This window comes from Telmatherina bonti, assembly GCF_933228915.1.
Source record: "Telmatherina bonti genome assembly, chromosome: 8".
In the NCBI taxonomy this organism is placed as follows: domain Eukaryota; kingdom Metazoa; phylum Chordata; class Actinopteri; order Atheriniformes; family Telmatherinidae; genus Telmatherina; species Telmatherina bonti.
This window is the reverse complement of record NC_136626.1, coordinates 34,449,348-34,681,243: the sequence shown is the minus strand read 5'-3', so window position 1 is coordinate 34,681,243 and position 231,896 is coordinate 34,449,348. Positions and strand designations below refer to the sequence as shown.

At 43.0% G+C, this 231,896-nt stretch overlaps 6 protein-coding genes across 10 annotated transcripts in view; all 6 read left to right on the top strand.

The window, feature by feature from the left end:
* Nucleotides 1-833: 833 nt before the first annotated feature.
* klhl30 (kelch-like family member 30) lies at nt 834-8,446 on the top strand. 2 transcript variants are annotated; one of them, XM_079244533.1, is made up of 8 exons: nt 834-937; nt 1,878-2,727; nt 5,227-5,425; nt 5,912-5,998; nt 6,085-6,240; nt 6,331-6,519; nt 7,474-7,619; nt 7,782-8,446. In XM_079244533.1, exons 2-8 carry the CDS (start codon nt 1,954-1,956, stop codon nt 8,028-8,030), a joined length of 1,800 nt encoding a protein of 599 aa, XP_079100659.1. In that variant the 5' UTR covers nt 834-937; nt 1,878-1,953; the 3' UTR covers nt 8,031-8,446. The 2 variants fall into 2 exon arrangements, with proteins under 2 accessions (XP_079100659.1, XP_079100660.1); XM_079244534.1 differs by having other exon boundaries at nt 848-941.
* A 647-nt stretch (nt 8,447-9,093) lies between these two features.
* Nucleotides 9,094-75,934, top strand: crocc2 (ciliary rootlet coiled-coil, rootletin family member 2; the record flags this gene model as incomplete). Its single annotated transcript, XM_079245725.1, has 36 exons — nt 9,094-9,150; nt 11,100-11,253; nt 11,368-11,483; nt 20,856-21,023; nt 21,106-21,189; nt 27,670-27,773; nt 29,820-29,964; nt 30,374-30,480; nt 30,977-31,168; nt 34,029-34,125; nt 34,307-34,396; nt 34,470-34,595; nt 34,678-34,877; nt 36,849-37,031; nt 37,502-37,646; nt 37,734-37,880; nt 37,952-38,182; nt 41,063-41,256; nt 41,717-41,844; nt 42,190-42,347; nt 42,756-42,935; nt 43,067-43,201; nt 43,296-43,439; nt 47,251-47,489; nt 47,565-47,724; nt 47,814-47,981; nt 50,151-50,529; nt 50,605-50,705; nt 50,782-50,902; nt 50,975-51,138; nt 51,224-51,664; nt 73,079-73,228; nt 73,303-73,494; nt 74,003-74,113; nt 75,588-75,767; nt 75,851-75,934. The coding sequence occupies 36 exons, from the start codon at nt 9,094-9,096 to the stop codon at nt 75,932-75,934; spliced, it is 5,775 nt and encodes a 1,924-aa protein (XP_079101851.1).
* Nucleotides 75,935-77,001: 1,067 nt separating this feature from the next.
* Nucleotides 77,002-124,877, top strand: sned1 (sushi, nidogen and EGF-like domains 1). Its single transcript, XM_079245311.1, has 31 exons — nt 77,002-77,491; nt 86,899-87,186; nt 87,511-87,651; nt 87,738-87,900; nt 87,982-88,107; nt 88,393-88,506; nt 90,318-90,431; nt 90,880-90,993; nt 97,929-97,976; nt 99,350-99,442; nt 99,538-99,669; nt 100,467-100,586; nt 101,036-101,152; nt 106,062-106,199; nt 106,606-106,779; nt 106,903-107,016; nt 107,099-107,212; nt 107,391-107,504; nt 108,314-108,430; nt 108,532-108,819; nt 108,906-109,089; nt 109,243-109,355; nt 110,925-111,203; nt 111,274-111,409; nt 111,702-111,784; nt 113,915-114,010; nt 114,215-114,331; nt 121,771-121,858; nt 124,169-124,248; nt 124,344-124,371; nt 124,460-124,877. Exons 1-30 carry the CDS (start codon nt 77,273-77,275, stop codon nt 124,367-124,369), a joined length of 4,050 nt encoding a protein of 1,349 aa, XP_079101437.1. The 5' UTR covers nt 77,002-77,272; the 3' UTR covers nt 124,370-124,371; nt 124,460-124,877.
* A 1,869-nt stretch (nt 124,878-126,746) lies between these two features.
* Nucleotides 126,747-190,865, top strand: ryk (receptor like tyrosine kinase). 4 transcript variants are annotated; one of them, XM_079244484.1, is made up of 16 exons: nt 126,747-127,455; nt 149,895-150,016; nt 150,096-150,195; nt 152,469-152,600; nt 153,969-154,031; nt 154,541-154,673; nt 155,851-155,951; nt 162,740-162,823; nt 165,205-165,330; nt 170,497-170,583; nt 172,854-172,923; nt 175,752-175,884; nt 179,593-179,702; nt 179,803-179,962; nt 183,265-183,401; nt 189,884-190,865. In XM_079244484.1, the coding sequence occupies exons 1-16, from the start codon at nt 127,251-127,253 to the stop codon at nt 189,993-189,995; spliced, it is 1,875 nt and encodes a 624-aa protein (XP_079100610.1). In that variant the 5' UTR covers nt 126,747-127,250; the 3' UTR covers nt 189,996-190,865. The 4 variants fall into 4 exon arrangements, with proteins under 4 accessions (XP_079100610.1, XP_079100611.1, XP_079100612.1 ...); XM_079244485.1 differs by lacking the exon at nt 153,969-154,031; XM_079244486.1 differs by lacking the exon at nt 162,740-162,823.
* Nucleotides 190,866-195,899: 5,034 nt separating this feature from the next.
* Nucleotides 195,900-225,607, top strand: slco2a1 (solute carrier organic anion transporter family, member 2A1; the record flags this gene model as incomplete). Its single annotated transcript, XM_079245723.1, has 14 exons — nt 195,900-196,040; nt 204,296-204,433; nt 204,719-204,881; nt 206,519-206,731; nt 207,805-207,903; nt 208,568-208,707; nt 211,526-211,598; nt 211,818-211,970; nt 212,516-212,717; nt 220,649-220,796; nt 222,899-223,062; nt 223,279-223,343; nt 225,260-225,380; nt 225,469-225,607. The coding sequence occupies 14 exons, from the start codon at nt 195,900-195,902 to the stop codon at nt 225,587-225,589; spliced, it is 1,941 nt and encodes a 646-aa protein (XP_079101849.1). The 3' UTR covers nt 225,590-225,607.
* A 4,123-nt stretch (nt 225,608-229,730) lies between these two features.
* The window catches only part of rab6ba (RAB6B, member RAS oncogene family a), a 91,854-nt gene continuing 89,688 nt past the window's right edge, over nt 229,731-231,896 (top strand). Inside the window, exon 1 of the mRNA XM_079245423.1 lies at nt 229,731-229,944. Within this exon, the coding sequence (XP_079101549.1) occupies nt 229,875-229,944 (70 nt within the window). The 5' untranslated portion in view covers nt 229,731-229,874. The remainder of the gene's footprint in view (nt 229,945-231,896) is intronic.

Here is a 231,896-nt window from a genome sequence, read left to right as displayed (position 1 = left end):
TTATGCATTTATTTTATATTATTCATCCATTATTTGTTTTAATTGTTATCAATTTACTTACAATTTTTTATTCGCTTTTTTTGTTGTTGTTGTTATTTTTTTCCCCCAAACTTATTTGTTTTTATAAATTTACAAATAACTTAAGGCATTAGGGGTAAAACATACTGATTATTTATTTTCTCTGTGCTGGGATCATTTTTCTGTTCTGGGATCACCTTTAATTTTGATTTGTTATTATTTTTGTAAAGTTTATTGCAAACTGCCTGTTGCAATGTGATATTGAGATATTTTGATTGTTGAACTCAGGTATCAAACAGCTTAAAAATGACAAATCAGACTCGTCCTATAACAAAAAAGATTGAAACTGTGTTTGTTTTTTTTTTTTGTTTTTTTTTAAATTCAATATAATCATTCTTGATATTTTGAATGTTGAACCAAATTCCAGCAAAGGAAGGACAAGTCCTGATGCTACAGAATTATAACACACATAACAATTATTTAATTATATTTTAAAAATTAATTTTGTTATGTAACGTCTCTTATGTTTTAATGTTTTTAAAGACATAATAAATCAGACGTTGCCTATAGGCTGTACCCTGACTTTAATTCCCTCATGTTAGTATTCGCTGCTTATGCTTCCAGTTTTTGCTGCTGCTTCTTCTTCTTCTGTCTCCTTTACAAGCTTCCAGGCTTGTTCAGACGACTCATAACGTGTGGCCGCGTGATCACAGCTGTGGATGCCAAACTTGTTTGGAATCTGACTTCAGCACAGCAACACCGTCTCTCCTAAAAATAGCTGAGAGAGCAACAAGCTGTCCCCCCCAATGACACAACAAAAACCTTTCCACCATGCTGCCCACTCCATGCTGATCAAGCTGCGGCTGGAAACCACTTGTTTTTACTGGAAGGATGAGCTGTTATTCTCATCCTGTGAACTGTGGGTGAGATCTTTGTTGTTGTTTTTGGTATTAATAAGTTGTTTAGTTGTGAAATGTTAAATGGCAGGAAGTTTCACCTTTGTCAGCATTAGGAAATGATCATTCTGTCAGATAAACACAGATACGCTGTGCTTTAGACCAGCTAAGGCTAGGAGGGAAAGTTTGATAATAAGCATCATTCATCTGTTTGAGACTTCAGAAATTTGGAATATTCTGGTCTTTATTTTTTATTAATTTATTTATTTTTGTATAATTTATTTATTAACCCTTTATGGGGCAAGAGACTATTTTTTAACACTTCCTTTTCTTTCATATTCAGCATGAAACAGTTTTTTTGTTAATGTGACAACAGAATGGGGGTCTTGGTATATACCAGAAGGACAATTTTAGGTTCAAATTTCTAATTTCAAGGTATTTCATTGTGTGCCCTACAAAGGGTTAATATTTATTTCCTTTATATTTAAATGTATTTTATTTTCATATATATTTATGTAGTTTTTAGCTCTACCTTTGACTGTATTTGTCACAGTGCATGAATGATGAGGATCTAAACGCAGGGTGAATGAGCAACAGGTAAATAAAAAGTTCAGTGTTAATAACTGAAGGTAACGCGGCCAGAAAACTAAAACAGAGGGACAAGATGACCAGAACATGATCAATCTGAACAAACAAGAGTTGATTAAATATACATCGTTGAGAATAAGGTAAAGAGAAGCAGATGAAATGGCAACTGACAGCAGGTGTGTAGAGGACAGCGAGTTGAACAGAATGTACTGATGTGAGGGAGATGAGCAAACAAGACAGAAACAAAAACTTAAACTAAAACCTCCAGATTATCATAGCATTCATCTTGTTTATATGTAGTTATATATAAATCCAGGCATTAAGGGATTGAAAAAGGGACATTTTCTAATTTAATTTGTGTGTTTGTGCTTCCAGGTAAGCGTTGAGCTCAGCTGTTGGCCGTCCCTGCTGACTGGAGAGTTTCTTTTTGCATTTTGGAAAGACACTGACCATGGTGCGCAACGTGGATGACCTGGACTTTTGCTTGTCCTCCCATCCTCAGAGCATCCTCGAAGGCTTGCGTTCCCTCTGCTCTCATCCCAAACTAGTTGACGTGACGCTGAGCGCCGGTGGGAAGGATTTTCCCTGTCACCGTGGAGTACTGGCTCTCTGCAGCATGTACTTTCGCTCTATGTTCTCGGGGGACTTTGTGGAGAGCATAGCTGCACGAGTGGAGCTTCACGATGTTGACCCTGAGATACTCAGTTACTTGCTCGACTTCGCCTACACAGGAAAGCTGACGATCAACCAGAGCAACGTGGAAGGGCTGATCTGCACCTCCAGTCAGCTGCAGTTCCAGACAGTTCGGGCTGTTTGCAGCCGATACCTCCAACACCAAATCGATGCAACTAACTGCCTGGGAATCCTAGAGTTTGGGGAGATCCATGGTTGCCCCGAGGTTGTGGCCAAAGCGCGGGCCTTCCTCCTGGAGAACTTTGAAGCTGTACAACAAGGTGAGGAGTTCCTGTTACTGGGCAGGGACAGGTTGGTTGCCTGCTTGTCTGATGAAGGACTACAAATCCGGTCAGAGTACACGCGTGTGGAAGCCATCTTGAAATGGGTTGCGTATCAAGAAGAGTCTCGACTCTGCCACCTTCCTGAACTCATCAACTTGTCACGTCTCTCTCTACTCAGTCTGAGCTACCTGGCTGACACGTTAATGAAGGACAGTCTGGTGCAAGCTTCTCCCAGCTGCAGGGAAGCTGTTGAGAAAATTCACAGAGAGGTTTGTGAGTTCACTCGTCTTCTCTCTTCATCTCAGCAGATTCCAACTGTTATCAAAATGTATTATTTTTAACCAAAACATCCTATTAGAACAAATTAAAAATTGTTTAGGGCTCCCTCTTAGGGATGAGCGACACCAACATTTTTACTGTTGATACAATACCATGAGTTTATGGTACTTTTTTATTGATAACGATATCAATACTTTGTACCCTTTAAAGGACAATCAGGATTGTACCGTGTGCACTAATATCTTTATTATAATGGCAATTTGGAAAATAAATAAAACTCAAGAACATCAATACTTGCAGGAAATGCTTTTAAAACAATAAAATATGCTGATAAACAAATTAAAAATAAGATGAAAGTTAATCATTTTAAAATGATAAAATAATAATCATCCATCTTCTGCCGCTTATCCGGGGTCGGGTCGCGGGGGCAGCAGCCTAAGCAGGGAAGCCCAGACTTCCCTCTCCCCAGCCACATTTGCCAACTCTGCGGGGGGATCCCGAGGTGTTCCCAGGCCAGCTGAGAGATATAATCCCTCCAGCGTGTCCTGGGTCTTCCCCGGGGTCTCCTCCCAGAGGAACGTGCCTGGAACACCTCACCAGGGAGGTCCAGGAGGCATCCTGACCAGATGCCCGAGCCACCTCAACTGGCTCTACTCTGATCTCGTGGAGGAACCCTGCAGAGGAAACTCATTTCAGCCGCCTGTATACGAGATCTCGTTCTTTCGATCACGACCCACAGCTCATGACCATAGGCAGTAATGCGGACTCTGAGCCGGTCTGTCGTGGTGAAGAAGGAGCTGAGCCAGAAGGCGAAGCTCTCGACTGACCAGTCGATCTACGTTCCTACCCTCACCTATGGTCATGGTCATGAAATAAACAAAATAATATAAAATGATTCACATTTATTAAATGGAAAACAAAGAGTGTATCATGCAACAGTAATATAAGTATAGTACAATGAACACTAACCTGCGTGAAACCAGTGATATATCAAAACGAAACCTCATCATCATGACATCTGATAGGCCACTGTGATCATGTGACACAAAAGGAGTCCACTGCTGCCGGGCTTCTCATGTGATTTTATTGCCTAACAGTCTCACAAGTGAAAACAAATGGCAGGTTTTGTATCAACAGAATGATATATCAATATTCAAAAAGTACTGAATCCCATATTTTAACTGTTTGAAATCAAAGTGTCGACTTTAGAGTACTGATAGGCCCATCCCTATTTGCTCTGGTTTTTATTTGAAAGTCGGGGACTACTTTGTGTCAGTTTGTATCAAATAAAAATGATGTGGCATTCCCCAAGGCTCCATGTTGGGCCCCCCATTGTTCAGCACCTACATCCTCTCACCGTCTCAGCCCATGGAAGCAAACTAAATATCTGATCATAACTATGCTAAAGACCCTCAGCTCCATATTGCTGTCTCATCGGGAGGCTGTAGTCTTAAGCTGTAGGGCATCCTGCAGCTATTTAGCGCCTGAGTGTGACTTCAGCTCAACAAAGCCAAAACTGAAATCTTTGTGTTCAGAAACTAAGTTTAGCATCCCAAGATTAGTGTGCAGCTAATGTTGACCCTTTAAGGTCCTACTATACCATGTGGTAGAGGTACATTTACTGGGACAAAAAACAAAAAACTATGGAAATAAACTAGCCTGACCATCTCTAAAAACTGATTTAGGTATATAAAACCCAAACTAAGTGTTTGTTATATCTGTACTGCTTCATATTTCAAGCTTTCACTCTTCTTACATCATTAAATATTAAATTAAATTATAAATTATTATTATATTAAAACATTTTAACTTCTCAATCATTTGCTAAAAAACATTTATTCTGATTATTATTGTTCAAAACAAACAGAAAAACACAGAGAAACATTTTTTCTGGCCTTTTTGTTGGCGTAAACGTTAAAGGTTAAAATCAGTGGATCAATCCAGAAATCTTGGTGTCAACTTGAATGAGTAGCTAGATCTGTATTAAAGCAGGACCTGGGCCAAATATCTGCATCTGCAGCTTTAGAATCATGGATGCTGCTTTTGTTTTGTATCTGTGAAAAAAACATTGTGCTTTTTTTTTTTTTTTTTTTTTTTTTTAAGCATTGTTTTTGTTTTTACAGCCACTTAAATGATTCATACACATTTGCAAACTTGCATTTCTCAGGCAGATTGTTCACAGGACAACAAAACTTTATAAATACAAACTCAGAAATTATTTGCAAACATTCATTTGCAGCTACAAGATCTTCATGGCTTTATATGAAGCCCATATAAACAACATACTGATCTGGTCTCCTGACGCTATATGAGCCACAGACACTTCTAAAATTATAAAGCAAAATTTAATTTTGAATCTATTTTTTGAGTATGTACACTGCATATATTTAAAATAAGTAGCTTACTGTGTGCATTGTTCCGTATGAATGTTTATTACCGTGTTTATTTATGTATTAAATCTTCTGTATTAATATTGTTACTTTGCCTAGAAGCTGAATTTTGCTCCAGAATACTCTGACAGACTCAACTCTCCGAGTCCACAAGCAAACCTGCAGGAAGTGCTGTTTGTGATGGGAGGCCGCTCACTCGATGATGATGATGAGGAAGACTCAGATGAAGAGGAAGACCGAGACCCGAGACTGCAGAGACTGCTGTCCAGGAACTGCGCCTTCTACAATACGAAGAGTAGTGAGTTATTTATTCAACCAGTCAAAATTTCAAGCATGTTAATGTTGGGAACCATCTGTCTGACTGTGAAACTGTTTGGCAGAAATTACAGGTCGTTAAAAGTGTTGACAGAAAACTGGCTGTGGGGGGAATGTGGTCTGGATGTGACAAAACTGGATCCTCTTCTCACTTCCTGAAATGGGGTTTTTATTGTGCACACTGGAAGAAGGCAGTCACGTTATTTTCACGTTAAGAGAACAAAAGCATGTCTGCATCCCATTTTAAGACTTACGGTCTTGTGAGGGTCCAAAACATCTCAAGATTTACATTTTTTAAACGGTTTTAGACAGAAAAACAATTATCTAATTCTGACTTTTACTAAACTGTTCCTTGAGTATCTGCATATTTATCTCACACATTCTCAACATAACTGCATTTATAAATGATTTTATCTTGTGATTCCCCTGTAAATGGTTGTTTTTCTTTTTTTTCCCTCTCTATCTGCAGAACAGTGGCACGAGCTCCCAAATTTTCCAAATCCCAACAAGTGGGGTTACTCCATGGTGTCCTTGAATAATGATGTGTATGTCACAGGTCGGTGCTTTGTAATCTTCATATTCTCTTGCAAGGAACACAAGACCATGTCAGATTTCGATGAAGTGGTCTTGTCTGTCTGACAGGGGGCTCACGAGGTTCAAATACCAACACGTGGTCCACCACAGAGACCTGGAAGTACACCACCAAGGAAGGGAGATGGGTTACTGTGGCACCCATGCTCCGGCCTCGAACTAACCACACATCGGCGACACTCAACGGGGAGATTTATGTCATTGGAGGTTGGAAAAAACACATATTGTTCTTGTAAAACTGCAACGAAGGAGAAAGGCCAGGTAAACTCTAAGAACTTCTATTTCTGTATCTTTTAGGTACAACATCGGATCGAGTTGAGGTTGAGCATTATGACCCTTACAACAACACCTGGGCTTTGACGTGTCCCGCTTTAAAATATGTGACAAACTTTACGGCCACCGCTTGTCAGGGGAAACTCTACGTGATTGGATCGTGTGCAGTGAAATACAATGCGCTGACCATGCAGTGCTACAACCCTGTCATAGGTAGGCGGGCTTTTACAAGCATATGACTGCTGTCAGATAAAAACCCAGCGTTCCCGCTTAACTACCACTTTCAATATTCATCCTTCACTATCTTTTCCTGTCTTTCCTTTTTTGCAGCTGTATAAATCCAAAAAAATTATTTTTACATAATTTTATTTCATTTAAATGCTTTCATTTAATATATTTTTAAGTCAATATTTGTTTATTTATGGTGGGATAAATTAACCCACCATGCTAGTTAATTCGTTGCTCTAAATACTCTCAACTAGTGAATGTAAGCGCCTGTTAAAAAAAATGGCTGCAGGGCCGAAGTATCAGTCCGTCCTGTAAACTTGTCAAATGTAAATGTCTCTATGTTTAACCTTGGACAAGCTGACTTGAACCTTGAATTTCCCCTCGGGGATATATAAAGTATCTTTGATTTGATTTGATTTGATTTAATGGTTGTTTGTTTCTTTGGGTTCATCCTGCATCTCCACACACCATTGCAACCCTAAATGGAACTAAGCCTAATTTAATTTAATTTAATTTAATTTAATTTAATTTAATTTAACTTAACTTAATTTAATTTAATTTAATTTAATTTAATTTAATTTAATTTAATTTAATTTAAGGCAACATCATTGACTAGTATTGATGAATGTACAATGTATTAATGTAAATAAATGTAAACAGGCCGGATTTTTCATAGACTCAACCCAAAACAGACAAGACAAACAATAGAGCAACACTATAAGGAGGGCAATAAAAACAATTATCACAATTTTTTGTTTTATAATCTCATATAATCACAGACAATGTTGACTTAATTGAACCTGCTTTAAACCTGCTTAAAGCGCTCATAAGGCCGAGCCTACTGCTCATGAAGTGCTATCATTAAAAAAATTACCTATTAAAAAAGTTTCTGTTTGTGATGAAGTACAAATTTAATGTGTTTTGTTCTTCTTTTTAAAGATAACTGGATCAGTGTATGGTCACCATTCATCCCTAAGTATCTGTCCTCTCCTCGTTCAGTCTGTGTGGATGGAACTATATATCTGGTAGCTGACAACACTAAAAAGGTCTTCTCATATGATCCAGAGGCAAACATATGGCAGAAGGTGAGCTTATAGCTGCTGATGTGAACACTCCAGCTACAAATCCAACAAAAGAGCAGCAAGACTAGTTTTTCACTTTCTTTCCTTTCATAAACATAAACATAAACTTTTGATTATTAAACTTTTATTAAACATAAACTTTTGATTATTTTTCTCTCTTTTCAGGTCCAGCTTCTTCACATGCTTCATGAAAATGGTGGGCTGGTGACCCTGGACAGGAAGCTGTTTGTCACTGGAGGTCATTGGAAAGGAATGGAGGGGGACTATGGGGTGGAAGTAGAGGTTTACAACAGAGCGTCCAACACCTGGGAGGTGGAGTGCTTTCTTCCAAGACTCTGGTTCTACAGTGGAGTCTGCACCATCTTCCTAGATCCATCCCAGTGGCCTGAGTTTTCCCCTTTAGATCCAACATAATGGCAATGGGATGTTTATCCCAGGACGTCAGTGTGCCTGAAAATAGTTTGTTACATGATCCTCAGGTATTCTTGTTGTATTCATGTTGTTAGGCCTCTAGTGGGTGTTTATTTCAACTTTGTATTGTGTGTTTGAGATCTGAATTTCTTTTGTGAAACTATTGAACAATTTTAGTCAGTCAGGACAACTAGTTGGTCAATTCTTCTTCTTCTTATATAATAATAATAATAATAATTATTATTATTATTATTATTATTATTATTATTATTGTTATTATTGTTATTATTATTATTATCAGTAGTAGTAGTAGTAGTAGTAGTAGTAGTAGTAGTAGTAGTAGTGGTAGTAGTAGTAGTATAAGTAGTAAATAAAATGTTCAGACTCTTCATTAATGTGAATAAATGTAGTAAGCTTTCCCTTAGCTTGTGTGTGTGATCATTAACTCATTGGCATAATAATATATTATTATTATTATTAGTAGTAGTAGTAGTAGTAGTAGTAGTAGTAGTAGTAGTAGTAGTAGTAGTAGTAGTAGTAGTGGTATAAGTTGTAAATAAACTGTTCAGACTGTTCATTAATGTGAATAAGTGCCGTAGGCTTTACCTTAGCTTGTGTGTGTGTGTGTGTGTGTGTGTGTGTGTGTGTGTGTGTGTGTGTGTGTGTGTGTGTGATCATTAACTAGTTCGGCTCGAACCGTCTTTCTTCACCATGGAAACGCGAAATCTAGCTTTCTGTTACTATAGGAACGGAGCGCGTGGTCTCCGTGGCAACGCCAGAGGACTACAACCGTTCAACATGGCTGCTGTGTGTCCTCCTGAAGTTTTCTGGTTTTAATCTCATAGCAGTGATTTTTTCCCCCCCTTCCTTTTAAGTACACTTTGAATATTTGCTACTTAAAGTCATTTAAAAAAATATTATCTCTCCGGATAACAGTCAAATTAGACACGTTTGTCGGCTTTTGTCTAAAAGTTTACACGTATTTAGCTGCTAATTACAAAGTTAACCAAGATATTTAAAACACACAGAACAAACATATTGTGGTAAAGCTGGGCATGTTTTTACGATGAGTTTTCAACGGGGACAAAGTGGAAACTCACCCAGACTGGAGGCTGTGATTCAGGTTGGTAAATGAGCATTTAATCACTGTTTTATTTGTAGTAATTGTTTATTATTACAACCATATAAAAGCAGGACCTGGCAGAGGAACACAGGTGTGAACAATTCTTTATCCTCACCTGGATATGATTTAATCTATTTTAGATTTATTTCGATATTTTTAAAAAGATTTTCTGAAGCAAAAAGTTTTAGAAAATAATTTTTTCACATGTAATATTCTACAAATATTATATTTGTTATATATATATATATATATATATATACATATATACTTCTACAAATATATATGTATATATATATATATATTATTTTACTTTTTTTAGTTTATTTAATCTATTTAGAAATATTTTCAAAATATCATATTATTATATTTATTTAATAGAAATATTCTATAAAAATCAACTTGTATGGCTTTCTTGTTCTGTTTATCACTGATGTAAAGTTGGTAATTACATGGACATGAACATGAAATTTTACACTGTATTGTTCTGCAGTGAGTGGCAGTATGTTGGGTGACTCGCGAGCTTTACTAAAGTTGCAAAATTAAAAATATACCATCTTTCCTCAATAATATGCTAGAAAACAGCCTTTAAATAGGTGTCTGCTGTAGTGGACACAATGGGTTAAAAAAATGTAATCTCATAAATTCCAATAGAGTCATTCCCAATATGACATAAAATATCAGATGCCTTTTTTTTTTTTTTTTTTTACTATTTCTTTGGTGGCAGCAACACATCTGTAAAAAGTTGGAACGGGAGCAACAGAAAGCTACAAAAGTAACTTCTCTAACCCAAAAACATGGGGTTAAGTTAAATGGCAGCAGGTCAGGAACATGACTGGGTGTAAAATTAACATTTTGGAGGAGCAGAGTATCTCAGATGTTAAGATAGACAGAGCTTCACCGTAAAAGAAGTACATTTCAATTTTCGGAACAATTTCAGAAAATGTACTTCAGTATAAAACTGTAAAGATTGAAGATCACACCATCTAAGTGTATAACACTGAAAGATTCAGAGAATCAGAAGGAATCTCTGTGTGTGTGAGACAGGGCTTGAAACACCTCTGTCTTCTCTGGACCAAAGCTCATTTAAAATGTTCTGAGTGGAAACCTGGATGAAGATGTGGAATAGTTTGTGGACAGCATGGACGGCGTGTCCTGCAGACTAAAGAGGAGAGGGAGCATCCAGCTTGTTATCAGCCTGCATCTCTGATGGGATGGGGTTGCATTAGTGCCGATGGCGTGGGCAGCTTCCACATCTGGGAAGCTCCATCAATGCTGAAACATCTGCTCCCATCCAGACAACGTCTCTTTCAGGGAAGACCTTGCAGGTTCCACCATGCTGAACCACATCCTGCATCATCACAGCAGCATGGTGGAACAGGAGAACTGGTCTGCTGCAGTCCAGTTTCACCAGTACAAAACATCTGGAGCATCATGGAAGCAGAAATCCAGCAACAAGGTCCAGTAGAGCAGCTGGAATCCTGCATCAGACCAGAACAAGACAACATTCCTCTCCTGAAACTCCAGTAGCTGCTCTCCTCACTGTCCAGATGTTTACAGACAGATGTTAGAGGAAGAGGAGATGCTAACGATGCTAAACATTATCTTGGAACTACTTTTTAGAGATGTAGTACCATCAGTACCATGTAGCACCACCATGTGCCATCAGATTCACATGTAGCTCATATTTTTAATGTAATAAACATCTGGTCCTGTGATGGATTGGCGACATGTCCAGGTTGTATCCTGCCTCTCGCCCGATTGTTGCTGGAACAGACTCCGATTTTCCCTCGACCCTTATGTGGAACGAGCGATAAAGTAAATGGATTGATGGAACTTGCACAGAAGTACAAGAGATGTGACTGTTTCTTCTCCCAGTGCAGTCTAACATGAGTGAGATTGTTATTTTACGCTCTGCTAAGTATTGTATTTGGTGACTGATGTGATTGTAGAAGCTGGAGGCGTCTCTGCTTGAGTCTGATGGCAGCTCAGGAGACAGAAGTCTGACGCTTCAAGGTGAAGGACAGCAATCCGAAGCCACAGCGGTGCCTATCTCCACTCGCATATGCCAGATCATCACCAGCAACCTGGCTGAGCAGCCAGCTGGTAGGAAATAGAGCAAACCCAGAGTAACACCCAAACAAAAGTACAGATAAAAACCCTGCCTTAATAATGTGCTGAGTCTCACTTCTTTATACATGATTCATTTCCTAATCCTAGCTGGGAGCTCTGAGGTCAGCGAGCCGGAGGAGAGCAGGGCCCTGAGGGAGCAGATGTCCCCTAGCCAGATGGACCATGACCAGCCGCTTGTCAAACACACACCTCTCACAGCGAAGGTAGGAGTGGCGCACAGAGGAACACTTTCTCAGGTAAAGGTCAAGCTGTGGATGATAATTACATATTTAGTATTTTGTCAAGCTTTTCCAGCTCAGCACTTGTTTTGTAAAGGAAAATAAAAGAACTTCAGATGTCATGAAAGTTATCTCAGAGAGAAAATAGGAAGAACAGATGACACAGCTTTTTTCATTGCATATAGATACCGTATTCATCCAACATGCATGTATTTGCAGTTATCAGTAAGTTTGATGAAAATCTTTGTACTGCACTGTTTACTACTTTAGTTCACTACTTTACTGTTAACTGGCCTTGCCTTTGAAAATGTTACTACACAGCTGACAGAACTGGTAGATTGCAGGTCTGCACGCTACACAACAGTCACGCCATAACATTAGTTACTGCAAAACTAAAAGCATTTTACATAGAGTAAGGTTCCAGTAAACATCAGTCTGCAGTACTCTTTCCAACAGGCAGAGCCATGAATAAACAGCAAAAGATGATTTTCCATCCACCAAGAGGGTGCCAGAGCAGAGTAATGATCACATGAATGTACATCTTTAAATGCACATATTTTATCAATTAAAATTCTGTGTTAAGCACTCTATAATCATTCTCTGTGCATGCAGGGAGAGTGTACATCTGGATACATGTGTGTGTGTGTGTGTGTGTGTGTGTGTGTGTGTGTGTTTGACTTTCTAAGGACAAATAGGAGAGGGGAGGGTGCCTCATGAAGGGTTTCCTTGTGGTCTGCTCAGGTAGACTCAGACCCCCTGTGCTTGCGTGGACCGGCGTCTCTCTTCATTGCCCCCCATGGCTGCCCCTCCATGTAATGGCAGCTGTTTTGGGGGGGAAATTGTGAAGGTCACTGGGTTCCTCCCTTGAGACCGTTGAAGAAAAAGCTCATTTTTCATGGTGTACAAACAGCCATTTGTGATAACACTGCCATCATTCTGCTGCATTAATCTAATATACTCCCACTGTTTTCTTTGCTCCTGGAATTTACTTTAAAACCATGAATATAAATATAACCTAAATACCATGACAGATATATGTAGTATGTTTATTTAGTTGATATTTTTAGATGTGTTGTTTGTATTTACTGCACAAACAAATGCACATGAATTGGATGTAGTAGTTTTTTTTCTCAAGTCCAGAGGGTCGATACCAGTCTCCCGTTCTGACTTGTCTCTTCTTATGAAAGTTTCTGTCATCGTCACTGTTTTCTGTCTGCTAAAACAGCATGATTGTTTAGCAGCTGTGCTTGTGTGTGATGTTAATTCAATGTGAAAGTCAGTGCCCAAGAGCCAAAATTGCTGCCTTAATCATGGCTAATGGGTGAAGCTAACAAGCCAGCAGCCTTAAGTTACCACATAGTTTTCCCCCAAAACGTATAGTGCAAGTTAAAATCGCCAGTATATTCTACATGTTGGATAAAGTTATATTAAAAATGAGCACATTATGGATTATTTTTTATTTCTGTATCCCACCAAGGATCCAAACCCAACTGGAGTGTAGTGTTCCTCTTGCAGGTTTTAGCTGCATATGCTGCTGTAAAGTATCCCGCTGGGACTCAGTATGACCTTGCCCGTTTTACTGATGGCAGTCTCACAGTAACAGGCTTACAGATAGAGTATGCCCCCTGCAGTTTCTCAGGCCAAACATCCCTTCCAGGTTCAACAGTGATGTGCCTGATCATAGCACTCACGTCATAGCTTTTCATTAAAGGTGGAGTATGTAAGATTTTCAATATTTTTAAAAAAAAATTTAACTGAAAAAATAACTACAATCATAATTACATAGTTTTTTAAAACATGTAGGTTCCAGTCTGTCCATATTTAATGTGTTATTAAATTATTAAAGTTTAATTAATGACAAAGACCCTTCTTAAATGTTTGCCTACCAGTAAAAAAAAAGTGCTTTTTGTCATTTGTCATTAATTAAACTTGTAATTTGATAACATATCAAATATGGACAGACTGGAAACTACGTGTTCAAAAAACTAATATTGGTTGTAGTTATTTTATTAGTTAATTTTTTTTTTTTTAAAATATTGAAAATCTTACATACTCCACCTTTAAAGTTAGATCATAGAAAATCAGCATTTTCATTACATTGTTTACTGTTAGGAATGATAATCCTCCAACAATAATTTCAGATTCGCGATTCAAGGGTCACGATTTCTCAGCAAACTTATTAACAAGTAATGAATGCAGAACTGTGCTTTAAAAGTTCCTTGACGGAGGTCAGTAAGATTTTTGTTTGCTGCAGCCATCAGCCTCTGCAACAAAACCTCAAATTAATTATTATCTACTACAATACTGCTGGATGTATAGTCATCTTTAGAGTAAACACTTGAGGGTGGTGTTGATTTTTCCATTTGCAACAAAGCTGCATGGTGGTGTGGTGGTTAGCAGCAGCCCCTCACATTCAAACCCGCGGCCTTTGAGTGGAGTTTGCATGCTCACCCCATCTCCAGCTTCTCCCTACAGTCAAAACTTACATGTTAGGTTGATTAGTGTTTCAAGATTGAGCATGAGCAGTTGTTTGTCCCTATGCTGGACCAGTCACCTGTCCAGGGTGTACCCTGCTTCTCACCTGATGGTAGCTAAGATAGACTCCACCCCTGCTGTGACTCTGCATAGTAATAAGCAGGTAAACAATGGATGGATGTCATTACAAAAAAAGTCACCCATTCCTTCATAAAAACAAGTGTTATTAACAATAGGTTTGATTTTGCCTTCTTTTTCACCTTTTACTGAAGTGGGATGCTGTCAGGGGAAGCCAGTCCACCACAATATATGTGACCATTTAGAAACATGCATTATCCCAAATCCCCCAGTTTTTTCCCAGTGTCTTCCTTGTCTTCGAGCTGACAGACGATTATTAACGCAACCCTGATGAGGTCACACCTGGACTCTAAAAGCGTTCCTCTGTGTGTCTGTTAAGTCACTCTGTGTGATCTCTGGTGACCCCAGAAAATTGCACCTGAACCAGGATAAACCCTGACCTACTTTGCGACTCGGATGGCCTCATGAGGAACGTGCTGGATGGATTCTGTACCTGCTGTGTTGCTTTTGGAGCCCTGCCAGTGTGTGTTTTTTCATACGTACATGTCCATGAGCCACTGCGGGAACACTTAGCGACTGCCTGCAGAACGCTGCGGTGTGACAGTCGGCTGGATAAAGATAACCTCTGCTGAATGATTTCTGATGCCATCTGCCAGTGCTCGCTGCTGGGTCTCATCTCAATAAACCAGCCAAACATAGTTGGAGCAGATAAAGTCAGCTTTTAGGAACCGTTTCTGGTTTCTTTTACCCCGTTGCCTCCTTCTGTTTGCAGCTTGTTTTTCCTGCTGGCTCAATCTCATCCATTTAGGCCGACGTTTAACTGGAACACTTCCAAAACATATCAGTTATCAATGAGCGTTGTAAAAATAATTGCCCTGCACCCCCCTTGTTGGGAGCTAAAATGGCAATAAAGCTAAGAGAATTTTAGATTCAGTGTCTTGTGTTACCTGACTTTAAAGACTAACATCAGACTTTTCTCTTCTGCTAACTTGTCAAAGAGATGTTGAACTGATTGTCAGGAGGTCTACATAAGGGTAGCATGGCATTGTCCTTGACACAGGCAGCCATGTGCTTGTGAGAGCACACTGTGTATTATTAGATTGACACATTTACGTAGATCACTTGTATCCCTTATACCATTACAGCAGCTGTTCCCATGCATGACCACAAAGTTAGCTATATGCTAACTCCTTCTCCTCCCTTCCATTTTCCCTGTTTGTTAATTGCAGTCATTGATAACACATAAACAGCTTTCACAGTCAGCTGGGGCTCTTTTACAGTGTTAGCACTCAGGGGGCAATGTGAGGGGAGGGGGGAACGGGTCTGTTGTTCGTGTAGGATAGTACGTTTCTGGGCTGCTTGGGGGCGATGGACATCCGCTCCAGCTGTGTTTAGGAATCTGACAGATAGTGCACTCCATTAATTCCCTTTATTAAGCCTCTGGGCCCAGGCCAAGCCAGAGAAAACTATTGCAGCTGTAACCCTTCACATGCTGGCTGGACTCTGCACTCGTGGCCAGATGTCGCTCAGAGTGAGTCAGACATGGAGAGAAAGAGGTTTGAGGTTGTTGATTTGTTTCTACAAGTGCCTGAAATGGATATAAAAACAAATATTATGGTGTTATGTAGTAGCAGAAGAGAGAAACAACTTCACAAAAGCTTTAGACTTTCCAGAAAACCCAGCTGGTTGTTTGGATAAACTGGTGCGTTACCAGACCTCTAAACGTTGTAGCATTAGGTCAGTGAGAGAATCCCGCAATCATAACTTGGTAACTGGATGGATTGGATTTTTTTGATCTACCACATGAGCAAGGCAGCAAATTTTGGCCCAAACACCAAAGCCTTCACATGGGCCTTGAAAATGATTCTCTTGTTGCCTGTTGGCAGTTGAATCAAAGCAAAGATTATCCCTTGATGTTGTTTGAAATATTTATCAAAAGAGACAATACAAGGAGTGGCACAAATCATAAATATCAAGAAATATAAAACGCTAATTCAAACCACATTTTAAGAGCCTGAAACATTTTACACTCAAGAAACGGATACATGGGAATAAAAAAAGAAAGGAAGCGTAGCTACCATATGGAGGCATAAAACATGCCATGACATAAATGCTGTTTTTGTATAAATTACATTTTGAACATTATTGCCGAATGGGACTTGGTGACCTCAAAGAGTTGGGCTGTGGTGGGAGTGGGTTAAGCTCGCTTTAGGGAACCATGGAGGCTGCTAAAGAGTGATTGTACTCTGAAACAGATCATAAATAGCAGAGGGTTCAGCAAGCACACTTCTGGGCCCCCACTAAGCCCGGTAAGCCCCTGAGTTAGGGCAGATGGAAGACTGAGATTATTTCCTTCTCTCTTTTGCCTTTACAGTCATCACTGGGTGGGTGTGTAGTGAGGAACAATGAGTTCAAGCTCACATGGACATGTGGGTGATGAGATGTTTGTGATGCAAGTCCAACCAAAGGAGTAGATGGTGGGGGTCTCCATATCAAACTGTTAGAGCACCCTCTTGGAAGCTTCCTGCACAGAGCATGGCTAATCCATAGCAGCCTTCAGCGCTTGCTTTACAGCTGACTGGGGAGAAACCATAAAAAAAGCGTCATCTCTGTGGTGCGTGGAGTAGGGGCGAGGCTCTGGCTAGAAGCCCACATGCTGTAGCTCTGCGTGAAAAAGTGCAACGACTTTGTGCATCAAGTTAGGGTGCGGATCCGAAGGAGTTGCCTGGGGCACCTGGTCACTGAGTGCACGACAAGATTGGAAGTCTGCAGTCAGCAGTAGTAACAGCTGAGCAGGCTTCATTTGTTGACAATATTCGGTACAGTGTAAAATGCCGTTGGTACATTCCACTCCTAGATGGGCTGGGAAATCACTGCAGTCTGTTTTTTTAGGGGATTTAATCTCAGAATGCTAGATTAAATATAGCATTCTGCTAGAATGCTAGATTAGTAGTAGACTACTACTACTACTGCTACTACAGTATTTAGCAGACACTTTTTTCCAAAGCAACTTAGATCTGATAGTGATAACAACACAAGACAGAAATCAAACAGTAGTGGTCATCATAGATCGGTGACAGGGTGCTGCGAGTCCAGTTGGAAACAGGTGTTACTACGTAGAGCTGGAGGCAATGCTTTACTATGTTTACTTACCTCCCTGCATAAGTCCCTTTGGTAAATAACGAGAAATAATTAATCGCACAATATCATCTTGGGCGCAGCTTTTTCGGTGAATACTGTGGCAAAGAACTGGACACATCTCTAACTTTCTAACATGTAGAAGAGTTAAAATTCGTTCACATCAGGATGGTCCACTAGACTCGGTTTGATTGGGGACTCGGCTCAGTTGTAGGCGGGTGTATCCATGCAGTCCGAGATTGCATTCACGTTGCACTTTGGTCAAATGCTCCAAACCTTTACAATAACATATCCCCATTCCCACCAAAGGTGGCGCTGCGCTAGTATTTAGCTAAAGAGGATAAGACCTGCGTGAAGAAGAAAACTCCGTTGGGAGCTAAACAGAGACAAAACTATGGCTGTTTTGGGTTTTTATTGTGTCTTATTCAAGTATACTGCAGAAATACACTGCAACAATGGACGCAGTATGAACACCAGACAAGGCAGAGGACCCTTAACGCCATCACTATGTATTTACCCACAATTCAATGCTACGCCACATGCAGGAAATTACTTTTTTGTAGTCCGCTTCCTGTATTTGGTCCGTTTGAACCTGCATTTATAGGCAGACCGAGTCGGCTTCTTTGATCTGAATCAGAATTAGTTTTAGTTTGGCATGTTCACATTTCCCCAAATGATGCGGACTTTCCGTGCAAACAGTTTTGGATTTGGATCAAAAAGGCTGATGTGAACGTGTCCTTAAACTAAGTCCTGAAATTCTTCTTATAGAACTGAGTCTGTAACTTGCTCCTAAAAGCAGATAAGGACTCTGTGGATCAGACAGTTTGGTGGGTCATTCCACCACTGTGGAACAACAGAGGAAAAAGGTCTGTCTAGTGATTTAGTCCCACATTGTGGTGGTAACGCTCAGCATCTTTCACTGGTAGAGCTGCCGAGAGGGAGAGTAGCTCTGGAAGAAGGAGTGAAGGTAGACAGGAGCTACTGGATTTATTGTTTTGTTGGCCAGTAGGCGTTTGCTTTGGAGTATCCAAGTGAGGGAGAGTCCAAATCCGTTGGAAACAGGAGTGCCTCAGCCCTCATCTGTTTTCGCTGTTCACTTCCTCTCTCGGTGCAGTTGTAGGCTCTCATGACTTCTGCTTCCACTTCTATGCAGATGACACTCAGCTTTTCCTTTCCTTCCCACCTGACGACACAATCGTTTCACTGAGAATATCAGCTTGCTTTTCTGATATCTCTGCATGTCTCCAAAACATTTAGTTGATTTTTCTTTTCATTGAGTATGGTTAAGAAAATCAAATAACCATTAATAGGAGTGTTATGTATCTTTTTTTTTTTTTTTTTTTAAAAAGGGGGCAGAAATTACAAGAAATTTTCTGACACCCTAAACTGTAATCAGTGTATAAATAAAATTTGTTTACATTTTCTATCCATCAATTTGGTCCAATTATCCAAGATTGGGTTGCAGAAGCGACATACCCAAACATCCCTCTCCCCAGAGACGCCTGGGCATTCCCATTCCTCATCCCATGTCCCAGCTAGATATACTTAAAATCCAGTTGGCCAGTAGCGATCGTAATGAAATTAAATTAAATGATTAATACTTTATTAATCGGATGCCCATACACCATCTTCCTTTGTACATATCTGTGAAGTAAATGTTTGAATAAATCAACTAATTAACAGTTTAAATTATGCTGCATCTTTTTAAACTTGGTAAGTTTCTGGAAAAAGGATTGTACAAGCTTGTTAGCGAGTAAGTATTATTGCTACAGTCGTGCCAAAATACTTGAAAAGATGCATAATCACTTGTTCTCCTCACACAGCTGTTTCCAGGAGTCCCTTTAAACACAGCTGCTGCAGTTCTGTGTGTTTCAAACACTCCACCCTTGTTCCCGTTTCTCAATCCCCGTGGCTGTCACCTCAACAACGGGCAGTAAAAGACGTTTTTGTGCTCTCCGTGTCCGCTGAGTGAAACACCGAAAGCCCAGAGCCAAGCATGCTTTCGCTATTAATGTAGTTTGCAGTATAAATTTCTGAAAAGGGCATTTGAAAATGTGTTAATAATGGTGGCAAAGTGACTTGGTCTCTTGTTGAACAGTGAGACTATTGTCTTGGCTCTCTTGGAGCCTGCTGGAGAGATTAAGCACCCAGAGAAGAAGTACAGAGATGAAGTAGAGAGGAGAGGAGGGAGGGTGTGGGTCTCAGGGTTGATTTGAAGGGCTTGGATGTTGGTTTGGAGCGTGTTGAAGGGGAAGGGACTCCCTCTCTCTCTCTCTCTCTCTCTCTCTTTTCCTTTCTTTGAGAAGTCGGCGAGGGCAGCTGGAGGCACGCAGCGTGTTGTAGCGCTCTAGGGCCATGTGGTTTGTATTAGTGAGGACAGGGTGTCTGGCACCAGGATGGAGAGTGGGTGGTGCAGATGGAGTTAAGGGTGTATAAGGTTGAGAGGTTACAGGACATTTGGATTTGCAGATATGGGAGAAAATCTAAGAATCCACAGTGAGAACGAACGATGAGGATGATTATGTATCTGTTTTTAGATGAAAGTGACAGAAATAATCATGCAAAAACAGCAACAACTCATACTCTGCTTAGGTAGTTTGTTCAGCCCCCATAAAATGATGCTGTCAAATATATTTTGGTTGTTCTGCTTAGATGAGGGAAAACACTACTGAATAATCAATCACAGAAGTACTGATTAAATGTAAATGTTCATATCTAAAAAGAGGATTTAAAGCATGTTTTTGGCAGGACATGTGTCATAATGTGTGTTTTGGTTTTTGTTCCTTGTCTTGTTTAGCCTCGTTCCTGTTCATTAGTTTCACCGTGTTCAGTTGGTTCATCTGTGTTACCTGTGTCTCGTTGTGGCTCAGTGTATTTATATCCCTCACCTGTTGTTTTTACTTTGCGGGTTAATTGTGTTTGAGTTTGTCCCCTGAGTTCCAAGTCTCCTGTGTTCCTGCGTTCCTGCGTTCCTGCGTTTAAGAAATAAGACCTGCTTGATTCTGCATTCCCGCCTGATGTCTCTGCATTTGGGTCCACACCTCCAGCATCCCTGCGACAACATGAGGAAGATGTCACTTTTTATTTTTGTGTTTTTATGCATATATGTACATATGTTTCGATTTTTGGGTTGTTGACTGGGTTCATATAAATAGAAACATGTAGCTGAGTTTTATTGGGTAATAGAGCTAATCTAAAGACAAAGTAAAAGTTTAATGATAGTGGAAAAGGGATTAAAGTAAATAAGTATGAGCTTCCTCTACTCCTGTTTAAACATGTCAAATATTATCACTATTTTTTCCTCTCACTTTTGTTTTTGTTGTTTTGTTTTTTATTGCCATCTTGGTTTTGTTTGTTTGTAACATGTTAAAAAAAATCCTGTATTCAAACTCTGCAGATCATTAAAACATTAAACATCAATATTTTATAGTATTGGTTTCCTCATGAATGCATTAGCTTTCAAATTCCTCATGAATATGCTCATTTAAAACAACTACTTTTATTCATACTGTCATGAATAAAAAATATGATATAAAGCAGTTCTAGAATTTCAGCACAATAATCAAGTAAATCTAAAAAAAATAAATGGTGCGTTCAATCAGTTTGTGTTATATTTACTGTGACTGTAATGTGAAACCAGCTGAAGCTGATCTGCACTCTGCCCAGCTGGATCAGATGCTGATGCTGCAGCCAGCTATGGACTCTGACCAGGATGGTGCACCACCAGGACCCGTGAAGCTGGAGAACACGGAGAAGGCCTACAGTGAAAAACTACATGCCTACCATGAGGCCCAGAAGAGACAAGCCCAACTTGTTCAGAAGCTGCAGAACAAGGTGGCTGAAACAAAACTCACAGTTCAGGCAAGAAACCAAACGTTCCTTTTACAGAACAGAGAATTTCATGTTTTTCTCTCAGCTGCTTCAGTACAAGAAGAGGTGTGGCGAACTCGAGGAGCAGGTGCTGGAGAAGACTTCAGAGACGGAAAAGATGAGATTGTCGGTACGGCTAAATAATTATGTGATCCCAAATATCTGTGTCAGTCAGTTATGCACCCACCAGCCATTTTATCAGGTTCATCTGCTTGTCAATACAAATACCTTATCAGCCAATCACATGGCAGAATGTAGTCATGTAGACATGATGAAGACGACTTGCTGAAGGTCAAACTGAGCATCAGAACAACCATCTCTAGTGTTTCCAGAGAAGGTCTGAAGAAGAGAAAATATCCAGCAGCAGCAGTTGTCTGGACCAGAATGTCTGCTAGGTGTCAGAGGTCAGAGGAGAATGGACAGACTGGTTGGAGATGATGGAAAGAACACAGGAAGTCCAGTAAGAACTGGTTCCAACCATGATCTGCAGAACATCATCTCTGAACACACAACACGTCCAGCCTGGAAGCAGATGGTCTCCAGCAGCAGAAGACCACAGCGGGTTCCCTCCTGTCAGTAAGAACAGGAAACTGAGGCTACAATTCACACAGACTCACCAGAATTGGACAATAGAAGATGGAGAAACGTTGCTGGTCTGATGAGTCTCCAGTTCAGCTCCACATTCACATGGTAGGATCAGAATCTGCTGGAAACATCATGACAACATGGATCCATCCTGCCGTCAGGATCAACGCTTCAGGCTGCTGCTGGTGGAATGGTGGGGGGAGGTTTTCTGGTCCCACTTTGGTCCCCTTAGTACCAGCATGACATGGTTTAACCTCCACAGCCTACCTGAGTCCTGCTGCTGACCATGTCCATCCCTTTCTGAGCACAGTGTAGCATCTTCTGATGGAAACTTCCAGCAGGATGATGCACCATGTCACAAAGCTCACATCATCTCCACCATGACGATGAGTTCACTGTCCTCCAACGGCTCCACAGTCACCAGATCTACATCCAGCAGAGCAGCTTTGGGATGAGGAGGAACGGGAGATTCTCATCATGATGAGGTTGAACGGGAGGTTCTCATCATGATGAGGTGGAACGGGAGATTCTCATCAGGATGAGGTGGAACGGAAGATTCTCATGGTGATGAGGTGGAACGGGAGATTCTCATCATGATGTGGTGGAACGGGAGATTCTCATCATGATGAGGTGGAACCGGAGATTCTCATCATGATGAGGTGGAACGGGAGATTCTCATCACGATGAGGTGGAACGGGAGATTCTCATCACGATGAGGTGGAACAGGAGATTCTCATCACGATGAGGTGGAACAGGAGATTCTCATGGTGATGAGGTGGAACGGGAGATTCTCATCATGATGAGGTGGAACAGGAGATTCTCATCACGATGAGGTGGAACAGGAGATTCTCATCACGATGAGGTGGAACAGGAGATTCTCATGGTGATGAGGTGGAACGGGAGATTCTCATCATGATGAGGTGGAACGGGAGATTCTCATCACGATGAGGTGGAACAGGAGATTCTCATCACGATGAGGTGAAACAGGAGATTCTCATCACGATGAGGTGGAACAGGAGATTCTCATGGTGATGTGGTGGAACGGGAGATTCTCATCATGATGAGGTGGAACAGGAGATTCTCATCACGATGAGGTGGAACGGGGGATCCTCATGGTGATGTGGTGGAACGGGAGATTCTCATCATGATGTGGTGGAACGGGAGATTCTCATCATGATGTGGTGGAACAGGAGATTCTCATCACGATGAGGTGGAACGGGAGATCCTCATGGTGATGTGGTGGAACGGGAGATTCTCATCACGATGAGGTGGAAATGGGAATTCTCATCACGATGAGGTGGAACGGGAGATCCTCATGGTGATGTGGTGGAACGGGAGATTCTCATCATGATGAGGTGGAACGGGAGATTCTCATCACGATGAGGTGGAACAGGAGATTCTCATCATGATGAGGTGGAACAGGAGATTCTCATGGTGATGAGGTGGAACGGGAGATTCTCATCATGATGTGGTGGAACGGGAGATTCTCATCATGATGAGGTGGAACCGGAGATTCTAATCATGATGAGGTGGAACGGGAGATCCTCATGGTGATGAGGTGGAACGGGAGATTCTCATCATGATGAGGTGGAACAGGAGATTCTCATCACGATGAGGTGGAACAGGAGATTCTCATCATGATGAGGTGGAACGGGAGATTCTCATCACGATGAGGTGGAACGGGAGATTCTCATCACGATGAGGTGGAACAGGAGATTCTCATCACGATGAGATGGAACAGGAGATTCTCATGGTGATGAGGTGGAACGGGAGATTCTCATCATGATGAGGTGGAACAGGAGATTCTCATCACGATGAGGTGGAACAGGAGATTCTCATCACGATGAGGTGGAACAGGAGATTCTCATGGTGATGAGGTGGAACGGGAGATTCTCATCATGATGAGGTGGAACGGGAGATTCTCATCACGATGAGGTGGAACAGGAGATTCTCATCACGATGAGGTGAAACAGGAGATTCTCATCACGATGAGGTGGAACAGGAGATTCTCATGGTGATGTGGTGGAACGGGAGATTCTCATCATGATGAGGTGGAACAGGAGATTCTCATCACGATGAGGTGGAACGGGGGATCCTCATGGTGATGTGGTGGAACGGGAGATTCTCATCATGATGTGGTGGAACGGGAGATTCTCATCATGATGTGGTGGAACAGGAGATTCTCATCACGATGAGGTGGAACGGGAGATCCTCATGGTGATGTGGTGGAACGGGAGATTCTCATCACGATGAGGTGGAAATGGGAATTCTCATCACGATGAGGTGGAACGGGAGATCCTCATGGTGATGTGGTGGAACGGGAGATTCTCATCATGATGAGGTGGAACGGGAGATTCTCATCACGATGAGGTGGAACAGGAGATTCTCATCATGATGAGGTGGAACGGGAGATTCTCATGGTGATGAGGTGGAACGGGAGATTCTCATCACGATGAGGTGGAACAGGAGATTCTCATCACGATGAGGTGGAACAGGAGATTCTCATGGTGATGAGGTGGAACGGGAGATTCTCATCATGATGAGGTGGAACAGGAGATTCTCATCACGATGAGGTGGAACAGGAGATTCTCATCACGATGAGGTGGAACGGGAGATTCTCATGGTGATGAGGTGGAACGGGAGATTCTCATCACGATGAGGTGGAACAGGAGATTCTCATCACGATGAGGTGGAACAGGGGATTCTCATCACGATGAGGTGGAACAGGAGATTCTCATGGTGATGTGGTGGAACGGGAGATTCTCATCATGATGAGGTGGAACAGGAGATTCTCATCATGATGAGGTGGAACGGGAGATCCTCATGGTGATGTGGTGGAACGGGAGATTCTCATCATGATGTGGTGGAACGGGAGATTCTCATCATGATGTGGTGGAACAGGAGATTCTCATGGTGATGAGGTGGAACGGGAGATCCTCATGGTGATGTGGTGGAACGGGAGATTCTCATGGTGATGAGGTGGAACAGGAAATTCTCATCACGATGAGGTGGAACGGGAGATCCTCATGGTGATGTGGTGGAACGGGAGATTCTCATCATGATGAGGTGGAACGGGAGATTCTCATCACGATGAGGTGGAACAGGAGATTCTCATGGTGATGAGGTGGAACGGGAGATTCTCATCATGATGAGGTGGAACGGGAGATTCTCATCACGATGAGGTGGAACAGGAGATTCTCATCACGATGAGGTGAAACAGGAGATTCTCATCACGATGAGGTGGAACAGGAGATTCTCATGGTGATGTGGTGGAACGGGAGATTCTCATCATGATGAGGTGGAACAGGAGATTCTCATCACGATGAGGTGGAACGGGGGATCCTCATGGTGATGTGGTGGAACGGGAGATTCTCATCATGATGTGGTGGAACGGGAGATTCTCATCATGATGTGGTGGAACAGGAGATTCTCATCACGATGAGGTGGAACGGGAGATTCTCATCACGATGAGGTGGAAATGGGAATTCTCATCACGATGAGGTGGAACGGGAGATCCTCATGGTGATGTGGTGGAACGGGAGATTCTCATCATGATGAGGTGGAACGGGAGATTCTCATCACGATGAGGTGGAACAGGAGATTCTCATCATGATGAGGTGGAACGGGAGATTCTCATGGTGATGAGGTGGAACGGGAGATTCTCATCACGATGAGGTGGAACAGGAGATTCTCATCACGATGAGGTGGAACAGGAGATTCTCATGGTGATGAGGTGGAACGGGAGATTCTCATCATGATGAGGTGGATCGGGAGATTCTCATCACGATGAGGTGGAACAGGAGATTCTCATCACGATGAGGTGGAACGGGAGATTCTCATGGTGATGAGGTGGAACGGGAGATTCTCATCACGATGAGGTGGAACAGGAGATTCTCATCACGATGAGGTGGAACAGGGGATTCTCATCACGATGAGGTAGAACGGGAGATTCTCATGGTGATGTGGTGGAACGGGAGATTATCATCATGATGAGGTGGAACAGGAGATTCTCATCATGATGAGGTGGAACGGGAGATCCTCATGGTGATGAGGTGGAACGGGAGATTCTCATCATGATGTGGTGGAACGGGAGATTCTCATCATGATGTGGTGGAACAGGAGATTCTCATGGTGATGAGGTGGAACGGGAGATCCTCATGGTGATGTGGTGGAACGGGAGATTCTCATGGTGATGAGGTGGAACAGGAAATTCTCATCACGATGAGGTGGAATGGGAGATCCTCTGGGTGATGTGGTGGAACGGGAGATTCTCATCATGATGAGGTGGAACGGGAGATTCTCATCACGATGAGGTGGAACAGGAGATTCTCATCACGATGAGGTGGAACGGGAGATTCTCATGACGATGAGGTGGAACGGGAGATTCTCATCACAATGAGGTGGAACGGGAGATTCTCATCATGATGAGGTGGAACGGGAGATTCTCATCACGATGAGGTGGAACGGGAGATTCTCATCACGATGATGTGGAACGGGAGATTCTCATCACGATGAGGTGGAACGGGAGATTCTCATCACGATGAGGTGGAACGGGAGATTCTCATCACGATGAGGTGGAACAGGAGATTCTCATCACGATGAGGTGGAACGGGAGATTCTCATGGTGATGAGGTGGAACGGGAGATTCTCATCACGATGAGGTGGAACGGGAGATTCTCATCATGATGATGTGGAACGGGAGATTCTCATCACGATGAGGTGGAACAGGAGATTCTCATCACGATGAGGTGGAACGGGAGATTCTCATCACGATGAGGTGGAACAGGAGATTCTCATCACGATGAGGTGGAACAGGAGATTCTCATGGTGATGAGGTGGAACGGGAGATTCTCATCACGATGAGGTGCAACGGGAGATTCTCATCATGATGATGTGGAACGGGAGATTCTCATCACGATGAGGTGGAACAGGAGATTCTCATCACGATGAGGTGGAACGGGAGATTCTCATCACGATGAGGTGGAACAGGAGATTCTCATCACGATGAGGTGGAACAGGAGATTCTCATCACGATGAGGTGGAACAGGAGATTCTCATCACGATGAGGTGGAACAGGAGATTCTCATCACGATGAGGTGGAACGGGAGATTCTCATGGTGAGGTGCAACAACTGTGTGATGCTTCATGTCATTGTGGAGCAAAATCTCTGAGGAAATTTTCCAACACCTTGTTCAGTCTGTGACACCAAGAATTAAGGTAGTTGTGAAGGAAAAACAAGGTCCAATCCGGTACTACACAATGGACCTGGTAAAGTGGCTGGTTCATGTAGGTCAAGGAGTCCTGGTCCTCGAGGGCCGGTGTCTCTCTGGTTATTCAAGTGTCCCTGCTACAACATACCTGATTCAAATCAATGTGTATTTGGCAGGCATGTGCAAAGCTTATCTGAGTCTGAGTCAGGCGTGTTCCAGCAGGGACACTGGCAAAACCTGCAGGACACCAGTCCTCGAGGACCAAGACTGAGGATCCCTGATGTAGATACTTGAGACTGATAGTTCTTCTCAGTTTGTTCTGACATTAATCAAGTGTGTGTTGTTAAACTCAACGTAATATTACGTAGTGTTACTACACATAATGGATACCTAATAATTATAACATCTTATTAATAAGTTACCAGTCAATATTTGTAGGAAAAACTCAACATCATTCCTTCATCTCTGACTGTTGTTGAACAAAGAGAACTATGTTTATAAATATATGATGCACTGATGGATTATTGTCAGAATAAGCGTTCAAGCCTTTTTTAACTGTTAAGTGCTCAAAATGCTGCTATTCAATAGTAAATATGAAACGTTTTAAGACAAGCAGATGTACTCTTCATGTAGTTTATAGGTTAGTGATTTTTTGTTAAATATACTTAGTTGATCCAAACATTAGTCTTGGCTGTGAGTAGATTTGCTCAGTACTTATGTTTCTTCAGAAATGTCAGTTAACAGCGAGTCAACTGCTGCTGCCATATATCTAAATGTTGTCAAGCTGCCAGTTGTGAAGGTGTGTGTGTGTTTAGCTGCAGGCCCACGTGGACTCTGCCGAGCGTCAGAAGCGTGTGGAACAGGATCTGAACATTGCTGTCCAGAAAACATCTGCTCAGCTGCAGGAGGAGCAGAGGAGGTGAGTGACGGTCACTGCTGGTAGCTCAGCTAAAACAGAAACTTGTGCAACCATTCGGTTCATGACTAATGCTTATGAGAGGAAGGGTTTGACTACAGGAATAATGAAAAACATCTCTGCATTCACAGGAAGTTGCTAATTAGATGCAGATTTTTAACAGTAAATTTACGTTTTCTTTCTGTTTTGCTGTTGAAAAGCAGAAATCAGGTTGAAATATTTCTGAGAAATGTGATGAGTGGAGATGTTCCCATCAGTTCTTCAGGCTTTCCTCCAACTTTTTCCTGCCCATGTTGCTGAAAGAAAGCACAACCTACTCTTGGAAGATAACCTTTGCATCCAGTTTGTCCGAGAAAATTAGTTTCTTCTTCTCTGCAAACCTTTTTAATCTTCTTTCCCGTCAAATGTGGAACAGTATCTGGAGATAAGAGCAGATTTAAGTTCCACCTCATCATGATGAGAATCTCCCGTTCCACCTCATGATGAGAATCTCCGGTTCCACCTCATCATGATGAGAATCTCCGGTTCCACCTCATCATGATGAGAATCTCCTGTTCCACCTCATGATGAGAATCTCCCGTTCCACCTCATCATGATGAGAATCTCCCGTTCCACCTCATGATGAGAATCTCCCGTTCCACCTCATCATGATGAGAATCTCCGGTTCCACCTGATCATGATGAGAATCTCCGGTTCCACCTGATCATGATGAGAATCTCCGGTTCCACCTGATCATGATGAGAATCTCCCGTTCCGCCTCATCATGATGAGAATCTCCTGTTTCACCTCATGATGAGAATCTCCGGTTCCACCTCATCATGATGAGAATCTCCGGTTCCACCTCATGATGAGAATCTCCGGTTCCACCTCATCATGATGAGAATCTCTGGTTCCACCTCATCATGATGAGAATCTCCCGTTCCACCTCATCATGATGAGAATCTCCGGTTCCACCTGATCATGATGAGAATCTCCCGTTCCACCTGATCATGATGAGAATCTCCCGTTCCACCTGATCATGATGAGAATCTCCGGTTCCACCTCATCATGATGAGAATCTCCCGTTCCACCTCATGATGAGAATCTCCGGTTCCACCTCATCATGATGAGAATCTCTGGTTCCACCTCATCATGATGAGAATCTCCCGTTCCACCTCATCATGATGAGAATCTCCGGTTCCACCTGATCATGATGAGAATCTCCCGTTCCACCTGATCATGATGAGAATCTCCCGTTCCACCTGATCATGATGAGTATCTCCGGTTCCACCTCATCATGATGAGAATCTCCCGTTCCACCTCATGATGAGAATCTCCCGTTCCACCTCATGATGAGAATCTCCCGTTCCACCTCATGATGAGAATCTCCCGTTCCACCTCATCATGATGAGAATCTCCGGTTCCACCTGATCATGATGAGAATCTCCTGTTCCACCTGATCATGATGAGAATCTCCCGTTCCACCTCATGATGAGAATCTCCCGTTCAACCTCATGATGAGAATCTCCCGTTCCACCTCATGATGAGGATCTCCCGTTCCACCACGTCCCAAAGCTGCTCTGCTGGATGTAGATCTGGTGACTGTGGAGCCGTTGGAGGACAGTGAACTCATCGTCATGGTGGAGATGATGTGAGCTTTGTGACATGGTGCATCATCCTGCTGGAAGTTTCCATCAGAAGATGCTACACTGTGCTCAGAAAGGGATGGACATGGTCAGCAGCAGGACTCAGGTAGGCTGTGGAGGTTAAACCATGTCATGTTGGTACTAAGGGGACCAGTTGTTTCTGAAATATTCAGACCAGCAACATGCTACTTTCAAAGTCTCTTAAATCCCTTTACTTCATCATTCTGATGCTCAGTTTGAACTACAGCAAGTCATCTTCATCATATCAACGTGACTAAATGTTGCTGCCATGTGATTGGCTGGTTAGATAATTATGTTAACAAGCAGTTGAACCTGATAAAAATGGACGGTGAACGTCAATATCTGCTGTATGATTTTTAGTTTTTGTATTTAGTCATTGTTTAAATGGACGTGTTATCTGCAGGTGTGCCAGCCTCAGCCAGGTGAACTGTGTTCTGAGGGAGCAACTCGACCAAGCAGGCATTGTCAACAAGGAGCTGACGGAGAGTTTCTGGAAGGCCTGTGAAGATGCTGAGTTGTGTGATACTCGTCTGCGCAGAGAACAAAAGGTGGGGAATAAAACAAAAATGAAAAGGCAACGGGGAAAGTTCATGTCTTACTGCACAGAGATTGTGAAATTAGAGTCCTGTTGAGTTCACATGGGGTAGAAATTCCATTCATAGCCAGTTTCATCAGTTCCCTCTTGTTCCCTGTTCATTTCATTGCTGTGATTTCTGAGTTGTTGTTTCCTGTGAAAACATTCCAGCTGCTGAGGGGGAGGAAAACTCTGTGCAAACAATCTGGCTTTGGTGCTGTAAATGGGCTACATCTGTTGACTCAGGGAAATCCAATTATTTGTATGTGTGCCAGCGGGAGTCCAGGAGCTGCAGTGTTGCATGTGTTTAAGGATCAAAACAAAAGGAAGGCAACCCTTAACACCTACCTTCCGCTAGTCGTGCTGTCTGCCTGTCTCCTCAGATGTGCGCCTCCCGGTCCAGTCGTGAACAGGCCCGTGTCAGAGCGCTGTGGCGCCAGGCCGCCTCCCTGCGGAGCGTTTTCACCCAGCTAAGGACTTTCACTGACAGGTGAGGGAGGCGCAATGCCAGAATCCCTGCGGCAACTTAGGATACCACGAGAACCCTGAGACTATCCATCTGTCATCAGAGGATCAAAGTAGAGCAGGTCATCAGGGTCGCAGGTCCCCCTGCTTATTGTTCCTTCGTCTGAGAGGGGGCAGATGGGTTAAAGTGTCTCTATTCACTGTTGAAATCATCCATCAGCACGAAGCTTGGGCTCGTGGCCCGCGGAAGACTCCCAAACGTAAAGCCACCATTTTAATTGTGCTGAAGAGTGATTTGCTTTCATGGTGATTGTTCAGCTTGCTGACAGCTTTGTCAGACAGAGGCTGACAACACTTCACTGCGGCCTGATCCTGGAGTTAAATCAGCAGAAACATCCATCGTCATCCTCTCTAGTTCGACTTAAAACTTTTGTGTGAAACCAGCATGTCAGTATTTCTCTCTATTCCTCATGTTCTGATGAATTCTGTATTTTCTTCCTGCATGAATTTCTGTTCAACAGAACTCTGTCCGACATGCGAGGCGAGTGTGTCGCCATGAGCCACAAACTACAGGTTGCATGCATCAGCTTAGAGGCCAGAGTGACAGAGGGAGACATCTGTGGTGCTGTGGAGATGCAGCTGAAGGATAAGCTGAAGGAGATCATGCAGCTTCAGGCGCGCTGGGATACAGAGAAAGTAGAACTTAACTCCAGGTAAAGCTGTCTCCAAGTGAAGTTAGCAGAAAAAACAGAGGACATGACTGTGTGGTTGTGTCGAGGCCTTTCATGTGTTTTGTTTTGTTTTGTTTTTGTTTGTTTTTTTATGACAAATGGCTGTTATGGAAGTTAAACTCATCCCAGCCAGTGAAGCGGCTGGGATGAGAATCAGCACCTCAAAATCTGAGACCATGGTCCTCAGCCGGAATAGGGTGGATTGCCCTCTCCGGGTCGGGGGTCAGGTCCTGCCTCAAGTGGAGGAGTTTAAATATCTCGGGGTCTTGTTCACGAGTGAGGGAAGGATGGAGCGTGAGATCGACAGACGGATCGGTGCAGCGTCTGCAGTAATGCGGGCTCTGCGCTGGTCTGTCGTGGTGAAGAAGGAGCTGAGCCAGAAGGCGAAGCTCTCCATTTACCAGTCGATCTACGTTCCTACCCTCACCTATGGTCATGAGCTGTGGGTCGTGACCGAAAGAAGGAGATCTCATATACAGGCGGCTGAAATGAGTTTCCTCCGCAGGGTGGCCGGGCTCTCCCTTAGAGATAGGGTGAGGAGCTCGGTCATCCGGGAGGGGCTCAGAGTAGAGCCGCTGCTCCTTCGCATCGAGAGGAACCAGTTGAGGTGGCTCGGGCATCTGGTCAGGATGCCTCCTGGACGCCTCCCTGGTGAGGTGTTCCAGGCACGTCCCTCGGGGAGGAGACCCCGGGGAAGACCCAGGACACGCTGGAGGGATTACATCTCTCGGCTGGCCTGGGAACGCCTCGGGATCCCCCCCGCAGAGTTGGCAAATGTGGCTGGGGAGAGGGAAGTCTGGGCTTCCCTGCTTAGGCTGCTGCCCCCGCGACCCGACCCCGGATAAGCGGCAGAAGATGGATGGATGGATGGATGGATGGAAGTTAAACTGTTTTTTGTAATATATTTTAGTATATTAGGTTATTTTACACAGATAGATTTTTATTTAAAGTTTGTTATTAGGTTTTTGATGAGTGTGAGAACGGTAAGGGAAGACAGGTAATTCATGTCACGTCCGAGGGTGGTGTGTTTTTTGTGTTGGAAATCAGTGTCTGGTGGTGTGAGACAGGATGAAAGTTTGATTTTTTGACCACTTTTAGACTTTTTGGTGTTTTTTTTTAACTGGAACAAATATATAATGATCCACCTTTATTCTATTTTTCTGTTTAAAGAAAAATTAATTATTTGTAATTTTCCAAATCCAAACATTTTTTTTTTACTTGGACTTTATTTGGAAGTGCGTACAAAAATCATACAGTCCACGCTGCCACCGCCTTTAAAAGGAACGTGGAAAAGGCTGGTACAGGTTGATTATTTAACAATCCATCTGGGTTTGTTGTACATGGTTGGAAAGGTTGTTTGTCAGCTTTACAACGAGGTGGAACTTGTGAGGATGATGATTCTGTACCAAGCAACACATCTAAATGTGCCGGTAGTCCTTCCGTTAAATCCCCTGCGACATTCTCCTGTTGGTGTTTCTTGCTTGGCTGATTACTTGAATTCTCCCACGGTAAGAAGGAAAATACGACACATATTGGCCATATTGCACTCTATTAATGTTCCACAGTCAGCGATGATGAAGATCAGACACAGCCACAGCAGCTTGGTACCTCCTCCTCACGCTGGTCACCAGTCTGGTCACATTTAGCAACAGGGATGGCAACGCGTTTCTCAGCCAGGAGTTGTTGAAGGCCAACCATCGTTGTTGTTGTTGTGCGAACAGCTGAAATGGGCTTTCCATCCTCTCCACTCCCAAACTCTGGAGGTTCTCTGTGATCATCCTGGCTCTGTGGGGGTTACGTCCCAGATCCTGGAGAAATGGGATCAACTCTGACTCTCATTCTGTCATATGTCTGTCTGTCAGTCACATCTGGAAGCACCTGAGTGTCAGAACAGGACTGAATACCAACAGGGCGATTTTGACATATTTTATGAAAGGACTATCTACATCAGGGGTGTCAAACTCCAGTCCTCGAGGTCCGGTATGTTGTTTCCCCCCACCAACACAGCTGATTCAAATCAAGTTAATCCAGCAGTTTATTGTCAACCTGTTTATTCATTTCCGTCAGATGTGTTGAAGCATGGAGACAACAGAAACCTGCTGGATACTGGCCCTCGAGGTCTGAAGATCGACACCTGTGATCTACATGTTTAGCTGCGTTGTTCATTAGAAGTTGTACCTGGTTGTAAAGATGACTGATCAGGCTTTGCAGGCATAATAAAGCACCAACTGGGATTATTAAAGGAGAGAAATAACAGCCCAAACACATTTCCTGACTTTTTCACTAGTTTTACATTTAGTGACCTGGATATGTAAAGTTTAATTACAGTAACGATGATGCTGTTTTCAATGTTGAGATTAAAATCTGAATGAGAAAATGCACAATTTTTCCCATTACACTAATACCATTTTTCCCCGTCTGAGAGCTCGACCATTCTTCGGAAACGAAAGCTTAATCACCGAGATGAAAGCCCAGATCTTTATAAACTGATATCTTTCAGGCTTTTTTCTTTTCACTTTGTCCACTTCTCCTGTTCTTACAGAAGAATCCGGTCTTTTTGTGCCATCTCCTCTGCCCTTCAAGCAGAACACCTCTCAAATGTTGATCCCTCTGTAGCCTGGATCTAAGTTTCTTCTGAAATCCTTCTGATGAAGTCTTTGTTAATCCCATCACTCCGTGTGCAGAATATGATAGGCTTGATGTTCTTGTAGGAGGAGTGCATGCCAGTCTCAGTGAACTCTATGTATGTGTGTGTGTGTGTGTGTGTGTGTGTGTGTGTGTGTGTGTGTGTGTGTGTGTGTGTGTGTGTGTGTGTGTGTTATTTGTGTGTTGGCCTACATAGGATCCAGGAATTGACCGATGCCTTGAAGCATCTCCAGAGCCAGAACAGTGACAAGGATGGCAGCCTCAAAGCCACGCAGATCAGTCTGGACAGGATGGTAGGACTCTGGGAATCAGAGGTGGCAGATAGACTTGTGGTTAACAGGCCTAAATTGGCCGTTGTCTGGACCTCAGGCTTGATGAAGTCCACAACTTCCTAGTCTAGAGGGCTGCAGTCTGGGGAATGTCAGTCTTGCTCTACGTATGCTGCTTATCTGACTTAAATGGTTTCCTGCTCAGGAGACGAGGAGAGCGGAGGATAAAAGAGAGATGGAAATACTCCGCGCAGAGATCGGAGCCCTGCAAAATATTTTACACCATATTCACCAGGTCAAAACATTCATAGCTACATTCTGCATTTTTCCATGTGAAGGTTGTAATTTTCTTTCTTATTTATTTCCAGTTGGTCAGTGAGAGCGAGAGCTTTGAAGTGGTGTCCTCCTCACCTCTGCATGGCCAGTCTCTGCTGAGGAACGCCACCCTGACCGCTGTGCAGAACACACTCTCAAAGTTTCAGAAACAATCACAGGTGGACCGGTTCAGCAGTGTTCTCATTATTATATTAATTATTATTTAACCTACTTAAAGACGTGCATGAGTAAACACCACAGGAGCTTTATGCACGTCTGGAAGCAACTCTGGAGCGAGTAGACACTTTCCATGATCTCTTACAGGAGAGGGACGCCGAGAGGATCAAGGCCGAGGAGGTGATCCAGGAAGTACGGAGAGAAAGTCAGGAGGCTAAAAAAGCTTTGGAGGAAAGCCGTAAAGACAGCGGGAGATACCGCTGTTCGCTGGAGCTCGTGTCCAGGTTGGCCTCATCTTCTGCTCCTTGTCTAAACTGACTGTAATGGTTGTTGGACCTGAGTCGTACCTTATTGGACTGGAAGTATTGAGTCCACAGGAGTAATTACTTTGTGTTTACTTCTTACATTTTCGTGCAGTTATCTGTACGTACATTTCCAGAATACATCTCTTTCATGTCGACTTGTCATCGTTCGAAAGAAAACGCACACATCAAAGAAAGAAAGAATACACACCATTCTAACATCTTAGTGGTTTGTATGCGATCATAACACAGATCACGTCACAGTACAAGGACATACCAGACATGCACTGCTCACTAAAATAACTCAACTTTCATATGGAATATGCAGGACAAGTTGATGCTGCACAACATGACATCATAAATGTAGAATAATGTAATGGTGGCGGTGGGAACACCACAACCTGAAAATGTCAACATCTCAGCAACGTGTTGTCTTGGTCTGATAAAGCCCGTTGTTAACAGAGGACTGTTTAGATACAAACTGAATAGTTGAATCAGAACATTTAGTGGTTGGTTCGTGTTTCAGACTCTTTTTTAGGGATCGTTTGGGTTCATAACGTTATGAGAGAACGACATGCTGTGTAGCTAGTAGGGGTGGGAAAGCGAGTAAAAAAAGATAGAATATCGGCTTTTTTTGCTTCACAATTTTAAAATTGATGTTTTTTTTATTTTAAAAAAATTCTTTTTTTTTCAAATAAATAAAAATAATCTGCTAAAACATTAATGTAATTTTTTACAGTTTTCATTGATGTTCCTAGTTTTAAAGCAACAGAATGATTGTCTGGGTGCTGGGTTGGTTTTTTTTTCTGATTGAAATGAAGGAAAATGACAAACAAAAACAGTTTTGTGCATTTCTTTGGTTTTTAGTCTACAAAAATCAGCAATATCAAAGAATTGTGAGAATTGCAATTTAAATCGAATTGGCATCCAAAAAAGTCATAATTGAATCAAATCGGGATGAAAGAATATCGTCACAGGTCTAGTAATTAGTACTTAAACACTGAACAGAGAAAATCAAATTATGTTCACATTTTAGGATCATTCTGCCACCTTTTAACAAGCTGGATATCACTAACGTTTTATATGTAGTGTTTGTAACTTAGTAGAAAGATTTCCATGGCTGAGACTTCAAGTACAAGGAGACTATCAGCGTTTTTAGCATTCACATTTTAAATATGAAGTTATACTCTGGTGTTTAGTGTAATGGGTTTTAGGGGAGGTGGAGCAGTGCACTACAGGGTGCTTTATTTTTTAATTTCAGTAGTTTTAAAACTGGTATTTTTACACTTACTAGAATATTATTGTTATTATTAATAATAATAACAATGATAATAATAATAATAATAATAATAATAACAATGAATTTTTACTTAAAGTAGTTTTACAACTGATATTTTACACTTACTTGATTGTTATTATGATTATTATATTATTATTAATAATAATTATAATAATAATGACCATTTTTATGATAAATTTGTACTTAAAGTAGTTTTAAAACTGGTATTTTGACCCTTACATGAATATTATTATTATTATTATTATTATTATTGTTATTATTATTATTATTATTATTATTATTATTATTATAGATTGTATTTCAAAGTGTCCTTCATCAAACCCAAAGACACTTTACAAGCAAATAAATTAAACAACAATGGATAAAGTGAGTATAATGAAAGAAATAGAGGACAGATTTGGGTTAGTCTGCATATTTCAGGCAACAGATAAGAGTTGAGTCTAGATCTGAAGATGGTTAAAGGGTCTGTAATGTCGGTGTCGGATGGTGTGTGAGTGGCAGAAAGCTCTGTTACCCATTCTGTAATTTCTCCACAAGTCTTTTTAAGCGCTAGTATCTGTGCTTCTACCTGAGTAATAAATGTACTTTTGGCACCTCTGGACCTGAACATGTACAAGCTTTACATTTCCTCCTTGTTTGTCCCGGTGGCGCAGTGAGAAGGGCATCCTGGAGAAGCTGCTTGCAGGGCTGCAGCAGGAGGTGGACTCCCAGCGTGTGGAGCTGGAGCTACTGCGGAGCTCATCACTGGACCTCCAGAGACAGCGGGACCTCCTGAGGCAGCAGAGGGAGGACTTGGAGATGCAGCTGACACGCCAGTGCACAGAAACCCAAAGAGGGTACAGATGAGAGCAGAAAACGGCCGTTACACAACACACATCCTGTGGAGCAGGATGGTTTTCCATGTGTTTTTAGAGTTCAGACCAGGAACACATGTCACGCTCTGGCCAACAACACACCCGGGTGAAATCTGAAAGAAAATGTAGATTATTTACATAGAATTACTGCTCTTATGCAACAGAGATGCTTTTCTTTCTTCTCTTCAGGAGCTAAATGATTCGATTAGCAGAGAACTGGAGCAGGACATGCGATCAGGGGGGAAAAAGGCTGCAGTGGTTTGGCCTTTGGCACAAACATCTCTCCATTTTTCAAAGTGGAGATGGATTACTGTGAGGGGACATGGTGTGTTAGACTAAGAAGCAGTGTGTGTGTGTGTGTGTGTGTGTGTGTGTGTGTGTGTGTGTGTGTGTGTGTGTGTGTGTGTGTGTGTGTGTGTGTGTGTGTGTGTGTGTTGCATGTCATGTTTCAGGGAGAGGAGTCTGCAGGAGCTGGAAGGGAAGCACTCAGATCTGCGTAAAGAGCTTACTACAGTGAAGGAGGCTCTGAGTCGAATCACTCTGCAGAAGGAGGTGTTAGAAGATGACAAGGCCAGCCTCGCTCTGGCTCTTAACAAGGTGAAGTTCTCCCCTCGTGCACCAACACTCCTGACCCCAGAGGTCTGATTGTTCACCTACTTCTTACAATAATGATTAACGCCACAGATTGAGTCCCGGAGCGCTGCACAAGAGCGAGCTCTAAACAAACTGCAGAGTCAGGAGGCTGCGCTGAAGGACTCTCTCGCCAAAATGGCTGCCCTTAGTGAAGGCTTAGCTAAAGACAAGGTGGAGCTGAATCGCATTCTGCTGCAGGTCAGTCCTTGTTGACATGATCAGGTCAGAGGCAAAGCAGCAAAACATAAAATATTTCTGTTTCTTTTCAGACAGAAGGTGAGAAAGCCGAACTTTGTGAACGCAGACGGGAAGCTGAAGCAGAGCGAGCGGCAGCCAGAGAAGATGCGGTCCGGACACAGAAGGAGATGATGGATCTCCTCGCTGAGAAACAAGCCCTGGAGACCTCCCACTTTCAATTACAAGATCTCTGCCAGAAGCGCGAAGCAGAACTGAGCCTCCTCCAGAAGGAGAGAGCCGAGGGCCTGGAGAAACACTGCCAGGTCAGGAACCGCTTGCCGTTCACACTCCTCTCAGCTCCACCACCTGGGAGAACAATCTTTATGGTATTATTAGCTTTCAGCACATCCACTGAGCTCCTTGTTGCATTAAAATATATAGGAGGTCACATACACAACTGATGTGTTTTTCTTTCTTCGTATGGGAAATGGAGAGCAGTTTGAGCTCCTCTGTGTGCTTTATGAGTAACACGGGACACGACCGGGATGGGATATTCATGCAACCTGAAGTGGAAAAGATAAATAGATAGACATATAATATCCAGCAGGGGGTTTGGTGACAGCGGCAATAAATTAACACCTAAAGTATTCCCATTATTCCTCATCTGATCTCCCCGTTTGGCGCTACAAGGAATGAGAGGAATCCTTTCCTGTTTAATTATCTCTTCCGAATGGGAAACTGGGATATTCGTGTTGATCTGAGCTGGAATATAACAAACCCAAACAATCTGACAAATTCCATCCAAACATTTTTAGATAGCTTATCTGTAAAAATAAATCAGCTGTGAATCAAACAAGCCCTGTGTGGCCTCCGTTGCACCGCGCTTATGTTTCATCCCCGGATTGGGTGCGACGCACATCCGTAACATGTAATTCATCCTTTTTCATATTTAACTAAGCAGAGGCTCGGAGTGGTAATATTTAGTTCATGTGAGTTCATTTCAGTCCAAATCACATTACAGTGATTGTTGCTTCTTAAACATCTTATTGCAGTGAAGTATTAGAAGTTATATGCAGGGTTGTGGTGTTTTCTGCCAGTAAGAGGCACAATCCTTCAGGAAAATACAAGGTTTTGTTCATAAATCTTCTTAATTGTGCCAAACATACCACAAAACCTGGTTTAGGAGTTACTAATCCAAAACTAAATGGAAGATGATCGAAGTTAAAACTAATTTTCTTTCTTTAAATAAACTAAACAGTGAATTTTCTTATATTTTAGAGTTATTACATTCTCAGTTCTGCTCACTACATTTTCTGGGAATAACTACAACCTTGATTTGAAAAAAGCTTGGCGGCTGTGTACAATGTAAATAAAACCACATTAAGTGATTAGGTAGTGTTGTAAAAAACCAAAGTTTCATTCACAATAGACCGTTTATGATCTCACATCAAATATGAGCTGATTGTAAATGTGGTGGAAGTAACACATCTGTAAAAAGTTGGAACAGGATCAACAAAAAACTGTAAAAGTAACACGTCTGTGTTTAAAAGGAGCATTTCAGAGAGGCAGAGTCTCTCAGATAGAAGGATGCGCAGATCCTCACCAGCCAGAGACAAGCACACATTAAATTTAAAGCTTTGCTTCTGACTTACAAAACAATAATTCTAACGGCTCCCGTCTACCTTCACTCCCTAATCCAGACCTAGACTCCCTCTCCACAGCTACGTTCCACCAGTAAGACGCCTCGTGTTACCACCAATACGTGGGACTAAATCACCAGCCAGACTCTTTTCCTCTGTTGTGCCACGATGGTGGAATGATCTCCCAAACTCTGTCCGCTCTGCAGAGTCCCTGTCTACTTTTAATGTGCTGAAGACTCAGCTCTTCAAGGAGAACTTCTACACTTAGTATAGCTGTATTTAGTGGAAAGTTGGAGAACTTAGCCCAGTTCTTTGCAACAAACTTTATGGTATTAATTCTTTGTATTACAACATAGGTGATATTATGGGGTAGGAAGGGAGTTAACAAAAAACAAACAAACAAACAAACAAACAAAAAAAGCCTGTAGCACTTCATGTAAAGACCTGCGTCCAACTGGACAGCACCTTCCTACGATGTCCTCTACTGTTTGATTTTGTGCTCGTGTTGTTCTCACTCATATGTAAGTCTCTTTGGATAAAAGCATCTGCTAAATGACTGTAGAACAGAAACTCTGAAAAATGTGGAACAGTTTCAGTCTCAACTTAAAACTTTAATAACATAAAAAGAGTCCCTGCGATGGACTGGCGAGCTGTCCAGGGTGTACCCTGCCTGTCGCCCAAAGCCAGCTGGGATAGGCTCCAGCTTCCCCGCGACCCTGAATTGGAATAAGCGGTTCAGAAAATGAATGAATGAATGAACATAAAAAGATTCAGAGAATCAGAAGGAATCCCTGTGTGCGTGGGACCAGAATAAAGGTCAAACTGGATCCCAGTGAGATTGGGGTCCTCAGGCAGGACTGCAGCTCGCCTCTTTCAGAGAAGACCTTGCAGATTTCAGGAAGACCCACATCCTGCATCCATCCCAGCAGCATGGTGGAACAGGAGGAGAGTCGACCGGCAACTTTCTGCTAAGTTAAATCTATACAGCCATACGTGAGTGTGGTGTCTGTTATCTAAGCCTTTGTAAGGTAGAGGGCGAGTATGTTTCCCAAAGTATTTGACTTTGAACTGTGTCCATGTTTAAGACAGTGTCCTGGAACGACTCAAGCTGCATGCATATGCATGATGGCAGCATTCAGCTGTTTCCACCATAAATTACCTGCTCGCTTCGGTGCGCTTCAACAGGATGCATCCCAGGAGAATCTTCTCCTCACAACTTCCACACATATATTTCTGGAGTCCTAAGATTTAGAGACAGGTGATGAATAAAAATCCACAAGCAGCACACTGATGTATTAAGAGTTCATTTTTCTTGTTGCTATAAATAGCTCCTGTGGTGTGTCAGAGTGATTTAAGTCATGGTTGGAAGAGAGTCGCAAATGTTCTTAAGCTGAATGTCAAGTTTAACATTAGTGCAGTAAATATGGCTTCATAAATTGTGGAGGTTGGATGATTTATTTACAACCGTGGCTGTTTACACTCGCTCACACAGAAAAAAAGGCCTGCGTGCTGAATTTTAATGGATGTAATGAAACTTTCTTCTTTGTGTTTGTCGGTCTCCAGGTCAAAAGGCAGATGCAGACTCTGACTGAGGAGCTGTGTGCGTGCAGGAAGGAGCTTGAGGCGAAGACCACATCCATAAAGAGAGCTACTCATGACAGGGAGGAGCTGGCCAAGGACAAAGCAGCTCTGGATGTCAAGCTAAACTCTGCCGAGCGAAAGACCTCTGGTCTCACGCAGGAGCTGCTTTCGCTGAGGTTTACCATGTGCATGTAGATCTGTTTGTGTGGTCCGACCGCTCACATTTTTCTAACAATTAGATATTCATTTATTTAAAGCTGTACTTAAAACCTAAATGACAACAAGGTAAATATTGGTAAAGTTTAGTTCAACAGTGTAAGGAATGAATGGAAGCTGGTAGAAGTACACAAAAGCATCATAAAATCCCAGTGAGGGTGTGTGTGTGTGTGTGTGTGTGTGTGTGTGTGTGTGTGTGTGTGTGTGTTTAAGTAAAACCAAAAGACACTGTGCATGTTGAATAAAAGTAAATTTTGTTTCTAGAGCATGGCAAGTCTGATGTAACAGGAGTCTTTTAGTAACTGGTTTTTATTTGGAAACTATGCTTGTGATGGATTATTGGATTTTATGACCTTCTGCACCTCAAAGTTCAAAGGTCTTTTTTTCTGAGCTCAAACCTCCTTAACTGCTGTGTTCCAGAGCGGAGAAGGAGTCCCTGGAGACGGCTCTGTTCGAGAGCCAGGAGCGTTCTGCTTCCCTGGAGGCCGAGTGCACCAGGTTGGAGGGAGAGAGGCGCAGCCGGGATCTGGCTAACGAGACCTTGACACGTGAGTGGCCCCCTCCCTCAGAGACCCCACTGTTTTCCCTGCCAAAAGCTGTGGCCGTGAAGTCTTTCCAGCCACCCACTAGAGATCCATATTTCAGCTCTGAGCTCTGCAACAGCTGGGTTGCAGCATGACTGGAGCTGCTTTCTCAGCTGACCAGGGTCTCACTTCTTCACACAAACACACATGGGTCAGCTACGTCGTGTTAAGCCAGAACGTTCCACTTAAAGCCATAAATGAGTGTACCCCATAAATAAAACCTAAAATGACACATGGCAGATCCTGGAGCCCCGTCTGTTTGGGAATGGTGACTTTGTGTGGTGTTTACAGAAATGTTTACCTGTGCAGGTGATGCTGCTCAGACCCGTGCAGATGCTGAACAACAGATTGCACAGCTGCGGCGGGAGTTGGAGGAGAGGATGGTGAAAGTGAAGAACACTCAGTTGACACTGAACAAAACAGAGCAAGTTCACAGAGAGCAGCTGGAAGCAGAACGCCGGCAAAAGGTACGACGTGGAGACCATCTTAAACAAGCCATGAAAACTCTCTTCCAACTCAGCTTCGTCTTAACGCGACACCTGGAGAGTTTGTGGACAGAAATCAACATTAAGACACTGCAAAGCGCTCAAAATTACCTTCAGTTAGTGTCAACACTGGGTACCGGGCACCCAGGGTTGGTGGAGGCAGGACCCAGAGCCACACAAGACCCACAAGCTGCCATCTGAAACAAAAATAAAATAAAATAAAATAAATTAAATTAAATTAGAAATAAAATAAAATAAAATAAAGTTAAATAAAATAAAGTTAAATTAAATTAAATTAAATTAAATTAAATTAAATTAAATTAAATTAAATTAAATTAAATTAAATTAAAGATTCTGTATGAACACACGAGAATGAAGTATTTTTTGCAGGAGCAGCAGTATGCAGAGCTGACGGTTCAGAGGCAGCAGGCTGAAGAGCATCTGCGCAGACAGTGCGAAGAGCTGCGTGTGCACAACCAGAAGGAGCTGCAGCAGGTGCAGCAGGAACTGGTCAGGCTGCAGAGGGAGTTCAGCCAAAGCATCCTGCAGGCTGAGAGTGAAAAGCAGCAGGTGTGTCTTTAGGTTTACATCTGTATGAAAAGCATCGTCCTGGATTGTGTCTGAAACCTCAGCGAAGGTTTCAAGCTGCACAAGTATTTTATGTCAAAACCTGCAGACCACATCGCTGTCTTTGTGTGCAGGCTTTGTCTCAGAAGGAGGCAGAGAAAGCTGCCCTCACTGTGAAGATTGCATCCCTGCAGCAGGATCTGGTCACAGCAGACATGGAGATGGAGCGCGTGCAGAGGGAGGCGCTCAGCAAGCAGGAGCACGATGAGGTAAAAATCCTGCAGGGTCATGCTGAACCGAGTTGGCGTCTTTTTGCTGTAAATGTTACTTAGTTATTAAGATTTATGCTTTTCTCTGTTTCAGAATGTCATGACCATCCTCAAGTCTGAGCTACAGGACTTACGGACTCAGTTTGAGGAGTCTCTGAACTCCCATCAGGGTGACAAAAACAGTCTCACAGAGCAGGTGAGAGAGCTGAACCAGCAGAAAGCACAGGATAAGCAGGAGGTAAGAACTGCAGTATTTCTTTTATACATAAATAATGTACCTGCTGTTTCAATGGGACTAATGTAGAATAAAATCGACTGACTCATTCAGAGCTCCATTGCTGAATTAATGTTGTAGGGTCACTAGATAGATGGCAGAGGTTGTTTGTAATGTCTCAGAAATGAGTTGGAAATTTCATTCTTGTTTGGCTTGGCGTAGAAAAAGAGACCTCTGCTTCTGCAGGGACTGAAAGTTTGCACCAATTAGTACCAGTGCAAAGGAGAAGCATTTAACCGTGGCCTGTGTTGATGTTGGCTGGTGTCAAACAGCTGTACGAGCATCGGGGTGCCATCAGGTGCAAAGCTCACAGCCAAATCCTACAAGGAAAGCTGAGGTAGTGTCCCCTTTTAAGGCTCCGACTCAGCTCTCCTCTTCTGTGTCCTTTTCCTGTGAAATCCACAGGAGGAAAATTTTGCTCTGTTGACCTTAATATAAACATAAAAGTGCAATTAGAAACCGTAATTTGGCCCAGAGACACACCTCTCCGAGCCAAATGAGAGCTGTAAATCTCATCTCCTGGGGTTGCTTGAGGTCAGGATTCCAGGCACGGGGTCGCTGGGCGTTTTAGTGAAATAACAAACTCACACTCACCTCATTGAGACGGAACTGCAGAGCCGTACGGGCCTCAACAATCCTTGATTTAAAACCCTGGATCCCCCCAGAAAAATGGGGGGACTGTTTATCTGTGTGGGACTTTTTGGTTTCCATTAAAAAGCAAAAAAGAATTTGTGTGACCTGGTCTTCAGGCTGTCTCCTTAGCCTTGTCAAAATACAGCAGACGTTTGGAGCCAGAGCAGAGGAGCGTGGAGGCTCGGTCAGCCCTCCCTGCCATACATCAGGCCAGACTCCTGCAGCTCTGTCATATTTGGCTGCCACCCCATGCTCGCTCTCATGTTTGATTGTTTTCATTGATCGTAACTGAGGATTCTCATGTCAGGTAGTTACGACACAGGAGTGAGAATGTGTCACAAAGAAGTGAAGATAGGAGGAGAGAAGATGGGAGTGTGCGGTCCCTGGTACTATGATATGGAATAAAAGTTTGAGTTAACCCCTCGTGTAAATAAACCAGTGGGGGAGTGTTTATTTTCACCCTTGCAGCAGCGAGAGGCTGGCTCCACTGGGACTCCAGGTCCCCCTCTCCCATCCGCATAACACAACACCGCTGCCCTCATATTCTCGGCCTTTCTCCTCCGCTCCCCACGCCCAAAATCAGATAAAATAAAGTATAATTGGCCAGATCAGCACTAGCTTGTTTTTTCTTACATTAGAGTTTATGAGAAGGAACCATCTTGTGTGGCCTCTAAACACAACACTCTTTCTCCTCGTTATCCTCCCTTTTCCATGCACTCCCCTTCTTCCCTTCCATCAGTTTACGGGGGGCTGCAGTTCATCATGTTGCTCTCGGCAGATTCTTTACACCGCGAGCTGCAAAGAGGAGATAGGGAGAGGCAGCGCCTGGCTACGAGCCCAACTGGATCTTATCTGAACCCAGATAAGCTCGGGCCTCCCTACCTCTCTCACCACGCACAACACGTTGCTATAAAACAAAATATAGGTCATAGAGTGTCTTGAGATTATGTATACAGCACTTAAAATAGAAGATGTTGAGGTTCAGCTTTCAAACAGTGAAGCTTAAAATGTGTTATGTCATCTAAAATCAGGGTTACTGAAAGTTGAAGGGTTTTTTTTTGTTAAATTTGAGGTTTAAATGAATTTTACAGAGTAAGTTTTTTAACTAAATAAGACATCCTGTCTGAAATGATTAAGTCCAAAACAAATGAAGGACTTTTTCACAACTACAAAGGCTGAATTGTACAATCCTGGTCGCTACCGAAAGCTGAGACATGTGAGATTACTACAGATGTGTCTGAATACAGATGTGTTACTGTGTCAAAATTCACCTGGAACACAGGAGAACATGTGAATGTTATCTTCTCCGAGAAGAAAACAACATTACTTCCAGTAAGGATCACTAAACGGCAGCCCAGTTCATCTAGGATGAGTGAAGCAATGTCTAAAGAGGAACAGTGAGGTAGTAGAAGGTAAAACAAGCCAATCTGAGCAGCTTCCAGGTGTTTAAAGTATTCAGGGATAGATCCCAAATTCATCGTAAGGATCCAGAAAGATGTGAAGCTCAAGTAGTTTATGACAGGAAGGGAGAATACTTCACTATAGAACCTCCCTCATCTCCATGGAAACCAGCGGGACCTTCACAATTTTAAACAAAGTTACAGGAGACACATCAGCAGTTTTTAGAGTTGGAAAAAAAACGGTAAAAGTAAGACATGATGTGTGATTGTGGCTGCGAACTTCCAGAGTTTCTGTCCCACAGAGACAAGACGGACGTCTTCCAGAGTCTCTGTCCCACAGTGACGAGACAGACGTCTTCCAGAGTTTCTGTCCCACGGAGACGAGACAGACGTCTTTCAGAGTTTCTGTCCCACAGAGACGAGACAGACGTCTTCCAGAGTTTCTGTCCCACGGAGACGAGACAGACGTCTTCCAGAGTTTCTGTCCCACAGAGACGAGACAGACGTCTTCCAGAGTTTCTGTCCCACAGCGACGAGACAGACGTCTTCCAGAGTTTCTGTCCCAGCGTGACGAGACAGACGTCTTTCAGAGTTTCTGTCCCACAGAGACGAGACAGACGTCTTCCAGAGTTTCTGTCCCACGGAGACGAGACAGACGTCTTTCAGAGTTTCTGTCCCACAGAGACGAGACAGACGTCTTCCAGAGTTTCTGTCCCACGTAGACGAGACAGACGTCTTTCAGAGTTTCTGTCCCACAAAGACAAGACAGACGTCTTCCAGAGTCTCTGTCCCACAGTGACGAGACAGACGTCTTCCAGAGTTTCTGTCCCACAGAGACGAGACAGACGTCTTTCAGAGTTTCTGTCCCACAGAGACAAGACAGACGTCTTCCAGAGTCTCTGTCCCACAGAGACGAGACAGACGTCTTCCAGAGTTTCTGTCCCACAGAGACGAGACAGACGTCTTCCAGAGTTTCTGTCCCACGTAGACGAGACAGACGTCTTTCAGAGTTTCTGTCCCACAGAGACAAGACAGACGTCTTCCAGAGTCTCTGTCCCACAGTGACGAGACAGACGTCTTCCAGAGTTTCTGTCCCACAGAGACGAGACAGACGTCTTCCAGAGTTTCTGTCCCACGTAGACGAGACAGACGTCTTTCAGAGTTTCTGTCCCACGGAGACGAGACAGACGTCTTTCAGAGTTTCTGTCCCACAGTGACGAGACAGACGTCTTCCAGAGTTTCTGTCCCACAGAGACGAGACAGACGTCTTCCAGAGTTTCTGTCCCACGGAGACGAGACAGACGTCTTTCAGAGTTTCTGTCCCACGGAGACGAGACAGACGTCTTTCAGAGTTTCTGTCCCACGGAGACGAGACAGACGTCTTCCAGAGTTTCTGTCCCACGGAGATGAGACAGACGTCTTTCAGAGTTTCTGTCCCACAGAGACGAGACAGACGTCTTCCAGAGTCTCTGTCCCACCGTGACGAGACAGACGTCTCTGTAACCAGCAGAGTCTCTGCGTTCACATGACGCTGTTGTTTTGTGGACAAATGATCAGAAGCTGTAATGAGGACAGTCAGGTTCTTGGTAGTCTTTCAGCTGAGTTTCTCCCCACCATGTTGCTGTGCTATATATTAGCGTTGCTGCTTCCTGGTGTGTACAAACATCGTTTCTACTGCATGGATAGAATACTGAAGATAAGTTTGACCTTTATTGTCCTTTTTGTGTCTCTTCACCATGAAGTTGGACAGGGTTCGTCAGCAGCTGCTGGAGACAGAGGAGAGACTCATTAAAGGTCAAAGAGATCTGATCGAGGCCCACAGAGAGCTACAGGGCTGTGCAGAAGAGAGAGACAAGCTCCGAAAGGAAGCAATGGAGCTGAAACAGCTCCTGGGTGATGAGATGAAAGAAAAAGAGGCTATCCAAGTTTCTAACCAGGAACTTCGAGGTTTAATCAAAAGAACAGAGAGTGACAACAGCAGGTACAGCTAGATCACATAGTTTCCTCTTAATCCTGTTGTAACGACTGTCTGACTACAGTTTTTAATGCATCGCAGCCTGAGACGAGCTCTGGAGGAGAAGGAACAGAAACTGTCCGTCTTGGAGGAACGTAATAGCTCCATGCTCCATGAGGCAACCACTCTGAGGAGCAGGATGAGAGAGCTGGAGAAGTCCCGTCTGCAGGGACGCAGAGAGCTGCAGGAGCTGCGTCGACAGGTGAAGGCTTCCGTCTCATCTCTCAGTGCCTTCCGTCTCATCTCTGCCAAGAAAGAATGGCTTTTAATGTGCCGTGTGAATGTGAACAGGTTAAGGTCCTGGGAGGCGAAAACAGCCGGCAGAAACAAGAACTGCTGGAGATGCAGGCCCGGGTACGTCAGGAGGAGCAGAAGGAGGAGGAGGCGCGTTGTGAGGCTTTCTCTCTCAGGCAGAGATTGCTGGAGTGTGAGACCGGCAAGGAATCAGCGCTAAATGAGGTAGAAAGCCTCCAGGAGTTAGTCTGATAGGGATATGCTGGAGCAAACGCTGCTTAAAAACTCCAGGAATGTTTATCGTACTCACAAGTAGAAGGAGCCATGATGTGCAGAGCACACTGAAACAGCGCTGAGCTGTCTGCAGCTTAACTCTCTGTGAACTGTTTGAGAAATACGGTGAAGCAACAACACCAGAGCCTCTGATGATGTCACTTAATGTAATGCTTACTCACAGAAATCCAATGTTTAGCGAGAAAAAAACCTTATCATCCATTAAAATCCAGTTTAAACCCCATCCAACCTGTGACCTCAGTTTTAGAGGCCTGAATTCTCATGACCCCAACAATTGTGCAAGCGAGTGTTCTTGAGCTGGCTAGGAATACATATGTATGACAAGTGAGAAAGTATTTATAGCATGTGGACCTCTCGGAGTGATTCACTCATTATGATGATTCATTAGAGGCCTGGATAATGCATCTTTTTTTCCAGCTAAGCTCAATAATGTCATGCGATCTTTAAAATACGCAGACCTCACCACGCTTTAAGCATCTTAATCCAGAGGGATGAAGACTATTATGCAACAAAGAGGGGTTACATCTCCACAGTATGTTGTTGAACTTGTCTAACTTTTAATCCATTTAATACACTGTAAAAATATATTTCCTGTATTGTTAAAATATGGAAAAATAGCATTAAGATTGAGGATACAGACTGTAAAGTTACATCTCTAATGTATATATATTACATTATATATATATATATATATATATATATATATATATATATATATATATATATATATATATATATATATATATATATATATATATATATATATATATATATATAAACATTTTTGTTTAAAAAATTTAGGATAAATGGAAAGTCCAAGTTTACCGTTAATATTTATTTATTTATGCTAATAATTTATGTATTAAAAATGTTTTATAATTGTGCAGTTACTCAGAATAAAAGAAGTGTCTGAACCACGAGCTGACCACTAAATGTTCTGGTTCAGTTGCAGCTTTTCCTCATCGTGCTTTTCACATTTTGGCATCATCACACCAAGACGAAGCATAATTAAATGTTCTGCTTTCACCATGTATCAGCGTAGCTTTAATTGTTCACTTTTTCCCTAAATTTCACCCAAAAGTTAGATATCCAAAGTGCGTGGAGGATGAGGATGCACATGCAGGGTGAGGAGGCAGGAACAGACGGCAGAAATAAAAGGTTTAATGGAAATAACTTTAGATGCTGCACAGGCTGGATAAGAAAAAATACCAATGGTAAAAAACAAAGTTAGGAGGCCCAGGGTGGAGAAACAACGGTGATCCAGCAGTGGATAAACTAAACTAAGGTGCATTTTTACACACTGAGGTAACTAAGAAGAAGCAACTGCAGCTACTTAGCAAATGAAACCATGTAATGATGAACAGAAAGTTGACAGAACAAAACACAGATGGGAATAAACCTACAAAATAAAACAGCAAACAAGGCAGTACAGAGAAATAAAAAGTAAACGTACATTAGAACAAGAAGTAAAACAAAAACCCACAGATCATGACATAAACAGGACAAGAAAGCAATGCTGCTATATTTTCATGAGATATTTATATTATATAAATATTACAACATACAGGATCATTTTATAGTTTTATAGAATGGATAACAATAAACTTTATAAAGTTTTATTGCATGTGAAAAAATAATTCATGAAATAAATTAAATTAAATAAAAAGTATTTTATTAATCCACAAAGGGAATTCTTTAAATAATAATAATAATAATAATAATAAAAATAATTCAATTAAATAATAATTCATTCAGATGGTTGTTATTTTTCATACTAATGTCTTAAATTATTTAAATCTAAAAATAAAACTAAAAAATCTATACTGCTGGATTTCAGCCATATTTTTTACAGCGTACATTTAATCATTCAGAAACCAAAGAAATGTAAAAGATGCAGACAGAAACAAACAGCTCGATTTTTCCTGCTGACGGAGTTTGAGGAACTCTTTGGCGAGCATGTCTGTGTCTTTAAATTATACCATTTAAATCATGTGAAAGGACTGAAAGCAGCACTGTCATGACTGATGCACGGTTTAATATGCAGACTAGTGGAGCTGAAACCAGACATGCCTTGTAACGTTGCTCCTACTGTTTGCACAGGTTGCAGTGCTGCAGGGTCGTATGAAGGAACTGGAAACATCCGATCTGCAGAGCCAACTGCTGCTGCAGGAAAAAACAGCTTACCAGCAGCAGAGCGACCAGAGGCACAGAGAAACCACAGCTCAGCTGGAGGCAGCGTTAGAGGACTCCAGAACCAACGTCAAGGAGCTCTCTGTGCAGGTTGGTCTGGCTGAAAACAAGGCCCGAAGCGTGGAAGAGCAGCTGAATGTGACTGAGGCTAAACGCAGGAGGCTGGAGCAGCAGCTGTCAAGACTGCACTCTGCTCTGCAACGCACTGTCAACCGTGCACAGACTCCTGACAAACCCGGGTCACGACAACGGTCCCCGTCTCCCTGGAGGAGACACCTGTATGTGAAAGGTGTGACAGGACATCATAATGTTGTGTTTCCCCCATCTGTAAGGACGCAAGCTAAGGTGTGTGGTCTCTTATCAGGGGGAGGGAATGTAACAGAAGATAAGGAGGTGAACGTGGAATCCGTAAGCATAGTCCTGCAGGAATTCCAGCAGGAACTCAGGGATGCACAAAAAGAAAGGGTATGAATAAAAGTAATAATAACTAAACAATGTGCATCGGTTATTGGAAATTTCCAGCTTTCTTTTCCTTCTTCAGGATGAGGCTGAAGCTCAGGTATCCAGCCTGAGTCGACGCGTAACTGAACTGAAATGCTGCCAGGAGAAGTCAGCCGCCCAGCTGCTACAGCTGCAGAGATCCTTGAAGCAGTCAGAGGAGGGTAAGAAGCCGGGAGTCACATTAGAAAACATCGCTTTTTATTCATATTTTATTGACATGTTTACTCTTTCAGAAAAGCGAGAGCTGGAAGGACAGTTGCATGAGGTGCACGCTTCCCTTTCCCTGCAGAGAGATGTGGCCCATCATGCTGAGCGGGAGAAGAGAAACCTGGAGGCAGAGGTGGCCCGGCTCAAAACTGGTTTACAAGCTGCTCACGCCGAGTCCAGGGAACTACAGGTGTGTACAAAGCTAACACGCATTTAAAGAAATGCCACACAGCATCCTCTGTGACTCTGAGAAAATACTCTCCCAATCCCTTCAGGACAAACTGCACATCTTGCAGGGGTTGGACTCGTGTGCACACGCAGAACAGCAGAAGCTCAGAGAGTCTCTGGAGACTGCAGAAAGCAGAGTAAATCTTCTCCAGCTCTCTCAACGTACCCTGGAAGGTGAGCTGCAGAGGGCCCGTCTGAGGGCAGCAGAACTGGACGTGGAAGCCAGAGCTCTGCAGGAGAGACTGAAAGACATGAGGATGAGACTGAGTGAGAGCGAAGACCGATGCGCAGCACTGAAGGCCAGCGAGGAGAGGCTGGTCACGTCTCTGTCTCGAGCCGAGCAGCATGAAAACCAGCTGAGAGGGAAGGTTCAGGAGCTTTCAAGCAGCCTCAGTTCCAACAGGACCACGACTGAAGCTCTGCAGGAGCAGATAACACAGCTGCAGGCAGCTCTAACGGTCAGCGAGCAGGACCGAAGGCTGCTGCAGGTACAGCGTTACAACAAGCAAAATGCTGAAGATCTTTCTGAAACATGTCACGCCTCTTCGTGTCATGCAGTTATAGTGCAGCTCTTCATGCTTCCGAGGTCCAGACCGGGTGTTTCTACTTTCAGTTCCTGCTTCTAGTTTGATAAACTTGAAAATTAGAGCTGAAAATGGTGTTTCAGGTTATTTCCAGCTCCTCCATCACTTATACTGTAAACAGTTTGTCAGGAATGGTGGTGCAGAACTAGATATCTGACTCTTCAGGCGATCTACAGAAGTTTTCCAGCATTTCCATCCCATCCAAGAGGTTTACAACCCAGAAACGACATGTAGTGTTTATTCAGAGACTCCATATCAGGGATCCTCCATGCTGGTCCTCGAGGACCGGTGTCCTGCAGGTTTTCCAAGTGTCCCCGCTGCAACACACCTGATTCTAATCAGTGTGCAGAGCCTAAATCTGAGTCAGGTGTGTTCCAGCAGGGACACTTGGAAAACCTGCAGGACACAGGTCCTCCAGGATTGAGGATGCCAGGTCTATGTGGTAAATCCACAACGATAACACCATTATTATCACATTTTCATCACTATGCTGCTGAGAGACCTATATTTTCACCTGGACATGATGATGAAGACCCTTCCTGTCAGACTTTCCACCAGTCAGAGAGCTTAAACTGATGATGATGTCTAATCAGAAGCAATCAAAGATTAACAATTACACAGAAGCTCTGTGTGTTATGTTCTTCTGGTTGCTCTTTGTGCTGCTTTATCTATTTGTACATTAGTTTTACATCATTTTAGCCTCAGAATCTGCCAGTTGAGGCTAAAAACATCACGTCTGCATGGAAACATCACGTCTGCACGGAAACATCCACGTCTGCATGGAAACATCATGTCTACATAGAAACATCACATCTGCATGGAAACATCACGTCTACATGGAAACATCACGTCTACGTGGAAACGTCACGTCTGCATGGAAACATCACGTCCACATGGAAACATCACGTCTGCGTGAATACATCACGTCTGCATGGAAACATCACGTCTGCATGGAAACATCAAGTCTGCATGACAACAAAACGTCTGCATGGAAACATCAAGTCTGCATGACAACATCACGTCTGCATGGAAACATCATGTCTACATAGAAACATCACGTCTGCATGACAACATCACGTCTACATGGAAACATCACGTCTGCATGGAAATGTCACGTCTGCATGACAACAAAACGTCTGCATGGAAACATCAAGTCTGCATGACAACATCACGTCTGCATGGAAACATCATGACTACATGGAAACATCACGTCTGCATGGAAACGTCACGTCTGCATGACAACATCACGTCCGCATGGAAACATCACGTCTGCGTGGAAACATCATGTCTGCATGGAAACATCACGTCTGCATGGAAACATCAAGTCTGCATGACAACATCACGTCTGCATGGAAACATGCACGTCTGCATGGAAACATCATGTCTACATGGAAACATCATGTCTACATGGAAGCATCACGTCTGCATGGAAACGTCGGGTCTGCTTTACAACATCACGTCTGCATGGAAACATCACATCTGCATGGAAACATCACGTCTGCATGGAAACATCATGTCTGTATGGAAACATCACGTCTGCATGGAAACGTCACGTCTGCATGACAACATCACGTCCGCATTGAAACATCACGTCTGCGTGGAAACATCATGTCTGCATGGAAACATCACGTCTGCATGGAAACATCAAGTCTGCATGACAACATCACGTCTGCATGGAAACATGCACGTCTGCATGGAAACATCATGTCTACATGGAAACATCATGTCTACATGGAAACATCACGTCTGCATGGAAATGTCGGGTCTGCTTTACAACATCACGTCTGCATGGAAACATCACATCTGCATGGAAACATCACGTCTGCATGACAACATCATGTCTGCATGGAAACATCACGTCTGCATGGAAACATCATGTCTGCATGACAACATCACGTCTGCATGGAAACATCACATCTGCATGGAAACATCACGTCTGCATGGAAACATCATGTCTGTATGGAAACATCACGTCTGCATGGAAACGTCACGTCTGCATGACAACATCACGTCCGCATGGAAACATCACGTCTGCGTGGAAACATCATGTCTGCATGGAAACATCACGTCTGCATGGAAACATCAAGTCTGCATGACAACATCACGTCTGCATGGAAACATGCACGTCTGCATGGAAACATCATCTCTACATGGAAACATCATGTCTACATGGAAACATCACGTCTGCATGGAAATGTCGGGTCTGCTTTACAACATCACGTCTGCATGGAAACATCACATCTGCATGGAAACATCACGTCTGCATGGAAACATCATGTCTGCATGGAAACATCATGTCTGCCTGGAAACGTCACGTATGCATGGAAGCATCACATCTGCATGGAAACATCACGTCTGCATGGAAACGTCACGTCTGCATGGAAACATCATGTCTGCATGGAAATGTCACGTATGCATGGAAGCATCACATCTGCATGGAAACATCACGTCTGCATGGAAACGTCATGTCTGCATGAAAACATCACGTCTGCATGACAACATCACGTCTGCATGGAAACATGCACGTCTGCATGGAAACATCATGTCTACATGGAAACATCATGTCTACATGGAAACATCACGTCTGCATGGAAATGTCGGGTCTGCTTTACAACATCACGTCTGCATGGAAACATCACATCTGCATGGAAACATCACGTCTGCATGGAAACATCATGTCTGCATGGAAACATCATGTCTGCCTGTAAACGTCACGTATGCATGGAAGCATCACATCTGCATGGAAACATCACGTCTGCATGGAAACGTCACGTCTGCATGGAAACATCATGTCTGCACGGAAATGTCACGTATGCATGGAAGCATCACATCTGCATGGAAACATCACGTCTGCATGGAAACGTCATGTCTGCATGAAAACATCACGTCTGCATGACAACATCACGTCTGCATGGAAACATCACGTCTGCATGACAACATCACGTCTGCATGGAAACATCACGTCTGCGTGGAAACATCATGTCTGCATGGAAACATCACGTCTGCATGGAAACATCAAGTCTGCATGACAACATCACGTCTGCATGGAAACATGCACGTCTGCATGGAAACATCATGTCTACATGGAAACATCATGTCTACATGGAAACATCACGTCTGCATGGAAATGTCGGGTCTGCATGGAAACATCACATCTGCATGGAAACATCACGTCTGCATGGAAACATCATGTCTGCATGGAAACATCATGTCTGCCTGGAAACGTCACGTATGCATGGAAGCATCACATCTGCATGGAAACATCACGTCTGCATGGAAACGTCACGTCTGCATGGAAACATCATGTCTGCATGGAAATGTCACGTATGCATGGAAGCATCACATCTGCATGGAAACATCACATCTGCATGGAAACGTCATGTCTGCATGAAAACATCACGTCTGCATGACAACATCACGTCTGCATGGAAACATGCACGTCTGCATGGAAACATCATGTCTGCATGGAAACATCATGTCTACATGGAAACATCACGTCTGCATGGAAATGTCGGGTCTGCTTTACAACATCACGTCTGCATGGAAACATCACATCTGCATGGAAACATCACGTCTGCATGGAAACATCATGTCTGCATGGAAACATCATGTCTGCCTGGAAACGTCACGTATGCATGGAAGCATCACATCTGCATGGAAACATCACGTCTGCATGGAAACGTCACGTCTGCATGGAAACATCATGTCTGCATGGAAATGTCACGTATGCATGGAAGCATCACATCTGCATGGAAACATCACGTCTGCATGGAAACGTCATGTCTGCATGAAAACATCACGTCTGCATGACAACATCACGTCTGCATGGAAACATCACGTCTGCATGACAACATCACGTCTGCATGGAAACATCACGTCTGCGTGGAAACATCATGTCTGCATGGAAACATCACGTCTGCATGGAAACATCAAGTCTGCATGACAACATCACGTCTGCATGGAAACATGCACGTCTGCATGGAAACATCATGTCTACATGGAAACATCATGTCTACATGGAAACATCACGTCTGCATGGAAATGTCGGGTCTGCTTTACAACATCACGTCTGCATGGAAACATCACATCTGCATGGAAACATCACGTCTGCATGGAAACATCATGTCTGCATGGAAACATCATGTCTGCCTGGAAACGTCACGTATGCATGGAAGCATCACATCTGCATGGAAACATCACGTCTGCATGGAAACGTCACGTCTGCATGGAAACATCATGTCTGCATGGAAATGTCACGTCTGCATGGAAGCATCACATCTGCATGGAAACATCACGTCTGCATGGAAACGTCATGTCTGCATGAAAACATCACGTCTGCATGACAACATCACGTCTGCATGGAAACATCACGTCTGCATGACAACATCACGTCTGCATGGAAACATCACGTCTGCATGGAAACATCATGTCTGCATGACAACATCACGTCTGCATGGAAACATCACATCTGCATGGAAACATCACGTCTGCATGGAAACATCATGTCTGTATGGAAACATCACGTCTGCATGGAAACGTCACGTCTGCATGACAACATCACGTCCGCATGGAAACATCACGTCTGCGTGGAAACATCATGTCTGCATGGAAACATCACGTCTGCATGGAAACATCAAGTCTGCATGACAACATCACGTCTGCATGGAAACATGCACGTCTGCATGGAAACATCATGTCTACATGGAAACATCATGTCTACATGGAAACATCACGTCTGCATGGAAATGTCGGGTCTGCTTTACAACATCACGTCTGCATGGAAACATCACATCTGCATGGAAACATCACGTCTGCATGGAAACATCATGTCTGCATGGAAACATCATGTCTGCCTGGAAACGTCACGTATGCATGGAAGCATCACATCTGCATGGAAACATCACGTCTGCATGGAAACGTCACGTCTGCATGGAAACATCATGTCTGCATGGAAATGTCACGTATGCATGGAAGCATCACATCTGCATGGAAACATCACGTCTGCATGGAAACATCATGTCTGCATGAAAACATCACGTCTGCATGACAACATCACGTCTGCATGGAAACATCATGTCTGCATGACAACATCACGTCTGCATGGAAACATCACGTCTGCATGGAAACATCATGTCTGCATGACAACATCACGTCTGCATGGAAACATCACATCTGCATGATAACATCACGTCTGCATGGAAACATCACGTCTGCATGACAACATCACGTCTGCATGACAACATCACGTCTGCATGACAACATCACGTCTGCATGGAAACATCATGTCTGCCTGGAAACGTCACGTATGCATGGAAGCATCACATCTGCATGGAAACATCACGTCTGCATGGAAACGTCACGTCTGCATGGAAACATCATGTCTGCATGGAAATGTCACGTATGCATGGAAGCATCACATCTGCATGGAAACATCACGTCTGCATGGAAACGTCATGTCTGCATGAAAACATCACGTCTGCATGGAAACATCACGTCTGCATGGAAACATCACGTCTGCATGACAACATCACGTCTGCATGGAAACATCATGTCTGCATGGAAACATCATGTCTGCATGACAACATCACGTCTGCATGGAAACATCACATCTGCATGATAACATCACGTCTGCATGGAAACATCACGTCTGCATGACAACATCACGTCTGCATGGAAACATCACGTCTGCATGGAAACGTCACGTTTGTATGGAAACGTCACGTCTGCATGGAAACGTCACATCTGCATGACAACATCACGTCTGCATGACAACATCACGTATGCATGGAAGCATCACATCTGCATGGAAACATCACGTCTGCATGGAAACGTCACGTCTGGATGGAAACATCACGTCTGCATGAAAACTTCACGTCTCCATGACAACATCAAGTCTGCATGACAACATCATGACTACATGGAAACATCACGTCTGCATGGAAACGTCAAGTCTGCATGACAACATCACGTCCGCATGGAAACATCACGTCTGCGTGGAAACATCATGTCTGCATGGAAACATCACGTCTGCATGGAAACATCAAGTCTGCATGACAACATCACGTCTGCATGGAAACATGCACGTCTGCATGGAAACATCATGTCTACATGGAAACATCATGTCTACATGGAAACATCACGTCTGCATGGAAACGTCGGGTCTGCTTTACAACATCACGTCTGCATGGAAACATCACATCTGCATGGAAACATCACGTCTGCATGGAAACATCATGTCTGTATGGAAACATCACGTCTGCATGGAAACGTCACGTCTGCATGACAACATCACGTCCGCATGGAAACATCACGTCTGCGTGGAAACATCATGTCTGCATGGAAACATCACGTCTGCATGGAAACATCAAGTCTGCATGACAACATCACGTCTGCATGGAAACATGCACGTCTGCATGGAAACATCATGTCTACATGGAAACATCATGTCTACATGGAAACATCACGTCTGCATGGAAATGTCGGGTCTGCTTTACAACATCACGTCTGCATGGAAACATCACATCTGCATGGAAACATCACGTCTGCATGACAACATCACGTCTGCATGGAAACATCACGTCTGCATGGAAACATCATGTCTGCATGACAACATTACGTCTGCATGGAAACATCACATCTGCATGGAAACATCACGTCTGCATGGAAACATCATGTCTGTATGGAAACATCACGTCTGCATGGAAACGTCACGTCTGCATGACAACATCACGTCCGCATGGAAACATCACGTCTGCGTGGAAACATCATGTCTGCATGGAAACATCACGTCTGCATGGAAACATCACGTCTGCATGACAACATCACGTCTGCATGGAAACATGCACGTCTGCATGGAAACATCATCTCTACATGGAAACATCATGTCTACATGGAAACATCACGTCTGCATGGAAATGTCGGGTCTGCTTTACAACATCACGTCTGCATGGAAACATCACATCTGCATGGAAACATCACGTCTGCATGGAAACATCATGTCTGCATGGAAACATCATGTCTGCCTGGAAACGTCACGTATGCATGGAAGCATCACATCTGCATGGAAACATCACGTCTGCATGGAAACGTCACGTCTGCATGGAAACATCATGTCTGCATGGAAATGTCACGTATGCATGGAAACATCACGTCTGCATGGAAACGTCACGTCTGGATGGAAACGTCACGTCTGGATGGAAACATCACGTCTGCATGAAAACTTCACATCTCCATGACAACATCAAGTCTGCATGACAACATCATGACTACATGGAAACATCACGTCTGCATGGAAACGTCACGTCTGCATGACAACATCACGTCCGCATGGAAACATCACGTCTGCGTGGAAACATCACATCTGCATGATAACATCACGTCTGCATGGAAACATCACGTCTGCATGACAACATCACGTCTGCATGACAACATCACGTCTGCATGACAACATCACGTCTGCATGGAAACATCATGTCTGCCTGGAAACGTCACGTATGCATGGAAGCATCACATCTGCATGGAAACATCACGTCTGCATGGAAACGTCACGTCTGCATGGAAACATCATGTCTGCATGGAAATGTCACGTATGCATGGAAGCATCACATCTGCATGGAAACATCACGTCTGCATGGAAACGTCATGTCTGCATGAAAACATCACGTCTGCATGGAAACATCACGTCTGCATGGAAACATCACGTCTGCATGACAACATCACGTCTGCATGGAAACATCATGTCTGCATGGAAACATCATGTCTGCATGACAACATCACGTCTGCATGGAAACATCACATCTGCATGATAACATCACGTCTGCATGGAAACATCACGTCTGCATGACAACATCACGTCTGCATGGAAACATCACGTCTGCATGGAAACGTCACGTTTGTATGGAAACGTCACGTCTGCATGGAAACGTCACATCTGCATGACAACATCACGTCTGCATGACAACATCACGTATGCATGGAAGCATCACATCTGCATGGAAACATCACGTCTGCATGGAAACGTCACGTCTGGATGGAAACATCACGTCTGCATGAAAACTTCACGTCTCCATGACAACATCAAGTCTGCATGACAACATCATGACTACATGGAAACATCACGTCTGCATGGAAACGTCAAGTCTGCATGACAACATCACGTCCGCATGGAAACATCACGTCTGCGTGGAAACATCATGTCTGCATGGAAACATCACGTCTGCATGGAAACATCAAGTCTGCATGACAACATCACGTCTGCATGGAAACATGCACGTCTGCATGGAAACATCATGTCTACATGGAAACATCATGTCTACATGGAAACATCACGTCTGCATGGAAACGTCGGGTCTGCTTTACAACATCACGTCTGCATGGAAACATCACATCTGCATGGAAACATCACGTCTGCATGGAAACATCATGTCTGTATGGAAACATCACGTCTGCATGGAAACGTCACGTCTGCATGACAACATCACGTCCGCATGGAAACATCACGTCTGCGTGGAAACATCATGTCTGCATGGAAACATCACGTCTGCATGGAAACATCAAGTCTGCATGACAACATCACGTCTGCATGGAAACATGCACGTCTGCATGGAAACATCATGTCTACATGGAAACATCATGTCTACATGGAAACATCACGTCTGCATGGAAATGTCGGGTCTGCTTTACAACATCACGTCTGCATGGAAACATCACATCTGCATGGAAACATCACGTCTGCATGACAACATCACGTCTGCATGGAAACATCACGTCTGCATGGAAACATCATGTCTGCATGACAACATTACGTCTGCATGGAAACATCACATCTGCATGGAAACATCACGTCTGCATGGAAACATCATGTCTGTATGGAAACATCACGTCTGCATGGAAACGTCACGTCTGCATGACAACATCACGTCCGCATGGAAACATCACGTCTGCGTGGAAACATCATGTCTGCATGGAAACATCACGTCTGCATGGAAACATCACGTCTGCATGACAACATCACGTCTGCATGGAAACATGCACGTCTGCATGGAAACATCATCTCTACATGGAAACATCATGTCTACATGGAAACATCACGTCTGCATGGAAATGTCGGGTCTGCTTTACAACATCACGTCTGCATGGAAACATCACATCTGCATGGAAACATCACGTCTGCATGGAAACATCATGTCTGCATGGAAACATCATGTCTGCCTGGAAACGTCACGTATGCATGGAAGCATCACATCTGCATGGAAACATCACGTCTGCATGGAAACGTCACGTCTGCATGGAAACATCATGTCTGCATGGAAATGTCACGTATGCATGGAAACATCACGTCTGCATGGAAACGTCACGTCTGGATGGAAACGTCACGTCTGGATGGAAACATCACGTCTGCATGAAAACTTCACATCTCCATGACAACATCAAGTCTGCATGACAACATCATGACTACATGGAAACATCACGTCTGCATGGAAACGTCACGTCTGCATGACAACATCACGTCCGCATGGAAACATCACGTCTGCGTGGAAACATCATGTCTGCATGGAAACATCACGTCTGCATGGAAACATCATGTCTGCATGACAACATCACGTCTGCATGGAAACATCACATCTGCATGATAACATCACGTCTGCATGGAAACATCACGTCTGCATGACAACATCACGTCTGCATGGAAACATCACGTCTGCATGGAAACGTCACGTCTGTATGGAAACGTCACGTCTGCATGGAAACGTCACATCTGCATGACAACATCACGTCTGCATGACAACATCACGTATGCATGGAAGCATCACATCTGCATGGAAACATCACGTCTGCATGGAAACGTCACGTCTGGATGGAAACGTCACGTCTGGATGGAAACATCACGTCTGCATGAAAACTTCACGTCTCCATGACAACATCAAGTCTGCATGACAACATCATGACTACATGGAAACATCACGTCTGCATGGAAACGTCAAGTCTGCATGACAACATCACGTCCGCATGGAAACATCACGTCTGCGTGGAAACATCATGTCTGCATGGAAACATCACGTCTGCATGGAAACATCAAGTCTGCATGACAACATCACGTCTGCATGGAAACATGCACGTCTGCATGGAAACATCATGTCTACATGGAAACATCATGTCTACATGGAAACATCACGTCTGCATGGAAACGTCGGGTCTGCTTTACAACATCACGTCTGCATGGAAACATCACATCTGCATGGAAACATCACGTCTGCATGGAAACATCATGTCTGTATGGAAACATCACGTCTGCATGGAAACGTCACGTCTGCATGACAACATCACGTCCGCATGGAAACATCACGTCTGCGTGGAAACATCATGTCTGCATGGAAACATCACGTCTGCATGGAAACATCAAGTCTGCATGACAACATCACGTCTGCATGGAAACATCACATCTGCATGGAAACATCACGTCTGCATGGAAACATCATGTCTGCATGGAAACATCATGTCTGCCTGGAAACGTCACGTATGCATGGAAGCATCACATCTGCATGGAAACATCACGTCTGCATGGAAACGTCACGTCTGCATGGAAACATCATGTCTGCATGGAAATGTCACGTATGCATGGAAGCATCACATCTGCATGGAAACATCACGTCTGCATGGAAACGTCATGTCTGCATGAAAACATCACGTCTGCATGACAACATCACGTCTGCATGGAAACATCACGTCTGCATGACAACATCACGTCTGCATGGAAACATCACGTCTGCATGGAAACATCATGTCTGCATGACAACATCACGTCTGCATGGAAACATCACATCTGCATGGAAACATCACGTCTGCATGGAAACATCATGTCTGTATGGAAACATCACGTCTGCATGGAAACGTCACGTCTGCATGACAACATCACGTCCGCATGGAAACATCACGTCTGCGTGGAAACATCATGTCTGCATGGAAACATCACGTCTGCATGGAAACATCAAGTCTGCATGACAACATCACGTCTGCATGGAAACATGCACGTCTGCATGGAAACATCATGTCTACATGGAAACATCATGTCTACATGGAAACATCACGTCTGCATGGAAATGTCGGGTCTGCTTTACAACATCACGTCTGCATGGAAACATCACATCTGCATGGAAACATCACGTCTGCATGGAAACATCATGTCTGCATGGAAACATCATGTCTGCCTGGAAACGTCACGTATGCATGGAAGCATCACATCTGCATGGAAACATCACGTCTGCATGGAAACGTCACGTCTGCATGGAAACATCATGTCTGCATGGAAATGTCACGTTTGCATGGAAGCATCACATCTGCATGGAAACATCACGTCTGCATGGAAACATCATGTCTGCATGAAAACATCACGTCTGCATGACAACATCACGTCTGCATGGAAACATCATGTCTGCATGACAACATCACGTCTGCATGGGAACATCACGTCTGCATGGAAACATCATGTCTGCATGACAACATCACGTCTGCATGGAAACATCACATCTGCATGATAACATCACGTCTGCATGGAAACATCACGTCTGCATGACAACATCACGTCTGCATGACAACATCACGTCTGCATGACAACATCACGTCTGCATGGAAACATCATGTCTGCCTGGAAACGTCACGTATGCATGGAAGCATCACATCTGCATGGAAACATCACGTCTGCATGGAAACGTCACGTCTGCATGGAAACATCATGTCTGCATGGAAATGTCACATATGCATGGAAGCATCACATCTGCATGGAAACATCACGTCTGCATGGAAACGTCATGTCTGCATGAAAACATCACGTCTGCATGGAAACATCACGTCTGCATGGAAACATCACGTCTGCATGACAACATCACGTCTGCATGGAAACATCACGTCTGCATGGAAACATCATGTCTGCATGACAACATCACGTCTGCATGGAAACATCACATCTGCATGATAACATCACGTCTGCATGGAAACATCACGTCTGCATGACAACATCACGTCTGCATGGAAACATCACGTCTGCATGGAAACGTCACGTTTGTATGGAAACGTCACGTCTGCATGGAAACGTCACATCTGCATGACAACATCACGTCTGCATGACAACATCACGTATGCATGGAAGCATCACATCTGCATGGAAACATCACGTCTGCATGGAAACGTCACGTCTGGATGGAAACGTCACGTCTGGATGGAAACATCACGTCTGCATGAAAACTTCACGTCTCCATGACAACATCAAGTCTGCATGACAACATCATGACTACATGGAAACATCACGTCTGCATGGAAACGTCAAGTCTGCATGACAACATCACGTCCGCATGGAAACATCACGTCTGCGTGGAAACATCATGTCTGCATGGAAACATCACGTCTGCATGGAAACATCAAGTCTGCATGACAACATCACGTCTGCATGGAAACATGCACGTCTGCATGGAAACATCATGTCTACATGGAAACATCATGTCTACATGGAAACATCACGTCTGCATGGAAACGTCGGGTCTGCTTTACAACATCACGTCTGCATGGAAACATCACATCTGCATGGAAACATCACGTCTGCATGCAAACATCATGACTACATGGAAACATCACGTCTGCATGGAAACGTCACGTCTGCATGACAACATCACGTCCGCATGGAAACATCACGTCTGCGTGGAAACATCATGTCTGCATGGAAACATCACGTCTGCATGGAAACATCATGTCTGCATGACAACATCACGTCTGCATGGAAACATCACATCTGCATGATAACATCACGTCTGCATGGAAACATCACGTCTGCATGACAACATCACGTCTGCATGGAAACATCACGTCTGCATGGAAACGTCACGTCTGTATGGAAACGTCACGTCTGCATGGAAACGTCACATCTGCATGACAACATCACGTCTGCATGACAACATCACGTATGCATGGAAGCATCACATCTGCATGGAAACATCACGTCTGCATGGAAACGTCACGTCTGGATGGAAACGTCACGTCTGGATGGAAACATCACGTCTGCATGAAAACTTCACGTCTCCATGACAACATCAAGTCTGCATGACAACATCATGACTACATGGAAACATCACGTCTGCATGGAAACGTCAAGTCTGCATGACAACATCACGTCCGCATGGAAACATCACGTCTGCGTGGAAACATCATGTCTGCATGGAAACATCACGTCTGCATGGAAACATCAAGTCTGCATGACAACATCACGTCTGCATGGAAACATGCACGTCTGCATGGAAACATCATGTCTACATGGAAACATCATGTCTACATGGAAACATCACGTCTGCATGGAAACGTCGGGTCTGCTTTACAACATCACGTCTGCATGGAAACATCACATCTGCATGGAAACATCACGTCTGCATGGAAACATCATGTCTGTATGGAAACATCACGTCTGCATGGAAACGTCACGTCTGCATGACAACATCACGTCCGCATGGAAACATCACGTCTGCGTGGAAACATCATGTCTGCATGGAAACATCACGTCTGCATGGAAACATCAAGTCTGCATGACAACATCACGTCTGCATGGAAACATGCACGTCTGCATGGAAACATCATGTCTACATGGAAACATCATGTCTACATGGAAACATCACGTCTGCATGGAAATGTCGGGTCTGCTTTACAACATCACGTCTGCATGGAAACATCACATCTGCATGGAAACATCACGTCTGCATGACAACATCACGTCTGCATGGAAACATCACGTCTGCAGTGAAACATCATGTCTGCATGACAACATTACGTCTGCATGGAAACATCACATCTGCATGGAAACATCACGTCTGCATGGAAACATCATGTCTGTATGGAAACATCACGTCTGCATGGAAACGTCACGTCTGCATGACAACATCACGTCCGCATGGAAACATCACGTCTGCGTGGAAACATCATGTCTGCATGGAAACATCACGTCTGCATGGAAACATCAAGTCTGCATGACAACATCACGTCTGCATGGAAACATGCACGTCTGCATGGAAACATCATCTCTACATGGAAACATCATGTCTACATGGAAACATCACGTCTGCATGGAAATGTCGGGTCTGCTTTACAACATCACGTCTGCATGGAAACATCACATCTGCATGGAAACATCACGTCTGCATGGAAACATCATGTCTGCATGGAAACATCATGTCTGCCTGGAAACGTCACGTATGCATGGAAGCATCACATCTGCATGGAAACATCACGTCTGCATGGAAACGTCACGTCTGCATGGAAACATCATGTCTGCATGGAAATGTCACGTATGCATGGAAACATCACGTCTGCATGGAAACGTCACGTCTGGATGGAAACGTCACGTCTGGATGGAAACATCACGTCTGCATGAAAACTTCACGTCTCCATGACAACATCACGTCTGCATGACAACATCATGACTACATGGAAACATCACGTCTGCATGGAAACGTCACGTCTGCATGACAACATCACGTCCGCATGGAAACATCACGTCTGCGTGGAAACATCATGTCTGCATGGAAACATCACGTCTGCATGGAAACATCAAGTCTGCATGACAACATCACGTCTGCATGGAAACATGCACGTCTGCATGGAAACATCATGTCTACATGGAAACATCATGTCTACATGGAAACATCACGTCTGCATGGAAACGTCGGGTCTGCTTTACAACATCACGTCTGCATGGAAACATCACATCTGCATGGAAACATCACGTCTGCATGGAAACATCATGTCTGTATGGAAACATCACGTCTGCATGGAAACGTCACGTCTGCATGGAAACATCATGTCTGCATGGAAATGTCACGTATGCATGGAAACATCACGTCTGCATGGAAACGTCACGTCTGGATGGAAACGTCACGTCTGGATGGAAACATCACGTCTGCATGAAAACTTCACGTCTCCATGACAACATCACGTCTGCATGACAACATCATGACTACATGGAAACATCACGTCTGCATGGAAACGTCACGTCTGCATGACAACATCACGTCCGCATGGAAACATCACGTCTGCGTGGAAACATCATGTCTGCATGGAAACATCACGTCTGCATGGAAACATCAAGTCTGCATGACAACATCACGTCTGCATGGAAACATGCACGTCTGCATGGAAACATCATGTCTACATGGAAACATCATGTCTACATGGAAACATCACGTCTGCATGGAAACGTCGGGTCTGCTTTACAACATCACGTCTGCATGGAAACATCACATCTGCATGGAAACATCACGTCTGCATGGAAACATCATGTCTGTATGGAAACATCACGTCTGCATGGAAACGTCACGTCTGCATGACAACATCACGTCCGCATGGAAACATCACGTCTGCGTGGAAACATCATGTCTGCATGGAAACATCACGTCTGCATGGAAACATCAAGTCTGCATGACAACATCACGTCTGCATGGAAACATCACGTCTGCATGGAAACATCATGTCTACATGGAAACATCATGTCTACATGGAAACATCACGTCTGCATGGAAATGTCGGGTCTGCTTTACAACATCACGTCTGCATGGAAACATCACATCTGCATGGAAACATCACGTCTGCATGACAACATCACGTCTGCATGGAAACATCACGTCTGCATGGAAACATCATGTCTGCATGACAACATCACGTCTGCATGGAAACATCACATCTGCATGGAAACATCACGTCTGCATGGAAACATCATGTCTGTATGGAAACATCACGTCTGCATGGAAACGTCACGTCTGCATGACAACATCACGTCCGCATGGAAACATCACGTCTGCGTGGAAACATCATGTCTGCATGGAAACATCACGTCTGCATGGAAACATCAAGTCTGCATGACAACATCACGTCTGCATGGAAACATGCACGTCTGCATGGAAACATCATCTCTACATGGAAACATCATGTCTACATGGAAACATCACGTCTGCATGGAAATGTCGGGTCTGCTTTACAACATCACGTCTGCATGGAAACATCACATCTGCATGGAAACATCACGTCTGCATGGAAACATCATGTCTGCATGGAAACATCATGTCTGCCTGGAAACGTCACGTATGCATGGAAGCATCACATCTGCATGGAAACATCACGTCTGCATGGAAACGTCACGTCTGCATGGAAACATCATGTCTGCATGGAAATGTCACGTATGCATGGAAGCATCACATCTGCATGGAAACATCACGTCTGCATGGAAACGTCATGTCTGCATGAAAACATCACGTCTGCATGACAACATCACGTCTGCATGGAAACATGCACGTCTGCATGGAAACATCATGTCTACATGGAAACATCATGTCTGCATGGAAACATCACGTCTGCATGGAAATGTCGGGTCTGCTTTACAACATCACGTCTGCATGGAAACATCACATCTGCATGGAAACATCACGTCTGCATGGAAACATCATGTCTACATGGAAACATCATGTCTGCATGGAAACATCACGTCTGCATGGAAACATCATGTCTGCATGACAACATCACGTCTGCATGGAAACATCACATCTGCATGGAAACATCACGTCTGCATGGAAACATCATGTCTGTATGGAAACATCACGTCTGCATGGAAACGTCACGTCTGCATGACAACATCACGTCCGCATGGAAACATCACGTCTGCGTGGAAACATCATGTCTGCATGGAAACATCACGTCTGCATGGAAACATCAAGTCTGCATGACAACATCACGTCTGCATGGAAACATGCACGTCTGCATGGAAACATCATCTCTACATGGAAACATCATGTCTACATGGAAACATCACGTCTGCATGGAAATGTCGGGTCTGCTTTACAACATCACGTCTGCATGGAAACATCACATCTGCATGGAAACATCACGTCTGCATGGAAACATCATGTCTGCATGGAAACATCATGTCTGCCTGGAAACGTCACGTATGCATGGAAGCATCACATCTGCATGGAAACATCACGTCTGCATGGAAACGTCACGTCTGCATGGAAACATCATGTCTGCATGGAAATGTCACGTATGCATGGAAGCATCACATCTGCATGGAAACATCACGTCTGCATGGAAACGTCATGTCTGCATGAAAACATCACGTCTGCATGACAACATCACGTCTGCATGGAAACATGCACGTCTGCATGGAAACATCATGTCTACATGGAAACATCATGTCTGCATGGAAACATCACGTCTGCATGGAAATGTCGGGTCTGCTTTACAACATCACGTCTGCATGGAAACATCACATCTGCATGGAAACATCACGTCTGCATGGAAACATCATGTCTGCATGGAAACATCATGTCTGCCTGGAAACGTCACGTATGCATGGAAGCATCACATCTGCATGGAAACATCACGTCTGCATGGAAACGTCACGTCTGCATGGAAACATCATGTCTGCATGGAAATGTCACGTATGCATGGAAGCATCACATCTGCATGGAAACATCACGTCTGCATGGAAACGTCATGTCTGCATGAAAACATCACGTCTGCATGACAACATCACGTCTGCATGGAAACATCACGTCTGCATGACAACATCACGTCTGCATGGAAACATCACGTCTGCGTGGAAACATCATGTCTGCATGGAAACATCACGTCTGCATGGAAACATCAAGTCTGCATGACAACATCACGTCTGCATGGAAACATGCACGTCTGCATGGAAACATCATGTCTACATGGAAACATCATGTCTACATGGAAACATCACGTCTGCATGGAAATGTCGGGTCTGCTTTACAACATCACGTCTGCATGGAAACATCACATCTGCATGGAAACATCACGTCTGCATGGAAACATCATGTCTGCATGGAAACATCATGTCTGCCTGGAAACGTCACGTATGCATGGAAGCATCACATCTGCATGGAAACATCACGTCTGCATGGAAACGTCACGTCTGCATGGAAACATCATGTCTGCATGGAAATGTCACGTCTGCATGGAAGCATCACATCTGCATGGAAACATCACGTCTGCATGGAAACGTCATGTCTGCATGAAAACATCACGTCTGCATGACAACATCACGTCTGCATGGAAACATCACGTCTGCATGACAACATCACGTCTGCATGGAAACATCACGTCTGCATGGAAGCATCATGTCTGCATGACAACATCACGTCTGCATGGAAACATCACATCTGCATGGAAACATCACGTCTGCATGGAAACATCATGTCTGTATGGAAACATCACATCTGCATGGAAACATCACGTCTGCATGGAAGCATCACATCTGCATGGAAACATCACGTCTGCATGGAAACGTCACGTCTGCATGGAAACATCATGTCTGCATGGAAATGTCACGTATGCATGGAAGCATCACATCTGCATGGAAACATCACGTCTGCATGGAAACGTCATGTCTGCATGAAAACATCACGTCTGCATGACAACATCACGTCTGCATGGAAACATCACGTCTGCATGACAACATCACGTCTGCATGGAAACATCACGTCTGCGTGGAAACATCATGTCTGCATGGAAACATCACGTCTGCATGGAAACATCAAGTCTGCATGACAACATCACGTCTGCATGGAAACATGCACGTCTGCATGGAAACATCATGTCTACATGGAAACATCATGTCTACATGGAAACATCACGTCTGCATGGAAATGTCGGGTCTGCTTTACAACATCACGTCTGCATGGAAACATCACATCTGCATGGAAACATCACGTCTGCATGGAAACATCATGTCTGCATGGAAACATCATGTCTGCCTGGAAACGTCACGTATGCATGGAAGCATCACATCTGCATGGAAACATCACGTCTGCATGGAAACGTCACGTCTGCATGGAAACATCATGTCTGCATGGAAATGTCACGTCTGCATGGAAGCATCACATCTGCATGGAAACATCACGTCTGCATGGAAACGTCATGTCTGCATGAAAACATCACGTCTGCATGACAACATCACGTCTGCATGGAAACATCACGTCTGCATGACAACATCACGTCTGCATGGAAACATCACGTCTGCATGGAAACATCATGTCTGCATGACAACATCACGTCTGCATGGAAACATCACATCTGCATGGAAACATCACGTCTGCATGGAAACATCATGTCTGTATGGAAACATCACGTCTGCATGGAAACGTCACGTCTGCATGACAACATCACGTCCGCATGGAAACATCACGTCTGCGTGGAAACATCATGTCTGCATGGAAACATCACGTCTGCATGGAAACATCAAGTCTGCATGACAACATCACGTCTGCATGGAAACATGCACGTCTGCATGGAAACATCATGTCTACATGGAAACATCATGTCTACATGGAAACATCACGTCTGCATGGAAATGTCGGGTCTGCTTTACAACATCACGTCTGCATGGAAACATCACATCTGCATGGAAACATCACGTCTGCATGGAAACATCATGTCTGCATGGAAACATCATGTCTGCCTGGAAACGTCACGTATGCATGGAAGCATCACATCTGCATGGAAACATCACGTCTGCATGGAAACGTCACGTCTGCATGGAAACATCATGTCTGCATGGAAATGTCACGTATGCATGGAAGCATCACATCTGCATGGAAACATCACGTCTGCATGGAAACGTCATGTCTGCATGAAAACATCACGTCTGCATGACAACATCACGTCTGCATGGAAACATCACGTCTGCATGACAACATCACGTCTGCATGGAAACATCACGTCTGCATGGAAACATCATGTCTGCATGACAACATCACGTCTGCATGGAAACATCACATCTGCATGATAACATCACGTCTGCATGGAAACATCACGTCTGCATGACAACATCACGTCTGCATGGAAACATCACGTCTGCATGGAAACGTCACGTCTGGATGGAAACGTCACGTCTGCATGGAAACGTCACATCTGCATGACAACATCACGTCTGCATGACAACATCACGTCTGCATGACAGCATCACGTCTGCATGGAAACATCACGTCTGCATGGAAACGTCACGTCTGGATGGAAACGTCACGTCTGCATGACAACATCACGTCCGCATGGAAACATCACGTCTGCGTGGAAACATCATGTCTGCATGGAAACATCACGTCTGCATGGAAACATCAAGTCTGCATGACAACATCACGTCTGCATGGAAACATGCACGTCTGCATGGAAACATCATGTCTACATGGAAACATCATGTCTACATGGAAACATCACGTCTGCATGGAAATGTCGGGTCTGCTTTACAACATCACGTCTGCATGGAAACATCACATCTGCATGGAAACATCACGTCTGCATGGAAACATCATGTCTGCATGGAAACATCATGTCTGCCTGGAAACGTCACGTATGCATGGAAGCATCACATCTGCATGGAAACATCACGTCTGCATGGAAACGTCACGTCTGCATGGAAACATCATGTCTGCATGGAAATGTCACGTATGCATGGAAGCATCACATCTGCATGGAAACATCACGTCTGCATGGAAACGTCATGTCTGCATGAAAACATCACGTCTGCATGACAACATCACGTCTGCATGGAAACATCACGTCTGCATGACAACATCACGTCTGCATGGAAACATCACGTCTGCATGGAAACATCATGTCTGCATGACAACATCACGTCTGCATGGAAACATCACATCTGCATGATAACATCACGTCTGCATGGAAACATCACGTCTGCATGACAACATCACGTCTGCATGGAAACATCACGTCTGCATGGAAACGTCACGTCTGGATGGAAACGTCACGTCTGCATGGAAACGTCACATCTGCATGACAACATCACGTCTGCATGACAACATCACGTCTGCATGGAAACATCACGTCTGCATGGAAACGTCACGTCTGGATGGAAACGTCACGTCTGGATGGAAACATCACGTCTGCATGAAAACTTCACGTCTCCATGACAACATCAAGTCTGCATGACAACATCAAGTCTGCATGAAAACTTCACGTCTGCAGGCTGACTGGGGTTAAAGCTTCAGATTCTACAGGATGGTAAACATAAAAACGGGTTTAACATGGATACAGAGTAGAATTCAGTAAAAACTCCTCCAGTCTTGGATGAGAATGAAATACGTTTAGTAAAACAACCTGAAGATGTGTGTGTGTTGTTGTAGGTGTGTGTGAAGGAGAACTGCTGTGTGCTGGGAGTTTTATGGTCACTGTAAACTGAAAAATCTGTTAGAAATGTGAAGCGGAAAATCACAATGTTTGGATGAAAGCTTGGTGCTTTTCCTTGTGTTGCTACAGGAGCGCCTGGATCAAACACGAGATGCCCTCTCAGAGAGTAAGAGCCTGAACCACACACTGACAGAGCAGACCCAGAACATCCACAAAGCTAGAGAGGACTGGGAGCTGAGGCTTTCTGATGTGGAGAAGCAAAACAAGACACTGAAGCAGGTGAGTCCCAGTGTTGGAGTAAATGATGGTGCAAATGTTGAGTTTCCAGTGTCTGAGTTTTTTTTTTAACTCAGAGCCTGAAGCAAAAGCAAGAAGCTGAACTGGAAGCTTCCCAGCAGCTGCAGAGAGAGAAGGAAGGACTGCGAGGAAATCTCAGCACTTTGCAGAGCTCCATGCAGAAGCTGCAGAAAGAGAGATCAGAGATGGAAAAAGCCCTGACTCGTCTCAGTAAAGACAAATCTGCTCTTAGAAAGACACTGGAGAAGGTGAGACGACTTACCTGTAGAGCTGCGCTTCACTGCCGAAAAGTTTGGTCAGTGGAGCTGGAAGAAAACACAAAATGTGCTGAATATGAGGTGAAACACTGAATTTAATAAGAGAGCCAAACCACAACTGGCTTCACGTGTAATTAACATATCTTACAGTCAGTTCTACAACTGCTGGAAACCAGTGCATTAAACCAGCCAGCTCTGAAGTATTATCCAGTTCGTGCTGGTCAGAGCCTTGCTGCCACGTCCTGACACACAGCTGCCGAGCCATTAAGACACATAACTGAGTCGTTACAGGAAAGGATTTAAATAATTTGCTCTTTTATTGTATCCTTCATTTTCTATGCTGTGCAAAGTGGTCCTAAAGTGATGGAGACGTGTTACTGGGCGGTGAGAACCATGAGACTCTGCTTGGTCTCTGCTACACACATTACAGGAAAGCACACAAGCCCAGAACCATCATGGTAAAGTCGTTCACGTTATGTCACCCTCGTGCTGCTGTCAGGTGGAGATGGAGAGGTTGAGGAAGGAGGAGGAGGCTGCATCTGTTTCCAGAGAGAGAGTGCAGTTGGAGCAGGAACTGGCTGAAAAGCAGGACCTGCTGCAGACTCTGCAGGTGAGAGGTTGCAGGATGCATGGACAAAACTTTAACTTTAATATTATATTATATTATATTATATTATGTTATATTATATTATATTATGTTATGTTATGTTATGTTATGTTATGTTATGTTATGTTATGTTATGTTATGTTATGTTATGTTATGTTATGTTATGTTATGTTATGTTATGTTATGTTATATTATATTATATTATATTATTCATTCATTCATTTTCCGAACCGCTTATTCCAATTCAGGGCCGCGGGGAAGCTGGAGCCTATCCCAGCCTATCTCTGGGCAACAGGCAGGGTACACCCTGGACAGCTCGCCAGTTCATCCCAGTATATTATATTATATTATATTATATTATATTATATTATATTATATTATATTATATTATATTATATTATATTATATTATATTATATTATATTATATTATATTATAAGAAGAAAATTTTGTGTGAATCTGAGCCTCCAAACTCAGAGCCAGTGTCTTCCGTGTCTTCTTAAAGCTCAACCACTCCACACAACGTCATAGAAATATCCTGAACTTTTTCCTTTTTTCTTTTTATTTAACCTTTATTAACCAGGTGAGTCCCGTTGACATTAACATCTCTTTTACAAGGGAGCCCTGGCCAAGAGGGCAGCAACAAGACTCACAATAGTACAATACAACACAAAACTAACAAACCCAACAAGCCAATAATACATAAAGTAAATAAAAGTACACAACTCAAATTAAGCAGCTTTTTTCAGACTGAAACAAATGTTTCAAATCTCTCAGGAGACGAGGTCAGGCAACTGGAACAAGGTGCATGATAACAAAACGCTGCTTCCTAAATTCAGTAAAAGCCTGAGTGACCGAGAACAACAGAAGGTGCAGGATTGCAGGCTGCGCCCTCTAGAAAAGTGAACAGGAGGCGATTCAAATAGCCAGAGAGAAGCACCTGTATGGCTTTGTAGATAAAAACATCTGGAGCATCTGCAGTAATCTGATGATGTCAGACCAGATCCTTCACTTAAAACACAGAGAGGGTGAAGGATTTAGCATTCAGAATGAAGCACAAGGCACCAGTGCTCCGCTGTCCTTTTCCCTGCATCCCTGCTCCGATACACCTGGCGTACTTTAAATGGATCCAACAGCCTAAGAAGTTCTGCACGGTGGTTCCTTAATTTCAATAAAAGCTGCAGGATGGTGACCTGAGCTGAATACCCCACCTTAAGCGATGCAGAAGGGGCGTGAATATAAAGAACATCACTGTAATCGACCACCAGAAGCTGCTTTTGGCAGCAAAGTTAAAACATCGCTAGTGTCTAAGAGAAAGTTCCTGTTGTTCTGTTACGAGTCTATCCGAATGACTTGTTTAGAATCAAGATATTTATGTTCTATGTGCTTTCCTTCAGCTGTGGGGCGTGTTCTGGAGAAATGCATGACTTTTTTATACTCTGTGTTCATTCATGTTTACCTAAACTACCTGTGTTCAGGCTCAGATCTCCCAGTTGGAGCAGTCTCACGCTCAGCGCCTCCTGGAGGTGACTGCCCGTCATCAGCATGAGTTGGATCTGGAGACGGGTCTTCTCAGGGACGGTCAGCTCCAAGCAGAATGGGCTCTGGAGAGCAGGGAGAGGGCTCATCGTCAGCGGGTCAAATGCCTGGAGGAGCAGGTTTCACAAGCCCAACCGTAGATCTCTCTACGTCTTCTTTTTTTAAACGTGTCTACATCGTGTTACTTCTCTGTGTTTAATAGGTGCAGACTCTGAAGGAGCAGCTTGATCAGGAGACCAGAAGACGGCAGACCTATTTCAATCAGATGCTGCAGCCTGGTGTGTAGGCAGTGTAGAATGTGGCACATCTGTCTTCTGACTTTGCTGCTCTGCTGGCAGCTTCCCAGTAAACCGTATGTTTCAAGCTACATCCTCACTTTGGAAGCACACAAACGCACTCCAAGAGCGTTCGCACCGCCACGCACATGTGCACGAAGGATTAGATTAATCTGCTGGAAAACTCCACAACAACAAACAATGAGGGTTTTGTTTGTAAATGAGCTGGATGTGCCAAATTGTTTTTAGGATTTCCTGCAGCTCGCTGTTATTTCTGTCTGATTCTGCTGCTTTGCTTCTCGTGATTTAACGTTTCTTAGACTCATTAGTCATATTGATCATGTCCTAACTTTGTCTTGTGTTTCCTGATTACTATATATGCAGATATTCATTGAGTTTTATCATGATTCGTCTTGACAGTGACAACATTTCTAATCATTTATAATAACACTGAGTGTATAACTGTGTGATAATATAGCTGTGGTTAATAAAACATTCATGAAGTCGCTGTTGTGTGTGAACCAGCTCTGTTCCAGTCGTTGCAGGTCTGTGTGGATTCGCTTTCACAGGTAAGAGATGTTCTCTGTTCTGTTTTGTTTTTATTAAAGGAACAGCTGCAGACTCGTATATCTGCTTTTTATGGATCATTTCTTTTATTTTCCATGTTTCATTTCAGCTCCTGCAACCATCGTTGCTGTACAGTATATCACATCCATGTTTTCTCACAGCGTAACGGTGCATAGAGGGAGTTTCACTGGCGAGGTGCAGCGGTGGGGGGAACTTGTCAGAGTTTCTTTAAAGCAGCTCTTTGATTATCATAGATCCGCCCAGTGGTTATCCTGTTACCGGCCTCCGTCTTGCTATTGGCTGGAAGGAGCTAATTATGCAAGGTAGTGAATCCCTGTGGGGGAGGTGGGGCCAAAGCTGAAAGAACTCCTTTGGCAAGCAGAATAGAGCTTTTATTGAGGATATTTCTAAGCTGACCATCAGGGACCAAGTCACTGGATTGTTTGAAGAAAAAAAAAAAACATCTCAGCTGAATCACGCTGCTCCCCCTCTTTCATTCCTCCCCTCGTTTCATTTCAGTGAGACGGAGAGCAGCTCATGCAGTGCCCGGCAGCAAGCAGAATGCAAAGAATCTACAGTATTCCCCCGTCTCACAGTAGAAGCCCAGTTCAGTGAGGAGAGGCAGAAGCAGGGAGCAGTCAGGGGAGGACTCCGGCTCAGAGGAGGAACGTACGGTCTTGTCCTGTTCTGCTCTGCACTTGTTGCCTGAGGTGTGTGTTAGTGCGCTCCTCCCTCCCTTCCGCAGTGCCTGCTGTCAGCTCCATCCCTGGGTGGCTGAGGCCATGGTGCTGGTGCTGCAAGCCCTGCTGTCCTGCTTCTGCACCCTGATCTCCCTGAACCTGCTGCCCAGGGTGGAACCCGCTGTGCCCTTGGAGGACTTCTACCCCTTCGGCCCGGACCAGGGGGACTCCCAGACCGTTGCTCAGGACGACGGAGGCTCTGGACTCCACCAGATTTCTGTTGCATTCCCTTTCTTTGGAGACAAGCACACGGGACTCTATGTGAGTACAGCTGAGTGTGTGTTTTGCGTCTTAATGTCTGTAAGGTGAGAGTTTGTTTATGTTCATGTACTCCTGCATACTTTGCTGAGTAGTACAACATCATGTTTTCCCCTCATGGTAACCGTCCACGTCTCTGTCTGCACTTCACATCTGCCCTTCCTGCTCTCTGAGTCCACATGGGGGGGTGAGAGATAAACTACCATCAGAACAAAGAGCTGTTTAAGGAAATGACAGTTTGTGTTCTTACTGCTGCAGCAGCATCTGGGAGCTTTTTTTTTTTTTTTTTTTTTTCTCAAGAAGCAGGAGTGTGAAGAAAATATGTGAGCCGAACGGAGAGAAACGGCGCTCATGGGAGGAAGCTGAATGGTTTGACAAGGATTTTCACGCACAGCGGTGAAAGACTCTTTGATCTGCCTCCGTCATGTATTGGGTTCAGTTCCAGCGCATGGAAAGGCAGAACTCACTTAAATCAACACCACCTGTTGCGGTTATGCATCCGCACTCACTCTCCGAGGTCTCCCCTTCCTCACCCGAAGCCCCTGCCCGCTTCTTCCCCACTCGTGCCATGGGCAGGGGAGGCTGAGGAACCATGGCAACAACGGGCAAGGTCAAAGGTTGTCTTTCTAATCCTAGCATCGGAGGATGAGATCAGTCTCCGAATGGAGAAATATCTACTAGTCTGCTGCAGCGCAGGCGGAGTAAAGACACCGGCGGTGTTTATAACTGGAGAGTTTGAGCATTCTTCTGCAAGTCAGAACTGCGTGCACACCACAGTATGCTCCTCACAGGTTCTGCAATAAATTCCATCTCTTCTCTTGGATATAATACTGATACCCAGTAGTCTAATTAGACAAGATAAGACAAGTTGCTTGACTTGTTGATCTCAGACTGAATTATTATCATGAAGGTGCTGCTCATTCTGATATGCGCTGTGTTGGAAGCGATGCGATATCCTGCAGCTCGCTCTGCATCTCATTGAGTGTGGCAGATCACTGGCAGGCTCAAGCTGGCTTTAAATGCCTCACCTGAATCCTTAAAACATCTGCTGTGAAGCGAGCTGGCCACAGGGTGATGTTTGCAGCCAGAGAGTTGCTTTGAACAGGTAATGTTTCACCCAGCACTAAGGGGTAAATTTGTATCAATAATTCCTCCCAGGAGCTGCCGCCACATGGAAGCTGTAGACCCAAACGGATTGTAGACGCTGTGTGGGTGCCGTCTGACTTTGTTATAGTTACTGATGCGTTTTGAGTCTGTAAAGCTTTCACATCAGATTAAAACCTTTAATCCCCCCCTCTCTGAAACAAAATGTCTTATTTCCAGCAGTTGCCATCAACAAACGCAGCGGTGGGTTGAAGGTCTGTCACAGTTACTCAGCTCTTGGTTACAGTGACCTGTAATGTCACTGAGCTTCTTCTTGGCGGGAGTTCCCTGTGCTGCAGGCAGAATGAGATACATGCAGTAAGGAAGACATTTGAACCAAGCGGCAACCTCCGGCGGCTAAAAGTAAAGCCAATGTGGAAGTGTCAAAAACTCCAGTTCCCCCCTCATCCACTAGGGGCTCCAAAAGCAAATCCTCATAGACTCCCATGTTAACAACTTCACAGCAGAAATAAACATGTTTTCAGCCTGGTACAAAAATCCATTTTAGGTTTAATAGGTCAGGTTTGCCTTCATGACAAATGTGGGGGGAGTGAATTTTTTTTTATAACTTATTTGTTTAGAAGCAATTTCATCTCAAAATTTGGCATAATTTAGGGTGTGTCCTTTTGATTGACAGGTACCGATATCCAGCTGCAAGAATGGAGCGTAGCACACTTTCTAGTCTGCTTAGCTTTCCTGTCCTTTAGCCGGTTAGCTCCCTTTAGCTCCTGTTAGCTCTGGGTTAGCTCTTAGCTACAGGCAGGTGGGAGTTTGATAAATGTCAATCATACCATCCCCACGCTCACAGCCCCCCTCTCAGCTCTACTTTTTTGCCCCCTATTTTTTGGGGGTGAATTTTGACGGCACGCAAGACGCTGCCAAGATGATAATGATGGAAACCGCCCAATGAGCTTCAATTCTGTGGGAATGTAAGATAAACCAGTTAGAACTCACAGACAAACTATATGAAAGCAGAGACTCTGCTGGTTACAAAGGTGTCCTTCTCATCATGGTGGGATAAAAAACTCTGGAAGCCAAGAGCCAGAATCACAAGTTATGTCTTACTTTTACTGTTTTTATTCCAGCTTTAAACAAAAATTCTGCTAATGTGTCTCCTATGACTCTGACTTTATTTGAAATGAATCATGAAGCTCCTGCTGGTTTCCATGGAGATGAAGGTCCTGCTGGTTTCCATGGAGATGAAGGTCCGGCTGGTTTCCATGGAGATGAAGGAGGTTTTCTAGTGAAGTATTTAAAATAGCTTGAGCTTTACAGCCTCATGGTGTTTCTAAGGTGAATGTGGCGTCCATCTCTGGATTCTCGTGCCTCTGACTATTGACTGAGGTGCCTTCATCATCATCATCATCATCATCATCAGTCAGTGTTGATGATGACCTGTGTAACACCTAGAAACCAGCTCAGTCTCTGTGCACAGTTCCTCATGTTCTACTGTGTTCCAGCTGACTTTTCAGTAACACACATCTTGATCCCGACTCTTCTGGAGGAATCTCACATGTCCCAGCTTTCTTTATAGAGCAGGATAATAAATACATCTCATGTAGTTGTGAGGATATGCTTCATGTATTTTGTGTTTGTTAGTTCAGACAGGAGGCAGAAAAATTAGATCTAAAAAAAACTTGGGTCTTTCCCAACTTCCAGTCCTATTTGTGCCTCATGGTAACCAGGCTGTCCCTCTGTTATGGTTTGTATCTGGGAGTTTTCCCGTGTTGCTGGGATCTCTCCTCCTCCTCCTCCTCCTCCTCCTCCTCCTCCAGCCCTGCCTCCCCTCCTCCCACGCCTCAGATAGCATGGCAGGGGTCTTCCCCCTGGACTGGTCCAGCTGCTTTATCTGAGAAATTACCAATCACTTTAACAGAACACAGATGTATCTGCAAAGCATCTAATGAAGAGCTTATAAACATGCAGTTAGCTGTTCTTCCAGGCGGTCAGCGTGAGGTACAAGGACAAGTACATCAAGGGTCAATAGGAAAGCACAAAAGTGTTAAAGCAAATGTGAGGAAAGCTCTTTAATAATGAGCAATGGAAAAACTGTAATTGAAAATAAGACATGTCAGGAAAACTAAACTATGTTTGGTAAAAGTCCAACCAAGAGCAAGCTCCAGTGTAACTTCCCTCGTTATGGATTACACATGTGGAGCTCTGAGGAGCGACGACACTTTTCACTCGCCATGTAAGCATCAGTGCTCTGTTCTCAGCATGGCTGCTTTTATACACACATGTATGGGAGGAAAGGTGTGACTGAGCATCAGTTTATCCTCCACAGAGAAGCCAAATCTGTCTAAAAGCCTCAAGTCTTGGAGTAAAAAATGAGAAATGACTTTGGGAAATTTCTTTTCATCTCCAACAGAGTTAGATGGAAGGACTGATATCACTTTCAAGTGTGTTTTTCAAACATAAAACTACAAGCAGGAGATGGTTTTCCTGGTGGAGCGTAAAGTCTGGAAGTTTTCTTTTAGTGTAAAAATAACAGGTTGTGGTTTTGAACAGGGGCTTCAATCCCAGACAATATGCTTTTTATTTGTGGAAACTGGAAAGTTGCTGCACCAAACAGGAAATAATCAGGTACCAAAGATGTTGTTTTCTATAAAACATGCACTACCAGTCGAAAGTTTGAACACATTTTCCCATTGTTCAAAATATTTCAACTGGAGTCATGTACTTTTGTTTTTACCTGAAGAAAATAAACATGGCGTGAAGTACAGAAGACGTAAAAGACCTGTTTCGTTTTTGCTGTAAAAACCTGAGTCTACATGGTCTACTACGTTATTGGCAACTCGCTGTTGCTTTCTTAACCGACTCGTAAGTCAGAAAGTAACATTTTGCAATGACTTGCTAGAAGAAACGAACTCCCGCTACGTCCATGCGCCATCTTCAGTGTATTGAAGAATACATGATGACGCAAGTTAAGAGACAAGAGTCTCCTCAGATCAACCAAGAGTAGCCGGTTCATTTAAGACCAACGTGAATCGCCGTGAAGGGGATGGACTCCAGACTGAGTCGCTCTGTACTGAATATATGGAGCACACCATTCTGCCATGCCAGACTACGCCTACGTAGCGAGCAGTATGGCTGAGGTACAACCACAGACTGTACAAAAAAAGATGGGCGGAGCCTCAGTGATGTCACCCGTAGGTTTCTGAAGGGCTGAATTGAAGCTTGGTGGGCGGTTCCTACCATCGGCATCTTGGCAGGGGCATGCATGTCGTCTCGCCCAGAAAATACAAATATGGGCAAAGAGGTGGAGCTAAGAGGGGGGGTTGTGAGCATCATGGTGGATGATTGACATCGAGCGAACTCCGAGCTGCCTGTAGCTAAGAGCTAACCGAGCTAACCCGAAGATAACAGGAACTAACCAGCTAATGGAGGTAAACGGGCTAAAGCTAAGCATGTTGTTAACCGGCTAAAAACCGTGGTCGTTCTGTGTTCTTCTGACTTGAAATGGGAGATTGGGTACTTGTCAATCAAAAGGACACGCCCCTAAATATGCTGAATTTCGAGATTAAATTACTTTTAAACGGGCGAGTTAGAAAAAAATTCACTCCCCCCACAGTTGTCATGAAGGTAAACCTGACCTATTAAACCTAAAATGGATTTTTGAACCAGGCTGTAAACATGTTTATTTCTGCTGTGAAGTTGGTCTTTTTAACATGGGAGTCTATGGGGACTTGCCCTGTTTTGCAGCCCCTAGTGGATGAGGGGGGAACTGCACTTTATGCACTTCTGCATCAGCGTCACTTTTAACCGCAGGAGGTCGCCGCTTGGGTGCAACCAGCGAGAATAACAACAAGAGAAGTCACAATTAATGTCTGTGGCCTAACCCAAGTTGTTGGGTTTACACACTGTTGCCGTTTTTATGTGTCTATTTTTTACGTTATCATGATCTCCTGCATACCCTGCGATGGACTGGCGAGCTGTCCAGGGTGTACCCTGCCTTTCACCCAAAGACTGCTGGGATAGGCTCCAGCTTCCTCGCGACTCTTAATCGGACTATGCGGTTCGGTTAATGAATGAATGATGATCTCTGTCGACATCGCCATGTTTGCTGTTGTCTGAAATGGAAGTCAGAACTGTGTGAACTGTGGATTCTGCGCTGCCCTCCGGTGGGTGTAGCAACTTTCTAACCTAAAGGATGCATGTGAGTCTGTTGGCAGGAACATCGGACAACTCTTGAAACCGGCACATCTGCGTATGTAAAGGGAACATAAAGGAAAGGGATCATTTTCAAAATCTACTAATTGTTTTCTCATTTAGTTATTAACAGTGACAGAAATTCTGATCGGAGGTGGTGAAACATTCGCGGGCCAGGGTTTTGTGCAGTGGAAGCTGTATTCAAGTTATTCCACACATTTACAGACAGGATTTATTGCTCTAGTTTAAAACTTTCTAGTTTAAGGTGAGCCAGAGCTGAGGAGGCGCTGGCCAAGTGCACAGACCGTAGACTGTAGTCACTTCCTTTGGTCTTGTCAAATAATTGGACAAGTTTGTAACTGTGAAACTTCCACTTTTGACAAGGAAAACTAATGTTTTCCTGAGCTGATCCGTGGGCACTCTTTTCATGTAGGGCTTTGCTTTGGCTTGACTGAGGCCTGAAGAAAGTTTATTTTACTCCATAAATTTCAAGACTCAAAAGAAAACCACCCAAGCAAAATCCTGGATATATCCGGCGGAGAATTCCCCAAAAAACACATAACAAGGGTGTTGCACGGCGAAGTGGCACCGCTGAAAGTGAGAAGAGGAAATGCAGGAAGACGGATGCTTCTTGCAGGGTGGACTGACGACACTTCTCTCCCCTGTGATTCTGACCTTGGTCATGTTGCAGCACAACACGAGGCTGCTCTGAACCCATTCACTCTCTCACATAAGTGTGATACAGATCCACCCCTCAGTGGATGTCATATACAGCTTGGTGGGAATTCATGAAAGTGAGGAAGCAAAAGGTTCCAAGTTCATTTTCAGTTTCTCAGGTTATTTCCAAGTCAAAGTAGCCTCCTTACATGAAGGAAATAGACTTGTTTAAACAATTCCAGATGCTACAAGAGATCAGATTAGGCAAATAAACACAGCCCAGGGTTGGAATATAGATGTTATTTAGTGTTCATGGTTTTCTACACTAATTCTGGTGACTTGCAGACCGCTGCCACCACAGCTCGCCTATTATTGGGCATGTGTGTGTGTGAGGTTTGTATTTCATGTACATCCTCCCATTGATCTAGCCTCATGCCCTCATTCTTGTTTTTCTACCAGTATCAAATGGCGCTCAGGCTGACCCCCGGGCCCTGCCCCTGCAGTCGGCCGTCTTTCTCCCCACGTCGACCACATTCTCACCACATCACGCTGATTCAGAGGGGAAGGCTGTGGTCGGGCAATTAACTGGGCCCTCGTGCTGTGCCAAACAAAACTTCCTCTACTGTTTTTACAGCAAAGTCCTTCAAATTATGGTTTTCATGTATGCGTGGCGCGGAGCTCAACCATCTGACGTTGCTTTGTCACTGTCACATGCCACTCGGCCTGAATGCAGAAAGTGGGTTCACAGACAGCAGAGTTTGGGACAAACAGGACCGGTGCCAGCCGGGACGGGCAGAATCTTCTCATGCTAATAATAAACCAAGACAATGCATGAATGAAAGCTTTTCATGGGGATTCAACTCATTTGTCTGTAAAACCTTCCTCTCCACTCTGCTTTAGCAGATTGCTTCTTCAGATTTGTTTTGTTTGGTGTCCTGTTTGAATACTGCTGAATTCAGGGTGGGGGGACTCTTTCTAAAACATTTTATCATCAATTTGTTATGTCAGAGTGCAACATGTAACATATTTTACTGATATTTCTTCACAACTTTACTTGTAAATAAAACCTAAACCCCTAAAACATCCCAAGTTTATACCATGCATACTCACTATATCTTACTGTATTCCACAGCTTTGTGTATCTCACTATGTAGTATTCAGCAATACAAGAGATTTGTTGGGCTCCTAACTTGCATTTGAAGTAGTGTAATGTTTTTTTTTACTTGAAATGGTTTGTTCTTATGTTTAACACACACTCCCGTTGCTGTGATAATGGTGGTCTGTCTGGTCTGTCAGTATGGATCATCAAGTGGAAATATTTGCAACTAAGTCAAAAGAGGTCCATAGAAAGTTAGGTTGTTTTTACTGGTGTGCAGGATGAGGTGCTTGATGTGGTCGTAGGGGATCAGTTCTGGTTGTGATAGACTGGATACTGGGTCTGCAATCTGCCTCGGCCTGATCTGTGCCCTTCTTCTTAAAAAAAAAGTCAGAAACATCCCATTTTATCTTCATTCTTATATCTTCCTCTAGAAAACCAGACTGATTACAGGATATATTCCATTGACATTTTCAAGCTGTAGCTACTTTAAAGCCAACTAGCAGCTTGCTAGCCTTTTATTGAGCTAGCTTACTGAGCGCTACAGTAAGTCACAAGGATACTGACGTACTTTTTCAGCCTTTTTATAGTTTATTTTCAGCTCCATTTTAAAATCTTGATAAACTCTGTTCATGTTTAGTCCCTAAATACACCCACTGAACACTAAACATCACCTGGTTTCACCACATTAGCTGAAAACTATCTAGTGCTAGCATATAGCTATAATTTATTAGCAATGCTACATAGCTTCATGCTAACATCAGATTAACAGCCTTCAGTACTGGTACAGGGACAGATGTCAGTATTTTTAAAGGATGATAATGGCTTTTTTCCATTAGTATCAGCTTGTCTCAACTTAACTCGCCACAACTCGTCTCAGTTCGGTCCGGTTTCTTTTCCATTACAATTTAGTACCTGTTCTAAAAGGGGCGGGGTTTGTGTGAAACCACTGTGACGTCAGCGTTGTGCACGACAAGCTCTGTGACAAAACAGGACCAAAAGGCAATCTGCTACTTGGTCTGCGGCTCTCCGGTCGCTGACCGTACATCGTATCCATTTGTTGGAACGACTTCCAGTCTCAGCTGTTTGATCCACTCCGACCATCGTGGTCCTTGACCTGCCAATAGTCACTTTGAGCTTTTTCAGCTTCTCTTGACACTGCTGAAAACTCCTTTGCTAGTCGTAGACATTGGGTCGGAAAGTTCTTGATAGATTTTTTCATTTCGTGTCATTCCATCTAGTTCCCTCTGTATCCTTTCCTCAGCAACCAAGCAAAGAAATGTCTCCACCTCAGTGTTGGACCACGGAACAGACTTTTGTTGCACCATTGCTTGTCACATAATGTAAACAACTTGCGCGTTGGAGTCACTCCCTGACCCTGACCCCTGATTGACTGAACCCCTGACCAATAGCGTCATGCAGTCTGGCGACGTCACACACAACCCGACTCAGCTCGCTTAGAATCTGGGCTGAGAAGTTACAAAAAAAGTACCGGTAAACGGTACAAAGTGGAAAACCCTACAAACCGAGTCGAGGCGAGTTAAGCTGAGACAAGCTGATATTAATGGAAAAGGGGTATCATTAGGAAACTAAAGGTTTCTTGGAAACGTACCCCAGTTTAGAAGTCCTTTTAGTTCCTCAGAGCCTTTTTCCCCTCTACATGGCCATTTTAAGAAGTATTAATCAAAAAGATTTCACAAGGAGTCAGATAGTTCTGCTTAGATTGAAAACCAAAGAGAAGATAAATATATTCAGTGGATATTTGCCAGTTAGACAGCAATGTTTCTGAATGGATTGATTACTGCTTTATGAGTAAATAACTGTTTACTGATGTGTGAGGCAGACTGTTGTCTGTTTAAACTAAATTAAGATTTATAAAATGTGCAAAAAATCATGAAAATCAGACTTTCAGATTGTAGATGTGTCCGTTCAGGCAAAATAAATGAGTGAATCTGTATACAAAGAGAAGATAGATGCATTTATTTGGTTACTGTACCGTTCTGTGGCAGTGGATCTGTGGATTTCACGACTGCCAACACTCTTCCTGGTGTGATGACTTTGCAGGTGCATGAGCAGCAAAAACCGGGTTTTCTCAGCTGCTCAAAATGCGGAATGAAGTTAGCGTCTGTTTGCTACATAGGAAGTGCAAACATCCGTTACGAACACTTTGGCTGCCCAGTACGGGAGTTTATTCTCTGAGGTCTGAACACTGTTTGTCCACCGTTACGTGTCCTCTTCATCACTTCCACTCTAACTCCACCTAATCCTATAAACAAGTCACGGCAGTTTAGTCTGACATGCTGAGAAAACTACTTTGGTAGATGTTTTTCAGGTTCACTAACTCGTAACTACATCTCTTCTGCAGGTTAACAACAATGGCCTTGTGTCTTTCCTGAGGGAGGTGTCTCAGTTCACACCTGTAGCTTTTCCAATTGCTCGGGACAGAAGGGTGGTGGCGCCGTTCTGGGCCGATGTGGACAATCGTCGAGCAGGGACAGTGTACTACAGAGAGAGCCAGGATCCTTCTATCCTGAGGAGGGCCTCAGGTGATGTCAAGACCTACTTCACAGAGTTCTCCAACTTCAATGCCACCTGGGTCCTCATCTCTACATGGCATCAAGTCACGTTCTTTGGAGGAAACTCTCAAACACCGGTACAAAACTACGCTTTATCCCTCAGCTGCAACCCCCAAAGTATCCGTCTTTAGGTTCTTTATCAGTGATTTGTAACTGGGGGTGGGATAGGTGATCCTTTACCCCCTGATTTTCCGCACAGAAAGGTATGTTTGTGTGACTGATAGTATGTTGATTCCTGTTGTTGTGAGTGTTGAACAGACTAAGCAAACACCTGAATGTATTCAATTCAGTTCAAGTTACAGCCAATGAAATGCTCAGGAAGCGGAACGGACGGATGGAAATGTCTGATACAATACACCTGCCATGCCTAGTTCACCTGAACTTGCTCCTCTTCTGTACAGGTCAACACTTTCCAAGTGGTGCTCATCACGGACGGAGCACTTTCCTTCACTATATTCCAGTACAACAGCATCACATGGACGACCGGCATGCACGCCAGCAGTGGAGGAGACCTGGCGGGGCTGGGAGGAATCGCAGCACAGGTAACATCACATAGATACCTGGACACGCTTCAGGATTTGCTGATCTATCTGTCGTCATGTAATCCCCTTTGTTGCTCTCCTACCAGGCAGGTTTTAACGCCGGTGACGGCACACGCTATTTCAACATCCCTGGTTCTCGCACTGCCGATGTGGTGAATGTGGAGGAGACGACTAACGTGGGCTACCCAGGCAGATGGGTCTTCCGCATAGACGACGCTCATGTGGAAGTTGGAGGCTGCAATAACTCTGGTGAGATTTTCTCCTGGGAGATTTGTTTATGAACTCTTTGTTCATTAATAAAGCTGCTTTTTGGGGGGATTCTGTGTCCAGCGTTGGTGTGCCCACACCTGCGCCCATGCCTGAACGGAGGCCAATGCATCGATGACTGTATCACAGGCAACCCCTCCTTCACTTGCTCCTGCTTGGCTGGCTTCACCGGCCGACGATGCCAGATCGGTGAGTTACGGTTGACACTGCTTCCTGCTCTGTTGCGCCTGACGCACACCGCACGCTGTGAATGACTACTTGTCTCCCTGACAGCGGCCAGGAAAAATAATGTCAACTTGTAAAGAAAATACTAAATTTCGCTGGACTTTCCAAAGGGACACCTGAGTATTTCCTTAATACCTGAATGAGTTTCATGCCAATCTGATGCATTTCCTTGGACTTGAATGTACCAGATGTTTCCGTCTAATTAAAGATATTATACTACCTCCTTTGTGCTTCTCTCTGTCGCTGCAGACGTCGACGAGTGTGCTTCAAATCCATGCCAGAATGGAGGAACGTGTAAAGATCAGATTAATAGTTTCATCTGCAAGTGTCCTCCTGGGTACACTGGGATTCACTGTGAAACAGGTACAACTGAGCCATTACCTAAACATTTGTGATCACGTTTTCAATTAATTATTCATTTTTACATCAGATATTAGACCAGCGTGTCCATTTCTTTAGAACTGGGTTTTCGCATGCACTAAAAAACATTTACGTTAAAAATGCATTTGTAATGAAAACTTTAGACTTTTTGATTAATTAATGTAACTGGACTATTTTAAAAAGCTCCCAATTAAACAAAGTAAATCACTCTTTTAATACAAGTTTAAATGGCACCAAAAATTCATGTTAGCTCCTTAGTTGAACATTATATTTACTATATTTATCTTTATAAATCTAGCTGGGCTAAACCACGGGAATTTATCAGCAATAACCCAAATACATACCAAGAACATTTACTTAATTAGATACCTTTTTTCCTCATCATATTGACCTTTATGACTACTTACAGACTGTTTCGTACTTTCAGGTAATTTTTCTCTCCATCTTTGATTGAGTTTCATCTTATTGGATGTTTTATTTGCAGTAAAGTGTTTTTTTTTCAAGAACTTTAAAACCAAATTTTAATCATTCTTAAAAGACAGCAGGGACAAATTTACCAGTCTTTAAGGTCATCAGTGGACAAAAAAAACACTGAATCAATGTAATTAAAAAAAAAACCAAAAAACTAAATATGTAATTATTCATATTATTTCATATTCCTTCAGATTCCATATTCATATTATTTTAATCCTTAACATTGATGATGGATGCTTTTTTCACAAAACCAGCATTAACCAGGGTTAATATGCTTGCTAAAGTTGACGTAGCGTTTTAAGCAAAATGAAATAAGTAAATAATTTTTAAAAAATCACAAATGTTTTATGCAGTTTTTGGGAGATAACGTTCTTGTCCTCTAACAACCAAATAGCAACCATTATTAGACTATTGAACTATTAAAATTTTGCTAGTTTTCATTACAACTCAACTTGATTTAAAGCAAAGTGGAAAATCTATGAATCTGTCGTGTTGTTTTTTTTTTGCAACTTTTTTGCAGAAGATTTATCTTTTTTTTACTTCTAATGATCCAAAGGCGTCACTAGAAAAGTAAAAGATGAGAAGATTTAAAACATTTGATTGAGGTGGAAATTGTTTTCATGATTTTATTACAAATATTTAACAAATCATTTTTAGCAGTGTAGCATGTTTTGGTAAAACAACACAATTTAAAACTGTTCGACTACCTGACCTGATTTTATCTAATAGACTCTATTAAATAGAGGCTTAATGTTCGATGTAGGATAATAAACAGACGTACTTCTACAGCATGATGTAAATCAACATGAGGACAAAGGTCATCTTTTACAACCAAAACTGAAAATGAAGCTACTGAATGTTTTTTTTATTTCATGTTTATTTTTCTTTTGTCATTTTGTTGGAAATAAAAAAAACCCAGGACTTAATGTCTGATTGTAAAAAATAGAGAATAACCTCCTAAAATATACAGATACAATCAAGAAAAATGTTTTCTTTAAATAGATAAATATAACCGCTCGCTGTTGTTGCCGAGCCCATTTCCTCTGATTGATTTCAGTATTTATTTCCTCATCAAGCACCCCACCACACACACACACACACACACACTCACCTACACATACAGAGTATCTCGGTCCAGCGTCTCTAAAGCTTCTGTGCCTCTTCCCACAGTCCAGCCTGTGGAGATGTATCAAACCTCCTCTAATACCTTTCGCAGCCAGCAGCACATACTTGCAGCGTGAGGGGAGCTGTGTGGCGGATATATTAATCAGCTGAGTAAATATTCCACGAGTGTGTGTCTCTTTGTCCGTGTGTTGCAGACATTGACGAGTGTGAAGACAGGCCGTGCTTTAACAACGCGTCGTGTGTACAAGGCACCGGCAGCTTCACCTGTGTGTGCAAGCCGGGTTACACTGGTGTCCTGTGTGAGACAGGTGAGCAGGGTTCCTCTCTGTCCTCCCTCCAGAGGAAATATTTTCTGCTGCTTTCTACATCCAGCTCAGTCTTTTGGCAGATGTTTCTGTCCAAAGAGTTTCCCAGTCCAGCTAGACAAATGGGTTACGCTTGAGGAGATTTGGAAACAACTCTTCTGTTTTTTTTCCTCGGGTCAAACATCGTAGCAACGAACCGTAATCAGAAAGTTTACAGCAGTCAAATCAGTATGCAAAAAAGTCCTTTTATAATTCCACTTGTCTTGATTGATTAAAATGAAATCCAGTGGGGAATTAAACGATCAGGCCTAAGAGGCCAGATTAACTCCACACACCTGCTCAGTGAAACTCTATGCTTTCATAAGGAAAGTCCAGTCCTGCTAATCCGGCTTAGTGTCTCCAACAACATCCTCTGAATGTAACACTGATTAATTATGTGTGTATCCTCCAGACATAAACGAATGTGAATCGCAGCCCTGCCTGAATGGAGGAAAGTGCATTGATCGGCTGACCAACTTCACCTGTGTGTGTCCAGCTGCCTTTACAGGAGTGTTCTGTGAAACAGGTGAAGATGGCAACTTGCCTTGCAACACATTTGCACCAACTTTTTGTTTAGCTTTCCCTAAAATGTTGCATTTTTTTTCAAACTAAAATGAGCTTAATGTCACGGCTGGTGGAGAGAAGGTGTGGACCCAAATGCAACACAGCAGACAGAGATGCTGAATCAAGGCTGGTTTTATTCTTGAGCCGCAGGAACACAGGACACTAGGCATACAGGGGAGTGACTAACACAATGAATCCACAACCATAGAACTGAAACCGAGGGTATAAATACACTGAACACAACAAGACACAGGTGAAACAAATTAACTAAATGAACCCAGGTGAACTAAATCAAAAGGAACAAAAGCTAAACAAGACATAAGGGAGCTAAACAGAAAAAACTACAAAATAAAACAGGAAAACTAAGACGCAAAAAGTCCAAACCATGACACTTAAAAGAAGAGTCAGCTACTGTATCTGACTGCTTTTTGTTGTAGTTGCTGCATCATCAGGAATTTATTGTTTTTTTTATATCATCACTGCAACCATTATGTGTTTTTTCACATTTATAATCAAATAAGCACACTGATGGGAAGGAATCTGGGAGTTAAAAACACAGAAGTAACCAGAAATATGGGGAAGGTCACGTTTTTCTACAGCTGTGCTTGAAGGAACTACATCATGAGCTATGGTTAGAAGATGCAGGTGAATGTAAGACTAATGCTGGGCCGTTTCTAGCTGTGCAGGAAGCTGTTGGGGGGGGTCGCAGACTAAATTTAACCTTTATGGGACCAACATGGACATGATGGCTGGGTCAGAGCACATGTTTTAGCAAGCTAACTAGCATTTAGTTGAGCTAGCTAGCAGCACAAACAGTAAGCTAACTCAAACAGTTTAAACTTAACTTTTGCAAAGAAATAGCTAATCCCATGTATGGACCGACACGAGAGCTGCGTTAGCACCATAGACTGTATATAAAGAGCCTCCGTGACGTCACCCATAGGTTTCTGAAGAGCTGAATTGAAGCTCGGTGGGCGGTTCCTACCGTGACCATGTTGGCAGCGTCATGCGCGTCGTCTCGCTGGAAAATACAAATGTGGGCAAAGAGGTGAAGCTGAGAGGGGAGCCGTGAGCGTCATGTTAGATGATTGACATTGAGCGAACTCCAAGCTTTCTGTCGCTAAAAGCTAACCGAGCTAACCTGGAGATAACGGGAGCTAACCAGCTAACGGAGGTAAGCGGGCTAAATCTAAGTCACGTTGTTAACTGGCTAAAAACCGCAGTTGTTCTACGTTCTTCTTACTTGAAGCTGGAGATTGGTACCTGTCAATCAAAAGGACACGCCCCTAAATTTGCCGAACTTCGAGATTAAATTACTTTAAAACGGGCGAGTTAGAAAAAAATTCACTCCCTCACAGTTGTCATGAAGGTAAACCTGACCTATAAAAAATGGATTTTTGGTGGATGGTGGATGATTGACATCGAGCGAACTCCGAGCTGCCTGTAGCTAAGAGCTAACCCGAAGATAACAGGAACTAACCAGCTAATGGAGGTAAACGGGCTAAAGCTAAGCATGTTGTTAACCGGCTAAAAACCGTAGTCGCTCTGTGTTCTTCTGACTTGAAACGGGAGATTGGGTACTTGTCAATCAAAAGGACACGCCCCTAAATATGCTGAATTTGGAGATTAAATTACTTTTAAATGGGCGAGTTAGAAAAAAATTCACTCCCCCCACAGTTGTCATGAAGGTAAACCTGACCTATAAAAAATGGATTTTTGAACCAGGCTGTGAACATGTTTATTTCTGCTGCGAAGTTGGCCTTTTAAACAAGAGAGTCTATGGGGATTTGCTCTGTTTTGCAGCCCCTAGTGGATGAAGGGGGAACTGCAGTTTGATGCACTTCTGCATCAGCGTCACTTTTAACCGCCGGAGGGTGCCGCTTGGTTAGCACCCAACGTTAGCTGATAGCTGCTAACATCATTTAAATACCAAACAGGATCTGCTAACGCAGTTTACGTAGCTGCTAATATTATTTATACCACTCTGAGCTGCAAATGTAGCTATATTTAGCAGCTAATATTTTAACAGGTACAACACAGTAGCAGCGTTAGGCTAATGGACTGTTTTTACAGCACTTAATAAGCGACGCCCTAAACGGACTTATGTTTGACTGATCATTTTCTCAACAACGACAAAAAAATCTAGGTTTTGCAGAATAACTGAGTGTGGATAAAACATTTCATCAAAATGTAGAGTTTCACTTACCAAGCCAGATGAAAAGTGAGGGAACGGTCCTGCTCAGCACTGTACTCTGCCAACTTGTCCAGAACTCTCCCAGAAGAAATTCCCTCCTTTTTTCAATGTTTTGCCAAACTGATGTGGCCCTCTTGTGTTTTGCCACATTACACGTGCCACTTGCAAATCACAGTGCGACCCCAAAGAAAAATGTATTATCTGGGCCAAGTGCTTAAATTATGGAACTGTGCCAGAGGGGAAATTCCCTCCAATATTGAAGATATGGCCAGACCAATGTGATTATGATGTGGCCCTCAGGTGTTTTGGTTCATCACAACTCAGCCGTAGGTGCCACTTTAGATGCCACCTGTGGCCCAAAAGTAAATGTTATCAGGGATGTAAATGACTGTTGTAGAAGTCCAGCTGTGGACCAAGTCAACTGAATGGATTAAACAAACGTGGCTGAAATGGATAACCTACAGGACTGATGGTTATCAGTCCAGAACCTAAAGGCTGTGGGCATCCTTCATCTGACATGTGAAGAACATTGACATTACATGCTAAATACACAGCAATGAAAGACTTCATGTCCCTTTTTGTGATGCTTTTTATTTTTCTTCTTAAGCTGCGGCTCTGAAAAGACACACATACATGCTGCAGATTAAAATTACACATACTGAATTAAAGTACTAGTTTGAGGGGGTAAAAACTTTTAGAAAGTCTGCTTGTTCTTGCTTTATGGTCCCAGTAACGTCTGGCTGAAGGCATCAGTTCAAACGTGTGATGAGCTGGATGAGACGACTTCTTTAGAGTTTTTTTTTTCCTTCTGGAAGCAGCAGGAGGTAAAAGTGTCTCTCGGGGCAGGTAGCGGTGTGTTTTATTATTTAAGTGCAGCTTTGATGATTCACTGCAAGGCCTACTTAACTGTGGTTGCATTGTGTTAAAACTCATTAAAAACATTGTTAGAAGAATCTAACAGGAAGTAAATCTAACAGAACAAAAATCCTACAGACCATTACTGATTCCCAGCATATCTGTGGAGCGTGGTAGCTCATAGTCAGACTTCCAGCTGGCTATGCGTATGAATGCCATCACACATATATTCATTATATTGTTATATTATCTATATAGATAATATTGATTTCTGACATCTAGCCACGTGAATAGTTTTAGGTTTGTTTTGAGTTTTTCTTTTAAGATGTCATCCTTGTGTAATGAAGGTTAGATTATTTTTCATCATGTAAAAAACACATAACTCAGTATGTGCATCAGGAATAGTTAATATGTGACTGTTCAGTGAATATAATTGTGTGTAAAAATATACCAGACGTTATTTTGGTTTAGGGTAAATATATAAAATGGGACGATTAAACTGGCAGCCCCTGGACCAGAACTGGTCGGACCAACACAAGCATTACCTTCCTCTTACACCCTTCTAAATTTAAAATGGTCGATGATCAGCTCTGCCAAGGAGGTTATGTATTCGCTGGCATTTATCTGTTTGTTTGTCTGTTTTTTTAGCAACTACTGGACAGATTTTCATGAAGTTTTTCTGATAACGCGTTTCGGCTAACTTAATTCAACTTTCAATTCAATTCAACTTTATTTATATAGCGTCAAATCACGGCAATGCCATCTCAATACGCTTTACAGACAGAGAAGAAAACACAATGAAAGTCAATTCATAACAGCCTATATAAGGAAACCAACAGATTGAGTTGGAGGCTCCAACTCAATCTCCCATCCTGAGCAAGCACACTGGCGACAGTGGGAAGGAAAAGACTGCCTTTTAACAGGAAGGAAACCTCCGGCAGAACCCGGCTCAAGGACAGGCAGCCATCTGCCTCTACTGTGTGGGGGGAAGAGGACAGAAAGACAACAGACAACAGGAACTGCTACTCCCAGCCAAGGAGTAGCAGTTTATTTTTTATTTTTATTTTATTTTTTTTATTATACATATATATATATATATATTTATATATATATATATATATATATATATATATATATATATATATATATATATATATATATATATATATATGTATATATATATATATATATATATATATATATATATATATATATATATATATATATATATATATATATATATATATACATATACATATATATATATATGTAGATATCTCCACAATAAATGGTGAGAAAATCCAGAAAAGTTCCCAACAGGTTCTACAAGATATCAAAGATAGATGTGTATCCCGGTAACATTCTGAATACTACCATCCATAACAGGAACAATGTTCTAGATACTACCATCCAGAACAGGAACAACGTTCTAGATACTACCATCCATAACAGGAACAATGTTCTAGATACCATCATCCAGAACAGGAACAACATTCTGGATACCATCATCCAGAACAGGAACAACATTCTGAACACTACCATCCATAACAGGAACAATGTTCTAGATACTACCATCCAGAACAGGAACAACGTTCTAGATACTACCATCCATAACAGGAACAATGTTCTAGATACCATCATCCAGAACAGGAACAACATTCTGGATACCATCATCCAGAACAGGAACAACATTCTGAATACTACCATCCATAACAGGAACAATGTTCTAGATACTACCATCCAGAACAGGAACAACGTTCTAGATACTACCATCCATAACAGGAACAATGTTCTAGATACCATCATCCAGAACAGGAACAACATTCTGAATACTACCATCCATAACAGGAACAATGTTCTAGATACTACCATCCAGAACAGGAACAACGTTCTAGATACTACCATCCATAACAGGAACAATGTTCTAGATACCATCATCCAGAACAGGAACAACATTCTGAATACTACCATCCAGAACAGGAACAATGTTCTAGATACTACCATCCATAACAGGAACAATGTTCTAGATACCATCATCCATAACAGGAACAATGTTCTAGATACCATCATCCAGAACAGGAACAACATTCTGGATACCATCATCCAGAACAGGAACAACATACTGGATACTACCATCCAGAACAGGAACAACATTCCAGATACTTTCATCCATAACAGGAACAATGTTAAAGATACTACTATCCAGAACAGGAACAATGTTCTAGATACCATCATCAAGAACAGGAACAACATACTGGATACCATCATCCAGAACAGGAACAACATTCTGAATACTACCATCCAGAACAGGAACAACATTCCAGATACTTTCATCCAGAACAGGAACAATGTTAAAGATACTACTATCCAGAACAGGAACAACATTCTGAATACTACCATCCAGAATGGGAACAACGTTCTAGATACTACCATCCAGAATGGGAACAACATTCTGGATACTACCATCCAGAACAGGAGCAACGTTCTAGATACTACCATCCAGAACAGAAACAATGTTCTAGATACTACATTTCAGAACAGGAACAACGATCTGGATACTACCATCCGGAACAGGAACAACGCTCTGGATACTACCATCCGGAACAGGAACAACTTTTCATCACTGCAAGAGAACAAACATGCAACATTCACCACAATATACCGAAGACACTGTGGATTCATTATCAATGGATCTGGGATCTGATCGTGGATCCATATTAGATTAGTTCAGGAATAGAACATCGGCTTAATATCACAATGTGGGTGGAAAGGAGCTGCTTTTTGGCGGTCTGACCTTTCTGAATGCTTTTCTAGTTTTTAAAGGGGTGCTATTCTGGTATTTGGAGTTTTCTGAGTTTTCTACAGTGTTACTGTGTTGAATCCTCATCAGACATGTCAACGACACTGTTTTTTATCACCTAAACGCATGTTTGAGGTTGAGTTTGAGTTTCAGCACGCTCTCCATTCGGTTTCCATGGCGACGAAAAACGCGTCGTTTTAGAGAGTTTTTTCTACTTGGAAATCCTTGTGACGTCCCGGGGGATAAGGTTTGATGATTGGTTACCTTCTACTGGTTAACAAGGGCATGTACAAATACATCAGGCGGGTGGAAAACGTGGGATAAAGTTATTTCCAACGATGGCTGGTGAGTTTACCAAAGAGAGACATCCTGCTGCATTCCTTGCTGTGGGTTGCTGTTTTTCACTTCGTTTTCAGGGTCTGATTCAGGTTCCAACATGTAGGGCTGTATGCTATGTGTTGACATTGTTTTTTGTTTTGTTATTGAGTTCATATCAGCCTAATCCTTCTGTTTATGAGATGTTACAATGACGGTGAAAGCAGGTGCGGTGCGCGCTCCTGATGTAGTGCAGTGGCGGGAGGCGGGGCTTAATGTGGAAGAGTCTCAATCCACTCGTTTTGCCCGCAGGCTGATCTGACAGCCTACGGAGAGGGTCGGTCTGAAGTAAATAAAACCATTTGTGACAATAACTCGATCAATCCCAGCCCTTCTGGTCTCAGAAATAAAAATAAATTAGCCTGAAATGCACATAATAGTTCCACTTTAATGAGATAACGACATGTCAATAACTTCGTTTACCATGTCAGCATGACGGCTTTTCCTTCATTCTGGTGATTTTGTTCATTTTTATTATTGTTTTTGTTTTTATGTTTAAAAGAACTAATTAATTTATTCTTCCATGTGTGGAAAAATGAAACATACATGTACCGAAATTTGTTTAAATGGAAGTATTTTTTCAAACTACTTCATAACAACAGAGGTCAACACTTTTTTGTGTTTATTTGGGAGAATTTAGCTTTACATGCATGTTGTTGTCTTCTTCTCTCAGAGATGGTGATGCCAAAAGTCAATTCTACAGACGCAGACAACCAAACAGGTAAAACACCTAACACTAAAACGTTGCTGACGTCTCTCAAATGTTGTTCGTTTTATGCATCTCAACATAAGAACAGGAGCTCTTAACACCTAAATGGAGCTTACAGATGGGAGCTGGTGTCTGCATCCACATCTATGGTGACAAGTGTGCGGGGTTGTGTTTACTTGGGCTGACTGGGGCTTACTGCAGGCAGAGGGGCAGGTAGACAGCAGACTGGGGTATTGGAAGAGGAGCTGTTCTATCCCGCAGGAATTTGGATTTGTGCCCTGGAAGAGGCTGTTGTGATGATGGATTATTGTAATTATAATAACTGACACGACCTCGCCCATTTTACTACGGAAAACAGTCGCTTGATCCTGTGAATAATGGTTTTATAGCACATTTTATTAGTTTACCAACAAGAGGAAGTGCTTTGTCTAGACTTAAACAGCGTCTTTATGAGCTAGTGTTTGGAATTCAGGTCATTTCTTCAGACAGCACCGGGTGAAATATGCATGCCTCCTCACCCCTGCTTGCTTCTCTGGACGTCGGCCATGGCATCACATTATGGTTTAAAGTGCAGCTGCTGCTCGCAGAGCAATTAAACATGCAAACAACGCCATGTAGAGTTTGGATTTATCTTTTTTGTTTTATGGAACAAATTTGACGAGAGGTTTCTGTCACCCGCTGATAACAGTTGCTGCAAGGGGCTTTTGCTCTCCACGAAAAGCTCTTTAATAGCATTCGAGCCGTTACAAATGCATTCTACTTCTCACCCTTGAGCTGAAATAACTATCAGTGCTTATATAGGCTCTCTTAAATCTCCCAAATACTTTCCTGCCTGGCTCACTTGGAAGGCAAAGCGGAAAAAGGAGCATGATCCTCCGAGGAAGAGAAAGTAGTGGGACTCAGAAGTGCCTAATCAGGCGCTCAGATCAAAGGGCCCGGGCGGCACAGGTGGCCAATGAAAGTGGCTCTTGCAAATTAACAATCCATTAATTGCCCTCAGGGCTATACAGTTTGGTCACAAAATATGCTCCATATCATCAGAAAAATAATACCCTCCACCGAGCTCCCGGGACTTCAAAGAGGAGCCATTTAGCTGCGATACGGCCGTGCGCTTTGATCCACGGCTGCAATTAGCAGGGAGAGGAAAACAAAAACATTCTTACAATTTGTGCAGGGCGGATGTGCAGCGTGCTGACGGGTAGTTTCTGCTCCCGTGAACTTTGTTTTGAAAGAGAAATGACAGTAAGTCAATACTTAGGTTACAGTTTAGTGGATCAAAGGCTCAGCATGTGGTGCAGGCGTTCATTCCCACATTCTGGCCGTTACTGAAGACTTTGTCTCATATCAAGAGCTGCTTTCCAGCTTTTCCCTTGCTGTGTGTGCAGATGAATGTCCCTGCCAGAATGGAGGTGTCTGTGAGGACATCACTGGACGCTGTGAATGTCCTTCAGGCTACACAGGAGTCCACTGTCAACTCGGTGGGTGTGATATATACACAGCATTCAATCCTCTTTGATGGATGGGTCACTGTGGGATCACAGATGTCTCATTTTGTCACCATCCTCTCACTCAGAAGTAACACACCTGCCATGCAGTCACAGCAGACCGTGTCCCGATGGAAGTCCATGTTTGGAGTATGGAGGGACGTACCTGTGTACGTGTCAGACTGGAATAGAGTACGATCACAAGGACCTTTACCCCTATGGTAAGAGCCAGATGCCCAGTGATGTGCTGGGCATGATCTCATTAGTTCCTGCACTAAAATCCTTTACTGATTAACCTTTTTTGACTTTCTTTAAATCGTTTAAAACATCTACAACTTGTTCATAACAAAAAATCTTTTGTACAACATGCTGTTTTCTGATGCAGTGCTTCTCAAACTGGGGGTTTGGACGCCTATGGGGGGTCTTTTCAGAGGGTTGCCAGACAATTGTAAATAATATATAGCCTACATTTATCAAGTGAAATGGGATTTAAACCATTACTACAGAGATTAATAAGTAACATTTGCTCCTTTTTTCACCACATGAATGCATAAACTGCAAATGCAAATTTATTTCTCATCCCAAAATCTGAATAAGACATTATAAAAAACGGTACCCACCGTTGTTGTGAGCTTTTGTTGCAATAAGTTGTTTCAGATGATTAGATAAGTCAGTGCAGTGTGACTGCTTTACATCATCTTTAAATTTCACCCAAAACCTGAATATCCTGAACGTTTGGTGGGGAGTTTTTGTGTTTCTGGTGAAGAATAAATGAAAGGCAAAAGCACAAATGTAAAAACTTCTAGGCTTGCCTAAAAAATGTTTTAAAAAAAACCACTTAAAGCATAAATTTCTCTTTTGAAATGAATGGCAGTAGGTGTGATGCTTTATCAGATTATAGAACGGTATGTGAACCATTCTTAGTTTTTAGTACAGACTGTTCTTTTTAATAAGGTTAAGAAATATGTGGTTTCCCACTGCAGGAGAACACAGTCACGTCTGGGTTTGTGTTTTTCAGTACAGCCCCAGTCGGTCTGCGACTCCTCTCCCTGTCTGAATGGAGGATACTGCTACGAACGGGACGGAGGCTACACCTGCGAATGCCGCTACGGATACTGGGGGAAACACTGTGAAAAAGGTAGAAGAGTTGATTAAAAGACGGTTGAATCAATGCCCACATCATCAAAGGTCCCTCCAGATTTCCATCCATCCATTCATTATCCTAACCGCTTAGTCCGATGAAGGGTCGCGGGGAAGCTGGAGCCTATCCCAGCAGCCTGCGGGCGAAAGGCAGGGTACACCCTGGACAGCTCGCCAGTCCATCTCAGGACTTCCTCCAGATTTGTACGTTATTACTCGGGCTCTGACCCAGCAACAGCTCTAATGCTGCAGGAAACATGCCACTGCTCGTAATGCTGCTTGAAATATGGCAATGTTGCAGGGCTTAAGATCATTTTTACTTATGACTAACTTATGGGCTGTTTCCCTGAAATATAATTGCAATGGACTGGAACAGATTTATGTCGTGCGATTGAAAGCTAAAAGCGCTCCCTGCTTCAAGGATTGCCTTTTACTGTCTTTTTCCAGTTAGACTCAATACCTGTGCTTCTGGCCCCTGTCGCAACGGAGGCTCCTGCAAGGAAGAGGCAGGCGGCTACAGATGTGTGTGTCCATACAGATTCACTGGAAAACACTGCGAAGTGGGTAAGGGTCCCCCCCATTGTAACATTCACACAACACCAGAACCTGCAGGTTTGTGTGAAGCCATTAGCATGTGATGATCAGATAACACTCGACTGGAAGTACTTGGAGGAATATCTTCTATCTATCTACAGTATACAGCAGAGAAAAACATGCTGGTTGGGAATTTGTGACTGATAAATGATGAAATTTGATGTTATTATACTATTTATATTGAGGCAACAATGTGTTTGTTGGATGTTTTGCAAAAGAAAACATGACCAGTAGGATATATTGATAGTTTGATGATGAAGAGGACAAACATCAACCATGATGGAGAAGTTAAACCATGTGAAATGTGACCCTGGAGACGGAAAATGCTGCTTTGATCTATTAAATACTTATTTCATTGTCCTGTATCATCTTTAAAGATAATTTATGTGACAAACGTCGTTAAATTACAGTAAGAGACATTAAAGGTAAAATATTTAATACTGAACCAAAAATGAGCTTTAATTTGAAGTGTCCACTCACCGTCTGCATTACCAGGTCCACCTCCTAGTACCAGACCTCCTCTTTCCTCCAGAACTGCTTTAATTCTTCATGTCATAGATCCAACAAGCTGCTGGAAACATTCCTCAGAGATTTTGTTCCATGTTGACGTGAAGCATCACACCGTTGCTGCACATCCTGATGCAGGACTCCTGTAGAGGACTCTCCTTGTGCGAGGAAGAACAGCACCGGTCTGTGGCTTAACAAAGCTGCAGCAGGTTAACAAAGTGTTTTTCAACCTTTTTTTTAACCAAAGTACACTTTTTTCCACTAAAAAAAATCACAAGGTACACCCACAAACAATTTTCTAAAGTTGATCGAAATCAGAGCTGCATTGTTGGGAAACCTTTTCAATGTCGGCGTTGGTCAAGTATCGACCAGGAGGCGCCACTAAGGTGTTTACTCTGGCACCTGTTGGGTTGATGCAGGAGACGCTCTGGTTAAATCCTACCCTCACTTCTGCCTTCTTGCCACCGATAATGGACTCAATGTGCATCAATCCATCAGTTTATGGATCCTGGAAACTGAATTATCTGTAGCCTTACCGATCCTCTCTGCCATGTCCGCTGCCCGCTCTCCCCAGATACCGTTCACCGCTGTCAGAACGCTGTCCCCGGGCTCCACCGTGTTGAAGATGGCACACTCCATCGCAGTGTGGCCAGTTCCACTCACAGCGAACGTCATCTTGTTATGAGTCTGGAACATGTACTGGATTCAATTTCTGATGTCACTCATGATCTGCAACGTAAAACCAGTTAAATTTACCTGCAGATTTCACTGAAAAACAAACCGAAGATAAACTGCAGCCGCGGATTTGTCTAGTTGTTATGTGAGGCATTGAAAACATTCCTCAGAGATTTTGCTCCAAATTTGCTCCATCATGATGAGAATCTCCCGTTCCACCACATCACCATGAGAATCTCCCGTTCCACCTCATCACCATGAGAATCTCCCGTTCCACCACATCACCATGAGAATCTCCCGTTCCACCTCATCACCATGAGAATCTCCCGTTCCACCACATCACCATGAGAATCTCCCGTTCCACCTCATCACCATGAGAATCTCCCGTTCCACCTCATCATGATGAGAATCTCCCGTTCCACCACATCACCATGAGAATCTCCCGTTCCACCTCATCACCATGAGAATCTCCCGTTCCACCTCATCACCATGAGAATCTCCCGTTCCACCACATCATGATGAGAATCTCCCGTTCCACCTCATCACCATGAGAATCTCCCGTTCCACCTCATCATGATGAGAATCTCCCGTTCCACCTCATCACCATGAGAATCTCCCGTTCCACCTCATCGTGATGAGAATCTCCCGTTCCACCTCATCACCATGAGAATCTCCCGTTCCACCTCATCACCATGAGAATCTCCCGTTCCACCTCATCACCATGAGAATCTCCCGTTCCACCTCATCATGATAAGAATCTCCCGTTCCACCTCATCACCATGAGAATCTCCCGTTCCACCTCATCACCATGAGAATCTCCCGTTCCACCTCATCATGATGAGAATCTCCCGTTCCACCTCATCATGATGAGAATCTCCCGTTCCACCTCATCATGATGAGAATCTCCCGTTCCACCTCATCACCATGAGAATCTCGCGTTCCACCTCATCATGATGAGAATCTCCCGTTCCACCTCATCACCATGAGAATCTCCCGTTCCACCTCATCACCATGAGAATCTCGCGTTCCACCTCATCACCATGAGAATCTCCCGTTCCACCTCATCATGATGAGAATCTCCCATTCCACCTCATCACCATGAGAATCTCCCGTTCCTCCTCATCACCATGAGAATCTCCCGTTCCACCTCATCACCATGAGAATCTCCCGTTCCACCTCATCACCATGAGAATCTCCCGTTCCACCACATCATGATGAGAATCTCCCGTTCTACCTCATCACCATGAGAATCTCCCGTTCCACCTCATCACCATGAGAATCTCCCGTTCCACCTCATCACCATGAGAATCTCCCGTTCCACCTCATCACCATGAGAATCTCCCGTTCCACCTCATCACCATGAGAATCTCCCGTTCCACCTCATCGTGATGAGAATCTCCCGTTCCACCTCATCACCATGAGAATCTCCCGTTCCACCTCATCACCATGAGAATCTCCCGTTCCACCTCATCACCATGAGAATCTCCCGTTCCACCTCATCACCATGAGAATCTCCCGTTCCACCTCATCACCATGAGAATCTCCCGTTCCACCTCATCACCATGAGAATCTCCCGTTCCACCTCATCACCATGAGAATCTCCCGTTCCACCTCATCACCATGAGAATCTCCCGTTCCACCTCATCACCATGAGAATCTCCCGTTCCACCTCATCACCATGAGAATCTCCCGTTCCACCTCATCACCATGAGAATCTCCCGTTCCACCTCATCACCATGAGAATCTCCCGTTCCACCACATCATGATGAGAATCTCCCGTTCCACCTCATCACCATGAGAATCTCCCGTTCCACCTCATCACCATGAGAATCTCCCGTTCCACCTCATCACCATGAGAATCTCCCGTTCCACCACATCATGATGAGAATCTCCCGTTCCACCTCATCACCATGAGAATCTCCCGTTCCACCTCATCACCATGAGAATCTCCTGTTCCACCTCATCATGATGAGAATCTCCCGTTCTACCTCATCACCATGAGAATCTCCCGTTCCACCTCATCATGATGAGAATCTCCCGTTCTACCTCATCACCATGAGAATCTCCCGTTCCACCTCATCACCATGAGAATCTCCCGTTCCACCTCATCACCATGAGAATCTCCCGTTCCACCTCATCACCATGAGAATCTCCCGTTCCACCTCATCACCATGAGAATCTCCCGTTCCACCTCATCACCATGAGAATCTCCCGTTCCACCTCATCGTGATGAGAATCTCCCGTTCCACCTCATCACCATGAGAATCTCCCGTTCCACCTCATCACCATGAGAATCTCCCGTTCCACCTCATCACCATGAGAATCTCCCGTTCCACCTCATCACCATGAGAATCTCCCGTTCCACCACATCATGATGAGAATCTCCCGTTCCACCTCATCACCATGAGAATCTCCCGTTCCACCTCATCACCATGAGAATCTCCCGTTCCACCTCATCATGATGAGAATCTCCCGTTCTACCTCATCACCATGAGAATCTCCCGTTCCACCTCATCACCATGAGAATCTCCCATTCCACCTCATCACCATGAGAATCTCCCGTTCCACCTCATCACCATGAGAATCTCCCGTTCCACCTCATCACCATGAGAATCTCCCGTTCCACCTCATCACCATGAGAATCTCCCGTTCCACCTCATCACCATGAGAATCTCCCGTTCCACCACATCACCATGAGAATCTCCCGTTCCACCTCATCATGATGAGAATCTCCCTTTCCACCTCATCACGATGAGAATCTCCTGTTCCACCACATCATGATGAGAATCTCGCGTTCCACCTCATCATGATGAGAATCTCCCGTTCCTCCTCATCCCAAAGCTGCTCTGCTGGATGTAGATCTGGTGACTGTGGAGGCCGTTGGAGGACAGTGAACTCGTCGTCATGGTGGAGATGATGTGAGCTTTGTGACATGGTGCATCATCCTGCTGGAAGTTTCCATCAGAAGATGCTACACTGTGCTCAGAAAGGGATGGACATGGTCAGCAGCAGGACTCAGGTAGGCTGTGCTGGTTAAACCATGTCATGTTGGTACTAAGGGGACCAACGTGGGACCAGAAAACCTCCCCCCACCATTCCACCAGCAGCAGCCTGAAGCCTTGATCCTGACGGCAGGATGGATCCATGTTGTCATGATGTTTCCAGCAGATTCTGATCCTACCATGTGAATGTGGAGCTGAACTGGAGACTCATCAGACCAGCAACGTTTCTCCATCTTCTATTGTCCAGATATAGACATAGTCTGTCTTTACAAGACATTCTGGTCCAGACAACTGCTGCTCGCTGGATATTTTCTCTTCTTCAGACCTTCTCTGGAAACACTAGAGATGGTTGTGTGTGAAAATCCCAGTAAACACTCAGACCAACAACCATGCTGCGTTCAAAGTCACCTAAATCTCCTTTCTTCCTCATCCTGATGCTTCAGCAAGTCGTCTTCGTCATGTCTACATGACTAGCTGTTGCTGTCGTGTGATTGGCTGATGAGATATTCACGTTAACAAGCAGGTGACCTGATAAAGTGGTCAGTGAGTGTAAAACCTAAAACTGACACTTACAAAAGAAAAAGTTACAGAACTTGACAGTTGTTTAAATAACCTCTTTCACAAATATCAGCGTTGACCTTAAAGTTTTTGTTGTCAGTATCCATGTTGTTCCTGTTGGGGGGGGTTTCTTGTAGGGAAGCCGGACCCGTGTGCCTCCAGTCCATGTCTGAATGGCGGAACATGTTTTCACTACAAAGGAAAATATAAATGTGAATGCACTGAGGCCTACAGCGGCCGGGACTGCCAGACAAGCTCGGTGCGTACCCCTGCAGGTAAGCAGACTGTGCGTCACCGTATAACAACATCTTAATCTCTCTGATGCTGACATTCGTATCATGTTGAGTCTGACAGATTGGCAGAAGCAGGAGATATCCTGAGCTTTCCATGTGAGGATAATCTTAGCGGTGTTGCTGGACTGGAAGTCCCACACGTACAGATATAGAAAGGCTACATAAGCTATGTAAAGCAAGACCTGATTAGATTTGGTGATTCATGTCTGCACACTCTAACAGCACGCTGGAGGTAATTTTAGGAGGACAAATGCAGGAGTCTTGATGGAAAGCACCTCTGTTGCCATAAAGCTACGTTCTGGATGAGCTCTTTAAAGCTCCACTGTTTGTGAGCCGGCGTTACTATGCAGCCGTGTCGGCGTGATCGACATGTTTGGATTCATTTCAGAGCCGGGCTGCGGGCCGCCCCCACACGTCAAGCACGCCGAGGTCCAGTTTTCCTCAACAACACCGGGCTCCGTGGCGGTGTATGTGTGCCATTCGGGCTTCACGTCTGTACCCAGAGCCACTCAGAGCATCTGTGGCATCCAGGGAGACTGGAGCCAGCCACCCGTTTGTGAGGGTCCGTAACACATATCAACCCCCTGCAAAACCCCCCCATGAACACGCCAAGCTAAGACAACAGGTTCTAACATTTCAGACCAGTGTTCATCTACAGTGCTTCCATTATTTCCCTCTTTTACAGAGATCAACGAGTGTTTATCGCAGCCTTGCCTTCATGGAGGAACATGTCGGAATAAGATTGGCTCCTATCAGTGTGTGTGTAAAGTCGGCTTCACTGGAAACCGCTGTCAGATCGGTAAGACTTTTTATAACAAACACAGACGTTGAGCTCACAGGCAGTCATCGGTAATACCTGCATGCGTTTCATCTCCATGAAGACATAAACGAATGCCTGTCAGAACCGTGCATGAACGGGGGCACGTGCGAGGACGGACCTGGCGCCTACCTCTGTCACTGTCAGCAAGGGTTCAAAGGCCAGGACTGTGAAAAAGGTAGAGGGTGGTTTTTACAGCTTCTCTTGCAAGTTTGCACAATTTAACAGCCAGAATATGCAGAATAACAAAGTGTGTGTGTGTGTGTGTGTGTGTGTGTGTGTGTGTGTGTGTGTGTGTGTGTGTGTGTGTGTGTGTGTGTGTGTGTGTGTGTGTGTGTGTGTGTGTGTGTGTGCAGAGCTGGACGGGTGTGAGTCCAGCCCCTGTCTGAACGGAGGTGTGTGTCGAGGTTACAGGTGGAATTACGTGTGTGTGTGCAAAGATGGTTACTTTGGGGAGCAGTGCCAGATGCGTGAGTAGATCTGCATTCAGTGACTTTTATCAGCTTTGTGTGAGATCTCAGCAGCTTCAAGTTCACAAAGTGTAAAATAATAAACCAAATGCAATGAATTAGATCAGCTACTAATGATAAACGCTGTTAATCAGTCCATCTTCTTTTCTGTAGCCTGAATTAGAAAACAGATTTATTTAGGAAGACGTATATTTTCCAGATTTACCTGTTAATCGGCTCAGCTCAGCCATCTGCAATGAGACGTGACTCTTTACAGTCAGACTGGAAAGTAAAACCCCAGTTCCAAAAAGTTGTGTGAAATGTTAATAAATGAAATGTAAATAAAGGCACAATGAAATGATGCATAAATCTAATAAACCAAAACTATAAACTTAGCAATGTGTCTCAAAGTTGAGACGGTTCAACTAAAATCTGGAGAAGTTTATGTTTTTACAGTACAAATTTATATTTGAAAGTAAAAGTTCATTTACAGCAGCGAGCAGGCAGGGGAAGGCAGACTTTTTTCATTTTAATCAAAAAAACATCTCAACATTAACTACAAGTACGACCTAAATGAGAATATTTTTACGAAACTTACGAGGATAATAGACTTTTTTTGTCTTGTATCTCATTTTTCAAGTTGATTACACATTTTATTCCATAAAATGAAGCTTTTTTTCTCAAATTAACCTGAAAAATCTCATTTTTGTCTTGTTTAGTCACAGATAAATAAGTAAATTGCCACTGGATGGACCTGTGAAGTCTATAAGCTGTAAACTGGCATGACATGAACCCAACTGCAGCAACTGTTTATCTTTGTCCCCCCCAAGTGGAGGACCCGTGTGTGCTGAAACCGTGTGGAAACCGAGGCCGCTGCTGGAGCGACAGGAGAGGGAACTACAACTGCGTCTGTAAAGTGGGCCTCACAGGCAAAGACTGCGACAAAGGTCAGCAAAGATCACACGCCGTTACTCATCTTACTCTCTTCAAAGGCAACTTTGTAATCATACGACGTATGGATTAGAAATGTAGTTCCCACTGTCCCCAGACCTGTTGCCTCCGCATGGTCTCCACGTGCTGCGGGTGGAGGAGAGCGAGGTGGAGCTGCGCTGGGATGAGCCGGAGCCTTCGCAGAGCCTGATCAGCATGTTTGCCGTCACCTATGCTCCCCTGGGTCAGAGCAATCTGAAGACAGACTACCTGGACAAGCAGCGGTCCAGCCACCTGATGCGAGGCCTGGTGCCCGGCCTGCTGTACAACATCTCCACCTACTCCATCAAGCTCAAAACCAACAGCAACGACACCAGCCAGCCTGCCACCGCACTAATCCGCACCAGTGAGGACTCATTTTCTCTGCAATGCAGATAAAACTCTCAGAAAAAGTGTTTCTGTGCACATTTACATGTGTTTTCACGCTTTCAGGACCTCCACAGGTGGAGCAAGTGCAGGTGGTGAACGTGTCTGCCTCCCAGGTGTGGCTAAGCTGGCTGGTTCAGGCTGCTCGTCACGCTGCAGTCAGCAGGGTGCGCGTGTCTCTGCTGCCTTCAGATGGGAGTCAGGCTCGCACCGCTGTACTCAATACAAGCACCACTGAGTTCACATTCAGGTTAGTTACTGATGAATGACAACAGAACCCAGCTACACACATGCAGCTCACTCTGTGTCCACGAGTGGGTGCTGTCTGAACTTTTAACCAGCAGAGGGCATCATTTCATCACTTATACAAACTAAAAACAGCATATTTGTCTCTGTTTTCCAGTTCATTACAGCCCAGTCAGATGTACACAGTGGACGTCGTTGCTCAGAGTGGAGTCAGACCAGATGAGTTTCCCTCCACCAGCCACTCAGCTGGACCTCTACTCTTCTGGACAAGTAGGTCACAGCGCTGAGCAGACCCTGACACTGAAAGGCTTTACGGAAAGCATCAACTTAGAGGTGCAGAGATCAAAAGGATGAATCACAAAGTGCTTCATGTGTTAAAAACAAACACGCTGACATACACACACATTCCCACACAAACCAAGAACAGTGTTGGGAAACCCAACCATCTCCAGAACATGTGGTAAAAATGCTATCATGCTTAAGTTGGAGCTGTGAGAGCATCGAATCACCAGGTTAAGGAAGTACCAGAGTACACCAAAGTTTGGAGATTATAAAGAAAGAATTTAAACAGATAAACAAAAGTTACAGGAAAACAAATCTGCTCTAAGAAGAAATATTAAGCAGTGAAATTCCATAAAATCAGGTTATTGACATGAAGGTTCAGAGTAAAATCTGTCAGTGAGTGATGGAGATGTGGGAACCCGACTTAGAGGCAGAGGAAATGACATAAATCTTATTTTATTAAAATAAATAACAACTGGGGACGAGACAAGAACTGGAAAATGAGAACAGAAACCAAGTAGTAAATATACACAAAAATACACACACCAAGACGCAGGTGGGTAGAATGAACTAAATACAACCAGCTAAAGCTAAAGCTAAACTAAAAACACCCGGGAGGAAAACTACAAGATAAACCAGAACTAAAGACCGCATAAAAAACTCCACAGCATGACAAAAAAAGGTCAAATGATACTTTTAACCAAGATTAAAAAGAATATAAAGAAAAGTGAACAAAGGCGAGATCAGAAAGTAGACTAATAACACCTAGAAATCCAGTTTATAGACTGGTAATGATGAGCGCTCTCTAACATAAACAGAAACAATACAGACTTGAAAGTTATTGATTAGTTTATGTCATGAGGTGCAGATGTGAGACGCAGACTTGAGGGCAGCATGGATTTATGGGTGTGTCCTCACCGCACATGTGAACAGGGTGTGGATAGGACGTCTCCATGGGTAGGACGACATGTTAGCTGTGTCTGGGATGAGGAACGCTTTAATAAGGACCATAGAAGAAGACCGTACACACCGTGTTGAGGTTTTGACCTGTGGTGCGGTGTGTGTTCGGCGTGTGATATCACTTCTGTTCCCATCTTTTACACTGGATGTCGGTCTGTGAAAGCAGGGTGGAAACTCCTGGTCCAGAAAGTAAAAGTCTGATGTTCCAACCAGTCACCAAACCAGCTGAATTTAATGAGCAGAGTTTATTTACCAGGAAAACAAGCCTTTCTAAATACCTTTCTAAATGTACAGGTAGATCCAGAAACATGGCAGGACCTTTACTTTCTGGACCAGGAATTCCCACCTCTGGGGATCTCCCACTGTGGTCCTCTGGTGCCGGACATCCTGCAAGTATCAGACGTTTCTCCACAGCAACACCTGATTCTAATAAAAACAGCTTGTTGTCAGGTTCTGCGTTGATCTGAATCAGGTGTGTTGCTGCAGGGAAACATCCAACACCTGCAGGATACCGGGCCTCCAGCACAGGAGTTAGCGGTGACTAAATAAAGCAAATCATTACGTTTAATGCAATGTGTGTAAATGTGTTGCCTTCAGGGCCTCTCGCTCCACAGAACCTCTCCCTGTTGCACGTGACCCCGAACTCGGCTCTGATCACCTGGACACACCACCCAGGAAACACCGCAGATGGCTTTGTGATCAACGTGACCCGAGGGCTGAATACTCGGAGTCGCTTCCTGCCAAACGGGAATCTGGGATCGTACACCATCCGGGAGCTGACGCCAGGACAGAACTACCGTGTGGCTCTGACATCGGTGAAAAACATGGGGCAGGAACAGATCCACAGCTCACCGCAGCACTTGGCATTCACTACATGTGAGTTTTCACAACTTCCTCTAAATGTGAGTGTGAATAATTACAGCTCAGTTAATCCTCTGTGGTGCAGTGCCAGTGCAGGTCAGACCAGGCAGGAAAGAAAGGCCAACGGTGAGCGGACAGGGGACTCAACGTGCACGTCCTCCATCACAGCCTCAGGATCTGGGAGGTGCAGCGGAAACGGAAAACTCAGAGGAATTACTCAGGTAGCAGCAGGGCTTCATGATCCCTGAGACTGCTGTAAAACACTGAATGTTTTTTTTTTTTTTAACTTTTTATTCTTTTTGTTTTATTTATTTTATTTTATTTTTATTTAATTTGTTTGTATCTTTATTTTTATTTAATTTTAATTTTTAAATTTAAATTTTTTTTTTTTTTTAATTTCTCTTTATACTTCTTTTTTAAAAGAAGAAAAAAATTATACTTTAATAATTAATTAAATTAATAATAATACATTTTAATAATACTTTGCAGTTAACAGTTGTTCCTGCACTGCAGGTACACAGAGCTGGTAGACAGGAGGGGCAGGATTACGGCTAAGTTCTCTCACCTCCCTCGTAAAGCCATTCGACATCGCGCTAGTAAGTATAAGCAACCGTGTCGCCATCACTTCATGAAAGATCAGCAGAAGATAGATGTGTTTAATGTAGATTCGGCTGTAGGTCAGATTTATTTAATATAATACAATATTGATCTGGTATTTACACCATTCCAGATGATTCCTCATGGAGGATTGCAGTGAAACATTTTAGCTGTTCTTGTGTTGTTTCTCCGTCTGTTTAGATCAGTGATAACAACCTCAGACAGGTTTGATCTTTAGTTTCCAGCTGAGCTTCATTAAAGGGAAAGGACTGAAGGAGCTTGTTCCACATTATGAAGCCAGTTTTCATGCAGTCTGGGGAAAAAGAAGCATCTTTCTGCAAACCTTTCAGGGAAACTTCAGTGAGATCATGGTGCTGTTAAAGATGAGTGTGTGATTCAGAGCAAACGTGTGTGTTCAGATAAAGTCAGAAGAAGGAACGTCTCCATCAGGAAAAGGCATGGTGTTCAGAGATCAGCTGTTAAAAAGCCGCTGATGAGCAGCAGCAGGTATCTGAAGCTGCTGGTGAACCTCTCCATCAGGATCCTCCAGAGGCTGCAGCTGGACATAAAGCTGCATCTGGACCTCCCTTAACCAATGATCACACAGAGAAACGTCTGCAGAGACGCTGGAATACATGAAGACTCATTTTCTGACAGTTTTCTGCTCCTGCTGGACGCTCCAAGGTGGTGGTGGACTCATGGTTTGGGCTGGGATAGCGGGCTGCCCTTTAAGGCAGGGGTGGGCATCTCTGCTCCTCCAGGACCACGGTCCTGCATGTGTTCAGAGTTTCCCTGCTGCAACACGCCTGACTCAACTCAACAGGTAATTAACAGACTCATGCAGGGATTAACATCAAGCTCTGCACAAGTCTGCTAATAAAGTCTGATGTGTATCAGGTGTGTTGCAGCAGGGAAACTCCCAACACTTGCAGGACTTTGGCCCTCGAGGGCCGGAGTTGGTGACCCCCGCTCTGATAAAAAGGTCCAGTTTCTAACGGAGCCTTTCCTGTCGTGGTATAAAAGGAAGCAGCGTTCCTTCTGCAGGAAAGGCAACGCTCCATCCCATATATGTGGGTAGAAAGAGAGAAAAACTCAGGCTGGGACCTCCATCATCCCCTGACCTCCACCCTACGGAGAACAGGTGGAGCATCCTTAGAGGGAGGATGTATGAGGGGGGGGGGGGGGGGGGGGGGGGGGCAGCAGACCTCCAGACAGACACTTTGGGAGGAAAATCTGGTCTCCTCGCTGAGATCCAGACAGAAACTTTCCATGAACTTCCAGGTTTAATGATGAGAGATGTTAAAGCTCCGCGTTGACATGAAACTGAATCTGTAAAAGTTTTTCTTCATCGTTTTGTGACCGGTGAACGTTTGGTTACAACCTGTTTAATCTTATTAAACTTTTATACAAAATAATCTGAGCAGAGCTGTTCAGTTTGGTCCTGTGAGTCCCGCGGTCCTGCAGGTTTTCACTGCGTCCCTGCTCCAACACAGGAAACTATAGGCTGTCGGATCCGTTTACATTGAGTCAGGTGTGTGGGAAACATAAAATACCTGCAGGACTGCGGCTCAGACTGAGTTTCTCAATTTAAAAGACAAGAAAAAAATGTTTTGTTTCATGAAATCCAGATTATTTTAAAACCTAATACCGTTTTTAATTATTAAAGATGATAAATCACAGTAATTTAAATGGATAATTGTGACGAAATAAACAAAAACAGCATAATGGGGAATAATTTGTAAGAGAGTGTACATAGAAACAGCAAACCCAGTAGAGGAGCAGTTCATTCAGTTCGGTGTGTGAGGGTTGGGATGAGAAACAGAACCTGTCTGGATAAATTATCTGCTGTCTTTTCATATAAAGGAGCTGTTTATAAACTCACACTACATCATCTTTTACAAGTCAGCTTTTAAAAAAATAAGCTCCTTTTCAGAGGTTTCCCCGCCTCGTAGAAGAACCGCTTTACGGATCTTATCTCGGTGCTCTGGAGAAAAAGTTTCCTCTCCGCTGCTTTGTAACGGCGTTCCTCTCATTATCTTGCTGCACGTTTCCAGGCTGAGTAATCCTGTCAGGAGCATCGCGCTTGTCCTTAAACGATGATTCACAACAGGAAATGTTTTTCCCTGCAGAACCTGATCCACCAATCAGATTAGAGAAGATGGAAGAAACAACAAACAAAATAAGCCTCGCACTGGAGATTCAAGAAGGTTTAAGAACAAAGCCTGGTAGGTTGTTTTTACTCCTTCCAGACATGTAAGTGATCCAGCCGATGTGCCGCTTGCATACATGAGCTGTATGTTCTCCTGTGTGGGGGTAGAGCTGGAGGCGATCAGCACATGGTATCAGCTGTGGAATAATGTAGAAGAGTGAAACCTGAGAGTCCTATTTATTCTGTACTGAAGGTTTTAAAAGCAGCTGCTGTGTTTCAGAGCCGCCTCAGGATTGCCGCAGTCTGTCCTGCCAGAACGGAGGTTCATGCGTAAGCGGAGGCGACTCCTTCGTCTGCAGCTGCGCAGCAGGCTTCAAGGGCCGACTGTGTGAACTGTGTAAGTCCCCGTGCTTCTGCACACGTACTCTGCAGCACGTACAGATCATGGTCGCTCAGTTTCAGCCAAATATCCCAGAAAGTTGTTCTTCCAGTGGATCCTTTCATGACATGCTGCCTTTTTCCTGTTATTTCATGTTGGCGCTGAAAATAGTCCATTCATGTGACAGTTGTGTGAAAGGATGCTGTTGTGCTCCTGCTGGACCGCCTCAGTGATGTGCCTCTTGGTGTGTTTCTATACCTCCAGTTTTCTGTCCATTCCAGATTATTATTATCCAACTTAAACCATCATATTTTCAGTTTCATATGGTCCATCTTTGTCAGACTTTCAGGTTCGACGTCATGCTGATAGCAGCTCTGGGTGACCTGCTGTCTTTGTGAAGATGTCACATGATCTGATCACACTAAATAGAAACTAAATGGATAGAAAGTCAGTCTGAGACTGAAAATAACATCTACTAAACGGTATCAGGGCTCAGAAGTGGGAGCATCCTGGTCATCAGGAATCTGGACTATTCTTTGTCCTAGTAATACATGTAGAAAGGTGGTGTTTCCCGGTTTATGTTGTAATAAATCTAACTTTTTCTCCATGGGAATCTGACTATTTGAGAATTTTTGGGCTCCGTTTGTTAATGAGACAAGTTGAAGTGTGAAAATAATTATCGGACTGTTACTGTGAGGCTGTGCAGAGATGACAAAACATACCAAACATGTCTGTGGTCAGCTTTTTCTTTTTTTTTAATCTAATATATAAAAGGAAAATCAAACTTGTGTACATATTGTTATTGATAATCTCACCGAAGGGTGATCAAACTGGGTGTCTGGTGGTCATTTATTGGTGAATCTTTTATATGCAGATGATGTTGTTGTGTTAGTAGCAAAGGAAGACCAACGCCTAAAATGCTCTGATTTAAAGTTGTCTGAGAACAATCTGACCATCTGGAATGAGGTTAAATATCTTGGACATTTTATTACAGAACAAATGACAGGTGAAGGGGACATTTAGAGTCAACACTGCATGATGAATGCGCAGGTAAATGTTCTTCTGAGCCAGGTCAGTGTATGTTCAGATGCAGTGAAGATGTTTTTGTTTAGGACATATTGTCCACCGTTTCATACAGCACACTTATGTCTGAATTACAGATGCTTAAAACAATGCCATGATGTCATTGTACAAGGAACCGAGTTGCAGAGTAAGTAGCATGTTGGTGGCTGCTGCGGTGGTTGGACTTTCCTGACGGTTTTGAGAAGTTTAAGGTTTAAATGTACGTAATTCTTCAGAGGATTGAGTTGTTATGGGATTATTTTAGTAGCATATGAAACCAGTCTGAGTTGTGGTGGCGTCGGTACAGTTGTCTTCTTATAGATGCTGACTGATATGTAGTTTAAAGATGTCTGTCTGTTTTTTAAACTACGGTTTTATCTTTTCCTCTTGGAACATGGATGTTTGAGAAAGATTACATTAAATTTATTGAGTTGAACCAGAAGAGTCTCAGATGCCTCCGGATTATATGAATGTTGCTGAGTTGTGAGCCAAACTTTAACCAGTTCTCAGGATAGCTGACTCCACCTGGATAATATAAACATGTTCATTTACTACTAACCAGTCTGTGTGAAGTGTGACTGGGGAGGGAGGGGAGGTCTTTTCCACTATGTTTTGAAGCTGGGGGAGGTAATGTTGGGCAGCTAGCATAATGTAAAAGTGGCTCCCTGTCTCCGTTCCCTGTTTTGGCTCCTCCCCCTGCACTGACCCCTCCCCTTGCATTGACCCCTCCCCATATACGCCCCTCCCCTGTCGTGGCTCCTCCCCCTGCCTTGGCTCCTCCCCCTCTGGTTCTGCTCCATGCGTGATCCAAGGCTTTTTTATCTGCAGCTTTTTCCACCAACGATTTTCTCTTTCTCGGCTGTTTAGCAGGAGGAGGTAAATAAACCGAGCCGGGTCGGGAAATCCTTCCTGCATTTTCTCAGCCATGTTTGCCTTCCGAGTTTCTTCTTCACTACTTTGTATTTTCATCCTAACACGCTGTTTATATGCAGGGTGTAGCTATCAGGTATCAAATCAAATCAAATCAAACTTTATTTGTATAGCACTTTTCGTGCTTAAAAACAATACAAAGTGCTTTACATTATAAAACAATTTACATCAAAATAGATAAAACACTAACACACATACACATCCCCTTTCACCCACCCACAACCACCCTCACCCATGCCCTATTTGCCCTGTAACAGTTAAAAGAAGATGAATGAATGGCCAGGTGCATTTGCACCAGATGTGCACCAGATAAGGAAACGGTATTCTCAGGGAGCCTCTACACAAAGGGCTACCCCCAACCAAGACCACCCAGGTATGCGCTGCGGGAGGGGGAGGAGGGGAGCCGGGAGAAGAAGCTACGAAATATAAGAAATAAACAACTTCATTTGGGTCGGAACGTTTGGATTGTTCAGAGTTTTTACAGATTGACAGTAAACTGAGGGGTCTGACTATATTTCTTATTGTTCATGATTACAGAATGTATAGACTACTATCAGGACGAGGAACCACTTCATCCAGAGTAAAAATAAAATGTCTCTGAGCAACATTACCTACCCCAGATTTAATGTGAGGCATAGAAGTGACACTCAGAGAGCTGGTATTGTCATGATATTAAGTTTCAGGTGTTGTTCTTTTGGTTTCCTGTTTTATTTTGCAGTTTACAGTTCAGTCTCCTCGTTTCCTGTGTAGGCCTTTGTTCCTGTTCATTACTTTCACCTGGTCTCGTTAGTTTCATTCACTGCACCTGATTCTTGTTTGATTTGACAGTATTTGTAGCCCTTTGTTACATTTTACTGGTTCATTGTGTTTGCTCCCTCAGTTCTTTCTGATCGACATTAAAACGGTCTTGATCCTGCATATCAGTCTCTCGTCTCTACATTTGGGTCCTCACCTCCAACACTCATCCTGACAGGTATATGCTGAGGTGGTACTCGACATATAGAAGATGATGTATGGGGACTGCACCAGTTCTCGTTGCTGTTGTCTTTATTAAATTTAAAGATGAAAAAGACTCATTAATAAGACAAGCTGATGGTTGAAGTAGCTGATTTTTAGTGTTAAAAATTGCTTTTCTTTTTTAAGGATTGGCCTTTTGACTGTTTAAATGGAAAAAAGCAATTTAATGAACATTTGATTAATAATAGACAACATTTAATCAACCATATCTCAATAAGTTCAGGTTAAAATCCAACATTTATTCATAGTAAATTATTACAAATATTTAATCTGCTCTCATTGCGGGTGATACATTACTTCTGCCTGACATCATTAGGGGCAGTTATTCGTCTTTTTATTACTCCAGATTAGCCAGAATAAATCTGAGACATACTATAACTCTGGTTTGTAAATCTGAGATCATTTCTGACAAAATGGTTTTTATAAATAAGAGATTACTGGGTGGAGCATCTGCAGCCTTTTGTGACTAAAGATGGAAATTCCTGAAAGAGAGGCATGACTGAGGTAGCAGATATGTAAGCATGTTTTTCATTGTTCTAAGAGAAGTTTTATGTGCCTTCCTCAGTTAAATGTCCTTTTAAATCATCACCATCCATGTAAATGTGTAAAAAACATTTACAGCTAAAAAGACGTGCCTGTCCTTCAGTCTTGCCAACAGCTTGGATGGTGTTTTTAGCCTTACAGTACGTGGTTCAGTGGTTAGAACTGTGTTCAAACCTCAACCTTATCATTAACATTATTATTATTATTATTATTATTATTATTATGTTACTGTTATTATTGTTATTAAGCACCTATGGAAAGTGGATGGATGTTGATGCTGATGACTTTTATTTTGTTGATTCATTGATGTTGAATCCAGCGTGCAGCAGTCCATCCTAACCTGCATGATGGTTGTTTTTCTGAGTGTGACTGAAACATCTCAACCTGCATACATATGACTGAAATATGAACCTGAAGAAGCTGTTAAAGTGAGACCAGAGCTGTATTCACATCTCTTGTTAAGAACCAGAGTCATGCTGTGCGCCACTATTTTCCCCTCCATCCATTACAGCAAGATTATCATGATAAATAGTGAATAAACTTTTTTTCCAGCTCATACCTTATAAAATGATCATTATGGCTGATGTAAATGTTTCTGATGGTGATAAAAACATGTTTTGTCTTTATAAAAAAAAATCTTCTTGCTCCTGCCCGTTTACTTTCAAACCAAGCTGTGCAGCTGCTTCTCAAACTGCAAATAGGAGGTTTCTTTACAGCGTTTTAGCTCCTCTGTCTGTTATCTAAAAGTCAGTAGGATATCCAGGATATGTGTGTCTTAACTGTGTTGGTTTCTGCTGCAGAAAACAGTAGCAATACAGTCTTATAATTAAAAACATCAGGAGCAAAAAGTATCCAGCACATAACATCATTTTACTGCAGTTTAATGCAGTCTTTGCTTTGTGTGTTTAATCAGATTACAACTGACTCCTCTGCAGTGTTGCTGAATACTATAAAAGTCTGTGTTGCACGTAGCGGCGAGTCTTAACAAGCCGCAGCCCTCTGACCATTAAGCTGATGGCCAAAACGTAGCAGCAGGTCATAAACAGATAAAGTAGCAGTTTGCTCAGTTTTTAATGTGATTTTTTTTTTTTCACATTACAAACTGAAAACTGGTGATCAGGTTCAGTTCTGAAGGACTGAGGAAACACTACAAAACTGGCAACTTAAAACTTCACACAAATAACTCGGATTAATTCGACTTTGAGTACAGCACCAATAAAGTCCTTTCATAATACCTTTTAAAATAATCTGTCCAATTAGTTGTTTATTTATAATCCAGTTAAATCCATTAAATGGTCACTTTATCCCATTTCTAATCAGTGTTCATATAAACCAGCCTGGCGTAGCTGAGGAAAGCAACAGTATGGTCTTCGATTTGCTTCAATCCTCCTTCCTGAGCTGCACAAGGAGACAGTGGAGAGAAAAACCTGCATCGGAGCCGCAACCGGGAAGGAAAACCTGCATCGGAGCCGCAACCGGGAAGGAAAACCTGCATCGGAGCCGCAACCGGGAAAGAGGTCCATCTTCTGGACCAGTAAAGAGTGCAGAGGGTGAACAGCAGGATGACTCTGATCCAGAATCCTGCTGAGAAAGAAGAGAAACAGGAATGACACCAACGTCAGATGTTTCTACATGGAGAGTAAAGAGTGGAGAGGAGCCCAGTGCATCATGGGACGTCTCCCAGTGCATCATGGGACCAAAGCCTTCCTGATACGTTTTGGCAACAAGACCTGAAGACACGTCCTGTTGGACTGAATGGTGGACAGGGAGGATATTTCTGGAAAATGGGTTGAATGAACCACCTCTCGTTCTGCTCCTTCATTCCTGACATGTAACATGGAAAACATGGCTTCTTCACACGTTTAATCATCCTAAAATACAATTCAGAACCCAAAACAACCTGAAGAGGCCGAAGCCGAGGGCCTTCACCCAAACTAAACATTATTATTATTAAAGCATCGTTGGGTTGTTTCGGTGAAGCATTTTACCTGCAGTGGGCATCAGTCGGCATCCTCTCAGTCTGGAAAACGTCTGTGTTGGTCGTTGTTACTGTGTGCATCCCGATGTGTCCCACAGCTGTGAATCTAAATGTCCGCCATGCTGCATAAACCGAGGAAAATCTCAAACTCTCCACAGCTTTTACACGTTTGCACACAGCCAGCGATCCAACAGTAGTCACATCAGATCTGGACTTCTACAGTGCATGCGAATGGTCCAGGTTTCTCTCAGCCAGACTAACAAAGTTTCAGCCTTTTGCATCTTTCTGTAAAAACAATAAAGTGTCTTTTAATAAATCAGTAAAGCTGCATGTTTACCTTTATGCTGCAGAAACCCGCTCGGGAGTCTCTGTTTAAACTTCCTGACTCATTTCGCTCAAAGTAAACCCAGATTTTATAATCGCAGCATCATCGGAGAGAATCTTTGTTCAGCTGAATTTGCTTCGATAACACAGTTATCTCACACAGAGGATGTCTGCAGCGCCGCTTCAGTCAATGAATCGCTCCTTTCTGTGCATGTAGATGGGATGGAGAAAATTCCAGTTAATGGACTGTTCCAACCAGTAACAGCAGCTAATTCCAGTTCTTATTCTCCTCATCTCCTTATTACTGCATGTGTTTTGTTTCCAGCCTATAAACACCAGATTACTTCTTTCATCTTAGTTTGTGTCTGTCCTTTTTTATTTCCACTTTTCTCTCATTTTAAAGGATTTTTTCTTTTTTAAAAACAATGAAAGACTGCAGCTCGGCTCAGCTGTTCATGTAAATGTACTGAAAACAGGGATGTGGAGCAACATGGGTGCTCCTCAGGAGGGATATTAGTGGCAAAGTAAACCCAACAGCGAGACATATCCAGTCTTTTTGTTTTGTTTTAATCACTTTAAAACAACGCGTGGTACCTTTGGGGGTATTTCAACAGTATAAGTGTTTGTTTTCAACCCGTTTCCTTTTTGATCATGTGAAAGATGGAAGTAAAAAAGTCATTTTGGTGAAAGGAGAAAAATGTGAAGCAGATGGCTGCATATTGCCCTCTTTTCTCTCCTTACTGTACATTTGTATCAATTGGTGGTGGTAAGGACCCACATGCAGAAATGTAAGTCTAGATGTTTATTCCAAAACACTGAAGGCAGGAAAACACAGGAGTCATGACAAAAAAAAAAAACCAACTGAATTTAACATGACAAAGGACTAAACACAATGAACCAGCAGCATTGAACTGAAACTGAGGGTATAAATACACTAAACACAACAAGACTCAGGTGGAAACATTAACTAAATGAGTCCAGGTGAACTAATGAACGTAGGCAAAACAGGAACACACTCCAAAATAAAACAGGAAACCAGAAACTAGAGACTTCAGAAAACCCATAGCATGACAACATTAAGCTGTAAAAATATAATTATAACAGAAACATCTCGCTTTATCTTCATATGTTTTGTGAATCTGACACGTGGTTGTTTTCTGTTGGTTTGTTATTCCTCTCAGCTGTTGTTTACATCTCTTTTGGCACTTACGTGTAGCTGAACGATAACATCTGGAGCTGCTGTTAGTTGTAAAATGGGATAATTTAGTCTCTTACACCTTAATAAGAAAAGTCACAGCTGTAAAAAAGGCTTTTAATTTCCCAGAAATCCCTCCCGCTGCTTCCTCAGCTCCTTTCTAAACTTCAGCTCAGTGGAAACACGGCTGACTTCTCTTGTGAGAGTCTGTTGGTGAAGGAGACACCGGACATACTCTAACTCCCCTTGAATCATGTTCTTCACCCAAACATCCAGCGTCAGATTGTTTAAACATTCCTCTCTTAAAGCCATCCATCATCCCAGCTACATCCCACACGCCTAAAACCCTCCTGCAGGCTTTCTCTCTGCTGACGATACTCAGAATGACGCGTTTCTACTGTTTTGCAGCGTGCCAGCGAGTGCCACATCCATGTACTCGACTCTACTCTGAAACCAAGAGTTCGCCTGTCTGGGAGGGGGGAGTGTGTCACTACCTGTAAGTCCATCAGGTTGTCGGAGAGTCTGGTGAAAAGAATGATGCACGTTTGGGTTGCATGTCATGTAAAAGATGTAAATAAAAGCTAAATCTAATGATTTATAAATCTCATCAAGCCATAAGTTCTTCCCAGTAGAAGAGAAACAACTTATATGGACAGAATTTCTAGGTGCAGCCGAGGTGTTGAGGGGATCCGACTTGGTGGCCTCAGGATTGGGTCCCTGCTTTTTGCGGATGACGTGGTCCTGTTGGCTTCATCTGGTCGTGATCTCCAGCTCTCGCTTGAGCGATTCACGGCCGAGTGTGAAGCGGCTGGGATGAGAATCAGCACCTCCAAATCTGAGACCATGGTCCTCAGCCGGAATAGGGTGGATTGCCCTCTCCGGGTCGGGAGTCAGGTCCTGCCTCAAGTGGAGGAGTTTAAATATCTCGGGGTCTTGTTCACGAGTGAAGGAAGGATGGAGCGTGAGATCGACAGATGGATCGGTGCGGCGTCTGCAGTAATGCGGACTCTGCGACGGTCTGTCGTGGTGAAGAAGGAGCTGAGCCAGAAGGCGAAGCTCTCAATTTACCAGTCGATCTACGTTCCTACCCTCACCTATGGTCATGAGCTGTGGGTCGTGACCGAAAGAAGGAGATCTCGTATACAGGCGGCTGAAATGGGTTTCCTCTGCAGGGTGGCCGGGCTCTCCCTTAGAGATAGGATGAGGAGCTCGGTCATCCGGGAGGAGATCAGAGTAGAGCCGCTGCTCCTCCGCATCAAGAGGAACCAGTTGAGGTGGCTCGGGCATCTGGTCAGGATGCCTCCTGGACCTCCCTGGTGAGGTGTTCCAGGCACGTCCCTCTGGGAGGAGACCCCAGGGAAGACCCAGGACACGCTGGAGGGATTACATCTCTTGGCTGACCTGGGAACGCCTCGGGATCCCCCCCGCAGAGTTGGCAAATGTGGCTGGGGAGAGGGAAGTCTGGGCTTCCCTGCTTAGGATGCTGCCCCTGCGACCTGACCCCGGATAAGCGGCAGAAGATGGATGGATGGAGAAACCACATATCAGATGTTCAAACTGAGACATTTGATGGAAAATATGAGCTGATTGTGAATCTGATGCAGCGACACGTCTGTAAAAAGTTGGAACCGGAGCTGCTGGGAAAGTAATCGGAACAATTCAAAATGAACTGGAGGAGCTTTTGACATCTTATTATGATAATATGCAGCAGGTCAGTAGCATGACTGTGTATGGAAGGAGCATTTCAGAGAGGCAGAGTCTCTCAGATGAAAGGATGGACAGATGTTCACCTACCTGAGACAAACTGGGTGAAAGACCATGTACTCCAGTCCTCGAGGGCTGGTATCCGGCAGGTTTCTGTTGTTTCCCTGCTCAAACGCATCTGATTCAAATGAAATGGATCCAAGAGCTTCTTGTCAACCTAGTCATTGATTACTGTCAGGTGTTTTGGAGCATTGAGACAACAAAAACCTGCAGGATGCCGGCCCTCTAGGACAGGAGTTTGACACCTGGGATCTACAGGGTGTAATATCATTAAAAGATTTAGTGAATTTAGGAGGAATCTCTGTGCGCAGAGGACCAGAATTAAAGTCAAACGAGATGTTGGTGATCTTGGGGTCCTGGAGCATCACTACCAAACCAGACATGATTCTCTACTGGAAACCAGTGCATGGACTCAGGAAGATTCCAGAAATCCCACAGTTCATCCTGAAATCCACACCTGCAGGTTAAAGCTCCATCATATGTGAAGAGGATCCAGAAACACGCCGTCTTCTCTGGACCAAAGCTCATTTAAAATGTTCTGAGTGGAAACCTGGATGAAGATGTGGAATAGTTTGTGGACAGCATGGACGGCGTGTCCTGCAGACTAAAGAGGAGAGGGAGCATCCAGCTTGTTATCAGCCTGCATCTCTGATGGGATGGGGTTGCATTAGTGCCGATGGCGTGGGCAGCTTCCACATCTGGGAAGCTCCATCAATGCTGAAACATCTGCTCCCATCCAGACAACGTCCGTTCAGGGAAGACCTTGCAGGTTCCACCATGCTGGACCACATCCTGCATCATCACAGCAGCATGGTGGAACAGGAGAACTGGTCTGCTGCAGTCCAGATGTTATAACCAGTACAAAACATCTGGAGCTTCATGGAAGCAGAAGACATGCTGGGAATAAAATATGACCTGATGAGATTTATAAATCATTTTATTGACTTTATTTACATTTTACTCAGCATCCCAACATTTGGAAACAAAGTATTTTCCTGTTTAACTGTGTGAAAAACTAACAAAGTACTTTTCATGTTTGAAGGTATAAAAGGACGTATAAAGTACAGCAGGACGTTTGTTATCGGGAGGTTTGTGAGCCGGCACCTTCTAAGAAACTTCCGAGTAGGTTAAACTATCTGTTTGTACTCTGATGAAGCTGATTTCAGCAGATAAAATAATGCATTTCTTCTCACGCGCTGACTTCTCTGCCCCAACAGCCAGAAGAACAAACAGACATCAATAGAGGTTTGTCTTCTTCAAAAGACTAAAGAATCAAGATTTTAATAAATCAGCCTCAAAATAAAAGATTTATTTCTTTTTCTTTTTCTTCCAGAGCATCTGGATGCTGATGAAAGGGACGTCGTCGCTGTCATGTGAAAAACCTCCTAACTTCCGTTTTTGGTGTAAATAATTGACTTGAAGTATGCGATTATGGTCATTTTTGTGCTGAGAAAGCCTGTCAGAGCCCACTGTAACGTGTCAGAAACAAAGTGAAAACCTTTGAATCACAGCATCATTTTTAAAGTTTAACTTTTCATGCAAACACATAAAATATGCAAACGCTACATGTAAGCAGCTTACGAGACCTTATATACCTCACGTCCACGTCCACGCTGACACATCAGGAGAGAGGTTTCTGTGGATCTGCTGCAGGTTTGTCCCTCAGGGAAATAACTGGAGAGTGTTAAGTCCTGATTTCTTCCTTTTAACACCCACGCCGTCTCCTTATGAAGTCAACTGGAAATACACGTCGTCCCCACAGCCCATAGACTGATCCCCATCAGTGTTTTCTGTGTAAAATATTTTACTCTGTCTTAGCAGGCATCACTGCTCGCTATCCTGTAAATAGTGTTTATATAGGCCCCTTTTGTAGGTGAATATTTTAATAATAAAAATGTTAAAATATTTTGGATTTTGTGGTGGTTTTCGTTCACATATTTCATATCAACTCTGTTGTGTTTTTCATGAGCACAGTGGGCGCAGACCCAGGGGCCCATGCCCACTTGGGGCCCATGTGGGGCAAACACCAGCAGTTTGGACATAAAACAACATGTATGTAAAAGCCAGATAGTTACATCCCAGTGTCTAGTGTATTGCTACTGGTACCACTGGCTGAGAGATGTTCGAAATGTTCTTTCACAGTTTATCATTCACAATTTTCACAATGTTGCGGTGGGGAAGGGGGCCCCTGGAACGCTCTGGGCCCAGGGGCCTGTGCACTTTTAATCCGGCCCTGGGTATGTCCCACAGTGTGCAAAGGAATCAACCAAAAGCTACCATTTTTAAGACATTTTAAGATACAAGTGGGACTCTTTTAAGCTTGGTCCAGGTTTGAACTTCTCATTATGACTGTGTAAATGTTTAATAACTGGGTAAGACAATGAAAAGCACAGGCTTGAAGGTTCAGGCTCCAGTCCTGGGCAGCTATTTTAATTAATCCTGAAGCATGGTGCAGGTGTAGCATGGTTTAAAAAAATGGTGAGTTTGCCCCTTTTTTTTAATTATCTACGAGAAAATAAGAGGAAAAAATCAATCTCTTTAACCCATCTCTGCGTACTTCACCATAGTTTACCTATGTAACACTGCGTTCAAGGAAGCAGATTACATACTACGTGTTTGAAATAAGATAAATCAATACCTGTCAACAGAAACGTCCATACCCGGTGCTCTACATTAAGCCATAATTCATATTTTATAACTTTAAAAAAAAAAAGTCCTAATTATTTTGCTCTCTTCAGATTTAGTTTGGGTGTTGCATTTAATGACTATAGGAATTTGTAAGTTTCTTCGGGAAATTAAGGTCAAGATTGTAAATGGTCTTTGTGTTCCACAGTTATAAGATAACAGAATACTTCGTGGAGATACATTTTCAGATAGATATTTATTTATTTTGGACAAAATAACATAATTTAATCAACAGGTTAAAAAAGTAACAACAGAGTCCGCAAAGGAGCAGGATGAAACAGTGTTTATTTGCAGTTGTCAAAATTATCCATTAATTGTCATTTTTCTTTTCTTTCTTATGAAAAAGAAATAACTAAATACAAAGAAATAATACATATAGACATGTACACATACATACTCATGTACACATCCGCATATATACATACATACACATGTCTACATATACTCACAGAGATAAAGCAATGATATATATACCTCTTTAGGTGATCATACACCTATCTATATATTTATACTCTCCTAAATACATGCATCTATATTTATGTACATACACACATCATACGCCTGTATATATACTAGCAGTTGTTCATACCTCCACACGTGCATTTACTTATTTATAATAAGTATATATAATAATGTTTACTAAAAGTATATCTTTATGTACCTATTTATCGTATTGGTTTACATTTTAATTTATATTTTTGAAACAACTTTGAATTTTTTCTTCGCTTTTTTTTTTAAATTTATTTTTTTACATTGTTTGAGTTCCACATAAAGATTATTCCATAATTTTACACCATATACTGTAAATCAAGTTAAAATGTGGTTTAACGCAAGTGTCTTCACACAACAGCGCTTCTTGAACTTTGTCCAATGATTTGGAATAATGTCCGACAGCACCTAAATGCATCATTCCACTTCTATGGTGGGATCGGAGAGCGTCCCAGCTGCCCCCCTCCCTCTTTTCCATGTCCCGACTGAAAACTGAGATAGAGAAGAAAAAGAGACGGGAGGACAGACCATGGAGGGAGAGGAGTTTATGTTTTAGCTTCTCTTTGTGCTCGTTTTGTTTCTTTTTGTTTAAATCAGCGTGTTTTGGCAGGAAAACGTCGTGAATCGCGTCGCAGCGGCGGTCTGGACTGAAGTTAGCCTGTTGCGGCTAACTTAGCTGCTAACTTAGCTTAGCCTGCCGCGGCTAACTTAGCTGCTAACTTGGCTTAGCCTGCCGCGGCTAACTTAGCTGCTAACTTGGCTTAGCCTGCCGCGGCTAACTTAGCGGCTAACTTAGCCTGCTCCTGCTAGCAGGACAAAAAGTGGAGTTGTGGAGAAGCGAGTTGTAAAGGAACGAGTAATGCTGCCTCCCGGGATTAACTTCAGATACGGATGAGAAAGAAGCCTGCAACCGGTGAACAGCGAGTACAACAGCGAGCCAGACGACCACTATGTTGGGGTTGACCCGCGGCTCTGGCAGCCCGTCTGAGTCCCGAGGTTGGCCGCCGCTGTGGAGACTCGGAGGCTTCTCCTTCTTCGTCCTCCTGTTGCTGGAAGGCGCAGGCTGCATTGCCAACCCTGGCAGCCCTTCAGTCAACAACAACAACCCCAGTGTCAACATATACATGAGTGTGGAGGAGGTGAAGAAGCTTTTAGGTAAGAAGGGCCTGCACGTGAGCCAGCTGTGTCCAGATGTTTCATGTGTGTTGTAATAATGCAGATGTGCAAAAGGAAATAATTATGCTCTAAATGCACCCCCCCCCCCCCCCCCCCCCCCTTGGCTCAAAGGAAAACACAAAATTACTGCAAATGTTGCAAAAATGCATGGTATTATTGTGAGTTTGGTGAGTTTATGGAAACTTTCTGAGGATAATTTCTGAAGAAAAGTCCTCCATGCTGCAAGTTGCACCTTTTGTTTGGTAAAAATCGTGTTCATTACTGGGGGTGGGAAAATCGAATCGAAAAATCCCAAATCGGGAGTTTTTGTTTCACAATTTTAAAATGGATTTTTTGTTTTTTTTGTTTTTTTTTTTGTTTTGTTTTGTTTAAAAAAAATTTTTTTTTTCAATGAAATAAAATGAATCTACTAAAAAAAAAAAAAAAATTGTCATTTTAATTGGTTTTATAGATCTCGTTACTTGTCTTCTTGGGCGTATAGCAGCAGATTGATGGGCTGGCTACTGTGTTTTTTTTTTTATCCTAACTGAAATCAAGGAAAATTACTAGCAAAAAAAAAGTTTTATAATTTTTTCTTTTGTTTGTTTTTAATCTATGAAAATCCGCTATATTGAAGAATTTTGAGAATCGCAATTTAAATCGAATCGGCACCCAAAAAAACGTAATCAATTTGGGACAAAAGCATATCGTCACAGCCCCATTTATAACAGTCATTAAAATCTGAATTTACCTGTGATAGATGTGTCAGGTGGATACAACATACATTTAATTTCATTTCAACATTTTTATTCTTTTCTTTTCCATAATATATTGGCAAATCCAAAAAACAACAAGAGAAAATACTCCAGAGTTGCAACAATTACTACACAACCATTTAGTACGTTTCATGTAAAAAAGAAAAGAAAATCGGAGTAGGAAGAAGAATTAATCTTATTAGCCCGACCCCATCCTCATTTCAAAGTAAACCAACTGGATGACGTCGTCTATGGTAAACACTAAGAACGAAACACGGGTATGAAATCCCCTTTTTCTATTTATTTTATTAGTTATTTGCATACAGTTTTAGTATGTACTCTTTATATTTAAATTTAAATTAAGAAGGATTTGAGCAACTTTTAAAATCGCTTTTAAGTGCGTTCCGTTGTTTTGCACCAACCACTGAAATACACATTCGTTTAGGTGTCGTTTCTTTCGAAAGGTTGTTTAAAACATCGAGATCTAGCCCTTAAAAGACATTTTTTTCGGCCCTATTTTTGTTTTGAGTTTTATATTTTTATTTAACCTTTGAAGAGACATTGAAAAATCCCATTGAAGAGACATTATTCTTTTCAGGACAGTCTCAGTTTTCTGATGATGAGGCTAAAATTTTGTAAAATGCATGTATCGATAGATATTAGATCTGTGACGATATGCTTTAACCCCGAATCGATTCCAATTTTTTTGGGTGCCGATTCAATTTAAATTGCAATTCTCACAATTTACTCGATATTGCTGATTTTTGTAGATTAAAAACAAAAAAAAATGTTTAAATGTTTATTGCTTGTCATTTTTCTTGATTTCAATGAGGAAAAAACAACCCAGTAGCCAGAACATCATTCTGCTACTACAACGCCCAAGAAGACAAGTTTGATAAAAAAAAACAAAACAATGAAAATTACCATAAAATTTTTTATAATGGATCATTTTTATTTATTCAAAAAAAGATTTTTTTTAACAAAAAAAAAAAATCAATTTTAAAATTGTGAAGGAAAAAATCCTGATATTGGATTTTTCGATTTGATTTTTCCACCCCTAATAGATACAGTGCCGTAAAAACTAAACAAAAACAACTTTGGTAGAATCAACACACAGAACAACAGTGAACAAGTCTTTTTTTTCCATCTGCACACAACAGAAACTATTTACACATTTTCACTTTTCATAATTTCCACACGTCTTCCTGCTACTATCTACCTGCTATCCTCACTAAAGCACCTCCACCACAGCTGCATCACAAACCTCTTCTTGGCTTTATTCCAGCCATAGAGGATCATTATTTTCCTGCGTTTCTCATCGCTAGTTGATCTTTGGCTGCTCCTGATTGGACATCACTGTTATTTAAGCTCTCTGATTGATTGAAAGTTTGACGAAAAGTCATTTCCAGGTTAAAATGGAAGTCTCTTAGTGTTTCAGAGCTTTTTTTTTATGATGAATATGTGATAAATACAGGTGTTTTTATACAGGGTGGATTTACCATCTAGAGCAGTGTTTTTCAACCTTTGAACCAAGGGGACACTTTTTTTTTCCACTGACAACTCACAAGGCACACCACAAACCAAAATGTTTTTTATTTTAAAAGCCTATATTATTAATATGAAGTCATCTTGTCAAAGCATCTCGTAATGGAAATGAGATAAACACTATAAAAAGGAATTTTATTATCTTTCACCTGGGCCTCTTTGGACAAATCAGGTGAAATTGGATAATTTCTCATGGCACACCTGATGATCTCTCACGGCACAGTGGTTGAAAAACACTGATCCAGAGTCTCTGAATAAACACCACATGTTGTGTCTGGATTGTAAGCCTCCTGGACGGATAGAAACGCTGGAAAACCTTCTGTCGATCATATAGAGAGTCAGATATCCATCACAGCGTTGCACACTGCCGCTCCTGGGAGACTTGATGATATAAATGATCGCGCCTTGGGGCTCCAGCAGTCTGTTGGAGTTTAAAGGGTTAAAGAAGAAAGTGAGGAAGACAGCCAGGAGGCTTGCCGGTCTTTGATTGCATCTAGAATTTTCTCTGATGTGTGAGCAGCAAATGAGGAGATGGGAATTTTCCGTGTCAAGTTGCAGGAAGGTAAGCTCGCTGTGTGTAACGTCGGCGTGGTTCAGCTGGATGCGGCAGCAGGAGGGCTGTAACGCGTCTCTTCCAGGTTTCGTGTTCGCTCAGTTTCATGAAAGGGCCGATGTGTTAGACTCTGATGTCTTCAGACCGGGAGGAAACCCATCCACTCAGCTCTAGATAAATATGTCATTGTCTTGTTGCTGCATCGACATTTTTTTCATCAGATGAGAACTGGCAGGAGTCAGAAAAGTGACCTTTTTGCTTTTGGCGACTCATCTGGGAAAGTGCCAGGTGTATCCTAAGGATGGCGTGTTCGCTGACCTAAACATCAAGTTATTCAGCGCTGCACGCCTGTGGTCATGTTTCAGCAAAGTCTAGAGCACGTATTGGAGCGGTTATACGTGGTAAATATATTTCTGCATGTGTTGTAAAATGACACACGTTAAAACATGTTAAAAACATGCTAAAGGTAGACGACAAAGCGCATGAAAGTCCTGCTCATCATGCTTTCCTCTCTGCTCATGTTGGGCGGACTTTGTCCCTTTTTGTTCCTCTTGCTCTCCATCATGCGAGTTAATATTCTGTTGCCAGACCGAGGCCTTTCCTGTGGTTCGGCTGAAACCTTCTCTGGTTGTTCGGAGAAATCTCTTCATGTTTGACAGCTTAATGCAGAAAACTGTGTGTGTGGACAGAAATGTCCAGGATGCAGAAAGACGGAGGAGTTGATGGAACCGGTGTCACGATGTTGACAGACCTCCTGAGACGTAAAGTTTGCTTTGGTTATGAACCAGGTGGTGGTGAGAAGGTCTCACCGAGCGTCTGCTCTGAACTGGTGTGAAACCACAGCGGTGCCAGCCTGCTCAGCGACGTGGTTTTATTTCTTCAGGACGTTGTTATTACACATGACTGGGCGTCAAGCAGGTGTAAATAATGTCATTAAAAATGTCTGAATTCCATTTAATTTGAGAATCAGGTGTCGATAATGCTGCTGGAGATTATTTCTCTTCTCCGCACATCCAGTATGATTGCTCTCCACAGTTTCAGTCCAGTTCCTGCCTGTTTATAACCCAGTATAAGCAACTGGTTGTGGTTGTAAAAAAAAACATATAACTTTACATATCTTTTTGTTTATTTCTTACCAAATGAAGGAAGCATGCAGACATGATAAATTAAAAGACTACGTGGAATCCTGTGCTCACTCTGAGTACTTCCAGACTTGTTTTTTCGTAATAAAATCCTGATTTTACAACCAGATCATCACATGATGGAATAAGCGTTCAGGAAACATGAAGCCACCGTCCTATCTGTGAATTTTCTGCACCTACGTAAAGATGTGAACAATAAAGCCCCCAACAGGTTTACTGTAGAGATTATCCCTCACGTTCTGCTTGTAGCGTCTCCAGAACATCAGCTGTGACATGATGTGTGAATGTTGCAGCGTCTGCTGATTCCTGCAACCTCATTCAGCCTGTGTGTTCCTTTACATCTCCACCTCCACCGTAAAGCCTCCTGCTCCCATGTACCTGTAGCGGGGCTCCAGACGGACTTAGCATTGGTTGCACCGGTGCCAAACTTTTTTATTTATTTGATATTTCTTTATTTACACATCAGGGAGTTTCTCATAACAATAATCGAGGTGAACATAGTTAAGACCAAACAGGTCTTATAAAGCCACTTCCCCTAAATCACCACCAACAAGCAGACATAAAAATAAAACCTATTGATTTGAATATGTAATGTTTACATACCACAGGCACTTTACCGGTAACATTTGTTCTAATAAAAGTGTTTTAAACTGTTTTCTAAAAGAGAAAAGTGTAGATGTAGTCTTTCAGGATGGAGCGAGACGCCTCCAGAGAGAACCTTCATATCTGAGTGTATTTTAGCTGGAAGAAGTTCTACAAAAGGGCAAATGCAGGTCTGTTCAGGTCCTCCTGGAAAAGGTGTAAATGTCCGAAGAGAACTTAATAAAATGGTTCGTGGCTCTTGGTATGATATCAAACCAAATGCATATAAAAAGACAAATGCAATAGATAGCCACATTAAACTTAGTGCAACTCTCTCAGCAACTTAATTTACTAGGTTAGGATTGTCATTTGATCATTAGACACAGACTTTTGTTGTTATTTAGGTTATTATAAGCAATATAGTTTTTTTTTAGCAAATTTCTCTCCAGACCCAGACAGCAGAGGAGGAATTTACACATTGATGTGTAGAAAAAAGGGGAGAAAATACAACCAATTCTGTTTTATCAGTAATCAGTTCTACACTAAATTATATGAAACTATTTTCCTGTAAAACTGAATGCCACAGAGCAGGTTCTGTTAGTTACTGGGCTCAAACATAAGGGCCTGTATGTTGCTGAGTAAATTAATTAATAACTAAAAAAAGCACTCAGAGAGCACAGACATAGCACCCAACATAGCTTCAAAGTGATCTAGAATCCAGGATCTCTTCTGGATCTCCACCAAGATGTAAGAATTTGTTCCTTATGAGACCCCCAACATATCCTGAAAATGTCATCAAAATCCATTTATAACCTTTTGAATAATGTTGCTAACAGACAACCAAACAAACAAACTCCGGTGAAAACAGAACCTCCTTGGCGGAGGTAATTAAAACACCAAGTAAGCAAAGTCTGCAGAAATACCTAAACAAAGATATTGGACCCTCGTGTCCACCCAGCAGCATGGAAACGAACAAACAGCACCTTTACTGAAAGCACACATCCCACAGATTCCAGTCATACCAGTTTAATGTCGCTGTGACCAAGATTCACTCAACCAGAGTCATAAGAAGCTGAATTTATGCATCACGTGTGAAAAACATCATTACATATTCTGTCTTTCCTTTGCTGTTTTGCCTCCAGAACTTTAATCCACCGACATAAAACTGCATTCAGTAAAGCGACTACGTTTCCCATGGTGCTTCGGGAGTAGTTAGGTGGACAAAATCACCATTTTCTGCCCGGTAACAGCAGTTTGATTGGACAACAACAGGTGTCAGTCATTCAGCGTCACAAACATTTCCTGCTTTGTCGGTGGCGATTGGTCGTATTTATGTAAACATGATGACATCATCGTGATTCTACCATATCACACGATTAGAAAGAGGGGTCGGTCGTCCCGATCGGCCAATCATAGCCAAAGCTATGCGCATTACGCACACGCTAACTGCATACGATGATGTGGTCGTCAGAAGCGCGGCGTCTGCTTTGTACTTTTTATTTAAAAACCAGGATCTCCTCCGGATTGCCACCAAAATTTCATCATTTGTTCCTCGTGACACCCCCCGAAGATTTCATCCAAATCCATCCTTAACTATTTCAGTAATGTTGCTAACAGACAAACAGACTCTGACAAAAACATAACCCCCTTGGCGGAAGAAATAACAACCCGTGCACATTGTCCTGCAGCCTAAAGACAAGCTGCAAGAAAACTGTTCAGTAACTAATTCATAAGAAAATTAAGTTTATTTCATATCTTATGATTAGATCAGGGTTTAATATGTCAGTGTGGATTAACAGTTAATAAAACCAGCTTCTGTCGGATGACGCAGACTTTACATTAATTTTCTGATGCCTCATATGAATTACTCTGAGAAATGAACAGATAAGATCCTCATCAGTAACGGTGGATGTCTGTCTCTAAGGACATCAGTCCAGGTGTCCGTGCTGCTGTCCATGTCGGCAGGCCGTAGCAGATCACAGGCTGTCTCAGTAGACATGGTGCCGGGTTAGTTAACGTGGTCTAATTAACCGGTTTAGTTACAGAAACTACTGTAGATAAATTCAACTGTGCAGGTAAACTTAATGACAGTTTAAGAAACCTCTTTTTTAATTTTATTAAATAATGACGGCAGTGTGTTTATGTTGCAGTAATAAATACAAGACATTATTTTCTCCATGTTTCCAGGACTAAAAGCATTTGGGTTTGGGCTTATTGATATTCCTACTTCCTTTACAAGTTATGGCCCCGGAGCCGGTTTAATGCTGGGTGTCTGTGCCATCGTTGCTACGCTCCACAGGATCAGATTTTTGCAGCAGTCTTGGTGAAATTCCAGGACTTGTAGTCATTTTAAACACTCCCAGCAGAGTGAAAACATCTTCCTGTTGAAGCATGGCTGTGCCAGGAAGAGGTCGAATCTCTGTCTTGTCGTAGATTTTCTGATTTTAAAGCAGATTTTCTGCATGTCGAGCGTCGTTTCAGTCTGATAACTTTACCACACCAACGATTCTCAAGGGCTCGGTGAGGGAAACGTCATGCTTGGACTGAAATAGGCTTTTGAATCCGCTCTGTGCTCGTCTGAGGATGACGGGCAGACTGCTTCCCTAATTGCTTTTCAAGATCCAAAGCGTTTATTTATCATATGCACAGTAAGGAAATGGGTTTCCCTGTGCAATGAAATTCTTACTTCACCAACCACATTGCATGCCATAAATGTTTAAAGTATAAAAGAGGAGCATACTTAACATAAACAGTAAACAGAATATATAAACTATAAGTAATCTGAATACATAAATGTGCAGTGTGCAGGAAGTCAGGCTCTTCACATGCAATTATTCAGAGTGCATACCAGTAAGGATGCGCTCAATACCAAGAGTGTGTACTCGTACTCAGTATTATTAAAAGTGTACCAATACAACAACATTTATAGACCACACATTTATAGTTGTGTTTAGGTAAAATGTGCCAAATCAGAATAAAACTTGTTGAAATTGTTAGATCTGTAATGTTATTATATTTATATTGGTGAGGTAATTTCAGAAAGGATGGGTCATTTATTACAATCTAATGAAATCTTAACACAGTTATAACAGCAATAATAACCATAGTCACAATAATGTTCACATAAACAGAATTTGGTATCGGCAAATATCGGTATCGGCAGACATTCAAAGTTCAGATATCGGTATCGGATTGGAACTTCTAAAAAGTGGATCGGTGGATCCCTACATACCAGAACTGTCTCAAGATCCAGATGACTGTTAGAGTTCAGTATCAGCTGCTGAAGCTGAGTTCAGACACTGGTGAAAATTTGTAGAAGAGGGACGACGTGCTTCTCCAACAGCAGCTTTATATTCCAGTTTATAAGAGCTGAAAAGAGGAGAGGACGTTGTTTTTTACCAGTTGTCTTTGATCAGTTTATCCACGATGATGTTTGACTGATGACAGGATGATTTTAGTTTCACCTCTTCTCAACAAGGTCTGATTTTACTGCCTTCTGTCTGTCTGAAATTACCAATATAAAAGGAAATGTATCTTCATAACTACATGATGGACTCTAATCTTGGTCTTTACAGAAATCTGAGACATATGAGAGGAGCACAGAGGTGTCAGAGTAAATATATGCGTTACTGTGTCAGAGTAAATTAACCTGGAGCACAGCAGAACATTTAAGTGATCTCCTCCTGAAAGAAAACCACATTACATCCAGTGAAAACCAGAAGATCGCAGCGCAGTTTATGGGTAAAATGTCTGACAAGGAAACGGTGAACCTGAGCAGTTTTCCAGGTGTTGTAACAGAGATGCAGGTAAATTTTCCATCCACCGATGTTGATGATAAACACCGCAATCAGTCATCAGATCAGGTACAGACTGGCCATCAGGCCGACTGGGCAGTTTCCCAGTAGGCTAAAAAGAGTTGCCAGTTTTATTTATGGGTCTGACTGGTCCATAAAACTCCAGTCTGAACCAGTTGGCTCATTTCTCATACACTTCCCCTTTCTCTGTGGTCTCTCTACCTGAGTAAAGAACTTTCCGAACCACCGACCCATGAAACACTTGGATCTGCGCCTCACTGGTACTGGTCTTAACTGGCATCAGGCTCAACCAATCAGATACTTTCAACCCCTTCTGGTTCTGTACCAGTGGAACCAGCTATCTGTCAGAACCGATGAGAAACAGAGAGGAGGCGCAGGGAAACTGGATGATTAAAAAAGAATATATATATATATATATATATATATATATCTGCCATGTTTAAGATGATGGACATGTTTGCCATATCATCACCTTCACTGGCTGCAGTCGGTGATGATGATGATGGTCGAAGCTTTGGTAAGGTGCTCTGCTTCCACATAGGGCTGCTCGATCGTGAAAAAAATTATAATCACAATTATTTTGACTGAAATAGAGATCTTGATTATTTACCACAATTATTCAGTATTTATAAACAACACTGCGCGTCGTGGTGTTCTGGACTCCGTGTCGTGCATTATAACCGTCTAATGCACGGTTCCGAGTTGTTTAATCTGCTTTTACCGCTTATATAGGAACTATTTTACGTTGGCCTGGATGTACGTTTTACGCCAAACAACCGCTGTCAGGCTGCAGCGCGTTTCTCTCATCCACCTGTTAAAAGACGGCTGATCTAAACCAGCTGGTTAACGCGTTGCTATGGTAACGCCCCGTAACGGAGGGATATTACAGTATTTAACTGGCCGAACTATGTATAGGAAAATAATGCAGCCAGTTGTCGCTGACAATGGTATAAACTATGTTTAGGTGAACTTCCACAACCTACTGCAGTTATTCTACATGGACCTGCAGCCGGAGCCGACTGAGACTGGCCGCCTGGGAGTGCTTTAGGACGGGAGAGGCTCCCGCTGCTCCTTCCTTACAGTAACTGCAGAACAATATGAGCCTTCAAGTCAGTCGCCAAAACACCAGAAAAGTCTCTAATAACTCCAGTAAAAGTTGCTAGATTTGTCGCTTTTAACAAAAAAAGTCGCCAGATTTAGGGAGAAAGTCTCCAAGTTGGCAACAGTGTCTGAATGAAATTAAAGCGGCTGTGGGAGGAGTTTAAAGCACAGCGCTGCAACGCCAGAGACGCTCGGTTAGCAGCTGAAGACAGCAGGAGAGGAAACTGCAGAGAGAGAAATAATCACACCCTTTTATTTTTATCATCGTTGGAAACCCAGATCGTAGTTGAGATTAAAACCAGATTAATCGCCCTACTTTCACATCACCGAGGATTAGAGATCCATTAAATCTAGTAATGGAAACTCGTTAGTGAACATCCTAATAGTTAGCTGTGAACATGCTGAGTTAGCAGCGAACATGCTAGCAGTTAGTTGTAAACGTGCTAGCTGTTGACCAAGGTAAGATAAAGTGATAAAATTAAAACCGCTGTCTTTATCACCACCTTAGTTTGTCTGCTTACATCCTAGATGATGATGTCAGTGAGTGTCCAGCAGGTGGCTAACTGGTTAACTGGTTGTGTTGACCAGTCACACGAAAGCTTTTCTTGAACCTAATCATCTTATTGAAAGTGGGAAGATGATTTTTTACCATCATTCATCAATATTAACAGTGAATCAGCAGATTTCAGATTTTCTTCATTAAGTTATTGATTGTGGGCAGATGGTTTGATACTGCTGGGTGAAAACATGTCAGAAGCAGCGTCTGTGTAGAAAAGAGAAATGAAATACGTTAAAAAATTGTTTATTTAGTGTGTTGTGCTAATGCAGCTGTTTGTCTCCATCGGTGAATTCAATAGTTCTGGATCTTTGCTATGGTTTTTGGAAACCCTTCTTCCTCATTTCCCTTTTTTAATTTGTTGTAATTCATCGCATTTCGTTGCTGTTTGCTCCATATCACTCCGTCTTTACCAGACTAGTCACATAAACCCCTACGTCACGCCTGGGGATGCGCAGGTCAGAAAAAGTGTTTCCATTACACTTTGCAATATATTCTTTGATATCAAAATGTCTGAAAAACCATCTCATGAGAGTATAAAAACTTCCAATTAGCTTCTTTTGATTGCAAGTTTTAGGTTTTGTGTAATTCTAGGCGTAACGAAAACACAGCTACTTACACGGTTTCTGTACAGTTTTCATCTGATCCATCATTTCTCATATTTTTGTATTTTAATTTTCTTCTTCCATCAAATGCAAAGCAGGATGAATCTTCATTAACTAATTACATTTTCTGGAAATCTTTAACATGTTCAGCCAACTGAACAACTGGGATTTACATTTGATGCGAGTTCAAGTATTTGTTGTGTGGATCATCATGAATGGGCCTGTCTGGGCTACAATACCAGAGCTGTTTGTTTTTTCTCTCCAGTTGACGCCTGATCTGTCAGGAGAATCCAGGAATAGACCATAAATTCACTTAATAGACACCATGAGGATCCAGAAAGACGTGAAACCCAAAATAGTTTATGATAGGAAGAGAAAATACTTCAGTATAAAACCTCCTTCATCTCCATGGAAACCAGCAGGACCTCCATGATTCATTTCAAACAAAGGCAGAGTCACAGGAGACACATTTGCAGTGTTTTAGAGCTAGAATATGTTTTTATTTTATCATAAAACAGTGAAAGTAAGACATAATTTCTGTTTCTGGCTGCTAGCTTCCAGAGTTTCTGTTCCACAGAGACGAGACAGACGTCTTCCAGAGTTTCTGTCCCACAGAGACGAGACAGATGTCTTCCAGAGTTTCTGTCCCACAGAGACGAGACAGACGTCTTCCAGAGTTTCTGTCCCACAGAGACGAGACAGACGTCTTCCAGAGTTTCTGTCCCACAGAGACGAGACAGACGTCTTCCAGAGTTTCTGTCCCACAGAGATGAGACAGACGTCTCTGTAGCCAGCAGAGTCTCTTCTTTCATATTGATGCCTTGTTTGTCTGGAGAAATTATCAGAAGCTGTAACTGGACTGTGATGCGCTCATGTCTTTCTTACATTCCCATCCATCTGCTTGGCATTGAAACTGTTTGGTTTGGATGTAAATGCTTGGTAGTTTTTCCTTGTCATGTCGCCGTGCTACATGTTAGCATTGCTGTTTCCTAGATAAGGAAAAGATCTGCTGATCCTGATGAAGAGGCTAAGTGTAGCTGCAGGTATCAGAGGTTACTGTTAAAGCTTTAAAATTCAAATTGCTGTTCAGAAACATGTGATTTGTATGAAATACGATGTTGTCATGGTTGCAGGAATTTTTCTCCTCTCCCTGTTGGATACACTTCTTCAGTAAAGACCAGAACAATCATCAGGCTACGTTCCTGGAACGTCGAATGTCTATGTGAGCATTTAAGAAACAAACATTTGACCCTAAATAAAAGTGTTTTCCATTAGGAGTTATGAAAGATCTCGTTTCCTAGCCAAACATGCCCATCATCAATTATAATTAGGAGAGTGTTGACAAAATAAGCAGTCCCTCATTATATACAATTTTCTGTACAGTTTTTGTTTGTTTTTTTCCGGGAAGAAGAAGTGACATAATTTACTACGTTTACATGGGAGTTTTAATTCCTGTTTAATTCCCAAAAAAAATTAATTCCACTTTAAACTTTTGAAAAACGACCATGTAAACACTTGATTCCTGATGCAAATTTCTATTTTGAATTAAACTTAACTCCGATGTAAGTGTCTGGTTTATTCACATTTTAATTCTGAACTATTTAATTCCTCTGTCATGTAAACCTTCATTCCTCTCTAAGTTAATTCTGGTTGTTCTGAGCATGCTCGTTACCTTGTCCTGTCCCGATGACGCGCGTTGTTTTGCCTCCCGTGTTCGGTGGTCTATCTTTCTTCTCCTTCTCAGTTGCTGCAGAAAGTGAAGTAGTATGCTGGTGTTGAGCTGCTACTTCACATTCATAATAAAAATAGCGGTGAAACTGGTACTTATTATGTAGTTTTTACAAGTTACGCCTGAAAAGACGAGAAGCAGGGAGCCAACTTTGTTTATTTCCGGTATACGTCATGCGTCACGTGCACCCTCTGTCCAATCAGAACCCTTCCCAACCCGCCGCTCCAAAGAGGAATTAAGTAAGGACGTATTTCATGTAAACCTTCATTCAGAATTATTATTTTCATGTAATCTTGCAGGAGAATATGTTAATTCCAAATTAATTCATTGCTTTTAGGTAAATATTAAATTTTAACTGTGTTTTATAAAGATAAATATGAGTGAATGAGAAAAATGGAGCATTTCTGTGGATAGCTGTGCATATGTTGGCTAACTGGCCGCCTCCCCCTCCTCCAGAGAGCTGAAAGGCTGAGGTCAGGCTTTGAAAAAGAGCCTCTGAACTGCGAGGACTGATTGGCAGCAGCATTCATTTCCTTCATGCCTCTTTCTAAGGATCCTGAGGCTGAATACGAGAGCTGCTGCTTTCACATCTTTTGTCCCAGAGCTGCTGCACTACCAGGAGGTTGTGTAAAGCACCGACCCATTTTCACCAGACGTCGCTTTTCAGGGGAAAATCAGGAATACACTTCTGGTTTTTGCTCTTTGATGACAGAAATCTAAAGGTTTTATTCTGCTTCCAGGCTGTCGTGTTAAAATAAAAAAAAGTGTTCTGCTAATGAGGTTGTTTTCAGAAAAACACGACTTAAAACTGAAGAAAATACAAACGTATTTGACGGCAGCCTCACAGGACGGCTGCTGTGCTCACAAAGCTGCTCATGTAAAACGGCGTTTAAATATAGCTGCACGGGAAGGTGTGTGTACGACATCTTAAACGACCCCTAAGTCACCTGAAGAGGGAATCACTATGGTGGCCATTTTTCAGTAAACCATTTGATATTTGTTGAGTAAACTCTGGCGCCTCTTTGAGCAAGAAATAAGCATGAATGCGGCTCCTTTAATGGGGCGGCAGCAGACAGCGCCGCTCAGATCCCTTTTCAGGCCTTCATCCCGGTCTGCCCTCCAGGCTTCACAGGGAATAAAACTCATGTATAATCTCTTTGAAGTGACTCAAAGAAAACCACATAGATTGTGACTTAATGTGTGTTTTTTCCTCTTTTTAGCAAGCAGTGGTGCAGTTGTCTGCTTTCTGCATGCAAACACTTAGCTTTGGTCTTTGGTCGGGGTGTGTGGTGGAACTGGGAATATCAAACTGGGAATTCCTTTTGATTTACTCTTTGTTGCTTTAACACAAAGGTTTAATATGGTTAGCAATGAAATGAGTATAATTTAGTCGGTTAAATGTAGACGAGCTGTGTAGTTCAGTTTATTTAGGATCCCCATTAGCTGTAGCAAGCTACAGCTATTCTTTCTGGGGTCCGGCACAATTATAACATCAAAAACAAAAACTTTTAAAAGTTACACAGCACATCAGCATTTCTGTTCAATCATGGAATACAACTATTTACATACTCTCTTTACATCCATTTTTACGTACTAAATGCATGCATGTCATGTCCATTCATGTTATATCCAGTACTTTAACCATAATACATATCATATAAACAGTTTACTGTAATACACACCCTATTCATGCACAAAATATGCCTACTCATAATTGAAATCAATCTATATATTTGATCATCTATAATACAAATCTTCTAGTACACCTCTATCCACATTAATAATTAGTTTATTCAGTTATACATACATTTGTATTTATTTTACTTTCATCACCAAACCCTTATAATTGTGATTTATATAGATACCTGTACTTTTGACAAAAAGTCCTTTCATAATATTTTAAAGTTTTTTTCAGATCAGTAGTTAATTTAATGTTCTTCGGTAGTGAATTACATTTTCATGCCTCTATACAGAACAGTTCTTTTTATGGCATCTGATTTCGCTTTAGGCAAGCTAAAACTTCCATTTTTTGCATGTCTTGTGATATATTCATGATTTCTACCACTAAAAGTAAGGTTATTAAATAAAAGAACAGGTAGTTTTAAAACAGATATATTTTCTAATTACAACTGTCAGTGAATATAAAAGTCTGTCTTTGACCAACAACCAGTTAAGTTTCTTATGCATTGTGATCATATTTGTCCTGAAATCACACTTCAGTACCGTTCAGGCAGCTCTATTTTGTACATATTGTAATCTAACAGATCTCTTGTGGCATTTGACCAACCGACTGGACAGTAATCTAGTTGAGATAAGATCAGTGATTGAATTATAGTTTTGAGGATATTTTGTGTCATAAAAGTTGCCTGTCTTCTTATAATTGAGATACCTCTGAGATACCTCTACCCATCTTTGCAATCATATTATTTATGTTTTCTCCATGATAATTTGTTATAAATTGTCACTCCCAGAGGACACACCAGCTGTAAAAACACTTGTTTTTTTCTGACACAGTTGAAATCTATATATAAGTATAATCAATATAAAGTATTTCAGTACAGTTTTTAGTTGATGTGTGCAGCATCTCCACTCCTAGACAAGTATAGTTCATTGTTTACATGCTATTATTGGATACATTTTCTTACAAGTTATGATAAATATGTACTTTTAGCTATCATAATAAAAAATATTTCATTTTTAATACCTATTATTAAGCAACTTCTGTGACCAAAATAATAATGCATTTTATTTATATAGCGCTTTAAAATACGCTGTACACAGTAAAAGACGAGGTAAATACAAGGCAAACATTACAATGCACAAAAACAAACATAAAGACATAAAATACAGAATATAAAAATAACATATTTTAAGAAAAGTGAAGTGTTTAAAGCAGAACGAAAGAGGTGAGTTTTTAGTTTGGATTTGAAGCGGTCTCGGATGTATTGTGGGAGGAAGTTCCAGTGGGTTTAAGGCAGCATCATAGAAGCCCTCGTCCCTCCAGGTTTGAGGATTGTTCCTGGGGATGATCAATATTTCATAGTATTTTGCACTGCATTTAGTTCGTTAGTTTATTTTGGTTTCTTTGTATCAGTCACAATCAGTTTGTCCATTTCCAAAAAAACAATCAAGTATTTTTACAAAATAGACAGAAGCAAAGCTTGTATGCCTGATAATGCCTAATAATAATTATACAAATAACAAAGCAGATGCATTACATACAGAATGTGTGACTTTTATAAAGAAAAATCATTCATAAAGTTGCATATCTCTCAAAAATAAACTGATAGATCATCTTTTTAAATAGAAAAAAAGAATTGTAATTTTTTTTACCTCATTACTGAGTTTATTCCACAGTTGAACCCCCCGAAAGGACAAGCATCTCTGTTTCACCACTGTCCTAGATTTTGGAACAATAAATTTACAACTGTCCTTCTGGAAGAACATTTTGTTTAGCCTTAAACATAACTTGTATCGTCTTATTGTAAACTAAATAATCAAATTTCATTATTTTTTATTTGATTTTGATTGAGTTTTGATTATTTGACTTTACCTTTCAAAGATATCTGCCAGTGAGCTCTGATAGGAGTGTCCTCCATCTTTTTCGGTTTTACCCGAGGATGTAGAGCGCAGGTGTCAAACTCCTCGAGGGCCGGTATCCTGCAGGTTTTTGTTGTCTCCATGCTCCGACACACTTGACAGAAATTCATAAATATGTTGACAAGAAGCTGCTGGATCCATTTGAACTGAATTGGTAAAGGGAAACGACAAAAAGACAAAACCTTCACAGTTTTCCCTCCTCAGAAGTTCAGGTTCTGTCTGTTGTATCATCTTACTTCATCGTTTAACGTTTACACCATTTCTGTGTAGTTTTACTTCAGCTCGGAGGCAAATGGACACAAACCTCTTTGGAGGCCGTTTATTCTTATATAAGGCATAAAGAAGAGCTCACCACGCATCAGTCATGTCAGGATCTTAACTTCTTTTATGGGACAAATGGGAACACTGGTGTGTTCTACAGCTCCTGAAGACAACTGTGAGCTGGGAAGATGATATCTTGTTGAAATGTGTAATTCAATGTCTTGTCTTAGTCAGAGCTGGCAAAAACACATCGTTATCTTCATCGTTATCCACTTTACTTACAGTTAATTCACCTAAATATGCAGTATTTTCTTAAAAACTTGGAACAATGGCTGTGATTAAATAATTCTGAATTTACAGTATTCTCCTACTAATTTACATGGAAATAATCATTTCGAATGGAAGTTTACATTGAAATGCGTCGCTAATTAATTCCTCTTTAGATTGGCAGGTTGGGAAGGGTTCTGATAGGACAGAGGATGGACGTAACGTACCAACGTCTACCAGAAATAATCAAAGTTCCCTTCGTGCTTCTCGTCTTTTTGGTCGTAACATGGAAACCTACATAATAAGTACCAGTTTACTACTTCAATTTGTTCAGCAAATGAGAAGGCAAAGGAAAACAGACTACCAACGTCGGGATGGAACAAGGCAACGAACATGCTCAGAACGATCTGAATTCTCTTAGAGCCGAAATAAAGTTTAAACAATGGAGGAATTAAACCAGAGGTGTCAAACAGTCCTCGAGGGTCGCTTTTACAGCAGGTTTTTCATTGTTTCCCTCCACCAACACAGCTTCAAATCAAATGGATCCAGCAGCTTTTTGTGAGCCTATTTATTTGTTTCTGTCAGATGTGTTGGAGCATGGAGACAACAAAAACCTGCCGGAATTTAACAGTTTGGAAGTAAAATAAGAACTTAGTTAATTCAGAATTGACATTTGCATTAAGATGAGTTGTTTATATGGTCTTTTTTTGTAAGTTTATAGAAAATTTTTATTCTGAATTAAAGAGGAACTAGAAAAGCACTCTGAGAGCACAAACCTCCGCCAAGCACAATGTTAAAAAATCCTTTAAAAAATTCCTGGATCCAAACGATGATCTGGATCACCACCAAAATTGAACCATTCTTCATTTTCACATTTCTAACTATTCCTGAAAATGTCATGAAAATCTGTCCAAAACGTTTTGAGTTATCTTGAACACAAACAGATAAACATGTAAGTAAAACTCCAACGTAAATGTAACAAATCCATCCTTGTGGAAAAGCGCGCCTAAAAAAACACGTCTTGGATCCCTCCCGCTGTTTTTCATGCACCGTTTAACTTCATGTTCTTCCTCCACAATGGAAAGGAAAAAAGGAAAATTAAAGCTCTCAGACCGGATGTTTCTTAGTAAACGTCTCTGATAAGATGGTTGTTCAGCAGAATGCTACTTGGTTTTATTAACGTTACTTACTGAAGCCCAAAGCAGCATCAGCGTTGTTTACTTCTAACCGCGTCATGTTCCTGCCTGCTGACGTCACACAGTAAGATTTACCTTCATGTGTCTCCTTCTCTCCTTCAGGGGTTTTCAGATACATTTTACTGAAGCGGATATAGATTCATTTACAATTATTACAATTATCTGATTTCTCTGAGTTTGGTGGTCATGGAAACGGGCTCATTGACTTCCAGACCACAGATAAGCCTCATTACCACCAACGGGTGCAGGTCAGGATGGGACAGTTATTGTAAATGCATTCCTACAGACAACTGTAAACTTACTTGTGAGGCAGAGTATCAGCTGGATTGCTATAGATTTGTCTGCTCTGTAACAGCATGACGCCATCGCAGCGAGACGCCTTCCTTACACACAACCAAAACACGACTCGGAAACAAGAGCGGCGGCCGGTGGTCCGTTAAACGGTGCTTCATAACACCATTTAAAACAGATTTTTAAACACAGTGGCTCTGATACCTTTAAATCCTCTTCAAAATGTCTGATGAACATATTTATATATACTCTGGTGTTGCTAATCTGACCGCCTTGATCCTTCTTTTCTGGGTTTTATGCTTCAAGTTGTTGGGAGGGGTTTTTATAGATAAACTCTAGGGCTGTGACGATATGTTTTTGTCCCAATTTAATTATTATTTTTTTGGGTGCCGATTTGATTTAAATTGCAATTCTGAAAATTCTTCAATATTGCTGATTTTTGTAGATTAAAAACCAAAAAAATGTATAAAATGTTTTTTTTTGCCCGGCATTTTTCTTGATTTCAATGAGGAAAAAACACAGAAGCCAGACCATCATTCTGCTGCTATAATGCCCAGAAGACAAGTAAAAAGATCAATAAAAACAATAAAAATGATATAAATTTCATAGTGGATTAATTTTATTTATTTTTAAAAAATTTGTTTGGTTTTTTTTTTTTTGACAAAAAAAATTGATTTTTTTAACAAAAAAAAAAAAAATCGATTTTAAAATTGTGAACCAAAAAAATCCCAATTTTCGATTTTTCAATTAGATTTTCCCACCCCTAATAGGTACCATGTTGTTGTTATTGCCATTATCAGATAAAATTTCTTATTTCTGATTGAATTTATTTATTCATTAAATAAAACTCTGCCCTGTTTTACATTATTTTAGTCTAAAGTTTATTTACTGTTGTAACTTTGCTGCTATGTTTAGCACCTTATAAAGAAGTTTTATTGTGCTGTTATAGCTTTATGTGGACTTCCCAGATGATTGATTGTCTCTCCTCTGGTTAACGTGAGCAGTATCTCTCCAGTGAAAGGCTGCAGATCTCGGCAGCACTCAGGGATGGAGGCTTTAGAGTGGGGACTGTGCGTACAAGAGCGTCTTTGTTATATCTGTCCTGAACCTTGCCACCTGGCGACTACCACCTTTTGTTCTCCCTTTTCCAATGTCTGCAATGTGATCCAGAGCTTGTAGGAAACACAACATGTTGACTAAAACCACTGTGGATGTTACAGGCTGCACATCTTAATCCTGATATGTGACTGTAGATCCCAGTTCAGCTTTTATTTATACCAGGAATCTTTGTGTTCAGTCCATTCTCATGATTTTATAATCACAAGGCTCATTTCACCAGGACGTTCATGTAAACTGTGATGGATATCTGACTCTTCAGGTGATCCACAGACGTTTTCTGTCCCCTTCAGGTTTACATTTCACCAACATGAAGTGTTTATATGGTAAATCCGACACCATTATTTATTACATTTTTATCATAAAAACTATCACTACCATGTTGTTAACAGACCTTTATTTTGATCTAGAAATGATGACAGATAAACTTCCTTTCTTAAATAACTCCTGTTTTCTTCTTGTGGTTGCTCTTTATGCTGCTATATCTATTCATACATTCATTATACTTCATTTTAGCCTCATAATCATGAGCTGAGGCTGAAAACATCACGTCGGCATGCTTACTGGGGTTAAAAGCTTCAGTTTTTACATGTAATTTTACATAGACAATAATATGCAGGGATGTCTGAGAGTTTTCAGAGTTGATGTTTATTCTCTTCCCCGGTCAGTAGGGGTGGGAAAATCAAATAGAATAATTGAATATCGGATTTTTTGCTTCACAGTTTTAAAATTGATTTTGTTTTCAAATAAATAAAAATAATCCACAGTAAAATTTTTGTCATTTTTATTGTTTTTATTGATCTTTTTACTTGTCTTCTTGGACATTACAGCAGCAGAATGATGGTCTGGCTACTGTGTTGTTTTTTATTAATCAAAATAATAAAAAAAAAAGAAAAAAAAGAAAATGAAATAAATGAAAAAATCTATTTTTAATCTACAAATATCGACAATATCAGACAATTGCGCGAATCGCAATTTAAATTGAATCGGCACCCAAAACATCGGAACCTAATCGAACCGGGACGAATGCTTATAGTCACAGCCCTATCGGTCAGTGTGCCAGACCGTTTTCTGACCAGTGTGGGTGTTGCACTGAGCTCTACCTTGTTAACCACTGGACACCTACAGACAGAAATGGAAACGTCCAGCAGGAATTAATCCCTTAAACACAACATGCTGGACGTCTAAACATGCTCTCCTGTTAGCATTTAACCGGTTACTATCCAACATGCCAGCAAGCAGTGTGATGAGGCTCTACATAAGTACAAACACCAACTACATCTAAGTTATGTTCACATCTTACTGGAGTGCTGTTATCTCATCCCAGTGAGCAGAATAAGGGTCATGGATTCAGCTTCCTTCACCACAGCTGTCCAGTTTTTCCCCATGTGTCCACTGACAGGCTCCTGTTGCTATCCCCTCTCATGAGGGGATGAGAGTTTGGAAAACTGAGCCAAGGTCCCCCCTTTCCAGGCCTTTACGCCTGGCTGGATAGTTTAATAGGTGTAAAGGTGGTGTGGCCTCGTGCTGGGTGAGGAAGCCACAGAGCTGAGTATGAGGAAGGTAATTATAGCGGTGTGCTCCATCATAAAGCTTCTGAGACATGATGTCCACAGAAAGTGCTCTTCTGTATCTGCTGGATGTTTGTGTTTTTATGTTTGCTATGTGAGCTTCATGATACAGAAACCCCCTCTGCTTTGCTAAATAAAACGATTACACAAAGACAGGAAAACTCCGGGCCAACATAGTACAAATAATGCTGAATGAAGTGAAAAGAATCTTTAAACGCAGCTACTCAGCCAAGCACACTGACTCTCCCGTGACTTCTTGGCTCCACCATGTCTTTATGTTGTCGGTGCTTTGCAGAGCATGTAGCCATCCAGCATCTCAGTCAGCAGTCTAGGTCAGAGATCCCCAATCCTGGTCCTCAAAGACTGGTGTCCTCCAGGTTTTCCAGGTGTCCCTGCTTCACCACACCTGCGCTGAAATACAGTAACACAGTTCTCTGTTGGTGAACTTACACGGCCACATTTAGAAGACAATGATGTGTCTGAAGGGGAATGTTTAAGTTATTCTTCAACAAAGAGATCATTGCTCTGTTCGTCCGCCAGACTAATCAGGATGCGTACCAAGTAAGAGATGCAAAGTGAGACGGAGCAGGACGATCGAGTCCTGTTGCTCACTTTTAATTTCAAGGTAGAATGCACCCCTGATATTCACCAGTAAAAAGTTACAAAGAAAACTGTAAATAAATCTTTGTTTGTGTGTGTTATTTTGTTTTTCAATAAATATAATCAAAAGACAACTAAAAAGACACTATGAACGTATTTTTTCATTCTTTATTACAACAATAAACAAGAAAGATATGTACTTTTGAAACAGGTAGGCATGATTTTTTTCTGTTTATGAAAAAGAATGCAGTTTTATAAGGAAAAAAACATTTTTCATGCAGTGTGATGAAGGTTAAGTTTTCATATTTAACATCACTTCTATACAAAATCTCAGAATTTAACAGTACTTCTGGTGAGAACTGCTGTGGAGTGATATGGGTTAATTCTTTGTTTAATTAACCCTGCATATCCCAAACACTTGATTTAATTCCTCTTGTGAGAACTTTAACAGAAGTACACAAGAAAACAAGTCGTCTCGTGTTTGCTTGTTAGATGCTAGCTGAAGAAACTCTGGCTTTCTCTCAGAGTCGGCAAATTCCTGAGAATGTTTTTATTTGAGATGGTGCAAAGCAGCTCTTTGAGCTCTGACACAGCCCCGGGGTATTGTGGGAGCACTGGGTGCATTCTTCAGTCTCCTTTAACTGGATATCCTGAGACTGGTAGACACTCTGCCAGACGGACACTTTCAAGGCCCGATAAATCAGGGATTTCATCAGCTCACATTTGACTTGTTCATGCAGCAAAAAGCCGGGGGGGGGGGGGGGGGATATTTTTTAAGCTTTTTTTTTTTTTTTTTTTTTTTTTTTTTTTAAAAAGATAAAAACCACTTAAAATGCCAACATATTGAGCTTTCCGGTGTGTGTTGCTTAAATCCTACATTTACTGCAGAGATGGGTGCATTCTACTTTAATTATTTCTATTCTTTCCCTGCCCCCCCCCCTCTTTGTTTTATGGTTATGAAATGATCGTCATGTTGCCGTTGTGGCCTCAGACGTTTTTTTTTGGGGGGGGCAAACAGTCCTCAAGTGCTAACAGATGTGTAGTCCGTTTCTTTTTATCGAGAGGAAACTTCTCCTAATCCAAAGTGACTGTTTTTCTGCTTTTGTTTCCCTCTGTGTCATCAGCTGTAATGTAATGCCGTCTGTCCTCCACAGGCCTGGATGCAGAGCTCTACTATGTACGAGATGATGTGGTGAATCATTACGCGCTCTCCTTCAACATGCCTGTTCCCACGGAGACCAACAGCCTTTACTTCACGTGGTACTCCAAGTTGAAGGTACAGCATCTTCCCAGTGCTTTCCTACTTGTTCATACATGCAGGTAATAAAACTCATGATATAAATTTTCCTGTAAAGGTTGAATACCGGCTCGGATTCTCTGTGGTGAACCCTGCGACCCTGAACGCACCATGGAGCAACATCTCCAGCCAGGGGTGGACTCCCCAAGTTCCCTCTGGTCTGTTTGATATTCACACTTTTCTTTTATCCGCTGCCTCGTCCAATAAAGATGTTTTTCTTCCTATATTTGTTTTCTGGTTGGAAACTCTTACAACTTTCACCTTGTTTTTTTTTTTTTTGGTTTGTTTGTTTTTTATGTGTTGAGCCCTTTATGAGTTTTATCTTGATAGATGCTACATAAATGAGATTTACTAACTGAATAAAATACAGCAATCCACAGCCGTCACTCCAATTATCTGATCATCACATAACCTAGTTTTTCCCCTGAGATATTTATTAACCGTGCTGGGTGGTGTGCCAGTAGTATATATTACTATCCATCCATCCATCCATCCACCGATTAATCCATCCATTCATCCATCCATCCACTGAATAATGCATCCACCGATTAATCCATCCACCGATTAATCCATCCACTGATTAATCCATCCACCGATTAATCCATCCATCCACCGATTAATCCATCCATCCATCCACCGATTAATCCATCCATCCATCCACCCGTTAATCCATCCATTCATCCATCCATCCACTGAATAATGCATCCACCGATTAATCCATCCACCGATTAATCCATCCATCCATCCACCGATTAATCCATCCATCCACCCGTTAATCCATCCATTCATCCATCCATCCACCGATTAATCCATCCATCCATTCATCCATCCATCCACCGATTAATCCATCCATCCATCCATCCATCCACTGATTAATCCATCCATCCATCCATCCACCCGTTAATCCATCCATTCATCCATCCATCCACCGATTAATCCATCCATCCATCCATCCATCCATTCATTAATCCATCCACCCATCCATCCATCCATCCACTGATTAATACATCCATTCATCCATCCATCCATTCATTAATCCATCCACCCATCCATTCATCCATCCATCCACCGATTAATCCATCCATCCATCCATCCATCCACTGATTAATCCATCCATCCATCCATCCATCCATCCACCCGTTAATCCATCCATTCATCCATCCATCCACCGATTAATCCATCCATCCATCCATCCACTGATTAATCCATCCATCCATCCATCCATCCACCCGTTAATCCATCCATTCATCCATCCATCCACCCATTAATCCATCCATCCATTTTCTTGACACTTATCAGGGTTTTGGTATTTGGCGTAGCGGTCTAAGCAGAGAAGCTGAGGCTTCCGTCTTCCCGGCCACAATTTGTCCCAAGGGGCTCCAAAACAGAGTAAATCCCCATAGACTCCCATGTTAAAAACACCAACTTTACAGCAGAAATAAACATGTTTACAGCCTGGTACAAAAATCCATTTTAGGTTTTATAGCTCAGGTTTATCTTCATGACAACTGTGGGCGGAGTGAATTTTTTTCTAACTCACCCGATTAAAAGTAATTTAATCTAGAAATTTAGCATATTCACCCTTTTTATTGACAGGTAGATATCTGATCTCCCACTTAAAGAAGGCAGAACGTAGAACAACTGCGGTTTTTAGTCGGTTAACAGTGTGACTTAGCTTTAACCCACTTACCTCTGTTAGCTGGTTATCTCCTTTTAGCTCCAGGTTGGCTTGGTTAGCTCTTAGCTACAGGCAGGTCTGAGAGATGTCAGTCACCCATGACACAGTCACACCCCCCTTATATCCAGTCTATGATCAAGTTATAGACTGGATAATATGTCTTTAACCCCCCCACCCCCTGTCTATTTTCACCGCCCAGCATCTCCAGTAACACAGCTGCATGCTTACTGGTGCGGCAGGGACAAAACCCCTTCAAACAGCTTCCTGCTGCACCACGACCCCATGTCCTGAAGGTCCCTTGTCTGGTTTTGGTAATATGCCATGATTTAATATCATTAATAATGACTAAGTGTGTGATATGAACTGGTATACCACCCAGCACTAACTGGTAATAAATTCAGATTCATTAGAGTGAATGACAACTTAGCACTTAACCTCACATAAAATAAATTGTTTTTTAAGTAGGTTTTATATGTAGTAACTACAACATAATGGCTCCTAAATATTGATATATATTAATTAATTAATATTAATTTTTTTATTAAATGTTTTACATTCAGTTGAAACTTCTTATTAATTTTGATGCGTTACATTGTTATATATTCACATCATAGTAATAAAACAAACATATAGATTCTGCCAAATGTATGTAAAACTCCTCGTTTTTTCAGCTTTAAGCCGGGAATTATGTGTTAATCGGACGGCTTGGCAGATGCCCCTTTCTCTCTGACTCTGATCGTGGTTTTTCTCCAGTCTTCAAGGTGGAAGTGGTCTGTTCAGGCAAAGTGGATGAAGAGGCATTTTTAACAATGCAGCTCAACCTGACCAACAGCGCCAACAACTACACAGTGCTCAACTTCAAGAGGAGGAAAATGTGCTACAAAAGTAAGAAATCTAAAGAGTTCCTGCTGCTTTTCCTGCTGAAACGGGTCAAAACGTCGGCTTGCTAAAGCTCAACGGGGAAGATCTGTTGACCTCGTGTTGTTAGACCCTTCAGATCTATTTTGCCTGCACCGTGTCTGCACACCACCCAAGCTGCCTGCGTCCATACTGGGGATGTCACGATTACTTAATTTCACAACGATTTAATCGTAAAGATCCTTCTAATAAGATAAAATTATCCGTAAAAGAGAAAAGAATCAGGTAAGCAAATTTAAACAACATTTGTATGCTGCTGCTTGTGTTGCTTTGTTTTTGTCCGTGTGAGCTGCAGAGGAGCCGTGTTAGCAGGAGTACATCTGGGTAATACTGGGTTTAGAAATTCTCCAGTCAGGCTTTTATAATGAAGTTTCTGGAAAGAAGCCTCTCAGGTCCAGGTGGAGGTTCTGAAGCCTCTACATCTGTTTCTCTGACAGAAACCCAGAAGTAATCAGGGATGCACCGATCCACTTTTTCGGAGTTCCGATCCAATACCGATATCTGAACTTTGAATATCTGCCGATACTGATATTTGCCGAAACCAAATCTGTTTATGTGAACATTATTGTGACGATGATTATTATTTCTGTTATAACTGTGTAAGATTTCATTAAGTTGTAATAAATGACCCATCCTTTCTGAAATTACCTCACCAATACAACAATAATAACATTACAGATCTAACTATTTCCACGTTTTATTCTGATTTGGCACATTTTACCTAAACACAACTGTAAATGTGTGGTTTTGAAACAAAGATCTAGCTTAGTGTAACTAAAAATGTCACATTTTAACATTCAAGGCATTTATTTCTTTTGAAACACGTCCGAAGCATGTCATCACACACATCCGAGGTGGCTTGACTTGTGTGATATCGGTTGTTGTATCGATGCACTTTTATTAATACCAAGTACGAGTACACATACTTGGTACTGAGCCGGTATCGGTGCATCCCCAGAGTTTATATTAAAGATTTGAAGACCAGTAAGAGTGTTCATGTAATTGTTTACATTTATAGTATTGGGAAATGAATATTAGTGATGTTGGTGAAGTTGTGATTATATATCGTGACATCCCCAGTCTGCCACAGCAGAGGACACACTGGGCTGCTGGTTGACTGTTTTATCGTCATACCTTGATGTTCGACACTTCCAACAGCTGAAACTCAAGCCGGAGCTGCTACCGCTCTTATTTCTGTCACTATTTCTGTTTTGTTGATGTTTTACTGAGTATTTATCAGGCCTTTATGGTTTTGATGAAGATTGTCATTGAACTGATCAGACTGGGACCAACTGGAGTTGACGTAGTTCGCTTTCCTTTCTTCTCTGTGAACAGGAATAGATTCTGACCCAAAGATTCCCATTCCCCTCAACAATAACACATATCCAAAGGCCGACTGTAAGTAACCCGACCTCCGTCTCCTGCTACACCTCTCATCCTTTGCCAGCTCCGTGTGTTTTCTATCACAGGTGGCACCAGAGTCAAACTTTCCATGTGAAAGAGGCCTTCTGTCTCCCCCCACCTCTTCTACCAGCTGTCCTGTTTTTCTGGGATCCATTCAGCCTGCTTTATTACACTCCTCCTGCAACAGAGTGCCATTAGGCTTGTCTCCATTCTGCTTGGGTAGGCCAGAGGAACCTGGGGCCCTCTGAGGCTTTTAGAGGGGATAAGAGAAGCTCTCAGACTCTGGACCCTGAGCAGAGGAGCTCTAAGTGCTCTTCTAGTTTCTGTCCCACTCACTCTTCCTTCTTCACATCCCTAACCTCATGCTTTTTCTCTGCTTCTGTCACTATAGCAACACAGTCAAGGCTTTTGGAGTGGGGATGATATCATGAACCTCACATTTCACGATGCGCCTTTGACTTAACGTGCATCTTGTTTTTCATTTGCGTTTCTTTTTCTGTCAGTGCCGACACCCACCACCTCCACCCAGGTGTTCTATATAAGCGTGAGCGTCTGCTGCATTGTTATCTTTCTCGTGGCCATCGTCCTGGCCATCCTCCACCTGCACAGCATGAAGAGAGTTGAGATGGAGGACAGGTTGGTTAAACAACTTCGAAGCAGCTCTATAATGATTTCTTTCCTCTTAACTTTTATTCCTTTCTCTTCTTGTTTTATCAGCATGACAAATAATGTAATGCAACCCATGCTTAATTAGAAAAAAGACATTTGACACATTGCACAGGCATTTAAAGGGACATTATGACACAATCGATCCTATCTAACATTGCATTTTCCCTGTTGCAACAAAATGTTTCTGGATATATAATATGACGTGTAGAATGTGTCATATTATCAGTGAAAGCCATAATACACCATTGATAACACATTTTCTACACTTCAATGAAAGTTTTAATTGCTCTTTAATTCGGAATAAAAGTTAAAACAGCTTGAAATTGACAAAAACGACAATGTAAACACTTAATTCCTAATGAAAAAGTCTATTTGGACTTAATTCCTATGTAAGTGACTGCTTTATTCGCATTTTAATTCTGAACTATTTAATTCCTCTGTCATGTAAACCATATTGCTTTAAGTTAATTCCGGTCGTTCTGCACATGCTCGTTACCTTGTCCTGTCCCGATGACGCGCATTGTTTGATTCTTTGGTCGTCTATTTTCTTTAGTTGCTGCAGAAAGTGAAGTAGTATGCTCGTGTTGAGCTGCTACTTCACATTTATAATAAAAAATAGCGGCGAAACTCATAATTATTATGTAGTTTTTACAAGTTATGACTGAAGAGACGAGAAGCAGGGAGCCAACTTAGTTTATTTCCGGTATACGTCATACGTCACGTGCTCCCTCTGTCCAATCAGAACCCTTCCCAACCCGCCGCTCTAAAGAGGAATTAAGTGAGGACGTGTTTCACGCAAACTTCCATAAAGAATTATGATTTCCATGTAAACTTGCAGGAGAATATGTCAATTCTGAAATATTTAATTCCAAATTATTCATTCCAAATTGAAAAAACATCTTGTAACCATAGCGATAGATAAATGAAGATTTTTGATTTTGTCCAGTAAACAACAGAAAATGTTAGATAATGTCTCTTTAAACCAGTAGAAACTGCAGTCATTTACACATTCCTTCATTTACCTGCGCTCATTTTAAACTAAGTAGCTGTAACTAAAGATTTAATTCAACAAGTGGCTGCTGCAGCCTTGAGCTGCTGTGTTTTCTGTCATGCAGCTTTCATGTTGTTCCTGTCTGTGTTGCAGTGTGAGTGACAGTGCCAGCTCGCAGGGCCTGTCCCAGCCGTCCACCCAGACCACACAGTACCTGAGGGCTGATACTCCAAACAACGCAGCTCTGGTCACCAGTAAGACTTTTTTTCTCTCAGTCCCGGCTCTGTAACACCAGTTCAATCCTTTAAACTGGTCTTTGCCACGATGCAGTCGGTTCATCTTTCTTTTGGGGAAAAAACAAATAATTCCAGCAAATATTACACATGTTGGTGTCTTTCGGTCGATGAAAGAAAAACTCACAGTGGTCACAGAAATAACTTGAATCTGGCAAAATAATAAATAAAAAAATCTGTAAAATTTATCAATAAAAGTCAGACGTTGCTTTTCAGCCATGCTTCAACAGAATTATATAAAAAATTCATGAGACAGGCCTGAAATTAATGGGACCTTAACTTAATATGATGATGTTGCTCGACCTTTTGAGGCGATTACTGCAGTCAAGTTTCCTGTTCATGTCAGAGAGACTCCTGCACCTCTCAGCAGGTATTTTGGCTCTTCATGAGCAAACTGCTCCAGTGGTCTCAGGTTTGAAGCTTTCCAGACGCCATGTTTTCACTCCTTTAATTCAATTCCATTCAACTTTATTTGTATAGCGCCACTTCACAACAATGTTGTCACAGGACACTTCACATCCACATAATTTCAAGCCAATTCATACTTATCCTATAATAGAAACCAACTGATTGCATCGAGTCATGACTTGGATCCAATCCTCCATCCTGAGCTGCATGAAGCGACAGTGGGAAGGAAAAAACTCCCCTTTAACAGGAAGAAAACCTCCGGCAGAACCCGGCTCAGGGAGGGCAGCCATCTGCCTCGACTGGTTGGGGTGGAGACGACAGGAAAGACAGATCAACATGTACAACTGCACTTATTCAGGAAGACCTGCGGGAAAAAGGAGAAATAAGTTAGAGATGGCCATATTGGCATATATTTATACATTAATATATTAGTGTAAAAGAGCGAGGTACTTCTCAGTGCATCAGGTAACATCCCCATTGCTACATAAGTAAAGGTTGGCTAGACTACCCATAACTATAAGAGCAATGAGCAGAACCTGGACAGATGGGTCCTGTACATGCAGACTCCAACTCAGGAGATGCTCATATCCTAACTATAAGAATCATGGAAAAGGAAGGTTTTCAGCTCGATTTTAAAGGTGTGGAGGGAGTCTGCCTCCCGAACCCACAGTGGGAGCATCCTTCCAAAGATGCTGCGTAGGATTTAGGTCAGGGCTCATAGAGGCCACTCTAGAATAGTCCAGTGTTTTCCTCTCAGCCATTCTTGACTGTTTTTAGCTGCATGTTTTGGTTCATTGTCCTGTTGCAGGACCCATGACCTGCGACTAAGACCAAGCTGTCTGACACTGGCAGCACATTTCTCCCTAGAATCCCTTCATAGTACTGAGATTTTATTGTACCTGCAGAGATTCAAGACACCCTGTGTGGATGCAGCATAACAGAACATAACGGATCCTCAATGTTTCACAGCAGGGGCGGCTTCATTTTTCTATCTGAACATAGAGCTGATGTGGCAAAAAGTTACATTTCTGTCTCATCTGTCCGTAGGACGTCCTCTCAGAAGCTTTGCGGCTTGTCAACATGTAGTTTGGAAAATTCTTTTTTTTTTATGGTTTGTTTTCAACAATGGTGTCCTCCTTGGTCGTCTCTCATTAAGTCCACTTTGGCTCAAACAACAATAGATGGTGTGATCTGACACTGATGTTCATATTTAATCTCATTAGAAGTCTTTCTGGGCTCTTTTGTTACCATTCGTATGATCTGTCTCTTTGATTCATCATCAGTTTTCCTCCTGCGGCCACGTCCAGGGAGGTCAGCTACAGTCCTATGGATCTTAGATTTCTTAACAATATGTGCAGCTGTAGTCACAGGAACATCAAGCTGCTTAGAGATGCTCTTATAGCCTTTACCTTTAATTTGCTGGTCTACAATGTTTCTTCTGATCTCCTGAGACAACTCTTTCCTTTGCTTCCTCTGGTCCATGCTGAGTGTGGTACACACCATGACACCAAACAGCACAGTGACTCCCTGCAGTCCTGTATGTAGGCCCACTGACTGATTACAGGACTGTAGACACCTGTGATGCTGACTAGTGGACACATCTTGGATTAACATTTCCCTTTGGTAGCATTATTCTCTCTTTTCTAGGTGTACCGTTATTTTTGTCCAGGCCTGTTTCATCATTTTTTATATAATTCTGTTGAAACACAGTTGAAAAGCAATGTCTGACTTTCTTCTGTTTAATTTTATAGAATTTTTATTCATTATTGCTTTTGTCAGATTCAAGTTATTTCTGTGTTTTTCTTTCATTGACAGAAAGGGAACCGACAGTTTCATGTGTGTGGAGATCACAGCTTTAAGTCCTTTCAGTGTTCCAGTTTTCTTTTTTTAACACTGGCATCTGCAAGTCCGGATGCTTCCCCAAATGTAATAATGAACTGTGAATAACCTAATTAGCCTGATCAGTATCATAAGATTCAGGACACAGTTCATGCAGTGATGCTGTCTGGCTTCTACTTGCCCTTACCCTTGTGACAGATTACTTTCTGAGCAACGTGTAAAAGGCATCACCATGTGCTTTGCATTAGGCAGCAGTTCGAGGTAAAAAGAAAAAAGCAGCTTTTTAGATAAAACTCAAAGCTTTGTAAGCTCTGAATTCATATGATTGTTAAACAAGTCGGAAAATTTAGATGTACATATGCACAGTTACAGTAAGTACTATATACATATACATATATATATATATATATATATATATATATATATATATATATATATATATATATATACCTGTTGCATTAGAATTGCACTCATCGACCTTTTTTATCATGAGTTTCACCAGTTCAACTGCTTGTTATATGCAAATATCTGACCAGCCAATTACATGGCATGTAGACATGATGAAGACAACTTCCAGAAGTTCAAACTGAGCATCAGGATGAGGAAGAAAGGAGATTTAAGTCTGAACATACAACACATCCAGCCTGGAAGCAGATGATGCACCATATCACAAAGCTCACATCATCTCCACCATGACGATGAGTTCACTGTCCTCCAACGACTCCACAGTCACCAGATCTACATCCAGCAGAGCAGCTTTGGGATGTGGTGGAACGGGAGATTCTCATCATGATGAGGTGGAACGGGAGATTCTCATCATGATGAGGTGGAACGGGAGATTCTCATCATGATGAAGTGGAACGGGAGATTCTCATCATGATGAGGTGGAACGGGAGATTCTCATCATGATGAGGTGGAACGGGAGATTCTCATCATGATGAAGTGGAACGGGAGATTCTCATCATGATGAGGTGGAACGGGAGATTCTCATCATGATGAGGTGGAACGGGATATTCTCATCATGATGAGGTGGAACGGGAGATTCTCATCATGATGAGGTGGAACGGGAGATTCTCATGATGATGAGGTGGAACGGGAGATTCTCATGGTAATGAGGTGGAACGGGAGATTCTCATCATGATGAGGTGGAACGGGAGATTCTCATCATGATGAGGTGGAACGGGAGATTCTCATGATGATGAGGTAGAACGGGAGATTCTCATGATGATGAGGTGGAACGGGAGATTCTCATGGTAATGAGGTGGAACGGGAGATTCTCATCATGATGTGGTGGAACGGGAGATTCTCATCGTGATGAGGTGGAACGGGAGATTCTCATCATGATGAGGTGGAACGGGAGATTCTCATCATGATGAGGTGGAACGGGAGATTCTCATCATGATGAGGTGGAACGGGAGACTCTCATCATGATGAGGTGGAACGGGAGATTCTCATCATGATGAGGTGGAACGGGAGATTCTCATCATGATGAGGTGGAACGGGATATTCTCATCATGATGAGGTGGAACGGGAGATTCTCATGATGATGAGGTGGAACGGGAGATTCTCATGATGATGAGGTGGAACGGGAGATTCTCATGGTGATGAGGTGGAACGGGAGATTCTCATCATGATGAGGTGGAACGGGATATTCTCATCATGATGAGGTGGAACGGGAGATTCTCATCATGATGAGGTGGAACGGGAGATTCTCATGATGATGAGGTGGAACGGGAGATTCTCATGATGAGGTGGAACGGGAGATTCTCATGGTAATGAGGTGGAACGGGAGATTCTCATCATGATGAGGTGGAACGGGAGATTCTCATCACGATGTGGTGGAACGGGAGATTCTCATCATGATGAGGTGGAACGGGAGATTCTCATCATGATGAGGAGGAACGGGAGATTCTCATCATGATGAGGTGGAACGGGAGATTCTCATCATGATGTGGTGGAACGGGAGATTCTCATGATGAGGTGGAACGGGAGATTCTCACCATGATGTGGTGGAACGGGAGATTCTCATCATGATGTGGTGGACGTGGAACGGGAGATTCTCATCATGATGAGGTGGAACGGGAGATTCTCATCATGATGTGGTGGACGTGGAACGGGAGATTCTCATCATGAGGTGGAACGGGAGATTCTCATCATGATGAGGTGGAACGGGAGATTCTCATCATGATGAGGTAGAACGGGAGATTCTCATGGTGATGAGGTGGAACGGGAGATTCTCATCACGATGTGGTGGAACGGGAGATTCTCATCATGATGAGGTAGAACGGGAGATTCTCATGGTGATGAGGTGGAACGGGAGATTCTCATCATGATGAGGTAGAACGGGAGATTCTCATGGTGATGAGGTGGAACGGGAGATTCTCATCATGATGAGGTGGAACGGGAGATTCTCATCATGATGAGGTGGAACGGGAGATTCTCATCATGATGAGGTGGAACGGGAGATTCTCATCATGATGAGGTGGAACGGGAGATTCTCATCATGATGAGGTGGAACGGGAGATTCTCATGATGATGAGGTGGAACGGGAGATTCTCATGATGAGGTGGAACGGGAGATTCTCATGGTAATGAGGTGGAACGGGAGATTCTCAAAATGATGAGGTGGAACGGGAGATTCTCATCACGATGTGGTGGAACGGGAGATTCTCATCACGATGAGGTGGAACGGGAGATTCTCATCATGATGAGGAGGAACGGGAGATTCTCATCATGATGAGGTGGAACGGGAGATTCTCATCATGATGTGGTGGAACGGGAGATTCTCATGATGAGGTGGAACGGGAGATTCTCACCATGATGTGGTGGAACGGGAGATTCTCATCATGATGTGGTGGACGTGGAACGGGAGATTCTCATCATGATGAGGTGGAACGGGAGATTCTCATCATGATGAGGTGGAACGGGAGATTCTCATCATGATGTGGTGGACGTGGAACGGGAGATTCTCATCATGAGGTGGAACGGGAGATTCTCATCATGATGAGGTGGAACGGGAGATTCTCATCATGATGAGGTAGAACGGGAGATTCTCATGGTGATGAGGTGGAACGGGAGATTCTCATCACGATGTGGTGGAACGGGAGATTCTCATCATGATGAGGTAGAACGGGAGATTCTCATGGTGATGAGGTGGAACGGGAGATTCTCATCATGATGAGGTAGAACGGGAGATTCTCATGGTGATGAGGTGGAACGGGAGATTCTCATCATGATGAGGTGGAACGGGAGATTCTCATCATGATGAGGTGGAACGGGAGATTCTCATCATGATGAGGTAGAACGGGAGATTCTCATGGTGATGAGGTGGAACGGGAGATTCTCATCATGATGAGGTAGAACGGGAGATTCTCATGGTGATGAGGTGGAACGGGAGATTCTCATCATGATGAGGTGGAACGGGAGATTCTCATCATGATGAGGAGGAACGGGAGATTCTCATCATGATGTGGTGGAACAGGAGATTCTCATCATGATGTGGTGGAACGGGAGATTCTCATGGTGATGAGGTGGAATGGGAGATTCTCATCATGATGAGGTGGAATGGGAGATTCTCATGGTGATGAGGTGGAACGGGAGATTCTCATCATGATGAGAATCTCCCGTTCCACCTCAGGAGGATCCAGGAGGATACTAGCAAGCGGTCCTGGTAACATGGCCAGTGACTGGATGATAATAAAATATATATATAGTGATATCTGTCAGTGGTCTGCATATAACATTCTAGGCTTTAAGTTAAACCTGTTGCTCTCTGTTTGTGTTTTGTGAACTGCAGTCAGTGAACATGTCTCCTCCCCATAAAGCATGTTTAGCAAACATTAAATCAGCATCATTTACAGAATGATTTGTATTCCCTGTAAAAAGAAAATAATTCAAACTCCTCATTCAGACAATAAAACGGTATATTATTTAGTTTATTCAACAGGAAGATAATATGTCACATTTCTTTCAGTTGAGGTTGTCTTCAGGTCGTTTAGGTCACCAGTAACATTCCTCCTCACCAATCCCTCCTCTCCTGTTTGTGGATGTGGACTTTCCATCTCGAGTGGGCGATGTAATCCAGTCGTTTTGTCTTATATGATGTCATATGGATGAATGAAAATATCTGTACCATTCAACTAAATGAAACTTGTCACCATTAATGCCAGAGTGTGGTCCATCATCGCCATCTAGTGGATACAACCCACATCTCACCTTCAGCCTGTGCATTAATCTGACCCACCTGCCTCTCCTTAATGTCTGACCTTATGCTTTTATACAAACCACCAGCTGCTTCTTTGTTTTTATTAAACCCAGCTTCTGATGGGCAAGTTTACCCAACTTGCAGACATGCCTGGTTGGATGGATGTGTTTGTGTCATTCATCAATTCATTCAATCAGGTCATGTTGTAATTTGTGTGAGCTCTCCATTAAACCTTCTTTCTCCCTCCCCCACTCCCCCTCTCCCCCTCTCCTCCTCTCCTCCTCTCCTCTGGCCATCAGACAATCACCCTGGTTCTGCACCAATTCTCCAGCTTGCTGCCTCCTCCTTCCAAAACCCCGGTGTTCCCCCTCATGAAACCAAAAGTAAGTTCAAAGTCTGAGCACTCTTCAGTCCTTCTCTTGTCACGCTTCACCTTTTTAACCAGATTGTGTCCATATTCTCTAAACTCTGCGCTGTAAATGGTTGTGTTGCTGTTAACCACATTTTCCACCGATTCGGAGGAAAACTGCAGTAAACTGGCTCACCGCCCTGAATCCATCTTTCTCCACAGAACCTCAAGTATATTCAATCACTAGTTGGTTTTTTTTTAAATGTTGTGTCTTTTCCATCTGAAGAACTTATTTTCTGATAAAATAAGCAATATAATTTTATCAGTTTGGCATTTAAAGGAATAAAAAAGTTTTGAATAATTATATATTTGGGATCTTTTATAGGGACTGAAGTTGACTGAAGCAGAAAAGTAGATAAAATCTATCTGTAATGTTTTATAGCAGTCTTCAGAAGACTTATTTTCTCCTCTAATGACCATTTTTGTCCTGTTGACCATAAAGACAAATTTAACCCTTGTGCCCGACACAGATTTTACATCCTCTGGTACATCCACCCTTGCAGCCAACAAGCAGAAATGGCTATCAACAAATCAGTTTTGGAACTTCTGTCCTATTAAAAACACAAAAAACAAACATTGAATCATTGTTAAAATTTTAACTCTGTCTCTTTGTTCTGGACCTGTATTCATCTGATACGGATCCTCTATCAGAATACAGATCAAGTGATAATGAATACACAGTGTTTTGGCTACAATGTTGCATGTTTGTTCGCTTGCAGTGATGAAATGTTGTTCCTGTTCTGGATGGTTGTATCCAGAACGTTGTTTTTTTTTTTTTTATTGGATGGAAGAATCCAGAAAGTTGTTCCTGTTCTAGATATGAATAATCTGAAGGAGCGTCAGTCAATCCTTCACCACATCAGCAGCAGCGCGTTGTCTCATTTCTTCTTGAATGCTTGTTTATGGCGTTGGCTGCAGGAATCGGCAGCGCTGTGGAGCTGTGCTCAGGAGGAGTGTCACAATATGCTTTCATCCCAGTTCGATTTGATTCTGATTTTTTGGGGGCCGATTCGATTTAAATTGTGATTCTCACGATTCTTCGATATTGCTGATTTATAGAGACTAAAAACAAAAGAAAAATGCACAAAACTTTTCTTTGCTCGTCATATTTCTTGATTTCAGTTTGGAAAAAACAACACAGTAGCCAGACCATCATTCTGCTGCTATAAAGCCCAAGAAGACAAGTAAAAAAAAAAAAAATAGAAAAAAACAATAAAATGGCAAAAAAAAATTTAAGGGATTACTTTTATTTATTTAAAAACAAAAAAATCGTTTTAAAATTGTGAAGCAAAAAATCCCGATATTTAATATTTTTTCAATCTGACCCCCCCCACCCCACCCCAGTGCCCAGCATGCAGGTGTTTCCTCACATCTGATGGAGTTCTTGGCTGTCGTTGGTTTTTCTTTCCAGGAACAGTTTTCCTTTTGCTTCTTCTGGAGAGAACTGGGAATCAGTCAGCCGTCTGAATAACTGAACGTCATCATTTAATGAATCCGTTTCTCATATAAAAAGGTTTTACCATGTGTGGAACCATGTTCTCATCATGCCTCAGTGTTTCTGTGCTTTCCTATCACGCCGTGGAGATGTACAGTGTTCAGAGGTGAACTGGAGGGGGCAGCGTTAACACACTGCGTTTGCTTTCAGCTCACTGTTTACATGCCACGCTACAGATTTAAATCTACAGCCAAAGCGACTGTAAACAAACCTCTCAGTCGTCTCAATTACACGACATCCTGCGTGCTTCTGGTCTCGTGTCTCTCAAAGGTTCATCCTGAAATTAAAACCTTATCTGGGCCTTTCATGTTCCGCTCACATTTAGTGACGCAGTGTGGGTGGAATGGCTCATAAGGAGAAGTGGTTGCTTCCTGGAGGTGGATGAAGTGTAGCTGATGTAGGTTACATGTTTACATCCCCTGGTGGATCTAATGTTTCTCCAGAGAGGGTTGTCTCTCATCAGTGATATGCTGTGTACACACAGAGATGGTCTGTGTGTGTGAGGAACGGTGTGTGTTTTACATACATAAACTCCTTCCTGTCTCGGTGAGGCATGCAGCTAAAGACAGCGTGTACGCAGCCATGTTATGTAACAGAAGTGCTGAAATCCAGGACTTTGCATGAAGTTTCTTTAATGCAACATGCGTAGGAGTGTACCATACGTGCTGCTGACTCAGTTTCTTGTAATTTCTTGTGTTTCTTTTTATTTCTAATGAGTTTTCTGTTGTTTCAGCAGAAACTGGGATTTTTGTCAGATCTGACTCAGCAGCGGCTATTTTACCTCTCTTAATCCAGATTAACGAAAACTGGCCAACGGTTTGGTGAAAATGGCATTTACATGAGTGTCTTTCTGCCCTCAGGTTACCCGTCTCTCCGTATAGAGAAGAATGACCTGAGGAGTGTGACCTTAATGGAGGCCAAAGCTAAAGTGAAAGACATTGCAATCTCCAGAGAGAGAGTCACGCTGAAAGACGTCTTGCATGAAGGTATTTGCTTCAAAACCTGCATTTTATTCCATTTTTTTATTAAACAAAGCTCCATGTTTATTTTGTTGTGCATTAAAATAAACATCCACATTATTTAAAGGGTTTCAGAGACACAAACATTCAGTGTGTGACGAGTCGCATGTGATGTTTTTGAAGCTTTGCTTCCTCTTGGTCTTTTATCTGAGGTTTTGTAGTTATTAACAAATATTCAGCCTGTTTCATTTCCCAAACACTTTATATTTTTTTAGATTTTCTGACACAGTTAACTTAATCTGCAGAAGAAAAAATGGATTAAATGAAAATGTTCTGACGATAAAACTTATTGATGATTTCACATGAAATCCAAAGTGGATCAAAGCCAGAAAATAAAGCAAAGAGCAACTGCCTACATGATCCAGTGCAGATCCCAGTAAATCTAGTTAAACTCTCTTTTTTTTTTTTGTTGTTTGTTTGTTTTAGAACTTTAATTTTTAGGAAGTTATTTTAATTAAATTTAAAAAAAATCTTTAAATAAACAAAAACAGCTCTATCTTCATGTCAATATTGATCTACTGCAAGATCAGAGGAGAATGGACAGACTGGTTGGAGATGATGGAAAGACAACAGGAAGTCCAGTAAGAACTGGTTCCATCCAAGATCTGCAGAACATCATCTCTGAACACACAACACGTCCATCCTGGAAGCAGATGGTCTCCAGCAGCAGAAGACCACAGCGGGTTTCCTCCTGTCAGTAAGAACAGGAAACTGAGGCTACAATTCACACAGACTCACCAGAACTGGACAATAGAAGATGGAGAAACGTTGCTGGTCTGATGAGTCTCCAGTTCAGCTCCACATTCACATGGTAGGATCAGAATCTGCTGGAAACATCATGACAACATGGATCCATCCTGCCGTCATGATCACCGCTTCAGGCTGCTGCTGGTGGAATGGTGGGGGGAGGTTTTCTGGTCCCACTTTGGTCCCCTTGGTACCAACATGACCTGGTTTAACCTCCACAGCCTACCTGAGTCCTGCTGCTGACCATGTCCATCCCTTTCGGAGCACAGTGTAGCATCTTCTGATGGAAACTTCCAGCAGGATGATGCACCATGTCACAAAGCTCACATCATCTCCACCATGACGATGAGTTCACTGTCCTCCAACGGCTCCACAGTCACCAGATCTACATCCAGCAGAGCAGCTTTGGGACGTGGTGGAACGGGAGATTCTCATCATGATGAGGTGGAACGGGAGATTCTCATCATGATGTGTTGGAACGGGAGATTCTCATCAGGATGAGGTGGAACGGGAGATTCTCATCATGATGAGGTGGAACGGGAGATTCTCATCATGATGAGGTGGAACGGGAGATTCTCATCAGGATGAGGTGGAACGGGAGATTCTCATCATGATGAGGTGGAACGGGAGATTCTCATCATGATGAGGTGGAACGGGAGATTCTCATGGTGATGAGGTGGAACGGGAGATTCTCATCAGGATGAGGTGGAACGGGAGATTCTCATCATGATGTGTTGGAACGGGAGATTCTCATCATGATGAGGTGGAACCGGAGATTCTCATCATGATGAGGTGGAACGGGAGATTCTCATCAGGATGAGGTGGAACGGGAGATTCTCATCATGATGAGGTGGAACGGGAGATTCTCATCATGATGAGGTGGAACGGGAGATTCTCATGGTGATGTGGTGGAACGGGAGATTCTCATGGTGATGAGGTGGAACGGGAGATTCTCATGGTGATGAGGTGGAACGGGAGATTCTCATGGTGATGTGGTGGAACGGGAGATTCTCATGGTGATGAGGTGGAACGGGAGATTCTCATCATGATGAGGTGGAACGGGAGATTCTCATCATGATGAGGTGGAACGGGAGATTCTCATCATGATGAGGTGGAACGGGAGATTCTCATCATGATGTGTTGGAACGGGAGATTCTCATCATGATGAGGTGGAACGGGAGATTCTCATGGTGATGAGGTGGAACGGGAGATTCTCATCATGATGTGGTGGAACGGGAGATTCTCATCATGATGTGGTGGAACGGGAGATTCTCATCATGATGAGGTGGAACGGGAGATTCTCATCATGATGAGGTGGAACGGGAGATTCTCATGGTAATGTGCAGCAACTGTGCGAGGCTTCATGTCAATATATAATATAATCTCTTCATCATGAAAAGAATTATATCTCTCGGCGAAGGTCTGTGCTCTCTGAGAACTTCTCATTCAGCATTTTTTTTCTTTTTCTGTCTTTTATCTTCCACCACACTCGTCATAAATCATGTTGAACCTGAAGAGGAGATGAAGTGTGAACAGAAATACTGTGAAAAGAGGGAACTTATCTCATCACATCTGTCAGTAAAATCCTGCCAAGAACTGAAGAGTTTACGTCTGCTGAGGTGTTTAACTCTGAACGTGACTTCTAGGCGTGAACATATCTAATTTTCCCTCCTTGGCTGTGCTTTGAGATAAATGCTTCTGTTGGGGCTTTCTTGTTTGTTTTGGAGATGATCCAAACGGTTATGTTGCTGTGATGGCACCAAACGAGACCGTACTTCTGTTTCTGGAGATCTGCCCACTTTGAGGTTTACTATGAACAATGCAGTAGCTACCAAGGAGTGAAAACGACAACAAACGTGGGTGTTCTGCTTGCAGATGTTGTCTAATTTAGTTGTTTAATGACAGTTCGATAATTGTGTCTGTTTCAGACATAACAAATCTGTGATTGTGTTATTTTTGCCTGCTTTAACTCTGGAAATACTCCTTTTCTGAACCTGTAGGTTGAGCCTGTTCATTTGTCTTTAGTGTAATTTCACCTCTTTGAAAAACAAACTGAGATGTGTGATGATGTATTCCTGAAAAACTCACACGTGTAGAAAAATGTAAAAACAAAAACACAACAAAAAGTCAATTTCTAAGGAAATGTAGTTTTTCTTAAATGAGAATTAGAAAGTTTTAATATGTTGTATCATAAATAAACACCTGGCTTATAAATGACAACCATGATCTTTTAATTATATAATAAACTTTATTAAAACCAGTCGGGGAGATCGTCGCCCTGATTTTACCAGTTCGAGTTTCCGGTTTATTCATGCTCAACGAGAAGCTTGGTGGGGATTACTGCGTCGGCTAAGCGCGTAATTTGATCCGTTTCCACGGGAATTAGCTATCTGTCACTTCATACAGAGAAAGACGCGATCCTGCCAGAAACTACGGGGTTGAGTTGTACCGCTGATACAACCAGCCAAAGAACAAACCAGAAAAGAAGATGAACAGGTGGAAGACGACGCAGAAGACGTTGAGAACAAACCATTTTTTCTTTGGTTTTCTTCTCCTTATGGTGTTTTTAGACAGTTGTCCACAGTTTTAAAGTGATGCGTTAATGCTAACAACTGCTCTGAATTCAGCGATGCCCTCTAGTGGACGCATTAACTGGACAGGTTTGGCAACGTGAAAGACAAATATGTTGAGGATGGTAACATATTTGTAACAGATGTCGAGTTTTACATACATAAAGAAGCAGAAATGGCCAACAAGCCAAGTCACCACTCACCCGTTAAAAGATTTTAGGAAGTAATGTCCTGTTTTTTCCAACTGAAGTGGTCATCTCATGTAAAAAGACATAATGTTTGTGTTTTTTTTATCAGATTTCTGATAAACTGAAGGTTTGCAAACTTCATGCAAACCTTCATGCAAATAATTTTATCTCGTAAAACCTTTCAGAACGATTTTAACCTTGTTAACGAGGCTTGAGATACTTTACTCGTAACAAGAAAAACAACAACTTTGTTCCCGATCAGAAGTGTAATCAGACTTCATTCTATGTGGCTGGAAAACAGTCTGGTAGTTTTAATACTTTTACATCATCGTCATCATATGTCTACGTAGATGTATATGATCACCACCAGGTCACCTGCCTGATGATCTTTATTTATAAAGCACATTTATTGCAACGGGAGAGACTGCCGTTGAAGGAGCTAAGTCTAAACTAAGCTACTGAGATAGCTTGGCCCGAGAGTTGGTTTGACGCGCCGCTTCGCCATGATTGACTTCCACTCAGATACTTTATTTCAGATTCATCCATCTTTATTCCTTTGCAATAATCTTGTGGTGTATACACGTCTACTCGCGTCCTGCAGACAAAAACCTTTTGCCCTTCCAGGCCAAACATCTAACCAACTAGTGATGAGTTCCCCCTATATGTATCACCTGCCCAGGTAACAATACAACGCCCTCTAACAGCACCAATGAGAATGCAGTTAAAAGAAATTGGCTCCTATAGCCGTACAATAAAAACATGATCAAACATCAAAGCGAATAAATGTGAATCTCACATGTGTGTGAAATCCAAAGAGACGAGTCTGCAGTCAAACCAGAAAGTGTTTGAGCAGCTCCGTTAACCCGGAACAGAGAAGCTGGCTACAGAGCACCCAGCTTTTCCCAGCAGGCGCCCTGGTGGTGGTGGTGGTACTTTAGGGGTGTACTCTGCTCTTTGTCTGCGCTTCAACACGACACGTTCAGGCGCCACTAATGACTTTCTGCAGAATCTTTCTGCAGCAGCTGTGTTGGTGGTTTAATCATGATCAACAGTCATTCCTGCGTTTTTTCTTCCGTTTATCTCGTGTGCCGTCGTCCGTCCGCATTAATAAGACCCGGCAGATAAAGGCAAAGCCTCGTAGTGACATCCCGAACCAAAGCGATGAAAGACTGTCTGTCTGTCGGAGGGCTGAAGTCGGAGTGGAGCCAGCAGGTCCAGACAAGCCTGATGAAGAGGGCCGGGATGGGAGGGAGACACATAAACTCTGTTGTTATGCTGCAGCTCCTTTCCTGTTGAAACAAAAAGCTCAGTTCACCCCGAGGCTGAAGTTTTTTTTCTTTTTTTTAAGTTTGCGTTGATGGTTTATGTTCTGAAATGACATCCTAAAGCAAAAAAGAAGACGATGAGCACATACCTAGACTTTCTAAATGGTCCTCTGAGCTGTTTTTGTTTTGGCTCTTGTCAGCTAAAAGGAGGCCAAATGTCTTTTTCCATTAAGATGCATTAGGACTAAGCCTGTCCACCGATCAGCCAGACATGGCAGCCTCTGAATAAGCTGACATTTCAGTGTTTGTACCTTTGGCTTCCTTTCTGCTGACATAAAAAAAAAACTGATTTGTGTTTGACAGGCACATTTGGCCGCATCTTCCACGGCGTGCTGCTGGATGAGAAGGACCCCAGCAAGGAAAAGCAAGTGTTTGTGAAGACGGTGAAAGGTACGCACTCCGTTCTGGCTGTAACAGACACACACAGCAAAGAAACGAAGCTGTAAGAACAGAAACTGTCAGGCATGTCAGATTTAATCTTTCTGCTTGTTATGCAGTCATCTGGTGAGACGTCTACGAGAACTAGAAATCATTTCCAATAAATCCTTAAACTTCTTTTCATTTAGTTGGTAAGAAGAACAAGTAATATTACACAGGTAGGGTGGCCAGATGTCACGCTTTGTGCGGGATCGTTCTGCATTTCTATTACTTTCCACACGTCCCACAAAACGGGGCGCTGTCCCGCATCGTTACAACCAGTCTTCACTTTTGTGAAGGAAAAAAACAAACAAAACAAAACTGGCTTTTACTAATTCTGTGTGGCAAGATATTTGACGTCTGTCACATCACACCGCCTGCTGATTTGAGTTACACTGATGTCAATCAAACTAGGAGGCGGGACTTAATGCACAGCTAGGATGCACCGGTGCACCCACTAACAAAAATAAATAAATAAACCAATCGATCATCGGGGAGGCGACCGCAGCGAAGAAGAAGAGAAAGTGTTGTTACAACAAAGACTGGGACAGCAGATATTCCTGGGTTAAACCTGTTCCAGGAGACTGTGAGAGGGTTTGTCAGTCATTTTTCCGTGTTGCACGACAGAGAATATGATGTGAAATGGCACAAAAAAACGCCCTACTCAGAGGGAGGCTTTATAATCACAGATTTATTATGCTTGGTTCGTAGTTTTATTACCAAAGAGCAGAATAGAAAGTTAATTTCTTTAAAACTTTGTCATGGCAGAGTGGAATCTCACATTGTCCCACATTTTCAGTCTATGTCTCACATTTGGTGAGAGAAGATCTGGTCACCCTATACACAGGTGGGAAACGTAAATAACATTCATTCATTCATTCTTCTAACTGCTTAATCCGATGAAGAGTCGCGGGGAAGCTGGAGCCTATCCCTAACGGAATACAATGATTTGCAAATCATTTTTAACCAATAATCAATAGAATACACTACAAAGACCAAATATTTAATGTTCAAACTGAAAAAGCTTTGTTTTTTGCAAATATTCACTCCATTTGAACTTGATGTCTGCGACGCGCTCAGAAAAACCTGGAACACGTGTAGCACTGTGTCGTATCGCCTTTCCATGTGATGATGCTCAGTAAGCTTTCAGGAACTGAGGTGAATAATTGTTGGAGCTTTGCAGATGGAATTCTTTCTAAAGTCTTCCGGAGCTCTAGTGGCGATCTCCTTTACGCCAGTGGTTCCCAACCAGTGGTTGGCACCACCATGGAAGGGATGTTCTGCCCTGATGGTTTTGCATTGCACATGCTTCTCACATATTTTTATAAATGCTGCCAAACTCTGGAGCTTCGATGCAGACTCGCCGTGATTGTTTGGGCTTAAACTTTCCGGTGATGTTAAGGCGTTTGTTGGTGCGTGTGCGCCAAGAACAGAAAGGCAAATAAGCAGCGTTTTTTAAAGAAAATAATTCTTAAAAAATGAACAATTAATCTTATTTTAAAATTAGCTGGTGGCTATTTTATTATTCGTAATGATGACTAGTCGTCTCAAATGTATCTGATGTGTAGGAGTGGTTTAATGTGACTTTTAGTGTAAAAGAATGACTAGAAAGTACGTCCAGAAAAGAGCTTTATAAATATGTTACAATCCGTTTAGACACAAAATAATATAACCTGGCCGCATTACAGGTCATTTTTCAGGTTTTTCTGCTCAAATGCCAGCAGAATCTGCTTTCCTGATGGCTTCCATGGTGACATGGTGGCATAGCTCCAGTTCAGTGAAGGAGAATCCCCATCAGAGAGGAAATAACTCCAGGATGTTCCTCAGCCTGCAGGGTTGCATGCCAGTAAAATGCTCCAGCATGTCAGCTTCTTTGTCAGCAGCATGTGTCGGCCTTCTCTGCCAGCTGCCTTCTGACCTCTCCATGTTTACTCAGAGCGGGGTGGATACCACTCTGGGAACAATATCTCCATGCCAGTTTTGGCTTTGTTAGACCCTTTTCCCCTTCATACGCCTCTTGGGAAGCGAACAATAATGCTGTCCGTCCGTGCCAAGCGATGGCAAAGCTGCACGCTCAGATTAAAAACAGGAGCCGGTCAGTTTCCCATTACAAATGGCTGTTGGCCGACTGGTTGTGGAATGAAAGGCGTAAAAAAGTCCCGACGCTACCTGATGCTCAGTTTTCCAGCTGTCACTCATCAGTCCTGTTTTTAATGAGATTCTGTGTTTGAATCCATCTCCAGATCACGCCTCTGAGGTGCAGGTGACCATGATGCTGACTGAAAGCTGCAAACTCAGAGGACTTCATCATCGGTAGGTAGAAGCACTCAAAACTGACGTTTTACTGGTTTTGGACGAGTTGAGCTAATTTGGGATGTAAAAGTCAGAAAAACAACTTTTCCTACCAGCGGCTTCGGTTCAGGACCAGGTGAGATGCTTTGTTTGCGTTTCTACTGGCTGCCAAGCCATCTTATTTTATTGTTACCCTTCGGTTGGGGTCCAAAACTGGTCTGACCTTAAAGGTGGAGCTTGACACAGTCAGATCCCAGTATTGGTCTCAAGACTCATCACTTCCTGAGCAGGAACAGCTCCGTGTTTAAATGAAGATGCCAAGAATAAAGAACACAAAGTGCTGGAAGTCCACTCTTCCTTTGTTTCTGTCGCCGCCTTCCTCCTCACAAAGCAGCGTTACTCATTCCTTTCCTTCAGGAGCTGCAGGTTTTCACTGTATCCCTGCTTCAGCACACCTGGATCAAATGCAATGGATCCAACAGACATGGAAAACCTGCCGGATTGCAGCTTTCATAGGATTAGAATAAGTAACCCTGTTATAATGCAAGGAAGGTGTCTCGCCGCTATGATGTCACACAGCTGACACATCTATCGCTGTTTGGCTTAAGCTCCGCCCACCAGGCAAGGTGTGATTGGCTGTGGAAACGCAGCAGAGATCAGGGTTTACACGACCATCCTGCACCGAACCGCTTGATGGAAAAAACATCTTAAATAGCCTTAAATTTTCACTCTTTTCTCTTCTTTAATTCAGACACGTTGCATCTTAGATATAAAAGCATTTATGAAACAAAACCCTTTTTATTCTAACAGAATGTGAATAAAACGTGTAAAAGACTGCTGGAATGTAACAGAGTACTTTGTTCCTGTCCTGACGCAAGTCTTTCATGTATCTGACTTTCACTTGAATTTCCAGCGAGCATCCCTGTTTTTAGGTGTGTGACACGTTACAGTCACGCTGTGGGTTTTTCTGACCGTAAAAGACGATACGTCTCGTCAGAACGCTGCAGGAAGTTCTGCTGAACTGAAGGAAGCGTCTTACGATCACCGCTGCTATAAGCTTCTTTCTCACACCCCTCATATCATTCCCCAGGTCGTCTGTTCACCTCTGCTGACAGAAGTTCGTGGTCGTTTCTATCCAACGTGTTGCTAGGCAACACTTGAACTACTTTTCTCAGTGGAAGACATGACAGGATGTTAAAATCATTCACACAAAATGTTATGTAAAGTGGGTTTTTTTTTACCGGTTTGGGAAGTAACCGTGTAATAAGCAGGATAGAGTTTAGTAACCAAATCCTGTTTTGTCCTGAAGGGATGAACATGATCAATAAGAACAGGATAATTGATCCAGTAAACCAATGTTTTACCCTCCTTCACCTCTGACTGGTGGTAAAACACCCAAACTGGATTCAAGAGTCATTCCTGTTTATTCCTGAAATGGTATTAAAGTCTGAAGACACACCTAAAAAAAAAAGTCAAGTCCATGTGTGAACTGGGTCACAGACGGTAAATCCATTACGATCAATAACCTTTCAGATAATAGGATTTTTCCAGCGCTGCATCATCAGGATTGTCTTTAACTAAAACAGCCCAGAATATTAATACAGCCGTAATGATGTTGGAGTCAATACGTTCAGCAAGTACTTTTACTTTAATGTTTTAGATGTATATAAAAATAAGTACTTGCTTACTTTAAGTCAAGTAAAAAGTTGAATGTGGTATTTTTTACTAGAGAACAGTGTTTGAGTACTTCCTCCAGCTTGTGTTAAAGGTCTGGAGGTCAGGACAAGTTTAGTGTTTATCTGATTTCTGCTTTGAACCTGCACCATTTGTTGAAACGAGCGAGTCAGACAGGCTGTTCTTCAATAACAGATCTGTAAGGTCCAGAGAAACATTACACAACAGCTCAAACAAATACGTAACAAAAGCAAATACTGGATCCAACGCAAGGTTCAGACTGTTCTTGTGCTCAAAGCGCTGAATTAGAAGGATCAGGGGAAGATAAACCTGCGCTGAAAAGACACGGGATCAAAAAGAAAACATCTGGAGCAGACTGTTATCTAAAGCTACAAGTTCACCTATAAAACATGTGGAGGCAGCGTTATGACACAGATGTGCTCAGCCTCCATGGTTCTGCGATGCTAGCGTGTGCAGATTAGATCATGCAAGATGAAACCCTGACATGCACGGTGAGGGACAGTGTGCTGAGATCCAGCTGAGTGCACCAAAAGCCATGTTAGTGTAGATTGTCCAGCTGAGTCAGGCTGCATTTTACTCTTCTGAAGGCAAAACTAAAGCAGAAAGACTCGAACAATAACAGAAAGAAGCCGGTTATTTACTGACGTCACCGCCTGCAAACGACTGAAGACCATTTTAGCCTGAGGTTTAGGTTTCTGCATTTTAAAAAGCTGCAGTCCTGAACTTTGACATGCTGGTTTGTCTGGTGTTTAAGTTCCTGACTAAGCAGTAACTCTAGTTTACTTCCTGTCTTCCAGAGTGGGAAACAAGTGACATGTTCTGGCTTAAATGAGTGCTTTGAACATGTCATTTGACTTTTATTATAGTTATTTTAGCAAACATATTTTTGCATGCATTGACCATCTATGTACCTTTAGAGCTTTAGTGTCTTTGCTTTCTCAGGAAAAGAGCTTCATCTGTTTCTCCACTCCTTCCTCTTTCTCCTTTAAGTCATCACATCCATGTTACTGGGTTACACTTCCTCCTAGGTGGTTTAGATGACTGCGGTTTACTTGTTCTGCTCAATGTGCAGCAAACTTGCAAATGTGTACGTTTCAGACTCAGTTGGTTCGATCTGTGACGTTCTCTTCCCATCTCTTCTTCTTTGCTTTTAGAAATCTGCTGCCAATAAGTCACGTGTGCACAGAAGACGGCGAGAAGCCCATGGTCCTGTTGCCCTTCATGGCCTGGGGGAATCTGAAGCTCTTCCTGCGGCAGTGCAAGCTAGCAGAGGCTAACAATCCCCAGGTGAGGTTTCGTGTTATGTCCCCTTTGTTCACCTCTTCCCAGCATTGGTCAGGGAAGGTGTTTCTCGCCACCGCCGCCACTCAGAGCCCAGTTCAAGTATCATAGCGGCCAGAGATGTTCTTACTGCTGTGAGATTGCATTAGCTTCAGTCTTATAAGTCCTGGTACCGGGCTGACATCTGGTTTCATGGGGAGGTAACATCAGGACTGGTCCAGATTTTCATCTTCAAGCTCATTAAAACTGTTTCCATGGTAACCAAACACAGTGAACACAACAAACAAAACAGCCTGTAAACAGTCCACAAAAAGATGTAAACACAAACAAACAACAACAAACAAAGCATGTATCAACAATATCTCTGCTGGTCAGGCCCTGACCACACAGATTCACAGAAGCAGAAGGGAAAGAAGCCAGAATTGTAAATTATTATGAACTTTGCTGTCTTTGCTCAAAAGCTAGGTGACATCTTAAGTCACTGATTATTCATAACATCATCATAATGGAATAAAAATACTTTATTGCCAAAGGAAAAATGTAAAACAGATGTGAGAAGTTACTTGTATAATGTGTGTGTTTATTAACAAGTATTTTTGTTTTTGTTTTTTTTACATTGTTTTCTTATTAACATTGTGAGGGCAGGCAGATGACAAAGCCATGAAAGTGGGTCATCAGGTGGAACGGGGTCCTGCTGCGTTTATATGGCAGCTGCTATGCTACATAAGCTAAACACCAACTTGTTTTGTTGTTGCTGTTGTTCAGCAACAACAAAACCAGTTATTTTCCTGGTCTTTTTACTGCAGAAGCAACATTTCTGTAACCTTGCCTCCACTAACAGTCCAAACGGCTGGTAAACTTTCCTGGTTCCACCTCCAAACTGAGGTTGAGAGGCAGAGGAGAGGCGATTCCTGCTGGCTGAAGCTGCAGCTAGCTTTACGGTTAGCTCCCTTCTCTTTCACCAGCAGACATGGGACTCTGCTGGAACTAGAAGAGCAGTGTGGTGTTTATTTTTAAAGCTTGTAGCAAAACATTCGCCATTAAACAGACTGTTTATTACAGCTAACTTCCTCTGCTCCGTCGACCCTAAATCCCCAAAACAGAAAGTCTGATGCTATAAAGCCCAGTTTACAAAAACAAAACAACCTTGTGAGCTACAGTCAGCACCAAGTAGCACCTCCAGTAACCTCTGCTCACTGTTATTATAAAGAATGTTGATACAGTGTCAGAGCCGGAGGTTTTGCTCTGTGTAAAGACAATCCGGCTTTTGTACGGGTTAACCTCGGGGAGTCTTTTATGTACCTGGCAAAGGCACAGCGCAAATCCAACCAATCAATCAGCTTCAAATTACAGATGTAGAAAACATCTCACCACCACAAGACGAAGCTTGCCAGCTATTTGCAGCGATCAGCCCCCTTTTGTAAAGCTTCAGGTAACCCACCTGCACCTTCCTTCTCACCACTCAGTATGTACTCTTGGCACTTGTAGCAGACAAGTCATTAAGTTGTGGTGTTATAATAAACTTCAGGTTGTAAATCAGTGCCAGGATGGAGGAGAAGCTGAGCTTTTTCTTACATTTGTCATGCTTATCTGATTGCTTCTTCTCAGCGACGAATTACTTTCCCATACAGTTTCGGCCACATAAGCTCAGTTTCGCTTCAGTTGTTGACTAACCATCTCCTCATCATCGATCACCGGTTGCCCAACAACTTGTTTTTCCACTGTCAGATATAAAAAGAAAAATAATTGCACCATCATATCTGTTCTGCCTGCTGAGCGGCTCTGAGGGAGTGTTGTCCTCTCCACTATGCAGGATGTTTATGTGCTTCGTAGGAGCCTCACTTTGTTAGCAGCCAGGGGTCTTTTCTCTGACACACCTGCTGCACAAACTATTGTCTCAGTTTCAAGCACAAACTGTCTCAAAGCTTTGAGAAAGGGACTTTCTGCATCATGTGGGATCAGATTGTAGTCCCATTGGCATGTTAATAATGTGACATTTACATTTCTACACTGTATTTATGCAATCAGCTCTGCAGGGCTATACTTAGACACATTTTCCTCAAGCAGCTGTTAACTTCTCTCACTGTTACTCAGCATGGAAACATTTTACCCTTTGCCATGCAAATGTTGGGTAATTATCTTAAAGTACATGACAGTGGAGAAAAAACAAAGCAGATAAGTTAATAATAAAGCTAAACATGCATTTTTTGACACGATGAAGACGACTTGCCGAAGGTCAAACTGAGCATCTGAATGAGGAAGAAAGGAGATTTGAGGAACATGTTGTTGGTCTGAGTATTTCACACACAACCATCTGTAGTGTTTCCAGGGAAGGTCTGAAGAAGAGAAAATATCCAGCGAGCAGCCGTTTGTCTGGACCAGATGATGTCAGAGGAGAATGGACAGACTGGTTGGAGACCAATAGGAAGTCCAATAAGCAATGGTTCCAGCCAAGATATGCAGAATATCATCTCTGAACACACATGTTGCCACATTCACATGGTAGGATCAGAATTAGCTGGAAACATCTTGAGGACATGGATCCATCTTGGTGTCAAGATCAACCATAGACTGTATATAAAAGATGGGCGGAGCCTCCGTGACGTCACCCGTAGGTTTCTAAAGAGCAGAATTGAAGCTCGGTGGGTGGTTCCTACCATCGCCATCTTGACAGGGGCATGCGTGTCGTCTCACCCAGAAAATACAAATATGGGTAAAGAGGTGGAGCTAAGTGGATGACTGACATTGAACAAACTACGAGCTGCCTGTAGCTAAAAGCTAACCGAGCTAACCCAGAGATAACAGGAGGTAACCAGCTAACGCAGGTAAGCGGGCTAAAGTTAAGTCATGCAGTTAACCGGCTAAAAACCGCAGTTGTTCTACATTCTTCTTACTTGAACCGGGAGATCAGATACCTGTCAATCAAAAGGACATGCCATTAAATATGCAAAATTTTGAGTTGAATTACTTTTAAACGGGCGAGTTAGAAAAAAAATTCACTCCCCCCACAGTTGTGATGAGGGTAAACCTGACTTATTAAACCTAAAATGTTTTTTGCTACCAGGCTTTAAGCATGTTTATTTCTGCTGTGAAGTTGGTCTTTTGAACATGGGAGTCTATGGGGATTTGCTTAGCATGGTTTAATCTCTTCTTCACCAAAGCCCTAGGCGTAGCTGAGATAGATATGGTATGGAAGATCTTTGCACACACTAGGAAGTATCGATCCGGACATGTTGCATGGCAAAATGATGTGGGGAAACTCTAGGAAAAGACGTCGCCCTTCGAACAAAACACATTTCAAACTCTGGAAGCTAGAATCAGAAATCATGTCTTACTTTTGCTTTTTTTGTGGTGAAAATTTTTATTTCAGCTCTAAAAAAAAAAACTGCTGATAGGCGTCTTATGACTCCAATCCCATTCACGACTGTTCTGTAGTAACCTCACATGTCTGAAGTTTCTGTAGAGACCAAGACTATACATACAGCTTTCTGCAGAGACCAGGACTATACATACAGCCCTGCCAGTTGTGTGGATATATTTCATGAATTTTGGGTTTGGGCTGGTCTTCCATGGAACCAGTAATGGTTGCAGTTTATTGTCTTTGTATTGAATTTGAGTTCCCAAATAGAGCTCTTGTGTAAAACGGCAGTTTCTGCTGTAGTTTCCTGTCACTGTCGGCTGAACGTTATCGCTCTATGTCTCGTTTCCTTGCAGGCCATCTCTCAACAGGACTTGGTTTACATGGCCATCCAGATCGCGTGTGGGATGAGCTACCTGGCTCGTAGGGAGGTCATCCACAAAGACCTAGCTGCTAGGAACTGCGTGTAAGTGTTTCCACCTTCACACCCAACAGCATTTTAATCTGTTTTAGTTTGTATTTCATGAACACACCTTGCCCTTTACACCCCACCCACCTGTCTGCAGCATTGACGACAACATGCAGGTGAAGATTACAGACAATGCCCTCGCTCGAGATCTTTTTCCAATGGATTACCACTGTCTGGGGGATAATGAGAACCGTCCTGTCCGATGGATGGCCCTGGAAAGCTTGCTCAACAATGACTTTTCCAGCGCAAGTGACGTGGTAAGAAAGACGGTAGCATATTTTGAAGAGACATCAGACTGATGAGGCTTCCAGGGAAATGGCTTCCATTGTCTTCAGGTTAATCTCATATACACGGTTAATGTGTCAAAGGGAAGGGAGGCACAGTCTCCGTGTGTCACTTCTTCTCCCTCTTTCCTGCTCAAGGAAAGCAGAATGGAGTAGTTCGGGAAGCCACACAGGTCTTTAGAGACTGACACCAGCCAGACATGCCCCCCCCCCCCCCCCCGTCAGCATTCCTCTTACGGTGGTGCTGCTTCATGGCAGTCGTGACTACTATTAACAAACAACTTATCTTCTTGGGAAGTCTGTACAAGCACCTGTGCATTGCAGTGTTACGCACATAAATACGTCATACCCCGATGTTAACGCACATCTGCTTCAGAGCAACAGGTGATGAAAGAGTTACCGCCGTCTTGTTTAGATCTGGTTGGGAATGTTGGCAGTGGCGTGGATGTGGGAGCAGGCTGGTTGACTGTACAGCATGTCTGTCTTCTGGGATGTCCTCCCATCTCCTCGTTGGCTCTGTTCTCTCTCACATTTACTGGTCTCTTTCCACCTCATCACAGCTTGTTATGTTCTGTATTATTTTACTTTTTGTTTTCAGGGAGAATTCAGTTTGTTAATGATGACAAAAGAAAATAAAGATTAGCGTAAACTTAGTTAGATATTAACTAATTAATCAAAGAGATGCCTCAAGTTCATAACTGTCCATAAAGGATGATGTCTGAACCGTGTTGGCACACAGAATGAAAACAATGCTAAACATGCGTGTTGCTGCTTGTGTGGCTGCTCGTGTTGCTTTGTTTTTGTGCCGTGTTGGCGGCAGAAGAGGCGTGTTAGAGGGGGAAAGTGTCCCTGTGGCTCACCAGCCTGAAAAACCTGACTTCAAAAAGGAAATCCATCAAGTATGTTTCCCCTCCTGCAGGATAACCAGCAGCTTTTTATGCTAAAGTGACGGTACCTGTTCACAGTGTTAAACCAGCGGTCAGTGTTACTGGTTTACTAGCTGTACCAGTCCAACGTTGCTGCAGCACAGTAATGGTTGTTTTACAGCGACTTATTAAGCACACCCCAAAGACATTATTTAAATGATAATAATGTACCTTTTGGTTGTGTTGGGCTCAGGTTGAGCTTATAGCGTTCAGCAGACTGATTATATAGATGTTTCAGCGTCTTTTTTGCACAGTTTCGCTGTTCCAACATGATTGAGTTGGCGTCTACAGTGTGAAATATCATTACTCAGTATTATTTATGTGTCAAACAGCAGATATTCTGCTCAAGGAAAGACAGAAAGAAATGTTTAAAACCATTTTTATAATGTATTTTCCAGAAGGAAGCCTCCCAGGTCTAGGTGGAGGTCCTGTAGACTTTCCACCGGTTTTCTCTGACTGAACTCCAGAGTTAATATGAAGGATTTATTTATTCCTTTTAGAACAGAGGGGATTTAGTTGAGACTTCTTGGTTGCTTGACTTTGTTTTGATATTATTTTGGTATATTGGCATCAAAAAATAAAAAAAGGGAACTGTTCAAGGGGTTTTACACATTTATAGTGTTGGGATTTTAATCCAGAATATTTGTGATTATTTCTCAGATAATAATCACATCAAGAAATTCTGTCTATATGTATATTTATATTCAATTCCATTCAACTTTATTTGTATAGCGCCACTTCACAACAATGTTGTCACAGGACACTTTACTTACAAATCATTTCAAGCCAATTCATACATATCCCATAATAGAAACCAACTGATTGCATCGAGTCATGACTTTGATCCAATCCTCCATCCTGAGCTGCATGAGGCGACAGTGGGAAGGAAAAAACTCCCCTTTAACAGGAAGAAACCCTCCGGCAGAACCCGGCTCAGGGAGGGCAGCCATCTGCCTCGACTGGTTGGGGTGGAGACGACAGGAAAGACAGATCAACATGTACAACTGCACTTATTCAGGAAGACCTGCGGAGAAAAGGAGAAATAAGTTAGAGACGGCAATATTGTCATATATTTATACATTAATACATTAGAGAAATAGAGCGAGGTACTTCTCAGTGCATCAGGTAACATCCCCATTGCTACATAAGTAAAGGTTGGCTAGATTACCCATAACTATAAGAGCAATGAGCATAACCTGGACAGTTAGGTCCCGTACATGCAGATTCCAACTCAGGAGATGCTCATATCCTAACTATAAGAGTCATGGAAAAGGAAGTTTTTCAGCTCCATCTTAAAGGTGTGGAGGGAGTCTGCCTCCTGAACCCACGGTGGAAGCTGGTTCCATAAGAGAGGATTCTGATAGCTAAAGGCCCTTCCTCCCATAGTAGTCTTTGAGACTCACCAGTAAACCTGCAGTCTGAGAGCGAAGTGCTCTAATAGGAATATATGGAACTATAAGATCTTTTATGTACAATGTAGCTTGGTCATGGAGAGCTTTATATGTGAGGAGAAGAATTTTAGATTCTATCCTGGATCTAACAGGGAGCCAGTGTAGAGAGGCTAAAACTGGTGAAATATGATCCAAATCTGTCTATCTTTAAAAAATCTCCACTCTGACGTCTCTCCAGGCAGTTTCTCAGTCAGACCCCCTCTAGCAAAGCCTAATCCAGCATCCTGTCTCTTGTCTGAGATCTCTCCAGCTAATAAAAGTCAGTCTGGTGTTGATTTTTATCTGTTACTTTGTCTCTTACTCTGATAACTTCCCCAGTCAGCGTTGATATCCAGTCGCTGGTGTGTGATGTGTAAAGTGACACGCAGGTGTAATGTGATGTTTCAGGCTGGACATAAGTAGCCACGCGGCTTTTCAGCCTCAGGATGCTGCAGAGCAATGATGCCTTCAGGACTGGACATAATAAATGTCAGAAAGAGACATAAACACATAAGGAAAGTTACAAATAGCTATTTTAATTCTTTGTAATGAAATGATTCGGACACATGTAAGGAAAAGCCTCTTTTCCTTGTTCTCTCTGCCAGCATGAACGTCTGCACATGCATGTTTGAAAAGGGCGGGTAGACATGAGAGTTTGACCCTGCAGCCTCTCCACTGTTTACACAGCCAGCCTCATAACAAAAACTCTGCAGAGATTTAAATTCCAGAAGCATTTTTAACATAAGTTCCCATCATTGTTCACTGTAAATATTTTGCATTTGAATGCAAGTAGGCATCCCTGTTTTTTCCACGCTCACGGTGCCGATGTTTATCCTGTTAAACGAAAACATGTGAAAGGCTGCAGCTTGTGTTGTACCGCTTGTAGAAAATCCTCATCAACTGTGTTGTGTGTTCACAGTGGGCCTTCGGAGTGACGCTGTGGGAGCTCATGACTTTGGGTCAGACTCCGTACGTCGACATCGACCCTTTCGAGATGTCTGCTTACCTGAAAGATGGCTACAGAATAGCCCAACCTATCAACTGTCCGGATGAGCTGTGAGTAAACATTAAAACACACCCTGCTTTCTCAGCTGACTACAAACGACCAGTTTGGATCCAGTTCTAAAATCTGGTGGATTTTCATGGATGCTGACGTCAAAATGCACAACTTTAAAACACAAACGCGTGTTTCCAATCCAGCATTTCATCACTGCATTGTAGCTCAAATCGTTTTCTGCACATTGACAAGGGCTGAAGTGTCAGCATGAAGTTCACCAAAGGCCTAAAACCTGCTTTCTGATTCACACCGTCACCACCTGTTGCAACATGTAGCTCCGCTTCAGACGTTTAGAGCTGATGATGCCTTTCAGATGAGAGAGCCAACAGCTAAGACAGTCTGGCTGCAGAGCTCCTCTCTGGGGACCGTTCTGGTCCAGGCTCCACTCTTAGACGAGCTCCAGTAGAGCAGATTTTTCTAAATAAAATGCACCGACACATCAGCAGCCCGTCTGGATCACCCAATAAATGACAACAGCACACCGATCAAACGAGCGTACGGTCCTCATAAAAACAACATACTTTTCTATAAATGAAACCCTCTAAATGTTTCTGACCGCTGATTTTAACACGGAAAGTATTTTATATGTATACATTATGTTTTTTTTATTTACTAATCACAATAAAACAGTTATAGTTTTGCATTATTTTAGATTTTCTTTGGTTTGGTTTAAATTACCGCCGTGACCTTCTGTTTCGTTTAGTTTTCATCATATTCAATGTTTGTCTTTTTCTTCTTCTTCTTCTACTTGTGTTTATTTGGCAGTTGATAAACGTTCCTCTTCATCTGTTTGCATCCAGGATGGTGCTGGGTGGGTGTGGGCAAAGTTTGTTTCTTCCTGCTCTGTGGTGGAGGTGGCCTGAAAGTAGAGCTCTGCAGCGTAAGCATCCCCACTGTGGAGCTCTGTAGCGTTACCGTCCCCACTGTGGAGCTCTGTAGCGTAACTGTCCCCACTGTGGAGCTCTGCAGCGTAACCGTCCCCACTGTGGAGCTCTGCAGCGTAACCGTCCCCACTGTGGAGCTCTGTAGCGTAACTGTCCCCACTGTGGAGCTCTGTAGCGTAACCGTCCCCACTGTGGAGCTCTGTAGCGTAACCGTCCCCACTGTGGAGCTCTGTAGCGTAACTGTCCCCACTGTGGAGCTCTGCAGCGTTACCGTCCCCACTGTGGAGCTCTGTAGCGTAACTGTCCCCACTGTGGAGCTCTGTAGCGTAACTGTCCCCACTGTGGAGCTCTGTAGCGTTACTGTCCCCACTGTGGAGCTCTGTAGCGTAACTGTCCCCACTGTGGAGCTCTGTAGCGTTACCGTCCCCACTGTGGAGCTCTGCAGCGTTACCGTCCCCACTGTGGAGCTCTGTAGCGTAACTGTCCCCACTGTGGAGCTCTGTAGCGTAACTGTCCCCACTGTGGAGCTCTGTAGCGTTACTGTCCCCACTGTGGAGCTCTGTAGTGTAACTGTCCCCACTGTGGAGCTCTGTAGCGTTACCGTCCCCACTGTGGAGCTCTGCAGCGTTACCGTCCCCACTGTGGAGCTCTGTAGCGTTACCGTCCCCACTGTGGAGCTCTGTAGCGTTACCGTCCCCACTGTGGAGCTCTGTAGCGTTACCGTCCCCACTGTGGAGCTCTGTAGCGTTACCGTCCCCACTGTGGAGCTCTGTAGCGTAACTGTCCCCACTGTGGAGCTCTGTAGCGTTACTGTCCCCACTGTGGAGCTCTGTAGCGTAACTGTCCCCACTGTGGAGCTCTGTAGCGTTACCGTCCCCACTGTGGAGCTCTGCAGCGTTACCGTCCCCACTGTGGAGCTCTGTAGCGTTACCGTCCCCACTGTGGAGCTCTGTAGCGTTACCGTCCCCACTGTGGAGCTCTGTAGCGTTACCGTCCCCACTGTGGAGCTCTGTAGCGTTACCGTCCCCACTGTGGAGCTCTGTAGCGTTACCGTCCCCACTGTGGAGCTCTGCAGCGTTACCGTCCCCACTGTGGAGCTCTGCAGCGTAACCGTCCCCACTGTGGAGCTCTGTAGCGTTACCGTCCCCACTGTGGAGCTCTGTAGCGTTACCGTCCCCACTGTGGAGCTCTGTAGCGTTACCGTCCCCACTGTGGAGCTCTGTAGCGTTACCGTCCCCACTGTGGAGCTCTGTAGCGTAACTGTCCCCACTGTGGAGCTCTGCAGCGTTACCGTCCCCACTGTGGAGCTCTGCAGCGTAACCGTCCCCACTGTGGAGCTCTGTAGCGTTACCGTCCCCACTGTGGAGCTCTGTAGCGTAACTGTCCCCACTGTGGAGCTCTGTAGCGTAACTGTCCCCACTGTGGAGCTCTGCAGCGTAACTGTCCCCACTGTGGAGCTCTGCAGCGTAACTGTCCCCACTGTGGAGCTCTGCAGCGTAACCGTCCCCACTGTGGAGCTCTGTAGCGTAACCGTCCCCACTGTGGAGCTCTGTAGCGTAACTGTCCCCACTGTGGAGCTCTGTAGCGTAACTGTCCCCACTGTGGAGCTCTGCAGCCTTACTGTCCCCACTGTGGAGCTCTGTAGCGTAACCGTCCCCACTGTGGAGCTCTGCAGCCTTACTGTCCCCACTGTGGAGCTCTGTAGCGTAACCGTCCCCACTGTGGAGCTCTGCAGCATTACTGTCCCCACTGTGGAGCTCTGTAGCGTAACTGTCCCCACTGTGGAGCTCTGCAGCGTTACCGTCCCCACTGTGGAGCTCTGTAGCGTTACCGTCCCCACTGTGGAGCTCTGCAGCGTTACCGTCCCCACTGTGGAGCTCTCTAGCGTAACTGTCCCCACTGTGGAGCTCTGCAGCGTTACCGTCCCCACTGTGGAGCTCTGTAGCGTAACTGTCCCCACTGTGGAGCTCTGCAGCGTTACCGTCCCCACTGTGGAGCTCTGCAGCGTAACTGTCCCCACTGTGGAGCTCTGCAGCGTTACCGTCCCCACTGTGGAGCTCTGCAGCCTTACTGTCCCCACTGTGGAGCTCTGTAGCGTTACCGTCCCCACTGTGGAGCTCTGCAGCGTTACCGTCCCCACTGTGGAGCTCTGTAGCGTTACCGTCCCCACTGTGGAGCTCTGCAGCGTTACCGTCCCCACTGTGGAGCTCTGCAGCGTTACCGTCCCCACTGTGGAGCTCTGTAGCGTAACTGTCCCCACTGTGGAGCTCTGCAGCGTTACCGTCCCCACTGTGGAGCTCTGCAGCGTAACTGTCCCCACTGTGGAGCTCTGCAGTGTAACTGTCCCCACTGTGGAGCTCTGCAGCGTAACCATCCCCACTGTGGAGCTCTGCAGTGTAACCGTCCCCACTGTGGAGCTCTGCAGCGTAACTGTCCCCACTGTGGGATGACTTAAATAAAATCTGGAAAGACCTTTTGGATCCATTTCCTCAGAAAGAATGACGGGTACTTGTCAGTCTGTAGACGTCACACAGGAGTCCAACAACTGTGACTTAATTATGCCACAAAACCACCAATTACAGGTTTTTATTTCAGCTTTTTTATCGTTATTTCCTACATTTGTTTTTAATGACATGAGTAATGAAGACAAGGGATCTTAGCTCGACTCAGATGACGGCTGACATTCAGTTTTCGGGTTTGATGATCCTCTGTGGGACTTAAGAACCAAGTTGTGCACAATAACGAATCCTGCAGTGTAGCCACCTTTTATACCTAATCCTGACACCCTCACCAGACCAGTTGCAGAATTTTCCACAATTGTCAACAGTTTTAGCCTCCATCCCGAGCAGGAATCACTCTGCTGTTTTTATCATGTTTCTGTTGTGGGAAGTCGCAGCCCTTCTGTTTAATTTAGCAACAAGTTCAAAGTTTCATATAAAAAAAACAAAACAAAAGTCTGCTTTGCTGTGGCTGATGTGGGTTTTTGTAAAAGTCTTCATGTTGGTGTAGCTGCAGAAACGCAGTGAAGCATGAGCTGAACTGTATCCTGGCTTGTTCTTGTAGTCTTTAAACAAAAGAAGTGGTGAAATGTTGTTTGTGTAACGGAGGAGGCAAACCATGCCAGCGTTGGTTGATATGAAGCTTATCAGCATCCTGCAACTGTCAGGAGTATAGAGCAACCTTTGCCCACTGACATCGTTTTCCCCCCTGCATTATTTACGGCCTGTTTCCTCAATATCCAGTCTAGAAACAGATTCAGCTTCTCGCCGATGGAAAAGAGCTGAGATTTTCTCAGCGTCCAGAACCGACGGCTCGGGCTGAGGAGCCTGTCCTGCATAATACGGTCGTACACGTCAGGTTTATGACGGTGATTTTATTAAAGTTTATTTGTTTATTTGTGCAGTCAGATGAAAAACAAGGTAGGTCTCTGAAAGGGAAATAATCGGATCCTTCCCAGGCAGCTGGAACTGATGATGACTGTAATGTGCAGTAATCTGATCTAAGATCACATTTACTGTGAATTATTGTCCATCATTCATCGAGTGTCGCTGCTGAGTGATGGACAGATGATGCTTAACGTGGCGATTTATCACGGCGTGGCTGGAACTGGTGTGTGTCTCAGTGCCCTGAGATGACGTATCAATCGATTTGATTGTCTGGAAACGTGGTTTTAACTCTTCCCAGGTTGAGCAGCAGCAACAGTTGCTTCTGTAAGGTCACTGCTGATGTCTTTCCTCCTTGGCATCGTGTGAACTCCCACCTGAATGCTGCAGAGCAGGAAGCCGTCTAGACTTGTGCTTCTGCAGGGGAACTCGCTACGATAATGATCAATAAAGGAAATATATTTGATCAGCGGCGGCTGCATGGTGTGGAAACATAAAGGATGGATGCAGAGTGATTTTTCCCAGAGCTGTGTTGTAGGTGTGGAGCTGATTACTTCCTTTCCCACCTTTTCCAGACTGTTTGTACTGATTACTTTCTGGTTTCTATCAACTCTGCTCAGGCAGCTGCTGTTTCCGATAAAATGGCGGCAGATCGACCGGATAAATCGCCACATGCGTACGGTTTATATCCCACAGATGCCCCGCATACCACCTTTATTCATTCCTTACCAAGCAGCTGCAGATACGTCTTATTTTACGTTTTATTTGTTATCCACACGTCACACACAGCAAAACACACAAAACTCTTTTATTTCATCATCATTGTGGCTTCAAAAAGCTTTTTTATAACAATATTTAGGTTTTATACTTCAGCATTCAGAGGAAACACTTTTCTTTTGTTGTCTTTTGTCTTTGTCTTCCTCAGCGCCTAATCATCAGTCTTCTTCTTCTTCTGTTTTGTGTTAATCTTCTTCTTCGTCTTCTTCGTCGTTGCCTTCTTTGACTTTTTTGTCATCTTTGTTGTCGTCTTCCTCATCTCCTTCTGCTCCTTTGTCATTTTGTTTTTGTTGTTTTCTCTTTCTTCCACGTCTTTTCCTAAAACCTGGATGTTTTTACAGTTGTAAAACAATAAAAACAGGAAAAATGGAAAAAAAATGGAATAAAATATGGAATAAAAAATGCTACAAATAAATATGAGGAACCATTTATAAACATAAATAATATTGTATAAACAACATAAATATAAACAACATATAAACATAAATAATATCATATAAACGTATAAATAAGAGATAATAAAACCAGATAAGTAATTAGAATAAATTTCTTCTACTAAAATAAATAAAACAAACAGACCAGAAGTGATTTGTCACAGATTTTCTCCAGCAGGTGTGATGTGGTTAAGATTCCTTTTTTCCACTTCGGAGCTGTTCAACCCGACGGTTCTCATCTACGCAGAGCTTCCTTCTTACCTGTAAACATTATGTCTGGGCGATTAATCTGGTTTTAATCTCTACGATCTGGGTTTTCAACGATAATAAAACTAAAAGGGTGTGATTATTTCTCTCTCTGCAGTTTCCTCTCCTGCTGTCTTCAGCTGCTAATCGAGCGTCTCTGGCGTTGCAGCGCTGTGCTGTAAACTCCTCCCACAGCCGCTTTGCTTTCATTCAGACACTGTTGCCAACTTGGAGACTTTCTCGCTAAATCTGGAGACTTTTTTTTGTTAAAAGCGACAAATCTAGCAGCTTTTACTGGAGTTATTAGAGACTTTTCTGGTGTTGTGGCGACTGACTTGAAGGCACATATTGTTCTGCAGTTACTGTAAGGAAGGAGCAGCGGGAGCCTCTCCCGTCCTAAAGCACTCCCAGGCGGCCAGTCTCAGTCGGCTCTGGCTGCAGGTCAATGTAGAATAACTGCAGTAGGTTGTGGAAGTTCACCTAAACATAGTTTATATTTATCTGTTCAGTTTCCATCAGTATTTGCACTTTGTCAAGACAAATCTTCATGTTATTTGTTTTCTAAAATCTGTGGAATCCTAAAGACACTGTTTAAAAGCTTTAATGTTAAATACATTTGTGTTGTTAAAGAGAATGAATAATTGTGTTAAATAATCTAGATCTCAGTTTCAGTCAAAATAATCCTGATAATAATGTTTACAGATCATCGAGCTGCTCTGCTGCACGTATTTCCTCTGACGCTGTTTGTGTTTGTCAGGTTTGCGGTGATGGCTTGTTGCTGGGCCCTGGACCCCGAGGAAAGACCCAAGTTTCAGCAGCTGGTTCAGTGTCTCACAGAGTTCCACGCCGCGCTCGGAGCCTACGTGTGAAAACTGTTTTAGTTTTTTATTAAAAAGCAGCAACACTGAAGGCCGGTGGACACATGGAGCACATGGACGAAGTCGTGCCTTATCGAGACCTGACAGCTGTTTCCGCCTGATTCTTCTTTTGTACAGGTTGTTTTTTAAATAGTTTAAATACCTTTTTACAGCATAGAAAAGTAAAAAGATTCTCTCTATATATAGATATATATTGTTTAATTTGCTTGGAAAGCCTTTGCTCCTCTCCCAGAGAGGACGTGAACAATGGAAACATCAACTTTTACACGTTTACCTGCCACTGAACAACGTTTCTAACCAACAAGTGAAGCTTCTGGAAGTTCCCGTGTGACTTACAGAGACACTGTGAACTGAGACTGATGGTAAACTGATGGTGGATGACCACAGCAGGGTGACGCTGCGACCAAACCAGACATGAAAGTTGGCGTCTTATCTCAGGCTCGGTACGAGCGGTTGCTCGGCAACCAGACTTGTTATGGTATTTATCTTCCCGTGGTACACTGCTTCCTCTGGACCAGTTTCCTTCCCTGCAAAATGAATCCTTCCAACTCGCCAAGAGACGCGGAAAAGACCTGTGCACCAGTTTAAACCAGTAACACGGCCGGATCTTTAATCCAGTGTGAATTTAAATGCAAACTTCCTGGTTTTCTTGTGTATATTTATGTTCTGTGTTTACATCATCCTCACAACGTTTCTCTTTGATAAGCTTGATTGTTCTGCGTCAGAACACCTTCACCAGACTCTCCGACCAGTTTTAGCCAGTAGTTCCCTGATGATCACAGTGAAAACACGCCTGCAAGCCAGCTTTCCCCCTCAACATCTCTGCCGTGTGTTTTTATGGTCGCTGCATGTTGAAATATGGCTGTAAACTGCTTCCTGAATTCATATCAGCAAATTAAATGGGATCTTTTAAAGTCTGTGTTTGGACATTTTTACTCTGGTCTTTGCTGGATGTTTACGGCGTGTTGGTGGATAATCTTCCCCACCATGTGAAGTCAAGTGGACGCATTTCCACACGGCTCTACCGGAGCTTCAAGATGACACCATTTCCCCACCAGCTGCAGTCATAATGCGCCGCATTGCAATGCAACCGCAAGGCGAGTTGGGTAAGTGGCTTTTCTCTTCACTGTGACACAACCGTCTGAACCGTGGGCTTTACAGAGTTTCTGCTTATTTAAGTGAAACGGAGAATATTACAACTTTAGGGGGCTTTCTGGGTTTGATGAACAGCGTGGAAACAGGTTTCTTGGAAGAAGTTTGTATGTTTATTTATAATTGAGTTGTACTAACTCTGGAAGGAGCACATCCTGTTTACCTTTGCTGGCTGAAGCAGTGAGGAGATGTCTGAAAACACGCTCGTAAATCTGAATGTTGTCCTACCAAAGTTCACTTCTCTAATTATTCTTATGTAACACATCCATTCAGCAGCTGTTTTATCTCCCACATCGACACACAGCCATGTATGATTGGGACAATGTGATGAAACGCTAATGGCAGGTCGGTGTCGTGTTGTCATGTTAAACTGAAGCCGGTCTAATATGGAAAATGGTTTTAAAATGGTAAATGGTCTAAATTCAGTCATAGTAAAGCACTTTACACTACATGGCCAATTCACACACATACACTTATCCTGATAGGAGCATCTGGAGGATCTTGGGATTCAGTGTCTTGTCAGTGGAAGCCAAACTGTAATCTCCCGTTCCACCTCATCATGATGAGAATCTCCCGTTCCACCTCATCATGATGAGAATCTCCCATTCCACCTTATCATGATGAGAATATCCCGTTCCACCTCATCATGATGAGAATCTCCCGTTCCACCACATCATGATGAGAATCTCCCGTTCCACCTCATCATGATGAGAATCTCCCGTTCCACCTCATCATGATGAGAATCTCCCGTTCCACCTCATCATGATGAGAATCTCCCGTTCCACCACATCATGATGAGAATCTCCCGTTCCACCACATCATGATGAGAATCTCCCATTCCACCTCATCATGATGAGAATCTCCCGTTCCACCACATCATGATGAGAATCTCCCGTTCCACCTCATCATGATGAGAATCTCCCGTTCCACCTCATCATGATGAGAATCTCCCGTTCCACCTCATCATGATGAGAATCTCCCGTTCCACCTCATCACGATGAGAATCTCCCGTTCCACCTCATCACGATGAGAATCTCCCGTTCCACCTAATCACGATGAGAATCTCCCGTTCCACCTCATCACGATGAGAATCTCCCGTTCCACCTCATCATGATGAGAATCTCCCGTTCCACCACATCATGATGAGAATCTCCCGTTCCACCTCATCATGATGAGAATCTCCCGTTCCACCTCATCATGATGAGAATCTCCCGTTCCACCTCATCACCATGAGAATCTCCCGTTCCACCTCATCATGACGAGAATCTCCCGTTCCACCTCATCATGATATGAATCTCCCGTTCCACCTCATCATGACGAGAATCTCCCGTTCCACCACATCATGATATTAATCTCCCGTTCCACCTCATCACCATGAGAATCTCCCGTTCCACCTCATCATGATATGAATCTCCCGTTCCACCTCATCATGATGAGGATCTCCCGTTCCACCTCATCATGATGAGAATCTCCCGTTCCACCTCATCACCATGAGAATCTCCCGTTCCACCTCATCACCATGAGAATCTCCCGTTCCACCTCATCGTGATATGAATCTCCCGTTCCACCTCATCATGATGAGAATCTCCCGTTCCACCTCATCACCATGAGAATCTCCCGTTCCACCTCATCACCATGAGAATCTCCCGTTCCACCTCATCGTGATGAGAATCTCCCGTTCCACCACATCGTGATGAGAATCTCCCGTTCCACCACATCATGATGAGAATCTCCCATTCCACCTCATCATGATATGAATCTCCCGTTCCACCTCATCACCATGAGAATCTCCCGTTCCACCTCATCGTGATGAGAATCTCCCGTTCCACCACATCATGATGAGAATTTCCCGTTCCACCACATCACTATGAGAATCTCCCGTTCCACCTCATCGTGATAAGAATCTCCCGTTCCACCTCATCATGATGAGAATCTCCCGTTCCACCTCATCACCATGAGAATCTCCCGTTCCACCACATCGTGATGAGAATGTCCCGTTCCACCACTTCATGATGAGAATCTCCCGTTCCACCTCATCATGATATGAATCTCCCGTTCCACCTCATCACGATGAGAATCTCCCGTTCCACCTCATCACCATGAGAATCTCCCGTTCCACCTCATCACCATGAGAATCTCCCGTTCCACCACATCACCATGAGAATCTCCCGTTCCACCACATCATGATGAAAATCTCCCGTTCCACCTCATCATGATATGAATCTCCCGTTCCACCTCATCACCATGAGAATCTCCCGTTCCACCTCATCGTGATGAGAATCTCCCGTTCCACCTCATCACCATAAGAATCTCCCGTTCCACCACATCACCATGAGAATCTCCCGTTCCACCTCATCACCATGAGAATCTCCCGTTCCACCTCATCATGATGAGAATCTCCCGTTCCACCTCATCACGATGAGAATCTCCCGTTCCACCTCATCACGATGAGAATCTCCCGTTCCACCTCATCATGATGAGAATCTCCCGTTCCACCTCATCATGATGAGAATCTCCCGTTCCACCACATCATGATGAGAATCTCGCGTTCCACCACATCATGATGAGAATCTCGCGTTCCACCTCATCATGATGAGAATCTCACGTTCCACCTCATCATGATGAGAATCTCCCGTTCCACCTCATCATGATGAGAATCTCCCGTTCCACCTCATCATGATGAGAATCTCCCGTTCCACCTCATCACGATGAGAATCTCCCGTTCCACCTCATCACGATGAGAATCTCCCGTTCCACCTCATCATGATGAGAATCTCCCGTTCCACCTCATCATGATGAGAATCTCCCGTTCCACCACATCATGATGAGAATCTCGCGTTCCACCACATCATGATGAGAATCTCGCGTTCCACCTCATCATGATGAGAATCTCACGTTCCACCTCATCATGATGAGAATCTCCCGTTCCACCTCATCATGATGAGAATCTCCCGTTCCACCACATCATGATGAGAATCTCGCGTTCCACCACATCATGATGAGAATCTCGCGTTCCACCTCATCATGATGAGAATCTCGCGTTCCACCACATCATGATGAGAATCTCCCGTTCCACCTCATCATGATGAGAATCTCCCGTTCCACCACATCATGATGAGAATCTCGCGTTCCACCTCATCATGATGAGAATCTCGCGTTCCACCTCATCATGATGAGAATCTCCCGTTCCACCACATCCCAAAGCTGCTCTGCTGGATGTAGATCTGGTGACTTTGGAGCCGTTGGAGGACAGTGAACTCATCGTCATGGTGGAGATGATGTGAGCTTTGTGACATGGTGCATCATCCTGCTGGAAGTTTCCATCAGAAGATGCTACACTGTGCTCAGAAAGGGATGGACATGGTCAGCAGCAGGACTCAGGTAGGCTGTGGAGGTTAAACCATGTCATGCTGGTACTAAGGGGACCAAAGTGGGACCAGAAAACCTCCCCCCACCATTCCACCAGCAGCAGCCTGAAGCGTTGATCCTGACGGCAGGATGGATCCATGTTGTCATGATGTTTCCAGCAGATTCTGATCCTACCATGTGAATGTGGAGCTGAACTGGAGACTCATCAGACCAGCAACGTTTCTCCATCTTCTATTGTCCAGTTCTGGTGAGTCTGTGTGAATTGTAGCCTCAGTTTCCTGTTCTTACTGACAGGAGGAAACCCGGTCTTCTGCTGGAACCTTTCTTTAATTCTTTTAACGAAGGGTTTTAAAAAATAAACTTTTGGTAGATGCTTCTTTTATGCCCAGTCCTGGCACCCTCACCTGTCACAAACTAGGGCTTTAATATAAATTTGTTTACAATTAATTGTTTAGATTAACACAAATTATTCTCAATTATTTCTCAACAACCATGCTGCGTTCAAAGTCATTTTAATCTCCTTTTTTCCTCATCCTGATGCTCAGTTTGACCTTCATCAAGTCGTCTTCATCATGTCTACATGACTAGATGTATTGAGTCGCTCTTGTGTGATTGGCTGGTTGGATATTTGCGTGAACAGCAGGTGTTAGACCTGCTGAAGCGTTCTGGTGAGCGGACTGCGTGGTGCATCCAAACCCAGACATCTCAGTCAACCACCAGCAGACTGGTAAATTAAATGTTTCTTTGCTGGACTTCTCTTCAAAGATAGAAAACTAAACCAGGAGAGGAGGAGGAAAAATCCTTTTCATCATTTCTGAGATATTTACTTCATTACAGTGGATTAAGGAGGGACTGTGGGAACTCTGAGAACATTCTGACCTCCTGGATGTCTCCAGCGGGAACTGGATAATTACCTTTTACAGACATGTTTGTGACCATTTGCTCTGGATCAGAAAAACAAGCATGTCTCCGAGGTTCAGTCCAGCTTGAAGCTTCTGGACAGCCTGCCTCGCGCGCGTGAACACGCACCTAAACATGGAAATAAATGTTTTCTGTTCATTACGAGTTCCTGTCAGTGATTTGTTCTCATTAGCTGAAATAGCTCGCGGAGCCGCATACCGAACTTAATGAGGCGTTCATCCTGCGGGGTCCGGAGGGGCTTCACGGGGAGGTGAGCGCGCGCTCCTGAGAGGAACCCTGGACATTCATTAATAACATCATTTACTCCCGCAGGTGAGCAGTGGCGTGCGTGACTCAGACACGCGCGTGAGCGTCTTGTACCCGATTGGGACATTTCCAAACATTTACGCGTGAAGTTGTGGGCAGAGTCCGGTTACATCACCGGAGCCTTAAAAAGCCCCCCTCAGATCAGCGATGGAGGAAGGAGGGGGGCAAAGACATCAGTCTGACACAGATCTCAGCTCACTGCCGCTCACTCTGCACGCGCAGGACTCCCACCAGCCCACGGACATGTTTATCCACAAAGACGCGCGGACGCGGTGCTGCAGCATAAAGGTAAGTCCGCGTCAGTCCCGCTCCAAGCTGCGCGGCTTTCTGCTTCTTATCACCGCAACTTTCTGCACCTTGGCCTGGCAGGAGGAGAAAACTCCCAGTAGGGTCCCACTATCCCCCCACTAACACTCCCAGTAGGGTCCCATTATCCCCCCACTAACACCAGAACGCTGACACCAGTGGTGTCATCGCGTTGCAAAAAGTAATTTATTTATATGTACTACATAAATCTGAGGTAGTTTAAGTTTACTTCTATGTTTTCTATGAGAATATTGTAGTATACTTGACTTATACTGGAAAATATATATTTAAAAAAAAAGTCAGTAAGTACATAAAAACTTCAGTTCACACTCAAATATAGAGGTACCAGCTTGTACCTAAAAAGGTACAAATGCTTGTCGCTGGGGGTGTACTCTTTTGAGAGACATTTCTGTACCCTTCAGTTCTGGTCTATTTTTGTACCTTATCAAGTTCAACCTCACCCTTTCAAGTTATGTTTTTTATGTTTTCCACAGCATTAGGCCTGTTCCATTCCACTTCGCAATATTATCTTATCTTTAATCTAGAAATAATCTTCAAAAACTCAAACTACTGACCAGACATACACTTAGTTTGCTGCATCTGACCTTCATTGTCTGGTGTAGTAAATGACTGTTAAGTAGTACTACTGTCATCACTCAACTCTGCTCTAGTTTGTAACATTACAGCCATTAACATGACATTTTTCAAAGCTGCAGGTACCCTTATGGTCAAAATGGTACAAATTTGTACTTTATGTCACTTTGAACCGTTTTTCGTACTCTGAAGGTGTGCTTCTGGTCTCTTAAAGACCAGTATTGTACTTTTGAGAGAACATTTCTTTAAAATGTACCTATAGGTACAGAAATGTCCTGATCTTGTACCTCTATTTTTGAGTGTTTAACACTGAAACTTGTATTTGTACTTAAGTATACTTTATACTTCTTTCTGCCACAATGTAGTAATACTTGGTGTATTTTGATCGAAGTACAGAATGAGGTAAAGTCGTTGACTAAGTAGTATATTTTACTGAGTATGCTTGTATATATGTTTAAGTAGCAAGTATACTATGGACCATATACTGTCAGTGTACTGGAAAGTTTTCTAACTTAATACTTCTTTGGAATAAACTGGAACATTTTAAGTTAGTAAAAGTATACTTAATTAAACTAGAATGTGGACTAGAAGTATATAACTAGTACAGAGAAGAGTTTACTTGTATACTTTAAGCATCCTTTAATAAAGTATAACATGCTCTAGAAGTATATGACCAGTACAATGGCAGTATGTAGACAAGTGTACTTTTTGTCTACTTGAAAATGTACATTTTAACCCTTAAATTGCCTTATAAAGACTGTGTGAAACCCAAATAGAAATACACCAATTGGAACATCAGCGAAAGGACTGTTGTTGCCGAGTAACAACCTCCAGGGGTGCAAAGTAAAGCCAATACAGAACTGCAGTTTCCCACTCGTCCACTAGGGGCTCCCATGTCGAAAAGCCCAGCAGAAATAAACATGATAAGAGCCTGGAACAAAAAAATAAAACATTTTAAGTTTAATAGGTTTCAAATCATGGTCTGGAAACACAGAAGCGGTAAGAGGAGCACGTACCCTCTGAAATATACTTCATATCATGTAACATAATGTTAAGCATCATCTCTGGCGGTTCTGTGTTCACAGCCGGTTACCTTGGCAACACGTCACTACAAGCCACTTTAAAAAGTCCACTCAGCCGTTTCTTGTGAAAAACTTCAGATTTTAACAGTAAAAATCAACATTAATGTATTAAAAATTGATTTCATATGACTTTTGTTAGGGACCGTGCTACAAGCCCGATGATGCCCGACAAAGTTTCAGTTATCAGAAACGAATGGATATCGCGAAGCACCCGTCCTGCGTTTCACATCAGAAACTTCACGTCTCTGTGTCGTGCATTCACCTCTGATCATGGACACCTCATTGGGCGTTATCCCTTCTGTATGGGACTCTGGTTTATTTTAGCAAATGGTAGTTTTCTGTTCGATTTGGTGACATGCAGCGTGTTTAGATAGAAATGTTGGTTTGTTTAGATGCAGCAGATGAAAGAGTCATCAGAAACTCCATATAATAAAGTCCAAACACCATCAGCTCTTCAGGAAGTCTTTACTTCCTGTAGGTGGGTGTGCAACGTAGCATTTTATTCATTAATATTCAGTGTTTGGGCTGCATGGTGGTATGGCGGTTAGCATCGTGACCTCACAGCGAAAACATCACCGGTTCGAAGCCTTCACTTGGTGGAGCGCACTACTCTATGTACTGCCATTGTACTAGTTATGTACTTCTAGTCCTCATTATAGCTTATTTAGGTGTACTTTGTTTACCTTAAAATGTTCCAGTTTAGTCTAAATAAGTATTAAAATAATGTATGTTCAAGTACACTACAAGTTAATGGCATATAGTACTAAGTATGGCCTACTTAATGAAATAAACTTTAGTGTCATACTTCTTGCTAAGAGGTTGTGTACTCCGTTGTGAAACAAGTGTTTGTGTGTAAAAATGGTACATTTCCAGGAATATAACTTTTCCTGGAAAGAGTTCAAACTGCAGACACAAACAGCAGCAGTGATGGTGTTAATAGAGGATAAACAATTTATCAACCTTTTCAGATATCTGTCTCTCGATCTATTGATCTATAATACTACCAAATGTCCGTGTAATCAACCATGTTTTGTGTACAACAGGTTCCAGTTACACATGCGATAATGTGGTGCAGACAACTAGAACTGTGGTTTCTATGAGGACGGCAGGTCCAAGTAGCTCATACGTTACTTTCTACTGTTTCTGTTTAGTTTTATTTGAAGCCTTCGCCTCGCCGTGTTGAAAGCTTGATGTTGAAGCGCGGCTTCGGGTGGAGGACGTTGACACAGCAGGGTTCATCTTGAAAGCATGGTCACATCCTTCTGTTAGGGTGAACTTTGGCTGTCCTGCTCAGCGTGAACACAGCTCAGAGCTGCAGGATGATATATTTTGGTTGTGGGAGTTGTTCACAGTTAGCAGCGGCTGATGTATTGGGCGTGATGAGAGGCGCAGGTTGTTTTACCCTGTAAAAACTCTTACTGCTGCCGGGTTTATTTAAAACTATAGAGGAAGAAGAAAAGGTGATTTTCAGAATGACTTTTCACGTTAGAATAAATGGTTTAATGTTCAGAGAAAAACATGTTGCACAATGATCAGATATGTCCATCCAGCTCAAAAACTCTTACTCTGTTGGCATTATGAACATTTGCTTTCTGTTGTGTTTGACAGCTTCCCTGCAGGCGACACTTTGTCCTCACACAGGTCAGAGTCAGATCTTCAACCCTTGGAGCTCACAGCTAGACTTGGTAAATTTCCACTGCTGGCTGAACTGCTTCATGGATACAAAATACTTTCCAGATTTCTTAAAGTCTAAGTCTTTGTCACCTTGGTGGGCAGAGTGGGACCTGAAAGAAACTTCCACCAAACCCAAACTGTAATGCAGTGCCTTAAAGGAATGTAGGTGGTGGAAGTTGGAGGTTCGACGTCATTAAGAACGCAACAGGACTGAGATTCAGCAGGCATGCTGGAGAATCTGCCGGAGGTGTATGTGGACATACTCATTAAACTAAACAAGCAGTCGCATGAACATGAAAACCAAACAGCTGGTCCCAGACAGTCCCACTTCACTTTATCTGACTTCCACTTTCCTCTCCGCCAAAATAAAAGCTGATGGTAACGATAAATACGACAGCAGGTTGCCTCCATGACAGTTTCACTACACCAGTTTGAAGTCAATTTTAAAGTGGTTTCCAAAATAAATAACCCATTCATCCATCCATCCGTCCGTCTGTCTGTCCATCCATCTATCCATCCATCCGTCCATTCGTCCATCCCTCCATCCATCTATCCATCCATCCGTCCATTCGTCTGTCTATCCATCCATCCGTCCGTCCATCCATCCATTCGTCCATGCATCCAATCATCATCCATCTATCCATCCATTCATTCATTCATTCATTCATTCATTCATTCATCCATCCATCCATCTACCATCCATCCATTTGTCTGTCTGTCCATCTATCTATCCATCCGTCCATCTATCCATCCATCCATTCGTCCGTCTATGTAAGACTGTTAATCTGATGTTAGCTTGACGCTATGAAGCAGTGCTAATCCGTTATAGCTATATGATAGCATGATATTAGTTTTAAGCTAATACGATGAAACCAGGTGATGTTCAGTGTTCAGTGGGAGTATTTAGGGACTAAAAATAAACTCAGTTCATCAGGATTTTAAATTGGAGTTGTGATATAAACCATAAAAAGGCTGAAAAAGTACCTCAGTATCCTTGTGACTAACTGTAGCGCTCACTAAGCTAGCGCTACATGAACCGGTTTAAATCCAGGCTTAAAAGTAGCTACAGCATGAAAATGTGAAGAAATATATCATTTAACCAGTCTGGTTTTGTAGAGGAAGATGTAAGAATGAAGATCAAATTTGATATTTTTTATTTTTTGTAAAGAAGAAGGACACAGATCAGGCCGGGACAGACTTCAGCCACAGTATCAGCAACTCCGGTTGACCACCAGTGTGTGTGTGTGTGTGTGTGTGTGTGTGTGTGTGTGTGTGTAGCATGTAATGTACAAACCAGTGGCAGGACTTGAAATACAGTCCATTGTTTAACAAACCTGTTTTGTGTTGCACGAGAAAGGGAGGTGATCCTGTAAACAGTTTCTTTAAAGTGTCCTGGGGACCTGATGTACTTTTTATTTTCAGTTTTTACAAAGTAGGTCAGCTGTTTTCTAAAGAAAAGACGATTGCCTGCAACTTATCAACAGCACGTGCCTCTGAAATGAAAGCACGTAAAGTCCGATGGTGATCTTCCGTCAATTCTTCCCCTGCTGTGGGCTGAAAGTGACACAATAACCTGCAAAGAGAAAGAGCTGCCTGGTTTAAAAAAAAAAGATTTATTCAGAATGCAGAAACAACTTCTGCAAAAGTTTTTCCACTTTTTTTTGTTCACAAATATCAGAAAGTGCCAAACAATCCTTCCTCATAGTTTGACATTATGGTAAAAAACTTCTCCTTGGCTTTCTTATAATGTCATGTCACATAAATGTCAAGATTTCAACAGAACACAACTTTACTTAATCTGGACGACGTTCCTCCTACGTTAGTCACATAACCAAGAGCATATGCTGTTTCTGCATCTGAGTTAAAGTCAAATTCTCTGTTTTCTCTTAAATTTGTGCAAAACTGGCTTCATGAGCGGTTTAAAACTTTGTCATTTTTTGCTGTTTCATCGCTATGTTTTACTTTTCATATAGAAATCAGTCTATAGAAGCTGAAGCTTTTAACCCCAGTCAACATGCAGACATGATGTTTCAGCCTCAGCTGTCAGATTATGAGTATAAAATTATGTAAAATGAATGTATGAATCGATATAGCGGCATAAAAAACAAGCAGAAGAAGAAAACAGGGACCAAGCCTTTTCTCATTTGCACATCATTCTCTCACATCTGACACAAGCACACAACACAAACTATTTCCATGTTTCCACACGTCTTCCTGCTACTATCTACCTGCTATCCTCACTAAAGCACCTCCACCTCAGCTGCATCCCAAACGTCTTCTTGGCTTTATTCCAGCCATAGAGGATCATTATTTTCCCGCTTTTCTCATCACTTGTTGATCTTTGGCTGCTCCTGATTGGACATTACTGTCAGTTTAAGCTCTTTGATTGGTGGAAAGTTTAGCAAGAAGTGTCTTCATCATCATATCTAGATGAAAATAGAGGTCTCTTAGCAACATGGTAGTGATGGTGATGAAGATGTGATAAATAATGGTGTTATCATGGATCATTGTGGATTTACCATCTAGAGTCTCTGAATAAACACTACATCTGGACTGTATACCTCCTGGACGGATAGAAATGCTGGAAAACCTCTGTAGACCACCTAAAGGGTCAGATATCCATCACAGTTTACTCCACAGTGTTACACACTACTGTACCTGAGGCATGACAATATAAGGGGCATCGCTCGGGGCAACAGAGATCAGGTGGGTTTTGAGGATTACTGTTTGTTTTGACGGATAAATGTTTCAGTTCTTTTGTTAGATTGTGACCTAAATTACAAACAAGACAAACTCTTTCCTGCCTGAGCAACTACATCCCGTTGATGTATTCACATAATTTAATCCCATCTGATGGAAAATGAGACTGAAATATTATCAACACTGTAAAAGCTTCTATTGTGTCTGCTAACGAAGCGTGAATCCAGGAGTAAATAGGAGCATTAACTGTTCTCAGGTGGCTGCTCAGCTCATTCTGTCTTTGTCGACGTGGCTGCCGGTAAACACGCTCAACGTCAGGATTTATAGATGTTTGAACGTCACGTTTAATACCAACACGCATCACCATCGCCACCTCTGTGTGTGTATGTGAAGCACATCCTACCCCAGAGTCTCTCAGATGGCGGTATGCGTACCTTCCAGGCTATGTGGAGACACTCCAGGGGAATGCAAGCAAACAGAAAAGATGGACAAGATTTTCAGTTTTTATCTTTCTGAGTTCATAGATCTGACTTTAGTTTGTCTAATAAGGAGAGAAGACTTCTACACACATGTGGAAATGTACTTAAATTACGTAATAATAACAATAATAATAATAATAATAACAACAATAATAATAATAATAATATTGTATATTGTATAATATTGTAATAATAATATAATTGTATAGATTTATTATGAGATATATAATCAGGGAAATAAAAGAAAATATGTAAATGAATAAATGAAAAACTAACTTTATTTCCTTAAAAATGTGTGTTTCTGATTCTTTTAGATGGACCGGTGAGGTTTATTGAGTCCATTCCTGGAGCTGTTGTTGGCCTGCAGCATCCTGAGGCTGAAAAATGCCATTTCATTGCTGTTTATTGCAGGACGCCGCATCACATGACGGCTGATTTCACTTCACAGCACCTCCAGGGCCGTATCTAAGATATTTTTAATGGGGTGGTCAAGTTAAGACAGAAGACAGAGTGGGGTGGTCAATCACCAGAGAGTATTTAATGTGTAAACTTTGGTGAGATTCAGCGTGTGAAATACAGAAATCTTTCCGGAAAGCCTTAAACCGTTAGCATTTCTGCAGTCTTGCAGGAACACCTGAAGCGCCTCGCCTGTGAAAAGATGTTAAACAAGATGTGAACTGTGAAAAAAGAGCTACTTTGTGTCACAAAGACATTTGTATCAGAGGAAAGAAAGCCTCCACAAATTAATTACTGTATATAGTGGATTAAACACATAGACAGATGGTCAATCAATAAATCAGCTGTTCTTTTAGCTGCTGGGATCTACTGGCTGAAAGCTAAAAGAAAAACTGTCCATCAAACCCTCAAACATCCATCCCAGTCCCATGTTTATACATATTTATCAAACTGGTTCACCACGTGTAATAAAAGCTGTAAAAGCTTTTGCATAAACAAGTTACACGCTTCGATGTTCAGTCCCAAATATCTGGGATTAGATGTTCTGGGGTTTTGTTGCTCTATCTTGATCTGGAAGTTGGAATGAGCAGCAAGAAAAGAATACAAACAAAATAAATGAATAGGGATAAGCAAAAACAAAATACCCAATAAGGTAAAAATATATTCAACAGAAAAAGTTTTGCTATTAACATAAAATTAATTTAAAGAATATAAAATGAAAAAAACTATTATTTCATCAAACAGAATTTCTTTTCCTAAAAAGTCATTACAATTTAAACAAAAAAATACAAATTGATCTTTTTTTTTTATATGAAAACTTTGCTTTTCTATTTAGAAATATCGTTCAAAAAATATAAATAGATAACAAAATAAATTTAAATAAAATAAATTAGATAAAATCAACGTTTTATTAATCCCAGGGGGAAATATTTACAATGAGATGTATAAATAATGAACTGGGCTTCATAATATTCTCTGAAACAATAATTTGTCACATGAAAACATGTTGATTGTAAACCTGCAGTAAAATGTGAGGTTTTTACTGTTTGTTGCTGTTATTTTACTGGTCCGGCGCCGCAGACGGAACTTTCCCAGGTGACTGCTGGGAAGACGCGTTCCCTCCCAGTTCCTCCGTCTAACTTTCTGCAGGATCAAAACGTCGACAAGCATCATGTTTAATTTGTGAGTCTGCGCTTCGCTGATAAGAATGAAGAACATTTGTGACTCCTACTTTCTTTATCTTCTGTCCCAGCTGTTCGTGCTCTGCCACGGCCTCCTGCAGTTCTCTCAGCTGCTCTACAGCGCCTACTTTAAGAGCACCATCACCACAATCGAGAGACGCTATGGCCTCAGCAGCTACTCGTCGGGGACCATCTCCTCTCTCAACGAGGTAGGAGCCAACATCAACACGCTGAGTGGGATTAGGAGAGCTTTATTTGAAGGAGACTGGGACTAAAAGTTGCTCTTCCTGTGGGGGAGGTGGGATGCCAGGGTCGGGAATGATGAGGAATGTTCTGTATGTGCTCACTGAGGGAGGGGGGATGTAAACTACATGTAAATGTTTTTCGTTTGTTAAACATGCATCTTCTGTCTGCTGACTTTAGAATGAACTCACAAAAACACATCAGGTTTCATCGTCTCTGCGTCTCCGCTGCTGCTTGTCTCCGTCTCTAAGGTCAGCAACGGCCTCCTCATCGTGTTCGTCAGCTACTTTGGGAACCGGGTCCACCGTCCTCGGATCATCGGAATCAGCGGCCTGCTGATGGCTGTTAGTGCCATGATCCTCACCTTACCTCACTTCCTGTCGCAGCCCTACGAATACGACTCTGTTTTACACAGTAAGACCAACCCGCCACCACCAAGCTGTCCTGAGGGGGGGGGGATTTACACAGGTCGATGTTTTTTATGAGACTATCAAATACAACAAACAGGCTTTAGTCTAAAAACCGGTTTATTTCTGTTAACTTCAGTGGATGACAATAAAGTTTACAGAAGTTAACTGAAGCTGACAAATGTGAGTTTACTGAAACTGCACGAGTTTGTGGAAAAAACCTGGAAAATTCCACATAAATTCTGAGAAAATCCACTAAATCCTGGTTTTACTGTCAGCAGTCAGGATGATGACTTTAGTTCTGCAGCATAACTAGTTGTTGCTTTGCAGCAGGACTAGTTGTTTTGCAGCATAACTAGTTGTTGCTTTGCAGCAGGACTAGTTGTTTTGCAGCATAACTAGTTGTTGTTTTGCAGCAGGAGTCCTTATTGTTTTGCAGCAGGACTAGTTGCAGTTTTGCAGTGCAGGTCACAGGGGCAGCAGCCTAAGCAGGGAAGCCCAGACTTCCCTCTCCCCAGCCACATTTGCCAACTCTGCGGGGGGGATCCCGAGGCATTCCCAGGCCAGCCGAGAGATATAATCCCTCCAGCGTGTCCTGGGTCTTCCCCGGGGTCTCCTCCCAGAGGGACGTGCCTGGAACACCTCACCAGGGAGGCGTCCAGGAGGCATCCTGACCAGATGTCCTAACCACCTCAACTGGTTCCTCTCGATGCGGAGGAGCAGCGGCTCTACTCTGAGCCCCTCCCGGATGACCGAGCTCCTCACCCTATCTCTAAGGGAGAGCCCGGCCACCCTGCGGAGGAAACTCATTTCAGCCGCCTGTATACGAGATCTCCTTCTTTCGGTCACGACCCACAGCTCATGACCATAGGTGAGGGTAGGAACGTAGATCGACTGGTAAATCGAGAGCTTCGCCTTCTGGCTCAGCTCCTTTTTGAAGTTTGAAATGTTTGGATGGTGACAACACAAAGCAGTCACATTACACTACATTCATCATCATCATCCTTACAGAGAAATGATGCGTTTATGTCTAGAACGTGTCCAGATACTGAAACTACGGTGAAACGTGGATTATTTCTGATCTGAGATCGACATGGAAACCAGAAGGTGTTTCCTGTCTCTGTAGACGAGGATGACAGCAGAGGATGTTTATTTGTTTTTATTGTTCCTTTGTTTTTATTATTCTTATTACAATCACCTGTTTTTATCTTTAAATGAAGAAATAAGACAGTAAAAACAGAAACGAGAAAAAAACTTTGAGACATTTTAGTTACCGATAAACCAAATAAATTAAATAAAAACGAAGTTTCTGACTTTTGTAAATAAAATGGAGTTAAATCCATTTAAACATCAGATGTTTCTCACAGCAGAACCTCTGCAGGTGTTGGATCTGCAGCTCGGCTTTAATTGTTGCTTAACTTATAGGGAAATTTATTTTCTCTGAAAGCTACAGAGGAGAGCTTTTCCTCCAGACAGGAACACCATCCTGCAGCCTCTCCTCCAGCTTCAGGCCGCCGCGGTCAGACATGCTGTCGGAGGGTCAGTAAAGCTGCAGGGAATGAAAATTCACTGTCCTGTCATTAACAGCTGCTCTGCTTTTGTCCTCCTTTCTCCTCCTACTGGCATCGTCCTGCTACGACTCAGATCACAGCGACATCTGCATCCCGCGGAGCAACGCCAGCACCTCCGAGTCATGCGGTCGTGACGAGACGCTGCAGCTGGCCGACACCAACAAGCTGTGGCTGCTCATGGCCACCGCTCAGCTGCTCTTCGGTGCCGCCTCGGTGCCCATTCAGCCCTTTGGGATTTCCTACGTAGACGACTTTGCTGGGCAGAGAAACTCCCCGCTCTACATAGGTGAATGACCTGACGTGTGTTTTACTTCGGTGCAGGTGGGGGTGCTGATCCACCATCCTGCTCTTCTCCAAACACATGAAGGTCCCGTCTGCGTGCTGGATGACGTGCACGAGGGAATCAGGTGTGTTGGGGAGGAGTTGCATCTAAAAGATGCAGGATGGTGGATCTCCAGGACCGGACTTCGCCCCCCCCCCCCCCCCCCCCCCCCCCCTCCCTTCAGGTTCAGGTTGTTAAAAGTCGTAATTCTGCAGGACGACGTGACGAAAACGAGGGGAAAAAAACCCAGAAGTTGTCTGCTGCAGATTCTGTAAATATCCAGACTCCAGGTGTTTTGCTATTTACGATTTTATACGAAGCTGATGTTTCCATGACAACTCGCTGAAACTGAATAAATGATGAATTTTGATTAAAGTCGATCATTTAGTCTCACGTCATCATAAAGAAATGTGATGACGTGCTTGTAGAAGTCTGTTAATCTGTTTCACGTTGCTGACACTAAGAAGGTCGTGAAACTTTTTATATTTTCATTTTTAAGGCTGTAAAACCAGCAGAATAAAACGAAACATTTCATTTAAAGGCTGATAAAGTGGCAGCAGATGAGTTTAATGAAGTTTAATAGCTTAACGCCTGAATTTATTTACAATTATAGACATAAAATAAACACAATGAAAAAAAAGACAGACAAAGACTTGTTTATATAAGTAAATAAAATTCTTTTACATATTAAAGCAGTTAATAAATAATAAACAAAACAAATAGATGAATAAAAGTAAATAAATGTAAAAAAAAAAATCTGATTTTTTTTTTGATAAAAACAAATTAAATAAGAAAAGTTTTGCAACAAGGATGGATTTTTTTTTTTTTTTTTTTTCCTGCTGTAATTATGATAAAAATATTTATTTTCTTTGTTTCCTGTGTCTCTGGTGGGGGACCAGATTATAATCCATCTCCTCCTCAAACAGGATTTATCTGAATCTGGTCGATAACTTCTTCTTTTCCCTTTTAGAAACGTTTGCATGCTGTTGTTGCAGCTTGGCAGAGAAGTAAAACGTCTGAACTCTTTTCCTCCGCAGCCATCGTGTTTGCTCTGTCTGTGTTCGGACCTGCCATCGGCTACCTGCTGGGCTCCATCATGCTGCGCATCTACGTGGACGTGGACCGGCTCGGCTGGGGTAACCACCTAAAACATCCAGTCAGGTGGCCTGTAACCACCTGCAGCTCTGGCAGCTGTGAAGACGTACAGCTGTGCTCACATGTATTCATCCCCTTTCATTACAGAAAAGCTGAATTTACAACAGTCACTCAAATAACTGGAGACTTAAAAAAGGAACAATAACTAAAAACTTGCAAAAATATAATTTAGTAACATAAGACACTGTTTTTTCTTTTAACTGAGTTGAAGAAAGAAAAAAAAAACAAACAAACAAATGTGTCCTGGACAAATGAGAGACTTTTCTGTTGAACAGTGGGACAAAATACCTGCCAACAGGTGCAGAAGTCTGACTGAGAGGAACAGAAAACACCTGACTGGAGCGGAAACATTAAAGCATTGTTCAACTAAATATTACTTTATGACTGATGGAATATGTCATAAATTATCTTATTTGTTTGCCTTTTAAAAAAAAAATTTCTATTGAACCAGAATTAGAAAATAATGTCATGATTTTCATAAAATATTTATTTATTATTACTTTAGTTGATTTCAGCTTATTTTACAGGCAGCTGTTTTTTTTTTTTTCTTCTTTAATGAACGGAGATGAATAAATATGAGCAGAACTGTATCTCTGGTCATGTCAGAGCATGTGGAGGCTGAGTGTCTGCTGCTGTTTCCTGCAGAGGCAGAACAAGAGCTGCGACCAGGTGATCCACGCTGGGTTGGGGCCTGGTGGATGGGTCTGCTCGTCGCCACCGGCTGCCTCGTCGTCACGTCCATCCCGTACTTCTTCTTCCCTCGCAGGATGCCTCCAGAGGACAGCGTAGGTCTCAGACACACTGGATGCTTGTTTCCTGCGTGTTGCACTGATCTCTGCTGGATGTTTGTCAGCATTACAGCCAGGTCACATCAGCGAACGCGTCTCTTTCACCTGGAATGGATCTTTCTTTGGGGATTATCTTGGTTTTTTTTTTGTCTTGTCCAGCATTTAAGCAGGCAAAATGGATTTTCTGGATGCTGTGTTCTGCTGGGCAAATTTACTTTGCCATGGGAAGCATCATAAATATAATGGTCCCCTTCATAGTCTGGATTTTAATTTTATTTTTCTATTTATTTTGCATAGTTTTTTGTATTGCAAAGTTTGTACTGCTGAACTGGAGAGGACAGAAGAGGGACAGGAAGAGAATCGAAAAGAAGAGAAAACAGAAAACACCTCATAGAGAGAAAAAGAGAGAGAAAGAACATTGTCTTGTTTCAGATGTCTTCTCAGCAGGGTGCAGAGTTGTTGATGAGATAAACGTTAAAAGAAAATCATGTTTATCATGTGGACTGAGACTTCACCATGTCAGGGAGGGAAGGTTGAGTTAGGCCCAGAAGTATTCGGACAGCGTGTTCCTGGTTCGGGCTCTGCATGGCACCACATTGGATCTGAAATGGAACAACTGAGATGTCACTGAAGTTTAGACTTTCAGGCTTAATTCAAGGCTACAAACAGAAACATTTTCCTGCAGTCGGTCGTCTCAGCGGCTCAGAAACTAACTGGAGATTCAACTTTCCTGTAAATAAAATGTTTATTTTTAATACTCTGTTGTCACGTAGAAACGAGAAATCAGCATCAGATTGACTTTTTTAGTGACAGAAATCATTTCTGAGATAAAAAGATTTCAGATATATGTCTCCCCCTTTCCCCATCCCCCCACCGGTGGACAATGCACAAATATTTACTGTAAACAGCATGTCATGCATTTTGCACGTTGTTGTAAATAATGTTTTACATCAACATGTGTTCCTGGTGATAATGCAGCATCTGCAGCGTCATGTCACCATGTTTCTGTTTCATAAAGAAGATAAAAGAGATGAAACCGCCAGATGTGACGCTGAGTGAAGTTAAAGAAATAGGGAGAAATTTTTCATCTTTTTCAGTCTGAAGTTTTTATTTGGTCCTTGACTAAAACATAAGAAAGGATGAACAAAAATCCTTTTTTTTATATTTGCCACTTGACATCAAAATGATTGTAGTACAAACGGTGTCCAGCAGGGGGCAGAAGACATGAATCAGACCGTGTTAAACACGGTTTTATTCAAAGTTTTTATCATAAAGGAATAAAAAAAGGTCTCAGAACTGGTAGAGTAAAGAGCTGTGTGAGTATTAGTGGAGCAGTGATCAGTTTCTTCCTAAGTAGGGTCTTTAAGGTTCATCCTCATTTGCATTTAACACCCGCTGGAGCTGAAACAGTTAATTATTTCCACACATCGAGACCTTATTTTTTCTATTTACATGTTTATTTATAAAGTCTCATTTACAAGCACCATTCTCTGTCCTAAACCGCCCCTTTATCGCTTAACCCTGGTCAGTGTTATTGACCCAGATCCAGATGTGATGTCATCTTTAATCAGTGATTGATCGATTAATAATAACAACTGTCTGCTCTGTTTGTTTTCTACACGAGGAAAGTAAAAAAATCTCCACAGATCAGATAAAGTTACTCATTTAAGCTATTTTTTCCAGTAGCGTCTCACACCTGCTGTTATTTTCCTGTTATAACACACCTGGACACACTGATAGTCAAGTTTCTGTTTTTTTTACACAAAATCAACCACAAAGAAGTTTCATCGTCTTCATTCTTACAAATGTAGTTTTACCTGTTCAGACCTGACAGTCAGGGGAAAAGTTTGTCCTTCAGGTTTACAGGATGTCACCTGGTTGAGCAGCAACTCTTAGGTGTTTTAATGGTTATAAAATACATTTTAACTCCGTACAGCTTTGGTAGACGCGGCGTCATGCTGGAAACGTTTTTAATTTAACCTGGTTAGTCCCACTGAGTTCTCCTTTCCCACGAGATAAGACAGATAACTAACCATGTTAAAACTTTCTCACATAAAACACCACAGATTTAAACTCACCCAAAGCAACACAGGCTTTAAACCACAGGTGTCAAACTCCAGTCCTGGAGGGCCGGTATCCTGCAGGTTTTGTTGTCTCCATGCTGCAACACACCTGCTCAAAATTCATAAATAGGTTGACTAGAAGCTGCTTGAAGCATTTGATTTGAATCAGTTGTGTTGGTAGAGGGAAACAACAAAAACCTGCCGGATACCGGCCCTCGAGGACTGGACTTTGACACCCCTGCTTTAAACCTTTATAGGGAACTCAATGAAATACCTGGACATGAGAAATTTTAAGCTAAAATTGTCCTTCTGGTATGAAACAACACCTCCATTCTGTTGTTACATTAACAAAACAAAAAAGTGATTAAAAAATAGTCTCTTGCTCCATAAAGGGTTAAAGTGACGTTAGATTGTAATTTACTACAAACCAGCAACTAAATGCTTCCCTGCCCAGTTTAGCCCAGTTTAGCCCAGTTTAGTTCTTACTGAGGAACAGCAACTCGACTTGCTTGTTTTCCTTCCAAAAAGACAAGACAAAAAGGACGTAGTGAATGTTAATGAAGACGTGACTGAGCGCATAAAGGCGTCAGGTTACTCTCAGGATAGATTCTGCATGTGCACGCTGCATGTGCACGCTGCATGCGCACGCTGCCCAGCATGCAGACATGATGTCCTCTGTGTCTGAACTGGTCCAGCTGCGTCTGTTTCTGGCTGGAGGAGCGCTGTAACGTTGCTGTTGGATGTTTCTCTAGATGACGGACAGTGAGACGGACTCCAGCGATGATTTCAGGAAGCAGGACATCTCCTTGATGGATTTCATGAAAAGTAAGTTTCTCTATCAGTATGCAGATCTAACAGTTTATTATGTGTCCTGGACCTGTGTATGTATGTTTATTTTATTTTTGTTTGTGGTGTTTATTCTATATGTGTTTTTTGTTAATATTTATAATATAAAATAAATAAAAAGTTGTTAAAACAACAACAACAAAAAAAAGCTGTTCTGCAGGTTGTTTGTTAGAGACTCTGTGTTTGTGGTCTGATCAGGGTTTGTGCAGCTGCTGATGAACCCTCTGTTCCTGATGCTGGTTCTGGCCCAGTGCTGCTTCTCCTCGGTGATAGCAGGTCTGTCCACGTTCCTCAACAAGTTTCTGGAACGACAGTACAGCGCTTCACTTGCATACAGCAGCATGCTAGTAGGTCAGTATGGGACACGACACGTGTTTTATTTTTTATTATTATTATAATATGTATTTTATTTTATTTTATTTTATTTTATTTTATTTTTTCTTTTATTATTTTATTTAATTTATTATTTTATTTTTATGATTTTTATTATTTATTTAATTAATTTCTAAATTTTTGAATATTAAGAACATTTTATTTGATTTCCTTATTATTTATTATTCTACATGTATTCTTTATTGCTATTACTTTATTCAGTTTACTTGCTTTCTATGTTAATCCAGTCTTTTTTTCTACTGTATTTATTATGTTTTGACATAAATTCATGTGGCTTTTTGGGGCTTAAAGCATGATGTACTTTATAAAACTCTGATTTAGTGAGTTAAAATTCTATTTTTATTATAATTATTATTCTTACTATAAAGAAAAGAAGCTCAGCTGATGATTTTTTCCTCGTTTTGCAGAGTAGAGAACTCTGAAACCTTCATCACGTTGCTGCGCGGTACCTCTGAGCTGCATCTTCACCAGTATTTACGGAGGAGTGTGTTTGTGGCTTTCAGGTGCTGTGAATCTGCCAGCCGTGGCAGTGGGGATGCTGATCGGGGGGGTCATCATGAAGAGGGTGGGTTTGTCTCAGAAGGCCATCCCTCGCTTCTCCGTGGTGATGCTGACCATTTCCACCCTCCTCTGCATCCCTCTCTTCTTCATGGGCTGTTCCACGAAGAAAGTCTCGGAGGTCACGCATCAAGATGGACAATATGGGTGAGTGAGGCGACGCGGCGTCCATCTTCACGGCGATTTGTTTTCATGTCAACAACACATCCAGATTGTAAATTATTTCACTTTAAACACAGTAAAGAACTTCTGACAGATTTTTCAAACTTTGTTGGTTTTACAAACTTTTTGAGCTGCTTTTTAATACATTTTCATAAAATCTGATTGATGAACTACTTGTGATCCTTTTATTGCCATCAGTCTTCGTTTGTTTAACCTGCATGACGACTGCGTGTCAGACAGCTTTAGCCTGGAATATGAACACTACAAAAACTCAGCCTTAAAAAACAAGAAAAAAATTATACAAAAATGTTGCTTAAAATAAGAGAAATTATCTGCCAACAGAAGAAGAAATTTTGTCTTGTCAAAACTTCCCAAAACAAGTGAAAATACTCTTAAAACGAGAAATTCTCTGGCATAAAAACTAAGAATTATCTTACCTTTAAATAAATAAGCCAATGTGTACTCAATTTAAGATAACTTTAATCTTACTTAGATTTCAGTTTTTGTAGTAAAACTTTACGCACACATGAATGGTAAAAGATGCTGTAAATCTTTATTTTTACAAGCGGTTAACTTCTTAACATCATAGTCTACTGTTTAGTAAAGCAAATATTTAAGTGATCTAAGTTGTAAATTCTAACAAAAGTCATCTTTTCCTCTTGGTTTCAGTATGTTACATCAGAAGTAAGTGTTTGCTTTCCCATTTCTGTTTAAAAATTTGGCTATTTATCTATTAAAATGATAAAATTAGCTTTAATTTTTAGAGTTTATTTAAAAAATATGGATCCTTATTGTTACTGTACAAATGAAAAAGTGAAGTTCAAAGCGTCAAATCCTCGGAGTGGCAGCAAACATGTGGTTGGATGTTGTGTCAGACACCAATCAACAGGTTGCTGTTTTGTTAAACGGACAGGTCTGGGTAAAATCATCTGTTTACTTTTGCTTCTAACATTTACATAAAAGTCAAATCCTGCATGAAAATCTACTTTAATCACATCTCAGCCATGGAAAAAGTCCACACACCGGAGAGCAATGAGGTAAAACCTGGTAAATACTAAAACAAAACCACAAACAACACATTCTACACTGCAAAAACTCAGCCTTAAAAAAACAAGAAAAAAATATACAAAAATTAGGTAAATGTTAAAATAAGATCAATTATCTGCCAACAGAAGAAGAAAATTTGGCTTGTCAAGACTTAAATACTCTTAAAAAAAGAAGAATTCTCTGGCATAAAAACTAAGAATTATCTTACCTGTAGAAAAATAAGCATAAGTGTAATTAATTTAAGATTTTTAATCTTACTTAGATTTCAGTTTTTTCAGCGTAACCTTTAACCTTCCATTAACATCAGAACAACGGCAGCAGCACAAACCACTGATACCCGTCCTGGTTGATCTGGGTGGAGTGGGTGGAGTGGTTGATCTGGGTGGAGTGGGTGGACTGGTTGATCTGGGTGGAGTGGGTGGACTGGTTGATCTGGGTGGAGTGGGTGGAGTGGGTGGACTGGTTGATCTGGGTGGAGTGGGTGGAGTGGTTGATCTGGGTGGAGTGGGTGATCTGGGTGGAGTGGGTGGAGTGGGTGGACTGGTTGATCTGGGTGGAGTGGGTGATCTGGGTGGAGTGGGTGGAGTGGTTGATCTGGGTGATCTGGGTGGAGTGGTTGATCTGGGTGGAGTGGTTGATCTGGGTGGAGTGGGTGATCTGGGTGGAGTGGTTGATCTGGGTGATCTGGGTGGAGTGGTTGATCTGGGTGGAGTGGGTGATCTGGGTGGAGTGGGTGGAGTGGTTGATCTGGGTGATCTGGGTGGAGTGGGTGATCTGGGTGGAGTGGTTGATCTGGGTGGAGTGGTTGACCTGGGTGGAGTGGTGATCTGGATGGAGTGGGTGGAGTGGGTGATCTGGGTGGAGTGGGTGATCTGGGTGATCTGGGTGGAGTGGTTGACCTGGGTGGAGTGGTTGATCTGGGTGATCTGGGTGATCTGGGTGGAGTGGATGACCTGGGTGGAGTGGTTGGTCTGGGTGGAGTGGTGATCTGGGTGGAGTGGGTGGAGTGGGTGATCTGGGTGGAGTGGTTGATCTGGGTGGAGTGGGTGATCTGGGTGGAGTGGTTGATCTGGGTGGAGTGGGTGATCTGGGTGGAGTGGTTGATCTGGGTGGAGTGGGTGATGTGGGTGATCTGGGTGGAGTGGGTGGAGTGGTTGATCTGGGTGGAGTGGGTGGAGTGGGTGATCTGGGTGGAGTGGGTGGAGTGGTTGATCTGGGTGGAGTGGGTGATCTGGGTGGAGTGGTTGATCTGGGTGGAGTGGGTGATCTGGGTGGAGTGGTTGATCTGGGTGGAGTGGTTGATCTGGGTGATCTGGGTGGAGTGGGTGGAGTGGGTGATCTGGGTGGAGTGGTTGATCTGGGTGGAGTGGTTGATCTGGGTGGAGTGGGTGATCTGGGTGGAGTGGGTGGAGTGGGTGATCTGGGTGGAGTGGTTGATCTGGGTGGAGTGGGTGATCTGGGTGGAGTGGTTGATCTGGGTGGAGTGGGTGATCTGGGTGGAGTGGGTGATGTGGGTGATCTGGGTGGAGTGGGTGGAGTGGTTGATCTGGGTGGAGTGGGTGGAGTGGGTGATCTGGGTGGAGTGGGTGGAGTGGTTGATCTGGGTGGAGTGGGTGATCTGGGTGGAGTGGTTGATCTGGGTGGAGTGGTTGATCTGGGTGGAGTGGTTGATCTGGGTGATCTGGGTGGAGTGGGTGGAGTGGGTGATCTGGGTGGAGTGGGTGATCTGGGTGATCTGGGTGGAGTGGTTGATCTGGGTGGAGTGGGTGATCTGGGTGGAGTGGGTGGAATGTGTGATCTGGGTGGAGTGGGTGATCTGGGTGATCTGGGTGGAGTGGGTGATCTGGGTGGAGTGGTTGATCTGGGTGGAGTGGTTGATCTGGGTGGAGTGGGTGATCTGGGTGGAGTGGGTGATCTGGGTGGAGTGGTTGATCTGGGTGGAGTGGGTGGAGTGGGTGATCTGGGTGGAGTGGTTGGAGTGGGTGGACTGGTTGATCTGGGTGGAGTGGGTGGAGTGGTTGATCTGGGTGGAGTGGGTGGACTGGTTGATCTGGGTGGAGTGGGTGGAGTGGTTGATCTGGGTGGAGTGGGTGGAGTGGGTGGACTGGTTGATCTGGGTGGAGTGGGTGATCTGGGTGGAGTGGTTGATCTGGGTGGAGTGGGTGATCTGGGTGGAGTGGTTGATCTGGGTGATCTGGGTGGAGTGGGTGATCTGGGTGGAGTGGGTGGAGTGGGTGATCTGGGTGGAGTGGTTGACCTGGGTGGAGTGGTGATCTGGATGGAGTGGGTGGAGTGGGTGATCTGGGTGGAGTGGGTGATCTGGGTGATCTGGGTGGAGTGGTTGACCTGGGTGGAGTGGTTGATCTGGGTGGAGTGTGTGATCTGGGTGGAGTGGTTGATCTGGGTGGAGTGGTGATCTGGGTGGAGTGGGTGATCTGGGTGGAGTGGTTGATCTGGGTGGAGTGGTTGACCTGGGTGGAGTGGTTGATCTGGGTGGAGTGGGTGATCTGGGTGGAGTGGGTGGAGTGGGTGATCTGGGTGGAGTGGTTGATCTGGGTGGAGTGGGTGATCTGGGTGGAGTGGTTGATCTGGGTGGAGTGGGTGGAGTGGGTGATCTGGGTGATCTGGGTGGAGTGGGTGATCTGGGTGATCTGGGTGGAGTGGGTGATGTGGGTGATGTGGGTGGAGTGGTTGATCTGGGTGGAGTGGGTGGAGTGGGTGATCTGGGTGGAGTGGGTGGAGTGGTTGATCTGGGTGGAGTGGGTGATCTGGGTGGAGTGGGTGATCTGGGTGGAGTGGTTGATCTGGGTGATCTGGGTGGAGTGGGTGGAGTGGGTGATCTGGGTGATCTGGGTGGAGTGGTTGATCTGGGTGGAGTGGGTGATCTGGGTGGAGTGGGTGGAGTGGGTGATCTGGGTGGAGTGGTTGATCTGGGTGGAGTGGGTGATCTGGGTGATCTGGGTGGAGTGGTTGATCTGGGTGGAGTGGGTGATCTGGGTGATCTGGGTGGAGTGGGTGATCTGGGTGATCTGGGTGGAGTGGTTGATCTGGGTGGAGTGGGTGATCTGGGTGGAGTGGGTGGAGTGGTTGATCTGGGTGGAGTGGGTGATCTGGGTGATCTGGGTGGAGTGGGTGATGTGGGTGATCTGGGTGGAGTGGGTGGAGTGGTTGATCTGGGTGGAGTGGGTGATCTGGGTGGAGTGGTTGATCTGGGTGGAGTGGGTGATCTGGGTGGAGTGGTTGATCTGGGTGATCTGGGTGGAGTGGTTGATCTGGGTGGAGTGGGTGATCTGGGTGGAGTGGTTGATCTGGGTGGAGTGGGTGATCTGGGTGGAGTGGGTGGAGTGGTTGATCTGGGTGATCTGGGTGGAGTGGGTGATCTGGGTGATCTGGGTGAAGTGGGTGATCTGGGTGGAGTGGTTGACCTGGGTGGAGTGGTGATCTGGATGGAGTGGGTGGAGTGGGTGATCTGGGTGGAGTGGGTGATCTGGGTGGAGTGGGTGATCTGGGTGATCTGGGTGGAGTGGTTGACCTGGGTGGAGTGGTTGATCTGGGTGGAGTGTGTGATCTGGGTGGAGTGGTTGATCTGGGTGGAGTGGGTGGAGTGGGTGATCTGGGTGGAGTGGGTGATCTGGGTGATCTGGGTGGAGTGGTTGACCTGGGTGGAGTGGTTGGTCTGGGTGGAGTGGTGATCTGGGTGGAGTGGGTGGAGTGGGTGATCTGGGTGGAGTGGGTGATCTGGGTGGAGTGGTTGATCTGGGTGGAGTGGTTGATCTGGGTGGAGTGGGTGGAGTGGTTGATCTGGGTGGAGTGGGTGATCTGGGTGGAGTGGTTAATCTGGGTGGAGTGGTTGATCTGGGTGATCTGGGTGGAGTTGGTGATCTGGGTGGAGTGGGTGATCTGGGTGGAGTGGGTGGAGTGGGTGATCTGGGTGGAGTGGGTGATCTGGGTGATCTGGGTGGAGTGGTTGATCTGGGTGGAGTGGGTGATCTGGGTGGAGTGGGTGGAGTGGGTGATCTGGGTGGAGTGGGTGATCTGGGTGGAGTGGGTGATCTGGGTGGAGTGGTTGATCTGGGTGGAGTGGGTGATCTGGGTGGAGTGGTTGATCTGGGTGGAGTGGGTGATCTGGGTGGAGTGGGTGGAGTGGGTGGTCTGGGTGGAGTGGGTGATCTGGGTGATCTGGGTGGAGTGGTTGATCTTGGTGGAGTGGGTGGAGTGGGTGATCTGGGTGGAGTGGTTGATCTGGGTGGAGTGGTTGGAGTGGGTGGACTGGTTGATCTGGGTGGAGTGGGTGGACTGGTTGATCTGGGTGGAGTGGGTGATCTGGGTAGAGTGGGTGATCTGGGTGGAGTGGGTGATCTGGGTGGAGTGGTTGATCTGGGTGGAGTGGTTGATCTGGGTGGAGTGGGTGATCTGGGTGGAGTGGTTGATCTGGGTGATCTGGGTGGAGTGGGTGATCTGGGTGGAGTGGTTGATCTGGGTGATCTGGGTGGAGTGGTTGACCTGGGTGGAGTGGTTGGTCTGGGTGGAGTGGTGATCTGGGTGGAGTGGGTGATCTGGGTGGAGTGGGTGATCTGGGTGGAGTGGTTGATCTGGGTGGAGTGGGTGGAGTGGTTGATCTGGGTGGAGTGGGTGATCTGGGTGGAGTGGTTAATCTGGGTGGAGTGGTTGATCTGGGTGATCTGGGTGGAGTTGGTGATCTGGGTGGAGTGGGTGATCTGGGTGGAGTGGGTGGAGTGGGTGATCTGGGTGGAGTGGGTGATCTGGGTGGAGTGGGTGATCTGGGTGGAGTGGGTGGAGTGGGTGATCTGGGTGGAGTGGGTGATCTGGGTGGAGTGGTTGATCTGGGTGGAGTGGGTGATCTGGGTGGAGTGGGTGATCTGGGTGGAGTGGGTGGTCTGGGTGGAGTGGGTGATCTGGGTGATCTGGGTGGAGTGGTTGATCTTGGTGGAGTGGGTGGAGTGGGTGATCTGGGTGGAGTGGTTGATCTGGGTGGAGTGGTTGGAGTAGGTGGACTGGTTGATCTGGGTGGAGTGGGTGGACTGGTTGATCTGGGTGGAGTGGGTGATCTGGGTAGAGTGGGTGATCTGGGTGATCTGGGTGGAGTGGGTGATCTGGGTGGAGTGGTTGATCTGGGTGGAGTGGGTGATCTGGGTGGAGTGGTTGATCTGGGTGATCTGGGTGGAGTGGGTGATCTGGGTGGAGTGGTTGATCTGGGTGGAGTGGGTGATCTGGGTGGAGTGGTTGATCTGGGTGGAGTGGGTGATCTCGGTGGAGTGGGTGATCTGGGTGATCTGGGTGGAGTGGGTGATCTGGGTGGAGTGGTTGACCTGGGTGGAGTGGTGATCTGGATGGAGTGGGTGGAGTGGGTGATCTGGGTGATCTGGGTGGAGTGGTTGACCTGGGTGGAGTGGTTGATCTGGGTGGAGTGGTTGACCTGGGTGGAGTGGGTGATCTGGGTGGAGTGGTTGACCTGGGTGGAGTGGTTGATCTGGGTGGAGTGGTTGACCTGGGTGGAGTGGGTGATCTGGGTGGAGTGGGTGATCTGGGTGGAGTGGTTGATCTGGGTGGAGTGGTTGACCTGGGTGGAGTGGGTGATCTCGGTGGAGTGGGTGGAGTGGGTGATCTGGGTGATCTGGGTGGAGTGGTTGATCTGGGTGGAGTGGTGATCTGGGTGGAGTGGGTGATCTGGGTGATCTGGGTGGAGTGGTTGATCTTGGTGGAGTGGTGATCTGGGTGGAGTGGGTGATCTGGGTGGAGTGGTTGATCTGGGTGGAGTGGGTGATCTGGGTGATCTGGGTGGAGTGGGTGATCTGGGTGGAGTGGGTGGAGTGGGTGATCTGGGTGGAGTGGGTGATCTGGGTGATCTGGGTGGAGTGGTTGATCTGGGTGGAGTGGGTGATCTGGGTGGAGTGGTTGATCTGGGTGGAGTGGGTGATCTGGGTGGAGTGGTTGATCTTGGTGGAGTGGGTGATCTGGGTGGAGTGGGTGATCTGGGTGATCTGGGTGGAGTGGGTGATCTGGGTGGAGTGGTTGACCTGGGTGGAGTGGTGATCTGGATGGAGTGGGTGGAGTGGGTGATCTGGGTGATCTGGGTGGAGTGGTTGACCTGGGTGGAGTGGTTGATCTGGGTGGAGTGCGTGATCTGGGTGGAGTGGTTGATCTGGGTGGAGTGGTGATCTGGGTGGAGTGGGTGATCTGGGTGATCTGGGTGGAGTGGTTGATCTTGGTGGAGTGGTGATCTGGGTGGAGTGGGTGGAGTGGGTGATCTGGGTGGAGTGGTTGATCTGGGTGGAGTGGGTGATCTGGGTGATCTGGGTGGAGTGGGTGATCTGGGTGGAGTGGGTGATCTGGGTGATCTGGGTGGAGTGGGTGATCTGGGTGGAGTGGTTGATCTGGGTGATCTGGGTGGAGTGGGTGATCTGGGTGGAGTGGGTGATCTGGGTGATCTGGGTGGAGTGGTTGATCTGGGTGGAGTGGGTGGAGTGGGTGATCTGGGTGGAGTGGGTGAGATGGGTGGAGTGGGTGGAGTGGTTGATCTGGGTGATCTGGGTGATCTGGGTGATCTGGGTGGAGTGGTTGATCTGTGTGGAGTGGTTGATCTGGGTGGAGTGGGTGATGTGGGTGGAGTGGTTGATCTGGGTGGAGTGGTTGACCTGGGTGGAGTGGGTGGAGTGGTTGATCTGGGTGGAGTGGTTGACCTGGGTGGAGTGGTTGACCTGGGTGGAGTGGGTGGAGTGGGCGCTGGATGTCAACGTTTATGCAGTAGAACTTTTACTGTTTTACGTTTCAGCTTTGTGCCTGTTTGGCTGAAAACTGCGGCTGAATCTTTTACTGAGCGGCGTCCAAACTGTCTGTCGCCTCCGCAGGTCTTTATCCAGCTGCTATAAGAACTGCTCCTGCCCCGACAACGCCTTTAACCCCGTGTGTGGCTCCGACGGCATCGAGTACCTTTCTCCCTGCCATGCAGGCTGCACCGACTTCACCAAACACCCCAACGACACACACAGAGTTCAGGTCAGTATCGCTCCGCAGCAGCTTTTCATGGTTTTAATCTTGCACGATCTTATAAAAAGGTCAGCTGATGTAAATTATTGACATGAGCAGTAGAAACGTTGACGTCAGAGCACCTCCATTGTGAGGGTGAATATGTTTTCTTTTTGCAGCTGTTTTCCTAAACGCAGCGTGTGTGAAGCGTGTTTGCACCCGTCGGCCATCGTAACATTTAGACTCACCTCATCGACAACCAGACGTGTTGTTCCACATCGCTTCCTGTCTGTGGTTCACTAGATGGTCTGTTTGCTTTCACACTGAACGGGATTCACAGAACCGAGACCCTGGTTTTTAGGTGGACCGGCGTTTGCCACTTTGGTCTAAACCAGGATTCATTCTCCTAAACTCGCTGTCAGATCCTCAGCAAATTTACCTTTTCAGTCTGATAAAACTTATAAATATGCCTGTTCAGTGCATGAAATATATAACAGACCTGCATCTGAAGACGTGAAGGAAGCTGTCCCTCTGGGAGGAACACCAGAGCCGCTTGGATGATCTGTCAGCGAGGGGTAGAAACATCTGGAATAAGAGAACACACCCCATCAGATAGATGTCCTCCGCCTTGCTTCTGTATCTGAAGCTTTTATCACTCTTATATTCTGTCACATGAGGGGGATGTTTACACATGCGTGTGCACACATGTGCTTCATTCTGTTTGTTATCCTGTGTTATTAAATGTGAAGCGGTTGTGTTTTATCTTGTAGGAGTAAAACTACGCTTCAGCTTAACGTTCCAAAATCAGACACTTAATACAATATTTATTACAACCGTTATTACACTTTACCTAATAAGTATGTTGTTTTATCTCTTCTTCTGTGGTGTTGGTTTTAGTTTATCTTAATAAAAACAGACATTCTTTGCTATATCAGATGTTCATTGACCTGCAGTATCCAAATCAAATAAATAAATATATTAAGTTAGAATAATTCAAAATAATGGGTAGAAATTTATTATTTTTAAAATTCAACGTTTTTTTTTTTTTGTTTTTTTTAAAAAATCTTTAACAAAGTCCTAATAAATAAATAAATTTATTAGGGTGTGATGTGTGAGACTTACTGTAATACTGAATGTGTCCACCAGGGGGCAGAAGATAATCATCAGTTGTCAACAACAGGGTTCAGCAGGGCCGGCATCCTGCAGGTATTCACGTTTCCTCACTGAAACACACCTGATCCCAGTCACAGCTTGTTCTGTACTGGTCTGTTAATGGCCCAGTCCTTTAAATCAGGTGTTGCTGCAGGGCAGTGTTTCCCAGTCCAGTTCCTCGGGTTCCCCTGACCTGCATGTTTTCCACATGTTCCTCCTCCAAAATACTTAAATCAGATTACTAAACTTCCTCATCAAGTTCTTTGCAGCCTGTTAATAAGTTTATTTCATTCAGGTTAAAGTTCAGTGTTAAAGTAGGGTTCTCTATAAACCATGCAGGGCAGGGGAACCTGAGGACCTGGATTGGAAACACTGCTGCAGGGAAACGTCCAATTCCTTCAGGATACCGGCCCTCGAAGACCAGATTTGGAGATTCCTGTTTCAGAAACTATATTTATTCATTCATTCATTATCCTAACTGCTTAATCTGATGAAGGGTTGCGGGGAAGCTGGAGCCTATCCCAGCAGTCTTTGGGCGAAAGGCAGGGTACACCCTGGACAGCTCGCTGGTCCATCGCAGGACACTACGTATACTTATTATGATGAACGGGTCTTTAAAGTGTTAAGGATGACTTGAGGTTACTTGAGGTTACTTGAGGTTGAGATGACTTAAGGTTGGCTGTAACTACCAGTCTGGAAGCAGTTGGAAGGTTTTATTCCAACACAAGCAGCTCAGAATAAATATGTAATCATCGCCTTTTCTCTGAGTGTGCCGGAGGTGTTTGACAGACGTCACAGCGTGTGAATAATCATTCAGTGGGCGGATTGTGTGACTTCAGAGCTCTGACTGCAGCTCCCCTCATGGATCATTGCTTAGAGATCAGACTGATTATTCTCACTTATTCAAGTATATATAACTACAGTGTGGTTTGATGAGAAAAGGAGGAAATATTCCTACGTTTTCCTTCTTTGTGTGACAGGTCTACACAAACTGCAGGTGTATTCCAGGAAGCCAGCGCCAGGCTCTTCCAGCTCCATGCCCAAACAGCTGCCCTCATTTTCTCCTGCCGGTCATCCTCCTCATCTCTGTGGCATCACTCGTCGCCTGCCTCACCCACAACCCGTTATACATGATGGTGCTCAGGTAGGGGAAATGCCAAAGTGTCCAAATATACAACAACTGGACATTTCACAAGTTCGAAAATAGTTTACAGGACTAATACGGATCAAATGGGACATGTTTTTATAAACTTTATTTATTTACCTGCTCATCTATACATTTATTCAAGATGGGTTTTATGTAAAATTATTCATAAAAATGCACAAAGAGCTCTTCTAACCATTTTCTTGTTTATTTCAGATGCATTTCCTCTGAAGAAAAGTCATTTGCAATAGGAATTCAGTTCTTACTCATGAGAGTGTTGGGTAAGTTATAAAAATACCTAATTTGTTTAAAAGAACAAATAATACTGAATACATTTTATTTGTTTTTTATTATTATTATTATTTTCTTAACTCATCATTAGGGTCCAAGCTATACAAAGTATAAATTGGGCCGTATAGTGGTTGAAATGTTCATTCTCATTCTCGTTAATATTATTATTGTTATTAATATTGTTATGAATATTGTTGTTGTTATTATCATTGATTAAAATATTTTAGATAACATAAATTTCTTCAACATTAGTCGTTAGTTAGATGAATTAAGTTCACTTTTCACAGTGACTAAATTAGTCTGATCTGTCTGAGCAATAAATTGCCAGATCTCTTCTCTCTGATATGCTTTATGACATAACTTTTATCTGTTTAATATATAATAGGCTGCCAGAGACATTAGCATATCACCATAAATTCTTCCAGTAAATTCTCATTGTAGTATTTTTTTCTACCGTTCTATTTTCAATAGTTCTTTAAGTCATTATTATTATTATTGATGATAATAATAATAATAATAATAATAATAATAATAATAATAATAAAAAGAGAAGAAAAAAGACATTTTATACCTAAATAGTAATCATTTGTTATTTAATCACGTGCAAACACAACAGGAATTGTGGTTTTATGGAGGATTCTCTATGATAAATGTGCATAAATCTCACAGTTAAATTAGAAGCCAATAAAAAATTAACAATTAAATTATAGATATAAAATAGTGAATTTTCTTATTTATATATTTAAAAAATGTAGACAAATAACATTTTGATATCTCAGATATCTCATTTTAATAACCCATCTAAATAATACACTGTTCCCGGGGTTATAGCATGTTGCAGAGCTTGTAGCTGCCAAATGCTAACTGTTTTTTCTTTGACTTATTCACAGCCACACTAATGATTAGACTCATTTGCAATATTTATTAAATCTAAATCTGAGACCATGGTCCTTAGCCGGAATAGGGTGGATTGCCCTCTCCGGGTCGGGAGTCAGGTCCTGCCTCAAGTGGAGGAGTTTAAATATCTCGGGGTCTTGTTCTTAATTGAGGGAAGGATGGAGCGTGAGATCGACAGACGGATCAGTAATGCAGACTCTGTCATGGTGAAGAAGGAGCTGAGCCAGAAGGCAAAGCTCTCGATTTACCAGTCGATCTACGTTCCTACCCTCACCTATGGTCATGAGCTGTGGGTCGTGACCGAAAGAACGAGATCTCATATACAGGCGGCTGAAATGGGTTTCCTCCACAGGATGGCCGGGCTCTCCCTTAGAGATAGGGTAAGGAGCTCAGTCATCCGGGAGGAGATCAGAGTAGAGCCGCTGCTCCTCCGCATCAAGAGGAGCCAGTTGAGGTGGCTAGGGCATCTGGTCAGGATGCCTCCTGGACCTCCCTGGTGAGGTGTTCCAGTCACGTCCCTGCGGGAAGAGAGTCAGGACACATTGGAGGGATTATATATCTGAGCTGGCCTGGAAACACCTTGGGATCCCCCAGGACGAGCTGGAGAATGTGGCTGTGTAGAGGGAAATCTGGGTTGTGGCCGCTGCCACCATGACCAGACCCCAGATAAACGGCAGAGAATGGATGGATGGAACCTCTTCACCTGAGACAACAGTCCATGAAGTGTGGGATGACATGGCTTCATCAGTGTTGTCGAGGCTTTTTGTGACATGGCGGCAACGACTTGTTGTTGTTGGAAATTACTAGAAGGGATCTGGTTTAAACGTGAAACACGATTTTGATGTTAGATGGGCGCGATCTTACACAATGTCCCTTTAAAGAACTTTTTTGTGTAGAACTGAGCCCAGTGTTGGTTCCAGCAGGTCCCCCAGTCATGGTCCACGTCTCTGTACATCAGCTGATCTGACATACAGGAACAGATCCTTTATGTTGTCTCTGTCCATTTCAGCTTGGCTACCAGCTCCGGCTTTCTTCGGCATGGCCATCGATTCATCGTGTATCTGGTGGAAACACGCTTGTGGGAAGAAGTATAGCTGTGGTTACTATGACAACAACCTCTTTAGAAGCAGGTAGCTCTATGTTTATCTCTCAGGATACATAAACACAACACACGTATAAAATCCATCTGCTAATTAATCTGCTGTGTTCCTCCCGCAGGTACTTGGGTTTACAGGTGGGTTATAAGATCTTGGGCATCATCTTGCTGATGCTGCTGGGGTGGAAGGTGAAGGGGACCCAAGAGTACAGTCTGGAGAAAAACTGGAAAGGACCACTGTGATCCTCTCATATCCTGTCATAGCTTTTCTGTGGTGTAAAACATTTTGAAGTCGTGTGTTTTGAGCAAAGCTGAGTCCCTGAGAAGAATCTATAATCAAGACGCGTCGACAGTGACCTGGATTTCTGCAGTCCAGCTCGCTGCTCAATACCACGCTGGCTGGACAGAGAATATTCTCCATTTCTGATGTTTTTACGGACATGTCTGACGTCTGATCAGGAATAACTGAACACGTGAATGATTAAATGAAGACAGGAAAGCTAACATATCTCATGTGTAACACTGGTACCTCACAACAACTTCTGCATCCAAGATCCACGATAAGGATGCAACTCCGACAGCCTGTGTTACATGTTTGTAAAAAGTAGAAATGTATTCGTTTCTTTTTGCTTGGAGAACACACTCTGTAATTAACTAACTGTATAGCCTCATATTTAAATTATTTTTTATAGACGTTTGTCTCATACAATACTCAACTCATATAAGATTATGTGTAATTCTTTGATAACATTAATGGATGTTTAGATTTCACACGTGTATTGTGTATTTTGAGTTAAAATAAATTAATTATGCACCTTCTGCTATGTAACGGTGTGGTTATTGGGAGGAGTTGTCATCAGGATGAGTATGCCTAAATGTACTATGTGTAATAATAATAATAATGATGGATTAGATTCATATAGCACTTTTCAAGGCACCTAGCAAGCTGCTTGGCTGGGAGTTTTCACATTTGTCATGAGTCCAGTCCAAGGCCAGATTACGATTTCTTTACGATTTCCACGTAAGGAAAACAGTGTGTTGCTATTGGTACCATTGGAGAGATGTTGGAAATGTCGTTTCACAATATCATTCACAATTTTCACAATGTTGCGGTGGGGAACGGGGCCCCTGGAACACTCTGGGCCTAGGGGCCTGTGCACTTTTAATCCGGCCCTGGTCCTGTCGTATTCACACAGGAGATTAGACAGAATAATTTCACACATTCCTTTGGTTCGCTGTCGCACTGCAGTTCGCTCAAACAGGCCAAATGGCTGGATGTTGTGTAGCTGTGGCTGCTCGGTAGGGGGCGCTCAGAAACAACTGCTGATCAGGAAGATAGAGGAAGAAAATCCAACTCATGCTGTGTGTCCAAATATCCACATTATTCCCTACATAGTGCCCTATATAGTGTTTTCATTTTCATTTTAAAAGTTGTCCGAATGTCCAGAGAGAAAAAAGTAGTGCACTCAAAATTACCCTCAATGCATCTTGAAAAGCAGTGAGTATCAATGGTCACTGGACAATGCATTGCAGACACGAGCTGAAGATGGCGCAAGTGACACGAACATCAGCGCAGGTTAAAAAAAAAAACAACCTTTTTATTTTGTATCTTTATCTATTGAACAAATATGCAACAAAGAAAGAATTGAATAAAAAAAACAGCATAAGAGAATAAAATATAAGGTTTATTTGGATTTGGAACGATGCACGGTGGTTGTCATGGTGACAACTGGTAGTCGTGTGATCTGCGACGAGGAGAAAATAGCCAGCTTCATGTCCGAATCGCCTGCAGAATGAGTTCACTAGTGTAGCCTTGTGTAGTATACGAGGAATTAGGGAATAGTGCGGACACAGCTAAAAGGTTAGTCAGGACTGAAAACATCTCGTTCAAAGTCAACAAAAGAGCAGCAATAAATTTATGCAGACTGGAGTTATTTTTGTGTTTAAAGTTAATGTGGTTTCCACTAGAATGAGTCCATATGAGCAGCAGGAGAGGCAGCCAGGTGTCCACAATGTTGCTACATGTCCACGTCACTTCCTGTGTTTGCTCCAGTGAATTGTCTGTTCACTTTCACACTGTAAGCAAAGTGAACCAAGACCCCCAGTTAGCAGGCGGATTAGAGTTAGCGTCAAACCAACATAATACACACAAAAGCAGCCCAGGGTTGGTTTGAACTGTAGACTGCATATAAAAAGATGGACGGAGCCTCCGTGATGTCACCCAAGATCGGTGGGCGGTTCCTACCATCGCCATTTTGGCAGGGGCATGTGTGTCGTCTCGCCTGGAAAATACAAATATAGGCAAAGAGGTGGAGCTGAGAGGGGGGCTGTGAGGGTCATGGTGGATGATTGACATCGAGCGAACTCCAAGGTGCCTGTAGCTAAGAGCTAATCGAGCTAACCCGGTGATAACAGGAGCTAACCAGCTAATGGAGGTAAGCGGGCTAAAGCTAAGTCACATTGTTAACCGGCTAAAAACCTCGGTTGTTTTACGTTTTTCTTACTTGAAGCGGGAGATCGGGTCAATCAAAAGGACACTCCCCTAAATATGCCGACCTTTGGGATTAAATTACTTTAAAACGGGCGAGTTAGAAAAAAATTCACTCCCCCCACAGTTGTCATGAAGGTAAACCTGACCGATTAAACCTAAAATGGATTTTTGAACCAGGCTGTAAACATGTTTATTTCTGCTGTGAAGTTGGTCTTTTTAACATGGGAGTCTATGTGGATTCGCTCTGTTTTGCAGCCCCTAGTGGATGAAGGGGGAACTGCAGTTTTGTTCACTTCCACATAGGCTTCACTTTTAACCAGTGGAGATGCCGCTTGGTTTGAACCAGACCAAATAGTGCCAGTGTGAATGCATCGCCAGGTTTTTTCCTCATGGGTGCTCCTGATGATTATCTTCTTGCTATTACTTTACTGGATTTGACTGATTCTGGCTGTAAAGTTTCTCTGCAGGTTAGACTTTGTTTTTCCTTTTTTTTAAAAAAACACACAAACAACACACGTGTAGTTACAGGAAGTGGTGCAGAGATACCGCTGTGGTTCTGATGAAGGTGTGAAAACAAAATGGATCTTTTACTTCAACAGTTTAGCCTAAATCTAACTTTCCCACTGTAGTATGTCACATCTCAAATACCTGCTGTGGCACACAGCTGATTCAGGAAGCCTTCCTTCTCCTCCTCCCTGAAAGACAGACAGTAATGAAGCTTCAAGCAGAAACCTCCCAGCAGCTGAGCTGGATAAACTAAAAAAGATCGATATGGTGCTCGAGTCTGCAGGATATTCACTCCTGTTTTTAGTATATTTGATATAGTGTATAGTTTATTTCTGATTGAAAGTGAGGCTGTCAGAAGTGGTAAGAGAGAGTGAGTGTGTGTAAACCGGTGGTGTGTGAGTGGGAATGCGTCTATGAATGTAGTCATTCAGCCTCAGGTAAGTAAATATAACACGTATCAAAAGTGTTTTTGTAATATAATTACAAGTACAAAACTGCTTACTATTAAAAACACAATAAATATCTTATTACAGGACATGTAAAATGGATTTTAAAAAATTCATGCAATTTGAATGGGAATGACATCAAACTTAAGATGAGTCTCGAAGCTCATATTGATTAGAAATCCATGTTTTGATAAACATGTGAAATAAAACAACTTGACTGTATTTCATGTTTAATGCTGGAATCTAACAAGACTGATGAAAGATTAAAAAAAAAAGGTCTAAATGATAACATAAATAACATAACTAACATGTATATTATATGCTTTGGTTTGGCATAGGGGGACATTTTTTTTTCACTAGGTGTGCAACAGTTTCATATCAATTATTTTATAATAAATATATATTACACAAAAGCCCTAAGAAGTTTAGAATAATTGTTTTGAATGTTTATTATAAATAAAATTCAGGGTTGTGAGTAAATTCTATGTGTCAAACATAGAAACAATTTAAAAAAAATGAAACTAGTACAAAAGAGACCCTGATAACTAAAAGATATTCATTTTAATGACTAAAATCCAGACTTTTCTGTGAATCTGTGTGTTCTTATTCTGTTTCTGTTTGTGCTTGGCATCGTTTTTCATACTTGAAACAAATTTGGCTCATGGTGAGTTCAATAACCAAATAAATAAATGGATGATAATTAAAACATTATTGATCAAAACTTTACTTTTTTCTCTCTATTGAACATTTCTGCTCAACTATGTTTTGTGGTAATTTTGTGAGTTTTAACAGGACGATATGACGTCAGCGTCTCCTCTCCTCCAGGCATGACGTCATTTTATTGCCACAGCTGTCGCTTCGATGAACACGCGCATGCGCACAAGGCAGAAAAGAGTAAAAACAGCACCAACCCACCCCTGGCGTCACGGAGCGGTGCAGCAGCAGCGTGTTCTCGTCACGCAGAGACGGAGCCAGAAAGAGAGCCGTCCACACCTTCAAGCATCTCCACACCGAACTCGAGTGGGAGCCCACGCGCTCGGTCCATTTTCCTCTCCTGCGTACTTTTCCCGTCTCTCTCCGCAACATGTCGGTGGGCAGCGACTTTGGAAACCCTTTAAGGAAATTCAAACTGGTGTTTCTGGGGGAGCAGAGCGGTAAGAGACGCTTTTCTTCATTCCAGAAGTTCAAGTCGCTGCACCTGCGGAGCAGGCGGCAACTTCAGTCGCTGCTCCGGGGGCCTGCTGGCCTCTTCATGCTGGTCTAACTGGGGGTTAAACATGTCTCCAGTGGGGAATGTGTGTTTCCAGTTTGTTAGAGAAACAGCCTGGAAGGGAGGGGTTTACTTTAACCAAATTAGCTGCGTTGAAAGCTGCTGGCTGGATCGGATTGAAGCCCGCAGACTCAAAGTTTATGACGGACTAGAGATGCTGGGATGCCCGCTTGTTACCCCGGACTGGTCTTACTGGTGTCACACTGGGTAGATTCCCCTGGAGAGACTGTCTCGTGCATCATGCCCGAGCTGCAGTGATGTAGAAGTTGAGGACTGTATTTCTGTATGGAGACACACCCAGGTAGTCAGTGGTGGTGAGGTAACTTGTGTGGCTGCAGCCTTTGGTGTTGTTGCAGCCTGCATGTCCAACTTCAGTCCTTCTGCCGACCTGAGCCGGTCTATAAAGGCAGAAATGTGAAAAATAAGCCATCAGTGCTGCATCATGAGCAACTCACACTCAGATTTAGCTTAAATCTCTGCCTCCATGCTGAGCTTTGCATGCCCACACCCTCAGACAGTCAGGAGCAACTAAATTGTTTTTCTACAAGGCTGCAGTGAGCCTGTTGAGACAACACATGAATCTCCGGCTTTGTTTGGGATTTTAACAGGGTTTGTCAGGTTTATGGTCCATTTCAGAGGTCCCGAGCAGCCAAATGAACCTATTAGTCATGGTTCAGTTCTCCCCTAGGTTCTATTGATCATCCATTATAATAAGGTCATGCAATACATTGCAGTATGGGTTCATTTAAAACAGCGTGGCATGCTTATTATCTTAATAACAGTGAAACTGTGTCTGTTTTTCAAGAGAAAAGAATATTAATTCAGAACACTGAAATATTTTAACATCACTCAGAGGAATAGAGACTACATGCTGAGAACTGCTAACGTCTCAAAGCTCTTATTAGAGATTGAATTTTAGGAACAAGTCCAATATAATCTTCACACTTTGAGGATTTTCAGTTTTTATCAGTTGTGTTTTATTAAAGGACTTTGTTCTATCTATCTATCTATCTATCTATCTATCTATCTATCTATCTATTTATCTATCTATCTATCTATCTATCAGGGCTATGACGGTATTCTTTTGTCTCGATCCAATTTTTTGGGTGCGATTTAAATTGCAATTCTCACAATTTTTCAATTTTACTGACTTTTTTTTTTAAAGATTAAAAACAGAAAAAATGTGTAAAACTTTTTTTGCTCGTCATTTTCTTCATTTCAATGAGGAAAAAACAACACAGTAGCCAGACCATCATTCTGCTGCTATGATGCCCAATAAGACCAGTAAAAAGATCAATGAAAGTTATAACATTTTCTATAATGAATTATTTTTATTTATTTGACAAAAAAAAAAGATTTTTTTTTTAAACAAAAAGTTCATTTTTAAAATTGTGAAGCAAAAAATCCTGATATTTGATTTTTCAATTTGATTTTCCCACATCTATCCATCCATCCCTCTATCTAGCTAAGTTGTACCAGTTTGGACAACTTTTTGCTCCAGAACTGCTGTAATTCTTGGTGTCATAGATCCAACAAGGTGGAAACATTCCTCCGAGATTTTACTCTGACATGAAACATCACACAGTTCCACCTCATCATGATGAGAATCTCCGGTTCCACCACATCACGATGAGAATCTCCGGTTCCACCTCATCACGATGAGAATCTCCCGTTCCACCTCATCACCATGAGAATCTCCCGTTCCACCTCATCATGATGAGAATCTCCCGTTCCACCTCATCATGATGAGAATCTCCCGTTCCACCTCATCATGATGAGAATCTCCCGTTCCACCTCATCATGATGAGAATCTCCCGTTCCACCACATCACGATGA

Coding starts and splice junctions, on each gene's coding strand:
- klhl30 (XM_079244533.1), top strand. CDS start 1,954: ATGGTGCGCAACGTGGATGACCTGGACTTTTGCTTGTCCTCCCATCCT. Junction 6,520..7,473: donor GTGCTACAACCCTGTCATAG/GTAGGCGGGCTT, acceptor TTCTTTTTAAAG/ATAACTGGATCAGTGTATGG. Junction 7,620..7,781: donor AGGCAAACATATGGCAGAAG/GTGAGCTTATAG, acceptor CTCTCTTTTCAG/GTCCAGCTTCTTCACATGCT.
- sned1 (XM_079245311.1), top strand. CDS start 77,273: ATGGTGCTGGTGCTGCAAGCCCTGCTGTCCTGCTTCTGCACCCTGATC. Junction 100,587..101,035: donor GGGGAAACACTGTGAAAAAG/GTAGAAGAGTTG, acceptor GTCTTTTTCCAG/TTAGACTCAATACCTGTGCT. Junction 114,011..114,214: donor AGGTTTAAGAACAAAGCCTG/GTAGGTTGTTTT, acceptor GCTGTGTTTCAG/AGCCGCCTCAGGATTGCCGC.
- ryk (XM_079244484.1), top strand. CDS start 127,251: ATGTTGGGGTTGACCCGCGGCTCTGGCAGCCCGTCTGAGTCCCGAGGT. Junction 154,032..154,540: donor CACATATCCAAAGGCCGACT/GTAAGTAACCCG, acceptor TTTTTCTGTCAG/TGCCGACACCCACCACCTCC. Junction 175,885..179,592: donor CAGAGGCTAACAATCCCCAG/GTGAGGTTTCGT, acceptor GTTTCCTTGCAG/GCCATCTCTCAACAGGACTT.